Source organism: Podarcis raffonei, chromosome 15 (assembly GCF_027172205.1).
Source record: "Podarcis raffonei isolate rPodRaf1 chromosome 15, rPodRaf1.pri, whole genome shotgun sequence".
NCBI classification, from domain to species: domain Eukaryota; kingdom Metazoa; phylum Chordata; class Lepidosauria; order Squamata; family Lacertidae; genus Podarcis; species Podarcis raffonei.
This window is the reverse complement of record NC_070616.1, coordinates 25013218-25264424: the sequence shown is the minus strand read 5'-3', so window position 1 is coordinate 25264424 and position 251207 is coordinate 25013218. Positions and strand designations below refer to the sequence as shown.

The 251207-nt window shown below is 44.4% G+C and overlaps 8 protein-coding genes and 1 long non-coding RNA gene across 20 annotated transcripts in view; 4 read left to right on the top strand and 5 right to left on the bottom strand.

The window, feature by feature from the left end:
- FDXACB1 (ferredoxin-fold anticodon binding domain containing 1) overlaps positions 1–4505 on the top strand; it is a 5866-nt gene extending 1361 nt beyond the window's left edge. Inside the window, exons 3-6 of one of the 3 annotated variants that reach the window (XM_053367405.1) lie at positions 496–652; positions 1348–1551; positions 2379–2537; positions 3135–4505. In XM_053367405.1, the coding sequence (XP_053223380.1) occupies positions 496–652; positions 1348–1551; positions 2379–2537; positions 3135–4320 (1706 nt within the window). In that variant the 3' untranslated portion in view covers positions 4321–4505. The remainder of the gene's footprint in view (positions 1–495; positions 653–1347; positions 1552–2378; positions 2538–3134) is intronic. The other 2 variants (XM_053367407.1, XM_053367406.1) reach the window with 2 other exon arrangements.
- A 3148-nt stretch (positions 4506–7653) lies between these two features.
- On the top strand, positions 7654–31173 carry ALG9 (ALG9 alpha-1,2-mannosyltransferase). The gene is made up of 15 exons (XM_053367408.1): positions 7654–7964; positions 9440–9578; positions 9888–10022; positions 11125–11195; positions 12243–12331; positions 13836–13971; positions 14995–15082; positions 15698–15803; positions 19583–19705; positions 22210–22364; positions 23025–23154; positions 24091–24238; positions 26520–26649; positions 27159–27289; positions 30150–31173. Exons 1-15 carry the CDS (start codon positions 7843–7845, stop codon positions 30271–30273), a joined length of 1827 nt encoding a protein of 608 aa, XP_053223383.1. The 5' UTR covers positions 7654–7842; the 3' UTR covers positions 30274–31173.
- A 121-nt stretch (positions 31174–31294) lies between these two features.
- On the bottom strand, positions 31295–121311 carry SIK2 (salt inducible kinase 2). 3 transcript variants are annotated; one of them, XR_008327813.1, is made up of 16 exons: positions 121033–121311; positions 110823–110939; positions 104893–104956; positions 79757–79918; positions 72481–72605; positions 69110–69233; positions 64069–64289; positions 62370–62522; positions 60516–60680; positions 52486–52714; positions 50414–50698; positions 49278–49441; positions 48193–48306; positions 47771–47862; positions 37675–38124; positions 31295–31804 (listed from the first exon to the last, which is right to left on the bottom strand). XR_008327813.1 is itself a non-coding variant. In XM_053367403.1 (15 exons), the coding sequence occupies exons 1-15, from the start codon at positions 121204–121206 to the stop codon at positions 46435–46437; spliced, it is 2754 nt and encodes a 917-aa protein (XP_053223378.1). In that variant the 5' UTR covers positions 121207–121311; the 3' UTR covers positions 42751–46434. The 3 variants fall into 3 exon arrangements, 2 of the variants coding, with proteins under 2 accessions (XP_053223378.1, XP_053223377.1); XM_053367403.1 differs by lacking the exons at positions 31295–31804; positions 37675–38124 and adding an exon at positions 42751–47002 and having other exon boundaries at positions 47771–47859; XM_053367402.1 differs by lacking the exons at positions 31295–31804; positions 37675–38124 and adding an exon at positions 42751–47002 and having other exon boundaries at positions 121033–121309.
- A 476-nt stretch (positions 121312–121787) lies between these two features.
- LOC128402952 (uncharacterized) lies at positions 121788–143003 on the top strand. 2 transcript variants are annotated; one of them, XR_008327816.1, is made up of 5 exons: positions 121788–122094; positions 125403–125523; positions 132165–132295; positions 140296–140448; positions 142173–143003. It is a non-coding gene; the product is annotated as an uncharacterized LOC128402952 (long non-coding RNA). The 2 variants fall into 2 exon arrangements; XR_008327815.1 differs by lacking the exon at positions 121788–122094 and having other exon boundaries at positions 122872–125523.
- LAYN (layilin) lies at positions 133089–147350 on the bottom strand. 2 transcript variants are annotated; one of them, XM_053367409.1, is made up of 8 exons: positions 147148–147350; positions 142505–142528; positions 140101–140395; positions 137455–137612; positions 135220–135261; positions 134693–134779; positions 134346–134448; positions 133089–133594 (listed from the first exon to the last, which is right to left on the bottom strand). In XM_053367409.1, exons 1-8 carry the CDS (start codon positions 147263–147265, stop codon positions 133234–133236), a joined length of 1188 nt encoding a protein of 395 aa, XP_053223384.1. In that variant the 5' UTR covers positions 147266–147350; the 3' UTR covers positions 133089–133233. The 2 variants fall into 2 exon arrangements, with proteins under 2 accessions (XP_053223384.1, XP_053223385.1); XM_053367410.1 differs by lacking the exon at positions 142505–142528.
- A 4871-nt stretch (positions 147351–152221) lies between these two features.
- Positions 152222–164575, bottom strand: HOATZ (HOATZ cilia and flagella associated protein). Of its 6 annotated transcripts, none has more exons than XM_053367418.1 (5): positions 164176–164573; positions 161755–161828; positions 156737–156796; positions 156490–156535; positions 152222–152562 (listed from the first exon to the last, which is right to left on the bottom strand). In XM_053367418.1, exons 1-5 carry the CDS (start codon positions 164471–164473, stop codon positions 152510–152512), a joined length of 531 nt encoding a protein of 176 aa, XP_053223393.1. In that variant the 5' UTR covers positions 164474–164573; the 3' UTR covers positions 152222–152509. The 6 variants fall into 6 exon arrangements, with proteins under 6 accessions (XP_053223393.1, XP_053223391.1, XP_053223392.1 ...); XM_053367416.1 differs by having other exon boundaries at positions 156490–156539; positions 164176–164572; XM_053367419.1 differs by lacking the exon at positions 152222–152562 and adding an exon at positions 152996–154241 and having other exon boundaries at positions 164176–164575.
- An 18417-nt stretch (positions 164576–182992) lies between these two features.
- BTG4 (BTG anti-proliferation factor 4) lies at positions 182993–188807 on the top strand. Its single transcript, XM_053367411.1, has 4 exons — positions 182993–183186; positions 185132–185269; positions 185396–185597; positions 188585–188807. The coding sequence occupies exons 1-4, from the start codon at positions 183014–183016 to the stop codon at positions 188768–188770; spliced, it is 699 nt and encodes a 232-aa protein (XP_053223386.1). The 5' UTR covers positions 182993–183013; the 3' UTR covers positions 188771–188807.
- Positions 188808–200764: 11957 nt separating this feature from the next.
- On the bottom strand, positions 200765–211139 carry LOC128403139 (uncharacterized). The gene is made up of 11 exons (XM_053367804.1): positions 211002–211139; positions 209684–209953; positions 207230–207370; positions 206330–206578; positions 205337–205540; positions 204617–204784; positions 203835–203984; positions 203520–203699; positions 202935–203148; positions 201122–201205; positions 200765–200928 (listed from the first exon to the last, which is right to left on the bottom strand). Exons 1-11 carry the CDS (start codon positions 211086–211088, stop codon positions 200765–200767), a joined length of 1911 nt encoding a protein of 636 aa, XP_053223779.1. The 5' UTR covers positions 211089–211139.
- Positions 211140–218375: 7236 nt separating this feature from the next.
- On the bottom strand, positions 218376–239628 carry LOC128403138 (uncharacterized). The gene is made up of 13 exons (XM_053367803.1): positions 239623–239628; positions 238694–238914; positions 238186–238343; positions 237383–237610; positions 235573–235908; positions 228678–229076; positions 227054–227224; positions 225107–225264; positions 224851–224991; positions 223785–223923; positions 223242–223432; positions 221241–221366; positions 218376–218672 (listed from the first exon to the last, which is right to left on the bottom strand). The coding sequence occupies exons 1-13, from the start codon at positions 239626–239628 to the stop codon at positions 218376–218378; spliced, it is 2571 nt and encodes an 856-aa protein (XP_053223778.1).
- Between the last annotated feature and the right edge of the window lie 11579 nt (positions 239629–251207).

Genomic DNA, 251207 nt, shown 5'->3' with positions numbered 1-251207 from the left:
ACTTGTTCAGTGACTTCCCAGAGCAGTTAAATGAAAACAAATCATGGCTCCACCATAGCCAGGCCACAGTCTCACAGTCAAAAGGAATCAGTTACAGCATTGTCATCTACATTCTTGGCACATTTAGAGAGCTGGAAAGGATCTTGTTTCAGTCTAGCTTGACTTGCTTCATGAGTCACTTGAAGCTATTTATTGTATCTACTTTGTACTTGTGGGCACAAAATCAGGTTTAGGTGAATTAATTTGTGGAAGACCTTGTCCTGAAGCAAGGAACTGTGATGTGGGTATTGGTTGAGGACCCTGCAAATTCAAGCCTAAAGAATATATAAATTTGCTTTCAGTTGTTACCTTTGTTGCATTGGGAATACCCTTCCAGGCAGTGTCTCGTTAAGATAATGATAATAATAAAGATTCTGCCTTTTTCAAGTGCCCATTAAAGTGTGTATTGCATTATCTCCTAGTATCTTACATATCATTTTTCTTTTACCATTCCAGGTGCTAAAGTTCTCTTTTGTGTTGACTGCACAAAACTGAAGGAGCATTTTTTGCCAGCTGATTGGAAATTTGATTGCATTTATTTCAACTTCCCCCACTGTGGGAGAAAAGCTGGAGTGAAAAAGAACAGGGAGCTTCTTGCCAGGTTTTTCTTTAGGTGAGGCCAAAATGAACCATGTCAATGTACTCTTGTTACCGGGAAGGTGGTGTGTGTTAATTTCAGTTGATGTTGCTACCTTACACCAAAACTGTCTCCTCATTATAAAATGGCTATAAATGTGAGCCAGCTAAGTTCAGATGTTCTGGTTTTATACAGGCAGGCATATTTAGTTGATGCACTTTCTTTTAAACACTATATACAAATAAATCCTTTGTTGCAATTGGCTGTTTTGTGCAATGAGGCAGTGTGGTAGCAGATGGTCTGTATAAGTAAGGGAAATGCACTAGGGTTTTAATGCAAGAGGTGATGGGCAGAGAACTAAAAATTCTGCGCCTTGGAGTTCCTATTCATTTTTGCAAGTTTTCCAGTACCTCCAGTTAGAGGAACTATAAAGATCCTATTTGGAGCTGATAAGGTCCAGTGAGAAAATATAAGCACTATGTGTTTTCCTCTCTTTGTAATCTTTCTTTTGCTGAAAGTTTCTTGTCATACCTGCCCAAGCACAGTAACCAAGCATATAACACACTCTTTCCCCTCTCAAAGTGCAACTCTCACAATCCTTCCCCCACCCCCTAAAATATTGCTAAAAGCAACACAATCCAAGGACTTCTTGGAAACAGCTCAAGAAGGCAGCAGAGTGTTGCCTCAGGCACAAAAGAATGTTACTCATCACTCCTCTGTTCCTTTTCCAGCTGTGCAGAGGTCCTGGCAGAGAAAGGCGAGGTCCATGTGGCACTTTGCAGAGGGCAGGGTGGTACCCCTGCAGACCAGCCTGTGAGAGAATGGCATAACAGCTGGCAAGTAGTGGCTATGGCAGCGGAGGCAGGATTTATTTTGAGCGACATTCATCCATTTAACATCGGGGATGCTTGCAGATATAAATGTACAGGTTACAGGTAAGTTGCAGCACAGCACAGCAGATGGTGGCATTCCAGATGTCATTGTGGGTGTTGCCATGGTAACCAGCATATTAGCATCTGCTCTTGCTTCTGAAGCTGCCTCCGTGTTTTAAGAAACAGCAAGGAAGTTTCTTTGCTGTATGTTGCTGTATAAGATTCCTGCCTCTAGCAGCAAGAGTGCTATATTTTATACCAGCCTTTTCCAGTCTGGTGCCCTCCAGATGTTTTTGACTGCTGACTCCCACCAGCTCTGACTCACTGACCTTGCTGGTTGGGGTAATGGGAGTGAAGTTAAAAATTAATGGAGGACACCAGGATGGGGAAGGCTGCATTTTAACTGTCTTTGGTTCTCAGAACTTTATCAGGTTAGTTGATAGAGGGAATGGATTGGATCTCAATCTCCAGTTAAGTGCTACAGAGATGCTGGGGAAAAGAGTCAGCACTCCAGTAGATTCCCTGCCTTCCTTCCACCATTTACTTTCAGCCAGCCTGGCACTTATACCAAGGCCCTGAATCTATAGTCGTACCTCTGCTTATATCCCTCTGGATATGTAAACTTCGGGTTGCGAACGCGGCAAAAGTGCTCTGCACACCACACGCATGCGCAGAAGCGCTCAATCACGCCATGTGCGTGCACAGAAGGGCGCCTCCGGTTACAGACTTTTCAGGATACGGCCGGGCCTCCGGAACGGATCCCATCCGTATCCAGAGGTACCACTGTAATTGGTTTACTGTTGATCATGTAACTCAGCATAGTTTGTTTGGTTTTATGCTTGTGCAAATAAGAGTGTCTATTTAACCATTCTTGGCTTATTTGTTTGCAGGAGTCAGGACAAACCTTTTCATGTAGAAGGAGCTTTGAATCACATATTCACACAGAGTGTGCCTTTTCAGCATCCCAAACCTATGATCTTTCAAACAGAACTGGAAGGAAAGTTGGTTTCCTTCCCTGTTCCAGAGATATTTCTAGATAAGATTAACAGGTATGTAACTGAGTTTCAGCACCCATTTGAAGTTAATAAATATACAGCATAGTCACTCAGTTGAGGACTGTGGAAAATTCAGTAGGCATCTTATTTTCTTAGCCCTGGGGTGATCTTTAGACCAGTCCTCACAATGTTAATTTTGATACAAGTTCCATTGACTAGAATTTACTTCTGAGTAGGTATGGTTGGCATTACAGTCTAATCTTCATCTAAAGTTTGTAATGTATAAAATATATTGTGGTTTAATGGATGTTTGCTGAATTCAAATCCTGGGGAAAGCTGCATTCAAATTCTGCTTCATGGGATCTCTTTGTAGCTTTGAGTTACTAGAGACACGATATCCTGCTGCCGTTACTGCTGGAAGGGGGCTCCACCTGTCAAAAGACAAATAGTCCTGTCTGTCTTGGATCATCTGGAAGAAATATTTGCTGCCAGATGGTCTTCCCACCTGCAAAACTCACTAAGGATCATATAGCTCCTTTGCACACTTTGGCGCTACATGAACAGAGTGCTGTTCTTTAAAATACAAAATCCGATTTTAATGGCTTGCCTAAGAATATTGCTTTCTGTTGTTTTTCCCCTGTTTTTAAATAGGGGTTTCCTGGATACAAATTCGGAACATCCTATAAGAACAATAAACGAAAAGCTCACTGATGAGCTTGGCAAGTCTTTCCCAGTTCAGAAAGTGAGTGCTTCTCTTTCCTTGATGTTCCAAGATTGTCACAGCTCTTCTTCTACTCTGGATGCCACTTGGATGGTTCCTGCTGCCCAAAGTAACCCAAAAGCCAAGTCTGTGGTTAATAAAACTGCAGCGGATACAGAGGCCTTTGCCTTTCCTTCTGGCTTTCCTGCCTGGGATGATACAGATCTGGGTGGCAGCTTGATCAGCTGGGAAAGAGATTGGATCTTTGGACATTATTGTCTCCGACCTTCCCTTCTTGTTTCTCTTCACAGAACTGTACGAGACAGAGAGCTTCCTCTGGGGACTTTCCTGGTCCTCAGCGGGCTGGCATTTAGGAAATGCAAGCTCTCTGCTCATGCTCTGCCCATTTTTCACGAGTCCGTTTTTATCTGCGTGGTTAATAAGGGCACAGAAGAAGCGTGTAGCCAGCTCCTTGCAGAAAACCTTACAAGTACTTTATGTGCTCTGCTCCAGCCTTCAGGCTTCAAGCTAGATTGTACAGCGGACAAGCCAAAGACACAGCGAAATACTTTTGCGAATCCTGAACTTCAGCTCCTTAAATCAAAGTACTTTTTCAGTGTGACCCCTGACACTTCTGACCCAGACCCAAATAAACTTTGTGTAGGGACCCTAAGTACAACGCCGTGGCAGCCTACAAGCATTGATCGAGAAATTGTTTGTGCTTCGCTGAACCTTGACCTTCTGGCCATGCATGTATGTGAAATCTTTGACTGGCGCATGCTCTGGACTTCTGACGAGCGCTTCCTAAATCAGTTTGCAGGAGGGCATTTAGGTCCGTTCAAGAGCTTTTCCCTCTACCCAGTCTCCTACGTTCATGACGTCAGCTTCTGGGTTCCAAAACCAGAAAAGTTTAACGAGACCCAGCTCCATGCCATTGCCAGGTGTGTGTCTTCTGAATCAGTGGTGTCTATCCAACTGCTTGACAGCTTTCGGCACCCAGGCACAGGGCAAACCAGCCTCTGCTACAGGATCACTTACCAGTCTTGTGACAAAGCACTCAGTCGCCAGCAGGTGGCAACGATGCAGATGAACCTTAGGAAAGAAATACAGCGCTGTCTGCACGTGACACTTAGGTAGTTCTTTATCATTCTGTGCAGACAGGTTTTGTTGGACTCCATAATTCAAATTAACTGTGAGTGTTAACATCAGGCCAACCGTAGCAAGCCTTTTATAAAGGCTGGATGGGCTTGAAGGTGGTGCATACACCACCTTTTTCTATTTTCCTATTTAAGGCAATAAAGTCAAACACTTTATAAACCTTGTTTAACTCTTGTCACTCTCAGTGAGTTCTTTTTGGAAGAGGTTATTCATTGCAGGCCGATGTAATTGTATCTAGCTCCTGTTCAAAAGCTTATGAAGGCTGGTCAGAGAAAATAATACAAGGCAGTTTAATTGAGTCCCATCAACTCTTCTTCTGCTTATTTGGAATGGCATAAATGGAAACTCTGGAGATGTAACTGCAAGGTACATAGGGTTAAGCTATGGGGGCCGGATCCGGCCCAATCTTCTTCTAAATCCGGCCCTCAGACAGTCTAGGAATCAGCGTGTTTTTACATGGGTAGAATGTGTCCTTTTATTTAAAATGCATCTCTGGGTTATTTGTGGGGCATAGGAATTCGTTCATTTTTATTATTTCCCCCCAAAATATAGTCCTTCCCCCCAAGGTCTGAGGGACAGTGAACCAGCCCCTTACTGAAAAAGTTTGCTGACCCCTGGTTAAGCTGTTCAGTTTGCGTATCCAAAGATATAATATTTCTGAAGTGGAATTCCTGCAAAGTCTTTAGGATAAACTATGCAATTTAAAAAAGAAGTTACAGTTCAGTTCTGCTAGCCTGCAGACAGGCTCATGGCAATGCACACAATTCAACCATCACAACAACCTGGCTAGGCTGAGAGATGGTAACTGGCCTAATTTCACTTAGCAAGGCTTGTGGCTGAGCCAGGGACTTTACCTTGGCCTCCCTCATCCAAGTCCAAAGTGCCGACTGCTACATTAACAGCGGCTTCTATACAGGAAATTCTACTACAGAAGGAGTGGGGGAACTTTTTCAGCTGAAGGGCCACTTTGCTTTCTGGACAGCCTTTCAGGGGCCACATGCTAGTGGTGTGGGGGGGGGCAGATGCAAAAGTGAGTATAGCAACAAAGGTGAATTTTACCTTTGTACAATCAACTACTTTCTTCTCTCACACATGCCCTGCCCTGTCCACAATCCAGGCCAGCAAGAAGCAGGATTAGAGTTCAAGGGCACATTTCACCCAGGCAAAAACACTCAAGAAGGGTGCAAAGCAGGAGTGGAGAGGGGTGTGGACTAGGGAGGGTCTCATGGGCCAGGTAGAGAGGCCTGGAGGGGCACATTTGGTCCAAAGGCCTGAGGTTTCCCAACCTTGCTGTGCAATGTCACCATGTTGACTCGGCCATGCCCACATCTTTAGGTGGTGGAATGCAAAGAGTATGAGTAACAAAATGCCAACATATTTATAATCAGGTCTGGCAAAGACCTAAATCAGCAAGTGCTGTTTCTTATTTTTAGAGAGGATTGTCACAGTTGTTTCTTTGGTTAAAATAAGAGACTGTTACAGAATCCTGAGCCTTTTGAGTCTGCTAAGCTTGTGCAGGATAGCTGGAAGAATGGAGAATGGGTCTTATGCCAGCCAAGCCCTAACTAATCCAATCAGTCTGGACGCTCACAAGCTTGGATGAGCTCAGGTCTTATTTAAAACCAATGCAGTCACTTCTCTGCTACCCTGCTTCATACTGGCACACGCCGTGCACAGTGATGTACTTGTTGGTGAATTCAAGATGCACATAACAGTGATACTTACTGCCAATGTTGTAATACTAAACAGATAATATGCCCCACTGAATGCGACCAAGTAAACAGGCATAGCGTTGTTGCAATCTTATAAAGACTCGTAAGCTCCATTAAATTCAGAGGGGCTTGTGAATAAATACATAGGAACAGGGTGATGCAGTTTTCAGCAAACATGCATGAAAGATGGAGACAAATACTATTTTCCCCCCTTGTTCATTGGTTTGTGTCAAGTGGAGCGTGGAAAACTTTTGAATGCAGTAAGAGCAAAATCATGTAACAATGGCTGGTATGCAAGATCCAGATAAAATTTAGGCAACGCAAACCACCCTGAGTCGTGGTAATCTACTGAAAAGCAAGTCCCGTTGCAATAAATGGGTCTTGCTTACATGTACGTAGAATCTCAGCCACAGACTCACTCTTGGCACAAAATAAATTGTAAGGCGCACACTGGGTGTTAATTTAAAAAAGGCACAGGAAGAAGAAGAAGAGTTTGGATTTGATATCCCGCTTTATCACTACCCGAAGGAGTCTCAAAGCGGCTAACATTCTCCTTTCCCTTCCTCTCCCACAACAAACACTCTGTGAGGTGAGTGGGGCTGAGAGACTTCAAAGAAGTGTGACTGGCCCAAGGTCACCCAGCAGCTGCATGTGGAGGAGCGGAGACGCGAACCCGGTTCCCCAGATTACGAGACTACCGCTCTTAACCACTACACCACACGGGTAGGGAGGTTAGTGAGCTAAGTATTAATCCTGAACACATTTTACTCAGCAGTAAATCCTACATATTTTGGGCATGCAATTCTAGGATTTATCTGCCAGGGCTGAGTGGGGAGAGATAATGAGTGTATTTGTGCAACTGGAGCACACTGTAAAACTACCATCTTGTGCTCAAGTTGCCAGCTGTGTGCGCACATCTGCAATCTTCAATTACTTACCTGGAAGCAGATTTTACTTCAATAAATACATACTTCTGAGTAAACATGTACAGGATAGCAAGGGCACCCTAAAGGTGAGGCATTTCGCTTGCAGGCATTGAGGGTGTGAGGCTGAGGAGACCCCATACCTTTAAAGCACATCCAAAGCACGTTTTCCCCTCAAAGAATTCTGGGCACTGTAGTTTACCACTCCCTGAATTGCCATTTCCATCAATCCATAACCAACTACAGTGTCCATAATTCTTTGAGGGTGAAGCTGTGCTTTGAATGTGCTTCAAAGGTACAGCTGTAAGTGGCCTGAGAGGGAAGGGAGCAAGCCATGGCATGCACCACGTGGAAAACCTGAGCAGCCACCCACAGCAGTGCCCTACTTGGTGAGTTAGAATTCTGCATTTTGCTGCTAAAGACAGAAGGGGTCATATTTTTGAACACTTCTTCCCGTTCACATTTATATATGTATATAAAAAGCCCGCATCCCTGCAAGGAGAAAACTAGCGCATCAGCGAGAGGCTCAACATTTCACTGCTAACTGATGACATACAAGGGATAATAAACAACATGAAAGGGAACGTTCAAAAGCGACCCTCCCACTTGGAAAGTGAAGTGGTAGAGTCTGAGAATGCATAAGGTAACAGCTGCGGCTCCCTTCTGTAGACTCTTCTCGCCCTGCGAGAGGGAGAGACACGTTTTCCTAGCGGCCACCGGCGCCCCAGCAGGGAAAGAGACTGCGCTTGCGCGTGTCTGTTTGCCCGGACCCATCATGGCGGCCGCCACCTTCAGCTCTGACGTGTCCCTCTCTTGACTGCCGGGAGGAGCCTGCCGTCGAGGCCGTTCTCGTGCCCACACTCGGCATGGCGGCCAAGGGGCCCCGGCAGCGGCCTCGAGGGGGAGGTGGGGATGCGGCAGCGGCGGCTGCCGTTTCCCGCCAGCGAGAAGAAGCGCCCCCGCCGGCCACTGAGGAGACCAAAGCCGAGTAGGTGGCAGATAATGGGGTGGGGTGAGCTAGGAGGATATGGGTGGGGGCTGCCATTAGGGGGTGACTTGGAGGCACGGAGACACTTTATAGGGGGGAGGGTTGCCTGAGGTAAATGGGGTCCCCTCGAGGAATTTGAGGGAGGGTCAGATAGGGAAGTCTCATTTCGAGGTGAACTCGTGGGGGTGGGTCCTGTGGCGCCTGAATTATTAGGGCCTTCCTGACTTTTTAATTTTTATTTTATGGGGGGCATTGGGCTGAGGAAAGCTTCCTTAAGAGTCGGGCTCGAAGGGTCATGAGCTGTGGGGGCTTTGCAAGTGGAATTTATGGAATTCTCATTTTGTTTTGGTTGTTAGATGATTGCTTGTAAATTTCAAAAAAAAATCGAAAAATTAAATAAATTTGAAAATTTGAAGAAGAAAAAAAGGATGTGGAGCAGGGGGTGGGAGACTGGTTTTAGGCTTTGTAAAATACTGTGTTTCATCATGGATATAAGCCATGTTGAGATACAGATTGTTGCTTGGAAGTAGAAGGACTCCCACACAAAAATGCACCTCTCAGAAACGTGTAACGCCCTCCCTTGAATCTCTGTCCACCACTGTCATATTGCACACACATAAACAAACACATCCCTCAATCCTGTAGGAGACATGAAGCAGACTTGAGGACATTGTCCAGAGGATAGAGTCTCCCTATTATTTTAACTTCCTCACCCTATTCAACTGCCTCCCCGCACTGCAAAAACAAAACAGAACCACACATGTCCCATAACAGCATCATATAAATAGACAGGGTCAGTAGTATTCTCTCCCCCCCCCCCTCTCTCTCTCTCTCACACACACACACACACACAGAGGAAGAGCTTTGTGGGACTCTCCCCAATTCTATGGAGATTGCATCAAGACCAATAGGATGTGTTGCTGTTCTCCCCACATATAAATGGGATGTTTCATGGGGGATTCTGAAGCAGAGAGACACGCTTCTTTCTCTCTCATGCCACAGGCTCCCATTTGGGTGTGTGTAGCTTTGCATTCTTGTGCATAGTTTCTTGAACTGAAGGCAGGATACTGCCCCAAAGCAAGAAACTAACGCAGTTCTTGTTCCTGCCAGCAGCAATGCAAGAAGGTATTTAGAAAGGAACCTTTAGCAACCCGTGGGGTGGACATGACATCCCTTCTTGATTATAGGCCAACCAAAGTTTGGGCCGATCAGTATTTTGTCAGAAGAAGAATCTGCACTCACTGATCAATGTGCAAATCAGTGAGAATTGATCAGCGATTGTCTCCACAGTGAGAATTTTTAGATGTATGCAGTATTTCTGGGTGTTTAAAAATGCTTCATTTTAAAATCTGGAATGATTCCCTGAGCACTCTTCCCTTTTCTCAGCTTCAATCACCTTGCCACTTCGGTCTAATCCCCTCACCTTATCATCCACTCATGGGGCTAACACCTGTCTTTTTTTGGCTCTCCCCTAGGTCGTCTGGGAGCAAAGCAGGACATGTCTGGGCCCCTGAAGGATCTACAGCTTTCAAGTGTCTAATCTCAGCCAGGTTCTGTGCTGCACTGTTGAGTAACATCGCTGACTGCGATGAGACATTTAACTACTGGGAACCTGTGAGTGGCGTTCGTGTCTGTGAAATACCTTGTTGGGGTGTGAAGGGGGTACATGTTCAACCCAAATCCTTAATCACTCCTGAATTGAGTAGCAGTGGTATCCAGGGTATACCCTGTGGTTTGTTGTGATGCAGGATCACGATCCTGCAGGTTCATGTTTCCTAGGGGTGACACTGCAAATCCTTTGCTCTTCCTCTTAATCTTTTGCCCATAACTGGCTTAGCTTTTAGCATTGTGTGTGTGTGCGTGCATCTTACTAAAGCGAGAATTGGAACACCTTCTGACTTGATTTTGTAACACGTCCTACAGATGCACTACCTCGTTTATGGTAAAGGCTTCCAGACATGGGAATACTCTCCTGTCTATGCCATCCGCTCCTACGCATACCTGTGGCTCCATGCCTTACCAGCTTTGTTCCACGCCAGAGTTCTGCAAACAAACAAGGTAATGTGCATACTTCAGGGGTCAGGAATCCCAGGCCCAGGGCCAAATGCAGCCCTCTCTGTCTGGCCCTTGCTATCACCCAAGGCCACACACCCTCACCAGCCCTATGTCATACGCTCTTTGAATGTTTTTGCCTGCCTGGAATGTGTCACTGAACTTAACTAATGCCTCTTGATTGTGAGGAAACTAGCTTAGAATACAAAGACATTGCTCTGTCCGCCTCTGCCATCACCTACCACTAGTATGTGATGCCTAGAAAGTTGCTCAGATGGTTGGGTAGCCCTCAGTCTGAAAGATATTCCCCTCCCCCCATGACATACCTTGACTTCATCTATGTGTTGGGTGCTCTATCCATGGCTCACCCAAGCTTCCCCTCTCCCCAACCTTCTTCCCTCCCTTCTGCTTGTCGGGAATCAAGCCTTTATCAGGAGAAACTGGCAACTCTCCCATGCACCCGGCTTGATCTCCTGTTGACCTCCCTGTCTGCTTTCCCGGCAAGATTCAGGCAGAGGTCGCGATAGGCGATCCTTCTCAGTGTGAGAAGGACACACACACTCTTTCCTGCCCCCCCTGGCAGGGGAAAGAGATAGACAGAAACGTATTTACATGCCTTTATTTCTGTCTTTGCAGCGTTACAAAAAACATGACTGCTCTCTTCAAATTCCGGCAGTCGAGTAAGACTCCTCCTGTACTTCCTGTACAGCTCATATTACACTCTGAGCTAATTCCAGTCCTTCACACTGTGCATAGACTGTCCCTTTGTTTCCCACGGAACAGTCCCAACATTCCCATTATGTTTTGCTTTCAAACTACCAGCAGCTCGCGTGTGCATTGCTTCTATATCGTAACACTGCTAACATGGACTCCTGTATCCTTGGTGCAGTGTGGGACACCCAGTTTGCACATTGTAAAGGGTCTGCCCACAGTTTCCTGGAGTCGAAAACAGCCTAACATTCTATTTGTTAATCAAATATCCCTTGCTTTCTTTTTAAGTCTGGGCAAGTCCATCTTGGTGAAAGCTCTGGCTTTCTGAGTCCTGGGCAGGGGTGTGTGGGTTTGACTCTATGTCTGCAAGCATTATAATTGTAATTCTTCATCCTAGGTTCTCATCTTCTACTTCTTGCGCTGTCTTCTGGCCTTCCTGAGTTGTGTTTGCGAGCTTTACTTTTATAAGTGAGTACAGAAAGTGCTTCCTCTATTACCATTGTGAATGCTATGACCATTGACACAGCTGTCACTGAATGGGAATTTGCCAGTTCATCATATAAGAAATGTGCCTTGATAAACTACTGGGCAAGTACATTTCTAGAGATCTTGGTCTTGTTTTCTATGTGCATATCTTACATTGTAAGCCACCTTAAGGATCTGATTCAGTTAGAAATCCTAAGAGCTGGAGCAATTTTGTAGGTTGGCCTAGGATATAAATCAGTATTAAACTGTCAGATGAGACAGTCTTACCATTGAGCTGCCATTCAGCATTGTTATCTGTACAAAACCTGCTGCTTCTGGTATCCCTCAGCACACCAGTCTCAACTGGCATGTAGTTGGGAGACTCCAGCAAAAAGTCATAAGGGGGCAGAGGTGGTAGGGGTTGAATGGAGAAGTTCAGAAAACCTATTGAGAAGGAAATATAAAACCTGGTACTATGTATGCTGGTAGCTGGATTCATAGTTCAGAACTGGCCAGAGGTCATGTTAGTACCTTAGGGGTGCCCATAAGGTGTTAACATGTAAAGCTGTGTTGTATTCATCATTTATTTATTTATTGTAAGATATTTATATACTACTTTTCTGGCAAACCTCACCAAGTGGTTAACATAAAAATGTTAAAGCAGTATGCATAAATTAAAACTACATAATTAAACAGCCAAGACAAGCTACAAAGGGTGGAGAAGCTTTCTGCAAAATATATTTTCTTTCAGAGCAAGGTGGCTGCTTTAGTTGAGGGAGTTGCTACCTCGTCTGGAGCTAGTCTTTGGCCTGTTTAGCCCACTCCTGGGTCTTTCCCAGCTCAGACTCCGAAGCCCCTCTTTTAGCTGCATAAAACACACCTCTGCTTTGTCACTAAGTTACGTGATCCGTCTGAAAACATAGCTGCCTGATTCTGAGCCATGCCTTTGGTCCATATTGTTGTCTGCTGTGCTCGCAAGTTCTTGGCTTTTGCAGGTCATGGGACTTCTGTGCACTGGAACTGTGCTTATTTTACCTTCTACTTCCCCAGGGCCGTGTGCAAGAAATTTGGGTTGCATGTGAGTCGTCTCATGCTGGCTTTCTTGGTACTCAGCACTGGGATGTTCTGCTCAGCGGCTGGTGAGTTAAGAAGTGAATTGCTTGAGGGTTAGGAACCGATTTCATATTGACTTTTGATGGGCAAGGATATTCTCCTGCAGAATTTGCATTTTTGGGTAGAGATGGGTAAGAGGTTGCATGAGAGGTGGAAATTATATGGTCTGTATCGGCAAATCTTTCCTCCTCTCTCTTTCCAGCTTCCTATATGCCGTTTGAATGATTCACCTAACATTCACATATACCAGAGCTTTCAAAACTGTGTCTTGCAACACCTTAGTGTGTCGGCTATAGTGTGTAGGTGTGTTGTGTGAACACTTCCTGCACTCCTCCCAGGCCTGGCTAGGGATAGTTTAACCTCTGGTTTTCTAGTAAAACTGAATTACTGTGTTGCGAAATGATACATGTCTAAAAAGTGTGTCACCAACATGAAAAGATTCAGGTAGGTAGCCGTGTTGGTCTGACGCAGTCAAAGTAAAAAATAATAATTAAATAAATAAATAATTGTCCAGTAGCACCTTATAGACCAACTAAGTTTGTTCTGGTATAAGCTTTCGTGTGCATGCACTCTTCTTCAGATACACAGACACACACTTTAGACTTCAGACACACTTCTGAAGAAGTGTGCAGGCACACGAAAGCTTAGTTGGTCTTATAAGGTGCTACTGGATATTTATTTATTTATTTCTATTTTTTCCCCAACGTGAAAAGTTTGGAAAGCTCTGGCATATACTTTTCAATATTTTCTTCATACCAATGGGGGCTAGAAACTTGTAACAAAAATAAATACTGAGATGTTCAGGATTCTGAAAAGGACATTGGATTTTGCACTAGGTAGTCAGTGCAAACTTTTGTGCATCCAGATTCTGTGGAATTAGCAATGCATAAGGACTGTTTCTGGTTTTCTGATCAGTAGAATCAGAACATGAAAGGCATTCACTTTGCTTACTGCAAGAGTCCTCACTATTTGTTGGAGAACTTAGCCTGGATTCTCAGGTGTAACTGGAGTAAGGGACTTGCCTTGCTCCCTGAGCCCCCTGCGTCTTGGCATAAAAAGAGACCATCTGTTGCAGAATATTTCCAGAGATGAAGAATGAGCCTCCAGTTAGCAAGAGGTTGCTTAAGAACCACCTTTTCCAGCAGAAAGATTCCAAGGGTTGTGTTGGTTCATATGTAACCTCAAGCACCCCCACCCCTGCCAATCTGCTTTACATTGTGTACAGCCCCTGATCCATCTAGCCTAGTACTGTCTACTCTGACTTGCAGCAACCTGGGCAGAGAGGGTTCTTTCCCCTCTTTTCAATCTGATAGTTTTAACTGGAGACTGAACCTGGAACCTTCTGCATTCAAAGCAGATGCTCTCCCATTGAGCTACAGTTCCTTTCCTATGTCACGTGTTCTTAGGTTTGTGCTGAGAAAATCTCCTGCTGACAAGGAGTCCAAAATGACCCCAAGTCATCTGTGGGGCTCTGAATGCTTTCTGCTTTCTCCCAGACCCTGATTCCTTTTTGCTTCTTTTGCTTTTCAGCCTTTCTCCCCAGCAGCTTCTGCATGTACAGCACAGTAATAGCAATGACGGGGTGGTACATGGATAAAATCTCTCTGGCGGTCCTGGGCGTGGCTGCAGGAGCCATTGTGGGCTGGCCTTTCAGTGCAGCACTTGGGTAAGCAAAAGGGAGTGGGGAACGTGGACGCATTCAGGGACAGGTAGCTCGAGGTGGGCACTAGCCAGCTGCAAGGGCAACGCTGTCTCTCCAAGACTGATCAGTTTTACTATTGTCCTCAGGTTATTATAGCTCTGTGCGCATGGCTGCAATGTTTGACTTGCTTGGGATTGTAGCTGTGCAATTGTTGTTCCTTGAAGAAGTGTAAATGTTGTGTTTTGGAACCTGGTTGTTTCGCATTCCATTCAGGTGCTGTGACACTCAGCCATTGAAAACTCTTTAATTAACTTCCTAGGCCTCATGGTGGCTAGAGGAAAGTTTCAGAAATATGTGGGAGATACCATCAAAATTAGCCAGAGCTTTCATTAGTTAAGAGTAAAACTGGAAGCATTCAGCTATTATTGCAACTGGAATTGTTCAAGTTAAGAAATTATATCACCATGTGATTTATAAAATTCTGAGCAGAGAACTTTGCATACTGCCATCATAAGTGATACCTTAAGACACTGCTTTGTAGGCACTAAGTAGGTTTCTGTAGCAGTAGTGCTTCCCTAGAAAAGAGAGAGGAGGGATAACAGGTAGCTCTTATCCTGCTATGTTCACCATGAAAAGGGGATTCCCTGTTACTCCAGAGTACTCCAGAGTTACTCCGCTCTTTGCACCCCTCCCTTTTTTGTCCTGTATTTCCAAAGTTATCCAGCCAAATTGTTCCAAACTATGCTTTTTCTATCTCTGTTCCTTTTGCTGCTCTGTGTTCCAGTGCTATTTATCTATTCCCATGATTCATAAATGTCACTCCCTACTCCCTCTGCTGTTCTTAGGGGAAAAAAAAGAATTCCTTCGCATCCTTGATTAATTTAGAAACAGGATTATATTCAAGGGTAGGTGGGTGAGGCTCCACATGATTGGTTTTGGGGGGCTTGGAGGGGGGGAAGGCTAGAGTGAGTGTGCAAGGGTCAAGTGATAAATGTTTTTAAGCATCCAAGTTGAGAAGGGAATATTTTTGGCATCTCCTTTTGCCAGGCTTCCTATTGCCCTGGACTTCCTCATCCTGAAAAGAAGGTGGAGAAGCTTTCTGAGGTGGTTTCTGGTCGCACTAGTGGTGTTTCTGGTGAGTTTTCCAAGTTATTTGTGGAGAAATAACTCAGAGGGGAGTGTTTTATAATGGGAACTGAGTGCCAGGTTCTTCCAAAGGGGTTACTGAGGAGGAGGGGTCTCTTTCCACAGTTCTTGCACTTCTGACCCCCCACTCTTCCTTCTAAAGGAGTATTCTGCTCAGTGAAGTCATGTGGGCATATCCCATTGTTTTCTGCATGGCTTTCTGGACAGGAAGGTATTTTCTCTATGGCTAAAATAGGCACCCTGGGAAGGAGCAGTAATGTTCATGTCTCCTCCCATATTGTGGCATCTTCACAGTGTGTGTTTCCAACAAGTCTCCCTTGACAGCAGTAGATAATGTGTTGGCTGTGGGAGGGCAACATACACTGCAATGCCCTTCATGGTAGAAGTGATAACTACATCGTTTTTTTGGGGGGGGGGTGCTGTATATGTGCACACACACTTGATGGGAGGATGCTATGTTCAGTGTCAGCCTTGCATCTGCATCAGCCTGTAATTCTTGTGCCCTAAATTCTGGTCACATTTGGTTTCCAAATGTGGGAAACGCAAGTGCTGTCCTGGAATTGAGATAATCTAGAAACAGCTGTGTTCTTCTTGTTGAATGAAGGTGCCCCTGGTGGCTGTTGACAGTTATCACTATGGGAAGCTTGTGATTACTCCTCTCAACATTGTCTTGTACAACGTCTTCACGCCACACGGACCGGATCTTTACGGTGAGTCCACACCTATAGGACATACGTAAATGTTTTGGGGCGCTGGGTAGGGACCACAAAAGCTAAGATGTGATAATGGTGCACAGTTTTATGGGTTGTTCCCAGAGCTGGCCCTGTTTGCAGAGCTTCCTCTAGCAGCCATACCGTGAAACACTTGGGTTGTGCAAGCCCCAGCAGCCTCTCCGAAGGAATCCAGGAGCAAACCTCTTAGAATTCAACTCAAGTCCTTAAAATCGCAGCTACTTCAAGCAGACTGCATGAGTCGCTGATACAGTCTTGCGGCCTCTGAGGGATCAAGGGACACCTGAACTTGCTCTTAGTTTGGCACTTCTTAACTTAATCTGAAGCATAAGAAGAGATGCTTTACCTTGGTAAAGAGATGCACCACCTGCAGACTTGAAATGGGATTTCTGCCATGCAGACAGCTGGTCTCATTGAAATGTACAGCAGGAAGCAGGCAGGCAGTATGTAGTTATGGGAATTTGTGGACTATAGGGGTTTTGGTGAGTCTAACCTTCTCTGAAACTGCTGGTGAGTAAGTCCAAAATGAGGACATTTATGCAGTGGGTTGGGAAGTAAATTTAGTTTCCTGTGAAATGTTTCGGCTGAGTTGGTTACTGCCTTCATTTATTCCTTTATAAGGACCTGTCTTACATTGGGGTCATACTTTTTGGGTTCAGACAGTGGTTATCCCAGGTCTTGGAGGTGTTCCCCAGACTCTGAGTGGGAGGCAATGATGTATGTAAGACTGCAGCTTCTGGCTCTGTGGCTGTGGCTGTAACAGCAGCTTGATCTTTGTCCTTCTGTGAGTCCTTCATCTCTGCACAATGATTCCAGACACACATCACTGTTGGACCTCGGAGCCTCTTCTCTCTGTCACTGTATTGAGCCTGACCTTTACACATTTCATGCATGAGCATGAGCTGGCTCTGCTGTCCTCGGGGGACCAGTGAATTCTGAAGTGTCTTACTCAGAATGACGCTTATGTAACATCTTCATGCTAATGAGAGAGCTGCTTTAATACTGTCTCGCCTGGAAACACGATGAAGAGCAGAATGCCATGTGCGTTTAGACAGTGTCACCGAGGCACACACTCAAGGATGACTCAAGGTCGGATGTGTCTGGATGGATTTTGTTTGTTTGTTCTGACTTTGAAGTAAGATTCCGTGTTTGCCTCATCCATCTGGGTTCAATGCTCAGGCATGGAATCTGGCATTTTAATTTTTGTTTTTAAAAAGCAAATTTCTAGATCTCATGGCTGCTGCTAAATGTTTGCAAGGGGAAACAAAACAAGGCTTGAAAGAGGACTTCTGATGGTCAGAAAAAGAACACCCTTTTCCTTTTCCTGTAATTATTCCTCAGGGCTGGAATTTATATTTGTCACCCAGGCTGTGAAAAATGTGACACCAGCACCTTGGAATTTGGGATATGCTGCTGTCATCTGTTCTGGCTGCCCATAAACCTAACCACCATGCTCTTGTTTTGATCCAGTACATGCAACCCCTTATTATCCACTGTCACCTTGCAGAATCCTGAACTGGTTTAATGCATCATACTTTCTACTTCCAAGATAAGATTAAAGGGTTTTAGCCAGTGCCCGTGACGGGGTGAGCTCCCGTTGCTCAGTCCCTGCTCCTGCCAACCTAGCAGTTCGAAAGCACATCAAAGTGCAAGTAGATAAATAGGTAGTGCAAGTAGATAAATAGGTACCGTTCCAGCAGGAAGGTAAACGGCGTTTCCGTGTGCTGCTCTGGTTTGCCAGAAGCGGCTTAGTCATGCTGGCCACATGACCCGGAAGCTGTACGCCGGCTCCCTCGGCCAATAAAGTGAGATGAGCGCTGCAATCCCAGAGTCGGCCACGACTGGACCTAATGGTCAGGGGTCCCTGTACCTTTACCTTAGTCCTACTCAGAGTAGACATGGCTAACATAGGCCCAATGTGGATCAGATATAAATTTTGAAGAGAAGCGGAAACATAGCAATTGACAGAGGAGAGGAAAATGGAGACAAGGAAGTAAGATAAGAATGTAATCTTGGGTTTAGTTTCAGGAAGCAATGAGGACTAAAGTGAGTGTGACCTTGGCTCTTGACATTACTGGAGTGCTTCTTAGCTTCCATGTTTTGATGCTGCTTGATAATGCACATAGCAGTGACAATGCTCTTACCTTGTGCTAGAACAGTATTGGGTAACGTGGTGGCCATATTGGCCCAAAACTTAACAAGCCCCACTCTAAAGATACAAAAGCTCATAGCAATTTGCTACTGAAGAAGCCCCCCAGGAGATGAAAGTAAGGCAAAGACACGCAATGTCATCCTTTTTACTTTTGTCTCTGCTAGGTGGCAGGCAGTACAGGCCTCTGTTCCTAGAGAAGGTTCACCTGCAAGTTCAGAAACCCCCACAAATAGATGATTGTCTCGCTGGCCTTTGGGCTGTTGACTTTGCTCTGTTGGGGATCATGACTTCCCCAAATACACATTGGCCTAGGAAGGGTGAAGAAAACCCCATTTTCCCTCCAGCAACCTTCTGCACCTCTTGAAAGGGGGTGGCTGCCCTTGTTCTTGAGAGAGCCATGGGTCTTAAAGGAGAAGAAGAGTTCAGCTGAAGCAATTTGGGAAGGTTGCCTGCTTCACAGGGCTGTCTGCAGCCAGCTGCTGGATGAATCGTTCTAAATTGAGGTGGAACCGCGATGTCTTTTGTTCCTTGCGTGCTTTTTATAGCTCCACTACGCAATGCAGCGTTACCCCAGAACTATTCTAATCCCTTGAATCTCTTGTGCCTCTGCCAAGCCTTCTAAATTGGGAAAGCACCTTTGCTAAAGAATTAAAGGGGTGGAGGAGGAGAAAGAAGAACCGTTTGTTCTTTGCCATGGCGGGTGGAGGGAAGGTCAGCTGCCTTGGAATCGCTGAGGGCCCCAAGAGCAAGGCACCCTTTTCCCTTCCCCAAACAGCCTTCCCCAAACTAATGCCCTCCAGATGTTTTGAAGAACAACTCCCATCAGACCCAACCGGCATGGCTGTTGCAGTTTGAAGCATCTGGAGGGTACCATGTTGGGGAAGGCTGATATGTGAAGAAAAAGGAGCAATGATAAATAATTACGGCCAGCATGTTACAGGACGTATTAACCTGGTCTGAGGGGAAAATAATAATTGGACTCTTGCTAGATACTATACCTGGTTGAAATTTGCAGACTGCCAGTTGTCATTTCAGGTGTTGCCGAGCAAGGAGCCTGTGTTTACTATGGGTTGTTTTGCCCCCCTTTAAAATTGAGCTGCAGTTCATCCCTGCTCTCTTGACAAACATCTCTTGTCCGATATGAATGTTCACATCTGAACGTCACATTTACATCTTAGGTGAACACTTAAAACAAGCAAATAAGCAAGAAGCTTAAAAAATAAAAAGTAATGTGTGAGGAGGATATAATGGCTATTGGTTTTGATGGCTATAGGAAGCCACCAATACTAGAGGCAGTATATCTTGAAATAACGGGTGCTGGGGAGGAACCATGGGGGAAAGTTGTGGCATTCAGGCCCAGCATGTGGGATTCCCAGAGGCATCTGCTGGACCTTTTGGCTAGAGGGCTGCTCTTTATGTTCTGGGGAGGCCTGAGGAATTGCTGGGTCCAGAACATTGCTATTGCCCTGCAGAGTCTCTGTCTCAAGTGATAGGCCCTGATTGCAGAAGGGCACCACGAGCCTTCTCCAGGACTCTGTATGGAAATATTACACCTTTGCAACATTCCCCCCCTCCCAATTTTCTCTTCTCTCTTTGCCTCCCTTAGGTACAGAGCCCTGGTCTTTCTACTTCATAAATGGCTTTCTGAACTTCAACGTGGCCTTTGTGCTGGCACTCCTGGCCTTACCCCTGACCTCTCTCATGGAAAGTCTGCTGCAGAAATTTCATGGTGAGTGCTGCGGTGTGTTTTTGGGAGCTCAGCTAGAAGCTATGGTATGACTGTCAGGCGACAGCTTGCTTGCAAGTGCAACTTCATTTGGTGGAATTGGCCAAATCCTTCCTGACTGCAAGTGTTCAGAGCAGCCACAGAAGGACAGGGCAGTCAGGGAACCTCAGGCGGAATTTCGTGTGCCGAGAACCTGCTATTACCCGCCACAAAAAATTGAAGTAGGATTCTAGCCCTTATGACCGCCAGAAAAGCATTAGAAGTTTGAGGTGGCTTTTGCTGGAATCCTGGAAGTCCAAGTGGAGCTTGAGCAGGACTTTCCAAAGGCTGGGGAGCAGGAACTTTGATGTCTGCCTGCAACTCCTTGTATCTTCTTCTCTGGCTAGTGCTGGTGGCTGTTACTCACCTTGGAAGCTTTTTGTTAAATTTAAAAGCAGAGTATAAGTACTTAACATGAATGAAGTGTGCCTTGCTTATGCAACCTCGCTGCTTTCTGTTTTCTTCTCCCCCTATTCTGAAATTCTTGTTCTGTATGTCAGTGGCTGTGTGCAATCAAAGGGCACCAGTTCTCCAATCAGGACTGCTTTTTTAAAAAAAGCATCAAGCCTGCCTCCACAACCCCTGCCTGGTCCCCTACTGCCCTGACGCCTCAGAAATGTTTATTTTACTTTTTTAAAAAAATAATTTCTTTGCTAGCTGCAGGCTTGCTTATCCAGTATTTATAGAAGTTAAACAACTTGCTAATGGCAGCAGCCCAGCTTTGCCACAGGGCAGACACACAAGTTCTGCACAAGGGTGGGCTGGCTTCACTCTGCTGTGGACCAATGTATTTATTTGTTACTAGCATCCCTGGAGGTCACTGATGTGAGTGAATTTTTAAAGGTGGTAGCATATACTCCGGATCTCTAAATGATTAAGGCGTAACTTGTTCCTGCTAGGTGTTCCTGAGAAGGCTCACCTGCTTAACAGCACAAGGAGTGCTATTCTGGATCAGACCAAGCTCTGAAAAACTCCAGCATTCTTTGTTTTGAAACAAACAAACAAACAAAATCCCAGAAACCAGTGGGGCACTGAGGATGGGGGTGTTTGCCAGATACTGACCAGTGGTCTACTGGTGGACCATGTTTGTCTTTCTGTCTTGCCCATCTCTGAAATGAAGGCTTGTACTTCCAGGGATGTCCACTAGAGTGCACTAAGCGCTCACATTTTGCAAAGGGCGCCGCATGCACTGTGGGAAACATAAAGGCCTCTTGCCAGCCAAGCCCAGTAGTGGAGGCTGCTGTAACTACCCATTTCATGCCTTTCTGCTTAGCAGATTGTGTCCCGAAGCGGCGGCAGGGGGGGTCCCTTCAGTTGCACGCCTTGTTCTCACGGGCTTTGTGAAGCGCTGTGCAATCCTGATTTGCTTTAACACCCCAAGCTTTTCCTTTTGGGGGCAATTCAGGATTTTGACATATATTGAGCTGCCTCTGCAGCCCTTGCAAATTGAAGTAATTGCTGTTACTTCCAAATAAATGACTTCCTGCTTCATTCGAGGGGAGACAAGGGAGGTGGTGCCTTGGTTTTGTTTTCCTTCAAGAGAGAGAATGTGCGTTCAGAGTTCTCGGTGTACTCTGTTGCTGCCGTAACAAAGCATTGGAGGTTTTAGAAGTGCCCGCCCCTAAGCAAGCACATTTTTCTTTCAACATCTTAGGCTCCTTAGAATTCCCCCTTGGATGAACTTCTACAACACCTACCAGGTAGCTGGTAAATCAAAGACTGTTCTCGTTTTTCCTATCGCTCTGCTTATAAGCCTGGGGGAAAGTATTTATTTGTGAAATTTGAGGTATATGCATTTATCATATACCTTTGCCCAAGATCGGGTGGCTTTTAGATGCATTTAGTAGCTGTGTCCCAGGCACTTTCAGTGGCACTGAGGAGAAATGGCAGAAGCCCCTGTACCTATGTAGCTCAGGGTTCACATCGGAGCTCCATAAAGCAAGCTCCATAAAAAGCTGGTTCATGCCTGATGATGATGCAAGAGGGGCATTGCTGGATTAGGCCAAGGGTTTCCTTAGCCCAGTTTTCTGTTTCTAGCAGCAGCCAGATGGATGCTCACAAACAGAGCATGAAGGAGTGATTCTCCCCTGCCAGTGGTGGTCTTCAGAGTTACAGTGCCTTCATGTCTGACTGTGTATACCGCTAAAGCACACTCATTATTTCCCTAAAAGAATTATGGTCACCCTCCCAGAGTTACAATTCCCAGCAACCCTTAACAAATTACATTTCCCAGAATTCTTTGAGGAAGAAAACATTCATCAAATGGGCTTTAAAGGCATAGTGTGTACACAGCCTATAAAGCCCGCATCAGATTTCCCCACCCAAAAGCCCAACAGAGAGCTGAAATAAACAGCAAAGTGCTGCATTCCAAGATAAGGGTGTGGTGGGGTCCTGATCCAAATGCCTTGGTTGTCCTTGAGCCTCTCCCTTCCTGGAGCTAACCCCCCCTTCTTCTTTTTTTGTTCCAGTTCAGAATCTGGGACGGCCTTACTGGCTGACGCTTTCTCCCATGTACATCTGGATCCTGATTTTCTTCAGCCAGCCTCACAAAGAAGAGAGGTTTCTGTATCCCATCTACCCCCTCATTTGCCTATGTGGTGCTGTAGGACTCTCTGCCCTTCAGGTGCGTTTGGGGGTGGCGATGGCTGAGTGTGGGTGCAGGTGGAGAGGGCCCACACCTAAGCAAGGCCATGTACATACTAGATGGTTCCCCCTTCACTGCATTACTTTGAGTTCCCAACTTGACGCATGAGCTTTCCATGTAGCCTCGAGAGCTGGCATGAAGCAATAGTAAAAGAGAGAGAGAGGTTTGCAGGAATCTGTGCTATCCAGGAACACACAAGGAGCTTTTTCTTCCTGTGGTCCCAGCTGCACACAGGAGTCTTGGGCTGGGAGCTCTCAAAATTGGTCTGGGTTGTGCCAAAAAAAAGTATAAAAGTGGGCAGCTGGCACCAAAAGAAGTCCACACTGTTGTCTCCCAGTGATGCTACAGTGCAGCCTTTGCCAACCCAGTACCCTCCAGATGTTTTGAGCCACAACTCCTTCAGCCCCAGTGGCCAGGGATGATGGCAGCATCTGGAGAGTGCCAGCTGCACCATCCCATTCCGCTTTGTATTTCCCGAACTTGTGCAGAAATATAATCTTATGGAAAGGCTGTTTGAGGCTTCTTTGCAGCAGCCACCATCTTCCACCACTGGGTTATTGAAATGAGCTCTATTCCCCCCTCCCCTTGTTGTAGTCTAAATGACATTCATATTTTGCTTTTCTCTCTCCCCTTCCTCAGAAATGTTACCACTTCATATTTCAACGTTACCGCCTGGAGCACTACACGGTCTCTTCAAACTGGCTGGCCCTGGGGACCATCTTTGTCTTTGGGCTCCTCTCCTTGTCGCGCTCCGTAGCTTTGTTCAGAGGTGGGTTCTGAAGAGGCTGCCCTGCTACTTATTAATCCCAGGTGGACAAACAAACATCGTAATGCATTTCAGGGGTAGCTTACTCCTCCCTTATCCAGAAACCATGGAGCAGGAGACACCTGACCATCAGCATGCCATCTGCAGAGAATAGCATTCTTGGCAGCTGAATCACAACTTTGGAATTCCCATTTGCCAAAGTCTGAGCCTAGACATCTTGTGGGAGTCTTTCAGGCCTTTTGGTCTGTGCTGGTGGTTAATATTGGTGGTAGCCATGGGATTTTAACAACTCTTTTGATTCTTTCTCTCCTGCCCCTTTTGCTTCTCTCCTGATTTAAGGATACTGTGTAGCTACCCAGAGCCTTTGGGATTTAATGTAAAATCCTTCAGATGTGTTCTGAAATTGGGTAGCTAACCTAGGATGCTTAGCAAAGCACATTCTGGAGCCCCTTTTGAAGTTAAGAGGCCTTATGAGAGCTGGTGTGGCATAGTGGCTAAGAAACTGAGGAAGTCTCTGGTTTAGATATTGTCTCTGGCATTTCAAGTAAGACTGGGAGAGTCTTGACTTCTGACTGAATGTTGGAGAGCCACTGCTGGTCGGAGCCTGTTGGACTCCGACTCCCATCAGCCCCAGTCATCATTACTAATGGTCAGAGATGCTGGGCGGTGTAGTCCAATATTTGGAGTTTCAGGGGTTTTCTATCCCTAGTAGGTAAGATGCTGAGCTATATGGGCTGGTGGCTTGGCTCCTTACAAGGCAGTTTCTAAAGTGTAAATTTCTGGTACTCTTTGGTGAGTGCAAGGGAAGGGCATTTTCGCAGTTCATCAAAGCTCAGGGAAGCTCATACTGACTTGAAGGGGTTCCTAAAATTGTTTAGGCACAAAGGCACAGCCAAATCTTCTTCCTTTTTTTTCACTTGCAGTGTCTCTTCCTCTTAGGTTACCATGGGCCCCTTGACCTGTACCCTGAATTCCACAGAATTGCCACTGATCCCACAATCCACACTGTGCCAGAGGGGAGGCCGGTTCACGTTTGTGTGGGGAAGGAATGGCACCGTTTCCCCAGCAGCTTCCTCCTGCCAGATAAGTAAGTCAAGACACAAACAGGGTTTATCCCACAAGGATGCAGGTGCTGTTCATCACCATAGATAACCAATTTGTGCATAGACCAGGAGTAAATACTTGGGTGGACCGGTATCCATGCCAGCTGCTCACATGGTCAGCCTTCCAGGTCATTTATGCCCCATCGTCCTCCAAAAGCGCATGAGGTGGCTTATACAAAATTACTGTAGCACAAGATAAAAGTAAAACCTAAAAACAAGAGAAAATGCTGCCTAGAAACAAAAACAAACTAGCCAAACCAGCAGCAGTTAAAAACACAAGCAGCAGTTTCCCCTCTGAATACCAGGTGCTGGGAATTGCAGGAGGGAAGAATGCTGCTGCTATGCTCATGTCTTGCTTGAGAGCTTCCCATGGGGATCTGGCTGGTCACTGGACTACATCTTTGTCCTAATCCAGCAGAGCTCTTTGTACATTCTCAGTTTTCAAAGTAGATCACACAGCAACAGAAGACTGAGGACCATGGAACAATGTCCTCCTCTGGCTCCCAGGTTTGCCAGCTTTTAACTAAGGTTGCCTCTTAACCAAGATTTGAAACCAGGATCTGCAGCTGTTTTCCATAGTTTGAGAGAGAACCTCATTAGCAGCTGCAATGGCCAAGTTCCCCCAGGCTCACCGATGGTGATGAGAACTGGGTTGCTTTTGGCCACTGCAGGAATCAAAGGAAGGTGTTGAGGCCAGTGAGATGGATAGAGGACCTGGACATTGTGACCTAAACACTGGGCAGTGTTGTGTTGTGTTGAGGTTGCAATTTTGATGTGTTTTTGGTTTATTGCCAGGTTTCATTTTTCTTTTTACTAATATATTTATTGCTCAATTCTTTTTGTAAACCGCTTTGAGAATGTTTGTTTGTTTTTTACAATCAAGCAGTAAATAAATTTATGAAACAAGTAATTTTGCAGGACTGCAGCAAAAAAATAATAATGCAAAATGTGGAATTAGGAGCAGAATTCAGTTTCCTATAAAACCCACTTCAGGATTAAAAAACCCCCACAAAGCAAGGTTTCTAGGCCTCATGGCTAATACAAAGGGGACAGGAGCTTCTGTGAGCTCCTTGCTCCTCCCCTCATCTGCATCCATTATGCAAATAATTGCAGAAAATGACTTTTCAAAAGATGAGACATGATTCAGATTTGCTCAGGTAGTGCAGATGGCCAAATCCAGCTCCTACAGTAATATACTTTGGTTTGGCTGAAGACAGAATTTTAAGTGGGATTTTTTTGGCTGGGTGTGTTGTGTGTGCTACTGATTAGCACAGCTTTGCGTTTAGCTTTTCATGGTGACACTGATGCTCACGTCAGGCTGTGCTTATGCCTGCCCCTTCAGCTTCAAACCGAGGCAGCTTTGCCTGCACAGACGTTACTGTAGCTGTAAATTCAAGGCTTTAATAACCTAACGGTACCTAGACCATAATGCGCCAGATGGATATCTCTCCCCCCCCACACCTTTAAAAAAAGAGAGAAAGAGAATGAGGCATTAAATCCCAACACCGTCACAAGGGATTGATGATTAAGAGGAACAAAACTCGCCCAAGACTACGTCAAAACTGCTGCAGCGTTGCAAGAGCTGGGATTAGTTCTGGCCTTGCCAGTGATTAGGGCTCAGGCAGCAGCCGAGGGCTGTGTTCTTGGAGTCACTGGAGCATGAGTTAAGGAGCATCAAGGACAAAAAGGCTTTCTAGATCTCCTGCCCCACTGAAGCACCTTCTGCCAGGGTTGCTCTGACCCTGTTGCAGCAGACGGGCTCCGAATGACACCTGAGCTGCAAACTTTCTTGGCGCTTGTAGGCAAAATGTGAATTTAGCAAGGCTTTGTACCTACAGGAGCCTGTTTGTTTTCCTCTTTTCCTGACTCTGGCCTTTGTTCTCTTTGCACTCTCAGGAGTGCTGCACGTGCCCCCCTCCAATGGCCTGTCACAACTGTAGCATTCCATTTCCCCATGGTCTGCAGCCCTCTGATGAGGGAAGCCCCTAGAATATGTAACATGAAGAGCAGTTAATGATAATGGGACTGTGAACATGTGCACACACATACCCCACTCCCAAATCCTGATTCACCCACGAAGGAATCACAGGCACATCCTCATCCTGTGGCCTGCAGATTACGGTGAGCTGTTCTGTAGCGGACAGCTGGCAAACCCAAGCTGTGTTCACAGCCTTTGCCTTGCTGGGTTATTGCTGTGGCGTTTTGCTTGCAAGTTAAAAGCCCACAGGGTTTAATATCACCCCCCCTCCCTCTTACTCCCTGCAGTTGGCAGCTTCAGTTCATTCCATCAGAGTTCAGGGGCCAGTTGCCAAAACCATTTGCCAAGGGACCAATGGCCACTCGCATCATTCCAACAGACATGAACGACCAAAACCAGGAAGAGCCCTCCAGATACGTAAGTGGCATCTTCCCCCCCCCTCTCTCTGGTACCTTGGACAGGACACGCTTGCTGTGCCCAACGGGAAACAGCACTCTTGATTTATTTCAGGGCAGAACTTCTCTTTGGCATGTGGGGGATTCCTACGTACTTGTTTAAACATAAGTGGCCATAGCCGGGGGACGTCACTGCATTTGGATAAAGCTGTTTCCGTGATAAGTGCCTGGACACTCAAGTATTTTAAAAAAACAAAACGTAACTTCAGTCACCAAGTTGTCACAGGATGCAAGCAGAATAGACACACCCAGGTCCTAAAAACATAAACTCTTATGCACAGTACAACTTGTGGCCCAAATGTGCATATGTGAGACAGCTGTAATGCAGAAAAGCATCCCAATTGTTGTTCTTCTACTGATGAGACAGGCAAGGAGATGTTGTCCCTGCAAAGAGTAGGAGTCCTAATGCTGTGTGAGCTGCATCCCTGTAGGAGATGGGAACCAACCCAAAATGTCCTCTCTCCCTTCCAGTTTGACATTTCCAAATGCCATTACCTGGTGGATTTAGACACTGCAACCGAAGCACCCAGGGAGCCACGGTATGCAGCCAACAGGGAAGAATGGATCAGTATCGCTTACAAGCCTTTCCTGGATAGTTCAAGGTAAGATGCTGAAAAGCACAAGGGGAAAAGGAGGGCTATAGGGGGCGCATTCTGCCTAGTTAGGGATCTCTGCAAAACTCAATTCGGGAACTTGCATCTTTTGGGGAGGGAGGGAGGGATGGAAAAGTCGTTACCTGAAAAAGGGAGCAGTAGTCGTGTGTGTGTGCATGTGTGCGCGCTCTTAATGTGCACAGGCAAACTGCACCTGCTATGTCTACTCCTTATGACAGTGATGTTTGGAATGGCAACAGCCTGCACTGCTGGTGGATTTTCAATAAAGTTTCCTTTTGGGATGACTTGGCCCAGGGTTTGAGTCATGCTAGAGGTCGAGAAGGAAGGAATTCCCCCCCCCCCAGCAGGGAGGACTGTTGGCAGCCAGCAGCACTCTTCTTCCTACCCCCCCCCCTTTCCCTTGCAAGTGAGTTGTAGACTGCTAAAAAGATTACTGAGGTGTGAAGTTAATCACATCCCCTCACTTCTAAATTTGCATTTCCCCTGTGTCATCCTCTTCCTCTCGGCAACTGTTCTGGCTGAAGTTTTGCTCCCAAGTCTACTGGTCCCAGGGGGGCTCACCTTTCAGGAAAGATCTGTCAGCCTCATGAGACACTGAGGGTGGGATTTCGGGTCCCATGCAATCCACTTCCTCTTCCCCTTCCAGCCTCACGTTGACGGCTGCGACATGTCTGGCTCCTCAGAAGTGTTCACCAGCTGTCTGGCTTCCCCAGCACTCCCCACGCTTTTCTCTTTATATATTTTAAAAGATAAGAGCATGATCGAGAATTGTTATTTTAAAAAAATAAATAAAAAGCTTGATGAGTGGGTGGATGGGAAGCCAGCTCTGCGAGAATTTCCCCAAGGAAGGTGGCAGTGGGAGATGTGTTAATAGGTTACCAGCTTGCTGGAGTATCTCAATTGGCAGCTCGGGGGGGTGGGGTGGCAGGAGGAGGTGCAGCTGACTGTGCTGGCGACCCAGAGAGGCAGCATCCGAAGCAGCTGCTTCCATCCTTGGCCACTTCTGCCAATACTGAATCTGAAGAAATTACATGGTGTTAAATATTCCATAGCTTGTGCAGCCTGGCAATAATTCTGTGTGTGATGAAGTGGTATTTTTCACTGTGGTTTGGCTTATGCACTCGCAAAACATATAGAAATGCATTGACAGTGAGACAAATATCTCCAGTGCTTTAGTTTCTGAAAAGGAAGACATCTGACCTTCAGTCTGCCCTTCCTCACCTTGGGGAAATCCTTCCCTCAAATGTCAGATGTGTTTGTTCTGCAGTACGTGTTCTGCACACGCACAGAGGAAGTGTCACTTTCATTATTTTATATGTTCCAAAGGGAAAAGGGGGCTTAAAAATGGAAAAGTTACTGGGGCTCAGTCCTGGCATATGTTTAATCCCTAAATATTCTAAGCAGCAAGCATGAATTGAAGCCCTGAGCCCTTTCCACGCCTTCCTTTTTATGGGAACCTGGTGGAAGACCCTCCGTTGACTTGCCTGTAGCAGTGACAGCTGGTTACTGCTTGCTCCTGGTTCAGAGGGAGGAAGAGCGAGAGCCGGGGGCATGCTGGATTTTGGCAGCCTCTAGATCTGGCAGCTGCTCCGTCGATCCAAACATAGCGGTTCCAAAAAGAGAGAGTGGCGGGTGTGTGCAGGGGAATGGATCTGTTAATAGCTATTGGCTGTTTTCAGAGACTGGAATTTGACCGAGGAGATGGAGGGAGAGGGGAGGTCACGTGGCTGCTTGCAAACGGACTCGAACCTCTGGCTGGCTGCCCCTCTCTCAGCCCGGCTGACCTCCAATGCAGCGCAGCCAGCTGCCTAACTCCTGAACCCTCAAGGGGAGAATGCAGACTAACAACTGTCTGTTTCTCTGCCCCCCCCTTTGTGGTCTCCAGGCACTGTGTAAATCAAAAACCACCGGCCTGACCATGACCACTGCTCAGTGTTCTCAGGGAATTTCTACATGGGTGGGCCTTAAGTTTAGCTGCTCCTGCTGCATTCTGTACTTGAGTGCCACAATTCTGCTCTTGAAACTATTTGTGTAAATGTAGTGATATAGCAGGGCTGTAGCTGAGATATGGGTTTTCAAGTAACATTTTGGGCTTGGAGGCTCGGGTAGGAGGGACCAGTGCACAAACACAGGAGAGCCAGTGGGGGCTGCTGCACTGGGCTGCCACTCTGCGCCTGCTGCCTGACGAGTGCGTTTTATCTTTCTCACAACTACTGTTCCTCTTCTCTGGGAAACTGAATGACCCTGGCTGCTCGATTCATGCTTGCTGAACCAGAGGCTTCTGGGACACAAAGAGTCCCCCATTGACGTCAGCCAGTGCCGTGGTAACTCTCAGTTGGCTTTGATAAATGGTGCTGCTAATTGAATTAGAGAGCACTCAGAGCCATCGACTAATTATGCTACTCAGGCAGCAGCTTTGTCTGGGTCCATTTAATTCTGCATTGGCTGAGCGCTCCAGTTCTGGGGGAGGAAAGGGCAGGATGGATTAGGGATCCCAGCTGAGGCAGCAAAGGCATGTGCCAGCACTTTTAAACCAAGGAGACCCTCCCCATTCCCCACCAGCTGCCTTAGCACTTCCCCACCCCCTCAAGCATACAATAAGCGACGAGGGTCTTTAAGCAGGCCAGCCCTCCCTGTCAAATTCTTTTTTGTTCCCCTTTCCCTATAAGTGATGTTCAACTGCCCTTAATGTTCTAATTTTCCCCTGCACATCTAGGGAGTCTTAGAAACCCCCACTTTCTCTGTGGGTAGGCCTGTTTTGGTGCCTTCCCACCACCAAGTTTGCTATTAATAGCTAGCAATGTGTGTGTCATACATTTTATTTTCAAAAGCTTCCTTGGTTTTCCAGGTCCTCAAAGTTCTTTCGGGCGTTCTACATCCCCTTCCTGTCCCACCAGCACACGACATACATGAACTATACCATCCTGAAGCCTCGGCGCTTCAAGCAAGCCAGGAAGAAAGCTGGAGGCTAGCTCGAGCCTCTGGGGATCCAACAAGAACCGGCCGAAGATGCCAGCTTCTTCTTCAGGGGTCTCCATCCCACCTGCCCACTCCCCTTTTTTGTAAGAGTGGCAGTGGCTGTGGTGGGTGGGTAGGGAAATGCTTGGGAAGGTTTCCCTTTTTTGGCTGGCTGTGCTGCAATATTACTGACCACCTGATCTGCCATTGTTTGGGGGCTCTGCTTCGCTTTCAGAAACTCCTGGAAAGTATGAGCAAGGCGTCATCTTGCTGAGGAGTCAACAGGAGCAAAAATCTTGGTTTGTGCGAACGTTTACTAAGTTTCTGGCTGAAAGGTAGCCTGGGGCTGCTGTGGGTCTTTCAGTATTTCCCCTCCACCACAGAACATCTCGCCAACCCCGGAGGGAAGTTTTTTTTTGGGGGGGGTGTATGTGTGTGTTTTAAGAGGCCTTTTGGAGAGAGAAAACAGCCTCACCAGCAGGAATGCACAACGCTTCCTGGTGGGTCTTCAGGGGAAAAGGCCCTCCTTGACTCAGATGGAGCAGAAATAACTTGCACTTTCAAGAACTGTGACTCTGTTAATTACATAATTTAGTGAAACATTGACTTGTGCGTGAGTGGGTTTTTATTTTAAAAACCTCCATTGTCTGTCTTGTCAGCTGCTGCCAAAACACGAGTTTGTGTAGGGTGTTTTTTTGTTTTAAGTTTCCTTCCACCCCCCGTCTACATTCTAGCTTCTTTGTGAAATGTCTGGCTTTGTAATGTTTCCAAATTTACTAAAGTGTTGAAGGGAGCTCTCCTCCTCACTGCACACCTGTCGCTGTGAAATACAGTGGCTTCTCATTCAGTCTGCACTGTATGTACTATGAAACTGTGTCATTAGTGATTAAATATTAGGCTTGTATCCCCCCAAATGCAGTTTTAGGTGTGGAAGGAAAGTGCGTGTGTTGGTCTCTCTCTGTCTTTCATGCACCCAAAGCTCTAACTGCATCATCCACAGCCTCAAAAGTAGATGAGAAAAGTGCTGACAACATGTGAGAGCAACAGGTGATTTATTTCATGACGGGAAGGCCAAGGTCTCCCTTCTGAGGCTAGAGCTGACATTTTAAGCATCCAATGAGACTATCCTTCACCATGTACAGCTAATGCATCTAGCCGGGGGCCCTGAAGAAGTGGGAGGCAGCAGATGATTTTTCACCCTAAACTTACGCATGTTAAAAAAAATCACAAAACATGTTATTCTGAAGAAATGTTTGAGGAAGCCAGTCCCAGAAGCAAATGAGTTGATTTTGGTCACTTGACCTTGTTCACCTGAATTGTAAGGAAGAAAATGCAGCCGCTAAGTTTTCCCACAAAAGATAACGTAACTAAATATTTCACATGGGAGCAGGGCTGCAGGCTGAAGATTCATTGCCACCAGGGTGGCCAGAAGTGGGATTGAATGAACATCTCCACCCCAACACCGGAACAACACACAGAGGTTGCGAATCTGGAAAACCGGCGCATCATCCTCACAGGAAGGGCAGGAGATGTGGCTGGGCAAAGCTGTGAAGAGGAGAAGAGAAAGGGTTGAGTCAGAAACAGACTTAAGGAGAGCTGCTAGCCTCTCCCTCCACAGCTGAGTTGGTCCCTATTTGGAAACAGCAGAGGCTGCCTGGGATCTCCAGTGTGGCCTGATTCAGAATCTGGTGATTTCCCCCCCCCCCCTTTTAACATACTTTAGAGAAGAAATAGGAGAGTGCTGGTCCCATTTAAACACTGTACTTGCTGATTGCCCTTTTAGTCCTTCTAAACAGCACTGGCTTCTCTCCTGCCCACACCCCGAAGCTGTGCTCTCCTGTGCCTTGTAACAGCTTTGCAAAAGGCAAAAAAATTCAACCCTCCTTAACAGCTAGGAATATCTTGCTACACAAAGCAGGCTGCATGAAGGCATATTGTCCTCACCACAAGAGCTTTTGCACATTGGTGCAACCGTGCATGCGTGGCCTCCGTCCCCATTTGCTCAGTAGGGCAAAGAAGAGGCTCACGTGTGCCTTGCTATGTACAGAAAGGCAGAGAGCAGCTGGGAGTTTTGTTAGTCTCGAGCTGATGTTCTGGAGACTGGAGCGACCCTTCCAGCTGGTTTATGCAATGCAGCATGAATCATGCCATCAACAAGCTCGGGGCCTATTATTAGATTAGGAAACTGCTGCCTCAATGCAAGATCTGCTCATAAAGATCAGTTATTTTTTGCCACAGTTCTCAACTAGAGGATGCTGGCCAGAGAAAATAAGAGGCTCTTTGCTTCTTAGGAATTCCTCTTCTCCTGCAGCTCAACTAACCTTTGACATCCAGTACAGAACTTTGTTGTTGCCCAAGTTTTAATATTTGTCACTATCAGGAACTTGCAATAAAAAGCTGACTTTGCATGCTTCAATTAAAGCTTGGGCACACCCCCTCCCCGACTTCTGAGCGATCACATTAATGACCAAAGAATCCTTTTGCAGCTAAGACCTGGAACCAGTATTTCCTTCCTGCTAGTGACCCAGGTCCACTGATATGAAGCTGCCATTGACCCATCTAGTTTAGCATTGTCTACACTGGCTAGCAGCAGTTCTTGAGGGTTTCAGGCAGCGTTACCTCCAGTGGAGGCTACTCTGTTAGGGCTAACAGGGCACAGCCTTACCAAGCTCTGACCTCAGCTAGTCTGCACCTGCCTACCTTTTTGCTTGCAACCAATCAAGAGATGTCTCTACCTGCCATTGGCTCTGGCTGTGCTGCCTGTTAGCTTTGTTTCTGCCCTAATGGTCTCAATGGGCATCAACCAGAACTGGTTCTCTCCTGACCCTATCTAGAGTTGGGAGGGAATGAACCAGGGCCTTCTGCATCCAAAGCAGAGGCTCTACCAATGATCTATGACCAAATTTTCTACACCTTTTTCTCAGTGAGAGAAACCTGGTCACTGCAGGGCTGCCCGAAGGAGATCTTACTAAGAGAATCAGAAGTGTGTTTTACAACAGGGTGTATTCAGCCTAATGGGTGAAACATTGTGCATTCCCTTGGGGCTGCCTAACATTATTAAGCATAACAACAAAGCAGCTGCATCTGGATTACGAATCGAACTGACAGACCCTGGAACACAAGCAGGGTGGGGTTTCTGGACCAGCACCAAATTCTGAGGAGGTTCCAGGTTGTCTCTACAGCAGTTCACACACCAGTTACAATCTATTGTGCCCACTAAGCTTGTGAGTCAGCATGGCAGGCATCAGCTTGTGGTGCAGGCATTATATCGCTCAGCAGAGCTGTTGCCTCCCCCAAAATACTTACCCTCTGCTGTTCTATGGTTGCAGGATAATGTTCTCTCTCCTTGCAATACAACTTTTCAATCTCTCAAAAAAGTATCAAGATAACTTACCAAAGAGTCACCCTCTTCAGACCACTATATATATATATAAAATCAATGGGGAAGCTTTTGCTGGGTTGCATATACCACCTGAGGCCAAGGGTGTGTGTCCAGGTTTTAATGTCCCTTGTGGGGAAACACTCCCAACTGCATAGAAAACTAATTCTTCCAGAGAAAGCATTGGATCCAGAGGTTCGCCCTGTGGATTTCTTAATCTCAAAGAAGAAAAGGCGAAGGCAGCAAAATAACACGCGATAAAATCTCATAGCTGCTGAAAAATGTGTTATCTATGGATAATCCTTTCCCCTTAACCCCACTGCCTGACACTTTCCAAGAGCCACTATGTCTGTTGATTTGCAGAGGTCAAATCACTCCCATCCCGTCCCTCCTCTCATTGGGCTCACTAGGGGACAGAAGTAATCTGGAGTTGGGGAACTAGAAGGGCCAGCCCTAATATTGGGTAGAGGGAGGAAGCAAATGTGGGGTGGGAAGGGAAGGGAAGGGAGTGGTGGTGGTGGTACTGGAGGACAGAGCTATGTGGACCATGAGGTGTGACAGGTGCTCTTCATCCTGCCTTCAGGTACAGCAGAGGACGTTGTCAACATTGAAAAGCCACCTGCCAGTCTGTGCATGGAAGGGGGTGTGAGCAGTGGAGGCTGCTGCATTAGTGGAAAGGGGGCACTGCCCCACCAACCTGTCTGCCTTCAACCTACAAGAGCTCAGGGTGGCTCCACTTTCATTGGCTCTGGCGCCACCTACTGTTGGTCTCCCTGCCTTCCACCCTACAGGCGTGAAATATGCAATTTGTCCTTCCCCCTCTCAGGTAGGAGAAGTTCTCGGGCCGGTCCTGAGAACCAGCCAGCACTTGTCCCCTTTGGAAAACACCCTATGCTCAAAACACACTAGGCCATTGGAATAAAAGGGGGAAATCCCCCTTCACTTCCCACCAAATCCACCTTCACAGCACTTGAGAGGCCTTGCCTCCTTAGCACGGTCTTTCGTCACCCCCTGCCTGGCTTCCAGAAGGAGGAGCCTTGACCTCAGTTCGCCTTGGCACCGCAAGGGTCTGCTCAGGGCAGGCTCTTTCCTGGGCTCGCTCCTGGCAGTAAACAGACAGCGTTGCGTCACCATCGGGCTCGCCTTGTGACCAGGCAGCCGCCAGGAATGCAGCGACCCTTTCTCCAGGGAGCCTGAGGCCTTGGCGTTGGTTTTGGCTGCCTCCCAGTTGCTGCCTCAATCTGCGTTCAGAAGAGCTCTTGTTTCCCTCTGGATTCGCATCCGAGAGAGCGCTGTGACAACTTCGGCCCGCTCACTCGGCAGGAGAAAAACAGACAGTCCTGCTCTCTGTCCACAGGTCACCCTGCCCGGCTACCTCTCTCTGTCTGAAGCACTAACGTTGACTTTCCAGTGACGACCTCCCCTCCCTCTTTATGGGGGCGATGAGCTGGTGGTGAAGCACGGAGGGAGCCGAGCAAGCTGCCTCTTTGCATTAATCCCCCTGCTGTTGCGAAGCCTCGCTGTTGACTGAAAGAATGAGTTCGCGCTGGGCTCGGGGCTGCAGCAGCTTGCCAGCTGGAAACAGCTCGCAGCGTGCAACTCGCCTGCTCTCTCGCATAAATGACAAAGGGAGGAAGCTGCCTTATATATGCCGAGTCAGAGAATCGGTCCCTCCAGCTCAGCATTGCCTGCACTGGCTGGCAGCAGCTCTCCACAGAGTTTTGGACTGGAGGATTCCCCAGTCCTAACAGGAGTTGCTGGGATTTGAAAGCGGGGCCTTCTGTGGGCAAGCAAATCCCCCATTGCTGAGATATATGGCCCTTAAGACGCAGGAAGCTGCCATTTACCAAGCCAGACCAGAGATGCATCTAGCTCAGCCTCACCAGCACTGACTGGCAGTGGCTCTCCAAGGTTTCAGATGGGGCATTCCCAGCCCTACCAGGTGACACCAGGGGTTGAATAAAGGGTAAAGGGACCCCTACCATTAGGTCCAGTCGTGGCCGACTCTAGGGTTGCGGCGCTCATCTCGCTTTATTGGCCGAGGGAGCCGGCGTACATCTTCTGGGTCATGTGGCCAGTATGACTAAGCCACTTCTGGCGAACCGGAGCAGCGCACGGAAACGCCGTTTACCTTCCCGCCGGAGCAGTACCTATTTATCTACTTGCACTTTGACGTGCTTTCGAACTGCTAGGTTGGCAGGAGCTGGGACCGAGCAACAGGAGCTCACCCTGTCGTGGGGATTCGAACCGCCGACCTTCTGATCGGCAAGTCCTAGGCTCTGTGGTTTAACCCACAGCGCCAGCCGCGTCCCAGGGATTGAATTGGGGAGAAGCAAAAGCATCGGTGGCCCCTTCCTTGCCTCTCTGTTGCTCTGCCAGGGGGCCATCACCTCTCCTTCCTTTAAAACATTGCTCAAATGTCCCTTTATGAGGGGAGCCCCTTGCATAAAATCCCTCATTCCTGGCGCAAATTGGTATAAGGGTATTTGCCCATGTCTACTTCCCTGACTGCCAAACGTTTGGAAATTTCTTGAGGCAGAGGCTTTCGGTTGCTAATTTCACTGAACGGCACTTGGTGTTTTATTATACCTTTAATAGTTTATTCGTGGCATCAAGAATACCAGACTCACTTTTCGTTTCGTTTTTTAATAATGTGAAGACATGGGGTGTTTGGGGATTGTACTGTGCTCCCCAATAAGGGCTTGCCATTTATCTGACCCGTTTTTCAAAACACAGCAAGTAATAAAGAGGTCTGGCATGCATGTTAAGTAGGGAACAAATAGGGGGAAGGGTTGCTGCTCAACCTTCGCTGCTCCTCACGAGCAACTGTGATGGGATCCTCGCAGTGCCAGAATAAATTCCCCTTGGTACCACCACAAAGAGAACGCTCAGCCCAGCCCTGCTGGCTGTTTATCAAAAATGCGCTTGTTTTTGAGGGGGGAAAATGTTAACAAAACAAGACTGGAAGGTTTTGGACTTTGAACTGGAACAAGGATAAATAAATAGCTGATAAAAGAGAGGCAGGGACAGGAGCCAGTGGGCTTTGAAGTGCATCGGGGGCATGAGGCAAGAATTGCAGGCCGAGAGCCGGAGAACATGCAGAGACAGGAATGATCATAATATTTTGTAACTGGTGGTACGAAGAACCCCCCCCCCCATATCCACATAATTCCTTGCTTTGTAGAGGTGGATCCCTGAAAGCTTACAACACTAAGATGACTTGGAAGGATACTGGCTTCCAAAGCATCCCTGGGAATTTTGGTATAAAAGGGAGGGTTATTGTGAGAACTCTTGTTAGCAGAGGTGCTTGGCATTTTCTAAGCAGCTGCAGTTCCCACAGGGTTCTGATTTGAAAAATCAAACACTGATATAAGCCCTTTGGAAAACAAGAAAGAGAAAATAAAAGCATACTGGCACAGAGAGGAATATATGTGTCGGACACACATAATGTACGAATGGCCTTCAGAAAACGAGGGATTGCATTCATCAAGTCCAGGAGTCAAGTCACAAAAAACAGTGGCTGAATCCTACAGACAACCTCTTACCACAAAGTGTGTGTAAATTGCTTTGCAGGGTGGTTTTGTTTTGTTTTTTAAATCTGGATAACCAGCCAGAGTACTACTGGGCAGACCCATACCCAAAATTTCTGTGGTAAGACAGTGGGAATCATAGATGCTTCTGCACAACTTGCTGGCTGAGTACTCATCCCAATTTGCGGGGAGATTAGATGAGGTTGCGTCAAAGCAAGTGTAGGACTGCACTTTCCAAGACGTTTCCCAGTCACATCCCTTACGGTCAAAGTCTGATCATCAACCATCAACCGTAATTGTACAGCCGGGATTTGGCCAGTTTGTGATGGAAACCCACACAAAAATAGCAACAGCCTTGGAACTCCCAAACGGAAGGGTGAGAACAGAAATATATCGGGTTTCCAACATGCTTGAAATGACTTAATGTTATTAATGGATTAATGGATCCAGTATTTGTTTCTAGATAAGGCTGTTTTGACTCGGAACGTTTAGTCTGCCATTGTAACCTGGGAGAAAGTCTGCATTGTCCTTCCAATCTGAAAGGCTGCTCCTTCAGGTAGTTGACTCTACCTTTCTACGATTCAGTGACAGGTGACATGGCTGCCCCTACCCATCCACCAGGGACAGCCAAGGCGGAAGCCTACTTACTCAATATGCCAAATGCCGCCCCTCCCTTTGCTCACAGCAAGCCTGCAGAGGCAGCCACTGACTCTAAGGACAAACATGTTATGTTGTTGTTTGGAAAGGTTAGGATACCAGCCAGGTGTTGTCCAAGATACCAGCCCCCACAGTGGCAAGAAAGGGAATGACGGATGGGCACTTCGTTAAATTTCCAAAGAACGTGGTTTTGATAATAATAAATATAATAATAAACCCGTTTCCTTGGCAACTGCTGATGTCAGGCTTGCTCTGGCAAGGAGTGTCGGCTGTGCAGACCCCTCAGAGCTTGAGGCTAACTGGAAGAGAGAGAGAGAGAAAGGCAAGTGTCAATAAATAACCCACCTCAATCGGCAAGTCACAAAACACTTCCTGGCCATTCAGTGGTCTTGAAGTCAGACCCCTCTGCCCATCCAAGGAGGCTCACTTGAGGTAAAAGGTTTAGTAGTTGTAAGGTGTTTCTTGTCTTTGCAATCACAACAGCAATGTGAAAGAGAGGTCATATATACCCATTTTACAGAAGCAGCATTGAGGCCAAGAGACAGCAAACAGGTCAGTGGCCAAGACCCCAGACTTAAGAACAACTCAGGACAGATGTGGGCATGTGGCCTTTTCTAGTCTTCTTTCTAAGTTCACCTCCTCTGCTTACTCATTATTGGCTTGCAGGCGTATAATCTCCATCAAGGTTCACAGCTGGTATCTGGAAAATTGATCTCTTGAACTCCACATGTTTCAAGTCTCAGCTGTCAGATTTGGGAGCTGGTTCAGCGTCACAGCTAAGAGGGCAAGTTATGTATGAGTCGATACGTCTGCACTTCAAACCTTGTGTCTGCTGTGAGCTCACCAGTGGGAATTTCTGTGTCAATTAAGTAACCCCCCCCCCCCACGACAGGGATGACTCTGGTCTACCTTACAGGGTTCTTGTAAGGTTTACTGAGCCAACACATATACGCTAAGAAGTGCTGGGTTGAAAGGCTCTCCTAACACTTCCCAGTTACATCAACAACACAGAGATACCAGCGTTAATTGTGACGGGTTGATTCAGCCAGAACAAGAATCTCGATACATGTCCAGACTGAATATCAACTGCTTTCTTTGCTTCTTCTGGGAACAATCCCCGCTGCATCCACTCCCCAGGTGTGTTGCGGCTGCTGCATGCAAGGCTGCAGAGATAGAGATTTATGCATTATGCACACTAATCCAAGTGTGGCTGTAACCGTAACCTGGGGTGGGGGGAGAGGGGGCCGCAGCTTCTCTTCCTGCACAAGGTGACTGTGGGTCAGGCACTGGCAAGTGCGAGCAGAGCGTCTCCTTGGAGCTGTTGCCATGCCAACACATCTGCCTAGGTGATTGCCACTTGTTGAAGGTCGGAGATGAATTAGCAGCTGGAGGAAATGGCAAGGGGGAATGAGAGAGCTGGAGGGTTTAACACTCTCCAGCCAAAGGGTTTGACACCCAATTTCTCTTGCTAAAAGGTGCACTCTAAAGGAGCAGGGGCCCTTTCTCTCAAACTTCTACACTGCCTGGTAGGTGCAAATTAAAGTGCTGTATAAACAGATTGGTAGGGACGCGGGTGGTGCTGTGGGTTAAACCACAGAGCCTAGGGCTTGCCGATCAGAAGGTTGGTGGTTCGAATCCCCACGACAGGGTGAGCTCCCGTTGCTCGGTCCCTGCTCCTGCCAACCTAGCAGTTCGAAAGCACGTCAAAAGTACAAGTAGATAAATAGGTACTGCTCTGACAGGAAGGTAAATAGTGTTTCCGTGCACTGCTCGTTCGCCAGAAGCGGCTTAATCATGCTGGCCACATGACCCGGAAGCTGTACGCCGGCTCCCTCGGCCAATAAAGCGAGATGAGCGCTGCAACCCCAGAGTTGGCCACGACTGGACCTAATGGTCAGGGGTCCCTTTACCTTTACCTTCTATCCAGAGAGCCATCAGCCACTAAAAGAAGAGAGGCCTGGGGTGTGTGTGTCAATAATTACTTGCTCCCCCAAAGCAGGTATAAAGCAGTAGCAGTCAAACACTGAGCTCTATGGATTCTGTCCCCAGGAAGTACAAATTTCGAGATCCAAATTTGTTAGGTAATATTTAATATTGCTTCAATTTATTCTGCTTCCACAATCTAGGTTAACTAATAACTTGGAAGTTATCTGGAAACTTTTGAGGCTAGAAACAGGTGAGCGACAGAGATGTTTCCATGTTATTCTCTGGGTTTAAACAAGAAAGAAGCGAGGAACAGAGATGTGCTGTCTTCAGGGTGCTGAATTTGGAAATGGGTGACCGGCTGATTCTGATTTTGCATGGCCAGTCCTGAGATAAACAGAAAGCAGCCAGTGAAAATGTCTCTTGCCCAAGGTGTTTCCACGCTGAGCACGGGCAGATTTTGTTTCTCCAGGCACCTTCCCCCTCTTTTCCGCTCCCTTGAATTCCTACTCCGGCTTTGTACAAAAAAGAGAGAGAAAAGAAATATACTGCAGAAAAAGGCATCTGGCCTGTGCAGTTTTCTTTGCAGGAGGATGGCCTCAGCAGGGCCTCGCTGAAAGGGTAATGCATACTCTGGCAATTTCAATGCAGGGTATTATTTACCCAGCTGACGTCATTCAGAGCACATTCTCCGCTTCCATTCTCTCTAGAAGCCTCCAGGATATAAGGCACCTGATCATTTTACTGGCTTGAAAATGCTGGCTAGCCCTTTATATAGAGCACAGTGCATGAAGCAGAGGAAAGAGAGAGAGAGAGCGCGTCATCTTGGACTATTTAGGAGAGTAAATAGCCGTCCTGGTTTAATTTGCTTCCTTCTATGCTCCTTGTTGCCAATTCTCCCTCTCCCCAAAACTCTAGATGGATTATTGCAAAAAAAGACAGGTTGCTACTATTTATGTTCCAAAATCTGAGGGAAAGGTTTCAAACAACTGGCATGTCTGTCCCCTTCAAATGTAGACATTAAATCGCTTTTTTAACACATGGAGGATTTAAAAAAAACTCACATGATATGGCCATTAACAATGATGTGTTCAGAGAAAGAGCTCAAGTCTACATACCGTATTTTTCCATGTATAAGACACCCCCTATCTTTGGGGACTCAGATTTAAGAAAAGAGGGGGGTATCCGTGTATAAGACGCCCCCTAATTTTTGACTTTATTTTTTAGGGAATAGTCTTATACACGGAAAAATACGGTACTCACGTTTCAGAAAAAAAGTCTGCTTCATCATTTTATCTTAAGAGCAACCTTCCAAAAGAGCAGTCTGTCAAGATAGCAAGTGCATTTACAAAGCCAAACGGTATGAACATGACTGGTTTGTCTTTTTCTCGCAAGTAAGTTCTGACTAGGAATGTGTAGATAAAGCCTGTGCTCATCATGCCATATTTATCTGCAAGGTTGGTGAAGCCTGCTCTAAGGTGTTCTGGAAAACCTCTGCTTGGCTGGCTTGTTAGTAAAATGGGAGCCTATGCTTTACAACTGAAAACCCGTAATGTATTGCAAATATTTCCCCATAGGCAATTATATTGGTGGGAGGTATACACAGTGATTCACACACAGCCATCTTAAAAAAACCCATCGCCCACTGCAGCCAATGAATGGTGGAACTCCCTGCCGTAGGAGACAATGGATACCAGTGATAAAGTAGGACAGAAATGGGACAGGGGCATTGCTTTGCAATTAGTAGCCTCCTCAGGTCATGCCTGCCATTGCTGTGGGGCTAAAGGAGCCGCCAAGTACACAGTTGAACTCACGATCGGTTTAGCCTGCTATAAAGGTATGTTCCTGTGCAGATTACAAATGGTTAATATTTTCTTCCTTCAACTTCTCAAATCAGTTTCTTCCATCACACACATTACTGAGTAGAGAGACCTTAAGATTTTATATAACTACACACAGATGTTGTTGCTTATCAAATGTCTCAGATTTGCTAGACGTAGCTTCTGATTAGCGTATGACTTCTCTGCAAAGCCTGGCTCTGCCTTGCACTGAAAAACAAGTCTGAATATAGTATTATTATTTTTTAAGTTCCCCAATTAATCTATGGAATCCATTTGCAACTCCCATCGTATCTGGCAAACAGAATTATTCATATCCTAATGGAGAGAAAGTACAAGAAAAGGAGAATCGTTGCAATGACATCTTGTAATGTTGCTCCTGTTTTTCATCACCATAATATCCTTCTCCCGATGTCAACAACAGAGCGTGAATTGAACAGGGCCGCTTGACACCTTGCTGAAGAAACTACTCTGGCAAGAAGGTGGTTTGCTTTTCATGTTACATATTATATATTCTGCAGAGTATATGTCTGCATGTCCCTGCCAGTGGTGGCACCAAAAATATATTGGGAGGGAAGGTCAGGGCATGGCAAAGGGAGAGAAATGGGCGAGATTTGCTCCACACATTAGATTTCTGAAAGGGAAACAATATATTTCCCATGAATGGTTTGATCCTAAAGGTAAAGGGGCAGAGGCACTCCCTCCTGCCCCAGTGCTGCCTATGCATTCAGCCGTCTCCTAGCTTTGCTGTACCCCGGCAACTTGACAATTCCACAAAGACCGCTCAAAGTCTATTGCAACATTAAAAGCCTGGTTCATTTCCAGGGGTGAAGGTGTGGAGTCCCAAGAGAGAAAATGCCTATGCAGTAGGTGCTTCTGCAGTCCAGGACATCACTCCTTGCTCAGTCTCTTTCTGGCAGGCTGCCTGCAAAGTAAAAACTCTTCCCACTATTTGTTTCCAAAGGTGGCTGACTATTCTCAGGAACGGGACTTGGGAAGGAAGCCTTTTGAGAATCTGGGTTTACAGTTTGTTGCCTACAGGTGCCTTTTGCATGCAGAATCTCCTCCAGGGGAAAGGCTACCAAACATGGAGTGCAAAGGAACAGAGAAGGCCACTGCAGCTCACCATTTTTTTTTTATATGTGTATATATATAAAAAAACCAGAAGGTCCATGTTCTTTATTTTGCATTAATACACGGTAATTGCTTTTACAGAGTCCAGCATACCAACTGCGTGTTGATTCTACAGATGGATGCGCCAAAAACCGGCGCTGACCAAACTAGTGCATTTCTCCCAAAGCGAAGACTAAAAACCCTTTTAACTCTTCTTAAAAAAATACATTAAAGAACGTACCACACACACATATTGCACTTGTCTCCATATGAAAAATTTGTTTAACCCCCCCGCCCCATGTACATCTCACCAAAGTCTCTTCAAAGGAACCTGTATTAAAACTAATAAAGCTAGTAATTGTTATACAGTAGTATACACAAATCCTCTAACGACATAACAGCAGACTCGACAGAAGCGGCTATTCTGAAGGAGCAGTTAAGAGAGAGAAAGAGAGAGAGAGAGAGAGAGAGAGAGAGAAGGCAGGCAAGTGCGCTAAGGATACGTAGAGTTAAGAAAAATGGTTTCCTCTGTTGTAATATAAATGACAACAAATGTTCCGAAACACAAGCTGTTAAGCAGAAGGGGTTAGCTATGCCTGATATAGTTCAACATTCAGAACTTCTGCCCCATCTGCTGAGGTACAAAGCGACTGCCAAGGAAAGTGATGCTTATCACTTCTCTGCACCTGGATCTGGAGCTACAGCCACCTCCTGAGGCTGGCTGGCTACAGGTTGTACTCTGGGTGCCCCCGCCCCACCCAGGGGAAGGAAAAGCTGTGCAAGCCAAAGCTGCGTTATTCCTTGGTGGATCTCTGCTCTTCGGCTGCCCTCTGCAAGGACGTGAGCTGGGATCCTAACAAACCTTACTCCCCAGTCGCCACGGAGTAACGTCTTGCAAAGGAGACGCCAGCTCACGAATCTTCCCTGGGCGTTAAGTCAAGGACCACCAACATACCAGCGCTTAGATCTTCCACGCACAATGAAAGCCTCCTCCTATTGTGGGAAACAGCTCCGGAGACTAAGAACATTGGGGGGGGGGGTGTAGAGTAGACAACTCAAGGTCTGAACGTGGCGTCCAGCCCATCAAGGTTTTGGCTAACATAGACCGTTGCTGCAATGCCCCCCGTTGAAAAACTTCTGTGGGTTGGACAGGGTCCAAAGGCTGAGGTTGCCTTCTCCACAGAGCAAAGGGGAGAGGAATGGCTGACCTAAGCTTGCTCACAGCACCACCACCATATGCAAACTGAATAAAGTAAGAGGTTAGCAGCTGGGTGGGCAGGTCTCAAGGGCCAGTGGGAGTTCCTCTCACTGCTTACAAGGAAATAAGGCAGTTGGCGTCAGCTTGGCTGACCTCTCCTCCCCACCCAAAGTGCATAGGATACAGCAGGAAAGGATTTCCTTGCGGGAAAAGCACCTTAGTCAACGTGCTTCAGCAGTTTACAAGTCAACGGAAGGTTATTAATTCCTGGCTCGTCTCTCAAGAACCCAAAGGTCCTGGTTCCTAAGGGCAAGGATCGTCCACAGGAAGGAATTCCGCAAGGCAAGAGGTCTCTTCAGGACACAGCTCCTTGCTGAATCAAAGCCTGTCTCCAAGTCACTCATTTCTCTGAGAGTTCAAAAGTTGGCTGAGGCGGGGGGGAATTAATGGCAAAGATAGCAGCTAGGAGCAAACAGTTGGTGTGGCAATTAAAACGGGAAGTTTAAGCATCGCACAGTGTGAATGCGGCACATGGACGAAAATGGGTCGGGAGGGGAGGGGTAAAGTTGAAGAAGAGAGGCACAGTTCTCACCACCAAGCTGGGCTGCACCATTTCAGACTGTAGGTGGGGGGGGGCTGGAGGGGGGCTCACAGGATGGAATGTTCCCCCTTACAAGCCCCCAAATTAGGGCTGAACTGGAAGTTCTCCGTTGAGAACCTTTTGTTTAGAAAACTGGGAAGCCTGACAAGGCACCATTTCAGCAACTTGGGGAGTGAGAGGGCTTGAGGTTTGTGCTTCTTTTCTTTAAAGCATCTGAATTTCTTGAAAACAGGTGGTAGCTGCTGCAGAGGTCCTATTGCCAGCTGCTTCCTGCCAGCTGCCTTCCCTCTGCTGCCCCACACCCAGAAGGGCCCAGATGGGGCACTGCCACACCTGCAGCCCAAAGTGGTGCAGCTCAGGTGCCAGTTGAGCCCTGCAGTTGAGAACCAGGCCTACATTTGTCTTCAGCCAGATCGACTTTGCTAATCCATTGTTCTTTGTGCTTAAAACAAATCTGTGTTGTGCTTAAATCTTCATCTGCTCCCAGCAGGATGCTCAGTAACCCGTAGTGCCTTTCCTAACACTGTCACGGCATTTATTATTATCTAAATCCTCTTACGTGACAAATTCAAGGGATCCTCTGTATTCTTTCCTATGGTTTTGTGGCCAGCGTGTCATGCATCGCAAAAGGTCTCGGCCAAACGCTTGATAGAGCAGATTGCCTGTTGAAGTGGTTAACAAGTCAACAGTTATTGATCCTAAATATTGCTGTAATACATTTTAACATTTCAGATATACTAATGATGAACAAGTCAGAAACACTTAAGGAGAACGTTAAACCTGCATTCCACATGGTGGAATTTGAGCTCTGAAGGGACTTTGGCGTCAGCATGGACATAAATGGGGGGGTATTTTCTACTTCAGAAAAAAAAAAAAGAAAAAGCGTAAGAGTCTCAAAATGAACCCAAAAAGGCACAGCACTATCACTTCACATGGGTTTTCTGATAAGCTCATTTTGTTTCGTCCTTAAAATGCTAATTCCCTAAATAACTGTCGAAATATACAAAGCCTAAGAAACCAAAAGGAATACACACTGCTTAGTCCAAAGTAAAGTTGCTTCTTCTTTTAAAACAGAAAAGCAACAAAGGGCAGCTTATAACTACTTCTCCAGTGATCACAGCTCCCCCCATGCTCCCCCAAGGGGCAACATTGTACAGCCTCCCCACACACCCCTGGGTCTTCCCCACCCCCCACCTCCACCTCCCAATTCTTGTCCATTGATCTCTGGAGGGGCTTCCAACACACACTTAAGTTCTATGAAAATCCTGGACGTCCAACTCCAGCCTTCTTTTGACAACGGTATATGGACCCTTTCGTCACAAGATCCAGGGGCTTGTCAGGGTTCATAAAGATCAGGAATTTCCTGGCGAGAGTCAACAGAAGGAAGTGGAGATTGTGAGAGGAGCCACGTGAGTCCTCTGAAGATCGGCTGCAGTCAAATTCCACACCGGCAGCTCAGAGAAAGGTTGTTCAATCCCCAGCACACGACGTTCCTGATTTGCTTCAATATCAGCGCTCAACTTTGCAGCGTTCCAATGAAAAATGTATTGCTTTTATTGCCAAGTAGCATGGTGTCGTCCCATGTTCGCTACTCTTCTTGATCCCTTCCAGGCTTCCTCTGACAGGGGCTGCATGGTTTGCAGATCTCCTTCTTCCCTGCAAGTGTCTTGCCTCTTTCCTTTCAAAGTAGTCCCCTATCAAAAGTGCAGTACCTTGCCTCCACAACCCCTGCCATCGAGTTTCCTTGCAGAGCGAGTGACGCTCAGTCATTTCCCTGCTAGTACCAATTTAGGAGGGTTTGTATAATCATCTGTTAAGGTCAAGGGTTGGGTCACAAACCATGAATTTTAGGGATGGGACGTACATGGAAATCCACATGCATTTCTGTCCTTCACTTCAAACAATCCACCTTCTATCCACAACACTCCAACACTTGCTAGTTCACCAAGACGTAGCCACCATGTTGGGGGTCAACAGTCTCCATCATTTCACAATCAAAGAGCCCCGGCAGCTCCACCAGGCCTAACGCCTCGTAGCTAGACTGGGATCCAGGAGGGTCTGAACTCCGCCGGCTGTCGGTCATTGCTACACTGCTCTGCTGGGTCGGGCCCAGGGGATATGGATGCTGGCTGGCATAGTCTGGTTCAGACGAGGTGCCAACGGGCAATTCGCAAGTCTGATAGGGATACTGCTGCTGTTGCAGGGGGATCTGCGAGGGCAGTCGAGAGGAACCGTGGATCGGGGGTGAGGGTGGCTGGTCAAGTTGAAGCTTCTGGTATTGGCTAAGGAAAGGGTCGTATTGCATTTGTTCTGCAGAAGGCTCCAAGACGGGGCTCAGGGGCTGCACCAGACTGAACTGGGGAGGGGGTGGCGGCTGCTGCTCCTCGTGGCATGTGAGGGACAGCTGGCTTGGTCTGGGGTAGGTACTCTCCGCTATTTGCATCTGGTTGAAATACGCCTGCAGCTGGGATTGCTTCTGGAGAAACAGCCGCTTCTGGTGCAACCTGGATTGAGAGAGAGCGAGAAAAGTTGGTTCAGCCAGTTTCTTAAAAGCCATGCCGCTTTATTCTCCTCTAGAGGCAAGGATTTTGGATTGCCAAGCTAGCATCAGACATTAAAAAATGACATCTAGTCTAAACCTCCACTTGGAGCAAGGATCAGAAAACCTATCAGCTGCACTGCCCCCAAATTAATTCAAACTAAGTCTTTTTAAAAACGTAATTCAGTTTTTGAATTATTTTCTTTAAGGATCGAGGAAACCAAGATAGACAAACGAACGAACACCACTGCTCTAATTTCTATGCAGTACACACTTTTAAGCATAGATTTTAAAAGCAGGAAAATATACAAAATGAGCTGAGGGAGGCTTTGGGCGAACCTTGGGGTGACAAATTTTGCATTGGAAGTTTCCAGGTCTACAAGGCAGAGCCATCTCAGCCTGAAGCCAGCAGCAAAAAGCAAATATGTGAATTCCTCCCCGCTTTTGGGACTGGCTAACAATTCAATCTGGAGAGAAACACTGCTGACAAAGAGAACGGGGCAGCACACCCATGACAATTCAGTGCTGCCCGCATACACTGTTGGAGATCACCTGGGAACCATCCACCCATCTTATGCTATAAAGAATTGCAATCTTGTGAGCCATCATCCAAAAACACATAAATCTGGAGGTGGGTGGAAAAGCATCCTAATTAAGCTCCCTCTAACTCTTAAAGCAAGCTTATATATACAAGCAGGTCCAAACCAGTGGGCGCTGCTGCCTTCTGGCTCACCTGTGTTCCTGTAACTGCTGCTCCAGGCTCCGGGGTAATTCCTTGCAAAAAACCTGGCAGGCGTTTTGAGCTTTTGAAAGCAGACTGGGCTTCTGAAACAAGGAAGACTCGCTGTATCATCATATACACAACACTTTATAGTCCTGCTATAATACTTTAGCCGGCAACTGAAATAATGTAGGGACTGAGCTTGCTGGTAAGCCCACTGCTCCCCATCACAACTAGTTTTGCCATGATATGTGCAGCCGGCCATGAGAGCCCCATGGCTTTGTTATTTGAAACCCTGGAGGAGGGGAGAGTAGTGTGTCTTATATCTCGACCCATTTTAGTGGGGAGACGAGAGAGAAGGAGAGGCAGCAGCACTCCCTATAAACTTCTGTGTTGTTTGAAGCGGCCTAATTCTTCCAAAGGAGGCACCATACCTGGAGTCTGTGCTGCAAGTACTGCGTTTCTAAGCTCTGCCGCCTGGAGAGCAACTGGGGATGGATGCCGTTAGCAAAAGCAGAGGCAGCTTCCTGCTGTTGGGGTGTTTCCTCCTTGGGGGAGAGAGAGAGACAGACAGAGAGAAAGAGAGAAAGAGGGAAAGGATGAACGTGCTGTAGAGACCTTCTGCTGATCCAGAGGCCACATTTCCCACTTAAAACTCTGACAAGTAGCAAAGTCCATTGAAACAAGAGCCAGATCGGGAGCCGGGCAAATGACCTGAAGCCAGGTCCAACCCTCTGCCATTCAGCCAGGCTGGAAAGAAATTTCAAAATCTCCAAGTGTGGTTAGCAAGCCTGCATGTTTGTGAGTGAAGCCTGCTTCCTAGAGAAATCACAGGTTGCTGGTGTTATCCAACTAACTTCTACTTAGCGTAGCTCCACTGAACTTAACGAGCCTGTCAGCCACATCTATTAATTTGAGCGGGTCTCCTCTGAGTAGGAGTCTTTTAGTGGCTCATGCGTTGCATATGTCTGGCCCGCAGAGCTCCCAACCCCTCCCACACAGACCTGAGGTCCACAACCTCCTTTTCCTATACAGTGGTACCTCAGGTTACATATGCTTCAGGTTACAGACTCTGCTAACCCAGAAATAGTACCTCGGGTTAAGAACTTTGCTTCAGGATGAGAACAGAAATCGTACAGCGGTGGTGCAGCGGCAGCAGGAGGCCCCATTAGCTAAAGTGGTGCTTCAGGTTAAGAACAGTTTCAGGTTAAGTATGGACCTCCAGAAAGAATTAAGTTCCAAACCCGAGGTACCACTGTACTCCGAACGCCAATCAAACCCACCCCGGCACCAAGAGGTTTCAGATTTAGAAATGGAGATGGTAACAAAGCCCAGATGAAAGCTAAGAAATTACACCCAGCTCAGATTTGTTGGCTTCTTGTGTGGCAGGTGCCCCAGTTAAGTTTGCTCTCTCTGCCTACCAACACATCCTGACTTCTCTGTGCTGCTTCAGCTGGAGTAGCTTAAGGACTCCATGGCTCACAAGAGATATGGCAAACATGCCCCAGAAATGGCGTACCTGCTGGGGACCACTCCTGAGGTCTTGCAGATGGGGAGACGTGGAGGCCAGGGCAGGCTCATCTTCCGACCTCATCTGTTCATAGAACAGCTGGACTTTGTTAAGCTCCAGGATTCCTTTGGTTCGGGCTAGATTCTGAAGGTGCTGCCTAAATGCCACAATTCCTGGATTGAGGACAAGGCAGAGCAGTTTTTAGAAGGAAAGCAATCCCTGGATGTTAAGATTGTGAGCAGCCCTCTGCTTTGAATTGTTAGTTTATTTTTGGGTTTTGCTCATTGCACCTGTGATGTACATGTATTTCCAGGACATCCACATACAATTTCTAAAAAGCTGAAGGTATATATAGAGCAGGGTTTCCTAACCTTGGGTCTCCAGCTGTTTTTGGACTACAATTCCCACCATCCCTGACTAATGGTCCTGCTAGCGAGGGATGATGGGAGTTGTAGTCTAAAAAACAGCTAGAGACCCAAGTTTGAGAAACCCTGATATAGAGGCCCATGTGCACTAGGGAACACCAACAGGTTGCACAAAACAGTTGAATATGTAGGCTGCAATCCTAAACACCCTAGGAATAGCTCCAATTGAACTCAATAGGGCTTACTTGTTAGTAGGTTGCACTGTGAGACAGCCCCACAATCCCCTCCTCTCCTTCCCACCACCCAGAAAGAAATATGGCGGTAAATAAGAGCATAAGAAGAGCTTGCTGGACCAGGACTGTGGCCCATTTAGTACAGCATCCTGCTTTCACAGCGTCCAGCCAGATGTTCACAGAAAAACTACAAGCAGGACCTGAACACAAGGACGCTTTCCCCTTCTGTGGTTTCCAGCAACTGGTATTCAGAAGTTCTGCTGCCTCTGAATGTGGAGGCAGAGCCTAGACATCATGGCTAGTCGTCATTGATACCTTTATTGTCCATACGTCTAGCATCTTTGTTGTATAGCTCTTGCCACATGCTGAAGTCCTATCTTAACTGTCAGTTTAGAACTGGGGCAGTTCAGGACTTCCTGGCTGCCAGGACAACCATGGGGCCACCCCAAAAGCCATTGGCCTAACCCAGGTAGCAGGGCACACCCCACCCAGACTGCCTGCCCCAACAGCTGCAGCCCGTACACCTTGATTTCTTAATAGAAAGTACCTTGCGTTAGGGATGTGTCTGACGCTCTGCGCCCCTCTCGGAAGCTGACAGGGGAACGGTTGTGGGCCTCTCGTTTGTGGGAGGCCAGAGCCTGCATGGCGGGATTAGCGGGTCTCAGGCCTATGAAAGGAGGCGTCATCCTAGGGGCTGGCTGATTGGCAAGTACCATTTCCTTCAGGGAAGGAGTGTCTTCTAGAAAGTTGAGGTCTCTCTGGATGGATCCCATGTCATATTCAGAGTCGACGCTGCTCAAGGACTGGTTCTCATCCATGGAAAAGACTTTCCCTTTAGAACACAGGAAAATCCATAGTAAGTGGAATGAGCAATTACCTACCAAAGCAAACTAAGCAGCTGTGTCGAAAGCCATGTCTCTAGTGGCTAGCTGGAACATGTTAAGATAGCCTCCAAATGAGCAAGGCTGCATTGCTTTAGCCCTTTTCCAACACTGCAGAAGCAGACAGGTTCAAACTATGATGGCAGATGGCCGTGTGAATTGGCACAGTCAGACAAAATATGCTACCACCTGGAATTTTTTATTTTCACATTTGAAAAGTGAAAAAGCTGCCTTTTAAGGACAAGTCATTTTGGTTTTCTTCTTAAAATTGCCCAAAACGCACTGGGAGCTGAATACTGCTTTTCTACCACAGCAATTGTGAACAGATATGACACATATTTGGAAAGGAGCACACACAACCTTCTCACGTTTAGAGGGGGAAAATCATGCAAACACTTTCGCATGAAGTCACAAGAGGCATTTGCCAGGCAGTTGCTTCTCTGCGATTCCAGCCTTGCTTATCGCAATATATACACACACTGTGTACGTGGCGAGGCTGGAACGTAGCAAGGGCATCTGAAGGTCGATGCTCTAAGCATTACAATGAAACTCTCCTGTATACTGGTTTACATTATGACCCTCTTGGTGTCTCCACAGACGCTGTTTGCTCAACAGCAATTTTGGCAGAATGATTCTTGCTGCGTCACCACTGTGATTTTTTAAAGCAGATTTGAGGGTGGAGGAATTCCACACACACACACACACCGCAGTTACTGAACAAGCACCAATAAGTTCTCAAGTGATGGTGGAACAGCAGCCTCCTCCCATTTGCACAGGAATGATGGAGAGATGTTCTCCTGGGGGCTATACCACTGGCTCCCAGTGCTATGAAACATTCACTAACTGGTGGCTCCTTAGCTGACACTGTTTGCTCTTCCCAGCCTTTGAACACTGTCATGAGATTGCTTGGCAAAACAAGCAGAAACCATCTGTACATTTATCATTCTTATCTTCCTACAAAGCAAATTCATTGTTGGCTCCAAGGTAATAGCTGCACCCCCCGTGCACACAGGGCTTGTCTTTGTTGGCTGCTAAATTCAGTGAGGTATGAAAATTAGGCCAAGACCTCAAAATCCCCCCACCCTCTGCCTCAAGTTGCCTTCAGTGTATAACCAAACTTCTCTCTTCCTGGAAGTCCACCACAGGCCCTTTAAAATCATAGAATCAGAGTTGGAAGGGACCCTGAGGGTCATCTAGTCCAACCTCCTGCAATGCTGGAATCTCAGCTAAAGCATCCATAACAGATGACCATCCAACCTCTGCTTAAAAACCTCCAAGGAACGAAGAGTCCACCACCTCCCGGGGGGAAGCTGTTCCACTGTCAAACAGCTCTTACTGTCAGAAAGTTCTTTCCGATGTTTAGCCAGAATCTCATTTTTTGCAACATGAAGCCATTGGTTTGAGTCCTACCCTCCAGAGCAGGAGAAAACAAGCTTTTCCCCTCTTCCATGTGACCTGCTCTCAGTCTACAACATACCACAGTTGGAATTAGGTGGATTCACATAAGGAATACTATCCTGACCTAGGGCAGGACTGGACTAGCGCAACCAGTCAGCCAACTTGGTGCCCTTCAGATATTTTTGACTACAACTCCCATTAGCCCCAGGCACCACGGGACTTGTTTGGATGGGAGCTGAAGCCCAAAACATCTGGAGGGGACCAGGGTGGGGAAGGATGAACCAGCTGAGCTGTGGCACCACTCCAACTTCCTAGGCTCCAGCCTGGACCACTTACTTACCTGTGCCCGGCATGACAACCAGCTGATTGGTTACTTCTGCCAGAGTGTGACGCCTCTTCCCACAGCGAGTGGCTTGCAGGGCTGCAAACGCTTGAGCAGGATCCTCTTCAGACTCTCCCTCTGTCTCTATCCCTTCATCAATGGAAGTCTCCATCATACTGCTTGGTAGGGACTGGCATCCTTTCCTCCCCATCATTGGGGGAATGGGATCCAACAGGCAGCCATTCACCTAATGCATTAAGAAAAGGAGGGTGAGGAGAACCACAAACACACAATATCTACTTAGTGGCACTTGTATGCAGAGACTCCATGACATTTGAAATCTCTGTCAAGTGAGAGACAATTATGATACTGAGCAGCATCTGAAAACACAGTAGAGGCAATCTGTTGATTGAATACAACCAGAGTGCTACAAACCATGATGCTGCTTGATAAAATGTCAAGAGCAGAGCTGGCAAGACACACCAGAGAGAGAGAGAGAGAGAGAGAGAGAGAGAGAGAGAGAGCGCACGAACAGTGAGAGTTGGTCTTTTCTTACAGAGCCATCTTTTCCTGGTGAAAATAGGCACACTAACTCAGGAGAAATCCCCCACCCCACTCCTAGGTAGCACAAGTTAAACTACTGACAGGCAACCCTCTCTCTCCATTCTCTGGGGCTTCTGTGAGGCAGCTACCTTCCAGAAAGCAACCACCTTCCATGAGCATTTGTCACAGCAATGAAAAGGTCCAGCAACTTCATACCAGCTCAGGATTACTAGCTAGAGAGCTGCGCTGCTTCCTCTCAGGGGCTACGGACTAGGGCACAATTGACTAGGAACTCTCCTGTGCAACCCCCATGAACAGGCTTAGGTGCTCTTGCCCATTTAGGCCTTGCAGAGATGTTCCCAGAATGCTGTGCCCCAGGTGCCCTGCTCTTCCAATAAAGAGGCCTCCCAGCCAGCTGATGAGTGACCTTGCTGCTCTTGACTAATTCCCAGACATTTAGGCAGCTGTTCCTGAATTCCATCAAGAAATCTGTCTCAGGGGATCAGCTTCAAAATTAGCTAATTGCTGAACTGCTGAGGGTGGGCCAAGTTCCCGTTTCTCTAGGAGATTGCACTGATACCTAAAAAATATAGTCGAGTTTGACTGCAGTCTATCACACATGGGAACGTATCTTGGATAGGGCTCCAATTCTGGGGTGAGGAGAGCATGTTCCCTGTGACTCCCCCCCCCCCCCGTGGAGAAACACATTCGGCGACCTCTAAAATGAAGCCTTGGTTTTTGTTTTTTTTAAATGACACCCAAAAACATCTTAAATGATGTCAGCAAAAAAATAAAGAGGAAAAAATAATTTGCATCAACTTTGTGCATCTGCCCCCCCCCCAAGATTTCACATATGAACCTGATGACAAATTGGCTCCACAAGGCAGCACTGAAGGCTGATTCTGCAAGGTGTGGAAGCAAAAATCCAGGGCAACTCTGCACCTGGTTGAAGGGAACTTTCTCAGGTAAAATGAAACTCTATGTGTTTTACCCAGACATTTGTGTGTTGCGTCAACCCCAGAAATACCTGTTGGGCTGCTCTGGCAACTGATTTTAATGCAAGTGAAAGTACTTCAGATTCTGCCTTATGATGGAGCTACTTTCATCCTTGCTTACGTGCAGGATGTTAAATGCTTCGATATCGTTACTGATTTTAATATGGTAAATCAGATTTCTTCTCGTTGCGGTTGCTTAAAAACCCACCCAGGTTTAAAGGGGTTTTGAAAATCAACTTGCAGAAGACCTCCTTGCATCTGTTCAGGCTCCTATAGCTGGTGGTTACCTCCCTAGGACGGGCAGTGCCACAACTCCCTTTGAAACATATGCAGGGAACCTGCTCATCTCCACATGCCATCTCCATCAGCACCAGCAAACACTCAGGGGTGAGAGGAGGCACAGTCTCACAACATCACTGGAAGACCACATCTTCCCCATCTCTGCTTAAAAAAGGACCCAGCTAACAACAGTAGATTAAAGACACTGGTGTCTCGGCCAGATAGCACAATAACGTCCATTCCATGACTTGCCTTGGACCCAGAAATGACTTTTGTTTGTTTCCTATACTGAGACACTGAAAGACTAACCAAAGCAACTTCCATGTCTAACAGAAGGCAGTTTTGCAATTTGCCAACTGCAGGAGACAAGAGCATTTCAGAGGCAACCCTGATCCCACAGCCGGGTGACGGGAGCGCCGCTGTTTGTTTTACCACAGGACGTCTAGCTGACACTTCCAGCTACAACTACATTTAGGACACAGGGAGGACCTGTGCTGGGAAGAACATGCATGACAGGCGTCTCTCCCCCCCCCCCTTAAGATATGAAAGGTGGCCTCTGCCTTCATCTGGATTAAGAGTTGCAAGCCTGTACTTGTGGAGACATCTCTGGGGGAAAGCTCCTTGCGCTGCTGTCATCAGACCAGGGAACGAAGCCAAGATACACCAGCCCCATGGTGATGACTGCAACAAATACGGTAAACCGTGTCAAGCCCCGCTTGCTAGATTGGATTTGACAATCAAGCACAGAAGAAAAACAGGTTCAGGACAGCACCTCCTGCATAAGCAGGTCTTAGTATTTTAAGAAGCACAGCTGTAAAATGAGAGTGTGAGCTTCCATGTTTCCCTGCTCCTCTGAGGCAATGATTTCTCTTAAGCCCTATAGCTGCTAACTCAGCAATGGAGCTGTGTTATGCTGGGCAGGCTGTTTCCTGGAACACCAAGCCAGCAACAAAAGTTTTGTGGCTGGCACCACGCTACCACCCGCATCACAACAAGAATCAAGTTATCCGTTAACAGCCGGGCTGGTTAAGCAGCAGCCAAAGGCACAGACAACTTAATTCAGTCAGCAGACACGACACAGGACAAACAATTCAGCAGAAGTAAGTGCCAGTGTTAAGGCAGGTTTCCTAGATTTTACTGTTCAGGTTGCTTGGAGCAAGTAAAAAACAACAACCTTAATAGCTGCTATAAGAGAAATCTCCTGGATTAAAGAGGGAGGGGTTCCACAATATGCCTGAATGCTTTTGTCACTCCAAACAGTACATGGGATTAGACTAGTGTTTGCCAAGAATCAGGGTACTGTATAGTAACAGCCCTGTTCACATTTATCCAGCCTTATCAGAGGCAGAAAGCTATACTACACCTCACTAAAACTAACTGCTTACAGATCTCTTGATCCATGTATTTAGAAATGGTGGTAAGACTGAAGCACTCTAAATATCGCATCCGAGGAGAATTATTTTAGTGTCAGGCATGCTGATTAGAAAGGGTATTCAGGTGTCGATCCCTCCTGGTCCCAATGGAAGACTATGGACTGCCAGATCACCTTAGGGCAGACCCTCTGAAAGAGAGGTAACTGACCCCAAGATACATTTTTGGAGGGTGGGGTTACTTCTGATGCCTGCTCCTCTTATTTTAGCACCGCAGCATGAAGCTAGCTGTGCGGGAAGCAGCCACATTCATAAGCTGTCATATAAAAAGCACAGACACGTATTTATGAATGATGAAAGAAACCGAACTAATAATTATAAGCCTCCTTTGTGTCATCTGGTGGACGACACTAGGCTAGACAGGCCAAGTACATACTGCTCTTATATATAGAAGTCTCCCATCTTGGCAAGCCCTAAATCAAGGGTGTCATTTGAATCTGACAGCATAAAACACACCAATATTAATGAGGCAATGACTGTGCAAGAACAGAACGTGTCATTACGTAGGTATACACACACCACAGAAACGTGTTTCTGGCCTATTTTGTGCTCTTGTCGTCACAAAGGCTCCAGAATATTTTTCTCCTGCCAGCTCACATCCATTCTGGTTAATTCCCACTTCCCTTCAAGACCCATCACCACAGACCTCTCAGCTTGATGTGTGAATGTGCAAAGCTCACTGGAGCAACTGTACCTTTGCACAATTGTGGATCTGTCACATCCGATTAGTCAGGTTTAGTGCCAGCCTGTTAGCGGCAGAGGAGCACGAAGTTTATACAAGTTTTCTTGCATTAACGACAGGAGCCAAAATCTAAAGGGACTGCAGCTGAACTAGTGATTCTCCGGAGCAGATTGTGAATTTCGACTTACAAAGTGGGAGAATAAAAAACAAAAAAAAACAAAGGCTTTAGAGACAGAAGGTCTCTAATATTTTTTGACAACTTGAAGGTCCCAGCAAGCTTGTTACTGCTCATGAAGTGAACTAAAAGCAAACATTAATAACACCATTTCAATTAAAGCATCTTGCTGCCTGCCAAGTTTCCAATATCTCATAATGTAAACAGGCAGGAAAACTGCAATTACAGCTGAAAATTAACATGGAAATTCTCTGCTCACAAGGAAATTTGGGGGAGGGGGACTCATTTTGCATCTGCAGTCAAGCATACCTGCAAGTTTACATAAAGAAGTCTAAGGCTGGCTGCAAAATAAGCAGCCTCAACACTGTGAGTGTAAACTAAAACTCATAAGGGTCCTTGTCAGCATAAACAGCAACGAGCCTTGCAGCACCTTAAAGACTAACAGATTTCGCTTATGCCATAATAAATCTGTTAGCCCTTACGGTGCCACAAGCCTCTTGGTTGTTTATGCTGCAACAGAGACTCCGCACAGCTACCCCGCTGGAAACTTTTCAGCAGAAGGTTTCATATCTGCAAGGACTGAAGAAGCCTCTATGTGAGAAGCACTGGTTAATTTCTACTAAGTAACAAGGCTGACCGGGTATCAGATGCTGTAACCAAAAAAAGTATGGCAAACTCCCTCCTGGCCCAGCTTAGTATCCTCATCTCACTGTGCGTAAAAGGTAGAGCTGTCCACTTGGGAGAGGAAGCAGTTTGCAACAGGCCTGACTTCTTAAGAAGCTGTTTTTTAGCCAGTGAAAACCGGTGCTGCAGCTGCCCTCAAGTCAGCTGAGTTGTGAACACACAGTCAGCTGCTTCAGGCACCCTGTTTATCTTGTGGCATAGGAAACCACACCACTGTGAAAAGCAAGGGCCTTTCTGCACTGTCCACCCCAGGAAAATGCCTGCAGGTCTCCCACACTTCCTGCTGCTGTGAAGTAGCCAATAAGCCCAGTTCACACAGGCCTCTATTAGCTACCCACTTCTGATAAGTGGAGACACCTCTGGTGGGAAACCACAGTGAGGAGACACCCACACAACCGCTGTCAATAAATGGGGAGCCTTCATGCACCACCACAAGCAGACTATGAAAGGCAAAGGCAAATACAGCCCCCCATCCCTCCAAAACACAAAAACCAAGAGCTGACTTTTTGCCCTGAAAATTTCTAGGAAGATTTCGTCAAAGCAGCTCATGGGATCAATTAACACCGTATCAACAGAAAATAATAAAACATATAAACACTACTAAACCTAACAGGAAGTGTAGTCAAAACCTTTAAATACCACTAAATTCCTGGGTGAAAAAAGCAATACGAAGTCGGTGCCTAGCAGGTAGATATAGGGATTTCCTCAAATGAGGGGCCACCACAGAAAAGGCACTCACCAATTTTTAAAAGTGGGGCAGGCAGAGCAGGGGCTCTGATGAAGATCTGAATGCTCAGACAGAACTTTGCTCAAAAGTAGTAGCCAGTGAAGATCTTTAAGTCATACAAGTTCACAGTATTAGTTGCTATATTCTGCAAGAGTTTAAGTGCCTAAACTATCTCTCCTACAAACGCATTTAATAGGACATAGAATGCTGGTCAATCAAAGGCCTGGTTGCAGAGGAACGTTTTCGCCAGGTGCCTAAAGGTGTATAATGAAGGGACCAGGCTAACCTTCCTGGCGAGAGTATTCCATAAATGAGGAGCCACTGCAGAAAAGGCCCATTCTCTTTTTTTAAAAAAAAAACATTAATTTTTTTATTTATATTTATACATCATACAGTCATTGAATAAAATGAACAAATAATACAAAAACAGAAGATACAAAAACAAAATTATAAGGATGTAAACATAATAACATAAACTACAATCAAAAATATAAAACATTATATTTTCCTAAAAAAGGAAAAAAGAAGAACGAAAAATAATACAAAAAGAAGAAGAAAAATTGACTTCCAACTAACTCCATGTGGATCTTTATTTCTCAAATCACTGGTTGTCTGTAATGATTAAATTTTTGGAGAAATATTCTAATTATCGGTACCTGTGAGATTTTTATTCTAAGCTAAACCAAGTATGAATCTGGGAATCAGTTCTCTTCATATAATTTATAAAGACTTCCTACTCTCTCCTTATTTTCTCATTAGAATAATTTCCTATTAAACCTGGAAGTTTGGCCAGTTCAAGATATTCTGACAGCTTAAGAACCCATTCTTCTTTTGTCATTGTTATGTTACTTTTCCAGTGTTTAGCAATTACTATCCTGGCCGCCGTTACTGCACACAAAAATATTCCTTCTTATCAAATCCTTCTTATCAAATCCACTTACATCAAATCCTCAAAAACTGCATTTAATTGATGGTATTGTAACCAGCCTATTCCTGCATGTCTTGTTTCATATTTTTTTCATTTGTAATCTATTATTTACTTCCTCTAAAATATATTTATATGTCAACCAATTTGAATCCGTATTTTTTCTTTTTACTGCTTCCACCTCCATTGGTTACAACCATAATGGGGTTTTTGGTTCTAATAATTTTTTGTTCCTTTCCCAAACTTCATATAAGGTTTTCCTAATAATGTGATTTAGGAATCCCTTGTGAATTTTTACTTTATTATAACCCAGGTAGCTGTGCCACCCCACTATATTATCCCAGCCCTCAATTTCCAATAATTTGGTATTCTTCAAGATCATCCATTCCTTGAGCCAGACCAGGCAGGCAGCTTCGTAGTAGATCTTAAAATTTGGCATTCAAAACCCTCCTCTGTCTTTAGTTTCTGTTAATAATTTAAATTTAATTCTAGGTTTTTTGCTCTGCAAAATGTATTTCACCAAATACCTGTGCCATTCCTTAAAATAATTTAAGCCATTACGAACTGGAATTGATTGAAAAAGGAACAGCATTTTTGGTAAAACTACCACCTTGATTGTAGAAATTCTTCCCACAACTTGAGTTTTAATTTACTCCAGATTTCTAACTGTATATACTATACTGTATACTGTAACATAATGGTCTTTGTATAAATTAATGTTTTTCATGGTTATCCAAAATCCTAAATACTTTGCTCTGTTGGTGATTTTAAGTCCTGTTTCTATTTCTAACTTTACTTGTTCTTGTATATCTAATTTTTTTTACCAAGAGTTTTGTTTTTCCTTTATTAATTTTAAATCCTGATAATTGTCCAAATTCCTTTGTTTTTTCCAATATTGCTACAATACTCTCTGGTTTTTTGTTGTAATTATTAGATTGTCTGCAAAGGCTCTTACCTTAGAGGCCCTTTGTCCCAATTTAATTCCTTCTATTCTAGGGTCTTCTCTTATTGCTTTCAAATATACTTCCAGTAAAAAAGAGGAGAGGAGAAAGAGGGCAGCCCTGTCTTGTTCCCTTAGAGATACTAAAAGCTTCTGATGTTTCACCACTGATAGTCTGGCCTTTTGGGAATTATAAATCACTTTTATACTACTACATATTTTCTTGCCCAAACTCATAATTTCCAAAGTTTTTTGCATGAATACCCATGAAACGTTATCAAATGCTTTCTCTGCATCCACCAAGGTCAGGGCTGCAGAAAAGGCCCATTCTCGTGTTGCCACCCTTGGGACCTCTCGTGGAGGAGGGACACAATGAAAGGCCTCAGGTGATGGGCCTCACTGGCACATGGTCCCTGGAAGGATGCCCACGAGCGGATTTGGCCCTTGGGCTGAAAAAGGTTCTCCATCCCCAATATAAGCCTCTCAGTCTTTTGTAGACGCTTGTCTGCTAACAAACAGCTCACTATTAAGCTCCTTAATGCTTACCTCAGTTGCTTCAGCATTACTTGGCTCAGCTGTGAATCTAACTCCTCCTCCAAGCACTGATTGCGGACAATTCCAAAATTCTAGGAGACTTAAATATGGCACGTGAGAATTGCAGAGCTTACCTTTGGTGTGTCGATTCTCTCTTCCTCCATGAAAGCCGATTCTGCCTGGCAGGCGGAAGGGGGAAAAGAGAAAGCTTCAGCAGTGGAAGTTGGTGGGAGGCCAGGAGACCTTAGCAGCCTGACATTCTGGGGGCGCAGGTTGACGGGAGCTATGGAAGCCTGGGCCTACAAAGAGTAAGAAAAATAAAGAACAGTTTGTTAGAAGGCATGCAAAGAAAACAAGAAATGAAACCAGGAAGTATCGGACATGGGATGGAGCACAACAATAACAACCCCTGGAGAATAATAGAAGTGGTGGGATCTCAACCTGTGAGGCAAAACTAGCCTAACATAGGCGGGGAAAGGAGAATGACCAATACACAAGACTGAACTGCTCACACCAAACGTTTCTCAGAGAAGAACAAAGAAGGGAAGTGCTGGTCTTGCGTTTTAGAGCCAGAATGCTTTTAGCAAGACCTTCTTGCCCTGCCTAGAGCTACAGAAGGTTCTGCACTTCAGACTGTGAATGCCTAGTCACACTTGTGGGACTGTGCGGAGGCCATAAGGAAGAATGAGGGCTTCTCCAAGGGCTAAAAGCTAGATTGTGCCTTCACTGTTATTTTAAGCGTGTGCTGGTTTAATGCTCACTTTATTGGCGTCATGCTGATTAAATAAAGAGTCAGAGGCTGTGAAATGCCTGCCAGCAAGGGGATTGCAACATCCACAACATTAACCGTCAGTGTATATTAAACATCTCAAACTGCCAATGCTAAGAACAACATACTTGGTTTCTATACATTTAAACACAAAACAAAACATGGGAGTTTGCAAAATAAGAGAATATTTGGGGATCTGTTGGGAACTTCAAACTACTGCCATTTATCATATTCTACAAAGGACAAACTTCAAAATAGCATATTTGTGTGAGTGAGTGAGTGAGTGAAAGAAGCTCTGATGCCACCCAATGTTTTGCTCCTTAAATGTCTGAGTAACATTCAGCTGCAATCTTACCAGGGCTTCTGAAGCCAAGGCAGAGCCTGCAGGAACACTGTGATAAAAGTTCTGCAGTGCCATGAAGTCAACTTGTTTTACCAATGAGTTTTGAAAGCAATTTAATGGCTTGATTGCTTTCCAGACCACCAGCTGGTTCATGAGCGTGTTAATGTGGGTCAGTGCTTGGTCTGTGGCTTCAAGATCTAACATTGCCTGTGACTTGCCGGTCAGGAGAATCACAACACCTGCCCAAAGCTGAGCATTGGCATGGGGAAAGCCATCAGCTAAATAACGCCAAATGAATACTATGTGCTCAGATTCACATACATCACAGTCATGCTTAGAATGAGCCTGTATGGAAGGACAGCACCGCCATTCCCATATTGCAGATTATGGAGAAGGTTGGTTGGGTGAGGCTGAGAGAGATATTGGCCAGCCTAAGTTTAGTGAGTTCACAGCATAGCAAGATTTGAATGGAAGACTTTCTCTTAGCCAAAATACCAGCGCTCATTACAGAGGAATGAAACACAACACTTTCTTGCCTTTGCTCAAATTTTGGTGCATCTGATCAGCTTCAGGCAAAATCACCAAGGAAAATAACTGCCTAGGTCCCCTTCTTACTGATTTTCCTATTGCTGCAGCAAACTGAACTACCTTCTAGTACTGGACTGTGGTGATTGACTTTACACCCTTCTTAAAAAAGAAACACAGTCAAAGGAGACTTCCATGATATGCAGGTCCTTTATATATTCAACTAGGTTCCAGGTCTAAAAATACAGGTCACTGGTGGGGGTGTGTGTCTGTCTCGGTAGGAAGAAGAGCTCTGTGACTGAACACTGACTGGCTTGTGTGGTAACAACTGTGCCTAGAACAGGGAGTTACCTTGGCGACTGTTTGCTCAGCGATGGTGCTCGGTCGTCGCTGGCGGGAATCGAGCCGCTGCTCCACAGGGAAGCTACTGCGATGTGACTTGAGCCTCTCTATGAGCAAGTAATAGATAGCAGCAAAGTGGTTGTAGCTCTTGTCCTGCAAGGACTGAGAAGAGAACAGGCACCCAAAGGTTAAATCAGGACGAATAATATCTTTCACCTTTCTCCAGTGCGTGAGAGACTGCCACAGCTATATGTGTACAGAGAGGTGCGGTGTTCCACTGAACAACATTTCCTTGGGAGGAGTGCGAGTCTTTCTTTCCTTAAAGTCTAACTGGGCTGCATGTTTGGGACTGGGAGGGAGTTTTCACCTAGTTGAGATAAGCTGGTGAAGGAGGGAGGGGAGATGCCTGCTGTGTGTTGATCAGCTCTTTGATGGGGCTGCATAAATATGTTTTTCATAAGCACATCCTACAGTGCTATTCGGGCGGCTGGGTGGCGGAACAAGACACGTTTTAATCCCTTCTAGCTCCAAATTCTGTTCCCAGCCCAAAATGACAATGCTAATTGGGCCCTGGGACCCCATATTGGCTTTAGTGCAGTTTTACAAAAGTGTCAGTTGCACAAATGAACTGTCAGCAATGTGTGTGTCTGCGCCTGTTTATTAACCCTTAAAAAACAAACACAAAACAGTACCACCTAGCCCAGAGATGGAGAACATTGTGGCCCTCCGGATACTGCTGGACTACAGTTCCCATTGCCCCTGACCACTGGGCCCTGCTTGATGGGAGCTGAACTCCAACAACATTTGGAGGGCCACAGGTTCCTTAACCTAGGCTATTCCACATTTTGAGCCACAATGGGAAATGGAGCCCTGAGCAAAGAGGCTCAAGGCTTCATTGCCCCCTGCCCTCCCTCCTGCCAACTTTCTGGCAGGAAGCATTAATACTGCAGACTCCACACTGGCTAAAAATATCAACCATTTTGAAGGAAGTGATCACACAGACTCCTCAGGGAGCTTTTCAGCGTTTATTTCTGGTAAGAGGCTTGATTTGGAATCCTAGCTGAGACACCAAAAATAAAGACAACTGGCTGCTTTTCTAAGGGTTTTTTTGTTTTGTTTTTACTTTGTCAGATCCCACATTTTAGAAGCATAAAGCAAAGTGAGGTCCGTTTCCTGTTTTGCTCCCCTAGTTATCCTCTAATTTCCCAAAACTTGCCCTGTAAATATATAATGAAGAATAGGCATATGTGAACATTTTCACCACTCTAGGCTATAAAAGACAGGAAGACTTGGCAGTGAAAGTTTAAGAAAATAAAACATTATCTCCAGAAAAATATGAATTATATTTCTCACTTTAAAAAAAGAAGGGGCTACAATATTCCACAGTACAATCAAAGCTGAGTGTACCTTGGCAAAATCAGCTGTGGGAATTACTGGCAAAGTGTCCCTTTCCTGATGCTTTGAGATGTGCATGCTAGAATATACCCATTAAACTCCACCAGGTGGTTTCCCACTCCTCACTCCCTCTACCCTACAAATTCATTTCCCAAAGGCATTAGGCTCATTTAGTCTCTTGCACCATTATGTTACTAGTTTGACCTTCCCACAATAGCTCCAGCAAAGGTGAAAAACTTGGAAGATACCAGACAGACCTGTAAGGTAGGGACTGTAAATGAGCTTCCACCCGAACAACAAAAGACTGTGCTACCTCAATGGTTTTTTGTTGGTCTATTCCCAAGCTGTGCATCAGCCGCAGAACTTGTTCATTGTATTCTCCAATTGATGGCTCATTCTCTTGTCCTTGGGGATAGAGAATAGGTCTCTGAACAGGAACCTCCACCAGCATCCACTTGTGCTCTTTGATCTGAGCAATTGTCAGCCTCTTGGATGGATCCAGGACCAGCATCCTCCGGATAAGATGCTCACACTCTACATGGACAGAATAGGGGTGAAAAGTTCAGACTGATACAGCTAGTATGGGATCTATCTGCATTGTTAGCCTGTGTCAATGTAAGCTGGGTGACTATTAGCAATAGGAAACTGCTTAATTCAGATGCCAAATACTACTGCTAAAAATAAAAATAATCTTGAAAGAGGTCTTTAATTTGTATAAAGAACAAAACCCATTTCTCCTACAGGTGAGCAATTAGGGGAAACAGCACAATTATTTCTAACTGCAGGCACAATAAAAGGAATAATAGTAATTCTTCATACCCATGGGACTGACTGAATTGCACAAAAGGGCTATGTTTGCATTAACCAATGAAGTTTCAGAACAGAAAAAAACTGTTTTGTTTTTTAAGCTCCCCATTCCAAGTATGTGTTCTTGCAGTTCTGACTTGCTTGCTGCAGTGCCTACTACAGCTGCAAGAAATCATTGCCCCCTGCCCAGTTGTTATGGAAATTGTGGAAAGGAGCACCATCATGGCATCGTAGCGCAATATTTTATTTTAAACATTTTTGTACTGCAGGCCACCAAGGCAGTTAAAAAGAAAATGAAATACCCACAAACCAGTTGAAACAATAGCAGAATTAAAAACAAGAGTATTAAAAACCAAGATGAGTAGAAGGAAAACCTACGGTCTCCAATTAAAAACCAATCTGTATGTCTCTGTCAACTGTCTAAAGTCCAGGGATGGGACCACTCTGATCTCCTGAAGGGATTCCATAACTGGGGTGGTTGCAATAGAAAAAATTACGGTCCTGCAACCCCACTTACTGAATACTGAATCTCTTTTTGGTAGCAGTACATTCAACAGAGTATAGGAAGATGAGCTCAATGAATGGAGAGGTACGTAAGGAAAAGAGGCGGTCCTTCAAATATCCTGGTCCTGGTCCTGTTAAGAGCTTTATACCTAACCTAGTATCTTGAATTAGGCCTGGAAACAAATTAGAAGGCTGTACAATCTACCTAAGACTAGTGTAATATGATCTTTAAAATATGAACACTAGAATGGCTATTGCATTTTGTGCTAGCTGTAGTTTCTGAGCATCATTCAAATGTCCAACATGCTCCCCACGTAGAGCATGTTCCGCTAATCTGATCAGGTGAGCAAAGACATGCATCACTACGGCAAGTTCTGCCTTTTCACAGCTCGCACTGCAGTCACAGCTGAGAAAAAGCACTCCTGAACATTGCAGTCACCTGTGCATCCAAGGACCAGCAGTGGAACCAGGGTACTCCCGAACTGCAAGCCTGATCCTTCAGAGGAAGTCAAATACCATATACTGTATTTTTCGCTCTATAAGATGCACCAGACCATAAGACACACCTAGTTTTTGGAAGAGGAAAACAAGAAAAATAACTTCTGAATCCCAGAAGCCAGGACAGCAAGCGGGATTGCTGCACAGCAATCCTACTGGCTGTCCTGGCTTGTGGGGTAGCCATGCGCAGCCTCTTCCGGGCAGGGAGAGCCTTCATCCCCCTGCCCGGGAGAGGCTGCGTGCGACTAAGGCTCCCCCAAGAGCCGTGCTCCATTTAAAGAGCGTGCGGAGTGTGTGTGCAGCTCTTTGGAGAAGGGCTGCCCTTCTCCCTCCTTGGGGAAAAGCCCCAAGAGCCGCAACATGCTCCACGCGGCTCTTTAAAGGGAGTGCTGAGCAGAGCCTCCCGCCTGCATTCACCCCATAAGACGCACACACATTTCCCCTTACTTTTTAGGAGGGGAAAAGTGCGTCTTATAGAGCGAAAAATACGGTATGTTGTTTTTCACAAGGCATCTCATTGTTATATGACATTTGATGTTCTGCTTTATCTCACTCATGTTGTTTGCCACCCATCCTATCAACCACCCCATGTTTAATGATGAATTTGGATGGCTGGGAACGACATGGAAGCTGTCTGTTCACTTGGCACAACAAGTGGCACTGACCTAGGGTCTTGGCCACACAGTTAAGCCCGACATTTACTGCTTCCCAGGATTTCTGAGTGACAGTGGAGGGCTGGTGAAGCTGTGCTTAATTGACTAACTGCATGGTCAGAAACGACAGAAAGTTGGGGAGTCCTACAACACCAGCTGGTAAGCATTTAAGCAGTGGCTTGGTCTTTAGGTTCTCCAAAGTTATATCCCTTGGATACCTGACAATGCCATGTCTACACCTACACATCCAAAAAGGCTGTTACTGCACTGAGATTTTATTTCTGCATTCACAGTACACTAATATATAGCAAAGTTAACACTGACATTGTGGAGGTTGTAGAACGAGTAGACCGTGTAGGGGACTAGGATGCTCCCAAATGGAAGTTTATTGTGCTATCATTGCTGCTCACGTTTAAGAGTTTTTGCATTGTTTAAACAATGTCTTCCTCATCAAAATGTCACCTTTGTACTCCCCATGTAACCCAGATTTCCTCTTAAGTAAAAACAACCCATTATCCCTGCTGGTAAAGAAGCTCCTTTGAGCATTTTTCTGACAGGGGGTGACTGGTTTGTATGGTGATGTTCCTGGCTGTGGCTCCTACCACTGCACCCCTATTTCTGTTTGCTCTTCACCTGAGCAAAACCTAGCCATTCTGTTTCCAGCAGCACAAATAGCACAACTGTGCCTGCTTCCACTAATAGCTGCATGTGTAGTCACATCAAAATTTCATCAACTATTCTTTCAAGGTCTTGATGCATGTAGAAGATTACCTTGGAGACTATTCACAGTCCCCAATAGGACTTCTTTCTATTTTTAACCGAAGTCATGTGCAAGACCACTTTGCCAGGATTGCAGTATAGCTACATATCTGTCTTGCACAAGACGTCTCTATATGACTCTTTTTTAAAAGCCACCAAATGGCAACGGATCCCCTTCCACAAAGCAGAAGTATCCAATTTGTCCATAATGAAACATGACAACTAGAGGCTGGCACTTGCACACCTCCTTTGGAGTAAAAGCATTTAAGATCTGTACGCAAATGTACAGAAATACCTGTCCATGCCCACAAGGGGAAGAGGTAGTGAAGGTCAGGGGAGAAGTGACTGAGGGGGTCAGAAAACATAGCACAGAAACATTCCATCAAGAACTGCTCAGTCGTGTGAACAGGAAACAGTGGAATGCCTATGAAAAAGCTAAAACTAAAAATATTGTGTGGATGGTCATGTACTAATCACACACACACAGAAAAATCAGATCTGAACAATCTATTGGCAACATTAATCCCCTATCTGGAATACCCCTTGATGGTTTCACACCAAGCCTGAAACAAAGATTCTGATAGGAGGCAGATTTTGGGTTTTTCCAGAAACAAAATATGAAGACACCTCCACACTTTTCAGCTCAAGATGAGCAGAAGCATAGATAAACGAAGAAGAAATGGAAAACATGAAGTGAGGAGAGGGAGAAATGCCAGAAGGGAAACATAACAAGGTGTTGATCACATTGCATTGGTAGTGCAAACAGGAGTTTTTCATGCAAATAAGTGTTGTTGTTTTTTGTTTTTAAAAGCCACACTACTGGAAAGACTACAAGTGATTAAGATTAAGCACACAATGGACATGCAAATAAAGGGATGTGCATGTCATTTTGAAGTGAGTTAGATGGGTCCATTCATTCCTGCTTAGCATCATGACATCCTAGCTGCATTCCATGTCATATCAAGCAGCTATCATATACCAGCCTAGAAGACTTAGCAGTAGCTAGAGCACTGCTGCTTTAGGATGCTGCTCTGGTCAATGCTGAAATCACAGGACAAACATCCTCATAGCCTATTAAACACACATTACAGCTGGTGATGCGGCCATCCAATAGCGTTGTCTTACATACTTATGTTTAGGCATCATCAGGCTATCATGTGTTAATATGGCTGCATCACTAAGCAATTGGATAACAACTTCCCCCATGTGCAAGCAGCTATATTATGTACTATTATTGTATACTCAAAGATGGTTTTCAGGCAAATTAAGCCATAGTAACTGTGAAATTAGAAATAACTTGCTGTTTTAGTCTAAATCTCTGCACTTTTTTGCCATAGGACTGAAACGAATATTTCTTCAGGACTTCTATCACCTTCATCACCAGCAGAATACAGGCAATCCTTGCTTTGCATGGTGGTTACGTTCTGAACTCTCTCTCTTTTTAAAAGTTTTATTGGATTTTTACAATTTATATTCAATCAAAAACACAATATAACATTTGTCATATAAAAGAAAAAGGGGCATATAAAAGAAAAAGTTGACTTCCCTCAACTTCCCCTTCTGATTCTTGAAATATTTACTACTTCTGCTTAATTATTATCTTATTTTTATAATCTTATACTTTAATGCTCTTCTTTTCTTATCAGTTTTATACCAAATTTTCCTTCATGTTTACATGCTGCAGTCAATTTCATTCCATGTTATCCTTACTTAACCTTTGATCTTATTTTCTGACTTGTAAGTGTTTAATCAAACCCTGCTATTGAGTCCGTATCTTTATAGTATTTCTGACGTTCTGAACTCTCCACTCACACACACTCACACACACACACCACATTGGTGGGGTCCACATAAAGCGTTCCGCCCTTTTAGTGATGCTTTAGTGACATTTTCGGGTCACTTTCAGGTTCAGCATCGTGTGTACATGTAATTGTGCATCAATCGGTCATTGCCTGTATTATAAACAATAGGAAAAATTAAGGCAAAAAGCCTTACACAAAACTGTTTAGGGAAGTTTTTAATGTTTGATCTTTTACTATGTTTTTAATACCCTGCTGGAAGCCGCCCAGAGTGGCTGGGGAAACCAAGCCAGATGGGCAGGGTATAAATAATAATAAATGATGATGAAGTTACCTTCAGACATGAAATAAGGGATCCGGAACCTCCCTTCCAGAACCCGTTGCCTCAGGATGGGCAGTGTAGGGCCATCAAAAGGCAGTGCTCCACATACTAAGACGTACAGAACTACACCCATGCTCTGAAAGAGAAAGAGGAGTTTTAGATTTGACTTTCAAAACATGCGGACAACTGTACCTTGCTCCATAGTGTGCTGGTAAAACCCTTATATACTAATGTTTTCTTTCCGGTGGCTTTTCACTACATCTGAATGTTTCAGTATGTAAGCAAGGTATATCCAGAATTTATCCCATATATATAACACAGACTAGCAAGGCCTACAAGCTGCTGGTAGCAATAACACCATTAACCTTTAGAAGCCCATGTCTAATTTTTCATCAGATTTATTTAACACTTGATTGTAAGAGAACCTCTTATGTGGTTTAGAAAAGCATATTTTAAAAAAAACAAACTTTAAAATTATTGATAAACAGTTAAGAGGTATTTTAAAACATTCAACAGATCATTAAAATCAACAGTAGCTTTAAGAAAAGGATAAAACACATGTATCATCTGTACGTGTCAAACTATTTTATTTTTTTTGTCTTCCAGAATTCTGCAAAAAGCCTTTCCATACATTGTACCAATGAAACACATTTCTATAACTTGGCTGCAAAAGTTGATATGCTGACTTGTCGAGGAATCAAAATAATTTGGCCAGGACAGGATTGGTGAAGCATCCCTGCTTCAAGCATGCCTACTAGGGAAACAGGAAGCCAGTTTTTGACACCAAGCAGATAAGAGAGGAAGGAATCCATTCTAAGTCACTACGGCTGAACTGCAAACCAACTCAGAACCTAGTGTAGTGACTTCCCCATCGTCTGCACGCTTGTGTTCGAGCAAGCCAACTGTGGGTTCCATTTTATCACCTGAATCCATTTAGAAATGACTTCTCGATACTAGTTCTCAATTGCAGAGTTATGATTTTATTTGGAATTATTATTATTTGCCTTCAAGTTCTTCAGTTGGGCAACATCCAACTGAACTTATGGGCAGTAAACTGCGCACCTCTGGAACCCGCACCTTGCTTAGATCACTTTAAAGGACAGAAGTTCTATCTGCAACTCTGGAACTGCAAACAAGACAGGACCCTGAGTGAGACTGATAAGGGAGTGTGGGATCGACAAGCTAGCTTTACTCAATAAAATATAAACGACCTTCAGCAGATGCACCAATATTCTTAATAAAAACCCCTCCTCTCCCCCCTCTTCTGCCCCGACTCTATACTGCATGCAACACTAATGTCTTGTATCAAATGTAACTGATTTGTAGAATGGACTACAACCTTAAAAAATGCACATACCAAGAAAATCTTGAATAGAAATTACTTTTAAAAAATAAAATCTGAATCCCACCCTGAAGTTTGCTTGAATTCTCTCTGCTCAGAGCACAAAAGTGTGATTCTCCCTAGTTCCCAACTTGCAAAAGCTTATGAGAAGAAATCCCTGTGAAGGTCAGGATAAGAGCCTCAGATCCTGATTCTATGCAAAGCCTGTTAAGATTTATTATGTAAGACGGGGGAGGGGAAAGAACAAGGGAAGAGACAAAGTCAAAGTAGCAGCAATGTGCTAATAATGACTGAGCCTGCTGGAAAGTATGCACAATATTTGGTAGCATTAAATCTGCGGAACAATGCAATGCCACACAGAGACTGGGGTAACACAACAACAACAAAAGACTTATCTTTTCTCCTTTAAATGGAGAGAATCTGTTTCCCAATGGCAAATTTTGGGAGCCTAGGCAGAGCACTTTTCTGAGCTGTTTTTGCCGCTAGATTTTGAGGGAGAGGAGAAAAGGCACCATTCTCACCATAATTGTGAGAATCACTGACCAATTTTGTAAGAGGCACAAATTTATTTTTCAAAAGAACATTTGCATTGTACAGCCAGTGCTTTTCATCTGGTTTTGAAAGGTATTTTTGTTAGCAACCTAACAAAGTCAATAGCTTCCACAAATATTTTTCAAAACTCCTGTTGATCTGGCACATCCCCACACAGCATTAGGTGCTGTAAATCCTTGGGTGTGTTTGAGGTGTGTACCGAGTTCATCTGGAAGTTAGAGGACAGCGGGCGCAATGAGGCGGTAACAGTTTCCTCATTAAAGGGGAACTCTTGTTGAGATGTGTTTATTTGTAAAACAACGTGGGTGTCTTCACAGAGAAGAACGCAGCACTAATGTCTGCACCCTGCCTCCTTTCCAAAGAAAACCAAGACTGAGGGCCAGTTCCAATATGGCAATTTTCACTGCATCCATAGTGCGAATGATAACAAAAATATAAATATAGCAAAATATGCTTGCCATAAACAGTCTGAAGGTATAGACTAGGGTTGCCATAGTTCAAAAAGTGAAAATCTGGACACAAAAATTGTTGAGCTTGGGTTACCATACATTCAGATTTTCCTGGACATTAAAGCGATTTCCACCAGGAAATTCTGGACGGATGGAAACCCTACTATAGACCAGGGGTCAGCAACCTTTTTTCAGCCGTGGGCCGCATAGACCTTCTGATGTTACTGTTTTCCTCACTGAAGTGACTTGTAGGCTCAATCCCATAACTGAAAACTCGTGCCATAAATATTGTGGGACATTCACACTGACAAGTTTTAGCCCCTAAACTCTGGCAACGCAATAGACAGCAAAACCATGCTCTGGAAACATTGCTAATACCAGGAGACACTAAGACCCAATTACCTCCCCCCCACACCCAAAAAACTGGAGAGCAGCAAGCCTGGCACTGCATTAAAGGAACCTGGATCAGCACATCCTCTCTCCTGTATGTGCTTTGCAAGATTTTCTTGTCACCTCTATGTGTCCTTTCCCATTAGAGTAGCATGAAGCAAACACACACACACACACACACACACACACACACACACACACAGTTTTTGGTTCAGCCACGGGCACCTGCCTGCAGCAGAATTGTTCAAAGCAAACTGTCTTGTCCTCTCAACTGAAAGAGAGGATGGATAGCAGCCATGTGCAAATGACTCAGACAATCCCTCTGGCCGTACAGAGAATTTAGAATCTTAACTTTGGTTTGAACTCCCAAGAAGGAGGAATTAGCAAGCTAAACTGCAGCATAGACATAAGTGCATAGATTCAGTAAGTGAGGACCAGATTTCCGCATTGGCCAAATTGTTTCCTCTAATACAATAAAGACAAGTTTCAAAGGAACTCTTGCTTCCCATTCTCAAAGCTACCGGGGCCTTTATGACTTGTCTTTAAAAGCAAGACCAACTTATCTACCAACTAGGAAGAGCAATATAACACGTTAACTAAAATTTAGCAGTTTATTTAAAGGGACGCTCAATTTAATACAATTAAGATACCCATATATCCAGCTGCGGACCCTCGTACTGCTGGCCTTCGAACACCTCAGGGGCTGCATATGGGGGGCTTCCACACCATGTTGTCAGAGGCTCACCACTTTTGTAGAAGTTGCCAAATCCAAAATCTGGAGAGAGAGGCAGAGAGAGAGAGCAAGCAAGAAAGAAAGAAAGGGTAATTGATAATTTAGCTATATTTTTTAGTGCAGGCTGAATGTATTTATCTGGTATGCTCAACAAAACAAAATGGAACCTAATGTATATTAAGCCCCCAAATCCCTGTGAGCTCTTTGCACTTGTGGGGGCCCTGGTTTGAGCCCAAACGATATACAAAAACACTATATCCTTGCTCACGTCTTAGCAGCTCAAGATATTTTCTCTAACGCCTCTATAAGAGTTTGGGCTCCAGCAAAACATTCAAATCCCGAGGAAGAAAATCCAGGAGCAGACTTCTCCCATCATGGCATTTTAACCAGACCCCACACCATCAAGGCAAGTCATATTAACTTCATACCAGATGCACCGTGCCCCGTTTTGCCACTTGAGGCGAAATGGCAACATGCCCCTGCTGCCACACTTCTCTTAGCAGCGGCGGTGGTGCCTTCCACTGTGATCTTGCTGGTATCTCATGAGATCTCATGCCCTCTGGAAGTGGTAGGACGGGTAGCAGAGGAGAGGTGGGCACCGCCTCTTGGGCTTCCACTGCCTGGGGCGGGTGCCTCACCCTGCTCTGCCTTATCAGTGGGCCAGGCCTGGTTCATACCAAGCATCATCAAAGGTTAGACACCGAGTAGTACAGGAAAGACATCTCCTTCCCTTCCTATTACGAACTAACGTTAGGAGCTGCATTGAACATTTGTAGAACAATAGCAGCTTTTGGTTCTTCCAGGCCTTCAGTTTATGAGTTTCCATTAAAGGCTGCTTGTGCTGTTGGTGCTCCTGAGTACAATTAAGTACTGTGACTTCACTGTGCGGGTACTACGTATAGCCCCAATTATGTTTATATATCAATCAGAGATGTGTAACTCGCACACAGCTAAGACAATTAGCCTAAAGCTATAAAGACACTGTAGAAACAGGGTACAATTTTACACAATGGTGTTGTTCATGGTCACTCATTTTGTTTGATCCTATGAAAAAGATTTTTTTTCTGGAAGACATGGCTGGAACAATCACAGGTGTCTGTGATGATGGTGTTAGGAATCTGAAAGCAGTTTTTAGCCTTGATCCTGACAATGCGGGTGGGGTCTGGATTCCTGTTTTCCTACCCCCTTCTTGTCACTCTTCTCTGGGTACTCCAAGTTCTGCTCAGCATGGGGTCTCTGCCATGTGATGAAAACTCTCAGCAGGAAGTTGCAACTGTGTTAACTACTACCAGCCCACCTATATGCATTGCAGATCCATTCCCAAGAACCCTGACTGTGAGAGCCTTAAAATGAGCCAAAAGATAACCTGCATAGTAAGAACAGCTTCAAGGGCAGAACTCACAGCTGAAGAGCAAACGCAGAGGTGAAGAGGACACAACGGAGCGAATGCAAGAGCCCATTCGTGCCCTTGTACATTTTAATGTCACCTGCAAAGCTGGCATGATAGCAAAAACAAAGGATCCTAAGGGTGCCAATGTGAACCAGTATAGTATTCTTGGTTTAAAAGCCTCCAGGAGACATGCTAGTGTATGTTTCCAGTTCTCTCAACACTTTATTCCGTCAAATACTGCTGTCAAAAGTATAACATACAACGTTTGCATAATGTTTCTAATGCAAGATTTGTACAGCATGACTTCATGCACACTTGCTATTAGCATAGCAAGGTGCATGGACTATTACTTCAAAATGGCCTCTCTAAAAGAGCTGCTCTTACTACTTTTCCATGGAGCGCAGAGGCACACAAGCTAGGTTTCCAACTGTGTCGTTGCAAAGAATCACACCTCAGACTAACAAGCCTCATATATTTTTGAGCATAATTGTTTACTTGTGAAGTTCCATAAACTTTGAAGCAAAACTCAAAGAAAGTTTGGTAACAGAGCTGTTTGTTTAGTCTTATCTCCCAAATGCATAGTTCTAAGCCAAGGCATGCAAGTGCCATGTGGCATTGGTCAGCAGACAGCATGACTGGATAAATGCTGCAGTTGTACAGGCATCATAGAGACTTTGGTCCAGTGGTGAACACGTTGCATTAGGCTGGAGAGTGAGCTCCCAGTTTACCTTGCATGACCTGTGCTAACATGGACTCCTAGTGTGATACGGGCAAACTCTGCCTCCCTATTTCATTCAAAGGTAGGGGCCTTCAGACGGCCCTAATCACACACCTCAGGGTCCAACGTGTCCAACACTGGAAACAATATACAAATGAGGAACTGATTTCCAAGCAGTTCTGCACCTGCACCTCAAATATAGGAATACAGACCTAACCGACTGTCCACTTAAAAACAGCCATTTTAAAAACCATTCCAAGAGTACAGTACACACCACTATTTTCAAATTTGATATGTCAGAAGAAAAATGCCAGTGGCACAAGAAAAATCATCTGATTTTGCTACTCTTTGACCAGATAAGCAGATAGTGGCCTGGTGTGCATGTAATGCTAGACCAAAGTTTAGCATTACAAGAATGAGCCACACACAGTGAACCTCAGGCTTGTCTCCTCCTTGGGCATGGTTGCGAAAAGGAGACTGGAAGGTTTTGCTTACAGGTTTTTGCCTGCTCACACAGTCAGTGCCAAGCAAGAGTGGTTTTTGCTTCACTATTTTTCCAGGGTATGTAATTGCTTGTTTTACTTTGGATGGTGACTGCTGAGATTATGTGTTATAAATTTTGTGGCCCACCTAGAGCCTTAAGTTTGAGTTATTTAAGAATGTTAGATATAGATAAATCCAACGCAAAACCTAAGAGGGATTGAACAAAACGCATTGAAACTGTTTTAGCCTTAAAGAAGTGGGTGGCTGAAGGGGCAATCTGCTAAATATTCACACACATAATGGCTGCTTTAAGGATGGCTATAATAAAAAGGGATGTCAAGAAAGGAAGAAGAGCCACAGAATTAATTGCAAAAGGGATCTTATGAAGTCACTAATAGAATAGAAATAAATTAAATACTTGCTGAGGGCTGTAAAGGTATTGATCTTTTTAATGGCAGGGGACTGGCTAATTTACTTTGAGGTCCCTCCCAGCCGTGAAGTGATAATCTTATAGTAAGGAAGAAACTTGTTCTGCTTTTATTTGAACACTGCTGGGAAACCCAGATGGCTGTTCATGTCACATTTCCCCATTCATTCTATCTTCCCTCACTCTAGGAGCTGGAGAATTAATCTATGATAACTAATGCCCTCTGTTAGTCAGTTTCTATTACCGACTTTGTTGTAAACTTTTCAAAAATCCACCCTAGCAAACCTTGAAAAGAGTTGAAGCAAATTCTTCCCACCTTGCTTCCTATGCAGGTGTAAAGACCCTTTCCCCACAATTCTCAAATCTGCGATACTGAGCTGAGATTTAAAAAACAACAACACTGAGACAGACAGGAAAACAACAATATTTCCATATGAATTAAAGCTTTTTAAAAAGCATCTTACTTGGGAAATTTCCAAACCAGATTATGCAATACTTTTGATAAGGTAAAATTATAGAGCCTTGTACAACCAGGGAACACCTGTTGGGCAATACTGCATGTCAAATTCACACACACACCAGTTTTCTGTGATGTTTATTATTTAATACTAATGTACGAGATATAGCAATCCAGAGCAAAGGGCTCCAGAGCAAAAGAAGCTCCCTTCCCCTACAGTTTGAAGAATTTGAAAACTCTTTTGTCTGAAAAGAGCAGATGAGTTTTAAAGGGGAGTAATTTTAAGAAATTGGGTTTGTTTGCTAGCAGAAGGCATCTCTCCTCAGCTTCAGGAGGGAGATGTGTGGATCTTTTGTTATTTGGTAATGTGAGCAAGGCAGTAATTGCAAAGAGAGGTGCTGATAAAAGGAAAGGAATGAGTGAGAGGCATAAACCTGACCCACTGCAGGAACTGAATACTGATCACTGATCACCCAGTTCTGACGTCAATGCATGTTACACAGTCCACCAGCAGAAAAGGCTGCTGTGAGCCCTTTCAAAATAACAGTCTCCCGTCCCTGCTTTCCTTCAAATGACCTAACTGCATTCAAATCATGGAGTTCTCTCTTCTGTACAGCATCACGCTGATGCTCAAACTGCTTTGCTGGATTTAACCCTCCTGGCCTTTAAAGAGGCTAATGTGGACTTTAAGGAGTGGGTCAAGAACATGCAAGACAACAGCATCTCTGCCAGCTCTGAAGTGCTGCAATTACAATGTCAGGCCCAGACAGTTGCTTCCTTTTTTACAAAGAGGCCCCACTGAAACAATTCTGTGTCATCACTTTCACAGCACCTGGAAGATTGATGCGCCTAACAGTCTTCACAAGCCCCTCAAAAGCTAATCAGAAGGACAAATATTTTCTCAGAATAGCCAACAGAACTGTGTTTTCTCCCAAGAAGTCTGGGAGAAAAATTGCCAGGCTTGCACCAAACCATGCCCCTCTCCATAGGAAAATTCACATAGAGTCCATGCAACCATTTATCAATAACAATGACAATAACAATAACAATGACAACAACAACAATAATACCCCACACATCTGGCTGGGTTGCCCCAGTCACTCTGGGTGGCTTCCAACACATATATATTAGAACTTGCTTAGATCAGTCATCCAAACCATCCATCCTAGCATTAACAGAATTTTAGCAAACTATTCAGAAATCTGGGTAAGAACCAGGAGTGTAAAATTCACCACAGAGATATCATTGCAGGAAGTGGCTACATGACCCAACGTCATACGTTACCATATGGTAAATTTTCATATTTAAAGTATTTAAAAATAAGGTCAGTATTAATTTGGGTAATTAAAGGAAGTACAGAGATCTTCAAGCAGCAAGACAGAAACAGTATCACAGACAGTCATATGAATTTCAAAAGGGAGTGCCCAAAGCCATTGAAAAATACATAGCTCATATACTGAGCAAAAATAGTATGAAATGATGTAGTGATTGACGATGGCTAAAGCAGTTTTAAAAAGAGACAAATTCCTGGGGGGTATAGGCAGGTCAATGAAAACTGAAAAGGATAGCCGAGTCGAACCTGCACTTTCAGAGGCAATGTTCCTGCGATTACTAGTAGTTGGGGAATTAATATGGGAGGGCTAGAGCCTTCATATCTTTGATGTGATCTTTCAGGAATCATCTGGCTAGTCAGCTGGTTTAGATGGGCACTTGTTCTGATCCCAGGATTTATTTGAAATATAATTTAGATTTCAATGCAGTATAGTAAATTTCATGCTGGATTAAAGATAGGAGCTACACAGAATCAAATCCTTGCTCTGCTACCTTGGACCAGTTACTGCCAGCCCAACTTAGGTACCTCCCAATATCACTGTGAAAATAAAATGTGTGTTGGTGAGGAGGAAGCAAGGCTATGTGTGGCTGTCATGCATTTCTTGGGAAAAGGGCAGAATAAATATGTAGTAAGTATGTCAAGAACCCATGGAGTGGAAACTCAGCACAAACTTTGAGCCTTTAGGTCACAGTGTCCAAATATTTCAATTTTAGTGTTCATTTTTACAGTGCTGAAATCGTCATAGAGGATACAGACTCTGACAAGTGCCAGAATTCCAAAGAACATGGGTTGCAACAGAACAAAACAAAACAAAAAAAGCATCACCCATGCTGACAGAGGTATGAAAAACCAAGACACTCGATTGCCACATGCAGATGTCCCAGACTGCCAGAACTATCCTTAAGGCACACAGGTGTGTCTTTAAAAAGGGACAATGGTGCAGCCCAAATTGATAAATAAAATGCTGCTGCTGCCGCCACACAACAGCATATGAAGGATTCTTGTCATCAAAGTTCATCAATGCAAACAAGTTACACACAGATCTTTTGCTGTGTTGTTTTTCTGTCCTTCAACCCTTTATTTGCTGCCCCAAGAGGACCCCCATTTTTCTTAGCACAGCAAACTACATAGTGTGAGGAACTGAACACTTCCCCATTTCCCAACTTCCCGTTTAAAATGTGTCTATTGGAGATGTTTTAAGTGAAAAAATTAGAAAAAAAAAGTTTGCAGGCTTATTTGTATGCAAGTGGTCCATTTGTTATAGGGGCAAACTACTTACTTCTCTGCCTTCCCTGCAAAAGAAAATTGCATTCCAATATCTTCTTAATATCCTGTTTTCTTTTCATGCATTAAGGCCAGTGCTTTATGGTCCACTGAATTTCACTAATTTCAATGGAAGGAGTAAGTCTTCTGTAACACCCATCAAGCCAGGCTTGGGTAGGATATGTGTGTTGTGTGGGGGTTGGATTCACCTCAGCTATTGTAGTCTTCCCCAACCAGGTGCCCTCCAGATGGTTTGGAGCACAATGCCCACCAGCCCCAGCTATCACATCTGGAGAGCACCAGGTTGGGAAAGGCTGGCCTCCTGTATCTTTCCCTCCTGTATGCAGTGCTACTGTTTGATACCAGCACTGTGTGTCTTTCAGAGTGATTTTTAATTTCATGGGGATTTGTTTTTAACAAGCTAACTTTACTGCCAACTTTTTTTCCTTGGTGCAGCTGCTCTTCTTTCTCTGTCATCTATCCCTACGTAAGAAAATGCTAAGAAGCCTTAAACAGTCATTATTCCCTCCTCCTTGAAGCTAAACACCATCTGGAGAACTTGCCAGACATCTTTTATTCCAAGAACTCTACTGCTCTATAGAACTCTCAGCAGCTTAAAAATGAGTGTCCCTCATTTTTGAAATTCTGGTCTGGCAATCCAAGGATCCTTGGTATTATACTGAGGCAAAAGAAAATTATCTATTGCAAGGAACATCTGCTGTGTCTAAATTTGTAATTAAAATTAAATCAAGCATGCTAAAATAATCCAGAGAGTTTCCATTTTGAGCTTTTTTATACTCAAGAATTATTTGATTAAATTTGATTGTAACCAGCACATCTGGCAACGCTAACAAGTTGTCATGACACTACAAAAATTCATAAAACCCTACAAAATTACTGCCATTTTCCCCCAAGAAAGAAATACAAGCAGCAGCTATTTTTAGTAAGAACTTAATGTCAAAAGCCTACACCACCCATAATGCAAAGGGGGCATATCAGGAAATCCTCTCTGTCTTTCCACTTTCTCTAGGGCTGCTATAGGAAGTTTGCCAAAGTCACTTGGAGGAAAGAGGAAGTTATTCCCCAGGCACTAGGACAAAAGGAAAAGAAGTACTGAGGTACCTGCTATTTTAATATTCATGTTGTTGTCAAGCAGGAGGTTTTCAGCTTTGAGGTCACGGTGCACAATCTTACGGCTGTGACAGTATTCAACAGCGGAGAGAATCTGCCAGAATTTGCGCCTGGCCTCCGACTCACTCAGACGGCCATGGTTAGCAAGGTAATCTGTAGAAAGAAATATGGGATTCAATGAGTTAATCACATTGAAAAAATCATCTTCAGGCTCTCCAACATGCCCCACAGGTAGACATCAGAGATAGTATGTTATGCTCTTCCCAAGTTCACTAGCAAACTGCATTGTGATAGTTGCCCATTATGTGAGGTTAACTTTTCTGCTCCAAAGTTTAGTCACTAGGAGAAAGCTTTGCACATTCTTGTTTTGACAAGAACAAAAAACAGTAACCTCCTCATCCACCAGAGACTGGATGTTTCACTCTTCCTTCATAGTACATTCTGTCCTGACTGTTTACTAGAGTAACCAGAGGTGATGTCTTTGCTTGGGGCTTGCCTTAAGTTTCCTATATGTGGCACAAAGAGGCGAAACAGAGCAGGTAAAGAGAGGGGAAGTAGACTGAACTAGTCATTTCCTCACAAAAATGGAAAGCAAAAATATACAGCCTTATAGGTTCCAAGAAAAATAATAAAGACAGCAATCTGGTATGTTTTCTTTCTAGTTAAGGATTCTGAAGTAAAGGACATCTGTAATGGTGCAAACCATTTCCAGGAGTCAGTATTTCAGAGGCATTTGGGTGACCCTCCACTCTCCTTTGATTTACACTGCTATAGAGTGGGACTTTTTATTTAGTTTGCAAGTAATAAGTAAATGTTAACATAAATTTATGGTGGCAGCGCAGTAATGGGGAGCAGTAAATTGTATAAAGGCCAGTTGACCAAGCCAAAAGCATGAACATTAAGGATGTATCTTAACTGGAAAAATGATATCCACATAAAAAGCAAGTCCCGAAGAAGGGTTTTGAGCATGAAACATGGCTGAGGACAGTGTTCTTCCCGTCGAGTGCAGAAAAGAGAAGCCCATTCAACAAATGCTGAGTGCTCTCACTGCGACATGAAGACAGATGCATCTCTCCCTATCCCCTTTCAGAAAGGAAACGGTAACGTGCTACTTCCAGAACCAAATGTCTTGCTTCTTAAAGGAGGAGTTGGCAATGCAAAGTCTGTGGCTATACTAGGCCCAGAAAAGTTTTCTCCCCAAAATTATTCTTCTTGTCCATCACTCTGTCTCCTGACCCCAGCCCCAACCACACATTCCATCCTGGCAAACTGACATATAAAACACAGTTGCAAAGAATCAGGAAGTAGACTGTCAAGAACCTGGAATATGGCACTGATTTGTTGATTAGGTGGCTTATTATGAGAAGTGATTTTTGGTCTTTAAAAAAAAAAAAAGTAGGGACACATATTAATGAACTATAGACTCACAGTTTTGGACCAGTTATTTGCAGGATGGCTGCATCCATCTTAACCTGCCTGGACCTTGAGGTTTGCCTCAGATGCCCTGCCATCAAGAACTCTTAGGTTTGTGAGACAAGGGTAAAAGAGACTTCTTGGTAGAATTCTCTTTCTCGATTGTGAATGACTCCTATTCTATTGGTTTATAAACTGAGCTTGATTTTTTTTAAATCACATTTCTTTTTAATATGTGGCAGTCGGTATTGTTTTAACTGCCTCTGTTTTCAGGTTATAAAGTTTTAGTTTTATATTGCAGTTTTATTGAAATGGTGCAGTATGTTTTTGATGCAAGCTACCTTGGGAGAGTTTTGCTCTGAAAGGAAGCACATACACATTATTGAAACAAACAAACCTGCTCAATCGATCTGGACGTGACAGATACAGATTAAAGCATATAGTAATACAGCATTCTTCTTAGAGTTTAACACAATTAATTTCCTTAGAGAACTTACCTATGTGAACTGTATTAATCAATAGTAATCAACAACTACTGATCAAAACTGATTTCACCCAAGTGCACCTTTTATGGAAGTAATGCTGACCATCTACTCTACTGTGGATATGCAAGCTGCTCTGCATAGATACATTTTTCAAGAAAGAACATGAAATATTTCATTTACACCTCTTACATCCCCAAATGGTATCATCACCTCAACAACATACTTAGCAGGACAAGTGAATTGGAACAAGACAAAAATGAGAAGTAACCAAGTCAGTTTGCTAACAGACCAGCCAATACATTCACTACGATAATAGTTATGCCTTTATTTAGCAACTACAGCAAATTTGGTCACGAAGCAGAAAACATCTTTGTTCCTTGCAAAAAGTGTGCACACTTATAGGTTGAAAGGAAAATAGCAAAATAATAAAGATAGCAATGTAGTATATTTTAATTCCAATTTCTGTATTCTGAAATAAAGGGCATATTTCTGTTCAAGGAGGGCTTGATGTCCACATCTACTTATGTATGTTTGACTAATAAACAACTTATGCATGTTTAATTGCTTTATTTTCCCTTTGCATTACTATGACAAAACTCTTTTAGATCTGTCATATACTCCAATGCAGCAATGCACACTTTGAAAAATTCTGAAACAAAACAGCCAACCTCATGCTATCCTAGTGTAATTCACTAAAGCTCCAGTTTACCACCCAAGTCAGCAACACTTCACTTGCAACAAATCTTTTAAACTTTATTTTTCTGAAAGGTATCCAGCTGCAATTTTCAATCCCATGTTAGATAGCTGCCTACCTGTATGGAGAGACAGATGGAAACTATCCTTAGTGTTCTTAATGCTGGGGCTGTGATGTCAATTAAATTGATCGAGAAAACTTAAAATTAATTAGGTCTCCAGTAACAAGTTGCCATTATTAATTATTATTTGACTTATTAGTTGCTTAGTACAAAAAAGGCTCTAAGCGATTTATAAAATGTCAAAAGTCAAAAGGGTGCAACATAAAACAACACATTTCCATAAAACCATTTTAATAACCCATAAACAGACCCATAAACAAACAAACCTACAACAGCAAAAACATTCCCATCAAAGGAATAATCAGCCAGCTTGACATACGAAGTCTAATGAAGACCTAACAAAACATTAATCATTATGTCCTTTCTTTGGGTGGCAAAGTTGAAGCCATCTGGCTGGCTCCCACTAAGAAAAGCATGCTACATAGAAAGATAATGTCTGGGGTGACTGATCAAGAGAGCTGTTCTGACCTTCGTGGGATATCATATAGAACCTCCAAGTGCAGAAGCACTATATGTGATTTTTTAAAAAAGCTTCAGATGTGATAAAAAGCACAACAAGTTAGAATTTAGCCTTACTCTAGCCATATCAAAATCTATGCAAATATAAAAATCAAATGAAAATGTCTTTCTTATTCAGATGACAGACCTAAATCATTCTGCATTACATTTTGCCTGTTACTCTCAACGAGCTCAAGAGCGTAAGGCACACCCAGTCCAGCATCATGTTCTCACAGTGGCCAATCAGATACCTATACTCATATGCAGGATGCACTCAAATTCATGTTCTCCAGCAACTGGTATTCAGAGGCATACGGCCTCTGATAGAGGGTAATGCATGCCCATCATGACTAATAGCCATTGACAGTCTTTCCTCCACAAAACTATCTAATCCCCTTTTAAAGTTGCTCAAGCTGGTCACTATAAGCATGTCTTGTTAGGGAATTTGTGGTAATGAACACTCAACTGAGCAAAGTACAGTGGTACCTCAGGTTACAGACTCCGCTAACCCAGAAATAGTACCTCGGGTTAAGAACTTTGCTTCAGAATGAGAACAGAAATCATGCGGCGGTAGCACGGTGGCAGCGGGAGGCCCCATTAGCTAAAGTGGTGCTTCAGGTTAAGAACAGTTTCAGGTTAAGAACAGACCTCCGGAACGAATTAAGTTCTTAACCTGAGGTACCACTGTACTTCTTTTTCTCTGCCCTGAATCTCCCACCATGCAGCTTCTTCAGATGACCCTGGGTTCTAGTACTGTATTATGAGAGAGGGTGTTAGCTGTTCTTGCTTTTCCATTCACCCGCAAGTGATGAATGAAGCCTTAACAATTACTAACTGATGACTGAAATACTTTTAAGATGCTACAGATAGATAATGGACAAGGGCTGCAATCCACACATTGCTGGAGGGGAAATTTAGCAGCAAAGAAAAACAGCATTCTACATCTTGCAACTTGCACAATGAAACTTAATACACAGGGAGTAGGAACAAATATTTTCCTCCAGCAATATTTCAAATTCAAAAAAAGTCAAAGAACAAGTCTAATTTACAGTAAGCTAAGCTGTCTGTTTATGGTACAGAACAGAGTTGGCAAAGAACCTCAAGGAAAAAACTATGAAATCTGCTTGCTATAGAATAATTGCACTGGACTTTACTGCATCTATCCCAGAGCAGGTTGCTATAAATTAGGAGGAAACAGAGAGTCCATTATATGTTGCTTGAAAATAAATAATCTTTACTGAACATGTGGTCATTCTTCTAACCTGTTATCAGCATACACAAAAGCAGAATTCTGATCTTTCAGCACAAATCCCAAGAGTATTTTTCTGGTGGACATTTAGATTTCTCATAAGCATATATTTAGTAATAAGAATAACCACAACTACACTAGATTGGAATCTCACTAGAGAAAATCTATCAGGGATTTCCCTGAATGTCAGACTTTCAGTATTCCTCTTTACAAAGTGTTTCTCAAGCCAAAGCAGCCCTTTTGCTCACAGTACCTTTACTCTGTTGGTCCTGGAGGAAGGCTATGCAGAGAGTGGTTGCCTTCCAGCAACAACAGGCCAATTAATTCATTTGAACTTTTTACGCAAACATTCTCCCCCTGCCCCATCTTTCTCATGTTTACTGCATTCCCATGTCATTCCCCATCACAGTCCTTCCTTGCACATTTTTGCAGATAAATATGCATATTTATTCAAGTGGAACACACTGAGTTGTATGCAGTGTAAGTCATACTCAGGGAATAGACCCATTGAAATGAAAGGACATGATTCAGATCCACTCATTTCAATGGGTCTACCCCGAGTAAAATGTCATTGGTGACAACCCTAACATAATATTTCATCCAAGTATCAGCCACAGTAGTGGAATTTTTAGAAAAATAACATCTACATCAAAAAGGATTCAGCTACAGTAACAAATAATATTTCAATAGATTACAAGAGATGTGGATCCCCATTTAGAATCCCATTAGTATAAGCACTTAATGAATAAGACAGTTTCCGCCATCGTCTTGACATGTTAGAATACAATATACATTACAATAATCAATCCAGAAGATGGGGATGTGTTTATGGTGCATGTGCATGAGGGAGGGAGACTTGGGTAACAATTACGTAAGAAGATTTTATAAACATCTTAAAATTAGGGCAGTTCTAAGAGGCTGCAGTGAGAACTCTCAGTTAGTGTCAGCGCCCATTCAAAAACAACATTAGTCTTAAAGAAGGAGTGGGGGAGAAGAGAAGGGATGAAATGCTGAAAGCACAAGATATCCCACAGGGCATTAGTTTTTTAAAACGTCTGTTCATCAGTTTACTGTTAATGTGATGGACTGGAAGAAAATGGTATCTACGGATGTTCCCCTCTGCTTAGTGCTCAGTATTTGAGGTGAAACGATAATGCCACGGTGTTTTGCAGGTTATCAAAAAGGCAGCTCCCTGGCAATCTAAAAGGGCTGGCAATCTGGAAGTTCAACATAGGAGAGACAATATATCAAGGGGTGGATAATGGAGGTGAGTGTAAACAAGGGAAGGATGCATGTCATTTGGTTACATGTATTTGGACTTAGATTAGCAGGGGCTCAGGACAACCCCCAATGGCTTCCCAGGAAAGGTGGGTCATAGACAATGGCAGATATACACTTGGACCCAAGGGCAGAGAGAGAGGAGGGTCAAGGCCACAGGGGGCTGTAAGTATGTATGAGGAGTTTGTGCCAGAAGCGTTAGCAAGCCAGCATTCAGATTGAGGGAGGGGTGTCACATGGTTTGATTGACAAGAGATATTATTTTGGCGGTAGAGCTCTGGATAGGGCTGAGACATGACAAGTGAAGGGCAAAGAGAAGGCTGCAGTTGAAAGGAACATAGATGGGGGGGGGAAAGGGTTTGAAAAATAAGGTAATGTTATAAGCTGTAATGCTTTAAATGAAGGATTTGCTGAACAAATAACCTTAATTGGGATACAAGGAGGAGAAGTATGAGGAGGTCTGAGAAATTTGTTATTTAAAAGTATGGTTTATTAACTTTATGTCTTTTTTAATGTTTTTGTTTGCTCTGTTGTTGTTTGTTTAAAAAATTGGAAAATCTAATAAATATTCTTTAAAAAAAAAAAGAGAAGGCTGCAGTTGACCAGGTGGGATATGAATGAAGTGTGAGCCAGAGTTTTCCCTGAAGAGGAAGGAGAGGAAAGGGCAGTAGTAGTTTTGGAAGGCTGTGCAAAGAGAAGCAACACAACGTAAGAGACTAGATATGGAGAGCAAAAAAGAGAGGGGATTTAAAGGAAGGAGCCAAGGGTTTCTGCTTGGTCAACAGGGTAGATGGTGACTACTGCAAGTGCATGAGAAAAGGAAGGCTTCAAAAGAACTATAATAAGTCTTGTGTTGGACATATATGCCCAATTATTCTCTAAACAGAGTGGCTGTATTACAGACACTAAACGGATGCAAAACCTATGAATCCCACTGAATTGAGCTGAACTTCCAACCCGATAAATATGCTGTACGTGTGACCATACACAAAGTGCTGTCTTCCCCCATTATATAGATATTTTTGATAGAGCCACCCTTATTTATGCTCCTGTGGGTAGAAGGAACTGAAGCCACTCTGACATAAAACACACACAGCAAGTGAAAACACTGACCTGGCTTCCATGTCACACTAAAACCACAGTTTAAAGCAAACAATGGTTTACACTATAAAAGTGCTGGTTTAATGTGATGTGAGACGCTGGTAAGTTACATTAGTCCTACAAGAAACAGTATCACATATACTGAAAAAGAAAAGTGGATTGTGGGCTAGTCCTTTTGAAGTGGGGTATCTAGTTGTGTTATGCAAGTTGCTCACCTGTTTTGCCAACCACAAGTATAAAGCTTATACATCTTTCAAATACCTAAAGTTTCCTTAATGAATCATCTTAACCAACTTTCTCTTAATAATAGGACCTACACAATAAATGACAACTAAAAGTATTCTACTTGTAGAGTGTAATTTCAAAGCAAAACCAAGGCCAACATGTGCAGCATTATGCTGAATAAATTGTTTGCATCGCCATGAACACATCTCAAGCTTTGCAGCAATAATTTGCTGACTACTTCAGAAAGTTTCCTTAATTCTCTCTCTGCTCACTCTGTAAGACACGACAAAGAGCTTTGTCAACAGCACTACTCATCGCTGCCTTCAGCTTTCAACAACTGAAAGAAGATTCATTTGTTGTTTCTTTCGAACAACTTCAAGTTCTTATTTTCTTTGCAACGAGGTGTTATTTTGCAAAGTGTAAAGACAAATTACCTAAGTCAACCTATGTGGTGGCAGGCACTAAATCCTGCTCTTTCCCAAGAAATAACATACACAGAGAGCACACATACACACCAGCCATGTGACACATCTTTGCTAAATAACCATTGCCTACTCTGATATCCTGTGCAGATTTTTTTTTTAAGGGAGCAAAGGTGTGGTTGTGTAGCAGCTTCTTGTATTCCTGGTTCAGCACTTCGGCAATAACCTAGAAGTGAAGGAAGCATTGCTCTAAGGAGCAGGTTCTCCTGAGGTCAAGGTTCTCTGCAGAGGCTTAGACCTAGTACAAGCCTGCAACGCTCAAACCAATTGCTTCTCCACCCCATCCCCTCGTCATAAGAACAGGCAGAGAACCAAGGTCAAGCAGAGTGAAAAAAACGCATGCATGTGTATGTATATATACATAGAAAGACAAAGATCTCCTTTAGGGGTTTTAAGCAGCAACTAATAAACACACAGGAGCACAGGAATCTGCCTTATCCAGTCAGACCATCAGTCCATCTACCTCAGGATTGTCTACTACACTGACAGGCAGCAGCACTCCTGGGTTTCTGACAAGGGTCTCTCTCATCCATCCCTGCAGATGCCAGGGACTTGAAGCTGAGGTCTTTTGCATGCAAAGCAGATGCTCCATCACAGCTCTTCCCCACTTGAAATATTTGAAAAGATTAATCTGCAGCAGACCAAAGCTTGTTTTTCAAGAAGATTAAAAAGGAAATAAATCTGTGTTTCAACTACAGTTTAGTATACCTACGACTGGAATACCCAAAATGGGCATACTATTTTCACACGTTAGTAAACAAGTGGGACGTGGGTGGCACTGTGGTCTAAACCACTGAGCCTTGCTCGGTCCCAGCTCCTGCCAACCTAGTAGTTCAAAAGCACGCCAAGAAGTACAAGTAGATAAATAGGTATCGCTGTGGCAGGAAGGTAAATGGCGTTTCCGTGTGCTGCTCTGGTTCCAATGTTTGGTTGCACCAGAAGCGGCTTAGTCATGCTGGCCACATGACCCGGAAAAACTGTCTGCAGACAAACGTCGGCTCCCTCGGCCTGTAAATCAAGATGAGCGCTACAACCCCAGAGTCGTCTGCGACTGGACTTAATTGTCAGGGGTCCTTTACCTTTACATTTTAGTAAACAAATATTTCTTTCACTGAGAAGGAGCCAGGAAGTTACGGGAACTACATTAGCTTTATTGATGTACTATTTCTGATTAGCATTTTAAAAAACCCACGAACTGTTGCTTAATACCAATCTACAACAGTGGACAGAGAAGATAAATAAAACATCAAACTCTATACACCTCTCCATCATTGATGCTCATATTGTATATTAACAGAGAAGCTTATTGCTTGTGTTTTGCTTATTTGTACAGATTGCCAGAAATATTTTATTGAACTGACATGATCAGAGAGCCTTCTACAAAGAGGAAGCAAGTCAGGGGTTCTTCATTGATGAAGTCTATGCAACAAACTCCTAGCATTATGGTACAGGTTGTGATGATTAACATAATGGTGACTTGAATTAATTTGAATTAATGATGTTTATCTATATACACAGTGAAGTACACTTTGAATTTAACAAGGTGTTTTTTTTAATGCTAATTATTTAAAATTGCCTTTGAAAGCATTTTGGAAAAATATATCTGCCACATACTTTGGGAACAGAAATTCTCTTTTCCTTTTAAAATATACTTAATTAACTAGACATGGGTATTCTAGCTTGAAAAATACACTTTTATAAGCAGTATTGTATAAACATAGGGCTCTGATACTAATACCAAGATAGGAATTTCCCTGCACAAAAGCTCAGATGAATTCACACAAAAAGCATTTGCTTTTAATGTAAATGAAGGGAGATGATGTAATGATGGCTGCAAGCCCTGCTTCTGTTTGTAATAATCTCATCGTAAGATCTGATTAATGGTTTTACTTACAGATTTTAGTCAAACAGGTTATGTAATTGCAGTGGGCCAAACGGAGCTGGCCTAGAAAATTTAATTTCTCAATAGCGACAGGTTTGGGAAGCCTCAAACTAAGCAGGGCAATTTTGACAGGATTAGTTCATTGACATGCTGTCAGAAATCATCTTTCCTTGCACCCTCACATTTTTTGCTTATTGTGTCCTTTTCCATTCACCAGATGAGCTATGAAGACCACATTATCAGACACAAACTTTGCATTAGGGGATGCGAAAGATAGGAAATGTCCATTTTCCCATCAAGCAAATGTCTAAGTGTTGCATCTGTACTTTTTCGCCAAAAATATCAATTTTGACTCGATTAGATGAACCTCAGCTCTTCAAATTCCTCTTCTTGATACCACCAACTGCCCCCCTGCCAATGTTTACTTCCTCGCCTATACCCCAAGCAGTAAAAACATTGCCAAGTTAGGGAAAAAAGAGCGTCTTTGAAAGAGGATCCACTGCTAGGCCACTATCTGCCTGTCTCTACGCGAGCACCCTGGCGAGCTTCCAATAAGTACATATGGCAGTTCAAACAGTTGTGCTAGGGCCATTTCTACATTTTCCATACAGGTAGCTGTGTAGTCTGTAGCAATAAAAACAACACAGTCTTGTGGCACTTTAAAAGTTAACAATTTTTATTATAGCCTAAGCTTCTCTGGGTTAGAACCTATGCAACAAAATTGTTAGTCTTTAAGGTTCCACAATACACTGTTGTATTTTCTATACCTGTGATGAAGCACTCAGGCTTGCTCTTTGTGGCTTCTTGGCCCTGGAAGCGCTTGAAATATGTAGTGTGTAGCAGGGATGTCACAGCCAGTATTAAGAGTCCCTTCGCACCGCTTTAGCTTGTGCATCAGCTGTGCGATTTCCTGGAGAAGCCAGGTCAAATCAGGTCATTATTAGGCATGGCATGAGCCTCTTGGTTCCAGCAGTTCCTGGCATGATTTGGCAGTCAGAGACGCAGGAGGAAGGAGCCGAGTTCCTCCCCTTGTGTCTATAGATGTCGGAGGAGGAAGCATATCTGCCAGCTCTCTCCCCCGCCCCTCCTGCCAAGCACTGAGACTAATTGGAGTGGTGCTGAACAGGAGGTGGCAAGAGCTGGGGGCAGAGGGGCATCAAGAACCAGCTGCCACGCTCAGGTGACATCAGAAGCACACACCCAGAGCGAGTGTGTGTGCTTGCAAGTAGCAGACTCATAGGCATAGCTGTCAACCTTCCCTTTTTTTGCGGGAAATTCCCTTATTCCAGCGCCGTTTCCCGTTGCTTCCCGCTGCTATCCCGGATTGTTAGATATCCCGTAGACTGTCCCCGGGACAGGTGAGGCTGCTGATCCCTTATTTTTGAGGCAGCTGATCCCTTATTTTCAAATCTGAAAGTTGACAGCTATGCTCATAGGGCAGGAGAGTCCTGCATGCTGGGTGGGGAGTGTCAACTGTCAGGGTATCTCCATAGCTTCCATTCAGTTATGAAACTCTTGCCTTGCTCATGTATCTTAGAATCTTGATTTCTGGACCTTGTACTTGCTGCTGCGGAGCCTGTACAAATATATTTTCCTTACTTTCAACTGAAATATTTTTGCCTGCCTGGAATGTGTCCTTGCATTCTGATGATGCCTCCTGCTTGTCCGAATGGAGCAAAGAGAGGCACATGTTAACGTACTGTACAAAGGTAAAATGTATATAAGTTGCTGTGTCCACTTTTGCCCCTACTGACATGGGGCTCCCAGAAGAGAATGTAGCCCTTGAGCTGAAAAAGCTTTTCCATTGGTGTGCTACATGATTACATAGACAATGTTAAATGGCTGTCTTTTCCCACCTGGACCAGCCCACTCTTTGAGTTTGTCATCTTCCTCCACATGCTGCTGAACTGGCCAGGATGCAGGACCAGCACTTTTGCTGTAGTGTTGGAAACTCATATATATAAGCTAGGCACCAAATGGCTCCTTAAAACAGGGCTACAGTTGCCGAACAAATTTCTAGTTGCCATTTTGGGGCCAGACAACTTTTTGGTTCCTGAAATTATTTCTGATTATGCAGATAAAATATCAGGGGTAGAATTCTACAGAATGTCTTGTTAGTGTGAAAACATTCAAGATCCAAGGATCCCAAGCATATGCCTCCTGGCTCCAGGGCATCTTCATTTGGTCACAAGTGGCCATTAGCCAAGTGCAAAATGTGCCTGGCGCCTGGTCAAATTTTGTACACTGCCCACAGGTTGTGGAATTCTCTTCCACCAGGAGTCTAATTAGTCATCTTATTATTGGTATTCAGATAAGCTTTTAAGACCTTTTTACTCCACTGCAATTCATTAGTTTCCCTTGTCTTTTATGTCATGACTCTGTCCTGCGAAATTCTGTTCCAGTTCTCATTTTATCCTTTATGTTTTATTATTGCAGACTGCTTTTATTGGCGTTGTGAGCTGCCTTGTAGGTCTTTGGGCCAAAAGGCAGAGTTGAAATATTTTAAAAGGAAATAAATACTGGGGACACTAAAGAGCCAGATAAACAGGCTGATGTTTGACACTCCAACTTTACATCATGTTCCTGTATCAGAATTGTTCTGTTTCGGGCTATGGTTCCTGCCTAAAATCATCAATATACATTTATTTAGCATCTATAATGCATTAGATGCTACACCAGAAACAGAAACATTAAAATACAGACAGGGACAAAGGCAGAACTATAGGTTAGGCTGTGATGAAGGCATAGCAAAGATTGCTGCTAAAGGAGGTTGCAAGGCAATTAAAACCTAGCCTGACCATTTGCTTTAGGAAACCAAGTTTCCAAATGCTGTTGGTGCTTTTCAGCTTTCAGTAGTATATATAAAATTTCCAGCTGGGATAGAACTGTTGGGTGTTAACTTGTATTACAAGTACAATTGAACAGGATTCTAGACAGAAGCCAACTAGAAGGTGATGATGACAAGCAGCTACTGCTCACCACAGGCATTTTTACATACCAGCTGGACCTTGCTCTTAAGGAGATTTGGAAGAGCCGACTGCAAGATAATTTAAGCTGCAGCTTTTCTCCAAGGATGACGGCTTGCTTATTAGGGATATTGTAAGACCAAGTGAAAGAGCCGATTTACCAATATATGCAGGCGGGGAAGACATCTTAAGGGGGAAACACGAAGCAAACCTCTAGCAACCATGTTTAGTCATACACTTAACCTGCAGCCTTCTGATGGATGGTAAGCAAGGTTAAAAAAATAATAATAAACAAATTCAGTACAAAGAGGAAATACTGTACTTGATATATACGTTTTCCAACTTTACACTCGAAAATCAGTGACTGCGCCTTCCTTTGGCCTTATTAGCACTCTTCCATTGTTTCTCAAGACAGATGGATGCCAACAAGTTACAACAAATGTTATGTACGAACCCTGCCCAGCAGCTTAACCATGGTTTGTTTACAGCCAGCAAACCGCAATCTGAAGCCATAGTATCTTGTTGAGGAGAACTAGCAAGGACAAATTTCCCCTATCTCTTTCCCAACATACAGGGCAACCAAAGCAGCTTCTGTGCCAAAACAGGGCCTGATCAATTTTAACTATGGTTTGGCACTGTGTTTGAACCCAGTGCCCTGTGACCACCGATGACACTTAATAAACTACAAAGGCATGAAGCAATAGCAGCTAGAAAGTAAAGTCTGGAGAATCAAGCCACTGTTTATTTGTTTGTTTGTGGTTAACTTGTGGTATGTAAATAAATGGTGGCTTAAACAAACCATAACATCCTGTTATGTATAAACCAGCTAGTTGGTTTGTTGCATCTAAACTTCTTTTCCTTAATATTTTATTCTGAGAAGCCTCAATACTGCTGCTTTACACTTATATTACAGGCACATTTCACCTTCCTTATGTAGTTTTATTTAGGGTAATTCAGCAGAAACTAGAAATCTCCTCAGACCTTAGAGAGAACAATAGCTGGAACAAAGAGGCCTTTCACTTGGAAGCAAGACAGTTTCCTGTATCAGCAGCACGCTCCTATGTGGAGTAGTCAAACATGTGGAAGAATTTGGAATAAGCCAATATTGCAAAGCACATCAACTGACAAAAGTGTTTTTCAAATAGTGGGCCAAGATTTTCAGGTGGGCCTCAGTGCTACTGCCTGTCGAGTACCTCCTCATGTGCCTGCCCCATTTCCTGGTCATGCCATAGCCTTCTGGCTGGGTCAATGCAAGCACCAAAAACTTGGTGGGGGAGGATAGTAGGGTAAGATGGAAGGAATTAGGAAGTGAATGATTGAATTTACTTTATTTGGTCACAGACCAGCATAAGCAAAGCATCTAAATAAATAGTATGAATCTAAGCGAATAATTATTAAATAAATGAGAGCAAAAACCAACCATGAATCAGAACATATACATAGAATACTTGATTAAGCATAAATAATGGGTGAATAAAAACTAATAAGAAGAATTTTAAAAGACCAGTTAAAACAGCTATACAGAATCTGGGGACTGAATATGTGACTTGTGGGCTTTTGTCTTGTAGTAATAGGGAGATGTTGTGTTGTTCTGATCGCCCTGGGAATCTATATAGGATGGGCTGGATAAACCTGGCTCGAATGTCTATATAATACTGGCATTGAAGAAGGGCATGCTCCGTTGTTTCCTGTTGCCCAGAGCCACATGGGCATTTCCTTTTCTCATATGCTATCTTCCTATAATGGCCTTCCTGAATTGCTGAAGGGAGGGCCTGACAATGGGCCAAGGTGAAAGACCTTCGCTGTTTTGGTATTTCAAGATTAGCTACGTATGGCATTTGGGAAGTCAAGTATCTTCTAGTTTCACTAATTAGAATTTTTGGGGACCTGGAATTAGGAAGTGAGATAAAAGAATAACCATCACCTGGGAAGAAGAGGAAAGTTGTTTTTATTTATTTATTCATCTATCTATCTATCTATCTATCTATCTATCTATCTATCTCTCTATCTCTCTATCTCTCTATCTATCTCTCTCTATCTATCTATCTATCTATCTATCTATCTATTTTCTATACTGGTGGCTGCTAAGCTGTGGAACGCTCTCCCCACAAAGCTGTTTCTGGCACCTTCCTTATACAGCTTTTGAAGAATGCTGAAGATGCAGCTCTTTACCCTGGCTTTTAATACTTGGGGTATATGTTTTTGGTTGCATGTTGTTTTAAATTGTTTTTAATATTGCGTTTTAATGCTACAACCTGCCCTGGGACATTAGGGTGAAGGTGGGAAATACATACATAATACATACTGTACATAAAATGGGAGGTTGACTCAGGAACCCCAGAACAAAATTCCCAGCTACTGAATGACAATCTGAAGGTCTGGGAATGTTTGGTGGTGGTATCCCTAAAACTGAAAAACACTGCAAGCTATGTTCTCTTACATAAATTTCTGGACCACGAAGATACCAGTTTTCATTCTGATTATGTTAATGTGGAGTAGGAATGACATATTTAAATATTCAAGGCAGGCTGGTTTAACTCAATATATCTGATCTGATGTTTTTACTCTGATTACGTTTATTCCTTTTTTTACTGTGTTACTGTGTTACTGTATTTTATTCTTAGAAATAACTTCAGGTCACTCAGTTGTGGGAAGCAATAAAAGTAATTAGCACTATGATTAATGGATACAATAAGCAGTTAAACTGGACAGTTTCATAGTTGCAATTAACGTCTTTTCAGATAACTATGCACCTAAGAAATATCCCTATTTCAATGAAGTCTTGGTGGCAGCGGGGCATGTTGCTAGTTCTTTTTTTTTTTTTAAAGCGCTGTGCACAGTCCAACTACAGACCACTTGTAAAAGCAAAGCTGAGGACAGAAATTCTCTGCTCTGAATCTTGGCCAAAAGCAACATGTTCCGCTGTCAACAGGGATTCACACTGTAAAATAAGTTTTAAGTCCACAAAAGCACAATTCAATGTCTTATGAGACTGACATGCTTAGGATTTCTGACGGGGAAAGAAGTTGACCATTCTGACCCTGAGGGCATTGTATAAAAACAGCATAACCATAGCAAACAAGTATTGGTTAAATTTCATTTGGAGTAATGGGGGAAACCACATAAATGGGACCTCATATATTCCTTGCCCATTTGCTTCATGTACACCCCTCTTATGGTTCCCTCATTTCTATGACCAAATAACCAAGCTATTGAATAATTATGGAATTTGCCACCACAAAATATAGTGCTAGCCACCAGCTTGGAGAGCTTTAAAAGGGAATTAAACAAATCACAGAGAAGCAGTCAAAGACTACCAGCCATGATAGCTATGTTCTCTACTTCCACTGTCAGAGGCAACATGCCTTTGAATTAGTGTCCAAAATTAGCCAGGTGCATTTTACACCTGGATATTGACCACTTGCAACCAAGTGAAGATGCCTGGGCACCTGTATGGCACCTGACATATGGCACCTGTATGGCTCCACCATCTGGAGGGGCATGCCTGGAGATCATTGGATCTTGACTGTTTTCAAACACTAATACCCCATCCTGTAGAATTCTATCAATTATATTTTATGTGCATGATCAGAATGAATTTCAGGAACCAAAATGCTTTTCTGTGCAGCCTGCGGAGCAGCAGCGAACGACATTCTAGTTAACTGTTGTAGCTTATCTTCACTTACCCCACCGCACTGCCGTGCTCACAGTTGTGAAGGATATTCTTACATTATGAATGGTGTGTGTCATCATTAAGAAAAAGAGGTAGGAATAGGCCAATATATATGTGGACTGTCCCTAGATAATGTGACTTTTCTTCTTTCAGTTCTCAAAGTCCTTAAACTACCTCAAGATTATCATCTGAACCAGCCAGATGTTTAACTGATAATCAATCACATCCAGTCCATCATTTGAAAAAGAAGACTTAAGAGCCATCTTGCCCCAAAATGGCAAGTAGACTTTCTGTTTTGGAAACTGTAACCTTGGTTTAAGGAGCCATTTGGTGCCTAACTTACCGTATTTTTCGTCCAATAGGACGCCCCGTCCCATAGGACGCACCTAGTTTTTTTGGGGGGAAATAAAGGAAATTTTTTCCCCTTTATTCCCCCCCCCCAAAGCAGGTCAGAGAAACCAAACCAGGTCGAGGAACAGAGGGATGGCGGCGCTGCGCCTCCTTGCTGTCCCCCGAGCTTGTGGGGCTGCCCGATGTCTGCCCAGCGCGAGGGGTGCTCTGATTCAGGGCGCCCCGCCCGCTGGGCGGCAGGCTGCTATCCGCAGCGTGGGGAGCCCTGCGGGGAACTCCTGCAGGGCTCCCCACGCTGCGGATGTCTGTCCGGCACGCGAAGCGCTCTGCTTCAGGGCGCCCCGCCCGCCGGGCAGCAGGCTGCTATCTGCAGCATGGGGAGCCCTGCGGGGAACTCCTGCAGGGCTCCCCACGCTGCGGATGTGTTCCCGAAGCGCCGGGTGCCCTGAAAGCAGAGCGCCCGACGCTCCGGGAAGCAGGCTGCTATCCGCAGCCTGGACATCCCTGCGGGACCTCCCGCAGGGCTGCCTAGGCTGCGGATGTGTTCCCGACGCGCCGGGCGCTCTGCTTTCAGGGCGCCCGACACTCCGGGAAGCAGGCTGCTATCCGCAGCCTGGACATCCCTGCGGGAACTTCCGCAGGGCTGCCTAGGCTGCGGATGCGTTCCCGAAGCGCCGGGCGCTCTGCTTTCAGCGCGCCCTGCGCTCCAGGAAGCAGGCTGCTATCCGCAGCCTAGACAGCCCTGCGGGAACTCCCGCAGGGCTGCCTAGGCTGCGGATGTCTTCCTGAAGCCTGGAGAGTGAGAGGGGTCGGTGCGCACCAACCCCTCTCGCTCTCCAAGGTTCAGCGAAAGCCTGCATTCGCCCCATAGGACGCACCCAGATTTCCCCTTCATTTTTGGAGGGGAAAAAGTGCGTCCTATAGGGCGAAAAATACGGTATATATCTGAGTTTCTAACACTGCTTTGAATACCAGTTGCTGAGGATCATATGCAGGAGAATGCTATAATGCTCATGCCCTATTTGCAGGTTTCCCATTGGCATCTGTTTGGCAACTGTGAGGAAAGAATGCCTTTGGTCTGATTCCTATCTTCTTATGTTTCGCAGAAGGTGTATTTAGAATACGGCAATTTGTAGGTTTCTTCTCCCAAGTGAAATAGCCAAACACTGATGGATAGATCTGATGATACATTACTGCAGAACAGACTCCTTATAATTATCAGATGACTGAAGGCTGGCAGCAAAGGAAGAGATTTAAATGATTTTTTAAAGTTTCAGGTAGAAGAGCTGGAGAGAAAGACATAGAGGTCAACTTAAGAAACAGAAGATGCTGTTTAAAAGACCCTTTGCAAATGTACAAAGATTATTGACTATACAAATGTCTAAGTGCCCAGTTGCAATGGCAAAAGCCAGAAAGCTAAGCAGCAGTTTTGAGTACTGTACTTAATACACGACATGAAGTAGCCTGCATTTCAATGGTTATATATGGCAAATTTATTTTCTTTTAAATCACCCAATTAAATACATGGCAGAAAACAAGGAAGTCTTTTGCCTGCAAAAGGCAATTTCATTTTTATTTGCTGTCTTGTTATCAACACCAGTTTTCCTTTTTGGCTCTTACACAAAGTTTTAGTAGACACTTGACTGACCCACACCCAGGGCACTGACAAGCACAGCTCAACGATAAAAGTTTTAGAGAAAATACAGACAGACTAAAACAGACTTTAAAAAAACCAAACTGCTGCAAGTTCAGACTCGCTTAAAAGCCAAGCCACTAAACAAACAAGATGGCATCATCAGCCAGCCACCACCTCCTCTGTTCTCCAATCATTGGAGGTCTCATTACCACAAGCCAGTGAACTTTATTCTAGCTCCTCTTCTTGGCAACCAACGGGCTCCCTTTCTACCGAGCTAGGCCCTTCCTCACCCTTGACAACTTGAATCACCACCAAGTGCCTACAAATTATAATAGTGACAGTAAGTTAACAATGATTTTATCTCCTTACTGCTGCAGTGTCACTTTGCCCTTTCTAAAATGTCTAACGTAGATCAGCAAGCAAATAGTTCTAGACATGAAGCCAATTTTGAGTCACGATTTCTGGAATGAATTCTGATTCTATCCAGTTCCTGGATGATGTAACTACATTCTTGATCTGCAGGAGATACATAAAGAATAACTTATTCTTAAAAAGATGAACAGCTTTTTGTTAGTCACCTCCACAGCATCCAGTTCTTTGCCTAATGAAAAAATAAACCCTACCAACAGCTTTTTAATTTAAAAATTTACACCTGTGTGTAAAGAGAATTTGTGTGTGTGTATGTGTGTGTGTGTGTGGGAGTGTATTTAATTTGATATGATACAACTGCCAGCATATACAGCTTATTAAGCCATTCCTTGGATATGGTATTGAAAGTGCGTTTTTTCATAGATTTTTAAAGCCGAGTTATAATAAAATTGAGAGGTAAGTATCATGATCCAAATAACAATTTCAGATGTGCCAAAGGGCCTGCATGTGACATTTTTGATTGGGGTGCTGTTGTACAAAAAGTCTTATGTTTAAGTCTAAAGTCGTATTTTATGAGGAATTGGTTGCATGGTTATTAGTTTAGAATCTATCTGAAATGTTTTAAATCAAAAGGGTTCAAGTTTGTTACCTTAGTCAAGAGTGTTTATTTCACTGGACTTCATAAAGATACCATTCCAACACCTCCATGATTGAAACATTGGGGGACAAAATGAAAACACAAAGGCATTATATCCCTTCACACTGATTGCCTTGCCCCTTTCTACTTGTATACATGCAGCTGGCTAAGAACATTCACACAATGTTCAGCAATTATAGAAATACAATATTATTGGTAAATATAAAGGTAAAGGTACCCCTGACCGTTAAGTCCAGCCTCAGACGACTCTAGGGTTGCACACTCATCTCGCTCTATAGGCTGAGGGAGCCGGCGTTTGTCTGCAGACAGCTTTCGGGTGATGTGGCCAGCATGACTAAGCCGCTTTTGGCGAACCAGAGCAGTGCACGGAAATGTCGTTACTGGAGCAGTACCTATTTATCTACTTGCACCTGACGTGCTTTTGAACTGCTAGGTGGGCAGGAGCTGGGACCGAACAACAGGAGCTCACTCCATTACGGGGATTCGAACTGCAGACCTTCCGATCGGCAAGCCCTAGGCTCTGTGGTTTAGACCACAGTGCCATCTGTGTCCCTATATTATTGGTACTTAACCTCACTAAATATAATTGCCACTGTGTTACAGAAGAGATGAGGAACCACTGGCCCACAGAGACTCCAGACTTGGTCCAGAGCGTCCTCTCCTTGCCCCACCACCAACTGAACCCAACAGGAGGGCTTCTTGAAACCTATATTTGGTGTGAAAGACATTTGATGGGCTGCAATCGGGGAGGGAAAGGTTGGCCTATGACTTTTACACTGAAAATGCACCCACATTACAATTAGACTTGGGGGGGGGGACTTCCAACCATATTTGTGGTGGTGGGAAGTTGTACACCTAATGAATGGAAGTGTGGGTGAGGAAAAAAATTAATGAGGGGTGCAGGCTTTGTGGATGTGTGAGTTAGCCCTGCCCACTTTGGCAACACCACTTTGGGGTCCACCCCCATCGGCACGCTCCCCCTAGAAGGCTGGTTACAAGGGAATGCAGCCTTTGAGTGAAAAAGGTTCCGCACCCTTGAATTACAGGAAATCTCATTTACACTACACAGATATAATCTAACTACCACCACTGCAGAAAGAGAAACTGATCAAAAATAAAAGAACATGGGCTTTGTCCTCGCAAACTGGAATTTCCTCCCATGGGATTTTCTGCTAAGCAGTGACAATACAGACTGCAAAGAAAGGACAGCAGGGACTTGCTCACATTTCACACTTCAGGGCACAGAAAGCAAGGAGTACTACACATCAGGCTACCTTCCTTGTAGTGAGCCAGAACCAAGGAATTCTGCCTTCCATACCATTGCCAGAGAAGCATGTGATATATACTTAACACAAGTATGCACAGTAAGATTTGACCTTTAAAGGAGTGGGGAATCTTTGGCCCTCTATACATTGTTGGATTCCAACTCCCATCTGCCCCAGCCAGCACTGCCAATGGTCAGGGATAGGATCTAGAGGGCCACACTGCCATATTGGAGGATATTAAAGGAGTACAATACCACAACACACAACATCCTCAAAACCAGCAAGGGACTTTACCCCATCCTGCTGTCGAGGTATGAAAGTTATAACTGAAATTGTCCCAATTTAGGCTACACAGAAACTGGTGTGAACGATTTACAGTGGTAAATCTGGTTACAAACTTAATTCGTTCTGGAGGTCATTTCTGAAACTGAAACCGTTCTTAACCTGAGGTACCACTTTAGCTAATGGGGCCTCCCGCTGCTGCCGTGTGATTTCTGTTCTCATCCTGAGATAAAGTTCTTAACCCAAGGTGTTTGTAACCTGAGGTACCACTGTACATGGTTACATCTAACAGGGAGAACATTATGACAATAGACTATAAATAAAACCGCCACATATCATTGTGCTTTCCCAGAAGAACTCTCATTTATTTCCTTATTGTATTTTATCTCTGCTTCTTGTATTTCTTGTATTTTATCTGTACTTGCAAAGAACTCAAGGTGGCATACATGGGTTTTCCAACAACCACCATTTTATCCCAACAATCCTGGGAGATAGGCTAGGCTGAGAGATGGCAACTGGCCCAAGATTACCCAGTGACCTTCATGTCTGTGTGAGGACTTGGAATTAGTGTCTCCCAGATCTTCATCCAACATTCTAGCAGCTATACTCCACACTGGCTCTAGTAAACCAAAAATGCTGCTCTGAAGTTGAAGCTACCCAGAACATTCCATCTGCAGCAATTTTTAACGCACAATTATTCATTATTCAAACCATGGGCTTGGAAGCATTATACTGTAACGCATGCCTGAGATACATGGTATATGAGGAAGTTTCATTTAGCTGTATCATCCATCATCTGCCATATTTTTGCCCAAACCAAATGGAAGTCTGGAAGGCACCCAAAGGGTTATCCTATCCCGCCACCACACACGAAGGTGGATTAAGTAGATTAAAGCCAGCTCAAAATAATGCTTCAACATCTTTCCCCTAAGAGCTTCCATAACTTTCTTGTACAACTAGTGCTCCATTTAAGCCTATACTGCTGCAATAAAAATCCAGCAAAATAATAAATACAGTATTCCTGAACATATGCAGTGCTTTTCTCTTACCACTAACAACAATCTGCCCTTATACATCTGGAATAAGGCAATGATGGGAAAGTGTTTCTAGGTCAGATAGGCAGAAATCACATAGAGACATAATCATCATTTTAGAAATTAAATAAGCACCTTAGAAATTAAATAAGCATGGTTTCAAATTCACCTAGTCTCTTCTAAGGCCACCACTGCCAGAACATTTGGTTTCCAGAGAGCTTGTTTTTGAGTTTAAATCAGTACTGAATAATGACCAGAGTTTTCTGAGTTTCAGTTGGTGATAACAGAGACCCTGACTCAAATGTGTGCTCACAACAGAACATCTATCTCACAGGTTTTTGTTTTATCAGGTTTTAAAGAACCCCACAAAAACTTGCAAACAGCAACAGAATATAAACCATGGAGCAAAGAGACAGCCATCTTGTTACAGAGGTTGAACAATCTTATTCAGCACCAATCCTGAAAATTCACATGGACCATGTTTTCTACCATGGTGTGAGTCATCAATGACCACAACTTACTTACTAGAACATGAGCTCTGATTCTTTGGTGGAACTATTTCTGGCCCACTGCTCCCTAGGAGGAGATCCTGTCACTAAGACATGGATAGACTTCAATAACTAAGCTTGCTATACATGCAAGATCAAGTGTGGGGACTATAAGACTATCTGCCTGCTGGATGCAGTTGTGGGTAGGTGTTCAGTGCAATAAGCTCCTGGCCCACAGGGAATGAGTTTGTTCCCTTGAGGCCAAGGTGGTTGACCTGAAGAAGCTGATAAAGCCAGAGGTTAGTAGCCAAGGCCTTCAGGGTTGTGATACCTGAACTCAATTCGCAAGGCGAAAGCTTCTCTGCTGTTACCGTGAATAATGGTCTCTGGGAGGAAGATGTCACTCTCAGGAAATAATCCCGGGAATTGGGGGATAGTCTAAGCAGCTATCCTCTCACACCGATGATAACCTTCTTGTTAGTGGGTGATTTGAACATTGGGGACATAATTAGATAAGCAAAGGGGGTCAATGCATAGTGACTTGCCTGGCTGGTGTGAAGGCTGCATATGTTATGAGTTGTTTTGATGGCCTGTTAGAAAGTGTTGGGGAGGAGTCAGTGCTTATGGTGCCTCTTGGCACCAGTGATGTGGGGAACTGTAATCATGCTGTCCTGGTGTTTAGAAAAACAAATCTAGGTTACTAGATAGGAGGATGAAAGCCAGGAGCTTCAAGGCAGCTTTCTCAGAAAAGCAAACTGTTCCATGCAGAGAGCAAGATACACAGCGGTGCAATCTCAATTCATGGGTGGGATGGTGGTGTTAGGAAAAGGTTATTGATTTGTTAGGTGCTGGCTTGTACAAAATGGAAGGACTCCACTTGAACCAGGATGGAACCAGACTGTTGGTGCTTTGAATTGAAAAGGTGGCAGGGCATCTTTTAAACTGATTGGAAAGCCAACAGCAGCTGAGGAACATCCAGTTCAGAACAAATTATCCTCCAGGGATGAAGGTGAAAATGTTCATGATTGCTCAAAGGAGAGAGAAGAACTAGGCATTTCAAGTGCAAGGAACATGATAGCAATTCAAAGATCCCAAAGGACCATAGGGTAAACACAATGCCAAAGCCAAGACTGGCCAGCTGAAGTACTTGGTACTAAGAAAGAGCACGGATATGGGGGGAATTAATGGAAATTTGGTGACATAAGAAAGAACTAGTGAGACACAGTTATCTCTGGATACAAACTCTACAGAAAGAACAGGGAAGGGCACACTGGGGGTGGTGTCATTGTACATCAGAGAAAATATTGTCAAAGTATAAACTGCAAAAGGGGCAGACTCCGCAGAATCACTGTGTATAATGATACTGGGACCCAACAGTAATTAAGTACTGGGAATGTACAATTGCCTCCCTGACTAAAATGCAGAATAAAATCAATGAAGTATCCAAAGGAAAGGTAACAAAAAGCTATTGATTCCCCAGAGATGTCAACAGGTTCTTTATCCCAATATACCAGGTTCCTGAACTCTGCTCCTGGACCAAAATTATGTATCATTATTCAAAAAAAGCCTTGGGGTACTGCTGGAAGCAGGTAGGGGAAAGAAGAGGACTTCTTTTTACACCACTGTTCTCCCAGCACTTCCAGAAACTTATTCCACCAAGAGTTCTGGGAGCCAGGGGCCAATGATAACATCTGTGCAGGAAAGCAGAAGCCCCTGCCCTCTTTGGACACCTACAGGCCTGCTGCTTAGCAACAACCTTCTAAGGTATGGGGCTATTTTCTTCCCTATGGAAACCCTTCCTCATCTCCAACAGGTTCCTCCACAGGTTCTGAAAGTCAGGAGCTGCTGAAGGAACAGGACAAATGAAATTGTTGCCCTATTTTATTATGTAAACTGCTCTGAATTTGTTGTTGTTGAAAAGTGTTTGATTTAAATATTTATATGCAATACGTATTCAGGACAATTTATTTTCAAAGCTACCACTTTCACTTATGGATGTTAAGTTGCCATCTTGAGAATAGCCCTGTCTCTAAAGGCTCCACAGCATTTCCCTGACAAGCTGCATGGCTAGTTTCTGGATTGCGACCAGACAATCCTGCCACTACACAGTGTCTTACAAATTTATCAAAAGCACAGGTCAGTTTGTACAAATGGGGAATGTAATGGTTATATGGGGTTGCTCGTGCGTAAGTTGCCGCCACTCTTGGCGAGGTTGCCTGGTTAAACCTTTTCCTGGCTGGACAGCCCTTCACTTCGTGGCTGTTTCAGTCGCTAGCAGAATCTGTCAGTGGGCGTTTCTTGAACTTCTTCCAGCAAAGAAGTTCTTTGACGCCAAGTCTACGCCTACTTTCCCTGCGCGGAAGTCTTCTGCGCAGGGTGGGTGTGGGTAGCGGAGGACCTGTGCTCTCTCCACTGGTCTCCGGCGAAGAGTCCTGGAGCCCCCTCTCCGATTCCCCCATCCGCCCCCCTTTATCCCTGGTGTTACGCTGATTTCCTTCCCCAGCCGATGAGTCCCCTCTCTCCCTGCTGGGCCCTTCTCCAGCATCACTTGGGAGCCTTGCCTCCACTCCTGGCTCCGATGTCAGTTCCCTGACAGGGAACTTCTATTTGTTCAGTGGCAAGGCTAAATGATAAGAACTCCATATAAGAACAATAATAGATAAGTGGAAAGACAAGAAAACCAGTTTTCTGATTGGAAATATACTAATATTTTAACAACTTTCAACTGCCAAGAGTCAACACTATTGTGAAATGACAAACTGGCCTACAACACGTTTTATTTACTAACCTACTGAGCAAGAGATGACGTAATGCTCATGAATTAGTTTTATATGAAAACCTCCTTTAAAAGAGAAGTGAGTGCAGTAAAAAGTTGATCTAAAGCTTCTATTTTTAGAATGAAAACAATCCTCCCACAACTCACAGTATTTAGTTGCTGAAATAAACTATCAAGCTATTTTTAAGTGAAAAGACTTACCAAATATTTCTCCATTTTTGGCATATTCTGTCACAAGGTACAACATGCTTTTGGTCTCCATTACCTATTGATGGAAAAATCACACATTAGTTTAATAGGCGAAAAGATTTTTAAAAACAAAATCCTAGAAATTTCTCAACAACACCCCTGCCTCCCAAAACACATCACAGGTGGCCTTTAAAAGCCTAATATTCTCATGCTACAAATATTCTAATTTAAAAGTATGATTAAGCAGCTCCTTAAATTAGTGCCTAGACAGTGTCTTTGTTTCCTGGCCATGAAGTTCGCTAAGAGGATGTTGAGATTTCCCAGGACCAATTTTAAGACTTAGTCTAAAGGCAGTAGGACTTCAGCCAATACACCCAAGCAATTGCTTTGCTCAACTCCTAAATTACCAGGAGACTAGATAGCATCTGGGGTCTTAGCATCGGTGTTCATGATCCTCTAAGGTAACTAACAGATACTGTGGGAGGGAAAAAGAGAAAAAACAACCACAATGCAATGTGTTCTTAATCTTGGAGACAGGGTCTCAAGAGTTTGATGAATCATGAGAATCCACTTATACAATATCAGAATCATTGTTATTCAGGCCTTCTCTCCGGAAAGGTCAAGTTGAGTAAGTACTCTTATAAAACAGCAACATGAATGTAAATCAAAAGCTATATCTAAGAAATGGGACCTTAATAACAATGTACAGTGGTGTATACGCATCCCTTAGTAATGGGAATGCTCCTGTCTGACAGCCATGTTCTCCTCCTTAGTATTATACAACAGTCAATGTGGTACTCCTCCAGATGCTAATGGACAATTCCCATTGGCCCCATCCAGTATGACCAATGGTGAGAGATAATGGGAGTTGTCATTCAACAGCATTTGGAGGACACCTCATTGGCTACCCTTGCTACATGAGTATGATGTGAGATGATGTGACATGAGATCGCTGCACTGCTGAAGCTAAGCAGGTCTGCAAGGCAGGTCTGGGTCAAATCAGCACCTGGATGGGTGGCCACCTGGAAACCACACATACACCATCTTGGGTTCCATGACAAAGGACATTAACATAAGAAAGCAAAAACAAATAAATGATTGGAAGTTCAAATGGTGCATTCTACTCTTCATTCATTCATTCATTCATTCACACACGGCATGCTAAGTCTTCCTTGTGCATTTTTTCCTACTTAAGTTTATTTATTTTTATTTTATTTTTATTATTTTTGTTAATTAAAAAAAGGAACTCAAATATCTTTACATACATATCCAAGGTATGTTGACCCCTGATTATCCTCTCATTACATTGTTGTCTTTTTCCTGGACACTTTCTTTTAAGCCTTGCTTTGTCACTGGTTGTTGTGAGCAACGAGACAAAACACAAAGTGAGCCTCAAAGTTCTCACCGAATAGGTTATCTGGCTGGTAACTTTTTTAACAGCTCATAGAATGAGATTGCAGAATAAACTCTCCTTAAGCTCTGAACTGCTGATCAGGATTTTTCAGTCTTGAAACTAAGATTCCTTTTTAAATTGGTTATTTTACAATACATATTCTTAGGCATCCACATAAACCTAAGCAAAAAGCTAGTCTACGAGCTCTGATGCTACAATAGATTTTAGCTTTTTGTATTTTCAGTTAATACATCCTCTCTACTCTTTTATGAAGCTTCTTTTACCAGTGACCCTAACTGAATACAAAAAAATGTGATGTTGGCACCTAGGAACGCAAACTATTTTTCAGCTCTGTGCAGGGCTAATGCTGTGGAATTGTATCATCTCCTGAGAATTTCAAATACTTTTTCCAAATCTGGCCTCTGCCTCTGCTCAATCTAATACAGATTGCAAACCATCATGACAGAGAGTGCACTGCTGGCACTAAATGAATGTTAAGTTCATTTAATGTTAAAATATCCAATGGGCTTACCAATAAAAGTCAAGATAGAAATGCTTTTAATAATTGTAATAAATCGTATTAGTGAATTACCAGAAGTCATAACATTATTTTGTACCACCATCAACAAAGCATGACCAGAATTTAACCTGGATTCCGTAATCAAGTTTCATGTCCTGCCCAAGTGAACAGTTTTGGTATCAGAATTCAGGTGGCAACCTTTTCTATTGCCAAGGTAACTGTGCAGCCACCCTCTGGTAAGGGTGACAAGCAATCAGTCACTCCCCCAAATCTGAAGCTGCAGAGGTGGGCAGGGATCATCCTAATGCTTAAGCAGCTATCTCTGCCCTCTCCCCAGTTCCAAGACTGGGAGGGTTTGGTTGCTGGAGGAGAGATACTTCAAAGAAGTCAAGGTAGCAAACTCCCCACCCTTCTTGCAGGAAGGTTTCTTGGCTGCTTGGTGGTAAGGTTATACCTGAAAGCTCCCCAGTGGCCTTTCTCAGGAGAAAAGTGAGGTGGTGTGGTGCCCAAGCTGCTAAGTTTCCCCACTAACTTAGCTCCTGCTGGTCTCTCTTGCAGGTTTTCTTGGGCAGTGCTAGGAGATGCACCAGGTTCCTCCGTCCAACAGAGGGGCAGGTCTGTATGTTTTCTGCCTTCCTTTCCTGCAGAAAAGGCTAATGGTGGCTACCTTGGAGGGGAATGATTCACAGGCAGATAGAAACAAAAAGGGAACCCAAAGCGGTAGGATCTATCTGCTATGGTGTCCAAAGCAAATGGAAAAGGTCACATTAACCTTGCCATTAACCTAGCCTATTCTCCCTTCCCTTTTTTAAATATGAAATCATTATATAAGTATATAATAGGAATGAGTGTGATACCCTCTCATTATTGCTCAATATGAGATTAGTCACCATACATTTCTTGTTTGCATGCACATTTGGCTCCTAGCTGACCTGTGAGCAGTAACGTCTACCTGCAATCCCAACATGCATGGGAGTTTTAAAAGGAGGTTGCTTATTAATAAAAACTGCAAATTCTTGAAAAGTGGTGATTGTTTTGGGGTGGGGAAGTATTGAGTGGTGGTAACTAGCCACTTTTACATCAAGATTGCAGACCACAAGACAGTTGTTATATTCTCTTGAGTACTGGAACAACTCTCCTTTGTGAACTCCAGGTTAATTTAAAAAACAACAACCCAAAGTAACACGTTTGTTTCATACTATTAGAATTGTATCCCTTGATTTATAGGTTGCTGTCAAGATTAAGACTTGATTTAATAAAGCTGAACCACTAGACTATTTCTGATGGTAAAATTAAAACTAACAAGACAGACCTCATTAAATCAAATCTTCCCTCTTAAACAGCAGGAAGGTTCCTATTTTGCTTGAGGCATCAACACTTAATGGGAACAATCCATTAATGTCACTGGGACACAGAGCATACAAGATGGCTCAGAACTAAAACTCCTGTTTAAATTTACATTGGATATAATCTACTGGCATTTTATTCCACGCAGATGTGTTCTGGAATAAGTTCTGTTCAATTCATTAGGCATAGTTTGGGAAGCATTCTTGAACTGTATCCTTTATCCACATATTCAGCATCTATATTTGATTACGCGTTTACTGTATGGCAGGGTCAGCCAACAAGATGCCCTCCAAATATCATTGGACTCCATAAGTCCCAGCCAGCATGGCTAATGGCTAGTGGTGATGAGAGTTTAAAACCAACAACATCTGGCACTACATTGGCTACCCCTGCTCTATTATGATGTTCAGCTCATGTAAGGCACCAAATGCAAAATAGAACGGCAAAATCTGAATACCCACTCTCAGCTTCAGTTTAATATTTTTTTTCGCATTTCAAACCGCTACCTACTCAAAATAAAAGCTAAGTTCACCAAACAAACAACACTGCTTTAACTTTGATATAGAGATGAATGCTTGATCACATAATAATTTGGACCGATTCCTGCATGTGCCCTGCCATCAGACATGTGAGGTTTAATGGAGGGCATGTGGCCTTTGAAAAGCTTTGATGGAGACTTAATTTATGCTTAACTTGTGCTTACGATGAAAATCTTGCCTGTGACACTGGATTGGGTGTGCGTGTGTGTGTGTGTGTGTGTGTGCGCGCGCAAAGAAGAACAAACAGTTTAGGGCATGTAAACATTTTAAGCAAAATTAATGGCTCCCCATAAGGAAGCTGAGAACTAGGGAAGCCTACAAAATAGTTCTCAGAACCTTGACAAACAACACTTCCTGGAAACTTTGGGGGAAGCAATGACATTAAAAAACAAATCTATACTAGTCACATCTGTAGCATAAATGGGCCCTTGGGTTCAGATTTAAGCATTAGCAACCCAAACACTCTAGCAGCATCAGGCTAACACATTAAAACAAAGCGATGGAGTCATGCCTGAAAGAATGATTTCCCACCTTCACACAATCAAGGTTTAGAGCAAATCAAGTACCACAATGGGAGAAAGAAAATCAGGTTAAACCAAGCAGATTTCTAAAAAAAGTTCTCCAGTTAAAACACACATTAGCAAAATCCACATCCAAAGCTTTAGCTCAGTTTTAGACAGTTCTCTTTTCCACTCTAGGAAATTTATTTTGTAGATTGTACTACTGTATTGAATTCTCATTGGCTGTGATCACACATCACATTAAATACAGTGGTACCTCAGGATGCGAATAGGATCCGTTCCGGAGCCCCGTTCGTATCCCGAAGCGAATGTAACCCGCGTCCACACGTGCCACGTTTCGGCGCTTCTGCGCATGATGTCATTTTGACGGTCTGTGCATGTGCGCACGGCGAAACCCGGAATTAACGCACTCCGTTACTTCCGGGTTGCCGCGGAGCGCAACCCAAATTTGCCTGACCCGAAGCGTATTCATCCCAAGGTATGACTGTAAAAGCAGATGCAAGCAAGCGGTGGGTTTGTACACGCTGCTCAAAATTCCTGCTTCACTCTTCCCCTACTCCTGGATAAACCTTGGCTTACAGCTTGCAGTTTGTTTGGAGAGAAACAAACCACAAGCCTGGGTTAGGTGACACAACAAGCCATAGCTTGTGGTCTGATGCTCCCTGTGAAGCATGGCCAGGAATAGGAATAGTGTGAAGAGGGCACTTTTAAGCAGTGTGCAGAAGCATGCTACTTATTCTCAGTAAATATAACTATGGTTTGACATAGGCATAGGCAACTATTTTCTGCCAGATCACATTGCGGCCAACCCTCCATGGGCCACGTCTGATGAATGGGTGAGGTCACCCTTTTGACATCATCAGGTGACTCTGACCCCCAGGCAAAAACAGGGTGGCTTCCCTTTGGCACCAAAGTTAAACAGCACTGACTGCAAGCTGAGCTCAGAAAGGAACAATCAGTAACTGTAGGGTACATTCTTAATTGTTCCTTTGCAAGTACAGCTTGCATTCACACTGTTTCACTTTGGCTTGACATCAGATTCACTTGGAGCTCCTGATTGCGATGGGCAAACCTGACCATTGTCACAGAAGCATTCAGGTCAAATTGCATATTTCATAACAAACAGGATGCTATAAAAGATGAAATAATTCTGACCCATATGGACCTGGCCTTATGGTGGCTATGAGAGAGGCAATATCATCAAGTGACTGAACTTCCACACTAAGCAGATTCCCTGCACTCTAACCTAAAACCTACTGGGTGTCTGTTCCTGTCAACGAGGGTCTTGGGCTGACTGGGGAATCTGTCAGATGTTTAGCTTTCCTTGTCTGTGGCTGTTCAAGTTAATGGGAGCTCAGTCCCCGTGAATTGATGAATTATTCAAAACCATTCTGATGTCATTTGTTCACAAACAACCAAGTAAAAACCTCCTCTGATATATACCGATTTTTAATTATTTCCAGATTTATAAACCTGCCAGATTTATAAAACTGCCACATAAAAACTCCAACCAACAGCAACCAGAAAAAGCTTACAATACAGGACTTCATGGGACACAGGGCTTAATTCTCACAAACTCAAACCCTTAACATGAAGATTTGGCAGGGAATACAGCTACGTACCTGATAAAGCTTGATAATGTGTGGGTGGTCCAACATTTTCATTATCTGCACTTCACGATAAATTTTCTCCAGGTTCACCGAATCTAGCTGGGATTTGTCAATGATTTTTATTGCCACCTAGAACCAATTACAAGAAGAATTTTTAAAGTCGGCTTTGCCAAACCAGGTCAAAAAGGTAGTATATAGGTTATGACCCAATTTTTTCTGTATTTTTTCTAAGAGAACTACAGTCTTATACTCACAAAACAAAGTATTTTGGAGGGAATTTGAAAATACACTTAACATGTTAGCACGCAGGTGCTCAACACTTCCTTTGTAACAGAAAGAACAAGTTCAGACACTTGGCCAGAACTTTAGTAAAACATGATTACATTTTATTATACACAGGGGAGTCTACTTTCACATTTTATGCTAATGAGGAACAAGGTGTTTCAAAACAAACAGGACCCCAATAGGAAAGTCCTGAGGGCCAGCATGCCATGGAAATGAAGATCTCTATAGCATTTTCCCTGTGCCATTCCATTCTATCTGTTGCTTTCTAGTAATAGATATGAACAGAATTTTGCACTTTATCTTGATGTTGTCTGAACCAACTTTGCAAAAACTCATAATCTTAAAACAACCTCAAACCATGGTTCCATCATCCTGGCTTGTTCCAAAGCAGATATCTATTGTGGCCCAGTTCAGACAAACCAGGAAACTGTAGTTAAGAAAGGCATGTGCCTTTGCAAAGGCAAAAAGACTTGCACACATTTTGGCTGAAGGCAATATATGATCATTCACAAGTGAATAATAGATATTGCAACTCATTCTGCAACCTCAAGGCCGCTTTGAATTAGTGATCCTTTAGTAGCAGTCCACAGGCTAAATAAGAAATCATTACTTACTGGGGGATGTTGCAGTTTTTTTGGGGGGATCGCAATCAACAAACCAAAAGCTACTTGGCACATGCAAGTTTTCCTAAAGTAGCTTTCTGCATCCCAGCCAATTGCTTAGAAGCTTGTTCCCACTAGTAATAGACAACTTGATTTTTTAAAAAAATCTCATGTGCCTACTCTATTAATAAGAACCCCCATGTACTAACCCCCCCATAGAAGTTGTTGAATACAAAAATACAATTTAAGCAGAAATTTGCATAGTATTTCATATTTAGTACAAAAACAAAATCAACGTAGTTTGAATTATTACATACACTTTATTTTAACTGTGATTAATGTCTCATACATAAAGTAATTTATAATCACAATGTTAGGACTTGAGAATAAGCTCTCCTTAGGGAAACTCACCCCACTTAAATACAGCTCAGCTTATCTACAGTGTGGGCAGGTTGTTGTTTTTGGTTGTTATTATTGCACATATTTTTGAGTTTTTCTATTGTAAACTGCCCTGTGATCTTTGGATGAAGGGAAGTATAGAAATTTAATTAATAATGATGATGATGAAAAAATACACTCTAGTTTTGGGCTTGAAAACCCCCAATTCTCAGGCAATGGTGTGGAAGGAGTTATAAAGAAATGCAGTAATGAGTTCACAGATACATTTCAAATGAAAATGAAAATGAATGTGTGAATGTGCAACTGAAAATACTACATGGATCAGTGGACAATCTTGCTTAAGTGCCTGAGCTGAATGACCTCTGAAAAACTGTAGCAATGGTTACCAACATCATATACAAGCATGGCACAAAATCTTTGTGACATGGAATTGGTTTGATATGGAAAGCATGGAGACTACAAAATTGGACAAAGATGTATTCTCAGCAGCCCCTTCAACAGCAGAAATCCTTCTTCTGGCAGGATTCACCCAAGCCCCAGGATCTTTCAGAATCACTGCCATTTGTTATGATGTTTAAATATTAAGAACCTACTGGGTTGTGGGGTGTGTGTTAATTTGTATTTTGTGTTTCTACTTTTTCCATTTATTCCTATATGTCTATTTTTTTTCCATTATATGCCCCAAACATTTGAGATGGTGCAGGGCAGAAGACTGAAGAAAAAGGAATGATTCTTGATTGCTTGAATGTTCTGTGTTTGTATTAAGTTGTTTCTTCTCCAGTGGACATCTATTTTATTGCTGTGTGGCCCTTGCTATTATGATATACCATATCATTTGGATTGATCTCAAACTGCTATATTAAATAATACATTTTGTTTTAAGGAGCAAGCAGGATCCTGATTCAGTGCAGGACTTGATCTAGAAATGGATCTTCAGGTCTCTTACAAATCTACTATGAAATTTTCTTGATCCAAGATCTCCATGAGAACCGATCCAGCATGGAGAGATCAACTTCCCTTTAGCAGTATAATCACAGCAAATTTAGTTGCATACCCACAGCAAATTAAGAAGACTTCACTCACTGAATTTAGACCACTATCTGGTCCTATATAGAGACCTATATCCTCCGATATATATGTGAAGTGCTACAACTACTAATAAATGACTTAAGTGACCATGTAACCAGAGCTTAAAGCTCCAATCCTGCAACAAGCTGCTTAAAGCTTCTATTTTCTTTGTTTAAGACCAAACAGGCATTCAGGAAAAGTGAATGTCAACACTCTTTTGAAGAGGAATTAAACCCACACTTCCTTTGTTTACCCAATAGATAACTAACCTGTGAAAATGTCACAAAGTATCATTAAGATTAGCAATGCTTTTAAAGAAGGGTGAACGACTGATGAATCATTGAAACATAAAAACTTACTAGAAACAGAAGCTAGTAGAATTTTTATCCTTCCTAGACACCTCAGCTGCCATGCAAGTGTATAAAGGTACATTAAGCTACATAGTCCTATTAAAAACAATATGGAGTCAGATATTGTCAATAGTCAGGCAAGGCAGTGACCGTCTCTGGGATCTCAAGTAGAGATCTTTTCCAGTCCTGCTCCTATTGTGCTACTAAAGAACATTTTGGTTAAACTAAAATCTGGGGGCATCCTCATCTCTCACCCATACACCACTCTCCTTTTTGCTCACTCATTCAGAAAGCAGAAATTCTTCTTATCCCACCCCAGCCATGCTAAGACACTGCAAGAGATTTTGAGATTGCAGGTGCATCTGTCTTGCAAGTCAAGGGTATTCATTGATAATCACGACAGCTCACCCTCTTTATCATGCATAAAACCATGCAGCAGCATTGACTTCAAAGTGGTTACAAGCCAAGGAGGGACTCAGAAGGCAAACACAACCATTTCTTATTGTAACTTTGGAAGCAGCTCCTGGCCACAAGGAAAACAAATCCTGATTGAGCAAAAAGCTTAATTATTTATAAATGTTTGGCACAACAGTTTCTTTTGCTACAGCCCAGTATTTCCTGAAGTGGGAAAAGGATATGTCTATGTTTTCTATAATGTTTAAGAATCAAACTCAAAGAAGATGTGGTGTCTTCAGAACATTTCTCCAAGAGCCCATCTAGCTTGAAACAGTACAAAATAACTAGCTGATGGCAGAAACTTCAAATCAGGTTAACTCCCAAAGATGTGACCACAAGTTTAGGCCACAATTTAGAAAGCTGATTAAGTACAAAGGAGAAGTTCAGGTTGGGGGGGGCACTACAAAACTGAAATTCAGTTTAAAAAGTGGTCAGGCAGCTCAGCAAGGATCAAAATTGCTGAAAAAGAAGAACATATGGTGACTTGGCAATCATAGCTGATCTGTCCAAATGCATTTGAGTTGTATTTCAATTGTTCTTTATTTCAATTTAATAAAAAGGAAGATCTTCCTTTTCCTTGCATTTATTTGTGGCCAAGAGCACAATGAAACTCCAGGAAGAACCTCCAGAATAGAGACCACATTTTCAAAAGTGTGGAAATACTTGCAATTTTCCTGTAAACTTGGTTCCAGATTCACAGTGCTAATCCATCTTGCTGCTACTCCCCCATTCTCTCCATGCTATGGATATCTGCTAGCAATATAACCTTTCCAAACAATGATGAAATAAATTATTTCATTTGAAGGTCTGGAAGCTATACAGTTCCAAGAAATTTAGTTTTCAGTAAGTCAACCAAGTTACTTCCCTAACTTCCCCTTATTTCCTCTAATTATGAAACATGAGAAGGGAGGGGAAAACTGCATACATTCTGTTGTAGTTCTAGTCTTCACTGTCAAATCCTTTTTACAGAACACTTTGTCACCAACACTTATAGCTGTGGATTGTTAATGCTACATTTCAAAAGTTAATAGTGTTTTGGTCCACTTCTGATTTCTTTTGAGAATGATTTTAAGATATCCTTGAATATAAGAATTTTTCAGCCTTAATAAAGCAGCAAAAGTTAGGAAGCAAAACTTATGCCAGTTATGAGAAACACAGTACCAGATGCTTGAACCATAGCAGTCTAGTCCACCCAATCTAAATACAATTCACCACTGTTAATACTTCTTTTGAATATGCATTCTAAATCTTTGCTCACAGAAGTTTATCAACATGATTATCATAGGGGTTTTGCCCAAATCTATTTCTTTCTCTTGTTTTAAGTTCCTCTCCCTTGCAGAGGCAAACCAAAGCATATTGCTTCTGAATCTTTGCAGCCCTAATTGCCACACACCTCTGTGACATAACCAAAATGGGCCTCTTTCTAGAGATGCTGTGACAGCTGCAAATGGTAACATACAGATAGGAAGAAAAAAACTGCAACCCACTGCAAAACATTAAAGTAGTGACCACCATCCATCAAGATACTGGATAGATGAAACCAACACTGATTTATCAGGCAATTTCTATGTTCTTAATAATAATACAGTATGCACTAAATACTTGAAACAGAAACATCTCAAAGGGGCTTCCTGCATTGCGGAAAGCAGAACTGGGAGTGGGGAGATAAAGTGGAGCCATGCATGGTTTTGTACAATCCTCTCTCACCAATCCAGCAGAGCTCATGAATCCCTCAAATTGCTTACTGTACTTTTCTGTGTATAAGACACCCCCGTGTATATCAAGTTATCAAGAAAAGTCATGAGACAAGGTGATCATGTTCCATTTTAGCAGAATTTTAAAGTATGGAATTATAAAAATGAAAGCTGAGTGCAGAACAAGAAAATACTTTCAAAAACTACCACCAGGATGGCGTAACATTGTAATCTCTTGACTTAACATCAGAAACAGAGGTGAATTTCTTATTTGAAATTTGAACAAGGTGCATGGCTGTCACCATGAAGGAATGCCATTTCAATTTATGATCCCCTTTAGCAACAGAAAGCTTCTTTACAAACATCTATTTTTACACGTTTTACACTCTGAGCCCTGTTGTGTCCAACAACTACAACTACAGAAGCCAAAATTGGTTCTTTCCGTTCATACATCAATCTCTGGCTACTCATGCATCCTTGCTGTATCTGACACTTTCTGTGAAATGTCCTGTAGGTTACTGCCAAATCCAATCTTATTATTGACAGATATTAAAAATAATGCCAGGTATTTACATAAAAATTGCAAGTGCTCAGAGAGGTGTTTTTATTAATGGATCTTGAAGTCTCCAAGTAAAGTTATTTACAATGTAACGTTTTTCATTATTTTCAGCAAACGTTGAAACCTCCCCTAACAACATTACATTGGTACACTAGACTAACTAAAAAAATCAAGCAGGGAATAATTTGTACAAAATTACCTAACAGTCACTACAATGTAATATGGAAAGTGCAACCCAAAGTGAATGAATTAAGTGAATAAAGCATTATGTATTAAAGGCATTAAAAACTCGCTAGTTTTCATCTGTTTCTACCTACACAACATAATGCTGTAATTAAGTTAGCCTTCCCACCAACTTTACTTTAAAAATGTAAGTAGTTTCTCAACTTCAGAAAACATGAGCTAAAATGCCAGGAACACAAACAACTATAAAGATGCATAAAATCAGCTAAGGTACTAACCTCTATTAGGAACAAACTTTTCAGTTGCTTAAATAAAATCTAGCATGTTTTAGATACTTTAATAAAATCCCACAAAAACTACTTCAGTCATTCATTTAATACTTAACCAAGCTACCTATTTATCCAATAAACTGTAATTACGTGTACCCTCTGCTTTCCCCCCTTGAGACTTGCATCTTCTTTAATGTGTAGTTTGCATTCAAAAAGATTCTCATGGCCTTAATTTAGTACACAGACAGAATGATTCATATGATTGGGAGGTAAAATAGAACCATCCTTCTTTAAACTGACTCCAGGTCAAGGGAACTAAGTTTTGTGATCTTTCCAAAATAGATGGGAGCTTAGCACTCTGAGGTTTGACTTTTGTGATTTGCAAAAAGATAAATAACAAACCCAGCGTCCAGAATTGCTATCATTCTCATCCAAGGTATAACTACCAAAGAGTTGAGACAACAAAATGGGCAGCATGTACCACCTCCCCACTTCCAAGATGCAGTCATGGAATGAGCCAAGGGCATGCTGCCAGGGATGTCTGCATGAAAAATGGACTAAGAGCAAAAGCAGTAAAGTTTGATAAGGTATCCCAGCATGTTTTGCTTTGAGAGTTCTTCTGAGAAGTAGAAAAATAAACTCTCATTCATTCTTCTGGTTGCAGAAAAACTGACAGGTGCCAACATTATGCCAGGCCTGGGCTAGCTTCTTAACCTCATATGCTGCTGGAATGAAAAAAAAAGGGACAAAGGAAGTTACGCTTCCCCATCACATTCCCAGTTACTGGAAAGGAAATGACTGTGGTTGAGGCTACAAGGACAATAGCAGAGTTCAGTTATACCACTGAAGATCAAAATCAGCTGAGAGCAAGGGACAAGATACCCTGCTAGGAAATCTTCCTGAGTGCCAGGAATCATTCTGATCAGTTTGCTTAGGCACACGACTGACCTTGTTACCTCATTGTGCTCAGGAACTCCCTTTTTTAAAAAGCCATTTTTTCATACCATATCCTACATACTAATCCCCCTTGTTTTGAATTACAACACCCTTTCCCTGCTACAACCCCCCAACTCACTTCTCAGGTAAACTTCTATGTCCCCTCTTCTTCCTCCCCATATTTATGCCTACAATTATCATAAAACTGCCTTTTCCTTAGGTGCAGCCTCCCTTCTAATCCCAAATTTCATGAAGGAAAAATATAATCATGTTCACCATGCGATGCCTAAATGCCAGTTCCTGCTTCCCAATGGCCTTATTTGACTCTTTCCCCCAACTCCAGTCACTGAAGCCACTGCCCATTTGCAAAGAACCACCACAAAATTAGCAGAGCCATGTACTTCTGAGACAAAGCCCCTTTTAGACGTGTCAACCATTTTCAGAATACTCCAACCCACCCTGCACAACAAAGAAGACTGGCATCTTTCTTTCTCTCTCTAATCACACTTTCTTGGGGGCTCAGATGTTGTTGAACTACAACTCCCATCATCCCTAGCTAGCAAGGCCAGAGCTCAGGGATGATGGGAGTTGTAGTCCAACAACATCTGTGGACCCACAGGTTGAGAACTGCTGAATGGGTAGGCAAACTAAGGCCCGGGGGCTGGATCCGGCCCAATCACCTTCTAAATCCGGCCCACGGACAGTCTGGTAATCAGCGTGTTTTTACATGAGTAGAATGTGTGCTTTTATTTAAAATGCATTTCTGGGTTATTTGTGGGGCATAGGAATTTGTTCATTCCCACCCAAAAAAATATAGTCCGCCCCCTCCACAAGGTCTGAGGGGCAGTGGACCAGCCCCCTGCTGGAAAAGTTTGCTGACTCCTGCTCTAAACCCATCCATATGCTTGATGCCATGCTCCATTATTGCTCATTAGCCTTTTTCTCTGGATACATTTTGTTTTGTTTTTACTTTGAGGAAGCACCCTCCACTTATCACCCTGCTATGAACAACCTTTATCACCTACTTTTGAGGATCAGGTCTCCTGTGGGAGGATATTTCAGAGTGTCATAGACTTAAGCTGACTCCACCACCCTTTCCCTTCTGCCGAGGCTCATTTCCTGGACAAAATGATCAAGGTCCGAAGAAAGCTTTGGAGGGGGGGCGGGGTGTGACACCCCTACCACAACTTCCTCTTAAAGACCACCCATGGACACTATGTTTCAAGAAAACATCAATAATCTGTGTTCACTACAAGCACTTCCTTTGATATAATGCTCCATTCTCCAAGGTGAGAGGAAAGCAAAGATCGTCCTCCTAGTGAAAATCTTGTTTTATCACAAAAACCTCTTTTCCAGGGTGCGGTTCTTCTTTCTGGAGGGGCAAGTCATAACAAGCGAACACCTCTTGATTTTAATGGGGGGCTTTATATGAAGATACCCCTTTTGGATCACCACCACACACACCTTCTCATAACTATGTCCTGCAGCATTAATGAAGCCAGCATCCTTCTCATGTGCGTAACCTGGAAGGAGTGCATTTTGGAAGGGGGAGGTGGGAAGTATCCTTGTGGGGACGCACCTTTTCTAGTGAAAGCAATGTTCCTTTTAGGAAACCCAAGACTGCCTTTTATTAGGCTGGCTCTCATTTCGTTACTAAACTGCCCCCTTCCCTTGCAACATTTCTAGCATCATTTTCACGTAATACTTTCTAAAGTGGTGAGATGGGAAGGAGGGAGAACCCTGCTGCTCGCTTTTTATTATTTACTTGAAAAATGTATACACTACCTTTTAAGGTAAAGCCCTCCCAAGGCAGCTAACAAATTATAATTAATGCAGTATGAAACAAATTTTAAACTACTGTACATACAAAATGATTCAATTACAAAACTAAAAGCAGCAGCAGTTTAGAATCTCGTCACATATTTAGAAAAATGAAGAATGAAACTAAAAAAGTTTTAAAGGTATGTTAAAAGCTAACACACATATTTCTTTCACAAGCAAGCTCCAGACATTTTGGGCCACCACTACAAGTGCCCCATCACTAGCTGATGGACCTTGATGACGGGCCTGTGAGCAACCTTAAAGCCCAAGCAGCTAATATAGGAGCAGGCTTGGGACTAGGTTATGGCTTTAAATGTAAAATGCAGCACTTTAGAGCCCATAAATAAGTAACCCAAGACAACTGGTATAGTATCAATCTAGTATGCTTGGACTGCCATCCCTCCCACCCACCCCAAAATTCTTGCAGCTGCATTCTGTACTTGTTGAAGTTTCTGAGTGTCTTTAAACACAGCCCTAAAAATTGTGCATTAGTCGGGATACAGCCAAAACACGTGTAACTGTTAAGGTTTGCTTGCTCCAGGCATGGCTGCAACTGGAAGCCAGCCTAAGCTGCTAAAAAGGCACCCCTAGTCACTGGCAGGATCCAAGCTCCCAGTTACAGCACCAAGTACAAGAGAACCCCAAAACCACATACTTGATGTTTCAGGGGGAATGCAGCCCCATCCCAAACTGGCTGCATATCTCCATCCAGATCAGCAGATTTCCCACCGCACACTGCCTCTCTCTTTATCCTAATTCAGCTTCAACTAGGCCACCTGCATCCATTCCAAGTCAGCCTCCCCCTAGGGCTTGCAGGTAGAGAAGAGGGGTAAGGCTGTGTGTCATCTGCATAGGAATGACATTTAGCCTGAACCTCACGATGACTCCCCCCTCCAATGGTTTCTTGCAGATGTTAAAGATGACAGAGAAACAGGACACAACCTTGAGGCACCCCAAAGGGCAAGGCCATGAAGTGGAAAAGAAGCTCCCAGAGCACCCAGCCACCCAAAGACTTTAGTACTTTTAGAAAAAGGAATGGGGGTGGGGGAAGGAAAAATACCACCTTCTTCCTCTTAATATTTGTATTATGGGTCACCCCCCAAAAAAGGACCCACCACAATCCCTTCCCCTTTCCCGGAATCCACATTATTATAGTTTCCCAAGGAGAAAAGACACATGGATGCAGAAAGAATGGGGGAGAGAAAGGAGCATTTACCTTTCTTTCATCAGCACACCTCAAGGAGAAGGGGGTGGGGAAGAGAGAAGGAAGGAGATTGATAGAAATGCTCCCCCCCTCCACCCGTGGTTGGAGAGAAGGAAGAAAATAAGGCGGCACACAGCTCGATCCCCTTCAAACATAACCTCCACCAAGGGGAAAAATAGAGAAACGCCCCCTTGGTTGGAAGAAGAATGGGGCGCCCGCGTTCACACGTTATCCTCACCCAACACGCGTGTTGTTCAGGGGGGAAAATCCCCTCCCCCTTCTCAACGTTGCCAGAGAAAGGTGAGGGTGGGGGGCTCGCCAAGCCCACCTCCCTTCTGTCTCAACCCCCCCCCCCACGACCGCGCTCCCCTTTTCCTCTCAGGCGCCTCTCCCCACCTCGCTCCGCGTGATGCGGTGCCGGCCCAGCTTGACCACGGCGAAGTTGCCCTTGCCCAGGGTGCCCTCGATCTCGTAGAAGCCGACGCGGACGGGGCCCGACCCTCCGCGGGGCGGCTGCAAGAGCAGCGCCGCGGCAGCAGGGGGAAGCCGCCGGGGCTCGGCCATCACCATGCTGCCCGGGCGGCTCCCCGCTCCTCCTCGCCGCCGCCACCTCCTCCTCCACCTCCTGCCGCCGCCGCCGGGGCTGCTTCCCCGCTCCTTCCCCTCCGCCTCTCCCTCTCGCTCTTTCCCTCACGAAGGACTGAGCAGCCGCCACTGAAGCCCGGCGCCCTCCCAGCCGCTGCCGCCGCCGCCGCGCTCGGCTCCTCCCCCTGGCTCCTCCCAGGCTCCGCGCGTCACGGCGCGCGTCATCGGAGAGGGAGGGGGCGCGCGTCGCCGCGGCAACCGGAGCCAACCGCGGGCGAATGTTCCAACGGCCATCTCCTCTCCCACCCGCCATCGCTCTCTATCCTCCCGCCGCGCGCGCGCGCCACTTCCCAGTTCAGGGGGCCGTTCCCGCCAATTGGAGGGGGAGGGGGAAAATCCCCATCAACCCCCGCGCGACACTTGAGGGGCTTTCCTTCCACCTCCACCTCTTTTTGCCTTCCCGTTTGTGGGGCTGCGCGAGGTGTTATCGCCTCTCTCAAACTGTGCTTTAGCACCGAGCACCCCTCGGTATCAGGAGAAGCGGCTCTGGCTTTAAAAATGGGGGGGGGGGGAGGCGCTCTTTTTTTGACATTCATAACCTCTCTCCCCAGTTCCCTATCGAGTCCGTCCTGCGAGGGACCGTTTTGCTTCGCCAGCCACGTCATTTTACCACACGTTCACTTTCTGCCACAGAAAACGCGGTTTGCCTCGCGTTTTACCTCACGTTCTGTGACATAATTTTGCTGCACGCATTTTGCACCTGATGCGTGTGGTCACCATCTCCCTCGCCGCTTGGCACAATGGGAGGGCCAATTTTGTGACGTGAAAGATTAGTTTCGTTGTTCCCTTTCAATACCGAAATGTTCGAATCTGGTGAGCTTCATAACATCAGAAGAACCTCACTGGATCAAGCTAATGGCCTGCCTGATAAATGTGCCCAATGTACTTTTATGGACACATTTTGGTGCATATCCATTCTACAGAGGGAGAAGATTCTTTCTCTTCTACTGTTTCCCTCACAGTGAGATGCTTCAGTGTACCCTAATGAAGTTGGAAACTTTGTTTTGTCCTGGTTAAGATTTTCGGGTCATCAGGAAAGCTTGTGAATGGGATTCAACTGCATACTGGCAAATTCAGATTGTACAGTGAAAGTGATTAAGTAAACTGCACACACACACCCATCAGCCTTTTTGCAGCAAGGAAAGTGATGTTAAAACTGGAAAGTGGGACACTAATTACCGGTACTAGACGTTGATGCCATGTAACCTTGCAAACATAGGAATGGATGCCCAATAAATTGGGTAGGGTATTGTATATAATCTTGCAAACTTAGTGCAAACAAAACTGCACAAATACTCATTAGACAGGTTGTTTGGAAGTGATCTGTCTGCTTCCATTAAATGGGAATAATAAATAATGCACACACAGTGAGCTGTTTTATTTAGGTGGGGGTTTTTTTGCAAACTAGGTGCTGGGTAATCCTGGGTTTCCTTGGAAACATAGATTCTTATTGTGAACTCAAAACTTGCATTTTGTGATATTTTAGTTGACTTGATAAAGGTGCTGCCCTAAGAATGAATTTTAGATTTCCCCCCTCTTAATAAGATCACTCATGGAAGACAACCTTTCCCAGTTGCTGAAGTTGGGGGGGGGGTAATGGTAAAGCCCAACAGGCTGAGGACCAGTGCCCCATATACTGTGCGTGCCCTAGAATCTTCTTCACAACTCTGCAACAAAACCACAGACCAACATCCTAATCTAAAGCAAAATTGCAGACTTGAGGGAGAATAGTTACACCTTAGGAAATGCTTCCTGCATCTATATTGTATTTATACTACAACATAAATACCAATCAGTGGGGCCATGGCATTATAGAAAAGGAGAAGGAGCAGAAGAGGGGTTGTCTGCTTGTGACGCTGAAATAAATAACTCTTGTGATATCGCTGACATAGGTCAAAGAGATGATTGCCTAACAAAACCAGTCTCCAAGGTGCCATAGTGTCTTTTATCTTCTGTCTTGATCCTATAATTCCCCCAATTTACTCCTGGCAGCCTATGGGGACTTACCGTACTTGGATGATTGCAAAACCATTCCTAATTATAAGGCAAAACTGAGCTAGCGCTGGTTTGGAAGCGATTAGGACAGTCTGGGCATGAGAGGATATTGAGTAATGGAGATATTTCTGCCTTTTGATCCAAAATAAGTAGCTAAAAAGATACTTATTTTGATCCTGCTTTGTTTTAAATCTTAATAACTGTGCAGCACTTACTTTAATTATTGATTTATCATACCCATAATTGTTGAACTAGATGGGAGGGTGGTAGATGAACAATGGTATGGTAGCTGCTAGCCAGTGCCACCCAAACAGAAAGAGTTGAAGGGTATTTTTGAGCCTGAGTTTTTTAAGTTAATATGGAGAAAAGACAGATTATGGCATAATCCTGTTTCTGGAGATAGAACTAGTATGAGCCAGAGGGCAGACTATATTTTTTGTGGATCCTACAACAATAAATTTAAGTTACTTGGTTTTAACATGCTTTGGGATGCCTAATTATGTACAGAACCAGGCTACAGTTTGTGTAGCTGATTTTTTTAGCCTTAGTTTCCATAGTAGAAATCATAGTGGTCTATCTTGTGTGACTGTTGTGAGGAGAAAATCTAAATAACTAATAGCTACTTTCAACAGCTTTAGTTCTCATGTTTTTACCCATATCTGACTTCAAATTCTTATTTAATCTGTCCACAGTCATTACTGCAGGATGTTAAAAGCCTATAATTAATTTGCAAGTGTCGATTTGTTTACATATCTACAACTATGAGTCCTGGACACTAAGAGCAACAACAAAAACCAACCAGTCAGATAGCAGCTGGAAGTTTTATGTGGGGCAAACTTCAGGTGATGTCCACCTCTGCAACCTTCGTGCTACAATTAACCCTTCTGTAAAGGGCTATTTCAGAGGGGACTTGGCACCCAAGATTCTCTGTTCTGTACACCGCGATGCCTATGGTCTACCTCCACAGCTGGAGGCAGTATGCCTATGAAAGTCAGTTGTTATGGGGAAAGCGCTGTTGTACTGAGGTCCTTCTTGCGGGTTTCCCATGAGTATATGGTTGGCCACTGAGAACACAATGCTAAGCCGTAAGTTTGATCCAGCAAGCTGTTCTTACACCATATGGATATATGATTATACATTATAAAAATCTGAATGAATTATAAATTTAGTGTGACATTCTAAGGCATCACAAAACTGAGCAGGTGAAAGGATTTATGGATCTAGTTGTAAAATAAGTCCCTCTACATCAAATTTTAAGCTGAACATTGCCCTGTTTTTTGGTTTTGCTCTTCTCCTTGCCTTCTGGGTACTCCTCCCACCCTTGGTTCAGTGCTCCCAGTTTTGGCAATTCTTGTGACCTGTGATATTTGCCAGAGCTTCTTGCTTCTCTGCTTAACTTCAAGTTTCCCTGATGATTAAACTGACAACTGTTTTAACCCCAGCAAAAGATGTGCTCCCAAGCTAGTCTGCTTCTGAATACAGTCAAATTAACCACTTTCTGGACTCTGGTGCTCGGTAGCCATCCAGTCCAAAGGTTTGGAAGCAAGTATGGTGCCACAACCAGTTCTGATGTGTTAGTTGTACTATACAATTGGCCAATGACAGATTCCAAACCACCACTGTCTCCCATGGATTGCCAAGACTTTACCAGAATAGCTCCTCTTTGGTTTTCTTCTCAGGGTTGAAAAATGCAAGATAAAAAAATGCACATACTGTACAGGTGAAAGAAACCAGAACTGATATGCCTCAGCCATCTCCTAAATTCCACCATACAACTCAAATAATGTTACAGCTGGATGCCTATTGTCTCTGTTGGGTTTTTTTGTTTTGTTTTACATATTGAAGAACTTCCATTTTCAACAAGCCTTTTGAGTCTGTACCTGTATTGGATTTCAAACTGTTTTATTGTTAATCGCTTCAGGATGTTTCATGGGAAGCAACAAACAAAAAGGCAGACAGTCATTTCAGGGAGTTTTTGTACATGATGCCCATGTTGTAATGGAATCAAAGTGGAGCTGTCTTCTGCCCACTCTTCCCTTAAACATGTGGGCTCAGATAATTTTTCATCTGGGCATTTCTGTCAGTACTTATTTTATATGGCTAACATTTGCTTTACTGCCTTCTAGATATATCCTTTCTGAAAAGTTCCGGTGGATGAATGGAAGCTGCTGAATGGAATTAGTCAGCCATCCACCTTCAGAGATGGCTGATCTAAGCAAGAGCAAGCTAAGAATAGTGCCTCTCATGGTATGATATGGTACCAGATGCTGTACTCTGTTCTTAAACCCATTCATTATCCCTCCTTGCTATAGTGTTTCATTCATTCACCTGTAATTATTCTTTCATGCTATGAAAGTGACAGAAAAGTTCCTTTAGTAGATTGTCCCCAAACTCAGCTTTTTATGCAATTGTGATACATGCACAACCACCTTCCCCAAACATCTCCTGTAGATGTGGTAGACCTAGCTAGCTGGCTCCGATGGGAGTTATAATCTCAAACAGCCAGAGCCGGAGGGCACCAGGTTGGGGAAACCTTCGGTGCACATTTTTAGAAACTGATGTCCTTTTATTGGCAGCTAAATCAGCAATAAAAATAGCGGAGCCAACTTTAGCAGGCTGGATGAAATGTTCTTAATGGGTGTGCCCTTTCGTGACAGTGGGGAGCCACAGCTGAGGAAACAGGAAAGATCAAATGATACTTGCAACAACTTCTTCATGGGAGACAGAAAAGGGCCTCCTTTCCACGGGTGTTTTTAATCCCACATAGAATTTACATTTTGCAAACACAGTTCTGCTCAGAACCCTTCACCAGTCAAGTGTGTGGCCTACACTACAGAATGCTCAGGACATTAGTCTCATCTGCCAAATCTGAAACAAAGGTGCCCTCTAGTGGTGCACATTTTTTCCTCTTCATACATTATTTTTCTAGTTCTTAGGGCTGAGCATAAATGACCTCCCATAATTCTCTACTCTTATTTGCAGGCAGCAGACTTGGGACTGGGAGGCATTTTGTGGAATATTTCTGTGTGCACATGCAGCCTTCAAATAACAAAAACAATACAAGCATGAAAAAGTTGTTTTAAAAGAAGCCTTGAGTACCCAACAATTCCTACACAGATTTTAAAAAAACAGACACTGCAGCTGCTATACTTGCAGGTTTCTGATATATACTGTATTTGCATTTGAAGCATACATGCCATCTGCACCTGGCTTCTAAAATGCTATCTGTTGCAGAGCCCAGTTCCTCTCCCTCTCTTGCTCCCATCTCCATGCTTCTAGCCCTGCTGTTCCTTATGCCCAGACTAGTCTTGCCTCCTCTGCAATCTCCCTCTTCCTATCTGCTTTCAGTACCTACTTTCCCCCCTTGGATCCTTTCCTAGACTATCCTACCCTTAACTACTCTATAGCTACTGGGTTCTCCCAAGCCTATCCAAACAGTATAAAACTGTCCACCATCACTACCATAGATCACCATTCTGTCATTCTACAGTAGGTCTTTGATATTCAAGAAAGTGGTTAATGTAACAGGTTGTTGTTGTTGGTTTTTTTTTAAAAAAATACAAGTGCTTATAAAAACTACAGGTGGCAAGCACTACCTTAAAAGAGGCACCCCCCCTTTTCTCTCGCATGCTTTCTATGCGTGCAATATCTGAAAACAAATTATGCTTCTTGCTTCAGAAATATTGACTTTCCCCTATGTAGATTTAATCAACAATTTTATCAACTGATGTATGAAATGGAACTCAGGGCAGGGCTATGAGGACAGACTTCCTTGCTTCACACAGAGTTATATGGGCAACATAAGTGGGTAGCAGCCTGATACACAGTTGGGCATTTAATTAGCGTAACTATGAAATTCAGGAATAGCCATGGATGTAGACAATGGGGGGGCAGGGGGCACTTGCCCTCACCCATAATCAAGTAAATCAATAAAAATACTAAACTAACCGAGGTTCTGCCCCTCCTAACATAAAGCCTATCCCCCCCCAACATAAATTCTGGCTATGCCCATGGTAATAGCATTTGCAAGGCTGCTCATCTGTGCCAAAAAAATCTCTGGAAAAGCAACTTGTGGTGAAGCCACCAAAGAATCTGTGTGTGAAATAGCTAATTTGACCCTTGTGCACAGGCAGCATGTGACCCAAGCCGTCTAAAAATGCTGCCATCCCACTTTGAGAGTGAATAAGACACACAAAGGTTGGGGCCATGGCTTTCCCCAACACAGCTCTCGTTTCCTGTTTTCCTAAACCAGTAACAGATGATGCTGGACCAGCTAAAAAAGAAAAGTTGAGAATGATTAAAACCTTTTTAAAAAAGCAAAAAAGCAAATGCATCTGACTGCTTCATGAAATGTAGTTAAAAATTGGGGGAACAGCCAACGGCTATCACTCTACCGGCTAACACTTCCTGGCAGACACTGCTTAGCTTTGTTCAGGCTGCTTGTAGTTATTTATCTGGCATTGAACTCCCTATGCAAATGGCCATAGTTTTCCAGAGAATTTTGAGCCTTGCAGGACTTAGCCAGCAGGCATTTCTCAAAGACTGCTAGCTAGGAAGGAAGGAGTCACAGAATAATGCTGACCAACTGACAGTGAAAGGCCAGTAGAAACGTAAAAAGGACTACAATGGTTGAAAAATGCTAGGATTCCTTTCCAGAAAACTGGCTGCCTGAAGTGTTTATACTGGCAAAGCAAAATCATAGCAGTATTCACTTTTATGGTTGTTTCATTCCCATGCCACACACATTCTTCTCAAGGGTTCTTTTCATTCTTTAACTTCCTGGTAGCTTCTGGGTATTGATTTTAATTTTATATTGTGGTTTAGCTACTTTTGATGCAAAATAAGTAGAACCCCAAGCATCATATTAACAATGCCAGTTTCTAATGAGGGTACAGTCACTTTGTAAGCATTACATGTCTGCCGATTTCATGAAATAAGATGGGAGGTGGGCAATGATTTATCTTCAGAGAAGCGGGGACGACGACATGGGGGGACACCCTATCCAAACTAAATAGCAGACTGTGATCTTAGGTCTGCTATAGCTCCACAGATGTGCACTGTGCATTTCCTATATCCACCCTCAGGCATGTTTTGATGCCTGTTTCACAGCTGTCAACTTTCCCCTTTTTTAAAGGGAAAATCCCTTATTCCAAATAGGATTCCTTGCAAGAAAAGGGGAAAGTTGACAGCTATGGCCTGTTTACATTGCAATGTAGAAATTTCCTGTGATATGAGAAACTAACCTTGGCATCCCCAATGCCATAACTTGCAAATAAAGAAATGCTAGTGAGATTGATTAACTTTTTAAAAATAGCAATAGAAATTGAAATGCATCTAACTACTTAATGAAAAAGGTACCTTTAGCACAGCAATTGGGAAACCAAGCAAGAGGCATCACTCAAGTAACTACCACTTCCTTGGTGCAACTTGGCAACTGTTGCCTAGCACTGTTTTGACTGTTGCTCATGGGCAGCAATCTTGGGCATTATTGTTGCCTTTGCTTTTAAGCAACACATGGCTGATTCACACATGCATGCTCATCCCTTGCTCATCAAGGCGCGACTTGCATGTGGGACTGAATCATCACAGATCAAACACAGTGCACTTAAGTAGAGGAATTTCACACATTCAGCAATGTGTGCTGACTAATTCAAAGGTGGTCAGGGGGGACTCAGCCCACCGAAGTAGATGCTGTGCACATGTTTAGTAACCCTGGCCATCTTAATAGCATGGAGTTATGGTCCAGCAAACAGTTCACCAGCAAAAGATGTGTATTCCTTGATAAACAACATATAAGGTTGCATTCAGACATGCACAAGAGAAACTTGACAGCAGTGCAATAATACCCATGTCCAGGATAACAGGAAAAGTAACTGAAAATACAATGAAGGTTTGTGGCTGTTTGTACACCAAGGTTTGTATACTAAAAGTTACTAGAGACTGACAAAACTCTAGTTTTGTTGAAAGGTGCCCAAGGCTATCTTGATACCAATTCCAGGATCCTACTACCCTACATTCCAACTGGAATCATCTGGAGAGGGAATTTCCCTTATAGGGAATTCTCATTCATATGTGGGTTAATGGATTGTGCGTATTCAATTGCTCCTTTTCTATTAAGTGCAGGAAGCAACTTCTCTGTTTGAGCCATTCACATAACATGGTTGCCAGTTCTCACATGTCTGAAAATCACGCAGTGAGAATTGCTGTCATCAGATTCCATGACAGCTTTTTTGTGCTGAATTGCACATATAGGAAAAACTATGCTCTGAACACCCTGCATGTCACACAAAGTAATACACTCTGGTAAGGAGTCTGTATAAACACCCATTTTCTTACACCCTGACCACAAGGTTCCAAGTGGCCTAGCCTGCTTTCTAGCTACCCAAGCAAGACCTCATGTCTTTTTGGCTAATCTTTGCCTCAGTGTCAAATTTGATGTTACTTTTTCCCCGCGGTTAGCATCCACATCATTTTTAGGTTAAAAAAAAATAATACTTGGCACAAACCCCTTTTTCTTATAACTGGATATGAAATGTGGGAAGTGAGGTTTAACCCTTCCACGTAATTCCCCCAAATCCCTGTGTGCTAGATTAGAAGAAGAAAAAGCTCTGTTGGTCTCTGCTTTTTAGCCCCTTCTCTCTGCCCTTTCTTTCCTCCACCCCTTGTGTTCTCTGCCTCTTGAAGAGAAGAGTCCCATCAAAACTGATCTTTATTTTCATCACAAAAGTTGGTCTGTTTGTGGGGATTCTATTGTCTTCAGTGGGGATTCTATTGTCTTCAGTGCCATTCCTTCCAAGTTAGAATGTTCACAGACATTCCATGACATCACAGCAACTCAGCCACCCACAGCCAGAGGCTTCAGACATCCACATGCATACAACCCAACACCACCACAAAATCTCTTATCACCTTACAATATAATAAAAAAACATTTGTGGCCCCATATGGTAACACTGTTCCACTCAGTACATGATAACAGACTGCTGCTATTACTAAGTATCTTTCCTGTCACATGTCAAATAACAGAACAAAACGAAACAAAAAATTTCCCGGTCTTATTCCAATTCACAGCTTCTTCCTTGGAGCAGAAAACCGGAGAAGTTGTAGCACTCAGGTTAAAAACTGCAGGCCTCAACTAAACATGTCAACAAATAACGCATTGATTGTTTGGTTTGGACATTTCCAGAAATTACAGCATGGAATTCAATAAGACTACTTTTGACACCACTGTACAAACATAGCCACAGTCACTTTTTTACTTTTTCCAGTGTGGGTCTCTCATCACCTGAGGCAGAAACTCACTGAAACATGGAGGAAAGGATCTCAGGGAACTTTATTACATTTCCTGAAACCAACATCTTCTTCAGTCCCTCATTTAGTATTGTGCTTCCAGAAACAGATATCAGGCCCTTTCTTGACACTGGAGGAAGTCTTGTCAGTCTTGGCTCATTTAGAGGTCAAAGTTTAAAAATTCCACTTAAGGATCGATGGTTTTTTTTAAAAAAAAAATCAAAATCAAAGTATAATGTATTTGATATCCGATGACAAAGGAGGAATTTCATTTGTTTCCCTCTGTCTTAGGACCGGTGGTAGAAAAACAGGATTAGATGCTGCTTCCAGAAGACTGTTGCTCATGAAGATTTGCCTTTAGTTATTTCCATCACTTGTGTATGTCCTGTTGCTAGACTTAAAAATCTTTTCAAAATTGTACTGTAAAACACAAAAGGAACAAGAAATAGTAATATGAAAAAGAGGCTAAAGGCATGCAGAGACTTACTTTCTATCTTCCCTGCTCAGGAAATCACATTCTGCACACACAAAAATTGCATTTGGAAGTTCTTGTCAAGTTCATGTCACGCTTACATTGCAATTGTGCATTCAACAAATTTATAAATATGTAACAGATAAACCAGAAAAAGTATATAAATGGGATAAGCATCCTCCCATGGATATGAATGGGTTCAAAAATGTGCCTTGGCCAAATCATGTTGCATGCATGGATAGGTGAGCTAGCAATTTTTTGTGTGCTTTGGTACTTTTTGTGGACATTCACAAGGCTGGGTAGAATATAAGAGTTAATGCTATCAGGCTCAAACCGTACATGACATTAATCACCCATGTAGCAGAGAAAGTGGGCACAGCAGTTCTTCTGTCTCTTCCATTATACTAGAACTCAGGGTCATCTAATTATTAAACTGATTAGCTGTCAGTTCAGGACTGAAAAGAGAAAGTGCTGCTTTGCATAATACATAATTGCTAACTTCACTAGATTTGCTGCGATAATATCTAGTGATGTCCACTGAGTTAGACTCTTTTTAAAAAGGGCCTTAAAATGGGATTAATCAAATTCATCAAAAAGGTCTAAAAATGCCCATTACTGAAGTTGGCTATATAGAATTAATGTTCAGAGGCACTATCACATTTTACCTTAAGTCCTATTTCAACTCTTCAGGTGGAAGAGTCTGCACTGATGTAGCCAAATGGCATAATCCTGGCACAAAGTTTGGGGGAGTCCTGAGATTTGCAGCAGTATGAACAACAACAAAAACCATAATGTTGGGGAGGGGACATTCCATATTAGTTTGAAATGGATACATGTATGTTTGCTCCTGGGAGGAAAATAGCAGCTGTTGGGGTGGGCAAATTTGGATTAAGAAAATAGTGGCAGGGGAAGGGTTAAGTCTTCATCTCCCAGTGCCACCACCCTGATCTGAATCCCTCCCCCTTCCTAAAAACAACAACAACACAAAACCATTAGGATATCCAACCACAGATCTCCAGGTGTCACTACTAGCCTCTCAAATGTGCATTGGCATCTATCGTAACAGATTTATGCATTGGCATCTATCGTAACAGATTTATACAGAATGTGTTATTATGTGTTTCAGACTGGTGGTATTTTTCTACTCCCCATTACATTCACTAACCTTGCACAGTAATCTCATCTGCATCAGGACTTCTAGGAGTGCAGCTGTGCTGGTCTTCAACACCCTTGCCGGCAGCAGAAAGCATAAAAGAGGTAATAACGTAACAGTAGCTGGTCACCTATTTCCTCCAAAATTAAGTGACCAGTGTTTAATCTTTCCCTCAAGGCATATGAGCAAACCTGGCACAGAGGTCTATTGTACAGCAGCATAAAAATGCATTCTTGGCTCTACAGATGCAGATGTGTCTATAAATTTTTGCTTTAGCAATCTTTCCAAAAAGAGGGGTTAGGGATTGTAGCCATTCCTATGGTGAATGCATTGCCTGCACAGATACTGCAAGTTCTTTATATTTAGGTTCTTAGAATGAGTCTTTTTGCTTAACGTGTTACATCCAACATCCGAAACATATTGCTTTGTTGGTTTTTGATGTCATTTGATGTCCATGTCCTGTGTTGGGAGGCCTTGGGTATAAGAAAGCTAATCAGTTGTTGCAAAAGTAGGCTGGGTGGATAAGAGCAAAGCACAATAGAGGAACAGCCCCCTCCTTGCTGGAAAACTGATGGCTTTCAGGATGAAAAAAGATGGATACTAGGCAGCTGGTGAAAACTAGGTACTGATGGTCACCTGTGACACCTGTAGTATTTTTAGCCTGGAGCTGGAAAAACCATCACTGAATAACTCACAAGCTCCATCTGGGCTTAGGCAATTAGCTTAAAAGACAGGAGTTTTGATTTAAGTGCATGTTGTCACAAGACAGAAATACTGTCAAACTGTAGATTATTAGGGAATGATGTCTGTCTGTCAAGGAGTGGAAGCAAGATTGCACAAGGCCATTTTCCTTAGCTGAGTAAGAGCTCTACATATATAAATTCCCTCACATTCCACTTTCAGAAAAAGGAAAACCTTTATCGTAAAAACACAAACACTGCCAAATGCAGAAATCACATTCCTTTGCCTACAAGGTGCGCGTCCCTGTGTGCCAGAGCTAGTTCCGGTGTCCACTTAGCTCAATATCAAAGCACTGTCTTCATTAATAGCCATAGATCTCATTTTCTACCCAGGCTGATTCTTTGCTTCGCCCCACTCGGTCATTGCACAGTTCGTATATGTCATTGGTGACAAATCCACTTTCAGTGCTGGCCAAAGTCACAAAGCCGCTCTCTGAGGTGTTGACAGCCATATTGTCATAGTCCCCAGAGAGGTCATCAGGAGTATCTTCTCCAGGACGGGCCCGGAAAGAAGAGTTCTTAATGTCTGGTCTGGTCCGAGCGAGATCTGTTTCTGACTGTTTTCTGATTACATTGTATATCTCCAAACTGGGGCTGTTCTGTCTCTTGGGGGACAGCCAGGTATCCTGTTCCTTTGCATTCATCTCCGTTTGCTCCCGTCTCCTTAGAAGGAAAATAAATAAAAAGGTATTAGCTTCCCTTTATCTTCCACTGGACCACAAAACACTTACTAAGAAACTAATCTAGTGGTGTTAGTGCAGAGAAAGTGTGCACACACACACACACACACACACACACAGAGTCTGTGGCCAAATAAAGGAAGAGAATAATTCAGATATGGTCAGCTTTGTTTTAGTATGTAGTGGCACAATCCAATCTGAACTTAGCAGTAGCAGGGAAAAGAAAGGTAATAATAACTGCAGGCAAGAAATTAACTTCTTTTATCCAAAAGTAGAATTTTACCCTGGAAGCGCATACAAGCTAACAACAGGATGGACACCTAAAAGTGATAGCAGCAGATGTTTATGTATGCGCACATTTGTTAACTTAACATGCCCCCTTCTCAAAATAATATTTATTCATTAATTAAATCTATATCCCACCCTTCCTCCCAGAGGAGCCCAGGGCAGCAAACATCAACACCTTAAAACAATACAATTTGAACCAGAATAAAAATGAACATATTTAAAGCATTTTAAAATAGCTTGAAAGCCACCAAAAACATTTCATTCCAGATGTGTGTAATAGTAATTTCATTGAGCTTCTTACAGTCTGTTCACATCCCTCCTCTTCTATTACAACCCCACTCCCAGTTTTGTTCTACATTCATTCACACTGCCCCTTGGTCCTGACCAGATGCTATCTATGACAGCGTATCATAAAGCCTCATGCTTTGCCCCATATTGTGACTTGCCTCTTTGCATAAAGCCAAAAGCTGAAAATGGCTGTGATGACCACGAGGAGAAGCAGAACAGGAATGCTGGGGATTAAGAAGTAGGCAAGGCTCCAAACAGGCTCTGTTGAGGGGGGAAAGATACTCTAACTTTCAGTGGAAAAATGAACAGGCATTACTTTTTCATGCAGTTATTATGCTCCAGGTTCTCTGTGCATAATTTTCCCTTTTTCATTTTAACTTTAGCAATGGGGGCAGGAAGAGAGGATATAATTAGCACAAGTCTCAGGATGTTTTAACTACCTCTGCTGTTCTCCAGGAAATCAAATGCTGTATTACAGTCTGTGGTAATGAATGACAGTGCTTACCTTTAGCTTCTTTGAAAGTTTTATTGGTTGCAACTTCAGGAATGGGTTCTTCTGGGGATGTGGGTGTAAAGGTCTCTGTTGCAGCTCCTAGGAAAGGAATCTGGCTATTACAACTCTCATAGCTGTCAACTTTCAGATTTGAAAATAAGGGATCAGCAGCCTCAAAAATAAGAGATCAGCAGCTTCACCTGTCCCGGGGACAGTCTACGGGATATCTAACAATCCGGGATAGCAGCGGGAAGCAGGGGGAAACAGCGCTGGAATAAAGGAATTTCCCGCAAAAAAAGGGAAGGTTGACAGCTATGCAACTTTACAGGAGAATGGCTTCATTGCACTGTACATTTTAAAGCAGTATCATGCCACTTTAAGCAGTCAGCTTCTCCCAGAGAATCCTGGGAACTGTAGTTTGTTAAGGGAGTTGCAGACAGTTGTTAGGAGTTGACTGTTAAAACACTCTGGGAACTGTAGCTGTTATTTGGAACAGAATCTATACCATGCACTCAACTTTTACTGATGTGAAAATTTACCTGCTTGAGAGGTATTAATTTCAGAGGCAGCTGTTGGCTTTTCTGCAAGGGAAGAAACATACAGACATACATTTTCTTCTGCATTTGGTCACCAGGAGAAACGTAATCCCACACCCCCAATGTTTTGGCTTATCCATGGAAGTTCTTGGCACATTTGATATTGTGTCCCAGCAGTTTAGTTAAGGAGACCATTTTTGAAAACGGCTTGCAACTTGTCACTGAAACCATTTTCCCATTTCCCTTGTCATTTCATCGCCTTCAGATTTTTTCGGTGCCCAATGGTGATACTTAAAAGTCTTAACCTCCATCCTCTCTAAGGGTGGCTCTTAAGAAGCTATGATTCCATACGATTCCCTTCTAGGTTTCTTGATGTTCCTATGAGCAACATCTTTAAGTATGTTGCCAGTGAATGCTAGAGGCACATTATTGTACTGCACATTGCAAACTCCATCAAAGCTGTGAGAACTAAGCCTCACAATACAGTACAGTGGTACCTTGGGTTACATACGCTTCAGGTTACAGACTCCGCTAACCCAGAAATAGTATCTCGGGTTAAGAACTTAGCTTCAGGATGAGAACAGAAATCGTGCTCCAGAGGCGCAGTGGCAGTGGGAGGCCCCATAAGCTAAAGTGGTGCTTCAGGTTAAGAACAGTTTCAGGTTAAGAACGGACCTCTGGAATGAATTAAGTACTTAACCCGAGGTACCACTGTATCTTCTTCTGAGTTGGAAACTGTTAAAAAAAACCAACTGGAAGAGGAAGGGGGCACAGAGCATGAAGAAAGAGCTGTGAGTGGAGGGGGGCCTTTCCCCCTCCTTTAGACCACCTGGGAAATGCATCAAACCTGCTGTACCTGGAACTGAGTGTGGAGAGTACAGCTGAATGGCACACAGCTGTGGGCAGCCTGAGGAAGTGCCATCCACTTTGGGCCTGCCCATAAAAAGCAAGTCTAGAATGAGAGCCCAGGGTGATGTCTTCTGTTTCCAGGAACTCGTTTTCTTGTGAGACTTTTGTGGGGAGCTGAGAGTTTGTTTGGACCCTGGGTGAGAACCCTGAGCCTGAGAGGGAGGGTGTATCAGAAGGGGGGGGGGAACCTGATATTGATTTATATATATTAGTAACTCTCTATTAATGTAACATTTTTATATGTACAGTAACTCTGAATTTTAGTAATTTTAGTAATTTTTGTTTAACTTTTCTGTTGTTGCTTCTTTTTTGTATGCTGCCTAGAGATATTTTTTAATATATTAAGCAGTATAGAAATTGAATAACCATTCAAGCAATAACCAAATATACATTGAGTTCAGAGACTGCCCCAGTAGCATTTCCCTTTTAATGCCTATTGCAGTGCTGAGAAAACTGACTATATGGAAGGATGCTGGATTTCTTCAAAACTGGAAAGACATCACAATATACAGATATATCAGATATATGTTATTAATCATTCTTGGTTCCAGTTCTTTCAGTTAAGGCCAAATGACATAGGATGTTCATTCCACAACCGCAAAAAAGATAAAGTCCATAATAAGCAAGTTAACTCTTAAGACTCCATAACACAAGTAGACATTGCGTTTAACGACACATTCCCAGGCATTCATGTATCCCTTTGTGGCGTTTGCCCTCCCATGTGTGTGACATCATATGGGTTCATAGGGAAAGGGTTAAGTAACTGTAAAATGACTAACTAATGGGAACCCAAGGGGCAAAGTTAACTGTATAAGGTTTAAGCAAAGAGAGAATTTGTTAAGAGGAGTTAGAGTTAGAGTGGTTGAGAAGACAGTCTGGAGTTAGACAAGAGAGGGAAGATAAGTCTGTGGGTTGGGCTAGTCTGGTGTGAGAGAGTGAGAGAATTTGTTAAGAGGAGTTAGTCAAACAGTTGAGATAATCCGTCAGAAGGTATTAGGAAGGTATAGCCCAGTAAAGAACTGGGCTATACCTTCTGACAGGATACTGACAGGAATATTATCTGATAAACCATAAACTTGTTACTGTTTGTAAAATAAACTTGTTTTTTTGGTTCACTTTTAACAACTGACTGGACCCAGTGTTTTACCAGAGAGTAACTGGTTGGTGGCAGTGGGGAAGCGATCACAGTGGTGGCACAGGGATCAATAGACTGTTAAATGTCCGGGGACCCTGTGTGATCACCACACCCTTCATTACTAGAAATCTCCCACACCACAAATGACCAGCCCCTGAGCCGAATTGCACATTGCAGGATATGGACTCCGTTACCCTGGGGATATTTGCAGATGAAGTTGTTTTTCATGCTGCAGCTGTCATCATTCCACTGAAACATATATGGTCCCCCATCGCCTGCAGGTGCTGAGGGCTGGTGGTACATCACAACACAGACTTCACTTCCACAGGAGGGCTCGTCTGCGTACCAGTTTCTGTGGAATCAAAGCAAAACATCAGGTGAATTGTTTCTCCTTGCCAGGAGTTCTCCCCATGAAGGGCATTTCGCAGAGCAGAGAAATACATGGAAGGAAACAAATTCACTTACAGCACCTTTTAACTTTGTACCTGCTGCTCTAGCTATTCACGTGAATGTGGAGGGGGCAGATGTCAGGGACAGCAAGGCTAGAAGCAGGAATCCATAGCTCTGTGCACAGCTGCCCCCCCCCCCATGATGAGCCAGGGGAGCTAAATAACAACAGCAACAACAACAATTTATTTGTACCCCGCCCATCTGGCTAGGTTTCCCCAGCCACTCTGGGCGGCTTCCAACAAAGATTAAAAGTACATTAAAATGTCACACATTAAAAACTTCCCTGAACAGGGCTGCCTTCAGATGTCTTCTAAATGTCAGGTACAGTGGTACCTCGGGTTAAGTACTTAATTCGTTCCGGAGGTCTGTTCTTAACCTGAAGCACCACTTTAGCTAATGGGGCCTCCTGCTGCTGCGGGAGCATGATTTATGTTCTCATCCTGAAGCAAAGTTCTTAACCTGAAGCACTATTTCTGGGTTAGTGGAGTCTGTAACCTGAAGTGTATGTAACCTGAAGCATATGTAACCCGAGGTACCACTGTAGTTGTTTATCTCTTTGACGTCTGATGGGAGGGCATTCCACAGGGCAGGGGCCACTACCGAGAAGGCCCTCTGCCTTGTTCCCTGTAGCTTTGCTTCTTGCAATGAGGGAACCGCCAGAAGGCCCTAATCACTGGACCTCAGCGTCCGGGCAGAACGATGGGAGTGGAGATGTTCCTTCAGGTATACTGGGCTGAGGACGTTTACAGGTTGGAGCATATCCCTAAACAGAAGAGGGATCCTAGGTGCTGGAGGAACTCCACTGACCCAGGCAAGCCACTGGCTGTCCTCAACAGGAAGTGCTATGGAGGTTTCCTGTTTAGGCTGGCAAAATAGGAAGCTGACTTTTGGTCAGGCTTTTAGTCTATCTTGCTCAGTATTGTCTACACTGACTGGCAGCAGCTTCCCAAGTTTGCAGGCAGGGGATGCTCTGAGCTCCACCTGGAGTTGCCAGGAATTGAATCTGGGACCTTCTGCAAGCAAAGCAGATGCTCTACTAGTGGGCTATGCCCTTCCCCAGAACAATGGTTCATCTAGCTCTGTGTTGTCTACACAGTGATTCGCAGTGGCTCTCCAAGGTTTTTCAAATGGGATGTTCCGAGTCCTACCTGGAAATGCTAGGGATAAAACCAGGGACCTTCTTCATGCAAACCAAATCATCTATCCCTCTACCTGATTGTCATTCAGGCAGACAGCTTTGCTGTATTATTTTTGGCATCCGTTAAAAACATTTTTGTTTAGACAAACTTATCCAGTTATGTAGAATGTTTACAAGGTTTTAAGCTTACTACTGATGTTAATTGTTATTTGTATGTTTTAAATAACTGTTTTTTTCACTGACAATGTTATTATTTTATTCTTTCTGTAAGCCACTTTGAGGTCTTTTATTATCAAATGGTATATACATTTTATGAAGCAATACATAAATAATACCCCTGAACTACAGCCCATGGGATCTGTCTCAGCCATAAGCCTTCCCTGGCTGAACCCAGATGCTGTATGGTGCTAACAGAGGATACACAAATGTGATATTTACCCCCTTTCACAGTCGAAAGAAAGAATATTTGTGCAATTTTTTCCTTGCCATAATTCTTGTTATTGGTTATATCAGCAGGATACAAATCTGGATGGGGCCCTGTTTGGTCACTGATGTTCTGGTACACAAATTTTATTGGTTGATGTTGGTCACATAGGATAAAGCCACAACTATGCCAGAAAGTAAAGGGTGTGGCAGCTGCTTGCACTCCTAGCATGGGCCTGATGTCCCAGTTTGGTACTGTGAGCTGTGGGAAGGTTTTCTGGAAGGGTTAGCACCATTCCTACCAGGAAACCTGTTATGCAATAATAGGTTGAGTTCTTGACATCCTTGACACACAGATGTACCTAAGCCAGGAAAGCAAAACACAATTATGGCCTAAAGAAATTATCTGGGGCTTTGGATTGAAATGCCAATGCTTTTTCAAAAGGTAGAACTTATTTATAAATGGGTAGGAATCTGATGAATTAATATGTTTAATTTCATAAAGTGAAGATTTAAGGATGTTAATGTTTAAGTTAAATTTTATAAGAATTGTGATTTGGGAAACCGTTAAAAGGATATGCAATGAAATTCAACTAAGGGGAAGCGGGGAAGTCACTTAACAAAGTTAATAAGTGTAATTTTCAATAAGGCTATGATTTATGTTTGTTTGTCTTATGTGTTTGTTTATAATATTGTGAAAACCAATAATTTTTTTTTGAAAAAAATATATAAATGGGTAGGAATCTCTATTCAGAACACTTAATAATTTTGTTTGACTTGCTAACTTCATGAAGGAACTCATACTTCTGTTCTGAACATGTGGACTTACCGAAACGTGGACAAACTTCCATCTGACCAAGAGTACAAGTTTGGGCATTCAGTGCTGTTGTCAGGATCTGATTCTCTCCTAAGCCCTATCCAGAAGTCGCCATCTGATGCTGAAAAGCTCCCAATCATCTTCTCAATCAGTTTCTGTTCTGACTGTGTTTCTATACTGACTAGGTCTCCTCCATCTCTCCTACAGGCCTGAAGAGCTTCTTTAAAGCCAACCCTGCGTACAACATTATGTAAGTAAACGATCTTGTAGCATGGGCGTTGGGTTCCTCCACGGCAAATGGCATGTCCTGAGGAAGACCAAAAGGAAAAAGAAAAACCATTAGCAAACCAGCAGGAAAAGGTAGCCAAGACTTCTCCCACGATGAGTTTTGTGCTGCATGAAATTTCTCTCCATTAACTCACATTAGCACTCATAAAACTAACATGAAGTGGAATTAAGAACACCTACTTGCATATTATGGCCAGTCTAGCCACATTTCCTTTGACTGAAGTTGAGGAAAGCATTGCTGTCACATTTTGGCCAGATACAAAAAAGAGTGCCAGCCATAATTCTGTTGGTATGCGTGCTCAGAAAGAACCCAAATTTTGTATTAGGTGAAAGCTTCTTATCACACAAAAATATTAACTAAACTAGTTCATATTAAGGCTCATTCAATCTCAGAATTTGTGTTATGAACTTTTCATCCAGGCTGTAGCTCAATAGTAGAATTGTCATGGTCTGGCAGGATGCTGAGGGGTGGGAGGCACCAGCTGGGGAACCCTCAAGTGAAGAAGGCTCAGAGCCTGGGGATTGGCGGTGAGACGATGCTGAGTGATCAGAGGGAGAAGAGGGAGCCGACTGGGAGGAGGAGGTTTAGTGAAGGGGCAACAGGGTTTAGTGAGCAGGAAGAGGCTGGGGCAGAGAGCAGTCCAGAATCAGAGGCAGAAGAGGAGGCTGAAGAGGAAGGGGACCAAGATGCAGAGATTAAGCTAGCTGCTGAAGAAGCCAGGGGGTCTCCTTCCTCCTGTGACCAGTTCCCCCCCATCCCCGGTCTTCCAGAACCAGAAGAGGTATGAAGTGAGAGGAGCAAATACACACAAGGCATTGAAGTCTCAGATCATTTGGGGGATGACCCGGGGCAGGAGGAGACTTAGGGAGATGTTTGGAACTGCCTTACTTGGGCAAGATCTACTGGGGAGAGTTGCAATGCTCACTAGGCCTGGCCTCCTGAGTTGTTTTGTTTCTTTGAATAAAGAGAGTTGACTGAGAAACTGGAACGTGTCCAGAGGAGGGCAACCAAAATGGTCAAAGGTCTGGAAATGATGCCTTAAGAGGAATGGCTAAGGGAGCTGGGCATGTTTAGCCTGGAGAAGAGGAGGTTAAGGGGTGATATGATAGCCATGTTCAAATATATAAAAGGGTGTCACATAGAGGAGGGAGAAAGGTTGTTTTCTGCTGCTCCAGAGAAGCGGACACGGAGCAATGGATCCAAACTAAAAGAAAGAAGATTCCACCTAAACATTAGGAAGAACTTCCTGACAGTAAGAGCTGTTCGACAGTGGAATTTGCTGCCAAGGAGTGTGGTGGAGTCTCCTTCTTTGGAGGTCTTTAAGCAGAGGCTTGACAACCATATGTCAGGAGTGCTCTGATGGTGTTTCCTGCTTGGCAGGGGGTTGGACTCGATGGCCCTAGTGGTCTCTTCCAACTCTATGATTCTATGTTTCTATGATTCTATGATTCTATGACTTCACTGACACCATGTGAGTTATTGCGGACCTGCTCCTGAAAACCACCCTGACAAGAATTCATGCAGAAGGTTCAATTCCCAGCATCTCCAGGTAGGACTGCAAAAGACTCTTGATTGAAACCCTGAAGTGCCATCGGCAAAGTATGTGGACAATACTGAGCGAGACGAACCGATGGTCTGGCTCCTTATAAAGCTGCTTCCTTATAAACCTATATCATCAGCCAATCTCTGCCTCGTGAATTTCACAATGTGACTTTTATATAAAAAGATAGGGAACACAAGGACCACATCTGAGTAAATCATTTTAATTAGTATTTTTATGTCCACATTTATCCAGTGCAGAGTCAAGTGTTCTCTTTTACGAAGCCAACCATGGAACATGTATTTCAGGACAGGATGTTATAAACCCCTACGATGCAAAGTGGTGTTTCTAAAACACATTTTGAGAGAGATCCTTGTGTTTCTATTCGTCCTTAAATGTACAAAACAAAAGTCTACAGTACTCCATTCCAAGGATCTTAATACAGCACAGTAATTGGACTGCGTGGGATTCCAATGTCTTGACTGCAGATGGCATACAAGTTAAAATGCTGAGCACAGCAAAAACAGTCTAGTCACCATCGATAATCTGACCAACATGCATCTCTGATGAAACACAAAATAAATTACCTCTCTGAAGAATCAGATCCGCAGCTGGGAGGCAATGGGAAGAAGAGAAAAAGCACATCACTTATAAAATTGGCAATGACCAGGACTGCAGAATATCCAGCCCTTAAGAGTGGGCTGCTTTGAAGTGGCTAAAGTTTTTGCAACAACCTGGCAATTTCCTGCATTTTATCAGCAAAATTTGAAGTTATTTTTAGCCAAGGCAGGAATGCAATGCAGTTGATTGCAGGCCGGGCACTGCTACAAGTCAACTTGTCCAACCAGTGATCTCACTCTATTGCATACTAGAGATGAGTCCATGAAACTAAAGGTGCTTAGTTCTTAAGTAAGGTGTTGATTTCAGTCTGATTAGCCCTTAATAAATATAGCTAAGATCCTAACCAATTTCTCTGCTGCATCAATATGTTAGGCATTTTTAGTGCAAAGAGGTAGATGCAGAAGCCAAAGTTCAAATTCCTCCTTAGAGCTGCTTCACTTCTTGCACAGCGACTAGATCACACTGGTGTTCAGTGCAACGCAAACTGCAAGTGTGGAGGGCAGATGGGTGCTCCAAAACAAGTACAGTGGTACCTGTAGATGTGAACGGGATCCGTTCCGGAGCCCAGTTTGCATCTAGAAGCAAACGTAACCCGCGTCCGCACGTCTGCGCGTGTCACATTTTGGTCCTTCTGCACATGCGCATGACGTCATTTTGAGCGTCTGCGAAACCCGGAAGTAACGCGTTCGAACGCGCTCATCCCGAAGCACATTCAACCCAAGGTATTAGAGTGAGATAAGAGTCAGTTCCAACACATCTTGGACACGCTGAACCGCAAGGCTCCTCGACCCCCTTGGCTTCTCATCCCCCTTTCCTGGGAAGGGTGCCAAGAGTCCCGAGTCCCAAAGACAGGAGCTTTCTGTTCATGCTCAGGAAACTCATCATGGGGCAGGGCTCCTGGGGAGGAGGAGAAAGGGGAGGGAACTGGAGGGGAATAAATGCTCTGTGCAAATGGCTGTGAACTTGTGCTTGTTTTGTGAATCTATCACACTTGCTCCTTCTACCAGCCCGGATGGTAGAAATAAATCTTTTTTTCCGAAACTATTCCTTGAGTGTCTGTTGACTCCCATTTCCCCGTCCCAGGCGCAAAGCTCTTCTTACCCAAGGGCAAAGCCTTAAAAGGCTACAGTATGACTATAGTGGATATGCACCAGAGATCCATGGCCAATCATAGCTCTTTCAGCAAGTCCCTGAACGTTTAGGAAAGCATGTCTGCTCATCAGGTGGTTCATATCTGCTGCAAAACACACTAGCAAACACCTTATTAATGACTCAGACAAATAATATGAAATAGTTCTGCAAAACAGCAGCATAGTTTAATACAGTGATGAGAGGCCTGAGTTCGAATCCCATTGTAACCAAGGCCTTGCATAGCTCCCTCTCCCCCCCTTATCTTCTGTAAAATGGGAACAATAATGTTGTATCATCTACGTTTTTGATGAGGCTAAGGCCTGCAAGTTGTTTTGCATGTGAAAAGTAATTAGTGGTAGAATAGCAAACATGTGGTAACCATCAATCACATGGCAGTATATTAACGTATTAGTTTCACAGTGAAATCATAACATGTCAATTGGGGTGGGGGACAACAGCATGCCATGCACAAAGTTGCACACCTTCAGTTACACACACAACACCCTGGCAGAAGTTGCTTTATGAGTTTTCCAAGACACATTAAATTGGAGCACGTGTGGGGCTGATTCTACATGCCAAAACCATAAAGTGTGTCCCCAATGGTAATATGAACTGGCTATGTATCTGGCCCCCATTAATGCAAAAGAAAAGAATGGTTGGAAATGCCTGTAGGATTAATAAAAGAAAAAGAAAAACAGGTACCTTTTAAAATACAAATACTTGTTCAGATAATTGAGTAATTTTATTATGCTTTATTGTACGACTGAGATGTGTATTTTGTTTTTGTTTTACATTGCTTACATGATTCTGCAGCAGCCTAGAACAGATAGGAGCACTTATAGCTGTGGGGGTGAAGGAACAAGCAAATCCAGACAAAGCAGGCCTGACTAGTACAGAAGAAATAGAAATTCTTTGGCAGTATTTATTTTCAGACAGTCTCCACACTTAGAGTGGGGAAAGAGTTTATTTAAAGGGTCTTAAGAAGGGGGAAGGGGAGAAACACACACAATGTGTGTGTGTGTGTATTTATACATTTATAGGCCAGCTAGAAATATTGTGCAGTGGGCTGCCCACTTCACATCACAACAGTATTTTAAGCATCCTCTTAGAATAGATAGATAGATAGATAGATAGGATGCTTAGAATATATATATGGTATCATATATTATATATATCATATATATGATGCTTAAAATACTGTTGTGATGTGAAGTGGGCAGCCCACTGCACAATATTTCTAGCTGGCCTTGCCTGTGGAACCGCTATGGTTGTTGCCAAAAGATGTCTTGGTTTCTGAATGGCACTGGAGCTCTTAAACCTCCAGCTTAAAGCCCAGTATAGGCTGTAGCTTAGCGATAGCTCATTTGCTCTGCATGCAGGTCCCTAGTTCAAGCCCTGGCACCCCCCAGCAGGGCTTAGAGAGCCCTCTGTCTGAAACCCTGGAGAACCACTGCCAGTCACTGTATAGAAATTACTGAACTGGATGGTCAGACTCAGTATAGGGCAGCTTCCTATGCCAGCTTTAGTAGTAAGGTTTTTTTGGGGGGGGGGGCTATAGTGACTCAGTAGCGATAGATAAGCATTCTATGCGAGCTCAGAAGCATTTCTCCTCAACGGCACTTCATGGGAACGGCCGGAGCTCAGTGGTACACTGCCTGGTTTGCAGGTCCCAGGTTCAGTCACCAGCATCTCCAGTTCACAGGGCCAGTTTTAAACAAGGACAACACCTTCCTGCAACTGTGGAAATCTGCTACCAGTCGGAGCAAACAATATAGGCTAGATGGACCGATAGCCTGACTCACTAGAAGGCAGCATCATATAAACAATATCCATTTTGCACAATGGCACCATCAGGGCAGGAAGCTGGGGCAGATCAGCAGAATGATCAGGAAATGCCCCAGCTGAAGCCACCTTTTGAAGTAAGCAAAGTAATGCCATCTAAAGAGAGATGCCCCATAAGTCTATTCTGCCCAGTTTAAAATGACTGAACTTAACCACTGCTTTTGGACGGGAGTGCAGATGAAGAAGAACGTACAACACCACCCCCTGCAGCTCACAAAGATTCTCAGGAGCAGACCACCAGCTAAAATAGACACCACGGGGCCAGCTTATTTCATAGAATTGTAGAGTTGGAAAGGACTCTGAGGATCATTGTAGTTCAACCCCCTGCAATGCAGGAATATGCAGCTGTCCCGTACGGGGATCGAACCTGCAACCTTGGCATTATCACCATCGTAGTATAACCAACTGAGCTACCCAGCTTGATACAGTGAAAGCAACTTCCAGCACTGATCCCCAGAACTGAAACCAGGGTCCTGGGCATCTGACGCATGTTAAGTCTCCCTAAGATTTAAGGGTGCCCGGTTGAGAGAGATCTGCAGAATGTGAAGTTGGCAGCCCATCTCTTGCCCCCCTCCCACCATGCCAAGGCAGCAAAGCATCTGCCATAGTGCCTTCCCGGTTGGGGCAGCCCCATTCTGCACCCCCACTTCTGCTCTGTCCAGAGTTTTGGCAGCCCAGAGCAGAGCCTGGAAGGGATCCCAGCTTCTCCGCTGCAGAGACACACAGGGTCTCCGCTCCACTTGGGTGTTGAAACGCACACAACTTTTTGCAGAAAGCTCTACCATCGCCCCCCCTTCCGCGAAAGAAAACCCCTGTCTCGTTTAGTCCTGTAGTCCTTACTCTACAATCCACTGTAGAGTAAGCAGTAAGCTGCTGAAGATGAGGCTGGGTCGTCTCTGGGGTGCCATCAACATTTTTCTGGGCGCAGTCCTGCACACAACTTTGGCAGCGCATAGCCCCTGGCTTTCGATGGGATGGAGACTGCCAAACCACACAGCCAGGACTGCATACTTTGGTTGCCTCCCTGCCTCTAGAAACAGATACTAAAACTGGCCGGCCGCTGGTCCCGCTTTTCTCATGCAGAAGGACCCCCCACCACCCTCCATTTCTGGGAGGGGAAAGCTCTGCACCTTCACAACCGGCCTGCTTCTCCTTGTTGCAGCAGCAGTAGCATTTTTGTGTGCGCATTAATAAAAGTGCCATCAGGAGGGGGGGGGGTTAGCCCCCACCTTGGTCACCGCTAAAGCTGCTCTTTCACCCACTGTTCTCTCTCCAACACAGAATCTTGTCCCTACCCACCCCAGTTATAGCATCACTTTCCTCATCCATAGGCAGGTTTCTCAGTCGGGGCTCATTGCAATGATTTAATGCCCCCCCAACCCAGGGATAAGTACCCAACCCCATGCCCAAAGCGCTCCCCATTCCAGAAAGCGGAGACGCAGCTCCAGATCGTCCCCCCTTAACTTTTGCATTTGCTTCCAGTTCCCGGGTGTGGGTGCTTCCCCCCCCCCCCACCCGCTGCAAAACAGGAGGGGACCAGCCCGAGACCCCTAAGATTGCCTCTCTCCCCAACCAACTCGGGACCGGGACTGATGCATCCGCTTGCCCAGCCCAGCCCAGCCCTGGAGGCACTCACCGCTGAGCAGCCGCGTCCCCTGCCCGCCCGCCGCCCCGCAGAAGGCAGCCAGTAGCAACAGCAGCAGCTGCAAGTCGCTCCCCGCGGCGGCTCCTCCGCCGCGTCCCCGGAGCCGCATGTCGCGCGGCTGCACTGGCAGCAGCAGCAGCAGCAACGCAAGGGCAGCAGCGCGAGCTCCGGGCGAGCTTCTGGCAGCAGCCAAGGCGGCGGCGGCGGCGGCAGCAGCAGAGCCAGCTCCGCCTCCGGGCCAGGGGCCAGCCGAGGGGAGGGACGCTGGAGAGCCCCGCGGGTGGGGTGGGGAGGCTCTGCGCGGACACTGGCATAACTCTCTCGACATGCCTGCCGAGAGGGGTCGAGAGATGCTTCGGTAGCCAAAGCGGAGCTCGGTGCCAAACGGATGCATGGGAAGAAGCTGCGGAAGTTGTGGGTTTTGGGGGGAGGTGGGGGGAGCATTCATAAGAGACACAGAATGCGAAGTTAGGCCGCGTGGGTTTTGCATGCGGAATGTTCCCGTGCAGATCCAAGAGTTGCCTTAGATGTGAAACGCTGCAGGTCTGGCGTGAACAATGCTACCTGCCCCCCAGCAAGCGGTGGCAAGGATGCCCTGACAATAGAATCATAGAATTGTATACAGTGGTACCTCGGGTTACAGATGCTTCAGGTTACAGGCTCCACTAACCCAGAAATAGTACCTCGGGTTAAGAACTTGGCTTCAGGATGAGAACAGAAATCGTGCGGCAGCGGTGCGGCAGCAGCAGGAGGCCCCATTAGCTAAAGTGGTACCTCAGGTTAAGAATGGACCTCCAGAACGAATTAAGTTCTTAACCCGAGGTACCACTGTAGTTGGAAGGGACCCTAAGGGTCATCCAGTCCAACCCCCTGCAGCCCTTGAAATATGTGAAGATGGCTATCATCATAGCTCATCTCAGTCTCCTCTTTTCCAGGCTAAACATACCTAGCTCCTTCAACCTTTCCTCATAAGGCCTCACCAAACAACTCACAACCACCCAAACAACCCCAGCCGTTCACCATTTACTCACAGATACGTGGGCTCAGCCAACGTGCTTTAGGAATATAGAATGCTGCCTTGTGCCAAGTAATGACTCACTGGTCCATCTAGCATGGTATTCTCCACACTGTATCAAAAAGGGAGTCCCTCTCATTGCAACTTGGAAATACTACAAAGGATTAAAACTTGGACTTTCTGCACGCATGCAAAGCAGCTGGTCCACAGCAGTTACATCTTTCCCAAAGTCTTGAGGTTTGTCTTCTCTAGCTGGATGGTCAAGGGGTCATGTGACAAGGAAACAGATGGTTCAGACTGTGATTTGACACACCCCACAAAGCTTGGGGGATCAGTCTGTGCTGGAGACCAGAGTGGCCCAAGGCACTGAAACACTATGGGTGCTAGTGAACTCTCTGCAGTACTTGGAGGAACTCAACACCTCATTCACACAACCCGCCTTCATTATTTGCCCAGGCCGCCAGGTTTCTCAGCTGTATGGTTTCTTATTTCATTTCTGGCAGCCAGTGGGCTGAATCCAGGTTAAATGGAGCCTGTCACTCCAGAGCAAGAGATCTGGTATTGGCTTGTGCTTTGGAAGCAGAAGGGAAGAAAGCAGACTGAGTGGAAAGTTTCCTTTGCACCACTTCCAGTGTCCGAATGCTGACCCTGCATTTCTCCCGCTTGTTTCCGGAGGGTTGGAGAGCTGGACTGCACCTGCTTCCTGGCTTCCCAGCCATGTTTCTGCTCATCCAGGCTTGGAAACAGTTTCTAGCTGCCAAAGTGAAGATAAAGTAGACTCAAGGTGCTACTTGCATCATGGCTTAAAATAAAGACGTACATTGTGGGACAGGGAACCTCTTTCTAACAAAGTTTTGTCAGCATGCTTCTGAATAACAGTTGCTGGGAGTTGCAAGTGAGGAGAGAGCTCTATTGCACCCAGGCTGTTCTTGCAGGTTTCCCAAAGGCACCTAGTTGGCCACTGTGAAAACAGAAGGCTGGACTAGATGAACCATGGGCCTGATCCAGCAGGGCTCTTCCTGTTTGCAAAGGGAACCTTTTCTCGGGTTTAAACTGTTGGTCTAAACACTCAGCAAGTGCTGTTTGTGAGCACTTTATAATAATCACAACATCATAGAACTGTAGAGTTGGAAGGGAGTTTAAGGGTCACCTAGTCCAAGCTTCGGGACGCAGGTGGCGCTGTGGGTTAAACCACAGAGCCTAGGACTTGATGATCAGAAGGTCGGCGGTTCGAATCCCCGCAACGGGGTGAGCTCCTGTTGCTCAGTCCCTGCTCCTGCCAACCTAGCAGTTCGAAAGCACGTCAAAGTGCAAGTAGATAAATAGGTACCACTTTGGCGGGAAGGTAAACGGCGTTTCCGTGCACTGCTCTGGTTCGCCAGAAGTGGCTTAGTCATGCTGGCCACATGACCCGGAAGCTGTATGCCGGCTCCCTCGACCAATAAAGCAAGATGAGCGCCGCAACCCCAGAGTCGGCCACGACTGGACCTAATGGTCAGGGGTCCCTTTACCTTTAGTCCAAGCTCTAGCAATGAAGGAATCACAGCTAAAGAATCCCTGATCATCCACTCCAATGGTGTTGACTCCAACATCTTGCAAGGTAGTCCGTTGCGCTGTCAAACAGCTCTTGCTGTCAGAAAGTTCTGTCGAATGTTTAGTCATAATCTCATTTCTTGTAATTTGAACCCACTGCTTCAGATCCTTTGCTCTGGAGAAGCAGAAAGCAAGTAAGCTAATAGCAGTGGTAGCTCCAGTAGCAAACCCACGGTAGGATGCAGAAATCTAAATTGCTCCAATTTTGAGGTGTGTGTGGAACCTGATAAAACACCTTCTGCGATTTTTCCAAGTTTTTTACCCAATTGTCATGAAAAACAAAAGTGTTTTCGGGGCCAATTCAAACATGTATACCACTTGATCACTTATGATTTGTAATCAATGCTAGAAGACTGTCAGCTGTATTTATGAACTCAGGTGATCTAAAAGTTTTGTTTCTGGCAAATGATGCAGCTTTGCTCTTAGCAATTCCGTAGATGAATACTAGTCATTCTGATCATCTCCCTAATTGCATTCAAGACATTTCTAGAAAGCTGCATTGCAATGGCTCAAAGAGCTAACATTAACACACTGCTACACATTCTCTGGAAGAAGTGTCAGCGATTTTCTAAGTAGGATCCTGAATTATTAGCAGGATATCTATGCCACTCACTCATAATGAGCCCCTGCTAAACCATGTGTGAACCTGACCTGAAATCTTGCTGCAGAAGCTGACGCAAAGAAATGTTAATTAAATTTCTGCTGATTTTGACAAAGCAAAAAGAGTATGTGTTGCAAGGCCATCAGGCTTTTATATATATATAAAAATCAAGAATGACATAGAAAAATGTAAACTTCTTCTTATTATTATTATTATTATTACAACGGCGACATTTTTCCACCTTCACCGCATCAAGCAGTTGGTCCCTTACCTTTCCCGCCCTGACCTGGCCACAGTGATCCATGCAACGGTCATCTCCAGGCTTGACTACTGTAATTCGCTCTACGCAGGGCTGCCCTTGAAGCTGTCCCAGAAATGCTGCAGCGAGGCTCCTCACGGGGTCTCTGCCATGGGAGCATATTCACCCAGTGCTTTTCAAGCTGCACTGGCTCCCGGTGGAGTACAGGGTCAGATTTAAGGTGCCGCTTTTGACCCTTAAAGCCCTTCATGGCCTAGGACCCTCGTACCTACGGGACTGCCTCTCCTGGTATGCCCCACGGAGAGCCTCAAGGTCCATAAATAACAAAACACCCTTGTGGTCCCAGGCCCTAAGGAAGTTAGATTGGCCTCAACCAGAGCCAGGGCCTTTTCAACTCTGGCTCCGGCCTGGTGGAACGCTCTGCCTCATGAGACCAGGGCCCTGCAGGATCTGATTTCTTTCCACAGGGCCTGTAAGACAGAGTTGTTCCGCCTGGCCTTTGGCTTGGAGCCAATTTGATTCCCTCCCTCTCTTTCTTTTTTCTTTTCCTTCTCCTCCTGCGATGAGGCTACATTTTAATATTTTAATGTTCCATTATTTTAATGTTTTTTTATTTTTGTTTTTAAGTTATAATCATTCATCTTGTTTTTATTATTGCTTGTAAGCCGCTCTGAGCCCGGCCTTGGCTGGGGAGGGCGGGGTATAAATAAAAAATTATTATTATTATTATTATTATTATTACATTAACACAGACCTTGTAATAGATCTTAGCAGATCAGGGTAGGGAGGAAAAAGCATTCTGCATTACATCCTTTTAACGAATGTGGAGAATGTAATCTTCTAAGCATCCTCTGCAATGCATGCTCTCAGACTCAGTTGCCTATCTATGAACTGGAAAGAATAAAGGCAAGTCTCTGAATGATCTGAAATACATACATTTATAAAAAATACATTTTTATTTTGCAAAGCTCTATACGGGTGGACAAAAAAGGTTTCTTTAATATTGACACAGCTGTACCCATCCCAACTATTTTCTTCATAGTTTTAAGAGTGTAAAGTATTGTTAGTCATATAATAGAACAAAAATTATTGTCCCCACAACTCAACAGCGTCAATTTGTGCACGCTGAAAACAAGGTGGTAGATTTAGCTCTTGCTAATTTATCTCCATGCATTAATGCCAAAGACCATGGAAAAGACAGTACTGAAGTGGGGATTGTAGGCAAAATTCACTAGACAATTTTCTGCCAGAGAAAAGTAGTTACTATGCAGTGAAATCCTATGTAGGTTTACTCTGAAGTTAAGTCCCAATGGAGCTTATTCCCCAGGAAGTATGCACAGAATTGCAGCCTTAGAGACGTAATACAATAGGACATCAACAAAACCCTGAAAACTAGAGTATTTTATTTCAGTGGACATGTTTCTGTGGAGAGAAATTTTCTTAAAAATGTACATTACATGATCCTGATCACCATTTTTGTCACAGAGAAACATAATATCTGGGGGTGTGAATCTCTGGGGGGATGGCCAAACCAGAAAATGGAATATCACTCCTAAGACCACTAAAATATTAACTTTTCAACATGCATAATACAAGGTGGTGTTTCAAAGCCAGTTTATTGTATTCAGCATTTCTAAACATGCCTTGTTCCTTGGCATGACAAACTAATAAATTTACTAGCCCGATTGAAGAATCTATTAGCTTTTGACATAGGGCACTCTTCTCAAACTCTTCAGGAAGAAAGTTAGCCAGGGAATCCCACAACGGCTCAGCATCCGAACAGCCCAAGGCAGAATACGATGAAGAACAGGGCAGGATTTCTGAATGGACAAAGACATCACTCTCCAAGTTGTTCACGTTGACCAAAATGCTCAAGGTAAAGCACTTACACTTTCTTTATCCTCAAGGTCGGAATCTGGTACCTTTTTTTTAATTTCGCTGAAACCAATCAAGAAAATGCACTAAGAATACAAGTTAGTAGCTGCCACACTTTTTGAAACGATATATGAACTGAAACACAACTATTATTTGAAAATCTCACTCATACAAATTTTGCAATTCAGTTTTCCAGCCAAGTATTGCGTGGTACCTTGGTTCTCAAACTTAATCTGTTCTGAAGAAGAAGAAGGAGAAGAAGAAGAGGAGGAGGAGGAGGAGTTTGGATTTGATATCCCACTTTATCACTACCCTAAGGAATCTCAAGGCGGCTAACAATCTCCTTTCCCTTCCTCCCCCACAACAAACACTCTGTGAGGTGAGTGGGGCTGAGAGACTTCAAAGAAGTGTGACTAGCCCAAGGTCACCCAGCAACTGCATGTGGTGGAGTGGAGACACGAACCCGGTTCACCAGATTACGCGTCTACCGCTCTTAACCACTACACCACACTGGCTCTCAGAGTCCGTTCGACACCCGAAACCGTTCGAAAATCAAGGTGTGGCTTCCGATTGGCTGCAGGAGTTTCCTCCACTCAAGTGAAAGCTGCAGCGGATGTTTGGCTTCCGAAAAACGTTTGCAAACTGGAACAGTTATTATGGGTTTCCGTCATTTGGGAGCCAAGCCATTCGAGTACCAAGGTACCACTGTATATCAAAGTGTGAAAGTAACTGCATATATTAGTGAAAATAGCATACAAAATGCATTATATTAGACAAAATTGTATAGAAATGTGTATAGTAGCTGAATTCTGCACGCAAGTGCTGATGAATTTCATGAGAACTTTATATTTTTTAAAAAATTGCAAATGGTGTGGAAATGTGAAGAACTGAACTTGACCAGAAAAACGAGAAACCGAGGGAAGCTGAAACTGACAGATTCTCCCATTCCTACCTCATGCAACACACTTAAATTTTGCCTTGCTATGGAGTTGGAACGATAAAGAGAAGTGGAACCTGTTTCTGTGAGTGGTGAAAGGGAGGGAAAGGGCTTTACAGGAAGTGAATTTTTCAACCTCTCTGCTATATTTAGTTTGAGGACGTGGCTAAATGAGTATGAAGACTAATCAGTGAGACAGAAAGAAGAAAGAGGGGAGTCATCAGTCTATGAATCGTTGAAAACTGCCAAGGTTTTTGAACAAGAACATCCATTCTCACTTTCTCCCAGTGAGATACACGAGAGTAGCCCCCAAATACTTTAGTAAGAGGATGGACCCAAAGAATGGTGTCTTTGTTCAGGAATTGTGTGCCTTTAACCACTGTGCTGACCATGCTAGCAGACCTCCTATGGCACATTGATGGGCCTGGAACTCCTACCTGGCAATTCATTGATCCAATAAGAGGCAGATCTCTTGACACATAGTAAGGAAACCACACTGGATGAAAAACCGGACTGGGGGTGGGCAGAGAGGACCCAGGAGTAAGAACAAGCAAGTAGAAGGAATTGTTTCAGATCATTTAATGGGAGCAGCTTGGGATTCCCAGCAAAAGCACCACTGAAATGGATGCAGCATGTGCAGGCAGGGAGAGGAGGAGATTGATCTTAGAAGAATGTTTTGCAGAAAGACAGCACGGTAAAGCCTCGATGAACTCCAAAAAAGTCAGCTGGAACAAATAAGGCATTCTCCACCATCCATCTTAGCTGTCATTTCTAGTAGGAACTGCTGCAGCCAGAACAACCAACTCTTAAAGGAAAAGAGGAGAAAGGGGGAAAAAGGTGGAGAATGAATGTTTTCCTATTAAAAAACCAAAAAGTAAAACTAGGAGCCAGAAAGTTGATGAAGGAATATTTTGAAAACAATTGGAGGAAAGGGACAGATGTAAAAACAGTGTGGGATGCTGGGAAGGCAGTTGTTAGAGGATATTTCATACAACAAAACTCAACAGCATATATAAGAATAAAGAAAAAAAAGAAAAGGGAGCTTTCAGAAGAAATTAAAAGGAAGGAAAAATTGGCCTATGCAAGCAAAAATAAAGAGAGATTAAATCAAGAAATTAAATTACTGAGAGTAGAATACAATAAAATTATAGAACAGGAGGTAGAACAACAATTAAAATTTTGGAAATATAAAAATTTTGAATGGGCAAATAAACCAGGCAAGATCCTTGCCTGGCAATTAAAGAAACAAAGAAATGAAAAATTAATAAATAAGATAAAATTAGAAGAGAGGACAATAAGGGACATTACAGAAATTAAAGAATTTGAAAAATATTATAAAAAATTATATCAGAAAGATGAAGTGTCAATAGAAGAAGCACTTATCAAGAGGCTTTTCAGAAACTGAAGTTGCCGTGGGATTTCTCGGGGAAAGGTACCAGGAACCTGCAGCCAATCTAATGAATTGCTCCCCGCCCTCCATGAAAAATGTGTTCTGGAACTCACCATGAAGCTGTTACAGTAAGTCACCAAGCGACTCAGGGCAGCCCTGAACTCGGAGCAGCCTGTTTGACAACAGCTGTGTTCACTGCCCGTGGAGGTGCTAAAAGCTATGGCAAGCTGCCCTTCTAGCTGGTTTGAGGGTCGCTCCTGGTTTTGGTGCAGGTCAAATAAATGTGCCCAAGCCTCCCTCATTCTCTTGGATTCAGGCGGATGGCCAGGGCAGCTCGGAAAGGCCCTTGTTCAAACGCATGAAACACCATGGCTGGAAAGCTTAAAGCCCTATGGGGCGGAGCCAATTTGTATTTCCCTTTCTTCAGTCTGTCTCCCATGTAGCGGCAGGAGGCTTTTAGCAGCCTCTTTTTTCTCTTTCTTTCTTTCTTTCTTTCTTTCTTTCTTTCTTTTCAGAATCCACAGGAAATCTTAGAATTGGACGGGACCCCGGAAACCCATTTAGTCTAACCCCCAAGCTCATTACAAAACTGTAACAAGCTGGGGGTTTGAATTCTACTTTCTTGTGGGTCATAAGCTGCCCTGGCTGAGAAAAATTCTATCAATTAACACATTAAAAGGGAAGAATTTGCTGAGTGAAGGAGTGTGTGAGATGCCAAGTCAGCTCTTCCAGAGGGGTAGTTTTTTTAAAAGATGTGGCTTTTAATTTCTTATGGCTTTATTCTCCACCCCCCCCCCCATTGCTGAATCTAAACCCTGCCAATAATAATTAATAAGACCTGCTACTTTATGCTGCCAGGTTTTACATGTTTTAGTCAGTGTTGGAGAAAATAATTTCGTTTTACTATGAAGTGTGTGCCACAATGATCTCCCCAATCCTATTCGGTCTGCCCATTGGGCACATAAATAATCCTTCCCCCAACCCGTCATTTTAAGACTAAAAGAAAAAAATAGTAAAGATCTTCATAGTAAAATGAAATTACTTTGCCAATGCAGATCTACTCCATCACGTTGCAGGGATGTGCCTGAGAAAGTGCGGGTTAACCCAGCCCTGCAAAGTAAGCCAGTGTTGTTTTATTCATTTTGCTGGAGGAAGCAGGGAATTAAAGTAGTATATGGCAACCCTGAAGTGTAGTCCATAGTTGTTTTTCTGGCATGTTTGGTTTCTTCCCAAGGAAATGAAGACTGTGTGGGGAATTGGCTGTAGAAGCAGTACAATAACCTGAGGGTTGGAGGGTGTAAAGAGAGCCGGGGGGGAAATAGAGGGTTTCAACTTTAAGTGGAGAGACTTGGAATACAGGTTTCTCAGAGGCCCGGTCTACCAAGAACTTGCCATCATTTAGTCACCAGACCTACCAGAAATGAAAAGCCTGCTCTCTTGTGCTAATTATGCTTATTTCTTTTGAGTATTTACTTCCCACCCCTGGCCTAGAGAAATTCCTACTGACAATTATGAGTGCACACCACCCAAACTCTGGCTTTTTCATCGTTAGTATCCTTTAAAAATGTGTGATAAGTTGCAAGGGTGCAAAGAAAACTGGAGGTTTCACATTTCAAAAATTATAAAAGTGATTAGAGACAAACAAGAAATAAAGCAATATTACCTTTCACGAGGTCTGGTCTTCGGCTTATGTGGATCAGATACCATTTCTTTCTGAGAAATAAATATAGTTTACTTTAAAAAGGTTTATAGTCACACTGTAGGCACCAACAAAACTAAGTATCATTATCTCTACTGGCACATCAAATATGTACCATTTCTTGTTACTATGGCATGCAAAACATAAATACAAAAATCCAACCTCCCAAAGTTTTGGCCCGCATTAAGAAAAGAATAATACTCCACTTTACCGCAATCCTCTCTTCCCTTTGTTTCTTCAGTAATGCTATTATTTCTTCTCTCTTCTTGCTCTGAAAGAAAATATACTTGCAATAATTAAGTGCAGAGAAATGAATCTGGGACTCTTCACACAAATTTGTTCAACCTGGGTGAACAGCAAAGTGACCCTGTAGAGAAGAAATGTTTGTATAGCCAACCTTGCAATTCTACACGTCGTATGCTAACGGAGGAGCCAAATTAATTTTGGAGATCCACCTGACTCAAGCTCACCCAGCTGATAGAGAACTTCAACCATGTACTGGCTTACACAATCAGCTATAAATCACGACTACTTTGTTCAAGTCTCATCCTCTGCTACGAACTCACAAGTCACACACTCTCTCCACGTCAGCTTGTACACTTATAGAGTTGCTCTTAAGGATTATTTTTAAATTTTATTTATTGAATTTATATACTGCCCTCAATCTGGCAGTTCACAAGATAATGGATCAGTTTCAGGCGAACTTAGCTGAACTGAAGTCTCATTAAATTCAACAGGACAAGTCAGCCATGACTAGAGATATCAGAGAATTCCATCGGAAATGGAAAGAGGAGCAGCAATTAATCAGGAATGTAAGCAATTATGAACGGTATTCACTTTCTTGTGTGTGTGTTTTAGTCTGCAAACATTACATAAATAATTATGTTATTTTCTGCATTACTTGAGGTTTCCCTTCCACTGAAATTAATCATGTACAGTAATTAATTATGTCAGTATTAGCCATAGCAGCTAGTGAGAATAACATAGCTTCCAGAAGAAGCTAAACTGTAGCAGAATGGAAACAGTGCTGATTGTGATGTACACGGGACATGATGGAAATCAATGCTTCTGTGCATCCCTAGGCATGACTTAAGTCCCACTGATTTAATTGGAAATGAAGGGCAACTAACTCACTCTGGATCCAAACCAATGGGTTGAAATGCTAAGCACATCAGAAGGAGAGGCTGATGCCAAACACTTGCTCTGTAAGCTACCACACCCTAAAGAGCAAACCTCAAGTTCAAGCAAAGGAAAACAGAATGTGATTTGCTACTCTGAAAAATCTCCATTCCTCCTGCAAGACAACAAATTAGTTTTGCTCTTGATGAGATGGAATTTAGACGTCTCCTGGAGCGCTATTCTGGCCTGATGATCTATATTTTGCAGGATGCACGTGGACTTAATAGTTCTCGCAGTTGTGTTTCAAAAGCAGAAAAGAGGGATACAGTGAGTCAGAATGTTGCATCTTTTGTTGTGGGAGTTGCTTGGATAAAACAAAATAGCCTGGAAAATTCTCAAGTGCAAGAAAAGGGGATGTGAATTCATTCTTGTTACGTTTTGTCAACAAATTTAGATTCTTAGGCTTTCAATCAGTCACAGCTCTTGTGAAACTTCTGCTTTTGAAAAAGTCGCTTCCAAATGAGATGGTTACACATCGGAGTTAGTTTGGCCCTTTACTATATTTAATTTCTCTGGTTTAATCAAGACTTGTAAAGATTATTGATTTATTTAGAAAATGTATAAACTGCTTCATCAAAAAATTATCCTAGCAGTGCACAAACACAAATAAAACATGGGTAAAGTTCACAAACCATTTAAAAGCATATATGCATCAAACTATCAAAAGTTACATACTACATACATATTATATAAGAATTACAACCACCCTATCTGAGCTTCTGGGTAGCTTATGATGCATTTTCAGTGCAACAACCTTGAGAAGTTGATTGGTTAAGAAGATGTTGCTGGATTATACAGTTCTTGCTGCTGCTTTACTGAGTCTCTTTTATGGAATTTATGGTTTTTAATTGTAACGTATTGTTTCCCCTACCTTCTGATTTGCATTATGTTCTTAAATTTTTAAAAGTAATTTAGAGACTTTCTGTAGCAAGTGACTAATAAACTGAAAAAATAAAACCATATGGCTCTACAGAATAATTTTCTAGCCAAAATCAACCAGACTTGCTGATGACTTATGATACGCAAAATTGAGCAATCTTGAGCTCACATCTTTCTGTGGCTAAAATATTTAACAAAATAACGGGTGACGGGGGAACGTTGAACAGGCTCGCTTCTCCTCTTAATCCAATTTCTACTAGGTAGGTTTAATGGATGTTGCTAGATGAAATCCATTATATGGTTATTAATTGCAATAAGTAGGAATGCAGGCTTGCAAGAAGCAGCTGCAGACCTCAGCACTTTTCAGCTCCTCCTAACGACTGCTTGAATCTGGCTTCCTTCCCAGCCCTGAGATATAAAGCTTTTCATTTAATATAAGAAGAGGGGGAGGGAAGCCCTCTAAAATTTGACTTAAATTAGGGAAATATCCTCAAATTACAGGCTAGCACTAGCAGCCATAGCACAATACTGTAACATTAGATGGTTTACAGTAATGTTACTTACACTTTCAATTAGCTTAATGATAAATGTGCGCAGTGAGCCAGGAGACAAAAGATGCTTAGTTCCACAGTGTGCTTCAGGAGTTAATTAGTAAAGCGCCAGCATGGTGTTTCCCCATCAAGATATATAGAACAGTGGTCAATTTCCCGTTACATCTGCTGCAGCATCATAAATGATGTGGTCCCAACAAGTCTAGAACTGACATAACTGTTGCTCCTGGAGCCTGCGCTTCCTACATACTCTGACAGCAACTTACCTGGAATTTTCCTTGATTGATGGAGTCTAATAGGCTGTACTGCCAGACTGGTTCCCCATATTCTACAATGCTGGCTATGAATGCCTCCCCTGACAGCCACAGAGTAGTCACTATTGTCACTAAGAACTTCTGGTTGCTTTTCTCTGTTCAGCCTGGCTTTGTTTCTATGTTTGAACTTGATTTCCAGAACCAAAACTTGAATTAGACCAACAGCATCCTTCTTCTTAGAGGACAGCCCACAGTCCACAATGGACACAGTGATCCTGACCTAAGGATTCATGGCTAAAGAAACAACTTTTTTGGGTTTGAAAGCAACGTTTGTTCACCAGAATCCTTCATATTTACTTAGATGTAAGTGGGACTTTCTAACAAATGTGCTTAGGGTTAAACCTTACTGTGTTTGAAAGCCTTATAATCCTTTTTTTTTATCTCTTCCAAAGCTCTGTGAGGAAAATCACCGTTATTCTCAAGTTAAGTCTACATAAATTTCAGTAATTTGGGGACGAAGATGGGTTTTGGAATGCAGGTATCCCACAAGGAATCTGCTTTAAACTGAATCAGTATAGCTGTAAGAAGGCATCACTTTCCCATTCTATTCTGTATTTGCAGCATGCAGCCCTGTTTTCGTCCTGCTGTAATTAGTAACGTACTGTATTTTTTGCTCTATAAGACTCACTTTTTCCCTCCTAAAAAGTAAGGGGAAATGTGTGTGCGTCTTATGGAGCGAATGCAGGCTGCGCAGCTATCCCAGAAGCCAGAACAGCAAGAGGTATCGCTGCTTTCGCTGCGCAGCGATCTCTCTTGTTGTTCTGGTGTGGCTTCTGAGATTCAGAAATTTTTTTTTCTTGTTTTCCTCCTCCAAAAACTAGGTGCATCTTATGGTCTGGTGCGTCTTATAGAGCGAGAAATACAGTAATTTATGCTGTCTTAACATTATTTCACCCCACCCATTTCAGTGCAGAGGAAGTTGAATGCAAATAGTGTATCATTGTGGACTGAAAGCAACAACAGCAGCAAACCCTGTTTTCTATTCCAGACATGAGATGAATAAGCGAACACCAGCAATTTCTGCTCCTGTCAGAATTCCCTGGCATCCCCACGAATTGGACCACAGGTTCATCTAGTTCAGTACTGTCTGCACTGACTGGCAGTAGCTCTCCAGGGTTTCAGGCAGGAATCCTTCTCAGCCCTACCTGGAGATTGAAACTGGGAGCTTCTGCACACAAAGTAGATGTCCCTCTGCCACTGAACCACTGCCCTTTCCTTACACCTAAATCCAAATCAATATCCACTGGCCCATACCAAGGTTGTGTTGCAGTCAGGATATACCCAGTGTGCAGCAGGAATGGCAAACTTACAGCTGGTGGGCAGAATCTGTCTCACAAAGCAATTTTGTATGGCCCAAGGCAGGCCACCCAAACTTTAATCAAGGGTTGGAAATGGTTTGCCCTCCATTTCACTCACTAGGAATACAAAATGCTTTCAAGAATTGAGTGCAAAAAGGGAAAAAAAGAAGATTTCTATGCAATGCCCCTGTCATGTACCCATACCCAAACACACCTTTTCCATATACAGGGCCAGGAGCACACTAAATTGAACAGCCACAAAAACAAGGTGCTTTAGTGAGCAAAGAATCCAGCTGAGAATCTTAGCTTTCATTTCTTTTGAAATCAAGTTTGTATCCCTCACGACTGCAAAGATATGCTTGAACATGCACTGGCTATGGCTGCTAAAATCTCCAAAGCCAGAGAAGCAGCTGAGTAAGATCTGCACATAAATTATACAGGCTACCAAAGCCAGCTTTTCTAGACGTGGATACAGAATTTATGATTATTTTAATACAGCCCTGTCCATAATTAAGAACCTGTTGCTAAGTGGCATTGGGTTTGTCTGGTAAAATGCATTTCTGGGCTCAAACTATTGACTGGAGAACAGGGGGTGCCCAAGAATACAGTTCTCGTTCTCTCTCTCTCTCTCTCTCTCTGATGCAGCAATAAAAGCTTGCTTATTTTTCTGCCCAATCACTGGTGCAGTGCAAATCTTGAAGAAAGGCCATTTCAATCTTTTCAAATTTATGTTTCTAATCCAATGTGCTTGCATGTCTTCCTCTCTCTCAGATTTACAATGCAATTTAATTATCTCAATTTCTTCAGTGAAAGAGATAATCAGATAGAAAGGCTTCTGGAGTGGGGGGGGGGGCTAACCTGTACAAACAATATAGAAATATCTACATATATATAATTATCTACTTGAATTCTAATCATTTTTCAGGAAAGACACTGAAAAATAATATAAAACACAAACATGTTACTATTATTATTATTATTATTATTCTGAGAAGGAAGGAATCTTACCTTCTTAATATGCTGTTCCTTCAAATCAATTTCCCCAGCAACACTATTGTCCGTGCTTTTGTCATCTTCTTTTTCCAAATAAAACAAACGAAAGTAAAACAGTGAGGTTGCAGTCCTAATTCCATTTACCTGGGAATAAGCCCCATTTACGGAATAATTCAAAACTGTATGGAGCAATAGCCACTAATACCTAAGCAAACAATGATAAGATAGAATGAAGGCAGATGAGGAGGGTGAATGGTTAAGGTAGACTCCCCAAAAAAGGAACAGCTGTCTATTTTTAGTCAGAATAAAGCCAATTTCCCCAAAGATCTCTCGTCTAGTCACCTGCAGACAATTCCTACCCACTGCAGGCAAACCTAAAAGGAGCTACTTCTAAATCTGCTGAAAAGTGATTTTCTTTTTTAAAGAAATGAAAATTTTGGGTACTCCTGTGGCCAAGAGGAGGCACATTAAATAGTGGGGTGATCTGGAGAAGAAATGGAAAATCATTTCCTAGGGCAAAGAGACTCATTTCAAATCAATCCTGCGAAGTGAACTGCGGGTTGACTGGAGAATATGTGGGCTGGTGTCAGGATTTATAGGCAAAGGGGGCTATCTGCTGCCCTCAGGAAACTGGGGTGGCAACCCACGGGCAATTATCAGTAAGAGGAGAAAAACAGTGATTCCTTCCTGCACCCCCCCTCCCGGCACAGTGTCTCCTCCAGTTTAACAAAGGGATGCCTCTGGTATCCCGCCTGATTACTCTGCAGGCAGATGGGGGCTCCTAATGATAAAAAAGTAGATAAGCTTGAAGGGATGGTCTTAGATGTAACAGAGGATGCTCACCCAGACCCACAGCTGTCAACTTTCAGATTTGAAAATAAGGGATCAGCAGCCTCACCTGTCCTAGGGACAGTCTACGGGATATCTAACAATCCAGGATAGCAGCGGGAAACGGCACTGGAATAAGGGAATTTCCCGCAAAAAACGGGAAGGTTGACAGCTATACCCAGACCCCATGAATAGAACAGTAACACCCCAGAAGATGGGGAGATGGTGGTGCATGGTAGTAACTTTGACTAATAGAAGAGGAGACTGTTGAACAAGTGTGGTTAAAATGTTGGATGAGGACCTGCGAGGCCCACATAGCCACAAAGCTCCCTGGGTGACTTATGGGAATCTGTCCCTCTCTCATCCTATCCTACCCTGCAGGGCTGTTGTGAGAACCACTTAAATATACACTCCTAGTAGCAGTTTGCTGGACTTAGGACCTGCGAGGCCAGGGTTCGAATCCCCACTCAAGCCTCTCTCAGCCTAACCCTACCCCACAGGGCTGCTGAGAGGGTAAGATGGAGAGAACCGTGTAGGCCACATTGAGCTCCTTGGAGGGAAGTGCAATAAAACAATACAGTGGTACCTTGGTTCTCAAACGCCTTGGTATTCAAACAACTTGGAACCCAAACACTGCAAACCCGGAAGTAAGTGTTCCGGTTTGTGAACATTTTTCAGAAGCCAAATGTGCTCCGTTTTGAGCATTGTTTCTGATTTGAGTACTGCACTTCTGATTTGAGTGTTAGGCAGAGGTCTGTCCATTTTTGCTATTTTGCGGCTTTTTGTTTCGTTTCTGTGACTGCGTGGAACCCAGTTCAGCTACTGATTGATTGACTGTGTGACTGCAGTACATTGTTAATCTCTTTCATTTTATGGATCAAAATGGTTTCGTTAGATAGTAAAATTCATGTTAAATTGCTGTTTTAGGGGTTAGTTTTAAGAGTCTGGAATGGATTAATCTATTTTGCATTACTTTGTTCACTTGGTTTTGGAACGGACTTCAGGAACGGATTAAGTTTGAGAACCAAGGTACCACTGTACAGTAAAAGGTAAAGGGACCCCTGACCATTAGGTCCAGTCGTGGCTGACTTTGGGGTTGCGGTGCTCATCTCGCTTTATTGGCTGAGGGAGCTGGCATACAGCTTCCAGGTCATGTGGCCAGCATGACTAAGCCGCTTCTGGTGAACCAGAGCAGCGCACGGAAATGCCATTTACCTTCCCACCGGCGCGGTACCTATTTATCTACTTGCACTTTGACGTGCTTTCGAACTGCTAAGTTGGCAGGAGCTGGGACCGAGCAAGGGGAGCTCACCCCGTCCCTGGGATCTGAACCACCGACCCGCTCTGTGGTTTAACCCAGAGCGCCACCCACGTCCCTGTACAGTACAACACAACAAAACAGGCCCAGGGCTGAGGATGCGCACGCAGGCCACGCCCCTTTTTCCCGAGGGGAAAAAGGACATGCACTCTGCGCGTGCCCCGGGGCACCCTGACTTTCCCCTCGCTCGGAGCCAGCGGGGAGGAGGAAGCCCTGCCAGGGGAAAAGAAGGGGGGCGAGGGGAGGGAGGAAGGGAAGCCCAAGGGGCGCTGCTTCTTCTCCCTCCTCACTGTTGTCGGGGGTGCGGGGGATTTGCAGGCTGGTACCGCTCGACGCCTCCGACCGGGAGCCCTTCCTGGAGCTGGAGCAGCTGGCCGAGTCCCTTCGCGGCCCCAGGCGGGACTCGAGCGGCGGCTGGAGGGTGACGGAGTTCCAGAAGGACTTGGCCAGCGTCACGTCCTGCTCGCAGGAGCCCGTGAAGGCCAGGAAGGCGGGAGAAGGCAGCGGCGTCGGAGAAGCCATGGCGGCCGCGTCTGCCGTCGTCGGAGGGGCCTCAGGCCTCGGCGTCTCCGGCCTCGGCGTCTCCATGGCACCCGGAGGAGGAGGAGGCCTCGCGCTCTCCTTCCCGCCCTTGCGCTCCGGAGGCTCACCTGCCTCCCGCTGGCAACCGTCGCTCTGGGCCTCCCTCTACCCCGGATGAAGGGGGATTCGGAGTAGAGGCAGAAAGCGGGGTGGCCGAGGAAAGGTGGCGTGGCCTGGGCCTTGGGATATTACTATGTGTCTCCTATTCGTTTCATAACTTTCATTTCTTTTATATATATCATAATTTGTATTAGTTTTCCATTGCAATCCAGTAATAGCCTCATTATAACAACGCCAAATTGTAATACATTTACTAATACCAATCATTCATATTCTAAATTATATAAGTGCCCTCTCCCCGGATGCTAGAATTGATGATTTACTTTATTTCTGCGTTCCAAAATATTATTAATTTCAATTACACTCCAGTCAAAATAACAATCCCTTATACAACAACTGCAATATTAACAACTTCCATTCGTATTGACACATTAAATGATTGATAAAACTACAGGTGAGGCACTCATAATAATAATAATAATAATAATAATAATAATAATAATAATTTATTATTTATACCCCGCCCATCTGGCTGGGTTTCCCCAGCCACTCTGGGCGGCTTCCAACAAAACACTAAAATACAATAACCTATTAAACATTAAAAGCTTCCCTAAACAGGGCTGCCTTCAGATGTCTTCTAAAAGTCTGGTAGTTGTTTGTCTCTTTGACATCTGATGGGAGGGTGTTCCACAGGGTGGGTGCCACTACCGAGAAGGCCCTCTGCCTGGTTTCCTGTAACTTGGCTTCTCAAACTATATATCTTTGTTCTTCCTGTGTGTGGCAATTCTGTCTGTGATGTTTCTTCCTGTCCTTGTAAAATATTTAGATAACAGCAGCAACAACCGGGAAAAGAGAGACATAATATTTCATAACATTCATTTCTGTACTGCCTCCACTGTAAGGAAAACCCCTCAGAGTCTGTAATTATTTCATTGTTTCCCATTTATTAAATTTGTATTAAATTCTATACCCTTCCAATGTTTCTCTGATGAAAATAGGGATGTCCCATTCCATAATAATTTTACCATTTGTACTCCTCCCATCGGACCATGTTGCCCCAGCCACTCTGGGTGGCTTCCAACACATATAAAAACATGATTTAAAATGTTTCCTATACAGGGCTGCCTTTCAGATGGCTCAGGGGTCAGATAACTCCACATCCTCCCAACATTTCTCTGATAAAAATACGGGCGTCCTAAGGAAAAGCGGGACATTCTGGAATCAAATCAGAAACCGAGACTGCTGCTTGTAAAATCAGGGCTGTCCATGGAAAATAGGGACACTTGGAGGGGCACTTCATCCACAGATCTCAGGGTGGTTCACAACAAAAAGATTGCAACCTCCCCCCCAAAAAAGAGCCCACTTTTAATGGGCATCATCAGGTACACAGGGTACCTTTTTCTGGAAGAAAAGTACTGGTTAAAAATGTGGCACTTACTGTAACAACACCATTTTTTTGTAGCAGAATAGCGCTGGGCATCATTGAGATGTTGTAGGAAAACAACTCCCATCAGTCCCAGCCAGCACAATATGCTACCTGGGACTGATGGGAGTTGTAGTCCAACAACATCTCAAGGGCACCAGGCTGGCAAAGGTTGCTCCAGAAAAAGTGGAACCAACATGATGCTCTCTAAACGTTGGATTCCAAGTACTGTAATCCCTCACCATTGACCATACTGGCAGGGGCTGGTGGGAATTGTAGTCCACAATGTGGCATCATCTTGCGCGTTGTCTGTGTTCAGGGGAACATAGGATGCTGACTGCTTTGTATCAAATTGGCTATCTCTGTCTCAATCACAGTGTTGTTGACACTAACCTGGTGGCAGCTCTGCAGGGTTTCAAGCAGAGTTCTCACCCAGCCCTACCTGGAGAGGCTGGAGGTTGAGCCTTTTTGCATTCAGAGCAGATGATCGTACCACTGAGCTAGGGCTCACTGATTCAGTGAGGCTGTATCACCATCACTGAACTCATTTCCTGCATTTGTAGGTGGGCAGCTCGTGAGGGCCACTGTTGACAGGATGCCCAATTGGTGGGTATTTGTAGAGTTTTCAGGAATGCTGGGGGGGGGGAGGTGTCTGTCATTTTCCTGCTGTTTTCTGGTGTAGTGTCTTTCCTCCCATGTGAGCTGAGTATGCATTGGATACAGCAGCCGTTCTGCAGGGATAGGGGCAGTGCATCTCTGGCCTGCGCATAATATGAGTATAGGCTGGGCAACACATAAATGGGGCCCTGTAAATTAACAATAGGCTAATAAATCATAACGGAGAGTCAGAATAACCATCTTGATAGTTTAGCAGAATGGCAGGCAGGTTTAACTTTTTATTTAACAAAATGTATGCAACACGGATTCAAAAAACCTCCAAGCGATTTGCAAAAGACAATCTGAAATATTAATTAAAAATACCAATAAAAACATTTTAAAAGTGTTTACATATATATGCGTGTCTCTCTGTGTGTGATAAAACCAGTAATTTAAAAGCAATTATGCTTACTAAAATCACATTACACAGAAAATCATATGACAATTGTATGCTAAAATTACATGTCTCATTAGGTGTGCTGGAAGATAGACATTTTTAGCAGGCACTGATAACAATGCAGCAAAGTTAGTATCAGTGGGGCAGGGTGTTCCAAAGGCTGCCACACTGAAGAATTGATTCCTTGCAAGTGTGGAACAAACTGGCGCTTACAAGTGCCAGTTCCCAGATCTATGTGGTCTTAGCAGGTACATATTAGGTACATAGGTGCCATCTTCTGGAGGGGACCTCTTCAGCTCTTTACCTTCTGTATTGATTTTTCTTTCAAAGAATGCTACTTCCAGGCCTCAGCTGCCAAAGCTTCCATGCAAACAGTCGTGTTTCCTAGCCAGAGGTGAGACAGGCCATTTTACCTGGCCGTGTTGTTAGTGACTGTTGCCTTCGTCAGTCAGCTAACTACACTGCCTGGTAACAAGGCTGGTGTTTAGACTCTTTCCAGCAGCTTAATTTCCTCCTCAACTCTGCGAGCCTCCCACATTATCTTAAGTGACAGCAATTGGATTGAAGCCTACATTTTGTAGTTAGATCTTAAAGAAAATACATCCAACTCAACGGTTAATTTTCAAAAAGAGGGCTCAGTCTGAACCCTGCGCTGAAGACAAAATGGTACGTTTGCACAGAATGGGGCAGGATGCTTCCTCTGCATTATGTATGTTACACCTGTGTTTTAACAGAATACACAATACCCTTTACATTAAATAGGGCACAATACCCTTTACATTAAAAAAGTGGAAAAAAGTGATGGTGGTCTTGCAATTGCTATTATAGAATCACAGAGTTGGAAAGGACCCATATAAATCTAGTTAAGTGTTCTTCAACCTGTGGCCCTCCAGGCTTCATTGGACTACAGTTCCTATCATTCCTGCCTATTGGCCATGCTGGCTGAGGCTGAAGGTAGTTGAGTCCAACAACTTCTGGAGGATGGCAGGTTCCCTATCCCTCCTTTAGCTTCTGGATATGTTTGCACTTCCTTAGGGTGAAGAGTGCATAAAATAGCAATACTTTTCCAGGCAGCCACCATTTACTCCCCCAAAAATTTCATCAGTATTTCACTTCTATCTACTGTTTGCACATAGTTCTTTCAGCAGGGATCAAACTGCTGATGCTCCTTTTTGCTCTGCCCCCCAGGCATGTCGAAGAGAAGAAACGTCACCTTGTCTCCTATTCCCTCACATGGCGTAAGGAAGAAAACGAGCACTATTTTTGAAAAAGGCCACTCTGGCCTACTCTTTCTGCCCCCAAAGCATAGGAATTCATGCTCCATTTCAAAACCAATACATTGGTTTTGATGGTGGAAAAAAATCAGGGCTGGCTGAAAGGATGGAGGAGCCTTCAGTGTTCCCAAATGTGTGATCGATAATGACTTTGAGCATTGCATATGGACAAAAGCTAGAATCAGATAGATGCAACCACGTACAACTTGCTTCACTTCTGTCAACTCTTGATTGCAAAGAGAGCATCCCCTGCTAACCAGGTTCCTGTGATTACTGCTCTCTCCTCATGTGATAAAGGGGAAAGACACAAGAAGTGGGGAATATTAAAAGGAGTTGCGTATGCAGAGTGAGCTCCCCTATTCTGTGGTTTATGTAGCATAATAGGAAAATGAGCCCTTAAAAATACTACGGTTGGAGGATAGCTGTCCTCCAGCAGCAAATTCAGGCCAGGTGACCACTAACACTGGATTTGTAAGACAGTCTTTGCCAACTACCAAACTTTTAGAAGACATCTGAAGGCAGCCCTGTTTAGGAAAGCTTTTAATGTTTAATAGGTTATTGTATTTTAGTGTTTTGTTGGAAGCCGCCCAGAGTGGCTGGGGAAACCCAGCCAGATGGGCGGGGTATAAATTATAAATTATTATTATTATTATTATTATTAACCTGGTGCCAGTATGCTGGCTGGGGCTTCCGGGGGTTGCAACCCAGGAGGGCACCAGGTTGGCGAAGGCTGTGAAAGGCTAGGCCCCTCAAACTAGGATGCCAGGTGCCAGGGCCTTGCTTCCTATTTAGGCAGAAGGAGCGTCTGTGTTATCCAGTGGTGACCCCTGAGCAGCCTTACGAAACTTCACCCACTGACTCCATCAGTACCCAGTCAGGTGACCCAGAGAACCAATGTAGCTCCACCATGCTCTATAAATGGCATGTCCCATATGCTCTTCCTTCCTGTGGAGAATTATTTGGCAGGTTCCGCTTCCTCAGGCACACGGCTGCTTTGGGAAGCTAGCCTTTTTTGCCTGCCTTAGACTGGCACTTGGCCTCTGTCTGCTTCTCTCTCCCACTTCACCTCTGGTGCTTTGCTTCTTCCTGATCCCAGGGCTCTGATCCTTCCGCCCCATCCCATTCAACCCTGGCCAAATTCTGCTGTGACAGGATCATGCCCAACCAGTGCTAAAATAGTAACAAGGCTGCCAGTGTGTTCCTAATGTTGCGGGTCACGGAGCAACACAGATTCTTGGCAACCATCCAGCGTACTTCCTTGAGTCAGCACCATCTCTTAAAAGCCCCTTTGTCTTGCTTGCTGGTGAGCTGGTGGCTTCTACGAAGAAACAGGATATTATGAACAGAGACAGATAGCAATTCTTTGGGTTCAAGCCGAGAACCAGCTTTCCGGATGTTTTCTGCAGCGCTGGTGAGGTCTGCCATTGGGGGAATTCTGCGCCTTGTTTTGATAACAGTGAAGCTAGTGATTGCTCGGGAAAACGGATACAATCAGCTAACTACACTGCCTACAAACCAAATGCTACTTCTGCAGCATCCGAGCCTGAAAAAGACAAAACGTTTCCAGAAATTACACCTCCCATTTGCTCGTTCCCTTGCTTTGAAATAATAAAATGCACTGTATTTTGCATGCTGTGCCAGGGCTGTGTGTGTTCTCATTTTCCAGCTGCTGGCAAAAAGTTAGGTAATGAAAGCAGAATTCATTCTGCTGTGAATCCTCATTTTCCATATATATTTTTAAAAAAGCAAGTTTCTAGTCTAAGATGGCCACAAAGAGCCTTGATAGTCTGAAAGCAATACCTGGTAAACTCTCAAAAGCTAGAGGTGACTGGATAGTGTGGTGGTCAGAGAGAACGCTGCAGTGCCCTTCACAATTTTTATTTTTATTTTGCTCTTTTTGCATGACTACCAATATATATATACTATAGGCACGGGTCTTTTTCTCAGCATGGAGTACACCTGGTTGTGACCGCTCACTGTAGCAGTCCCCAGAGTTCCCTCATGCTTTAGTGTGGCTGAGAAACAAACCTGAAGAATGTGGTGGGGGTCTATGGAGAGAAACAGGATTTTTCCTTGGCTCCCATTCACTCTTATGGGCCCACAATCTTGGAGATTTGCAGGGGGCAAATCTAGCCCCAGCCCAATGGTGCCCTTAAACTTCTCCTGATAGAGATGGGTAAAAGAGACCCATCATTTGTTGGCAGTGTTGTAATGGGTGGGGGAAAAGCCTAGCTTCTACTTTTTTCCACCCTCAGGAAATAAGCACCTCTCCCCTCCGAGCATGCAAGGTTATCAGGGGGCTCAGCACTGCTGAGTGTTGCTTGCCCAAACAAGGAACACGAGAACACAGAGAGCTGCCTTATGCCAAATCAGACCATTGGTCCATGTAGCTCAATATTGTCTACTCTGACTGGCAGTGGCTCTCTGGGGTTTCAAGCAGGAATCTTCCCCAGCCCTACTTGGAGATGCCAGGAACTGAACCTGGAACCTCACTGCAGACAGGGCAGCTGCTGTACCACTGAGCTATGATCCTGCACCTGATCCTCTGTACCACCACATACTGGCCGTAGTCCAATCCCTTGTAGACCTCTACCAGAGACAAATTAGCAGCATCAGCATCAGGAATAAGGCCGGGTGGGTGGGAAATCAAACATTCCTCATACATCTCAAAAGTCTCATTTGCCTCTGAACATAGTATATCCAATACACCTCCTCTGGTACAAGTTACATAAAAGAAACTGTAGCATTTGCCTGTAAGAAGCTTACCTTGCAGTAATCCCGCCAACTTTATAATTAATTACAACAGCCTGGAATCGGTTCAAAACTTGAGCTAGGAAGCGGGGGAAATCAACAACGCCTTTGAATTTCTTTCCCCTAATGGATAATCTCCTCCTTAACCTGCATTTTAGTTTCTTAAAGCTGCAAATCCTGTTGATGAAAGAGGGACTTCTTTTGGTGGAAAAAAAAGAAAGGAAAGATCAGCCTGAAAAACTAACCTGCCCACCTCAATCTATCAATTTCTAAACCTGTATCACAGAATTGAAAAGTTGGAAGGGACCACGAGGGCCATCTAGTCCAACCCCCTGCAATTCAGGAATCTTTTGCACAAGAGGGCAAAGTTTGATTGTGATCGAAATAAAATGCCCCATAAGAAATAGATCCCACCTGTTTCGTCCCTGCTCTCTCAACAGCCTTTGCACCAGACTGGCCTCAAACAAGACATGGGGCAGTCCCAGACCCAACGTTTGTGTATACTCTGTAGTCATGGATGCTCAGGTGTGGCGCAGGTGTGACTACAAATCAGCTCTCTGAAGGGGGTGGATTGACTTCGCTATTGTGGTGGTTGCATTGTGCAACGTTTCCATGGGTCATAGAATTATAAGAGTTGGAAGGAACCCAAGGGGCATCTAGTCCACCCCCTGCAATGAAGGAATCTCAGCTATAGCATCCCTGACAGATGGCCACCCAACCTCTGCTTAAAAACCTCCAAGGAAGGAGAGTCCCCCATCTCTCGTGGGAGTCTGTTCCACTGTCGAACAGCTCTTACTGTCAGAAAGTTTTTCTGTATGTTTAGTCAGAATCTTATTTCTTGTAACTTGAAGCCATTGGTTTGAGTTCTACTCTCCAGAACAGGAGAAAACAAGTTTGTTTCCTCTTCCATGTGACAGCTCTTAAGATATTTGAAGATGGCTATCCTATCTCCTCTCAATTTCCTCTTTTCCAGGCTAAACATACTCAGCTCCTTCAAGCACTCCTCGTAAGGCTTGGTTTCCAGACCCTTGATCATCTTGGTCGCCCTCCTCTGCACACATTCCAGCTTGTCAACATCCTTCTTAAATTGTGGCGCCCAGAAGTGGGCACAGTATTCCAGGTGTGCTCTGACCAAGGTAGAATAGAGTGGTACTATTCCTTCCCTTGATCTGGACACTATACTTCTGTTGATGCAGCCTAGAATGGCATTAGCTTTTTTCTGCTGCATCACACTGTTGACTCATGTTAAGCCCGTGGTCCACCAAGACCCCTAGATCCTTTTCACAAGTACTGCTAGTAAGCCAGGTGTCTCCCATCCTATATTTGTGCATCTGGTTCTTCCTGCCTAAGTACAGAACCTTACATTTGTCCCTGTTGAAACTCATTTCATTAGCTTGGGCCCAGTTCTGTTAAGGTCATTTTGAATTTTGATTCTGTCTTCTGCAGGATTAGCTACCCCTCCCAGTTTGGTGTCATCTGCAAGTTTGATGAGCATCCCCACAGTTCCTTCATTCAAGTCATTTACAAAGAACGTGGCCAGACCAGGAAGCAGCATCAGCACCTATGCCTTTAAAACAGAGCTGGCCCTATCATTGGGCATGGACTTTGGTGGCAGGCACAGCGGGGTGGGCAGGGATCATCATTGAAGTATATTGGAAGACAGCACTCTGTGTGCATCCTTTGCACTAGCCTGGTTCCCTCAGGTGCAGTGGGAGTCAGTGTTGAAGACAGAATCAACTGCAAGGCTGGTCAGTTTTTTAAACATGGAATGGGGAGGTCCATTGCCATAGACAGGAAAATGCCTCAGGTTGTCTCTTCCATGAAGATAAAGATCATTTATTATGGTCAAAGACCAGCTCGCATAACACAATAAAAACAGCGTTCATAGAGATAAAATCTACAACCAGAGCAGATTGCAGCAATAGCTCATGAGTTAAAATTGAGATATATACATACACCCGTACAACTGAGATTTGGGCTACCATAAAAATTGACCCTGAGGCTCCCCAAAGGGCGACTTCAGCATTTCCCTAGTAAGTTATTTTATTCTAGAGGATGACCTATGCCTAAAAATCTGGGCGCAGAATCTGGCTACCAGCCAGGTCGTCTTGTGATCTTTGCCTAAGAGGAGAGAATTAAGTTTAGACTTGTCTGAAAGATCGGCGAGCCTCTTCAGCAAAGGACTCTTCCGTGAAGATATAGGCCTTGCTCTGCAGAGCTGAGTACCAGACCCTTTCATGAAGGGTTGGGAGGGGGATGACAGGAATTGCCCCAAGCCCCACCCCCATATCAAATTTGATAAACAGTACATTATTTGTACTGCAGGGGGGACTGGGACATTGGCACAGGTTGTGGCCCATGCTCAAAAGTGGGAGACATAGTCAGTCATGAGGTTCACTAGGCAACTTCGGCCCTCTCACTGTCTTTCAGCCTAACCTACCTCGCAAGATTGTTGTGAGGATAAAACGGGGAGGAGGCGAACCAAGCATGCCACCTCGGGCTCCTTGGAGAAAAGGTGCAATAAATTAAGAGTTGTTCATTCATTTGGATAGCCATGACTCCACAGAAGGCGGGTGCTACTTGGGTTCAGAATGAAAACTTAGTGCTTGTGGCACCTCACTCCCCTGAACGCAATTCTCTGAAAAGCCCTTCCTGTCCCGTACACCCCCAACTTACCTCCAGGAATGAATCAGTCTCTCACGCTCTGCCTCATCTTCATCTACACACACATGAGGATTTTTCTTCCATACAAAAGTGATGCACCTTTCAGGTTTCTGGAACATCTCAGGCCAGACAGAAATAAGATTTCGACAAGGGGTCTTTTCCATAGGGTGTGCAGGAGAGCTCCAGATGCTTTTACTCCAAGAAGTCCCTGCAGAATTTGCAACCACCATCTTCAGAATGCATTTAGGAGAGCAATGTTTGCTCCAGATTAGGCCTGCAGTTGCTAGAGAACTGATGGACGACTTTTTCCCCCCTTTCGGCATGCCTGGGCTTGCCCAGAGAGCAGGGAGACCCATTATTTAATTCAAGTAGGAATGCATGGGCTGAGGTTGGGACCCCATCCAAAACCTTTGGATAAGGATGGAGACCTTTACTTGGATTTTACATAAGGTTGGCTGATGTTTAGAAAGAGCACACATAGGAATGTCATGAGAATCCTGTATGGGAAACTGCAAAAAACCCACAAACTTCCAGAAGATCTGGAAGTGACTCCCTGGGGTTCTTCACTGAGTAACCTCCAAAGCCATGAGAAAAGGGATGCACAGTGTAAAAACATTTATGTCTGCAGCTTACCTCTACCCCACAGTTCAACTCAATACAGTCAAAATCTTGGTTTCTGAACGGCTTAGTTGCCAAACAAATCGGCTCCCAAACACTGCAAACCCGGAAGTAAGCATTCTGGTTTGCGAACATTTCTTAGAAGCCAAACGTCCAGTGTGGCTTCCGCTTGAGTGCAGGAAGCTCCTGCAGCCAATTGGAAGCCGCGCCTTGGTTTTCGAATGGTTTTGGGAGTCGAAAAGACTCCTGGAATGGATTATGTTTGAGAACCAAGGTACCACTGTACTGCAATGCAAGTTCTCTCACCCTGGAAGGCCTGTTTATTGATCAATCAGCCTGATTGGTTTTGGGGAGGTTAGACATTGATGCATCAAACCCTGAAATGTTTAACACATAATGTCTAGTCTTCAAGGGAAGCAGGTTTGCATTTGCAAGAGCACCAAATTTAATCACACAGCCCAAATTTGCCAGGTTATGATTGAACACTACCCGAAAGCAGCACCAGTCTGGAAGTGCCTGACACCAGCTACTTCTTGAGCATTCTTTCTGATTTGTTTGTGGAAAGGTTAGAAACTGCTGCAGCAAAGCAAGTACTATCCCGCACTTCCCAGGGCATTTTCCGGTCACTTTCATTAGGAGCAAATGTCTGACCTTTTCTGGAAAGCAGGTTTGTTGTTGTGAAAGAACTCTCCATCAACTCTAATGTCACTAGAAAGCAAGTCCTTAGAGACTTAGCACATAGCCAACAACTATGCAAAGAGACCAGTGTCTAGATGAGAGAAATTGAAAGACGGGTGCAAAATAGGCTTAAGGGGTCAGTAGAGAGAGGAACCACCTGAACCACGTCATTGTACAAAAGTGCCCAAATAAATTGCAAATTAAACAAAAACAGCATTTGACATCCAGGGCAAGTAGTATGCCTTGTGGGCTACAAAGAACATGGTTAGCCTAAGGACACCAGAAGAGCGGATCAGGCCAATGGCCCATCTAGTCCAGCATCCTGTTCTCACAGTGGTCAACCAAATGTCCATAGAAAACCCCAAAGCAGGACCTGGACACAAGTCCCCTCTCCCTTCCTGGGGCTTCCAGCACAGAAGCATTGCTGTCTGTGACTGTGGAAGCAAAGCATAGCTATTGACAGCCTTATCTCCCATGAATCGGTCTGATGCTCTTTTGGATTGGACAAAACGGAGCAGGGCTTGTTCTGCTAGAACCGCCCTGGTCTCAGAATGGGAAGCTGACAAAGAGGACCTGAGCACAATGACCCCTCCCACTTGTGGTCCCCACCAAGGAGGGCATTCGGAAGCATGCCTCCTCCAATTCAGGAGGAAGCACGCAGCTATTGGGGGTAGCAGCCATTGAAAGCCTTATCCTCCACGCCTCTCTGGATTCAAGGAATGCCCCATGAGTCTCCAGCAGCACTGTGTGTCCTTCGTCACCAGGGAGACTCCGAACGGTTTATTTGCGGCTTCGCTAGCCAGCAGCCCAGGGTAGTTCTCCAAAGTGCAGAGCAGGAAAAGGTGAACCTGTTTCAGCAAGCAGCTTGATGCCCCTTCTGTGGGATACAAAATACATTTGATTATAGCTTCTTGCAATGACAGTCAGGCTTGGGCAAAAGCTCCTGACAGCTGAAGAAACTATGCTGTCCTCAAACCTATGCTGTTCCCTCTCCTGTCTCCTCACCCGGAGATTGAAGAAGGAAATAAATACAGAGAAAACACCATCCTCAGGAGGTGGAGCTTTCTTAGTTCACTCTGCCCCTGACTTTTCTGTGCTGAAATTTAGCTGTGTGGAAGAGACACCATTATACAGGATTTGCCAGCGTTGGCAGGCAGACGTGCAACAGGTGAAGCGTCCCTCCTGTTGCCCCTCCATTAGATTTCTTCCTTTTAACTTCTGTCTCCCCCACCAATGTTAAAACCCCTTAGGATCATCACTAAGAAAAAAGTGACTCAGAAACAGCAGCAGAGTAGACTCATTGAAACTAACAGGCGTAATTAGCTCAGGGCCCTTTAATGGGGTTGTTTCCCTCGATCTAGACAGAACTATTTGGAAAACAGATTCTTTTTTTTTTTAAATATTTTTATTAAACAGTTTTTATAGCCACACAAACAAAACATAACAACGACAAATACATAAACAAACAATAACAAAAACAAAACAAAAAAACAAGTATCATTTCATATCCTAATTTCTTAAACCTTTCTTCCTCGACTTCCTCATGCCTCCCTTTTCTGTATTCCAAATTCTAATCAATTACTCAGCAAATCTTCCCTTATTTTACTTTAAATTTAAGCTAATCTTCCTTATTCTCCTTGTCTTAACCATTGCTAATAGTAACCATTTACTTTCCGGTCCAACATCATTCTAACTTTCATTAATTTTATAGTATTTCTTTAAATAGTCCTTAAACTTTTTCCATTCTTCTTCCGCTGCTTCTCTTCCCTGGTTTCGGATTCTGCTCGTCATTTCTGCTAATCCCATGTAGTCCATCACCTTCATCTGCCATTCTTCCAGTGTGGGTAGATCCTGTGTCTTCCAGTACTTTGCAATGAGTATTCTAGCTGCTGTTGTAGCATACATAAAGTTATATCCGTCTTTAACACCCCTTGGCCGACAATGCCCAAGAGAAAGGCCTCTGGTTTCTTAGTGAAGGTATATTTAAATACCTTTTTAAGTTCATTATAGATCATTTCCCAGAATGCCTTAATCTTCGGGCACGTCCACCAAAGGTGAAAAAATGTACCTTCCTTTTCTTTACATTTCCAACATTTATTATCAGGCAAATGGTAAATCTTTGCAAGCTTGACTGGGGTTATGTACCACCTATAAATCATTTTCATAATATTTTCTCTTAAGGCATTACATGCCGTGAATTTCATCCCGGTGGTCCACAACTTTTCCCAGTCAGCAAACAAAATATTATGACCAATGTCCTGAGCCCATTTAATCATAGTTGATTTAACCGTTTCATCTTGTGTATTCCATTTCAGCAGCAAATTGTACATTTTTGACAGATTCTTAGTACTGGATTCTAACAATTCAGTCTCCAATTTTGATTTTTCCACCTGGAAGCCAATTTTACTGTCCAATTTAAACACTTCATTTATTTGGTGATAGTGCAACCAATCTCTCACCTTCTCTTTTAATTTCTCAAAACTCTGCAATCTCAGTTTGTCCCCTTCCTTTTCCAGAATTTCCCAATATCTTGGCCACTTCGACTCCATATTTAACTTTTTAACTGCCTTAGCTTCCATTGGCGACAGCCACCTTGGGGTTTTGTTTTCCAGCAAATCTTTATATCTGACCCAGACATTTAATAGTGCTTTTCTGACAATATGGTTTTTAAAACTTTTATGTGCTTTAACCTTGTCATACCACAAATATGCATGCCACCCAAAAATATTGTTAAAACCTTCCAAATCCAAAATGTCTGTGTTTTCAAGAAGCAGCCAATCTTTTAGCCAGCAGAAAGCTGCCGCTTCATAGTACAGTTTAAAGTCTGGCAGGGCAAACCCCCCTCTTTCCTTTGAATCCGTTAATATCTTAAATTTTATTCTGGGCTTTTTGCCCTGCCAGACAAATTTAGATATGTCTTTCTGCCACTTCTTGAAACAATCCATTTTATCCATTATTTGTAATGCTTGAAACAAGAACAACATTCTTGGCAATACATTCATTTTTATAACTGCAATTCGACCTAACAAGGAAAGCTTCAAATTTGACCAAATCTCCAAATCTTTTTTCACTTCTGTCCAAGTTTTTTCATAATTGTCTTTAAATAGGTTCACATTCTTAGCTGTCATATTTATACCCAGGTATTTCACTTTTTTAACCACAGTCAACCCCGTCTCATTCTGAAACCTTTCTTTTTCAACCTGTGTTAAATTTTTCTCCAATACCTTGGTCTTTAACTTATTCAATTTAAATCCTGCCATTTGACCAAACTCTTGAATTATTTCCAAAACTCTTTTCGTACTAGCTTCTGGCTCTTGTAATGTAAGTACTAGGTCATCTGCAAATGCTCTCAATTTGTATTGTTTAGCTCCGACCTGGTGGAAAACAGATTCAAAAGAAGGGAAATTACCAATTTTTTTTTGTGTTTTTTTTGACATGGTGTCCAATTTTGATTTAATTGATTTATGGCGTGTTAAGCCTCCATTAGAATGCAAATCCACTTTTTTCTCAAACGCTAATAATTCTTCAAGTATAAAAGATCTTCTTTGGGCCTCAAAAGAACTAATAACTATGGTAAAAAAAGGTTGAGATACAACCAAAGACATTATCCGATCACAATGCCATCTTGATGATAATAGCAGATAAATTCAACAGAGTAAACAATATTCGATTGATGTAAAAGTGGGAAATTGATTTGAATGGTTATAGCAAAATATGCAGGAAAGTATGGTAAGTAATATGAACCATGGAAGGAGAAGGGGGGAAGTCACTGGATATTTTAAAGTTTGTAAAATGTTTACAGTGGTACCTCGGGTTAAGTACTTAATTCGTTCCGGAGGTCCGTTCTTAACCTGAAACTGTTCTTAACCTGAAGCACCACTTTAGCTAATGGGGCCTCCTGTTGCAGCTGCGCCACCGGAGCACGATTTCTGTTCTCATCCTGAAGCAAAGTTCTTAACCTGAGGTACTATTTCTGGGTTAGCGGAGTCTGTAACCTGAAACGTCTGTAACCTGAAGCGTATGTAAACCGAGGTACCACTGTATTTTGAAATGTAGAAAAATGAAAACTATATATATATGAATGACATTAATTTCAGTGGGTCTACTCATCACCAGCTTCCCAACACTGATGTTGCTGAAACTTACCAGAAACGGGCCAAGCAATGGTGAGACCAGGGTTGTGCTGACAGCAGTTGCTGCTGGTGCAGATGGGTCCTGGCAGGGCCAATGCCAGGGAGACCCACGCCAGGTGGTTCCAGAACCAATGACATGCAGAGTCAACTCAGCCTAGTGCTGGGGCCAACCTCTTCTCTGCTGGGTTCTACAAACAGCAACACAGAGACCATGGCGGGGGAAGCCAACTGGCAGTGCACTTTTAAGTGCAGGCTGGCCAAGCTGATGGGGCAGTGTTCCATTTGCCTTAATAGACACATGGATCAGTGGCACCAATCCGGTCCTGGGAGGGCAGCTATATAGCACTGGCCACAACTCTTTGACTCCCCCAAAAGAAGACAAGGCCCTCCTGCCCCTTTAATAGGTGTGCAGGCAAGGAGATTTCAACAGGTGTGAATTGCACGACCAGAGCTACACCTGCTGAAATGGCCTATCCTGCACAAATATTAAAAGGACAGGAGCCCTGTCTCTTTCTCTCTTCTTGAGCACTGTAACACATGCAAATGTCCAACTCGGGGCATCTTTCTAGAGAAACGTTGCTGTAGAAGGATTTCCATGGTTTTTTTTTAATTGCCTCTGATCCTGTAAGCCTAACATGCATAATAGTAATAATAATAATAATAATAATAATAATAATAATAATAATACAGTGGTACCTCGGGTTACATACGCTTCAGGTTACAGACTCCACTGAAGCCATCTGAAGGCAGCCCTGTATAGGGAAGTTTTTTTAATGCTTAATGTTTTATTATACAGTGGTACCTCGGGTTACAGACGCTTCAGGTTACAGACACTTCAGGTTGCAGACTCTGCTAACCCAGAAATATTACCTCGGGTTAAGAACTTTCCTTCAGGATGAGAACAGAAATCATGCTCCGGCGGCATGGCAGCAGCAGGAGGCCCCATTAGCTAAAGTGGTGCTTCAGGTTAAGAACAGTTTCAGGTTAAGAACGGACCTCCGGAACAAATTAAGTACTCAACCAGAGGTACCACTGTAATAATAATAATAAATTTATTATTTATACCTCGCCCATCTGGCTGGGTTTCCTCAGCCACTCTGGGCAGCTTCCAACTAAGATTAAAAATACAATAAAACATCAGTCATTAAAAACCTCCCTAAACAGGGCTGCCTTCAGATGTCGTCTAAACGTTAGATTGTTGTTTATTTCTTTGACATCTGATGGGAGGGCGTTCCACAGGGCGGGCACCACTACCGAAAAGGCCCTCTGCCTGGTTCCCTGTAACTTGGCTTCTCACAGTGAGGGAACCGCCAGAAGGCCCTCGGAGCTGGATCTCAGTGTCCAGGCAGAGTGATGGGGTGGAGACGCTCCTTCAGGTATACTGAATGAAAGGAGCATCTGAAGAAGGCTGAGATCCTAGGGCTTAGGTTTTATTACAGTCAAGTGGTATGGTGTATATATCTCATGGGTTAAATAAAAAGAAGGAAAATAAAAAAGTTCCCTTGAACACGGTGGGGGTGACTTGTCAGAGGGACCCACCGGATAGGTGAGGTTCTTTGCAGGTATATTTCTGCAACATGCCATTGACACAGTTATAGAGCATGGCTGGTAGATTTATACTGGACCATCTGCACACATCACCCTGCTTTATTTTGTGTTCTGTGATGCTTCCCTGTTATTACTGCATTATTGCCATTCAGAGGGGCGCTCCTGAGCTGCAGCTCAACAAAAGCGGGAGTGGAAGGGGGACCTGGAACATTTGCCTCATGAGAAGGTACAGGATTTCAGCAGGAAGTTGCAGCACATGCACTAATAGCAAAAATTAAAAGGTAGTATGTCTTCCCTGAAACACATCCAAGTGCAAACAGTGAGATCATGAGCAGAAAGCAGAATATAAAATCTCTGGAGAGGCCCTGAACACGCAGAAGCTGAGGCTGGAAGCTTTTCCCAATGCTGATATATCCATACCAGGAAGAGAATTGCCTCTTTAATTTCTGCATGTCAGGCTGCTGTTAAAGTCACAGGAACATGATCAGTGTGTGGGGTGTGTGTGTGCAGAATCCTAAAAACTGCAATCCAATGTGCACTTAACTTGGGAGCAAGTCCTCCTGGATTCAGCTGGGCTTGCTTCTGAGTCAATGCACACAATATGATTGGGTTGCATGTGGGGAAATAATTCTGCTTCCTCACTGCCTTCAAGCCTCTCAAGAGAGAGGGTTTTGAGGTATCAGGACCTGAGATGGAGATTTCTTCAGAAACAGGCCCTATCCTTGCTTTATGCACACACACCTCCTTGGAAAGCCGACCTTAGCTACTCTAAGTCCTGCTTATATAAGCCAGAAGGAAGGTAGCAGTAGTTGTGTAGTTAGCAAAAGAGGTGCAGGTGGTTAAGAGGGGTAGCTGTAAGAGCAAAAAGGAAAAGCACTACAGCTATTGAACTGGCCTCAAAGTTTAATAGCTTCTCCCCTTCTTTCTTACTGGAGTCTCTTTCCTTTGAGAGTGAAGTTGGTGAGTATTGAGGCTTGCATTAGAATTACATTTGGCTAGAGCAGGACAGTGCTTAAAGAAAACTGTGTGTTGTGACACATTAGTGTGTTGGCAGCAGGGGGTAGGTGTGTTGAGTGAATGCTCCCCATGCTCCTCCTGGGGCTGGAAAGGGGTTAGTTTAATCTCCAGTTTGCTAATAAATCTGAATTACCGTGTCACGAAATGATGCATGTTGAAAAAGTGTATCCCCAATACGAAAAGTTTGGCTTAAAGTGTCAGACTAGCACCTGTGAGAGCATGGTTCAAACCCCTGCTTACCTGTGAAGGTCCCTGGGGCAGGGACACCTATGCATGCCGTCTTGAGCTTCTTGGAGGGAAAAGGTGGGATAAAGACTTAGGACCCTCGTACCTACGGGACCGCCTCTCCCGGTATGCCCCACGGAGGACCTTAAGGTCCATACGTAGCAACACCCTAGTGGTCCCGGGCCCTAAGGAAGTTAGATTAGCTTCAACCAAAGCCAGGGCCTTTTCAACACTGGCTCCGGCTTGGTGGAACGCTCTGTCTCATGAGACCAGGGCCCTGCAGCATCTGATTTCTTTCTGCAGGGCCTGTAAGACAGAGTTGTTCCGCCTGGCCTTTGGCTTGGAGCCAATTTGATTCCCTCCCTCCCCCTCTTTCTTTTTCCTTTCTCCTCCTGTGATGAGGCTGCATTTTAATGATGTTTTAATGTTTCAATATTTTAATGTTGTATCTTGTTTTTAAGTTTTATTCATTCAACTTGTTTTTATTATTGCTTGTTAGCTGCCCTGAGCCTGGCCTAGGCTGGGTAGGGCGGGGTATAAATAAAAATTATTATTATTATTATATAAATAATGATGAATCAATACCAAATATAGCTAGAGGTTTGGCTGTTCTCCTCTGACAGCATCTGTTCCTGAAGGTTTTATTTTGTGTGTTACTCTTTCCCATGCACCCAGGGTTGAAGTACTGTTACTCTGTATAATGATCACACTATAGTGAGGAGTAAACCGTTACCCACATCTCCCAGGAAAGAGAATTGGCCCACTGTACAAAATGCTGTCAAAGTGTCTAAATTTAATGGGGTGTGGCACTGCGGGGGAGAAAACAAAGAGATTGCAAGCAAAGTGGGACACACTTGCATTGTATGAACACTTGCATTGTATATTGTATGAACTTGTAGCAGGGCCAGAGCACCCATTTTTCAGTGGAAGAAGCCACAACCTGGTTGATGAAAGGGCTTCTTCAAAAAGGTGGAAGCCTTGTATGATGGCAAGGAAATAATGACTGTTGACAAGGGGACCCTTAAATGTGTCATCAGAACTCACGTCTCCCCCATTTCCTTTTTCTCCAGCTGTACTTTCAACCCAGAGGCTTATCTAGACATGAAGGATGAAATAGCTGCCACGGTCTTCTTCATCACACGCTTAGTGAAGAAGCACAACGTGCTGACTAAGCAGCAAATGGAGAGGTTTGCGTCCAAGTTGATGGCAGCTATGTTTGAGATGTACAAGAGCCACTGGTACCCTGACAAGCCTTCAAAAGGGCAAGCCTTTAGGTGAGTAACCCCTATGCGACCTCCAAGCATCCCTTTCCTAGCTCTTGTGCAAAATGAGGGGGCTTGCATGTCTCCAATGGTGGCTGGTGCTCATTGTGATTGGTAGGGCAGAAGGCAGGGAGCCCAACAGTAGGTGGCACTAGAGCCCATGACAAGCAGAGCCCCTAATTTCAGGTTTTGTCCCCATCCTCCCTCTCTCTGCTAAGTCCTGCAAGGGCAATGCTGAAACTCAGGGAGGAGGAAGCTGACAAACAGTGCCATTCCCTGGATGAGCTGTAAGTGAGAAGGCAAGCATGTGGAGGCTGGCTGAGGGAAACTGAGATTGGTGGGGCAGTGTCCTGTCTGCCCTAATGGACCAGCCTACGCAATTTCTCTAGGGCTTAATAACTCCAGCAGTGTCTTCAATGGCTTTTGCACTCTGTGTGTGTTGCTTTGGGGGTCTCTCTGAGATGGTGTTCAAATGAGACACAATACCAGGGGTGCTTCCAGACAACCTGCTGAGCATTCATTCAATTTTGTGAACCGTCCTGAGATCTATGGATGTAGAGCAGTATACAAGTTTAATAAATAAGAATAGGAATAAATAATTTGTTTGAGGGGAAGTTAGATGACATCACACCAAGCAAATATTACCCCACACTTCTGACTGCATTTCCCCCATCAATTTCTTTATGGGGAATAAACCCCTTGATCTTTTAGGGGAGGTGGGTTTGTTGTGCAAGACCTCCAAATCAGCTATAACTGCACAACCTGAATTTGCCAGTATGTGATTGAATACTGCCTGAAAATTGTACGGTTAGGGTGTGTGTGTGTGTAGTCAGTGGCGTAGCGTGGGTTGTCAGCACCCGGGGCAAGGCAAGTAATTTGCGCCCCCTAACCCGTGGATTTGCGCCCCCTAACCCTAAGCCCCAGATGTTGTGCCCGGTGCGGCCGGCCCCCCTGCACCCCCCACGCTACGCCACTGTGTGTAGTCAAAACATCCTGAAATTTTCACACTTAGACATGCAACACCTCAAATATGAAATTCTGCCTCTAAACCTGTGTATTGGACTTTGATGATATTTGATGCCTGCCAGGTGTCAAGAGAGAGGAAGTCTTACAAGCTGTCAAATATGAAATGTTTGGCAGTCAAAAGCAGGTGCCAAATCACAAACCCAAGCACCTGGTGTCAAGTAACTGAATATTCAGGGATGTGTCAACTTGTTTGCATTGAAACTCTCAACAAAGAATGCCTAGGTGTATATTATTCTGGCTTTACAACGGCGCTAGCATTATTGCTATTTTCAATTTATGTGCTGCTCAATGCTGAAATAGTCTTCCAAGCCATTTACAGGTATAAAAACCAATCACACAAGCATTAAAATACAATGATCCATAAATGCACAGTAAAATAACCCAATGAAAACATCATAGTAATTAAGACTTGGGTTCAGAGACTCAGGGGATGCGTGTGTAAACAGGTGTCTTTGAAAGCCCACGGCATGCCAATACAGATGAGGCACCTTGTATTTCAGCAGGGTGTGCATCCTGTAACACGGATGCCACCATGAAAGAGATCACCTCTATGCCATCACAAGCAGATAATCATTAGCATTTTATGTACTGAATTGGTGCCATCCTGCTTTTGTCTGGTGTATGAGCTGGGAGCATATAAGCCTTGGGTCATGGCTCTTTTGCACCAAAACAGTTGTGTCATCTTCTCCCATGTAAAATATGCACAGCAGGTGCCAAGGGATGGATGTGCAGCCTGTTCCCGTTGCATAATGGGAATCATGAGCCACTGCGTCCTTCCCTAGTTCAGGTGGGGCTAATTTGGGATGAGGGTGGATTGCACAGCACTTGTGTCCTCAGTGCTAAGTTGATATTATTGTAGTGTGTGGACTATAGAAGAGGAGGTACAATGGGCCACCCAGGGTACCTCTTCTATTCTCTTCTGCTTGTCCAGGTGTATAAGGATAAACCAGTTCAACCCAAGAGACCCTCTGCTAGAGCGGGCATGTTTGGAGAGCAACGTCGACTTCAGCAGCCTTGGATTACCAAAGGAGATGACCATTTGGGTCGATCCATTTGATGTATGCTGCAGGTGAGCTCTTGGTGTGTTTGAATCCAAACTTGGACTGGATGAATCCCATAAGGAAGATGTTTTGGCTTCTCTGCCTAGAACTGCCCGGTGAGCCTCAACCTTCTCTCTGTCCTTCTCTATGTCTAGATATGGGGAGAATAACCAGCCTTTTACAGTGGCTCACTTTGAAGAGGACAAAAAGGACCACGATGTCCCTCAGCAAATCAGGCAGGCTGTGGATAAGGCAGAGGCCCTGGACTGCCCCTCCAGCATCTGCTCTGATGAGGAGGGAGCCACTGTCGAGCCCCAAAACATCCCCACTGTGAGCAACCCAAACAGCGTCTACCAGGTGAGAGAGCACCTCACCATGGATGAGTAGTGAGTAGCTTTCGTCTGCTTTCTCTCAATGCTTTTGCTGCTAGGACTGACTGGGGCACAGTGGATAATAATGATAATAATAATTTTATTATGTATACCTTACCCATCTGGCTGGGTTTCCTGGCGTGCCTGTCTAGGGGGAACCTCCATCCTGCAAGCTTAATTAGTCTCAGCGGAGGTCCTTGTTTATTTCTTTTTTAGAGCAGGATTTCCCAAGCTAGTTGTTTTTGGACTACGATTCCCATCATTCCTGACCACTGGTCCTGCTAGCTAGGGATGATGGGAGCTGTAGTCCAACAACAGCTGGAACACTGATTTAGAGTGTTTGTGCCCTGCTCTTCTGCCAAAAAGGCCTTCAGAGTGACAACGTACAATTGAAACAAGACAATCCCTGCCTGCAGGGTGACATTCTAAAATACTGTAAAATAAAACATGGCAAGCAAAGAGAGGGGGGAAATCAAACTCTGACACCAATTCTTAAGCAGTTGTTATCATAACGACCAGCTCGGGTTTTTTTTCCTGGTGAAGCTGGTCCTTCAGCAAAGCTGATGGAATGAGCTTCTCATCTCTCCCAGTATGGCGGTGTGATGGACTAGCTGCCCCCAGGTGATGGAGGGGAGAGAGGAGGCCTGATGGACCTGTCACAGCAGAGCTGATGGAATATCCTCAGCTTCCCATCTCTTCCACTGAGGCAGCCTCATTTGGCCTGTGAGGCTGTTTCCCTGCCTGCAAGCCATATCCACTTACCACCACGTGCGACATCAGGGGTAGAGGGTGGGTAAAGATGCAACTGCAAAGGAACAGCTGGCAGCTGAAAGGGTGCTTACGGTGGTTCCTTGGCAAGGGGCTTCACTCGCGGCATGCGCCAGCGCTGAATGCCCTTTGAAATAATCCTGACCCGCAAGCGGGTGCTGTTTCTTGGCAGACACCTTTGTGGGACTGCAGAGGGGGACATGTGCCTTTTAAGGTGCTGTTTGGGTTCTTTCCAACCAAGTTCCGCTCAGAGTAGACCTGCTGGAAGTAATGCACCTAAATCAGCTGCACCCATTAATTTTGGTGAGCAGAGCTTGCAAGGATACACCCATTTGAATTCAAAGGGTACCTGCAGACAGAGAAGGCGGGGCTTGCTGTCAGCTGATTAGCATGCACAGTGAGCCCCTTTCAAGACAAGCTGTTCTGCTCACCTGTAGGCCAGTTCTTGATCCAGACCTTAGGCTGAAAAAGGTTTCCCATCCCTGCCCTACAGTTTTAAAGAACATATACAGTGGTACCTCGGGTTACAGATGCTTCAGGTTACACACTCCGCTAACCCATAAATAGTGCTTCAGGTTAAGAACTTTGCTTCAGGATGAGAACAGAAATTGTGCTCTGGCGGTGCGGCAGCAGCGGGAGGCCCCATTAGCTAAAGTGGTGCTTCAGGTTAAGAAGAGTTTCAAGTTAAGAACGGACCCCCAGAACGAATTAAGTTCTTAACCCGAGGTACCACTGTATATGGAAGGGAACAAACCTGTTAAACGCATATTAAAGGGGGAATAGCAGGGAAGCGGCCAGACTGAGACCATTTTAAAATATAGATGTTCCTGGAACCAATGGGCTCTTAGAATGGTTTCCATACGAAACTGTCTTATACCGAATCAGGCCCTTGGCCCATCTAGCTCAGTAATGCCTACACTGACTGGTAGCTGCTCTCCAGGGTTTCAGGCAGGTGTGTCTCAGGGCTACCTAGAGATGGCAGGGATTAAACGTAGGACTTTTCGCATGCAAACCAAGTTAGCAAAGTAACTTAAACAACACAGGCGAAACCCAGAGATGAAAGAAATCCCGATAACAATTTACTGAGGAAAACTGCATTAAACATACGTTTTGTCTTTCTTAGTTCAGGTCTTGTACATAGTAGGGAGACACTAAACAAAACATGCAGAGGAAACTACCTTGGAACTACACAGCCAATCAGAGCATGGCCTATGCCACTAAATATCTTGCCATCCATTTTGGTTGCTAAGGAACACCCCCACCTTGGGTAGTTAACCTAACCCTAACAGAATTAACCCTCAAGGTTCAAATTGAATGATCCCAGCTGTTGTGTGCCATGGCCCACAAATGATGATGATGATTAAACAAGATGGTTCTTGCAGGGGACTAACATACAGTGGTACCTCTGGTTACAAACCTAATTTGTTCCGGAGGTCCGTTCTTAACCTAAAACCACGATTTCTGTTCTCATCCTGAGGTAAAATTCTCAACCCGAGGTACTACGTCCGGGTTAGCAGAGTCTGTAACCAGAAGTATTTGTAACCCAAGGTGTTTGTAACCCAAGGTACCACTGTAGGAGGGAAGGGGGATGGGAATGGAGGAAGAAAACAAACAAGTGTGGGCACCAGTTCTTACAGCTACAAAGTTCTTAGGATGACCAGCTTGAATGGAAAGTGTTTGGGAACAGCTGGTCTCTGCAGAGCTGATGACCAGGTTCCCATCTAGCAGCCTGGGGAAGGAGGTTGTTGATGGAAAAGAAATTATGTCTGGCAAAAGAGCTTAAGACTGCTGCAGGAATGGGATAAAATGAGACAAGGATAGTCTTGTATTTAACAACTTGCCTAGTTGCCATGTCACTAGGTCTTCAGGATGCTGAAGGAATTGCACACATAGAGAGAAAGGGAATACTGTAGTACAGGCATCCCCAAACTCGGCCCTCCAAATGTTTTGGGACTACAATTCCCATCATCCCTGACCACTGGTCCTGTTAGCTAGGGATGATGGGAGTTGTAGTCCAAAAACATATGGAGGGCCGAGTTTGGGGGTGCCTGCTGTAGTAGGATTGAATTTCTTGATTCAGTTGAACTTCACAGTAAGGCTGGATTGAGTTGTTGTGCTATTTCAGACTATATACAAGCACAAAATATACCTTCTCTCTCCAAAACCCCTCCCCACTCCTGGCCCTCCCTCTTGATTTAATCTCAGTGCCATGAGCCATTTCAGCTATGGTCCCAGTATCCTCGGCGAAAGCTTCATGTACCTGATGGATCCCACCAGCATCCCACCAGTACATGCTGCCTTCAGTGCAAGGGCTACAAAGTCTGTCGGCCGTCATCCACCTTCACTGGTCCACGAGTAGACAGATACCACTGGGTCAACTCCAATCGATAATGATGGACAGCACCTCCCCACTAAGGCACTGGGGAAGAATAACTCTTTGGACAATATGTGGGAGGAAGCTGGAAGCTATATCAGGATGTTCAAATAAAGGTCTTCTTTCGAAGCATTTATTTCAACTCTTGCCTGTTACTGTCACCAGCTTCTTCTTTTCTTATTTCGTTTGTGTTTGTAAAACCTTTTAAACTGATACACCTGAAGGCTAAAGATAACTTTTAATTGAATGCTTTTAATGTATTTTTATGGCAAGACTGAAAATGGAACTGCCTAATGACAACTTTGTGGAAATCTTAAAAAGGAAATTCATTACTAATAAAATGTGCTTGTTTTATTAAAAAAAACCCAAACACCTGCTTTTGTTTTTGTTTTGCTTAGGTTGGCTCAAGACTAAGAGTGGATGAATCTGTCAATTTTGGTTTCTCATTCCCCGCCCCCCACTCTTTTTAAGTTCCAGCTTTCCATGTTTCCAAGCTGGTTTGCAGTTATTATTGCTTTTTAAAGGCCTTATGATAATTCATTAGCATTTTAAAGCAAATTTCCTTAATATGCATGTGTTTTTATGCAATGTTGATTATGATACATACTTCTGCAAGGCAATTTCCCCTAAAACAATGCATTTTATGTACAGTTTACAGTACAGTGGAACCTTGGTTTTTGAACGTCTTGGAAGTCGAACATTTCAACTTCCGAATGCCAAAAATCCGGAAGTAACTGCTTTGGTTTTCGAACCATTTTCGGAAGCCAAACATGCCATGTGGCTTCAGTTTTGAGTTTCCCTATTGTACTGAGGCTTCTGCTTTCAGTTTTTGGTTTTCGAAGTCGAACTGTTTTCCGGAACAGATTACGTTTGAAAACTGTATGTGCATTTTTGTACACATAACTTGGCCAGAGAATGGCATTGCACTGCAGTCCTGCAGATAGCCTGGGCCTAAGCTGTATATGCTTTGTAAAGCTCAGATTATTTCTGTTGGCCCTTGATGTTTACACAGATCTCTTGTGAAACAGAAGTTTGTGTACTCATATATACTCAGTGCTTTTTTGTTTGTTTGTTAAAAAAAATGAGGTGCTAGTACTCATATCTTCATAAAAGTGCTGTGGAGGCTGGGACAAAATGGCTGCCATTCACAGCAAAAAAAATTAGACGGGATGGTGTACCATACTGGTGATTACCACCACCAGAAAAACACTGCGTAGACCCCTGTCTCTAGCTGATGCAGGGGGGCACAGGGGGGGGAATGACCAGAGGGGGTGGTTCCCACAGCACTCTCTCAAGAATCCAAATGTGCCCACAAGTCTAAAAAGGTTGGTGACTCCTGCTGCGTGGGGCACACGTACAGAGTCTTGCTTCTTGACTCAGCAGCAAAATTTCTTGGCCTGGCACCACAGCTGCCCATAACTGTACTCTTGAGGCTATTAACATGAGAAATGCTTTCTTGGAAAGTGCCCATCCCTTGCCAAGTTAAAAGGCCGATGTAAATCGTTCCTCCCATGCAGGGAATATAAACACGGCTTACTCTCAGCGAGAAGGAAAGCTTTATCTGTTTGTTGGCTCGGTATGAATTCTGCTGTTGCACAATGCTAGATATGTTTACTTGATTTGCAATAGATGTTTAAAGTGAGGGTTTGGGAGTGGGCCATTAGTGCCTAATGGACAACCCCCCCAAAAAAACCTGCTGATAAAGGAAAGTGTGGGGCAGGTGGGGAGCAAAATGCCTGCCACCGTTACTGTGGCAGGGACATGTCTGAACAAGTGGTGGCGAAGTAGTAACGGAACACAAAGTTTAGGAGAACAAAGTTTTTGCAGTGGGCTTTGAGGCCCTTTGCCCAAGGTAAGCCATGTACTAATTTCATTTGCAACTCCCCAGTTTATCTCTACTTATCTTCATAGGTTGCCTGTCTCCATAGGCAGACATGAGGACAAATGATCTCTGCCCCCCTACCCCATCAATAAGGTTCCCCCCCCATCCTCCTCGCTCCCTTGTTCTAAAAATGCAACGATCCGAATGCCAAGCTGTGGCAAATGTTACTTTTCCCCAAAGCTAACGTGAATAAACCCTCAGAGTTGAGGTCAGCCACTAAATATATATTTGGCATTTCCTTCTAGCTTAATGTTGATAGCATTTTCAAGTGGAAGCAACAGGAAGATGGGCTAGGGAAGGAAGTATCTGGCATGATGTAATCGGAGACTCTTCAGCTTGTATTGCAGGGGGAATTGCTCAATGGCAGAGCATCTTCCTTGCATGCGAAAGGTCACAGGTTCAATCCTCAGCATCTGCAGGTAGGGCTGAGAATTCTCCATACTCTATACTTGGAGAGCTGGGCTGGTGCGATCAGTCTTACCAATACTGAGCTAGGTGTACCGATGGCCTCACTAGCTATAAGGCAGTTTCCCGTGCTCAGTGTTTTTACCTGCAAATGGCAAAGGATGGGGCCTCCCTCTGATCTCCCTTTTAATCTCAGATTCCCACTAAGCACAGATCCTCCAAGTGGCCCTATTTTCCAGGGACAGTCCCGAATTTACAGAAGCCACCCTGGTTTCATGATTTGATCCTGGAATGCCCTGCTTTTCCTTAGGACGTCCCTATTTTCATCAGACAAATGTTGGAGAGCATGGAGCTGTGCAACCTTGTGAGCCAAGGAGTAACTATACAACTTTTAGAAGACCTCTGAAGGCAGCCCTATATAGGGAAGTTTTTTAAAAAAATGTTCAATCTTTTGTTACGTTTTTATATGTGTTGGAAGCCACCCAGAGTGGCTGGGGCAACCCAGTGAAATGTGCAGGGTATTATTATTATTATTATTTATTTATTATTTAGGATGCCCCTATTTTCATTGGAGAAATATTGTAGGGTATGTACGCATTGATCACTGCAGATGGTGAAAGCAGTCACGAAATTAAAAGACAACTGCTTCTTGGGAGAAAGGCGATGGCAAACCTAGACAGCATCTTAAAAAGCAGAGACATCACCTTGCCAACAAAGGTCTGTATAGTTAAAGCCATGGTTTTCCCAGTAGTGATGTATGGAAGTAGAGCTGGACCATAAAGAAGGCTGATCGCCGAAGAATTGATGCTTTTGAATTATGGTGCTGGAGGAGACTCTTGAGAGTCCCATGGACTGCAAGAAGATCAAATGTATCCATTCTTAAGGAAATTAGCCCTGAGTGCTCACTGGAAGGACAGATCGTGAAGCTGAGGCTCCAATACTTTGGCCACCTCATGAGAAGAGAAGACTCCCTGGAAAAGACCCTGATGTTGGGAAAGACTGAGGGCACAAGGAGAAGGGGACGACGGAGGACGAGATGGTTGGACAGTGTTCTCGAGGCTACCAGCATGATTTTGACCAAACTGCGGGAGGCAGTGGAAGACAGGAGTGCCTGGCGTGCTCTGGTCCATGGGGTCACAAAGAGTCAGACACGACTAAACGACTAAACAACAACAACAACAACAACAACATGTACGCATTGCCTTGGGAATGGTCTTTACCAGCCTTGCTGTGTTCGTGTGGGCCTCACCATAACTAACCAGTTGTACTGAGAACTGGAATCCTTTGCTAATCATGTCCTGGCGACGGACTCTTGCCATCCTTGGCTTAAGCTGCAAGCTGACATTACACGACTCGTTGCAGATGTACATTGGGGCAGAGGGAGAGAAAACAGGCAGCTATGTCAAGTCAAGCATTTGGGGGCGATTAGGCGTCTCCAATGCTATTTTTCTAGAAAAAAAGAGATGCTGGAACTCACCATGAACCTCGCTCTCTAAAAATGGCAATGGTGCCCACCTGAGAGGCACAATCCTAACTTGTTGCCTCTTTCACTCCTGCCCCCATTCATTCCGGCCTCCCCTTTTTGGCTTCTGCCACTTTCCTTTCCAGGGCTTTTATTTCCTTCAGCAGAGAGTCTTTCTCCAAGCCGATGGCCTTGAGCTCATCAAACAGTGAAGCTCCATCATCTCCGCTCCTGGAGATGCACTCTTCCTCCTCTTGTAGGAGTGTCACCAGCTTCTCGTTGAGCACATCCAGCTTGTCTGCTGCTGCTTCGGGGGTGGTGTGGGGGTAACTGCTGGCCAGTGAGCTAAGGAAAGGGAGGAAGGGTCAGATCAGGCCTTACAATGATCTCTGGCCAAGCGAGCAGCCCGATAAAGCAGTGAAGACTCTCCATCAGTTTTATACAAGTTTATTTGAAAGAAAAACACATTCAGAGCATGGCAATCTGCCTGCTCTCATTAATCTAGTTGCTCAGTCTGACTCATCATTCCATCCCCAACAGGAAGAACGCCAAAATCCCGCCTTTCATCTCCTTCCCTTCCGTTGCTCTCACAGCCTCTCTAATCTCCTCATTTTAGGACCGCAGGGCGGAGCTACCTCTTCCTCAGAAGACTCAGTCTCTAACACCGTCTTATCTGCTGGTTGCCTGGCAATGCCTTGGCCGACGTCCAACTCCTCCTTCCCTTGGGAACTAACCACTTCTTCCCTGGAGAGGAGGGGCCCCAGGCTGTTCTCTCTAAAATCAGACAAACAACTCTCATCTACAGAGTCAGCCTCTTCCTCGCTCAGCTCAATTTCCGAGGCTGACTCTCCCGGTGTGCTGGGGGGGCACGTTCCTGACACGCCTTGGTGCATGCTGTGTAGTAATTGAGCCCATATCAACACCCATACATTTAAAGCACATTTACAATAATTTTACAGTCATGGTTGTCCTCTAAAGGACCCTGGGAATTGTCCACATCTCGCAGAGCTACAGTTTCCAACATCATTCACAAACTACAGTTCCCAGGAGTCCTTATGGGAAGCCACAAGATATAAATGTATGTTGTGGGTGTGACTTTGGAAACTTAGCTTCCCGACTTCACACTTTCCATTAGCCTTCTGGTTGCCAATGCTAAACTGCTCTCTTCCAGCCCTCATTACCTGCAATATTCGCCTACTTTCGAAGGTTGTTGTACAGATGACTGAGACAATGAATGCACTGACACATAACACTAAGCCATGGTTTGCTTTAAGCATTTTGTTCAATGATCTATGGCTTGTCTCATAGACAAGCAACTTGGTGAGCATTGGAGATGGAGTGGACAAACGAACTATGGCTATGCAAGGAAGTCGTGGTAAGACATAATACCAAACTATAGCTAAAATGGCAACAACAACCGTTTCACAAGGGCTGGGTTTGGACAACTTCACAAAACCCAGTTTCGCTGAACAAACTAGACCTTAAGTGTATACACTGCACTGCACTGGCTTCCATCACCCATCAGCTTTAGCCAGCATGCCCAATGGTCCTGGATGATGGGGTTTGCAACCCAGCAATGTCTGGAGGGCCCCAGGCTGACTACCCACCTGTTTTCAGTACATTGTCATTAACCACCACTTGTGACTTGGACCACTCTCACCTTGTCAATGGGAGAATCTCCTCGCCGCTGGGCAAGATGTGGGAATAACATTCCTTCTTCTTTCCAGGCAGTTTGCTTCTGAGCGAGTCATCAAAATCCACGTCGAGCAAGAGGCTCTCATGCTTGCAAAGAAAGGCAAGGTGACCATTAATGAATTTGCTTCTCTAGCGTTGCATCCAGGGGGTTAGGTGACCTTTGGTGGACCTTCCAACCCTAGAATTCGACAAAGCAGCAGGTGCTATTGGGTACATCTGCAGGGGTTATGCAGGCAGGTGGGAACTTCTGTGCTGGTTGCATGTCAAGGACAGAGAGCCATGGCCAACTATTGTTGAACTACAACCTCCATCATCCCTGACTGACCTGTCGGATACTGATGGGAGTTGGAGTTCAACTACAGCAACTGCAGGGCAATAAGTCTCCCACCTTCTGTTTTGTAGCTTTGCTAGCTATTAGTGGCTTTGTATGTGACTTTTGCTTGTTAATACTTTGTGATCATTTAAAAGTAGTATGCTGACCTGCTGCTTTGGGGATGGCACAGAAAACTGGGGCGGGGAAAAGGGGGAATGGAATATCCTGGAAAAGGATACAGCTAGCTGGAAGCTTGAACAGGAATTGCTCCATGCTGCAACATACCGTATTTTTCCATCTATAAGACATCCCCATGTAAAAGACGCCCCCTATATTTGGGGACTCAGATTTAAGAAAATGGGGGGAGATGTATCCGTGTATAAGACGCCCCCTAAGTTTTGACATTACTGTTTAGGAGAAAAAAACATAGTCTTATACACAAAAAAATATGGTATATATATTTTTTGCAACCCCCCCCCCTGCAAATTCATAAACATATAGTGAAGCTGTCCAGGGCTATCCCAGCCTTCTTCAATCTTGACTGAGAAGCAACCAGTCTTTCTCTCTAGGGTGGCACAAGGGACCCTGGGAAGGGGTGGAGAGTGGATTGGTGTGTGTGTGTGTGTGTGTGTGTGTGTGTGTGTGTGTGAAGAGTTACCTCCTCCTCTAAGTCTTCAGAAGGCTTCACTTTGGCATCCAAGAGCCCTGAGAGGAGATTGATTTTCTCATCTGCGAGCCCCTCTCCCTTCAGAAAAGCCTCGTTAATCATCATTGCAGCGGATTTACTGTCCTCCAGAACTGCTGACGTCTGAAGCCTGAGAGAGAACATTTCACCCAGGCAAGCCTTGAGTGCCTTCGATGCAATGATAAATAATATAGTTAATTATATATATATTGCACCTTCTCCTTAAGTATGCTTAATGCACATTATTTCAAGGTAGCAAAAATTAAGAGAAATATGAAGGAAGGGTAGGGGGAAAGAAAGAAAAATTATCAGAATAACTTTTCAGATGAGTTCACGGCAAGCTGAATCTGTTGGTCTCAAAGAATCCCTTGGAGCTATTTTCATGGTGCAGGCAAGTCACTCATTGGAGCATAACAGAGCTGGAAGCAAATTCCTGGATGGACTTCTAGTTGCCTGGAAAATTAACCAAGACACCTCATTGGGTCCAGGTTGATTACGGCACTTAAATTCTGCTGAATCAATGGCACATCATCAACGTGACCAATCTCAGTAGTGGGCTTGTGGATTTCAAACATTTTGCTCCTTGGCTGAGCTGGGCTGGAACCTGGTCCAGGTCAGGGACCAGAGGACAGTGGCAGAGGAAGTGCAGATATTTTAAAGTGTTAAAAAATTTTCAGGTGGCTGGCGCTGAAAGGCACTGTGAATTGTGGTGCAAGCTAAAGGGAATGTGCACAACAGAGTATGTAAAAGCAGCCCCTACAACTTCCACTGCTGGGCATAATAGGTGCATAAAGATCCAAGCAGCTTCTGCAGAACAGACACACACAATCCATTTTCACCCATCATGGCTGTTCTACTGTGTGCACAAAGCACACCATAACCCCTGGGTATGATGCTTATACCTCAGAGATATTGCGGGTTCGGTTCCGCCGTAATGAACTGAATATTGCAACAGAGTGAGTCTCACACACATTTTTGTGTTACTCAGTGCATATAAAAGTTATGTTTACGCTATACTGTAGTCTATAGGGGTGGAAAGGGAAAAACCTGGCTCCAGATCCACTGGAGAAGAGGAGTAGTGGAGGTGGGTGGACACACGACAGGGCAGGCAACCTGGAGCTGCACCCATGTCCTTGTAAGCTGCAAACTACAATCAAGCAAAACACAACAAAATGAGGTGTGCTTGTACAGGCCTGGCAGAGCCCAGATTAACAGCAACCCTGCTTGGTTTTCTAAATTCCTATCTCTACTTGTTTAATGAACCACAGAGAAGGGCTAGGAAGGAAGCAGCACACCGAAATCCTTGCTGATTTTCATACAGATGCACATAGAAATTGTTGGAACTTTGGGTGCAATTCAGCTTGCTGGGAGGGGTTTGCATGGGTGAAGATCCCAAACCATCCCTGTGACTATCCCCGCACTGACTTTTCTTTATCTCTCCGATGTTTAGACTGATATGTCTTAGGTTGCATCCTGTTTATAGCTTCCTGCTCCTCCTCCCATTCTTTCTCTGGACCTCAAGACAAGAGGTCATCTTGGATCTATCTTCTGAGAACAAAGGGGCAAGCATGGCTGCTTTGCTTCTCCAAACAGACAGCTAGCTAGGGCTATAGAATTCTTTCCTATCCAGAATGTACTTCCTTTAATAAACACAAACTTCCTTATTTTATACAAAGTGTCAGTCTGAATACTGTTCAACCGAGCATGTGCTCCAAGTAAAGGATTCATTTAACTAATATTAACTGCTGCTGCTGCATATAAACTCTATCTATTAACAGAAATGACACACTGAGCCTAGGCAAAGCAGCTTAGTGGTATAGTTCTGTCGAGGTTCTGGTCCCTGTTTTCTTTGTGTGGGACCAGGGAACACTCTTACTAGCTTCTCCATGACAGGAATTCACAGATGGATACCACATTGCTCTTTCCCAGTCTGCTCACACCCGGAGTCTCACCCAAGAGGCCGCCAACCTTTAACTAGCAAAGGTAAAGGGGCCCCTGACCATTAGGTCCAGTCGTGGCCAACTCTGAGGTTGCGGCGCTCATCTCACTTTATTGGCCGAGGGAGCCGACGTACAGCTTCCGGGTCATGTGGCCAGCATGACTAAGCCGCTTCTGGTGAACCAGAGCAGCGCACGGAAACACTGTTTACCTTCCCGCTGGAGCGGTACTTATTTATCTACTTGCACTTTGACGTGCTTTCGAACTGCTAGGTTGGCAGGAGCAGGGACCGAGCAATGGGAGCTCACCCCGTCGCGGGGATTCGAACCGCGACCCAAGTCCTAGGCTCTGTGGTTTAACCCACAGCGCCACCCGTGTCCCAACCTTTAACTACCATGCCCTTTAAGGGTCCACGGATTTACACGGTTGTGACTGCTTTGTACCTGGTAAAAGAGCCTCCGAAAAGCTGGACTGGAATCCTGGCTGAGGTCTTCGGCAGCGATGTGGGCCAGGCAGTGAACGAGAAGCAGGATAAAACTGCCCACGCAACTCAGGCACTCCCTTAGAACGAACAGTTTGTTGCCAGAGGTCTAAGGAAGGAGAAAAGGCAACATTTAAATAAATAGATAAATACTGAACACATGAGAGAGACTGAGGACTGATGCTTTTAGCTCCAGGTCCTTCGTCTTCAGGCTTTTGATACTTATAAAGTTCTTCAATCTTCTCTCTCTCTCTCTCTCTCTCTCTCTCTCTCTCTCTCTCTCCTTTCTCAGAATTCATAAGAAGAGCCTGACTCAAAGACCCATCTGCCTCAGTGCTCTGTCCTCCCAGTGGCCAACCAGGTACCCATTATGGGAAGCCTGCAATCAGCAGGTGGCCACAATTGCACTGTCTCACCTGTGTGACTGGTTTTCAGAGGAACACTGTCTCCAATAGCGGAGGAGGTGTCAGGGACTGGACTGAGGAGGAATGGTGGGAGCCGCCCTCCCCCTTTTCTGAACCTTCCCAATGGCAGGAGGACGGTATTGATTTTGAACAGTGGTTTGTAGAGGGGCATAGTCCAGAGGGGAAAGCTGGGAAATACTGGGTGAAGAACAGCTAGAAGAGGAAACACCAGGAGAGAGACAGCTGGCAGATGCACTATCTTTAGAAAGCATTCCTGACCTCCCTTTGCCTAAAACTAGATGGGCTATGACAGTGATAGAGCAGAAAGCACAGTGCCAACAAGCTCAGATTACACAACATAGGAGTGACGTAGATTAATGGGGATGGAGAGGGTGAACCTTTACTGGGAGCAATGCCCTTTTTTAGAGAGAGATGCATCCCTTTGTCTCTCGCTGTGATTATTACAAAACTTACCTGGTAAGAACGCTCCGTTCGTTTGATCTGCTTATTTACTGCCACCAGGAGAAGGATCCGATTTCCCAAAGCCTGACAGGAGGACACTACCACTACAACTAGCAACCAGTGATATCACCCAGCGATTTTCTAATACCCTTTTAAAGCTTTCTAAGTTGCTGGCTAACATTACCTCTAGTGGGAGTGAATTTTTGCTGGGACCTGCACCCTGTATTTGGTCCCATCCTAAGGGCCACCTTTGACAGGTGGGCAGAACAACCGACATGTCAACTACAGTATATCAATAATGTGACACCACATGACTGACAGGCCAGTTGTCCTTCCCACATGTCAAAATTCATTGTGGGATGCTTCCAAGTGCCTGGCAGCTAGAGTCCCATGGCCAGATAGAGAGTCTTGGACACTTATCCTTTGGGTCTGAGGTTCCTCACAGCTGCTCTAGATGGACCAGTGGCCTGACACGATGTAAGGAAGGTCCATACATTCATTTGTGTGGGACATTTGTTCTTCATTTTGTTTTGGGGAAGATTCCCTCTGTCACAAGGACGTACCTGATAATAGAAAGAGTTCCGGAAGGCGTTTCCTGGTGTGTTGCTGGAGGGAATGCTGGAAGCAACACACAGATCAATCTCTGGTGCCTAACATTGAAAGAAAACAATCTGTTATGGATATGCTTTGCCTCTTTGGTGCACTGTACATCCAAAGCACAAGCCATATCTGACCAGAATTTAGAATAAGACTGCCACTTTCTCAAATACAAAACATCCTTCACATTCAATCTGCCTGTTCTTTAATTACAGACATGAAATCAAACCACTTTGCTCAATGTTTTGGAGGGCTAACTTGGCCATTTCTTTGTGGGAGGTTTTCCATGGTTGCAATACATCACAGAGGGGCTGAAGCTCAAAGAACTTGCAGACAAAAAGGATAAAGACTTTAGGGAGAGAGTGATGTGAACTGGGAGCCACATGGAGTGATGGACAGCTAAGACAGCCTTCGTCTTCCCGGTGCTACAGATGTTGTTGGACTCCAGTGCTCAGCAGAACCAGCAGCCAGCATGGCCAATGGTCAGGGGTGAAGGGCATTGTAGTCAAACAACACCTGGAGGGCACCATGTTTGTGAAGGCTGTGTTAAGAGAAGAAATACTGTCTCTCAGTGCTTTGAATGAATAGCACCATTGTTGCTCTATTCTTGCTTTTGAAATTCTTGGGGTGGGGTGGCACAAAAGTAGCATGAGTAGAAGATGGCATTACAGTGGTACCTCAGGTTACAGACACTTCAGGTTACAGACTCTGCTAACCCAGAAATAGTACCTCAGGTTAAGAACTTTGCTTCAGGATGAGAATAGAAATTGCACGGCAGCAGCAGGAGGCCCCATTAGCTAAAGTGGTACCTCAGGTTAAGAACCGTTTCAGGTTAAGAACGGACCTCCAGAACGAATTAAGTTCTTAACCCGAGGTACCACTGTATTCCTCTGCATATGTTTCAGTCCAGAGCCATTAAAAGTCAATCTTTTTTTCAAGATTCTGCTCAGATTGCTGGGTTCCATGCAAAGCGTACCATTGTGCACTCCATGGGACTGTTGCCCTGAAAAACCTTGTGAACACTTACGCCAATATGAGGCCTGAGGAATTTCAGGATCACCATTCCGTATTGGTACACGACAAATTCCCTCGCAGAAAGGGTTGATGTGAGCAGAGGGACAAGATCTCTGGATTTAGGGACCATCTGAGTGTCCATTATATCCTGAAAAGAATTTACTTTATCTGCAAGCAAAAATAAACATGAACCAAAATACATTTGTTCTCTTGGGTATTTCATTTTAATTACTTTTGCTTGTTTGTACAATATAGGCTGATGCATTTCAAAGTCCCTCAATTAAAGCAACAGAGACAAAAATAAAATACTGCTTTTAAGGATAAAAGGATGCATATCAAGTGTTCATGAATTACTTGATTTGTACTGATGTGTCAATTCTTAAAAGAATTTGGGATGGTTTGAGAAGGAAGCGGGCAGCAGAGAGGAGAAGAAGAAGGTCATAGAGATAAGACACAAGAGTAAATGGGGCATAGCTATATTGTGTGTGTGTGTGTGTGAGAGAGAGAGAGAGAGAGAGAGAGAGAGAGAGAGAGATGGACAGAGGGTCGGGTGGGGCAGAGAGCAAGAACAGCTGTTATATCTTCAAAGGCAATGAACCAAGGCCCCAATCAAGCTGTTGATCCAGTAGCCTCCCTCCAGAAAAGAACCTGTCCATGGTGCTGAAACCTTTGTCTACTGAAAGCAGAACAGAGAGTGCAATGCAAAGGAATTACCATATTCCGGACGATGGACGTCCAGCAGTCCAACTGCCGCTGCACACTTTTGGATTTGGCAATTCACATCCTTCAGAAGAGCAAGGAGCTTGGAAGATGTCACACCACCAGATCCATTGCTATCTACACAAACAGGAAGAGAATACACATTGCTTGTTGGCAGGTGTTTTTTTGGCCAAGTTTGGCTACTCACAGGGCGCATTTCATAACTAACATGCAATATAGCTCGTTCCGGTGTGCACAGGAGCCTTCAATTCTTTGCAAAAGTAAGACGGAGCATCAGATGATGTGACAACAATCACTTTGGAAGCCTTACCAGACAGAAGAGCTGTGAACCGAGGATTCAGCAGGGTGGTTCGTAAACTCACTAGGAGTTCAGTTTGCTTCAAGACCTTGATATCTGCAAGGGAGGAGCATTGATTTTAGAATGCTGCATTATTTTACTGTTGTTAGCCACTCTGAACCCGGCTTCAGCTGAGAAGGGCGAGATATAAATAAAATTTTATTATTATTATTATTTATTAATCTAGTTAGTGTGATCTAAGACAAAGAATGGTGTAGACACATTCACATCCCTGCCACCCCTCCTGCCTGTGGGGTGGGGGAGGAAATTGTTCATTTCTCTTCTTAATGCAGCTATTCTTGAGATTCACACTCCTCCAAACTTGATGATGCCATTTCCCAATCAAAAACAGCATCAAAAAAGTGTGTGTAAGGCTGATATCACGGGAAAAGCATGTACATATATATTAGGAAAAAACTATCAGGGGAAGGGCTGTAGCTTAGTAAAGAGCACTGGTTTTGCATACAGAAAATCCCAAATTCAATCCCAGCATCTCCATGTATTGCTGGAAATGCTTCTTGCCTGAAATCCTGGATGGCTGCTGCCTGTCAGTGTAAGTAATACTGAGCTAAACAACTTCTTATGTTGCTAAAAAATGTGGCCAAAAATGCACTTGTATTTTCGTACAGATTTTTTGCTGGATAATTTGCATACTGATGCATAAACGAGGTGAACTGAACTTAAGAAAGGAAAAACTGGGAGAAACCGAAATTGAGAGTGAGAGAAAGTAGTTCTGGATACGGCTCAGCATGCTGCTCTGGAAATGGCTATGACCCCATGGGATTTGTTGACCAACACCACATTTACACCATACATTCAAATAGACATGACTTCCCCAAAGAATTATGGGAGCCGTAGTTTGCTAAGGGTGCCGAGAGTTGCTAGGAGGTACCTAGGCTTTTGGTGCCTAGCGATGGTTTTCCCAGTAGTGATGTATGGAAGTGAGAGCTGGACCATAAAGAAGGCTGATCGCCAAAGAATTGATGCTTTTGAATTATGGTGCTGGAGGAGACTCTTGAGAGTCCCATGGACTGCAAGAAGATCAAACCTATCCATTCTTAAGGAAATCAGCCCTGAGTGCTCACTGGAAGGACAGATCCTGAAGCTGAGGCTCCAATACTTTGGCCACCTCATGAGAAGAGAAGACTCCCTGGAAAAGACCCTGATGTTGGGAAAGATTGAGGGCACAAGGAGAAGGGGACGACAGAGGACGAGATGGTTGGACAGTCTTCTCGAAGCTACCAGCATGAGTTTGACCAAACTGCGGGAGGCAGTGGAAGGTAGGAGTGCTTGGCATGCTCTGGTCCATGGGGTCACGAAGAGTCAGACACGACTAAACAACTAAACAACAACAACAACCTAGTCCTTTCAGAGAGCTGCAATTTCCAGAGATCCCTGAGGGATTCTTTTTAAATCTCTCTGGAAATTGTAGCTGGGACGGCGATGACAACTAGATACCTCTTAGCAACTCTCAGCACCCTTAGCAAACTACAGCTCCCATAATTCTCTTTAAACAGCCATGGCTGTTAAAGTGGTATAATAGTGTTTAAAATATATGGCATTAACATGGCCCAAGTAAACAAACCTCAGATGGGGCTATTGGTTTGAGACAGCAACTCCGAAACCATCAGCTTTGCTAGCAACCAATGAAGGTCTCTCCATTTATGTGATTGAAGCCTCAGCTTCCATCACTGAGTGTCACTCTCTTTATTTTAAAAGTGCTCACTGAGCCATGGATGAGTGACAAGGCTGGCTTAACTTTCTGTTAGCAGCCAAGGAGACTTACTTTCTGCCAAGAGGGAGAGAACTCTGTCTTCAGCCAGGCTGGGTTGGTTTTGTCCTGGCAAAGAGGCGGCTTCAGAAGTCAGCGAATTTCCATCTTCTTGACCTGAGTATTTTCTCCTTTGATCTTTCTCCATCCTCCCTCTGAGCTTGTGCACATCTTGGCGAAACGCCTTGTCCAAGAAGGTCACCGTCTCATCATGTTCTCTGATCAGTTTCTAACAAGAATAAGGGTTAAGCCCTGAGTTGCTGTCTGCATTCCCTCTAAATATCCGTAAGTCCTGACCCTCCACCTCCTGGAGTCCAGCTGGGACAGACTATGGGCATTTCTGCATAATGCTCTGAGCCTCTTTAATAGACCTCACAATACTGGAAACTGCAGGAGCCAGGAACTACAGTTTCTCCTTCAGTGACACAGAGCTACATTTTGTGTGCGTAGAAGTCATGCAGGGGTGCCAACTTGAAAAAAATATTGGAGTGCCCAGGTAAGCCCCGCCCCACATAATCGATCACATGACGTGGTGCATGAACACCATTTGAATGGCAATGTTCATTCCCTTTGGAGAAGGGCCAGCCCTCCTGCTCCCACCTGCTTTGACCACTTCTTCATTTCCCCTCTTTCCAGCTGATCCTCCAGTTTTGCTTTCTCTTCCAATATTTGCTCCTGGTAAGATTCCTCCAGCTCCACCAACCTAGCTTCTTGGGAATCCACCCATTTCTCTTTTCCTTTTCCTCCTTTACCTTTTTTTTCTAGAGGAGGACTTTCACTCTGCAGGGCAGAAAGAAACCATGACTTTCAATTAATTTTTTTAAAGAAACAAGAAGTGATTTACTTCTTCTCATTTGGCAACCTCCTTTGAATCTTCCCTGCAGAAAACCAATGGCTTCTATTGGCAAATCCTACCTGGGGTGGACTGGGATTGCTTGAGGTTCCCTCTTTTGCCTTCTGGCTGCCCAGCAGGTAAGTTCTCAGCTGCTCTGCCAGCTCTCTGGTTTTCTGCTTCCTGAAGTCCTGCAGTCCACTGGCTATCTGGCGAGCATCCTCCAGGCGCTGCTGTTTGAAGGCCACATTGAAACAGCGAGAGAGAAAGATAGGAAATACAGGCAGTGGTTAGGTTGCACAACAGCAGAGGAGTCAGCAAAAATAGTCACTGTTAATGTAGGGCTTGTGAGTCTTTGCAGGTTAGTGGGCACACTTGGAATTTTGAGGAAAGGCTGTGAGCAGCATTCAAAATGGCTACCATGAGGCATAACACAAATTGGCTGCTATGGGAGGTAGCAGAGGACAAGCCAGTGCAAACAGGAATTGAGCTGCAACAGCAAACCTTCTACAGTGGTACTTCGGGTTACAGACGCTTCAGGTTACAGACTCCGCTAACCCAGAAATAGTACCTTGTGTTAAGAACTTTGCTTCAGGATGAGAACAGAAATTGCGCGGCAGCGGGAGGCCCCATTAGCTAAAGTGGTACCTCAGGTTAAGAACAGTTTCAGGTTAAGAACGGACCTCCAGAACGAATTAAGTTCTTAACCTGAGGTACCACTGTAATGGTTTTTAGATATATATATTTTTTACTGTTTTTGCTTTCTTTTTTGTTTCTAAAGTGTCTGTTTGCTACCCTGGGCTGCTTGGGGAGGAAGAGCAGGATGTAATTTCAATGCATCATAATAATGTCAGTTCATTGTCACCTTGTCTGAGGAGTGAGCCTTCAGCATTTGGACCGTCTCTTGAAATTGCCTCTCCCTCAACTGCAGCATCCGTGCTGTGTGTTGCAGCTCCAACATGGAGTCCTCATACTCCTTTTTCCCCTTCAGCAGCTGAGCAACACCCTTCATCTCTTCATCCACAAGCAGCTCCTGAAACACAGAAAGGCCCAGATTCAATATGATGAAGACCACCCTCTTTTATTTTGTTTAGAGAGAGCAATAGAAGAGCTTTGCTGCATGCATTCTATCTAGCATAGAATTTTGCCTTCAGCTGTGCTCAGCCTCTGGGAAGCTGACAAGCAAACAGACCTCCCCTGCTTTCTGCTGCCCTGCATTCAAAGGTACCTGCTTGGAGCCAGGCTACCTTCACCTTCTCCCATACATACCTACCTGAACCTTAAGATCCCCTTTGGAGGCCCTGCTCTGGGTGCCCCCCGCTGAATCAAGTGAGGGACAGGGCCTTCCCAGTGGCTGCCCCCTGGCTGAAATGTATGGGAGCTACAGTCCAAAACAATTGGAGAGCAAAAGGTGGCTGAAGGCTGGCTGAGGCTAAATATAAGACAGCTTTACATCCTGTCAATCTTCCAGCACTCAGAGTAGCTGACCTGTAGTATCTGCACAATGCTGCAATTTTGACAGCCATTCTTCTCCGCTCTCAAAAATATCTTAGAGACATCTATTGGCAGGAACACATGTTCCTACCTCCTGAGCAAGGTCTTCTGTGGAGCTCTGATCGCCTGGTGTTCTGGGGACTGCTTTTTGAAGCCTTGAGATACCTTCTGATACCAGGACTGTTTGCCGTAGATGCCTCTGAGTCAGGAGAAAATACGCCAATTGTTCAGCAGCAGCGGAGCCTGGGGTCTGCTTGGCCACCTCCTGAATCACGTCCATTTCTTTGGCTTCCAGCTGGAGGAAACATTGAGAAAGCCTTGAAGAACCATTTTTAAAAGGATGAAGGGAAGAGTGGATGAAAGGCAAGTGTGGATAATCATAGAGTCAGATCATTGCATGCAGACCTTATGCATGCAGAGTTGGTGTTCTACCTCTAGCTGTTGCCTTTTCCTGATATGTTACAGATGAATCCTGAGTTTGGGGCACTGTCAGGGACCATGCTGAGGAAGGCTGCACAGATGAGGAATGGATAGAGCCTCCCCCCTCCCCCCTGCTACGGATCAGGATCCTGAATCTTCTCAGGAGCAGTGGGACAGTATAGATTTGGAGCAGTGGTTTGCAGAGGGACAGAGTTCAGAAGACAAAAGTTAGGAAGAACTTAGTGAATAGCTGGGAGAAAAAGAACTGGGAGAGAGAGAGAGAGAGAGAGAGAGAGAGGGGGGGGGGGAGGGAGAAGAACAGACTCCAGTTTGGTGGAAAGTGTCCAGCTGATCAGTCCAAGGTCAAGGAGATTAGATAAGGTAGCTGCACAGAAGGCACAGTGGTTGTGAGATCAGATTGCAAGACGAGGAAGTGACTTGGGTGACTTGGGGTGGAGTGGGTGGAAACCTTAATTGGGAGCACCTTCACTCCAAGAATGGACTCTGTTCTTTTGCTGTGATCATTAAAATCTCTTTAAACGGCAAGAGACTATTTTTGCTTTGTTCTGCTTATCCACAGCCAAAGGGAGGCAGGAAGCTGTTTCCCCAAAGCCTGACAGGCACATCTAGATGCAGCCAGGCCAATGGAGCGCAGTTTCTGTACCTTTTCCTCTATCTGTGCCTGCAGTTCCGTTTGGATCAGTGCCTGTAGCTTCCTCAGCTCAGCTTCATCCATTTCTTTGAAAGAGACAAGTATTTCGCCTTCCTTAGAGGACTTTTGGAGAAAGGCCATCACTCTCTCCACCTGATGTTGCTCAGCTGACTGGGACACCTCACGGGCTACCGTTTCCCCTGCAGCTGTGTAGCATAAGTTGTCCAGAACCTGTAATACGTCTTCCGGACAGCTCCATCTCTTAGGGCAGAAAGTAGAGAAATTCACACCAATGTTAGCAGTGGCGTCACCATGGGAGGAGCTGCAACCGAGCAAAGTTAGAACAACTCATGAAGATAGTGCATGCAGGATGTAAAGGTAAAGGTAAAGGGACCCCTGACCATTAGGTCCAATCGTGACCGACTCTGGGGTTGCGGCGCTCATCTTGCTTTATTGGCCGAGGGAGCCAGTGTACAGCTTCCAGCATGCTGTGGCCAGCATGACTAAGCCGCTTCTGGTGAACCAGAGCAGCGCACGGAAATGCCGTTTACCTTCCCACCGGAGTGGTACCTGTTTATCTACTTGCACTTTGATGTGCTTTTGAACTGCTAGGTTGGCAGGACCAGGGACCAAGCAACAGGAGCTTAACCCACAGCGCCACCTGCGTCCCTATGCAGGATATAGTTACCCATTAAAAGTAGGAGAACTGAGGTGGAGGAAGCTGTGAGTCAGACACTTGGTCCATCTAGCTCAGTATTCTCTACACTGGCAGGCAGTCAGATTTTCAGAGAAGGTTCCCTCCCAGCCCTACTTGGTGATGTCGACCATTGAACCTGGGACCTTCTGCATGCAAGGCAGGTGCTCTGTCACTGAGCTATGGCCCTTCCTCTGAAACAAGAGGCTGGGCTGTACCTGGAGATGGTTGTAACAATCCAGAACTCTGTGTATCCACCATTGCTTCATAGCTTCTTGCTTCACTATTTTGCTTGCCGTGGCTCGCAGTTTCTGAGCCACTGAGCCTCTGCCCAGCTTGCTCTCCAAAGTTTGAGTTTCCTGCAGACCAAAAGATAACGTTGCTGTAAGTTCGTTGTTTTTTTGCCAGGAGGGATGATGATGATGATGATGATGATGATGATGATAATAATAATAATAATAATAATAATAATAATAATAATTTAGACCCTGCCCATCTGGCTGGCCTTCGGCAGCCACTCTGGGTGGCTTCCAGTATATATAAAAACATATTTTTTAGTTTAGATGTCATCCTTGGGGTCCCCACCAAACCTATGCTTTTGTCTCCCTGGAATGGGGTTTCTGCAAAGAATAAAGTAAAGGTAAAGGGACTCCTGACCATTAGGTCCAGTCGTGGCCAACTCTGGGGTTGCGGCACTCATCTCGCTTTACTGGCCGAGGGAGCTGGCATACAGCTTCCGGGTCATGTGGCCAGCATGACTAAGCCGTTTCTGGCGAACCAGAGCAGCGCACGGAAATGCCGTTTACCTTCCCACCAGAGCGGTACCTATTTATCTACTTGCACTTTGATGTGCTTTCGAACTGCTAGGTTGGCAGGAGCAGGGACCGAGCAACGGGAGCTCACCCCGTCATGGGGATTCGAACCGCCAACCTTCTGATCGGCAAGTCCTAGGCTCTGTGGTTTAACCCACAGAGCCACCTGCGTCCCTCTTCTGCAAAGAATAAAGGGCTGCTGAAGTGGTCAAACCAATCTCTTTGCTAAGTTGATGATTCCTGTCAAGTCTGTAAGGGATCTGCCTTGTTTTGTGAAGTGTGGTCCAAATTGGACCTTTCCCCTACTGTTGACACGAGGTGGTGTTATCAAGCTTTGTGGGCCAGTGAAGGAGAACAAAGAGCTAGCAGGTTAGAACATTGGGTTGAGAAGAAGAGGCACTGAGGCTTGTCTTCCTCTCTGTGCTGGATCTAGAGCTACAACAATGGGAAACCCAGTAGGGATGAGCATTTGTTTATATATGTGCTCTTCAGAGGAACCAGAGACCAAATTGCAAACATGCGCTGGATTATGGAGAAAGCTAGAGAGTTCCAGAAAGACATCTACTTCTGCTTCATTGACTATGCAAAAGCCTTTGACTGTGTCGACCACAGCAAACTATGGCAAGTTCTTAAAGAAATGGGAGTGCCTGATCACCTCATCTGTCTCCTGAGAAATCTCTATGTGGAACAAGAAGCTACAGTTAGAACTGGATATGGAACAACTGATTGGTTCAAAATTGGGAAAGGAGTACGGCAAGGCTGTATATTGTCTCCCTGCTTATTTAACTTATATGCAGAATTCATCATGCGAAAGGCTGGGCTGGATGAATCCCAAGCCGGAATTAAAATCGCCGGAAGAAATATCAAGCACCTCAGATATGCAGATGACACAACCTTGATGGCAGAAAGTGAAGAGGAATTAAAGAACCTTTTAATGAGGGTGAAAGAGGAGAGCGCAAAATACAGTCTGAAGCTCAACATCAAAAAAACGAAGATCATGGCCACTGGGCCCATCATCTCCTGGTAAATAGTAGGGGAAGAAATGGAGGCAGTGAGAGATTTTACTTTCTTGGGCTCCATGATGATGACAGCAGCCACGAAATTAAAAGACGCCTGCTCCTTGGGAGAAAGGCGATGGCAAACCTAGACAGCATCTTAAAAAGCAGAGACATCAACTTGCCAACAAAGAGCCGTATAGTTAAAGCCATGGTTTTCCCAGTAGTGATGTATGGAAGTAGAGCTGGACCATAAAGAAGGCTGATCGCCGAAGAATTGATGCTTTTGAATTATGGTGCTGGAGGAGACTCTTGAGAGTCCCATGGACTGCAAGAAGATCAAACCTATCCATTCTTAAGGAAATCAGCCCTGAGTGCTCACTGGAAGGACAGATCCTGAAGCTGAGGCTCCAATACTTTGGTCACCTCATGAGAAGAGAAGACTCCCTGGAAAAGACCCTGATGCTGGGAAAGATGGAGGGCACAAGGAGAAGGAGACGACAGAGGACAAGATGGTTGGACAGTGTTCTCAAAGCTACAAACATGAGTCTGACCAGACTGTGGGAGTCAGTGGAAGACAGGAGTGCCTGGCATGCTCTGGTCCATGGGGTCACGAAGAGTCGGACACGACTAAACGACTAAACAACAACAACAAACAACATGTGCTCTACAGCTAAGCTATGGCCCTTTCCCCAAAGTCTCTTTACCTTTCCCTCTCCCCATAATACCCACGCACCGATCGAACCTTACCCACCTCTCTGCCAAATGCATCCACACCACCCTGTCATTGCATAACACAGGTTACAGAGAGAGGGAATTAAGACAGGAGTCTGCAAAGCACAGGACTCCGGGAGTTGCAACTCACACTGTTTGCTTTTGCAAGGCCTAATCTAGAAGGGCCCCCTGCTTTTTGCAGGTCGGCACCCAGTGACACAAGATTCTGGAGGATTTCTTCCAGAGAGAATAAAGCTCCGTCTTTGAGGGTTCTTTCCTCGGGGCTGAGCCCGGCACATTTAATTTCTTCCCAGTGCTGCTGTCTAAGCTCTTCTTCAGCATGCTGGTGATACTCAGCCAGCTCCTTCAGGAGGCTGTCCCAGTCGTTGGCCGCTCCCAAGTTATGCCTTCGTGTTGTTCCCTGGAAATATAGGGATATGGGAAGCACAGGGCAATAAGGTCAATTTCTTGATGCAAAGGTATCAATGAACACAAAACGGATATTAAAAATGTCAACATTCGGGTGGCAGTGGAAGAACCTTCCTCAGCCTTTGCTGCTAACCTGGAGAAGTCACTATCGCTCAACAAGACTCCAGTGTGAACTGGTAAATTAGACTTTATCAGGAAATTGGATTTCATGCTTTTAGGTTTCAGTAAATACATCAGGGTGTAGGGAGATGCCTTATTCAGGGTCAGGCTATTGGGGTGGGGGAACCACCAGGGGTGGGGAATAATGATAATAATGATGCTAATAATGATAATAATTTATTTATACCCCACCCATCTGCCTGGGTTTCTCCAGCCACTCTGAGCGGCTCCTAACAGAATATTAGAAATACAATAAAACATCAAACATTAAAAATTTCCCTAAGGGCTGCCTTCAGATGTCCTCTAAAAGTCAGGTAATTGTTTTTTTCCTTGACATCTGATGGGAGGGTGCCACTACCAAGAAGGCCCTTTGCCTGGTTCCCTGTAACCTCACTTCTTGCGGGGAGGGAACTGCCAGAAGGCCCTCGGCGCTGGACCTCAGTGTCCGGGCTGAACGATGGGGATGGAGACACTCCTTCAGGCTGAGGCCGTTTAGGGCTTTAAAGGCAGCACCAACACTTTGAATTGTGCTCGGAAATGAAGCTTTGTCTCTCCAGATCTTGTTGGACTCCAGCTCCCATCAGCATGGCCCTTGATCAAGGATAATAGAAGGTGGAGTCCTACAACATTTAGAAGGCCACAAACTCCCAATCTCTTTTCCAGACTTTACACTGATTGACAGTTGTTCTCCAGGGTTCTTTTCCAAATCTACCTGGGAACCATAGCACCATTTTTGATTCATGCAACCGTTTCAGATAATTGGATGCTGAGCATCAAGACCAATCATCCACCTTTAAAGATCTCATTTATTGGAGGACACTCCATAAAGCAAATTCTGTCTCTTGCCCATCGCCCCTCTCTGTGACAGACAGCTCTCTCACCAGGTCCTTTCTCAGCTTGGAGGAGTCGCAAAAGCAAGAGATCATGTTGATTTCCTCAGCCATCAAGGACAGCTCAAGGTGCACCATCTCGCTGGCGTGCTTCTCCAAGAAAATCCTGCCCAAACAACATCACAGGTAATGTCAGGAGGTGCTGGCAGATTTATAAGCTGCTGTTGTCAGAAAGAGATGAATTGATTCTCCCGTTGCTGAAAGAATGGCAGGAAGAGGCGGGAGCTGTCATGAGCCCCAAGGGCTGCTGGGATCAGATGTTGATTGAAAGGCACTGATGCAGGAGGAGGAAGGAGCAAAAGGAAGAGACTGAATGGTGGGAATGTGGACTGGAGGAGGAATGGATCTTCCCTATCTTCCCTGACTTCAGCCACTTTGGAAGAGGGAGCATGGGTGCTGGTTCTCCCCCCAATTTTCTGCAGAGAAAAGAGCCTCAGTGGAGGCTGGGGAGGACTTGGAACTTGCCAAGGTGGGGAAGCAGAATCTCATCTGATCATAGAATCGCAGAGTTGGAAGAGACCACAAGGATCATCTAGTCCAACCCCCTGCAATGCAGGAATCTTTTGCCCAATGCAGGGCTTGAACCCACATCCCTGATATTAAGTCTCATGCTCTACCAATTGAGCTGTCCCAGAGCTTAAGAGCCCCATGATTCTAAACACTGTGAATGCCAAGAAGAAAAAGCATCATAACCACAATCCCATGAAGAATTAAGACAGCACAGAGCTGTAGTAACCCGTAAGCTCCTTCCCAGCCTTCCCATTGGCTTGAGCAGTGTGTTGGCTCCTCCCTAAAAGAAACTGCCTATCCAATGGCCTTTCAGGGATGAGCTCTCCCTGTTTTGCACAACTGTTCTGCATCGTGCTTGTGCAGAAGAGGGGAAATCTTAGGGTGATGCCAATGGCAAGGGTGTCATTAGAGGGTAGCCCAAGGCCCCCAGCCCCTGGGTGTTTTGTGCTGGGCCTTGGAGCTTGAGGAAAACCCATGCATCTCACCTGGTCTGGATTTCTTGCAACAACTGGGATCTGTCTGGTGTGGACCAAGAAGGTGGCGCAGGCGAGAGGCTTGCCGCAGCAAGAGCCATTTCCTGCCTCGTTTCGGTCCGGAACGCTTCGCCGGCAGCTTCAGACACCTTCAGAGTGCTTCTGGATGAGTAGCCTATAGGAGGAATGAGAGGTGTCAAAGGGATGCTTCTTTTGAAGGCTTATCAAATTCACCGTTTCTCTGGGAGGGGAAGCACTGCGTAGAGCAGGGTGTCTGCAAACAAACGTGGAGCAGCTTGGTAGTGGCATTAAGTGAGACAGCTGCCCTAAGCCAAACAAGCGACGGCTTTCAGGTCCAAAAAGCTGATATTCTAAAGCACCAGTGAGGACCTTTTCCAACCTGAGGGCCACATTTCCTTCTGAGGGCCACTGGTGGTGAGGGCCAGAGGTAAATTGAGCAGACCAATAAGGGTGAATTTGACCTTGGAACAGTAGGCTGGTTTCCACTTACACTCAAACATTCCTCTCTATCCTCTGTCAAGGCAAGCAAGAGTTCAAGCAAGACACATTCCAGCTGGGCAAGGAGGAAGAAAAGCAGGGCCAGGAAGGAGTGTGGCCTGGGAAGGAAAGCCCCAAGGGCCACATAGAGAGCCCCAGAGGGCCACCTAGGGTCCCCGGGCCTGAGGACCTATATTTTATCCCTGGTCTAAAATTGGATAATGGGGATGGAAAAGGCAACCGATGAAGTAGTCCATGGCATGGGCTGAGGGTTAATTAGATCAGCTGGTGAATTAGCTGAGAGGCTGAGGGCCCAATCTGAGGTGGCATTTCTACCTTTGCATAGCTGCCATCTTGAAAAATAAGCCACTAGTACCAATGGTTGTTTCTGCAAATTGCAACCGTGGTGGGGACAAAGGGTTAAATAACCCTCCCTTCCAAACAGGGCCGGCCCTACTATTAGGTAGAGAGAGGGAGAGCTGCCTCAGATAGCCAATGCCACGGTGGTAGCTGCCCCTCAGTCCCTGGAACTAAACCGCTCTGGGGCCCCTAAGAAGAGATAGGGTATGTTTTTTCCATTGCCAGTGCAGATGCAAGATTTAACAGCCAGCTGTGTTGGGTTCTGTATGTGGAACCAGTGGAGGGGGCAAAAAGGAACAACATGCGAGAGGAAATGTGTGGTTTTTACCCTGCCTGCTATTAATTACGTTAATGCAGTTCTGGTAGTTTTTAAATAACCACCAACTATTTGCTGACAAATCTTAAAGGCTTTTGGGATTCTTCCCAGCTTGAACTGGATCCCCCCCACCCCCTAGTCTTCAGTCCAAAGATACGGACAAGTGACAAGACTTTGTACATTTAAAAGAAAGTTTGAGAAACTATGGGGGTTCTATTTTATTTATTTTTAATGGTAGGACATTTAAGGCTGAAGCCAGATCACTGCTGCTTAACAGAAGCCAGAAGGTGCAGCAGGCAGTCTGGACTGGGGAGAAGTTGTGTTTTGTTTGCACGTTAATGGGAAATGACCTAATATGCACATTTTTAACCAATCTGTGCACTGCAGGAGAATTCAGCTTCAAAATGCCCACTTCTTCAAATGTTGCAATGCAGTTCTAAAAAATAACCCTGATGCATATATTAGGGGGAAGAGTGCATAAAAATGCACCACAATGAAAACAACATTAAAATGCCTTTGCAAAGGGGAATTACTTGCAAAAATGTGTCTGTTACTTAAAATTATATATGAAAAAGTATTTTAAGAGAGACTCATACTAAAATGCTGACAAATTTCCATGAGCTTTGACAAAACAACAACCCACATATTGCTGTGGATATGTGGAGATCTGGATTTAGGAAAGTGAGAAATAAAGTAAAGGAACCCCTGACCATTAGGTCCAGTCGTGACTGACTCTGGGGTTACGGCACTCATCTCACTTTATTGGCTGGGGAGGCCGACGTACAGCTTCCGAGTCATGTGGCCAGCATGACTAAGCCGCTTCTGGCGAACCAGAGCAGGGCACGGAAACACCGTTTACCTTCCCGCCGGAGTGGTACCTATTTATCTACTTGCACTGGCATGCTTTTGAACTGCTAGGTTGGCAGGAGCAGCAACCGAGCAATGGGAGCTCACCCCGTCACGGGGATTCGAACCGCCAACCTTCCGATCGGCAAGTCCTAGGCTCTGTGGTTTAACCCACAGCGCCACCCGCGTCACTAAGTGAGAAATAGAAGGAACTGAAATTGACAGATTTCTCTGTTCATACCAAGTAGTCACTTAGTGGGCAGAATTCAAGGCGCATCTGCAATGTCTGAAGTAACTTGTGGACCTGCCATGACCCATGGGTGTGGTTGCCTTCCTGACCAAACTGATATTGCATCCCAGACACTTCTGGAGTTGCTTTTAGATGGGAGCTTGGTATCACAAATGGGATCTTAGCATCATAGCATCATAGAGTTGGAAAGGACCGCTAGGATAATCAAGTTCAACTTCCTGCAATGCAGGAATCTTTTGCCCAATGTGGGGCTCAAACCTACAACCCTGAGATCAATAGTTTAATGCTCTGCTAACTGAGCTAATCAATGTGTTGGAAATGGATTTTTAACATATCACATTTTATGTGGGAAACACTTCAGCCTAGCATGGGCATTCGCAAACTTTACTTGGCTGGAGAACTGCCTTGCAAAATTTGGAGTTGTGAGCATTTCAAAGGATGGCTGTGTGTTGGCTTCTAAAGTGCAAATCGGGTAGGTTCCCCCTCTAAGTAGCTTAAATAATAAACAAATGCATGCAAAGTGAATCAAATTCGTCTACATAAGATATGGTAAAAGGCCTGTGCACAATCAACAGTTGCTTGAGGAAGGACTGGATGAAAATAAAAATCTTTAGCATTTTCTGAGTGCAGCTCAGCTCCCATTTTGGCCCTGTCAGCAGAACCCTAATGCCTGCCTGCCTGCACATCTTCCCCATCCTGTTCTCCATATTCCCAGCTCTAGCCTAGCACTGTCTGCCAACAACCCCCCCATTTAGATCTATTGTGTAACTAAGAGTCTGGTTGCATCACAATTGATAGATCTGAATTCCCAGGAGAGTGGGGTGGGGGGTGGGGAGTAAAAGGGATGCCATCGATTTTCTGTACTTCATCCACTTGCTGCCAAGTTGAGGACAGAAGGAATCCTGTGCTAACAGACTCCGGGTATGCTGCTGAATTAATTGAGGGGGGAATTAAACTGCAGAGGGAAGCAGTTTAGATGCAGAGTGTTTATAATGCCTCCACATTAAAATCTTGTGGTCAGGGTTTGAATAATGCAAGGGCACATCCGCACAGATTCTGAGCCTGCCCAAACCTGGAAATTAAAAGGGAATAAAATCAGAAATGGCATCTTCAATGCAGAGAGTTTTTGCTCTTTTCCGAGCAATTGTCTCTTTTTTAATTATTGATGCTCATTGTTTTGATAATTTTATGGAAACCACTTTGCGAGGTTCCCCCTGAAAAGTGGTGTATAAAAATAGTTCTCCTAGACAAAACAAATAATTGGGAGTCTGCGCAGCATAGAGACATAAGCACATCAGGAGGAGACAGGCCAGTGGTCCATCTGGTCTAGCATCCAGTTGTCACAGTGGACACGGGTGGCACTGTGGTCTAAACCACTGAGCCTCTTGGGCTTGCCGATCAGAAGGTCGGCGGTTTGAATCCCTGCAATGGAGTGAGCTCCTTTTGCTCCGTCCCTGCTCCTGCCAACCTAGCAGTTCTAAAGCACTCCAGTGCAAGTAGATAAATAGGTACAGCTGTGGCAGGAAGGTAAACGGCGTTTCCGTGCACTCTGGCTTCCGTCATGGTGTTCTGTTGTGCCAGAAGCAGTTTAGTCCTGCTAGCCACATGACTCAGAAAGCTGTCTGCAAACAAACACTGGCTCCCTTGGCCTGAAAGTGAGATGAGCACCACAACCCCTTAGTCGCCTTTGACTGGGCTTAACAATCCAGGGGTCCTTTACCTTTACCTTGTCACAGTGGCCAACTAGATTCCCATTATGGGAAGCCCCAAAGCAGACCCTGTGTGCAACAGCATTCATCCTCAGCCCAAACTTTGTAGGGTTGTTTTCTAGCAGGCCCAAAAGGCACAATGTTATGTGAAGCGACTGCAGAAACCCCTTTGATGACTCCATTGCACTGCTCAGTCATTCCTTTAGCTGCCAGTGGGTGGTGCTGCCACTTCATTTCATTCTGCTCTGTAGGTCCAGCCGGTGGGGAACCTGCAAGCCTCCAAGCACAGTTGGTCAGACTTCAACTCCTGCTAATGTAGCTGATGGTCAGGGGGATGATGGGAGTTGTAGTCCAGCCACATCTGGAGGTACTCACAGGTTCCTCAAAGGAACAACAGCATCCCCACAGCATTAATGCCCACCCTCAACAGCAGGGTGCTTGGCACATTCATCCTAATGTGTCTTGCAGCTGAATTACTGTGTTACAAGCAGTTTGAAAAGTTTAATTTTTCGGATAAGACTTTGATCTCCTTGCTGCTTAGATTTTTGGTTAGATTTTTAAATTTAGTCTGCTTCTCTGTCAGCTAGTGCTTTTCTTCGAGCTCTTAGAGATGTTCCTGATTCTCTCCTGTTTTGATGTTTCACCATCAGGTGGTTGTTTTTCATTGAGAATTGTCAGGCATTTTCATTTTGGAGGGGAAAATGAGGCTAGAAATGGGAACAGTAAACAAATAAAGAAACTAAATCTTCATGAAATGGGTTTACGATTCCACTGTTGAATGCTTAATAGGCAAAGACTTTATAAGCAGGCATGAGTACTGTATTATACACAGTGGTACCTCGGGTTACATACGCTTCAGGTTACATGCGCTTCAGGTTACAGAACTTTGCTTCAGGATAAGAACAGAAATTGGGCTCCGATGGCACGGCGGCAGCAGGAGGCCCCATTAGCTAAAGTGGTGCTTCAGGTTAAGAATAGTTTCAGGTTAAGAACGGACCTCCGAAATGAATTAAGTACTTAACCCGAGGTACCACTGTACTCGTATAGCTTTCCTTGGGCTTCTACAGGAGATATAATATGCCTTTTCCATTCATCAGGGGCAACAAGACTGAACGTTACTGCAACACTGGCTATGGGGCTGTGCTGCCTAGGGATGGGAAAATATGTCCATTTCAGTTTGTCCCAGTTTGTTATTTCCCCATTCTTCAGTTCTCCACATTTCCTCATCAGTTTGTGATTTATATTTTAAATAAAAAAAATCCTCACAAAAAGCACCAGCATTTTAGTGTTAATTTCTTCTAATGCACTCTCTCTTTTTTTGCAAAGTCTTTTTCCAGAAAGCATTTTTGTACCAGTGTATGCATTTCAATGCACATTTTGCACTAGTATGCTCATTTTTTTACATGTTTCTTGGCTGGAGACCCACATTGCAAAAAAATAAAATAAAAAAAATCTACAATGGAGTGGGTAGTTCCAACAACACATGCAGAATTAGTGGAGCAATGCATGCACAAGCAGAATGCCTGCTGAAATTTGTGGCCTGAACTTTGCACACTCACTGAGAAGCTTTCTTCAGCAGTCCCAGACCAGCAACAAGCAGACATCCCCACTGGGGCGCCATCTCAGAAGAATGAAAGTGGCTTTTTAAGTGATGGTGGGGAATGGCTCAAGAGCAAAAGTGTGATGGCCTGGGATTCGGACTCAGATGCTGAACCTGAGGGATCCCAGCCTACACAGGATTCCCCACCTCCAGAACCAGCTGAGCCGGGGCTGGGGCATGAGCCTGAAGGGTCCTCACCTGTGCTGGATCCTCAGGTGCAGGCACCAGCTGAGTCTGCTCTGACTCCTGAGGTGATGGAGGACCCATTGCCTGCAGGTGCTCCACTCTCAGCCCCGTCAGAGAAAGCTGAGGTTGCCTCTGGGTCCGGTAACCCTCCAGCCTCTCCTGAGCAGCAGAGGCTCAGGGCAGAGAGGCGGAGGAAACAAAAAGTGCTCGCCTCCAGGCCAGAAGAGGCAAGTCACCAGAGGATCGGGGCCGCCCTATGCCTCGGGGCAGATAAAAGCCGGCCAGCCCCAGTCCCAAGTTGTGGGAGCAACATTGTTGGTTGCTAGTTCCTGCCTGAACCCTGTCCTGCTTTCCTGCCGGAGCTCCTGACCTGCCCTGGCTCCCTGCTTGCAAGCCTGTTCCTGACTTCACCCGACTCCCTGCCCTGCACCCAGCTTCAGCTACTATGGACTGTCTCCTCGTTGCACCTTTGACCATGGACCGGACTTGGACCTTGCCTCTCAGGTAACCCACGGGACCAGCACAAAAAGCTTGGGTGGCTGCCACAAGTTCCTCCTAGTATCTGACACCTGAGGCGTCTGCCTCATTATACCTAATGGTAGGGCTGGCCTTGCAACTCAACTGCACTTAATTCGCAGCCCAGAATACGGTTTCATCTCTTGCTCGGTTGAAAGAAAAGCATTGCAAAGACCATGGAAACAGCAGACCACACCTTCTCCTGATCCCAGACCCAGAAGCATCTCAGGAGACAAGGGACCCCTTTTGTTCTCCTCCAGAGTCTGAACCACAGACTTGAGGAGCGGGATCAGTTTCCGATTGATGACTTCCCAACTTCCATGGGCAGTGCCAGCCGCGCTGTAGAATTTTGCGCCCGGGTAGTTCAGAAAGCACTGGGATGAACCGGAGAGAAGGTCCTGAGACAGAGAAGAAGATTAACTCTCAGCAAACATTTGCCACTTGTATTTTTCACAGGGTTAAACCCCGCTATAGGAACCAGTAAAAGAAGCAACTCTTCGAGTGGTGAATAATATGAATAAACCCAATCCAGGGAAAACCTTTATTTTTGCAGCATGTGATCATCCTTGGGTTAAGCTTTTAGGAAGCTTCTAGATGACTGAGCATTCATCCTAATTTGTTTGCAGGAAGATCAGACAATATTAGCTGTTTAATGAGCATTCATTCTGATTTGTTTGCAAGGAGGCTAAGAACATATGAAGAAAGGTGCTGGCAGGGCCATCAGGGCATCTCATCTAGCATCCTGTTCTCACTGCAGCCAACCAGATGCCTGTGAGAAACCCACAAGCCGGACCCAAATGTAGCAACTGGTATTCAGACACATATTGCCTCCAACAGTGAAGCAGAAAATAGCCACTGAGAGCCTTAGGCTCACATAATTTCACCTAATCCTCTTTTAAAGTCATCCAAGTTGGTGGCCATCACTTCCTCCTGTAGGAGCAGATTCCATCATTATCTACAGTATGCACTGTGTAAAGAAGTATTTCCTTTTCTCTGTACTGAATCTTCTAGCATTCAACTTCATCCACACCGTGCATAACTGCAGATCCTTCAAGTGTCCCTATTTTCCAGGGACAGTCCTGAATTTACAGAATCTGTCCCAGTTTGATCCCGGAATGTCCCACTTTTCCTTAGGATGTCCCTATTTTCATTAGAGAAATTTCTCATCAGAGAAATTTTGGAGAGTATGGAGTTATGTGACCCCCAAGCCATCTGAAGGCAGCCCTGTATAGGGAAGTTTTTTAAATGTTTAATGTTTTATTATACAGTGGTACCTCGGGTTACAGATGCTTCAGGTTACAGACACTTCAGGTTGCAGACTCTGCTAACCCAGAAATATTACCTCGGGTTAAGAACTTTGCTTCAGGATGAGAACAGAAATCGTGCTCTGGCGGCACGGCAGCAGCAGGAGGCCCGATTAGCTAAAGTGGTGCTTCAGGTTAAGAACAGTTTCAGGTTAAGAATGGACCTCCGGAACGAATTAAGTTCTTAACCTGAGGTGCCACTGTTTATGTTGGAAGCTGCCCAGAGTGTGGCTGGGGCAACCCAGTCAGATAGATGGGGTACAACAACAACAACAACAACAATTTAAATAGGATGTCCCTATTTTCACCAGAGAAATGTTAGAGGGTATGTAACTGTATACATTCCTATCGTGTTGCCTCTTACTTGCCTTTTCTCTGAACTAAAAAGCCCTCAGTGCTGTAATCTTTCCTGATACAGGAGTTGTTCCATCCCTTGATCTTCTTGGTTGCCCCTCCCTGAAGCTTTTTTTTTTAAAAAAAAATAGCTTTACAGTATCCTTTTTTCAGGGTGAGGCAACCTGAACTTTGTGCAGTATTCAGGTGTGGTTGCACTACAGATTAGAAGACGTTTCATCAAGCAAAGTTTATCCCACACTTTCCAGTTTATTTCCCCATCACTTTTCTTATTGCAAAAAGTTTGATCTTTCGGGGAATCAGGTTTGTTGTGCAAGAACTCCCGATGCACGTTGTTGTTATTTCTACTGTTGTTTTTATTACTACTAGGTAAAGGTAAAGGGACCCCTGACCATTAGGTCCAGTCGTGACTGACTCTGGGGTCACTTTATTGGCCGAGGGAGCCGGCGTACAGCCATGTGGCCAGCATGACTAAGCTGCTTCTGGCGAACCAGAGCAGCACATGGAAATGCTGTTTACCTTCCTGCCGGAGCAATACCTATTTATCTACTTGCACTTTGACGTGCTTTCGAACTGCTAGGTTGGCAGGAGCAGGGACCGAGCAACGGGAGCTCACCTCGTCACAGGGATTCGAACTGCCGACCTTCTGATCGGCAAGTTCTAGGCTCTGTGGTTTAACCCACAGCGCCACCCGTGTCCCTTGTTACTACTACTACTACTACTACTACTATATTTATTTATATCCCACCTTTTCACTGGATAAAACTCAATGCAGCTTACAAATAAAAATAAGTACTGCTTAAAACATAGACAATCAACCATTAAAAATCAATTAAACATTGATAGAATTACACACACACACACACACACACACACACACACACAAAATCTATTAAAACCATACCAATAATTACAATAAAAACAGCATGGCATCAGCCCTTTCATTAAAAGCAGTCAGTTCCCAAAAACCTACTGGAACAAAAAAGTCTTGACCTGCCAGTGGAATGACAACAAGAAGGGAGCCAGTCTAGCCTCTATAGGGAGGGATTCCAAAGTCACAGCAGCCACTGAGAAGGCCCAAGAGTGCCTGTGAGGGAGTCAGGACCAAGAGAAGGGCTTCCCCTGAAGATCTCATAACCCTGGCAGGTGCATATGAGGGAATAAGGTCTTTCAGATAGCTTGGACCTAAGCTGTGCAACCTATGATTGAATCCCACCCCCAAATGGTGACAGTCCAGCAGAGCCCATAGACACACCTGGTAGTAAGTTGGTTTTCAATTTGCTACCTATGTTCACAAGAAAGGCATACCTTTGTCTGTAGGGCCAACGTATCTGATAATATTCGGAAATATTCCAGCCTGCAGTGGGCACTCTCCACACTGGTCTGCTGCTTTGCAATGTGTTCCTGGAACCCAGCCACAAGATGCAGTGTGATCTGGAAGAAGGCAGAGAAGCAGGGATGATCTCAACCCCTTCTTCCCATTCCCACCATCTTGCTTAAGAGCAGCATTAAACATCAAGAAATGTGACTGCCGAGATTTTTGTGTTGCAAAATGTTAACATGAAGCATGCGGCAAAATGTTCCCAGAAAATTTGGGACCCATCTTTTGGTGGCCACAGATATGATGCACAACCATTTGTTGTTGTTTTTTTTTTGTTGTTTTTTGAGCTTGAACATGGCTAACTCCAGTCCATTGCTTTCGCTGTGTCTGCTCTGAGTAGAACTTAGTTGGGGACAATCCCATGCTTGGTTGTTCATTACCTGCTTTCTTATCATGTGCTACTTTAGACATTATTGTTATGTGCCACCCCCAATCTCTGCTGAGTGTTAGCAAGATTCCAGGAGGTTCCAGGCACTTACCCAGAGTTGTGTTTCCTTCTTGAAAATTAGGCACAGTAGAGTCTGTAGTGTCTTTGAGATGTATGGTTTTATTTACACATATAGACACTGATGGAGAGAGTGCAGAATATCACACCTCAAGAGTGCCTCCTGTTTCTTCTCCATAACTTCATCAAGCTTGGGTCCTGAACAGAGGAAAGCCATGCTCCCTGGTCTCTGGGTACAACCCGGTTCTCCCTACTTCCTGCTGCTTCTTCCCAAAAAAACCCTTGCCAAAACACAACTTCTCCTTCTGCCTCCATTATCTGCCACTGTAACCCTGGCAACCTCCCTCTCTGTGCCCAGAAGAGTCTTCTGTTTTATCAGTGACTTGCATTGATGGGTTAATGACTGGTCAATCCAGCCTTTGTTTCTTAATGGCTTATCCCTAGCTAGCGCCCATACACTCTGGCACACAAAACCTATAACGCTATTATGATAATTCAGAGTTTCAAACAGAAATGCAAAGGACAGGCAAAAAAGTGTTATCCATATATACCATACATTTAAAGCACATTCAAATAAATTGCTTCCCTCAAAGAATTCTGGGAACTGGAGTTTACTCACTACAGACCGGGTGTCAGGGAACTGCCATCAACTCAGAGGCAAGAGGTGGAAGGGCAGTTGTGTTATAGCGAGCCTCCGAAAATCTTGAGAAGCACGTCCTCCTCTGGTGAGGAGGAAAGCCCCACCTCCAGTGGAGAAGAGGCACAGGGACCAGGGGGTGCTAGGGAGAGCCTCAACACCAAACCTGAGCAAACCGGAGAGGCGGGAAGTATGCCCCTGCCAGCGTCCATTCTGCGCAGTAGGCTTCGGTGCAGGGAGGGGCGGAAAAGGCTGGTGGTGACGCGACTTTTATGCTGGGGGAGGTACAAAGACCGACCACTCCCAGATTCCGCTAGTGATTGAGCCAGACATGAACTTACAACGCTCTTCACTGTAAGTAGTTTGCACCAAGAATAAAGCCTGGGAAAGACAGGTCGGAGTCTTGCCTGTTTACTTTTGAGCAACCACACCACCATCTGACACCTGCAATTCCAGCACCTTTAGCCAACCATGGTTCCCAGAAATCTTTGAGGGTATGTGAAGAAGGGACCCCATCAAAGAAAAGGAAAGAAGTACCCAGAGAAGTACTTGATGATTTGCTTCATTTTCTGACTTGCCTTATGCTAATCTCTCATCACCGCAAGCCAACTTGAAGGCCACATTATCTGCTCATTCACTTGCTAGAGCAAGAAGACTTTGTAAATTCCCCTGGCACTCTAACAGATGCTGTGATCACCTCTTCTCTAAGAAAAGTACTGGAGTTGTACCCACCTGCATTCCTCCCCGCACTATACCACCGGAGACACATAAATCAGGGTTTTTAATGTACAGTACATCAAAGCCAGATCATGGCAGATCATGTTGGGGAACTGGTGGTGACCTCACCTTTCTGGATTTCTCTCTGATGGCATCTTCCATGCGCAAGCCTCTGCTCCACTGCCGTTCTGCCTCCTTCAACTGCATCTGGATCCGTCCTTCTTCTAGCTGCATCCTCCGGACGAACTGGACCAGTTTCTCCAGCATCTTCCTGAGCAAAAGCCGAACTCTGCCTTCCTGGTCTCTCTCGTCCTTGTCAACTGGAGTCACCAAAACACAATCGTCTCAATGAGTAACACCGTTAGAAGCTCAGCGAGGACATTTTACAGAAGAGCTTGATGCAACAGCGCTGCTCTAGGGCACAGCTGGGGAAATTGAGGCCCAGGGGATTGTGGGGTGGGGTGTGTGAGTGGGGTGGGAGAGGGCCCATTGCAACCAACCAACCAACAACAAACAGTGGAGAACATTCTGCAAATGTGTCTTTTTCTAAGGGGGCGAGGAAAGGAAACATCTCAGATATTTTCCAAGGAAACTGTCTTGTGAGAAACTTCAGCTCAGCTGTAGTTCAAGACAGCCACACAAACGCAACAGGCAGAAGCTGTGCCTCCATACCTCTCATCCTCAGAGACTGTTCTGTGTCCCACAGCATGTTCTGATCTCTGCTAGCTCTCCTTTGAGTTTCCTGGGCAGAGAATTCTTCCAGTAGGTGATAGATTTCATCAGCAGGTCTTAATTTGATCCTATACCTTAACTGCAAGGGGGAGGGGAGATAACGAGAATTAAGCTAAAATATGCTTTGCATGCAGAAAGTCTTCCCAATTCACTCCCCAGCATCTCCAGGTAGGGCTGGGAAAGACCGCCTCCTCCAGAGCCACTGCCAGTCAGTGCAGGAAATACTGGACTGGATGTAACTGTTATTGGACTCAGTATAAGGTGGTTTCCTATATTTGTGTTTCATTCAGCCCTTTATGCAGAATCATAAGGACTGGGATCTTATTTTATTTTTAGTTGAAGAGGTCCTCTTGGTTGTTCTAACACCCACAAAAGCCTAAGTTCCCTCATGTCCTGGGTTTCCCCCAAGCAATCGGAGACTGTGACTGTGAGTCACTAATCTCTTCTGTGCCCTTTTCATGCCTCTTCTAGTTCTGGGAGACAAGGGAGGGAAGGGAGCTTGTCACAGCAGGAGGGGGAGATATCTGTGACTCTTCACCAGCCTGACTCATCTCTGCCCCTTGGCCTCTCTACTCTCCTGCTTCAGCTTCTGCCTCTGATTCTGGACTTCACTCTATCACTGACTCTCCCTGCTCACTAAACCCTGTTACCCCTTTAGTTTCCGATACTTGCTCTTCCCAGTCTTCTCCCTCTGACCACTCATTGTTGTCCCACCGCTACTCCCTGGGCTCTGAGCCTTCCTCCCTTGGGGATTTCCCAGCTCGTTTCTTCCTACATTCCTCTGTGTCCAACCAGCCCATGACAATAATGCGATTAGTGGCCTGAGTTGCTCTAAGGCAGCTTCCTATCTATAGGTGGGGAGAATCTGTCTTTAACAAGGACATGATGGTCTGTTGAAGTGCTGCTACCCCAGCCCAGGGGAATAAGCCCAGCATGCATACAGGGGAGAGGGCCAGTGCACTCTTCTAATTTCGCAGCAGGTGTTGCAGGCAAAACCAACGTGCACCTTTTTCATTTTCCCCTCCTTGGCTGCATCCAAGACATCCAGACATATAAAATCCAGCTCTTTAAAGAGCTCCTCTTCTTTTGCCCGCTGGCAGTGCCAGTATGCTTGCTTGGCATTTCTTTCCTTCTCCAAAGCAGCCAGCTGTAAAAACAATGACTTCCCATAACAGGCTGCAAGAATCAGAAAGGAGTTTGACAAATAACAAACCCCCTTCCTCCTCCCCTTAATAATAATAATAACTTGGAATGGGAGTTACCAGTTCCGGGTCTGGATTTCCTCTTGGTAAGTTTCCCAGGGACTGGACCACAGGAATGACGGCATTTGTCCAAGGGTTAATTTGAGCCCCAATGACTGGACCAGTCTCGTCTGTTATGGGATCCACGGTTCTGAAGCCAACAGCGAGTGGAACAAGACCTGCAAGGAGTCAGAGCCAAACCACCAAGCCTAAGTGGGTATTAATGTGAGTTTTTATGAGCATGAAGTCAGAAATCTCTGAAGCATGATTAAACCCATACCATTGTGAGAAGCATATTTTTGTGTTGTTGCTTTTTGCAGCGGGCTGCTACATCCTTAGTGTTTCTGGATTCTATCTCATTCTTTCTAGGCTGTGATTTGAACCACAAAGGGCTTCACTATGGGACCACAGTCTCCACTCATTCCACCTTCCCCACTAGACAACTGCCTACTTAACAGAAGTACGTAAGAGTCCTGCTTCATCAGGCCAAAGACCCATCTAAATCCAGCATCCTATCCTTCCCAGAAGCTTCTTAAAAGGTAAAGGTAAAGGGACCCCTGACCATTAGGTCCAGTCATGGCCGACTCTGGGGTTGCGGCGCTCATCTCGCTTTATTGGCCGAGGGAGCCGGCGTACAGCTTCCGGGTCATGTGGCCAGCATGACTAAGCCGCTTCTGGCGAACCAGAGCAGCGCATGGAAACGTCGTTTACCTTCCCGCCAGAGCGGTATCTATTTATCTACTTGCACTTTGACGTGCTTTCGAACTGCTAGGTTGGCAGGAGCTGGGACCGAGCAACGGGAGCTCACCCCGTCGCGGGGATTCGAACCGCGACCTTCTGATCGGCAAGTCCTAGGCTCTGTGGTTTAACCCACAGCGCCACCCGCGTCCCAAAGAAGCTTCTTGAAAGCCTGCAAATAGGACCCAAATTCAACAGCGGTGTCCAAACTTGGGATTCCCAGCTTTCTGCCTCAAACAGTGGAGGTTGAACATAGCCATTGGGGCTAGTAGCCACTGACAACCATATCTGGCATGCATTTGTCAAATCCTCTTTTAAAGCCTTCCAGTTTGGTGGCCATGGGTACATCTTGTGGAATTCCATAGTCTACTTCTACAATGCATGGGAAAAAAGCATTTCCTTTTGTCTGTCCTGAATCTCCCCATATTCACCTTCATTGAATGGCCCTGAGTTCTAGTATTATGAGAGAGGAAGAGGCCCAAAGTGTAGGTGTCACCACACTAAAAGATTGATTTCTTGCAAGAGTGGAACAAATTTTATGTGGCACCTGTAATAGTGGCAGTTCCACAGAATGAAGTGGGCTAAGGAAATCCCTTAAGTAAACTGGTCCCAATCTGTTAAATGGCTTTGTATGATAACAGTAAGGGACGCCGGTGGCGCTGTGGGTTAAACCACAGAGCCTAGGACTTGCCGATCAGAAGGTTGGCAGTTCGAATCCCCGCGACAGGGTGAGCTCCCGTTACTCGGTCCCAGCTCCTGCCAACCTAGCAGTTCGAAAGCACGTCAAAGTGCAAGTAGATAAATAGGTACCGCTTCTGTGGGAAGGTAAATGGCATTTCCGTGCGCTGCTCTCGTTCACCAGAAGCGGCTTAGTCATGCTGGCCACATGACCCGGAAGCTGTACGCTGGCTCCCTCGGCTAATAAAGCGAGATGAGTGCTGCAACCCTAGAATTGTCTACGACTGGACCTAATGGTCAGGGGTCCCTTTACCTTTACCTATACTAACAGTAACACCATGGCACCCATCCTCTGAAATATCAAGCACCGCCCCCAACTTGCAGCCATCCAAGAACACAATAAAATAATACAGCATTCAGAGCAACCAATCAGAGATCGTCTTCTTGTACCGCTGCTACGCATGACACCACCGCCCTGTAGCTGACTGTGCATCACCTGCTCACTTTCCTTCCTGCTGCGGGGAGCTTCCAGTCCAAAGTGTTAGGCCTCACCTTTCCCATCTGCATCTTCCATGGTCCCAGCTAACGGCATTGGCTGCCCTGTCTTCCAATCACATTCAACTCCAAGGATGGGCACCATCAAATCAGAACCTCCTGGATCCGGGATTTTCATCCCAAAGACGGCAGGGATCCAGAGTTCTGTGCTGGGATATTTGATCATCCCTAATTTGGTTGAAAAAGTGAAAGGATAGCCTAGTCAGTATGAATACTGTACTATCAAACGCCCATCATCATGACAACAGGTGAATTTGGGTGTATGTATATGAAAAGAAGGATAACTTGTATGTTGCTTATTTCTCTGTTACCCGTTTATTTTACAACTCCTTAAAGGGGCAGTGTGCATGTTTCTTTTCTTCCTCCTCATCCTTTTATCCCCACACAACAACCATGTGTGGTTGGCTAGGCTCAGAGAGAGCTATTAGTACATGGTCATCAGTGAGGTTGTCAATTGAGCAGGGATTGGAGCCTGGGGAGTGAAATTTCTTTCGGTACGTATTTTATCGCAAACTTACCTTATCTACCCTTCCCAAAACAATGTGCAAATTGAAACTTTTCTTCCAAATTTGCCCACCTCCACATTTTGCAATGCAGTTCTCTGACCCAACAATGTGTTATTGTACTATGTATATTTGAAGAAAGAGCACCTAAAAATGCATGTTCTTATGGAAAATTGCTTGCAAAAATGTGTATGTTAGGGGACACACACCCTAAAAATTATGATGAACTTTAATGAAATTGTTTAGGAAAAAAGTCACACAAATTGATGCAGATGTCTGGAGAACTGACTTTAAGATTGGAAAAATAAGAAACTCAAAATGGACAGATTTTTCCATCCTTAATCCAACACTCTAACCACTGCACCGTGTTGCATTTTATTGTGTCCCATATATAGACACAGGCTTGTACTTATGTACAGTAGACCCAGTGGAAGTTAGCTATGTCTGCTAATTTCAGTGGGCCAACTATCAGCATGTTGTGCAGTGTGTAGATACAACTCACATTGCACCACATCCCCCACAGCAGAGGTTTTCAAACTTTTGGGGTCCACGGCTTCCTTGACCAACTACATTCTTTCTGCAGCACCCCTGTGGGGCTCAGGAGCCCAGTTGTGTTACCCCATGCCTGCAGAGCTGGCAGCCTCTCACCCTTTTTCGAACATCCTCCCTTGTGGAGGGTTCCTTCAGCCTCCTCTCTTCTCCTTTCTCCTTGGGAGTCCTCCGGGCAGCCACTGCTACTGTCCTGTTACCTGAGCTGCACCCCACCCCAAAGAGAGGTGCCTCCCAGTGGCACCATCCATCTGGGGAGTTTGTAGCCAGGGCTACTGCAACAAACAACTGTGCAAGCTTTGGGGAGGCAGAGACAAGAAAGGGCATCAGACAAGGGAGGGGAAGAAAGAAGGACAGAGGCCAGTGTTGCCCGCACCATCCCCTGACCATCATTCAAGGCACCCCAGGGTTGAAAACCACTGCCCCACAGGATTGCTTTGAGCAAAGGCTGCACCTGTGGAACTTCAAGAACAGACTGTGCTTAACTGATTTGCACGGAACAGTACCTGGCAGGGATTAATTTCTACAGAAGGATGTAGAACAACACAGTTGTAGTTCAAAGCACCTACCTAGCTTGCCGCCGGTGCTCTTGAGAACTGACGCATGGCCCCGTTGCTTCTCAAGGGTTCTTAGCTGGTATAACAAATAATCCAGCACCTCGGACAGTACTCTTTTCATGTCTTCTTCTGCGGCTTTGAGGGCTTTCTGCCTATCTCCAGCAGAGCACAGGTCCTCACAAATGGAGTCCTTATACTCTCTTAGAGATTGAGCCACGTGGATCTGAGCTACAAGGAGGTTGGCGTCCAATACCGCCTGATAGCCCCCTGCGTGAGCGGCCATCTTGTCTTGCTGAAGGCAAATGCCTTGGACACGGGCAACCTTCCCGCTCAGTGGCTCCTTAAAGGAATCCCCTATAAGGAGGAGGCTCTCTGAGGGCCCATGGAGGCCTCCCACTGGAATGAGGTCTCCTGCATTTAAGAGAAGAGCAAAGAAAGAAAAAAGAGTTAATCTGGATATTCATCTTCCCACACAAGGTTCATGTTCATGTTCCATTTCAATGCATTATTTCAATAGGGCCTTTCACTCAGAGGCCTGATATTTACCACACAACTAGTTTTCAATTCAACTCCCTTACACAGTAAACAATAAGATTTGTCACAGGAAGTTACAGTTTTTATTTTTATTTTTTATTGGGTTTTATAAACAAGAATAATGTTATACAAACAAGTTATATCAAGTTTTCTCATGTCATTTGTATATCACAAAAATAGCATAGCAAATGTGGAAAAATATCTACAACCTAAGTTTCATTATTAGTGGTCAATGTATAGGTTCTTGGTTCATGAATTGGTTTAAACAGTTGGGAAGGAAGGAAGGAAGGAAGGAAGGAAGGAAGGAAGGAAGGAAGTGGGAAGAGGGGAACAGGAAGTTACAGTTAAATGTGATGTGGAAGTTCAACATTTCCACATCAATTTGTGATTTTTTTCTTATGCATTTTTGTGTACTATTTTAACTTACAAATGTTCACTTTAGCCCTAGTATATGCATTTTTCTACAAATTACTTGGCTGAAGAATTGCAATAACAAATTATGAGAAGTGAGTATTTCAAAGGATGGCTGTCTTTTGAATCACGTATTGTTTGAGAAAATACAGATTAGGCAGGTTCAGGTTCGTGAGGCTTCCCCTCAGTCACAGAAAAGAATATTTGGTTGCCCATGGAGCAGAACTGAGACAAATCAGGAAATGAGTAAGCCTTGGAGTGATGCTTCACTCTTGTTTCTGAGCCAGGATCAACCAACCACAGAACTGAGTTATTATCTTATGCACTCGATATCCCATTTGCTTTGTATGCGGTTTGTATATTTATAGTGCCCCAAGGAAGGATTTGCTTCAAACATGTCAGGCCTGGAATAAATCTCATTTCTAGCGCCCGCAGTTTCTTTCTGCTTTTTTTGTCTGAACCAGAAAAAGTTACCCAAAGTTGAGGGAATGAAGAATCATGACCTAATTTTAACACTCCACATCGGTTGGTCAAAGAGAAAGACCAGCTCTATTTACTAACACAAGCGGGAGACACAAAGTGGATCATATACAAACCAGGAAGAAAAAGCTCTTTGAGCCTGGAGCCTAGTTAGACAAAGAAGTTAGGATAAACTGAGTTGGAGCTGGAGCTTAGGAGGCCCTCAGTCTGCCTTCTCCCCAATTTCTGGGTGTATTCATCCTGTCATTACCATGGAGTTGACAGAGACCGGAGGAAAATGAGGAATCTGTTCATCTCATTTTCTAACATCACTGATACAAAACTGAACAGAGTGAAAAATGCTTACTAAGCTGAGCTGGAAGAATCTAACAGACCCATTTTAATGCGCTGTTTATTACATTAATCGATCAACTGAACTACTTCCAAGAAAGTCAAATTTGCCTCAGCTGTTCAATTAATGAAGGCAGCACCTCTTAAGAGTAATCAATCATAGCTTTAATTTCATCTCTCTCACTCTTTCTAGAATATCTTCACGAAAAGGCTGGGGTGGTTATTGATTTTATTTTTTAGCTTCTAAAATAATACTTCTAAATTAATGGTTTCTCTCAGAGACCTTTTGATTTGGAGAGTGTCACCTATTAAGTTTTCATGCCCATCACCTGTGGCTTATCATTCAACATCAAGATGGCAGTGGTAGAAACTAAGGCGTTTGAGAGAGTCACTAACATTCAGCACCTTGAATGGCTAACGGCCCACCCACCATCACCAGCACACAGGCAGGGCTTGCCCTACCATAAAACAACCAGCTGCCTCAGGTGGCAGATGCTGGGGTGGCATCAAAGTGTAGGAGGGCAGAGTTATGTGTGCCTTATGGATTGCTAAGTGCCCACTAAGGTACCATGATGCTTTCAAGTGTTGTGGAGGATGCTGTCATGTGACCTTCAACCACTGCTGCCTGTCTACTTGGTTTCTCTACATGGCATTGGGGAAGGTGCTATCTTGACCTTTGCCTCAGGCAGCAAAATGTCTTGGCCTGACCACAGACAGAAGAGGAAGCAGAAGGGGAAATAATAATAATAATAATAATAATAATAATAATAATAATAATAATAATAATAATTCTTGCCCACAGTAAGAATTATTATTATTATCTACTACTGTGGGCAAGAAACCCGTAAAAGAAATGGAGTGGCCCTCATAGTCAACAAAAGAGTGGCGAAAGCTGTACTGGGATGCAATCTCAAAAATGATAGAATGATCTCGATACGAATCCAAGGCAGACCTTTTAACATCACAGTAATCCAAGTTTATGCACCAACCACTGGTGCTGAAGAAACTGAAATAGACCAATTCTATGAAGACTTACAAGACCTTATAGAAGTGACACCAAAGAAGGATGTTCTTCTCATTATAGGGGATTGGAATGCTAAAGTAGGGAATCAAGAGATAAAAGGAACAACTGGCAAGTTTGGCCTTGGAGATCAAAACGAAGCAGGGCAAAGGCTAATAGAGTTCTGTCAAGAGAACAAGCTGGTCATCACAAACACGCTTTTCCAACAACACAAGAGACGACTCTACACATGGACATCACCAGATGGGCAGTATCGAAATCAGATTGATTATATTCTCTGCAGCCAAAGATGGAGAAGCTCTATACAGTCAGCAAAAACAAGACCTGGAGCTGACTGTGGCTCAGATCATCAGCTTCTTATAGCAAAATTCAAGCTTAAACTGAAGAAAGTAGGAAAAACCACTGGGCCGGTAAGATACAATCTAAGTCAAATCCCTTATGAATACACAGTGGAAGTGACGAACAGGTTTAAGGATTTAGATTTGGTGGACAGAGTGCCTGAAGAACTATGGATGGAGGCTCGTAACATTGTACAGGAGGCAGCAACGAAAACCATCCCAATGAAAAGGAAATGCAAGAAAGCAAAGTGGCTGTCCAACGAGGCCTTACAAATAGCGGAGGAGAGAAGGCAAGCAAAATGCGAGGGAGATAGTGAAAGATACAGGAAATTGAATGCAGATTTCCAAAGAATAGCAAGGAGAGACAAGAAGGCCTTCTTAAACGAGCAATGCAAACAAATAGAGGAAAACAACAGAATAGGAAGAACCAGAGATCTGTTCAAGAAAATTGGAGATATGAAAGGAACATTTCGTACAAAGATTACCATAATAAAGGACAAAAGTGGTAAGGACCTAACAGAAGCAGAAGACATCAAGAAGAGGTGGCAAGAATACACAGAGGAATTATACCAGAAAGATATGGATGTCTCGTACACCCCAGGTAGTGTGGTTGCTGACCTTGAGCCAGACATCCTGGAAAGTGAAGTCAAATGGGCCTTAGAAAGCACTGCAAATAACAAGGCCAGTGGAAGTGATGGTATTCCAGCTGAACTATTTAAAATTTTAAATGATGATGCTGTTAAGGTGCTACACTCAATATGCCAGCAAATTTGGAAAACTCAGCAGTGGCCAGAAGATTGGAGAAGATCAGTCTACATCCCAATCCCAAAGAAGGGCAGTGCCAAAGAATGCTCCAACTACCGCACAATTGCACTCATTTCACACGCTAGCAAGGTTATGCTTAAAATTCTACAAGGAAGGCTCAAACAGTATGTGGATCGAGAACTCCCAGAAGTGCAAGCTGGATTTAGAAGAGGCAGAGGAACCAGAGACCAAATTGCAAACATGCGCTGGAGTATGGAGAAAGCTAGAGAGTTCCAGAAAGACATCTACTTCTGCTTCATTGACTATGCAAAAGCCTTTGACTGTGTCGACCACAGCAAACTATGGCAAGTTCTTAAAGAAATGGGAGTGCCTGATCACCTCATCTGTCTCCTGAGAAATCTCTATGTGGGACAAGAAGCTACAGTTAGAACTGGATATGGAACAACTGATTGGTTCAAAATTGGGAAAGGCGTACGACAAGGCTGTATTTTGTCTCCCTGCTTATTTAATTTATACGCAGAATACATCATGCGAAAGGCTGGGCTGGATGAATCCCAAGCTGGAATTAAGATTGCCGGAAGAAATATCAACAACCTCAGATATGCAGATGACACAACCTTGATGGCAGAAAGTGAGGAGGAATTAAAGAACCTTTTAATGAGGGTGAAAGAGGAGAGCGCAAAATATGGTCTGAGGCTTAACATCAAAAAAACGAAGATCATGGCCACTGGGCCCATCACCTCCTGGCAAATAGAAGGGGAAGAAATGGAGGCAGTGAGAGATTTTACTTTCTTGGGCTCCATGATCACTGCAGATGGTGACAGCAGCCACGAAATTAAAAGACGCCTGCTTCTTGGGAGAAGGGCAATGACAGGCCTAGACAGCATCTTGAGAAGTAGAGACGTCACCTTGCCAACAAAGGTCCGTATAGTTAAAGCCATGGTTTTCCCAGTAGTGATGTATGGAAGTGAGAGCTGGACCATAAAGAAGGCTGATCGCCGAAGAATTGATGCTTTTGAATTATGGTGCTGGAGAAGACTCTTGAGAGTCCCATGGACTGCAAGAAGATCAAACGCATCCATTCTTAATGAAATCAGCCCTGAGTGCTCACTGGAAGGACAGATCGTGAAGCTGAGGCTCCAGTACTTTGGCCACCTCATGAGAAGAGAAGACTCCCTGGAGAAGACACTGATGCTGGGAAAGATGGAGGGCACAAGGAGAAGGGGGCGACAGAGGATGAGATGGTTGGATAGTGTTCTCGAAGCCATAAACATGAGTCTGACCAAACTGCGGGAGGTAGTGGAGGACAGAAGTGCCTGGCGTGCTCTGGTCCATGGGGTCACGAAGAGTCGGACACGACTAAACGACTAAACAACAACAACAATAATAATTCATTATTTATACCCCACCCATCTGGCGGGGTTTCCCCAACCACTCTGGGCGGCTCACAGCATATATCAGAACATACTAAAACATCAAACATTTAAAACTTCCCGATACAGGGCTGCCTTCAGATGTCTTCTAAAAGTCAGATAGTTGTTTATTTCCTTGACATCCGAAGGGAGGATGTTCCACAGGGAGGGCGCCACTATCGAGAAGGCCCTCTGCCTGGTTCCCTGTAACCTCACTTCTTGTGGTGAAGGAACCAGCAGAAGACCCTCAAAGGAGGACCTCAGTGTCCTGGCTGAATGATAGGGGAGGAGTTGCTCCTTCAGGTATACTGGGCTGAGGCCATTTAGGGCTTTAAAGCTCAGTGCCAACACTTTGAGTTGTGCTCGGAAATGTAGTGGGAGCCAATGTAGGTTTTTCAGGACTGGTGTTTTATGGTGCTGTAGCTCAGAAGCAAAGCATCTACCTTGCCTGCAGAAGATCCTGAGTTCAAGCCCAAATGACCTCTCTAGGTAGGGCTGAGAAGGACTTCGTACCCGAAACTCAGGAGAACTACTGCCAGGCAGTGAAGACAGTAGGGTGCTAGATGGACTTGACTTGGTATAAGGCAGCTTCCTATGTTCCGGTGAATGGAACCTGCCAGTAGGATAAACCTGAAGGTTGGTACAAGGACAATGCAGGCAAAACTACTAGGGGCTGGATGGGGATTTTGGGGAGCTGGGTCTTGCCTGCTGGTTGCCAGATGACCATCTGTGGTTGAGACATAGCCCAGCATAGTGACCTTCTGCCTGCACTGCAGACATCCAAATCTTACAGATGAACCTGCCTTATACTGAGTCAGACTGATGGCCATCTAGCCTAATGCTGGCTATTCTGACTGGCAGTGGGTCTCCGAGTTTCCCGGCAGGACATTCCCACCCCTAGGAGGAAATGCTGGGGATCTGTGACCTTCCACATGGAAAGTAGATTCTCTCCCACTGACCTAAGATCCATCCTTTAAGGCATAGGATGTTTCCTCAAACTGCATCAAGACCATTGATCCATCTGACTCAGTATGGTCTACACCACGGGTGTGAAACACAAGGTCCGCGGGCCGAATCCGGCCCGCCAGACCTCGTCATGTGGCCCGTGTAGCCGCCGCCGGCCGCCAGCCTTCACCTTTTATTCTCGCTTTTTTTTTTTGACACAAGAAAGCCGCCTCTTCAGCGCATGCGCGGCAGCCTACAAGCCAGAGAACGTCTGCCCTCTAGCGGTGCCGGCCATTCTACACAGGAAACCTCCACTTTACATGCATTCAGGAAACCTCCACTTGTTTTTATATTGAGCGCATGCCATCCTGTGATGTGACAGATCCAACGGCTGCCTGAACAACCGGCCCTTTGAGGGTGACCAAACTGCTGATGCGGCCCCCCGATGAATTTGAGTTTGACACCTCTGGTCTACACTGCCTGGCTGTGGCTCCCCACGGTTTCAGGCAGGCATCTCTCCCAGCCCTACCTTGAGATGCTGGGAATGGAACCGGTGACCTTCTGCATGCCAAGCAGGAGTCCTGCCATTGACCTATCCTCCCCGCTGTTTCTCTTTCTTCCAGAAGCAAGCCAGGTAGATGAAACCAAGAGAACAGAACCCAAACACTTACCTGTGTTATTATCCAAACTGACTCCAAGGATTGGAACAATTCTCCCTCCTTCTGGGAACCTCATAGGCCCCCCCAATTCAAGGGGCGTCACCGTTCCTGTTAGAGGATTCAGGTATGTCCCACCCAAAGACAGCTTCTGGCCAGTTTGGGGGTGAATGGTAATGGCGAGTATTGGCACCTCGATCCCCGTCACTGGGTCTTGCATGAGGCCTCCCAATTTAAACACTTTCTCAGGCTGTAGGACTGGCAGGCGAGTCTTCACTGGTAGGCCAGAGTGGAGACACACAGGATACGGGACATAGGGCAAGATGGGAACTTCCGAGTGACGAATCTCCCCTAAGCAGAGAAACCAAAGGTGGTTACAGTCTATGTGGGATATAATCCATTGATGCAGTCAAATGCAACATTCCTTATTTCCCTAGAGTGGGCACAGGCAGGGGACATCCAGTCAGTGTAGCTTTCTGTTCCACTGGTCTGGAGCGTCCTCCCCCTGCATGTGACCTGGGAGATGGGCATGGCCCTGGTTGACTCCATAAAAGAACTGATTCACGCAGCCATTTTCTCAGTCGCAGTCTAGTCTTGAAGTTGTCTTGTTCCAATGTTGTCTTGTTCTATCTTTTGCTGCCATGCTGCTCTCCTGCAGCCATTTTGTTCTCTTAATGTAATTTTGCTGTCTGCTGGCTCTCAGCCAGCAGCACATGAGTTCAGTCTCCATTTGAGATGAACTCACCGTCTCTTATGTAACTACAGTGGTACCTCGGGTTAAGTACTTAATTCGTTCTGGAGATCCGTTCTTAACCTGAAACTGTTCTTAACCTGAAGCACCACTTTAGCTAATGGGGCCTCCTGTTGCTGCCGCACTGCCGGAGCACGATTTCTGTTCTCATCCTGAAGCAAAGTTCTTAACCTGAAGCACTATTTTTGGGTTAGTGGAGTCTGTAACCTGAAGCGTATGTAACCTGAAGCATATGTAACCTGAGGTACCACTGTACTAAGAAAAGCCTGCCTTTCAGGGATCATAACGTGAACTGAAATGTGAGTAAACTTTTTGTTACTTTACTCAGAAAGACTTTCGTGTCTTTATTCTTTCAGGAGGGATAAAAGGGGACACCAGGAAATAATCTTAACTAAGAGATTGAAACGAATCTGCAAATTAGCTTCCAGCTATATAAAGGGGAATTTGCTTTGCTACATCACTCACTAATGCGAGACAAGGAAGGATAATATTTATTCAATGTATCCTTTCCTACACTCCTTAACATTTCCACAGTCTAGACTGGGGGATGGGGAGTAACATTTCTCATTTCCCTCTGGGCAACCTTTTAGGGGGCCACGTGCCACTGGTGGGTGGAGTCAGAGGCAAAAGTAGGCAGAACCTCCCCAAGCAGCTACATGTGGATGCTGACCTCTGCTTTGCCTGCCATTGCTGATCTGAACTTACTCTCTGCTTTGCCTGACCTGCCATTGCTGCAACATGCCCTTTGTTTGAGCTGACTTTGCTTCCTAGATCTCAGGCTGATGCTGGCAGTATGTGGCTTGGTGTCCCTGGACTCTGTGCCCCCAGCTGGAGACAGGACAGGACCTTGGGTGGAAAGATCCCCATCTAAATCTTTGGGGAAATGGTGTCAGTCAGAGCAGATGGTCCAGTGGTCTTCCTCTACATATGGCAGCTGTAGGTGCATGGGTTGGGCAACCACCAGTTCATGATTGGTTACAGGTTACAATGTGATGATGGTTCAACAACAGTATGCAAGCTAGCACCTCCAGATAGGGCGGATTAATGGAGTTATAGAAGAACCATGGCTCTTACCAGGTGCTAAATCAACCACAGGGATCAGCTTAGAGTTGACTGGGTCGAAGCCAACATTCCCAGCTATCGGGAGCAATCTTCCTGTGACGGGGTGCAGGAAATGGTGGGCAGATACAGGCTCCATGGACTGATTGGCCAGCAGCATGATAGCACCATGGCTGGGCATTATCAGTCCAGTGGTAGCATCCTGGTACAGGACATCGTGTGCCTTCACAGAGCCATCTGATCCTGGGAAGAGCAATGGAAAGATACACACAGACTCAATGGTACAGCTGAGTAACTTTCTGCAAAGGATGCTTGCTTAAGAGACGGGCTGCCCCTCAGGCATTCTTGGGAACTGTAGTTCATCCGAGGCAGGCACCCGAAACTCAGCCCTCCAGCTGTTTTCTGGACTACAATTCCCATCATCCCTGACCACTGGTCCTGTTAGCTAGGGATGATGGGAGTTGTAGTCCCAAAACAGCTGGAGGGCCGAGTTTGGGGGTGCCTGATCCAAGGGATGGATAACCTTCTGGATTTTGTTGGACTCCACCTCCCACCATTCCTGACCATTGGCCATGCTGGCTTGGGCTGGTTGAGTTGGAGTCCACAGATGCATAGCCACAAGTTCCCCATCGTTGGGCTGGGATATCTGACAACAAATTCTCTACCTGCACAGAACAACTCTTCCCATGAATCTTTTTTGTGTGCGTGTGGAGGGGAGGGAGCCATCACAATTAAACAAATTTCAATCATGCATACATATTGTGCAGATGTGCACAATGAAGAAAAACCCCTCTGGGAAGCTAAGAGTTTACATTTACCTACAAGCTCCGCCTTGGTGAGTAGTCTGGTTCTCTCTCTGTTAACAAGGTGAGCTCCCGTTCCTTCTCCCAGGATGCCCCATGCCATGAGCCTACGAGTCTCCTGTATGACAGTGCTGGACACCTGGTTGCTTGCAGCATCGATGAGGCTTAATAACCTGAAGCCACCATGATAAGAAGCAAAAAGCAGAAATAAAATGGTCTCAGGGTATCCACTCTGAGGTAGGAAAGTCAGGTCTGCATATAAACAGTTCCCCATAAATAAGAAAAGCTGGCAAGAGGTATTATCAGGGTTCAAGGGTACATCCTAGCCAGTCAAAAACACTCAAGGAGGGTGTGAATCAGGGCCCATGAGATGTGAGGCCAGGAGTTGGGGGTCCTGGGAGGGGCAGGCCTGAGGATTCAACATCCCTGCCTCAGATCACATTAAGTACACACTGAAATAAAGTCTTAATGCACAGCCAGGTCATAATGTCAGCTTTTACATGTCGCAAAGAATGGCCCTTACCTGTGATGGGCTGATTTAGAGCCTGAGACTTGACCTTCCTCAGAAGACAGGGCCTCCGCCAGGGCCTCTGTCAACCTTATGGCTTCCCGCAGCGCAGAATTAAATGCCACCCAGTGCTCCTCACGTTGTTTCATGTCCTGGCTCAGTAAGTGGAGCTGCCTGCTCACGCTTTCTTCATATTCTGTGGCCAGGTGCTTTCGGAGCAGAATCTCCTCCTCCGCCTAATGAAATATTAAATCCACACATTCACAATTGGGATGGCCAAATCAGGCAAATTCAGTTTCTCCCAGTTTCTTCTTGTTTCTCCAGGCTTCAGTTTACCCCATTTTTTCTTCTCTTTTTTTTTGAAATTTATTTCCCAAAATATAAACATACAACAAAAACAATTCCCAGTCTAATTATTGAGATTACTCTGAATCTCCTGACTTTCCCCCATCCCTTCCATGGGTCCTATTGATTCTATTTTTAACTGCATATCAGTACTTCTCCAGTTTTTCATCTTCCTAAATTATCTATACATTCTGTTACATTACAAGTATGTTTAAAATCCTGCTGGTGTTTTGACCTGTTTACAATGATTTTTCATATACATTATAAACATTTCCAATTCTTTTTAAAATTTCTTGTCTTCTTGATTCCTGAGCTTCCCAGTTAGTTTTGCCATTTCAGCATAGTCCATCAACTTGATTTGCCATTCTTCTCTGGTTGGGGTTATCTCTTCCTTCCATCTCTTGTGTTTGTGTGTTTTTCTTTTTTCTTTAAAAAAAATTCAGATGAAAGCAGGGCTATATTTTGTATGCATTTCTCCTGGTTCATGCATTTCAGCAAGCAAATTTCCCTACTATAATGTATGTGCTTTTTAATAAACATTTTTTTTGGTGGGGGAACTGCATCACAAACTTTAGAGGACAGAATGTTTTCAAGTATACCTGCATTTCAGTTTGCAAGTAGGTTGGGAAGAACAAATTTCGTAGGTTCCCATTAAAATGAAACCAGATAATTTCTCCCTCATGGCATGGATTCCATCATCCACAAAATCGGTTCCTTTTGTTTCACACTGTCCTGGCATAGCATGATGGCAGAGGCTCTTACTTGTAAGACAGACAGCTTTATTCAGTATAGGTTCAGTAGCAAACATGGCTGTAGGAATCAAAACTTCAGGAGCTGGTCAAGAAGTTCGGGACCAGATGAAGATGTCCCATCTCACCTCACCTGTAACCTTCCCTTCTGATTCAAGCTCAGCCTTTCCCAGTAGCTTCTGCCATCCTCCCTAGGTCCTGATGAGGTTCTTTACTCTATTATTGCTGTCCCACTTAAGCTGATGCAACTATAGTGTATTACTGGTGGATTATTGCACAAGAACAGGCCTCCAGACAGCAATAATGTGGTAACACTGGGGAAGTATCACAAAGTAATGAATAAAGTGGAGTGATATATGGATGGTCCATTATAAAGAGGTGGCGCTGTGGTCTAAACCACTGAGCCTCTTGGGCTTGCCAATCAGAAGGTTGGCAGTTCAAATCCCCGTGACAGAGTGAGCTCCTGTTGCTCAGTCCCAGCTCCTGCCAACCTAGCAGTTCAAAAACACACCAGTGCAAGTACATAAATATGTACCGCTGTGGTGGGAACGTAAATGGCGTTTCCGTGCACTCTGGCTTCTGTCGCAGTCTTCCATTGCACCAGAAGCGGTTTAGATCATGCTGGCCACATGACATGGAAAGCTGTCTGTGGACAAATGCCAGCTACCTTGGCCTGAAAGTGAGATGAGCGCCGCAACCCCATAGTTGCCTTTGACTGGGCTTAACCATCCAGGGGTCCTTTACCTTTATACCTACGATTATAAATCCACTAGTAATGCACTATAGTTGCATCAATGGCATGTTGAAAATCACCGGTCTGGAGGGGCCCAAAGAGCATGCTTTAAAAAAATAAATAAATTGCTAATAACTTCTGTGGGCAATGACAAGATTTTTTTTTTGCAACCCCCCAGAAACCCCACAAAATGTTTCCTGACCATGACTCAATGCAGCCCTTGATCCAAGAAAGATTAGCCACCCCTGCATTAATCAGAAATAACCGATCATCTGGCGAGGTATTCGATTTATCCAGTCTTCTACCTTCTGTTTTGCTTTGACATAGTTCCCCATCAGTACATCATCACAAGGATCAGCTCTGTCAGGGATGCACAGCTTGGCTAGCCAAAGATCTCTGAGCATGGCTGCTTCATCCACAAGTTTATGGTACAAGATTTTCAGCTGCAAAGGGAAAGGAGGCATGCAAAATGAGCAGGTTGCAGTTGTGCTGGGCTTGGCTCCCATTTTATGCTCCCATATTCTCTGTGCATGCAACTATAAGACATATGCAATTGTTATAGCAATCTATTGGAATATAGTCTAAAGCAGGAAGAACCGAGGAAGAGAGAACAGCACTCTTAAAAATGGCTCAGGTGCTATGCTAAACCAGGGCCCCTCCAGATGTAGAGGGACTACAACACCCATAGAATATGCAGTGTGGGGCTAATGGGAGTTGGAGTCCATCAACATCTGGATATGTTGTTACCTTATTCCTGTGCTAAAATAAGGGAAGGACCCTTTGGCTCCTTAGATCCCAAAGAAGGGATATCTAAAGGGTGCTAGAACTTTAATACTCCTGGAACTCAGCTACATTAGTAAAAAAAAACCCAGTGTTTTGAATGCATTATAAACATGCGACACCAGAAGTCGCTGGATAGCAACAACAACAACAACAACAACAACAACAACAACAACAACAACAACAACATCATTCTATGGATTTTTTCCTTTTCTTATAACGATTTAATTTCTGACTTATTTATAGTGTTTTTTCCCATGTGTAGATGCAGCCCGGTCTAGCTTGCATAGGACTGTTTATACTGTCAGCAGCTCTACATGATTTCAGACAGGGATCTCTCAAACCTGGTGGTGCTGGGGATTAAACCTGGCACCAACTGCAAGCAAAACCGATGCTGAGGTATGGCCCTTTTCTGTGGCAGCTTGCAATTGGCAAATATTGCTGTCCTGATCGCAATTGTACTGTTTTTGTTGTTTTGGATTTTTAATTTTTTGCAAAGGAGAAAACAATGCAATGTTGTTGTGTGACTCATTTTTACTTACAAATCTCTTTCCTTGAAACTGTCTTAGTCACTTTAACCAGCACTTGGCCTCCCCCAGTTTTCCAAAAGTCCACTGGAATTCGGGCATAGGCCTGTCACTAACCTGGTGACCGACCTTGCTACAGAACAACGATGTCAGTGAGTAAAGGTCAGCCTTTTCTCTCTGAGTCTTAGGTAAAAAGGTAAAAGGTAAAGGACCCCTGGACGGTTAAGTCCAGTCAAAGGCAACTATGGAGTTGCGGTGCTCATCTCGCTTTCAGGCTGAGGGTCATGTAGCCAGCATGACTAAACCACTTCTGGTGCAATGGAACACCGTGACAGAAGCCAGAGCGCACGGAAACGCCGTTTACCTTCCTGCCGCTGTGGTACCTATTTATCTACTTGCACTGACATGCTTTTGAACTGCTAGGTTGGCAGGAGCTGGGACAAAACAACGGGAACTCACTCTGTCACGGGGATTCGAACCGCTGACCTTCTGATTGGCAAGCCCAAGAGGCTCAGTGGTTTAGACCACAGCACCACCCGAGTACTATAGCATACTGAAGACATCAAGATGCGATTCTAGTCTTGGTACAATCGTACTGTTGTTAGGAACATAAGAATATCAGAAGAGACCTGCTGGATCAGGCCAAAGACCCTTCTAGTCCAACACCCTATTCTCACAGGGGCCAACCAGTTGTCCCAGCACCGCAGATGCCCAGTGGTCTGCTGCCACAACTCCCTGCCCAGGTCAGGTGACTAAAGGAGCCAATCACATTCCACTTGGCTTTATAAAGCTGCTTGCTCTTCTCAGTCCCTCAGGTGAAGGCTGAGCTCTTCACACACTGCCTGTTCTTGCTTCCCTTGCAGAGCCACCCTCCTGCTTCCACGATGCCAACCCGCGACAATGACTTCTAAAACCAGCTTAGCTGGTGAAAATCCAAACAGAGGAAACAACCACTAGGCACCTCTTCCTTAAACTGGCTCAGTTTGGCTGTAACTGCCAGAGACTGCGCGACCAGAATTTCAAAGAAGGCGTTGGTATTGAATGAGTCCAGATCTATTTGTTCTTCCGTGTCCCATATTTCACACTTGCCTAGGAAGAGAGGTAAAATGAGTGCTGCAATATTAGCACAAACAGCAATAGTAATAGTAATAATAATGGCTACAGAAATAATAACAGAGGAATGTGAAGGTGGGGTGTGTGTTAAGGAGGGTAGAGGAGCACAGCAACAATATCCTGCACAATACATTCATAATATATACTAATTATTGCTAACATACTTGCTTGGATAAGTTCCATCTACTGGTAAGTATTGTTAGACTGGGCTGTAAGGTAGAGTACTACTGTATTCCCATTCTACAGACAGAAAACGGAGGCTGAAGCATAGTGACTTGTGTTTAAAAAAAACCACTGAGAATTTTGTTAGCTAAAAACTGGAAACTACAAAAAATACTAACAGTGGAGGAATGGCAGATGAAGATGAAGGGCTTTTTGGAGCTGGCCGACCTGACTGGAAGAATCCGTGAACAGAAAGAGGAGGAGTATCAAGAAGAATGGAAGAAATTTAAGGACTATTTCGTTAAAAAGAAAATCACAGGGATTCTGGGGTAGCATTTGCAACAGCATCCTCCATGCCGTGACACAATATCCCACCCCTCCAAGTGCAAACCAATATTTATCAAGGCAGGGTAAGTAACCTGTGACCCTCCAGTTGTTGTTGGAGGACTCCAACCACCATGGTCAATAGTAAGGGATGATGGGCTCTGTAGTGCATCTGGAGGGCCAGAGCCCCACAGACCCCAAATCTAAATTAATTCAAAGGTTAGTTGGCAGTAAGGAAAGGATTTTATGCTACCTCTCATGAAGAAGGAGTCCTCCATGGATGCACCCATCAAATGCGATTTGGTTCTTTATTTATGTGCCGTGTCTGTATCATATGCTGTAAAAGATAATTCATACCTTCCCTTTTCTCCATGTGGCTGAAGTTCTTTTCCAAACTGCCTGCTTGCTGCATTCCAGGATGATATTTTCTGAGGGTAAGGACCGTGGATTCTCTGGAGGAATATTTGTCTATATTATATTTCAGCTGTAACTTTCGGAACCGTGGGGAAGGGCTTCCTTTCCTGGACAGGCCAAAGGTTTGGCAAAAAGTCTGAAAAATTCATGAGAAAAGTACTTACAGGAGCAGGGACATTTCCACATTCCCAGGAAAATCTACACACACACACACTGTTCACACATTACATTCAACAAGTGTACAATCTGTGTACCTGTGTATACAATAACTGTGCTGTACAAATCAGCAAATGTTCACTCTTTCTCACAAAGACTTGTACATGTGTAGAGACAGCTTGCACCTGTGGTCAGTGTAATGTGTGAATAAGGCCTACAAATGCACAAATTTAGGGGGTAGTTGCCTCCCCTTGTCTTTCATTTACTCACAATCAGTAGCAGGCAAACAATGAGGAGAAAGACGACTCCAAATATAATCCCAATAATTGCTCGCCAGTCAGGTTTCAGAATGAGGTCTGGGATCCTGGCAACCCCCACTTGCACCATGTGTCTGGGAGTCGTTGGGAAGAAGGGACCCTCATCGTAACACTGCCCACCATATGGCATGATTCTGACATACTTCGGGAAAGGAACAGACAGACACAGGGAACCCAGGTCAGAGGCACAAAGGAGGAAGATTCACACATAGCCACAAACACAGAAAGGGAAGTCTGTAAGGACCAGATGAGATGTATACATCATGTAACTGTGTTTTGCAACATTTAGCTTCAAGACTGCTGATTTCATTGTGAATTTTTTTCAGCTTGCTTGCTTTAATATCTGATTTATCATGGGTAATTTTAATGCAAACCTCTTAGAGGTTTTGATTTTTAAACATCATATAAATCCTGTTCCCTCCCTCTCCACATACTCGCATTTACTAGGCAGAGTTTTAGAAAAAATATTATTATTAAATGGAAACTTAATAAACTGGGTCTGTGCAATAATTATTTCAGATCCCACCAAGTCTGAAGTGGAAACTTAACCTTTCCTCCCTGCTAGGATGCTGAGGAAAATACTCCCCCCCCCAAGCTGGAATTTATTTTGTATGGAGGGGAAGGGCAGCACAAACTGGGGGATTTCTTCCCAATTCAGTTACCGGTTTTAAAGGAATTATTTTCTTCAGGACCTCAGCAGGGGAGAGAAGGGGTTAATTTCCCCCTTCCACACCTGCTGGGATTCCAGTAATTATTGGGCATGATATAATTTCCTCTTAAAATGAAACAAACAAATGGCCAAGAACGCTGCACAATAAATGCAAATATGTATTTAACAGCACATCTTGTTTGGTCCTAAGATGAGATGACCAGTTCCATAGCTGGATCCCCACTTCAACGCACTACTTACATAAAGGTAAAGGTAAAGGGACCCCTGACCATTAGGTCCAGTCGTGACCGACTCTGGGGTTGCGGTGCTCATCCCGCTTTATTGGCTGAGGGAGCCGGCGTACAGCTTCCGGGTCATGTGGCCAGCATGACTAAGCCGCTTCTGGCGAACCAGAGCAGCACACGGAAACGCCATTTACCTTCCCGCCGGAGCGGTACCTATTTATCTACTTGCACTTTGACATGCTTTTGAACTGCTAGGTGTGCAGGAGCAGGGACCGAGCAGCGGGAGCTCACCCCGTAGCGGGGATTCAAACCGCCAACCTGCTGATCGGCAAGTCCTAGGCTCTGTGGTTTAACCCACACGCATCCCTACTTCTTACATACATGTTCACAAACCCACACATTGTATATGCATGTGGCCCCTGGGAGGTTGCACAGAAGGGTAGATGACCCTCAGTCCGAAAAAGGTTCCTCATGCCTGCCCTAGTGCCACTCATTCGGAGCCAGGCTGTACCCCTTTAAATGAGTATGCGTCTCTCACCAAAGACAGGCATAACAACTGACAAGAGCTGCAGCTCCTACTTGTCTGGTTGGTTGGCTGGTGCTGAAGCAACATCTGAGCTATGCTCTGTTGGAGTCTCCAGCCCAAGTCATGCATGGAGCTGTCCATGGTATTACTGACCTCTCATCAACTGCTGAGGCCATTGATCAAAACACAGCACAAGGGTTGCTGGAATGTGGCCTGCTGTGCAAAAGCAAGAGTCGCAGGCCTTGCCCACATTTTGCTTCTAGCCACACCTATTTTGCCTCTAGCCTTTCCTATTACTGGCATGTTGCCCCACCTCTGGAATCTCGCCCTTGGCCTGAAAAATGATTTCCCCAGCTCCATGGAAGGTGGAGAATGGAATCACTAAAATACAGACCTGGCTACTTGGAGGGTTGCCTCCTTCTTTGCAAAGCAGCCTGGATCCTCATATGAGGATAGTCTTCTGGGTCGCTCCCCTTCATCTGATGTAAATTATTATTATTATTATTATTATTATTATTATTATTATTATTATTATTATTATTTTATTTATACCCCACCTATCTGGCTGGGTTTCCCCAGCCACTCTGGGCGGCTTTCAACAGAATATTAAAATACAATAGTCTGTTAAACATTAAAAGCTTCCCTAAACAGGGCTGCCTTCAGATGTTTTCTAAAAGTTTGGTAGTTATTTTTCTCTTTGACATCTGGTGGAAGGGCGTTCCACAGGGCGGGTGCCACTACCGAGAAGGCCCTCTGCCTGGTTCCCTGTAACTTGGCTTCTCACAGCAAGGGAACCGCCAGAAGGCCCTCGGCGCTGAACCTCAGTGTCCGGGCTGAACGATGGGGGTGGAGACGCTCTTCCAGGTATACTGGACTGAGGCCGTTAGGAGGGTGATGATGGCAGAAAGGACCTTTTTGGTTGTAGCCCCTCAGGAAGTTTCCCTAGTGCTCATCCTATTGTTTTGGTGCCAAGCCGATCCTTTTAAAAATTTACCCATGTGTTTCAGCCTGTTCTAGAGCTCCTTTTTAGTTTTATGGCGGAGTTTGGCTAGACTTTGTTAGTTTGATGGGCCGCTGTTTCTGTGCTCTGATATTTGCTTTTGTAGTTCTGCTGTTTTCTTTTATGATCTGTGCCACGAGTTTTATATTGAAAGCTGGCCCAAAAGTTATGTAAACCAAGGATTAAGCTGCTGAACTAATGGCCCATCCCTCCCACAGATGAGACACACCACCCATTGCAAATGTTTATCAGACTAATGAATGCACCTCACTGGAAACTCTCTTTTGTAAGCAAACATGCCAGGACCTGAAACAAACCATTCTTTTGTGCTGGTTGCTACTTAGCCTCAAGACATAAGTTCCGGGATCATGGAACTGGTAAAAGAAGAGCAGGAAGTTGTCGGAGCCTGAGGCCAACTTAGCTTCTTCTGCTAGGCTGCGGAAACCTCCCCAGTCAAACTCGTGGTTTGTATTGTACAGGCTGTTGCTAAGGAAAGACACAAGACAAACATGTTGGCTGCCCAAATTATCTCGATTCCAAAAATGGTACTTGCAGTTTTAACTCTGATTCCGTCCTCAGCGCAACAGACAGGACAGCGATGCAAGATGAAACAGAATTTACGTATTAGGGAAGCTGCTATCCATTTATAGCAGTTTTACTGATCACAGGAAACAGAAGGACATTCTGTGTTGACAATATTTGTGTTTATAATTACCTGCTCAGAAAATGGCAACCAAAATGATCAGGTGTGTGGAAAAACTTCCATAGGAGTAATAGTTAAAATTTCTGGGACTTTCTAGTTTAGGGGTGAGGGTGCCATTAAAAATGATGCATGGAGTTGAGAAAGTGGGTAGCCGTATTTATTTGTCATGGATAATCGTGGAACTAGGGGTCATACGATGAAGCTGATTGGTGAGAGATTGTGAAACAGGATGCTGAGCTAGATAGGCCTTTGATGTAATCCAGCAGGGATCTTCTGATGGAAAATGTACATTTATCATCCAAGCGCCATCTCAGCAAAAATCTGGTTTAAATTCTCCCTGGGAGTATATTGAACTGTGCAAGTAAGTTTCCCCATGGCTAACTCTTAAGAATGTGGGAGCACCCATACTTAGGGAACTCCCTTATTGACATGAGGCAGGCATCCAATAAAAATATATTTGTTTAGTCAAGCCTGTTCAGACCTGTAGAATGATGATCATAGAATTGTAGAGGGATAGAATTAGAAGGGACCCTTAGGATCATCTAGTCCAACCCCCTGCAATACAGGAATATGAAGTTTTCTCACACGGGGATCGAACCTGCAACCTTGGCATTATCAGCATCACACACTGATCTGGTTTTTAGCTTATCATTTATTTTAATTGTTTTTCGAATGTTTTATATAGTTGTTTTTAACTGATAATTGCATTGTTTTGTTCTTCTGTTTTGAGTTGTTGTTGTTTTTTTACAATCCAGCTGTATATAAATTTTATGAAATAAATACATTTTGAGGCAATTTTTATATGTTTCTTTCACTAGTAATATGTATTTGTATGCACCTTTTATGCTAGAAGACCCATTTTTGTACACATTATTTGACTGGAGAATTGCATTGCAAAATTCAATGTGAATTTCAAAGAATGGCTGTGTTTCGGTTTGCGCGTTGTTCAGAACGGACGGACGAGGCCAGCTTGGAATTCAGTGTGAACTGAATGTAACAACACCCCCCCCCCCCACCGCAATGATTACTTACACATCATAAACCGGATAATGATCCTTAGAAACAATGAACATGACAATGTCGTGAATCTTGAGGCATGCAGTAGGGTTGAGGATGCCACTGAACGTCATTTTCAGTGTAGAATCAGAAGGTTGCTGGGGCCAGGACTTGTAGAACGCAAAATCTTCTTCTCTAGATGGCCCTGTGTGAACATAAAAACCAAGTGAAGCAGGATCTGCATACAACTGAGGATTTGCACATGAAAAGAGTTGTGTTGGTGTTGGTGTTGACCTTTAAAGACCTAAACAGCCTCGGCCCAGTATACCTGAAGGAGCATCTCCACTCCCATCGTTCTGCCCAGACACTGAGGTCCAGCGCCGAGGGCCTTCTGGCGGTTCCCTCACTGCGAGAAGCAAAGCTACAAAGAACCAGGCAGAGGGCCTTTTCAGTAGTGGCACCTGCCCTTTGGAATGCCCTCCCATCAGATGTCAAAGAGATAAACAACTACCTGACATTTAGAAGACACCTGTTCAGGGAAGTTTTTAATGTGTGACATTTTAATGTATTTTCAATCTTTGTTGGAAGCTGCCCAGAGTGGCTGGGGTACAAATAATAAATTATTATTATTATTTAGGAATCTGCTCAGCGCTTGTGTAGGCTCATGCTTGTGTCAACAGCCAATTCCAGCTGGGTGGTGTACAAGCATACTGTTGAGTACTGCCAGAAAAAAAACACAGTATATAATACCTGTAGATGTCATGGAGCGCAATCTATTCTGGGAGTCTAATAGAACCGCATTTGAAGTAAGGAAGTAGTGTAGGAGCTCTGGTTCAGGATCGTACACCCCCAGGAATCCTCTTCCTGTAATGACATTGGAAAAAACCAAATAAACCAAAGGTCATAAGCCTGCTCTCTCTGCCTAGACTTCTTCTAGGTGACCTGCATTCATCCAGGTTTGTTTGCAGGGAGGTCACATCAGCCAAGTGTTATCCACACTTTCCAATGCAGCAACAAACTGCTTTGCATATTTACTTGCAGGACCAGGCATCAGACTTCCCACACCCCAACCCATATAAATAAGAGACCAATAAGACTGGGTTTTGGGTCAAAACAGGCCACAACTTCATTGAATACAGTGGTACCTTGGTTCTCAAATGCCTTGGTACCCAAACTCCTTGGTTCTCAAATGCTGAAAACCCAGAAGTAAGTGTTCCGGTTTTCGAACATTTTTTGGAAGCCAAACATCTGATGCGGCTGTCGGCTATTGTTTCCAGGGTGCCTGCAACAATCAGAAGCTGTGCCTTGGTTTTTCAACATTTTGGAAGTCAAACGGACTTCCGGAACGGATTAAGTTTGGTGCTTTTGTTTTTGCGGTTTATTTTGCATTTTTGTTTTTGCGGCTTTTTCAGTTAATTTGTTTTTGTGACTGTGTGGAACCCAGTTCAGCTACTGATTGATTGATTGATTGTGCTACTGTGGAAATGGATAAAAGCCAAACAATGACTATCATCAGTGCAGGTAATTAATTTTAATTTTTATCATCTACAATACTGTCTTATTTATTTTATAGTACAGTACATTGATTATTGCTTTCATTTTATGGACCAATGGTCTCATCAGATAGTAAAATCCATGTTAAATTGCTGTTTTAGGGGTTGTTTTTAAAAGTCTGGAATGGATTAATCCGTTTTGCATTACTTTCAGTTCGGCTTTAAATGAGAACTGAATCAAGTTTCTCCCCTAAGTAATTGTGGTTCATCTTTTTCTTTTCTTTTTTGCTGTCTATGTTTGTTCTTACTACACTTTACTTCGAACCCACTCTCTAGATCTGCTTTGCAAGACGAGCAGTCTAAAAATGTTTTTAAATAAATAAAACACAATCACTTTATCTCTGGAGCTTCGAGGCCAACTGGCAAATGAATTGCTTTTGATTTACCACATTTGTCTGTAGAAATCAAACACCAAGCCAAATACGGTTATTTGTACAAGCCAAAAACAGCAGTGGAGTTTCTTTAGGTAATGACAGATATATCTAAATTGTGCACTTAAATAAGTCTTCTACTATGCTGTCAGGAAACAGAGGAAACAGGAAAATGCACAACACACACACAAAGAGTAATCATAGGGAAGGCAGAATTTTAATCAAACAGGATTAAGAGTGGAAAACTGTAAGAAAAAGAGAGATTGGGTGTGATGCTGTCATTCCAGCATCCAACTAGAATTTGGGAGACCTGAGTTCAAATTTCCCCTGTCATAAAGATCACTAGGTGACCTTGAGCTGGTCTCTCTCAGTACAGCCTAACTCACAGGGTTGTTCTGAAGATAAAATGGAGAGGGTGGATGGAGCCAGGTACAGTGGTACCTCAGGTTAAGTACTTAATTCTTTCCAGACGTCTGTACTTTACCTGAAACTGTTCTTAACCTGAAGCACCACTTTAGCTAATGGGGCCTCCTGCTGCCGTTGCACAGCTGGAGCACGATTTCTGTTCTCATCCTGAAGCAAAGTTCTTAACCTGAAGCACTATTTCTGGGTTAGCGGAGTGTGTAACCTGAAGCATATGTAACCTGAAGCGTATGTAACCTGAGGTACCACTGTACTCTACCTTGAGCTATTTGGAGGGAAAAGGCATTATAAATGCAGTCCATAAATCAAAAGGACAGAACTTGTTCCTTACCACTTGTTTTTACCACATATACAGGACACGATTTCTTGTTCTCCTCTGAGGTGCACCCATTTAGTGTGTGGAAATCTAACAGCTGCAGCGACGCTCTTATCTCTTCCAATAA

Excerpts from the sequence above, each read along its gene's own strand:
- ALG9 (XM_053367408.1), top strand. The coding sequence starts at position 7,843 with ATGGCGGCCAAGGGGCCCCGGCAGCGGCCTCGAGGGGGAGGTGGGGAT. Across the intron at positions 10,023-11,124 it reads GAGTTCTGCAAACAAACAAG|GTTCTCATCTTCTACTTCTT; the intron begins GTAATGTGCATA and ends TCTTCATCCTAG. Across the intron at positions 15,804-19,582 it reads ACACGGACCGGATCTTTACG|GTACAGAGCCCTGGTCTTTC; the intron begins GTGAGTCCACAC and ends TGCCTCCCTTAG.
- SIK2 (XM_053367402.1), bottom strand. The coding sequence starts at position 121,206 with ATGGTGATGGCCGAGCCCCGGCGGCTTCCCCCTGCTGCCGCGGCGCTG. Across the intron at positions 52,715-60,515 it reads AGAGAATCGACACACCAAAG|GTGAATGGCTGCCTGTTGGA; the intron begins GTAAGCTCTGCA and ends TTAATGCATTAG. Across the intron at positions 47,003-47,770 it reads CAGCAGTTACAGGAACACAG|GTTGCACCAGAAGCGGCTGT; the intron begins GTGAGCCAGAAG and ends CTCTCAATCCAG.
- LAYN (XM_053367409.1), bottom strand. The coding sequence starts at position 147,265 with ATGCGGCTCCGGGGACGCGGCGGAGGAGCCGCCGCGGGGAGCGACTTG. Across the intron at positions 137,613-140,100 it reads GGAAGTTTGTCCACGTTTCG|AAACTGGTACGCAGACGAGC; the intron begins GTAAGTCCACAT and ends TTGATTCCACAG. Across the intron at positions 133,595-134,345 it reads TTTTGGCTTTATGCAAAGAG|GAGACGGGAGCAAACGGAGA; the intron begins GCAAGTCACAAT and ends TTTCCTTCTAAG.
- HOATZ (XM_053367416.1), bottom strand. The coding sequence starts at position 164,473 with ATGGAGACGCCGAGGCCGGAGACGCCGAGGCCTGAGGCCCCTCCGACG. Across the intron at positions 161,829-164,175 it reads CCCCCGCACCCCCGACAACA|AAAAAGAAGATGACAAAAGC; the intron begins GTGAGGAGGGAG and ends TGTTTTATTTGG. Across the intron at positions 152,563-156,489 it reads AAGACCAGACCTCGTGAAAG|CGAAATTAAAAAAAAGGTAC; the intron begins GTAATATTGCTT and ends GATTGGTTTCAG.
- BTG4 (XM_053367411.1), top strand. The coding sequence starts at position 183,014 with ATGAAGGATGAAATAGCTGCCACGGTCTTCTTCATCACACGCTTAGTG. Across the intron at positions 183,187-185,131 it reads TCAAAAGGGCAAGCCTTTAG|GTGTATAAGGATAAACCAGT; the intron begins GTGAGTAACCCC and ends CTGCTTGTCCAG. Across the intron at positions 185,598-188,584 it reads ACCCAAACAGCGTCTACCAG|TGCCATGAGCCATTTCAGCT; the intron begins GTGAGAGAGCAC and ends ATTTAATCTCAG.
- LOC128403139 (XM_053367804.1), bottom strand. The coding sequence starts at position 211,088 with ATGGTGCACCTTGAGCTGTCCTTGATGGCTGAGGAAATCAACATGATC. Across the intron at positions 203,985-204,616 it reads AGGCTCACTCCTCAGACAAG|CAGCGCCTGGAGGATGCTCG; the intron begins GTGACAATGAAC and ends GCCTTCAAACAG. Across the intron at positions 201,206-202,934 it reads TCTCTCCCTCTTGGCAGAAA|ATATCAAGGTCTTGAAGCAA; the intron begins GTAAGTCTCCTT and ends CCTCCCTTGCAG.
- LOC128403138 (XM_053367803.1), bottom strand. Across the intron at positions 237,611-238,185 it reads CACCAAGGCGGAGCTTGTAG|GATCAGATGGCTCTGTGAAG; the intron begins GTAAATGTAAAC and ends TGCTCTTCCCAG. Across the intron at positions 229,077-235,572 it reads CAGTTTGGATAATAACACAG|GAGACCTCATTCCAGTGGGA; the intron begins GTAAGTGTTTGG and ends TCTTAAATGCAG.